Source organism: Phoca vitulina, unplaced genomic scaffold (genome assembly GCF_004348235.1).
Source record: "Phoca vitulina isolate PV1807 unplaced genomic scaffold, GSC_HSeal_1.0 scaffold32, whole genome shotgun sequence".
Lineage (NCBI taxonomy): Eukaryota > Metazoa > Chordata > Mammalia > Carnivora > Phocidae > Phoca > Phoca vitulina.
The window spans coordinates 7,002,321-7,290,678 of record NW_022589735.1 but is presented as its reverse complement, the minus strand read 5'-3'; the positions used below and the strand labels follow the sequence as shown (position 1 = coordinate 7,290,678).

The following is a 288,358-nucleotide window of genomic DNA, read 5'->3' as shown; positions in this document are numbered from 1 at the left end:
GCACCTGGGTGGCTCAGTCAGTTAAGCATCTGACTCTTGGCTTTGGCTCAGGTCATGATCTCAGGGTCATGACATTGAGCCCTGCATCGGGGCTCCATGCTCAGTGGGGAGTCTGCTTGGGATGCTCTCCCTCTCCCTCTGCCCCTCCCCCTGTTTGTGTGCTCTCTCTCTTTCTCAAATAAATAAATACATCTTTAAAACAAAACCATACAACAGTGTTAGCTGTCACTGGCTTTTCTACATCTGACCGAATTAATGGCTGCGAAACAATATGAAGCCAAGAGCAGATCCAAGAAGCTGACTGGGTCCTAGGCAGTGAGCTCACAAGTCCCGAGATGTCCCAGGCAGGCAAATGCTCCCATTTCATAAGACATGACTCTTAAAAGGAGATTTAAGAACTGTAGTCAAGCACCAGGACTGCCAGGTTGAAACCTAGACCAGGAGTCCCAGCCTGATGGAAAAGCCATCCTGGAGAGAAGGGACCATGTCGACTCCTCCTTCCAGAAAGATTGGCCAAAGTTTGCATCAAAGCTGGATGTAGGAGCCGTGTGGCACAAGGGGAGCACCCAGCAGAAAGCAGCCCTTCCCTAGCCTCCTGGGTTTCCACAGTGGGAACTGCATTCTGCAGACAGGACAAGAAGCATTTCAAAACTTGGGCCTCCCTGCCTTCCGCCAGAACATCTGTCACGGACGTCCCGTACACAAAGTACTCCAAATACCTTGAAAAGCCTTGGAGGTGAGCATCTTTGCCTCCCCTAGAGGCTCCCCTAGAGCACGGGTCCCTGGGTCCCCTGGGAGAGCCCCGAGACTGTGGTTTGCAGGGACACATGCAGGTTTTAGAAGGCCTGAAGCTTCTAGAATTTGGAAGGCTTTCTTCGAGAAAGAGAATACACAATTATAAATACAAGATTAGGTATGGAAATAATTATTTCTTTAGAATGAGAAAAGAACGGAACTTGGAAAAGACCCACGTAAGTGAGAGGCCTGGAAATTTAAGTTTCGTGTGTTTCAGGGGGTCCAGGATGCCCTCAGTAAATGGGCCGCAGGGACACCCGCAGGTCCCCAGTCCCAGTCTGTAGGGACTCCTGAAGCAATCCCTGTGGTCCAGAGCTGCCCGCTGGGGAGGAGAGCCCACTCCAAACCTGGCTCGGAGGGCCTGAGGACAGGGCTTGATACCAACTTTACAAAGGGCTTCATGGGACTTGTCAGAAGATCCTGCTCACAGCTCTGCCCACCCCCTCATCTCCTAACAGTCTCAGGGAATCCCAGCCTCCCTGAGATGGAAGCATTTCTGCTCCCCCAAGGTAGTTGTGACCAAAGAGGATCCTCTGGAAAAAAATACGTCAGTTGTCCAATAACCAGAGAGCTGTGGCCTGTAGACGTGAAGGACTTACAATGCTCACATGGGGGAGAGACCAGGTGATGGGCAGCAGGCTGGCCAGCCTTTTTCAGCATGGCCTCCATCCCTGAAGGTTGAACAGGTGAGATGCAAGCAGGTGAGAGGAAGCCCCATCTGGCGACACACTAGACAGGGATGAGAAGTTGAAATGTTGTGCTTGTTTGGGAAAATGTGACCTTAAAAGAGCATAAGGGAAATGGAGAGAAGACAAATGCTTCCTGCTGGCCAAGGGACTCAAGGAAGCAAGCCATGAGGAAAGGAGACAGTTAACTGGGGAGAAGCAAATCAGCATACCGAGGGATGGTTTTCAATCTGGGCCCAAGCGTGGGGAGGGGCAGGGGCCCCTTGGAGGGGCTGGACCGCTCCCCCACCGCAGACCACTCCATTCCCTCTGCCCTACATAGTGGGCTTTCACTTCAATGAAGGGTTCCTCTGTGATGGAAAATAAGCCTGAAAGCCACACCTGTGGGGGGAATCCATTCAGACAGACAAACTGGGTCTGGAAAGGACTGCTGCTAGAAGGAATCCTGAGAAACCAGTGAGTCTGAGTCAAGATAGTTGAGAGGTAAGGTTTTCCCTGGAACCAAAGTGTTGGCCAGGGAGACTGGAGGAATGATTTCAAGGGACCTGAGAGAAATTACTCTAACTTGAATTCAAAATAGAAATAAAAACAGATTAGCAATAAGGAACATACACACAAGGATAAGGCCAGCCGACTGAAGAATGAAGACAGAACCTGGTCAATGTACAGAACACAATCTAGATGAACTGATGGACCAGAGGCCAAGGCCCCATAATTCGCCTGCTTGGTTCATATTACTGCTTTACTAAGGATTCCTCCCCTGCTTGGACAAGACAGAAGCTCTTGGGAAAGCAGACAAAAGTTTGAGGGGACACTCCTCCATTCCTTCGTGTGTGATAGAACTTCTGCTACAGGACTCAGGGCCCATGGGTCCAGGCCCTGCACGGGTAGGATGGTGGCATAATCAGAATAATGACCGCCCCAAAGACAGCCCTGCCCTAATCCCACAACCTGTGAATATGTTCCCCTACAAGGCAAAAGGGATTTTGCAAATGTGATTAAGTTAAGGACCTTGAGACAGAGAAATTATCTTGGATTATCCAGATGGGCCCAATGTAATCATGAGTCTTGCAAGAGGGATCAGGAGCATCAGAGAAGGAGATGTAGCAATGGAAGCAGAGCTCAGAATGATGCAGCCACAAGGCAAGGAATTCAGGCAGCTTCTAGAACTGGGAAAGGCTGGGAGATATGCTCCACCCGATAGCCTGCAAAAGGACCACACACAGCCCTGCCAGCACCTTAACGTTAGCCCAGGAAGACTGTGCTGGCCTGCTGACCTCTCGAACTGTACGACAGGTAATTTGCTAGTTGTGTAAAGCCCCATGTGGTAATTTTACAGTGGCAGTAGGAAACTTACATGGATGGCGTTGTGTCCAAGTGTGTGCACTCTGAGCTCAAGGTGTCTAGATTCCACTTTCAAGGCCACCATCTGCTGGTTGAGTGAGCTCAGGGAACTTGCCTTGAATTCTGTGACTCCACGTCTTCATGGGCAAAACAAGGGTAGTAGTCGTTTTGTGGTTATCATGTGCTTAGGACCATTCCTGACCCAGTAAACTTTCAATAAATGTAAGCTGTAGTTAATTTATTATTGTTAGTATTGATATTATTATTATTATTAAATGATCGTCACAAGATTTATTTTCACTACCCTGCTTCCACCTTCCCAACCCTGGATTTAGGAATGAAGCTTGATCAAAAGACAAAGCATGATTTCGGAGTCACAGATATGAAGGCTGGGCACCAGTGCTGTTCATTCACTCATTCAACCAACTGTTTGTTGAGGTTCTATTATGTGCCAGCCACTGTTTGTTTGCTGAAGACACATGGAGGGAGGAAAGAAGACAAAAGATTTCTTCCCTACATTGCTTTTGCCTTTTGTCAGGGAAGAAAATCTTTCCCAGATGCCCCCTAAACATTCCCCCTGGAGTCTCATTGACCAGAGATGAGCCACATGCCCGCTCAGAAGTTCTGGGATTGCCAAAGACTGGCTCAGACGAATATAATGTGTATTGGCTGTATTACTGAGAATATTGAAGTCTGCTATAGAAGGCAAGAAAAATAAAAGACAGGCAAAATTCATAAAATGTGTTAAGTATAGACAGTAGTTGGTAACTTGCAAGACGTGCTAGACATAGAATAAATGAAACATATGGACGTTGAACATAGATTAAAAAGATACAAGAACATAAGAATGTTACTTATATACAGAAAGGGATGGAAAAACCAAGTTATAAGGTTAGGATCATGCTAATTCCAGATTGACAGGGATCATCCCCAGCTGGGGATGACCCCCCACCCCCTTGATGGCCCTCATTATGATCCCATTCTGGCCCCTTGTGTGCTCTTCCCTAGCTGCCCATGGGGTCATCCTCATGCTGTGATTGTAGTCAAGGGTACTTGCTCCATGTGTCTTTGATAGAGCATATTGTGGCTCCAGGAACCTTCTGTTTGCTGAGCGCCTTTGTTCAACCTCAACTCTGGTTCTCATGCCCACACTGTCAGTGGGGAAAGATGGTGGGAGGGAGGGAGAGGTGGGTGGAGAATGTGAACACCAGGGAACACAGGATTCAGGCCGTGGGCTCCTTCCACCATGCATACACCTTACCCGAAGTGGGTTCTCCTGCTCCAACTCTTTCCCCTTGCTTCTCGTTGCAAGCTTTAATTTGAATCCTTAAACTGAGTTATTCAACCATCTTAAATTGGTCTATAAGTCCTTCTGTTCATGACCTCTGAACAGCTTGCCTGATGGAGTAGCTAGAAGCTGCATCACATCAAGATAATTTCCCACATGACAAACACTAATGATTTGTCCCTCAGGGCTGGAAGCATTGCTATCTGAACAAAATTGGAGTCCTGTCAGAAAGAAGGGGAGAATGGCTATTGGGAAGGTGCCTGAAGTCACAAGAGTTAGTCTGTCCTAAACTGATGGTTGCCAGAGGGGGGGGGGGGGGGGGGTAGGGTGGAGGCCGAAACATGGGTGAAAGGTGGTGGGAGGTGCAGGCTCCTGGTTACGGAATGAAGAAGTCACAGGGATGAAAGGTATAGCACAGGGAATATAGTCAATGGTATTGAAATAGCGTTGTATGGTGAGCGATGCTTGTGACACTTGCGGTGAGCGCAGCATAACACACCGGGTTGTCAGATCACTATGTTGTATGCCTGAAACTACGGTAACACTGTATGTCAGCTACACTTTATTGGAAAAGATAAAATAAAATAAAATAAAATAGCCTGTTCTGACTCCAGGCCAAAGATTCATTTGAGATCAAAGAGTCCATTTTTCTGATAACTTGCAGATACGGGACTTTCCGAATTTGTTCTCATCTGTGAAGTCCTTCGTGGGGTGGAGGGGATGGACTGGCTGGCTTCTCAGGGTCCTGCTGGCCCACGCTAGTATGATTATAGAAGGTTCGGGACGGACTGAGGTCATTTAGTCCTTCGCAGAACAAAGATTTACTGAGCACGCTCTGTGTGCCGGGGGCATGAGGATAAGGCATGGTTACTGGACATGAAAACATAAACATTATTAATTATAACAATATATGGCCAAACTTGGCCACCCCTTTAAGGATCTGCCCTCAGCAAAGCCAAATGTGTTGGGAGTCCAATCAAAAGGTACAGCAGCAGCATTATTAAGCCCAAATCCTGAGCCACCTTGTGCCAGCAACCTGCTGTGGTCTGTCCCCGCCAACCTCCGCCTTGTCCCCTGATACCTGTCTCACCCTCCTCGCCTGCCTGTGATGGGTTCCCCATTGGCCTCCAGAACCTGGGGGTTCTGGGTCCCAGCTAACACCGCGGTTCCTTCTCTCTGCGGCTCTGCAATCCTGCGGAAAGCCTGCTGGCGAGTACCTGATGTCCCAGCCCGGCTCTCGCCCTCCCAGTGTGTGCTCCACGCTGGCTGACCCGCCCGGCCCAGGCTTCCCAGGGGGACTCACAGAACCCGGGCCGGGGAAGCCAGAGGAGGGAGAGGGAAGGAGAAGGCTTCCCCAGGGATGACATTTGGGCTGAGGCTTACACACTAATTTGCTCTGGTCACAGCGGCTACAAACACAAAGGATAAGCCCACCCAAGGCAGAAACCCTCTCTAGGAATGAAGCCAGGGCCTCGGGGAGTGACATTAACTCTTCCAGGCCTCCACTGAGAGAATGACAGCAGGTCAACTCACAGTACAAAAAACCCATCTGCTTTCTCGGCATGCTCCTGCACCGCCCGGAGTTGCATGAGAGAAAAAAAAAAGTATCACAGCCATGCTGCGTGACAGCACCACCTCCCGATGTTTCCATGCTCAGCAGACCTCCCAGAGTTGCTTAGAAATTCTAAGCTTGCTCCTAGCCACTGCCCTGGCCCATTTCCCATGCCACTGCTCCAAATATTTGTCACTCTCCCCACTCCCCGCCCTGTCTCCACCCCCTCCACGCTCAGCTGAGGACTTGACCTCTTTTCTACGAAGAAAATCCATGTATTCAGTCAACAAACATCAACGAAGGGCCTACTGTGTGCTGCAGCCACAGGGATAAAGCAGGAGTGGTTCTTGCCCTCACAGGAGAGTCAGAGAAATCCAGACGGAAATCCAGACAGGCAAGACGCAGAGGCCAACAGGCTGTGTTGAAACTGAAGTGGCTAGGTATGGGCCAGCTTCGAGAGCCCTGAGCCCTGAGCCCTAGCCGCGCTGGCCACCGCTCACCGAGCCCAACGCCGGGGCTCAGCAGCACCCCCTGGACCTCCGACCCTCTGGGCTCCAGGATGTCGTGCCCCAGCTCTTCCTCCGGGCATTCCCTGTTAGCGTGTCTGTTGTTCCTTCCTTTCCCACAGCTTAAATCTCTCATTCCCCTCCTCCTTCCACCCTCTCATGGAGGCTCCCTGAAGATAGCAAGCCTTGTCTTCACCCGCTGCCCGCTCACAGCCCTTTCTTGTCTCTCTCCTCCCCTTTCCTGTCCAACCTCTTGGAAGAGCAGTCTACTTTTCAACTCATGTGTCTGTGTCTTTTGTCAGCCTGTCCTTTGTCTCCAGAAATCCAGGAAACTGTTCTTGTTGAGGCCACCGATGACCTCTCATTGGCCAAACCCAGTGGCTTCTTTTCCATTCTGGTCCTACTCCGCCCACACCGCTTTCTCTCTTGTGGTCTACATACTCATCGAGTGGAAGAGCCAAATACATCCGAAGTTTAGAAAAAGGAAAGACTGGGAGACCCGTGTCCCAGCCTGCCACTCCACTCCCATGCATGTCTTTCCAGATATTTGTCCACACATAAACAAAAGTAGAATTTATATACTGGGTTAAGAGATTGGATTTAAAAAAAAAAAAAAAAAGAGGGACACCTGGGTGGCTCAGTCGGTTAAGCATCTGCCTTCAGCTCAGGTCATGATCTCGGGGTCCTAGGATCGAGTCCTGCATCGGGCTCCCTGCTCAGCGGGGAGCCTGCTTCTCCCTCTCCCTCTGCCTGCACCTCCCCCAGCTTCCGTGCTCTCTGTCAAATAAATAAATAAAATCGTTAAAAAGAAAAATAAAATTAAAAAAAAGAAAAACATGAAAAACTATACATCCCCTTATACACGCTCCACCCCAGCACCTGATTTCCAGCAACAAGGCTTGTGGGGAATGTGTTTAGCCCCTGCCACCTCACAAGAGCCACGCTCCTGGATATCTCCCCTGCATCAGACTGTGAGTCTATCAGGACTGTGGCTGGAGTCTCTGGCGTGATGATGTTTCTGGTCCACAGAAATGTTTGTCTTGCTTGAGTGCACCTCCAACTCTTGAATTTTCTCCTTCTACACTCTACGTACTGTTGCCTCGGGGCTTCCAAGCATGAACTTCCAATCCCAGTTCTCTTGCTCAGTGAGTGATTCTGTTGAAGCACAAGTTAGATCCTGTCACTTCCACGCTCCTAAACCTGCAATGGCTCCCACCTCCCTCACAGTAAAGCCTCGGTCTTTATCGTGGCTGGCAAGGCGGTACATAATATAAGCCCCGTTGCTCCTCTGAACCCTTCTCTTGTTCCTTCCACTCTAGCCCTTGGAGCACTCCCAACACACAGTCCTCTTCCTACCTGGTATGTTCTTCCCCAGATATCCACATGGCTCACTCCCTCAATCTCTGAGTTTTTTCTCAAAAGTCACCTTCTCCGTGAGGTGGCCATCCCTGGCCACCTATGTGACATCACAACACTCCCTACATTTCCTATCCCTCTCCCCTGCTTTATTTTCCCCCCTTAGCCCTTACCAGTTATGCTTGCTACGCTAGCATTTGCTTCTAAAATACTGGCTATTTCATTTTTCTTATTTGTCATCTGTCTTCCCCACCATCGTGAGCCCCACAAGGATAGGGATTTGGGGCTGCTTTGCTCACTCATGAATCCCCAGGGCCTGGACACTCAGTAGGCCCTCAATAAATATTGGTTGAATAAAATTGCTGGGTTCATTTAGCAAAAATCATGCATGCACGTGACTCCTCATCAGTATATATAGCTCTCCTTTCTTCATGGTCCAAGGAGATGGCCATGCCACAATTTAGTCCTCTCCCTATGTCCTTAGCTCTTGAAACTCTTTCCTCCTTTGGCTTTTGTGACTCTCCTCCTAGCTCTGTGTCCATTCCTTCCTCTTCCCCTCCATGAGCTGTTCCTTCACCCACCCCTGCAGGACTGAGATTCCCCAGGGATCTACCTGCTCCCTCCCACTCTCCCACACCTTCTCCCTGGAGAGGCTCGCCCACATCCTCAAGTCATGCATCATCTAGAACCTCATGACTCCCATAGCCCCAGTCCAGATGCCTCTCTTGAGCTCCAAGTCCTCATTTGCAGCTACTTCCCAGGTGACCCCCAAATACCCCTTAACATAAAAATTCAACTTGTACAAACTCAACTTGCACCTTCGCCTCCTTTAATCTTTCTGATCTCAGGAAACAGCAACACTATTTTCCTCTTCTTGCAAGACAGAAACTGTGGAGTAATCTTTGAATGCTCCCATTCCCTCACCTCTGTAGGAAGTGCCACCAAATCCTGCACCCTCGGAAACTTCTCCACAGCCAGGCTCTCTTCTCCATCCCTCCTGCCTCTGTCCTAGTCCAGGGCTTTTCCAGCTCCGGATCAGTCTCCCTGACATGACTCCCTCCAGCTCATCACCCACACCACCACCTGATAGCTTCCTCAAAAACACGCTGGCCTCACATTGGCTCCTGGCTGCCCACAGAGAACATCTTTGAAGCAGGAGTATAATGCTACATGAGGAGGCAGATAAGACCCTGCTTTCAAGGGGCTCAGAGTCTGAAGACAGCCACTGGGCACGTAATGAGAGTAGATGGAGATGTGTGACAGTGGGGAAAGCAGGGAATGTGAGGGGAGCACAAGTTGGGGGGACCAGATCTACTGAAGGAGCAAGGGGATCACCTCGAGGAACGGGCACAGACTAGAAGATGAACAGGAGTTACCAGGCACAAAGTCTGTGTGAGGTGCAGGTGGGGAAGGAGAAATATTCTGGGGTGAAGGAATAGAATTCAGAGAAAGCAAGACCCCTTGCAGGACAAAGAACAGCCCGAGGTCAGGGAAGAATGCTGAGGGACGAGGCCAGCACTCCCAGTTCATGTCCATCTCCACACTTTCCAAGAGCCCGTGATAATAACTACAAGTAAAAGATGTAAAGTATATTCTTTTCTTCCTCAGTACAGAAAAGAAGAGGAGGAGATAGTTGCAAGATTTCAACAAATTTCTATAAGGCAGCAAGTGGAAGGATGCGTGCTCAGGGATGAAGCAGAGTGGGTGAAGACCAGAACCCTCACAGAAGGGGTTGCATCCACCTGTTTACACAGCCTCCCAGCGTCTGTACTCAGAGACCACTGATGTCACAGAAAGCAGGCATCAGAAGAGAAGCTAAAAGCCAGAGGTTAACTGGCCACCTGCATATCGAATACTTCTCCCTATCCACCTCCCCAAGCAAGTGTGGATCAGGGTTAATTTTAAAAGACCTGCACCTAGACATATCATAGTGATATGTCAGAGCTGTAAGGATAAAGAAAATATACTAAAAGCTCCCTTAAATGAAAAAAAAAGTAAGGCCCTATACAAGAAAATGTCAGAATGACATTAGACTTCTCAATAGCAACATTGGTTGCTTGGACGAAAATGGAGCATGTCTTCAAAATTCTCATGGAAAACTATTTTCAACCCAGAATTCTATACCAAGCGAACCTGTCAATTCAGCATAAGGGAGAATAAAGAAATGTTCAGACATTTCAAAAGGTAAAAGGTTTACTTCATATTGGGTATGGGAAGAAAGAGATATAAGAAGTTAAGTAAAAATCCTTAGTCTTCAATTTGATTTAGAAGTTTGGGTATGGGGGCGCCTGGGTGGCTCAGTTGGTTGGGCGGCTGCCTTTGGCTCAGGTCATGATCCTGGAGTCCCAGGATCGAGTCCCGCATCGGGCTCCCTGCTCATCGAGGAGCCTCCTTCTCCCTCTGACCCTCCCTCCTCTCGTGCTCTCTCTCTCATTCTCTCTCTCTCAAATAAATAAATAAAATCTTTAAAAAAAAAAAAAGCTTCGGTGTGAAGTCATGATGTATTTTCTCTTTCTACAAGTGCATTTCTAGGAGCTCCTGGGTGGCTCAGTCAGTTAAGCATCTGCCTTTGGCTCAGGTCATGATCTCAGGGTCCTAGGATCGAGTCCTGCATGGGGCTCCCTGCTCAGTGGGAAGTCTGCTCATCCCTCTCCCTCCGCCGCTCCCCATCCCCTCCACTCGTGCTCTTTCTCACTCTCTCTTGCTCTCTCTCTCTCTCTTTCAAATAAATAAATAAAATCTTAAAAAAAATAAAAATTCATTTCTAGCCCTATCTACTGAAAAGGCCACTATCTACTGAAAAGGCCTAGAAATATGACGACCAACCCGGGAACAATGAGATATAGTTCATTCCATGTCGAGGACAGGGAATATATAAGATGAAACCAGAACATCTATCATCTCAGATACCAAGGAAGAAAAAACACAAGAGTCTCAGGAGCCAACTGAACAGTTTGCAGTGGCAAATAAAGGGATGATGTGAGCATCAGTAATGACAACAACTGTAATGAATTGAAACACATCAAACATGCTGAAGTCCATGACTAAAATTTTAAAAGTTTACAAGTTGCCTTTGGAAGATGCTAGGGACTCATTATTTTGAAAAATGGTAAATAAAGGGAATGTATCCAACCTTTCCATAGGAACCTCAGGGTAACTAAATAGTAAATGAGGGGAAGTTTCTCTCTAATACAGAAGTCTTCCAGTTAGTAAGTGAAGGAGTGACAGAATATCACCATGTTGCAACCCGCAATAAAATAATGCATCTAGGCAAGGATCTTCAATGGTGGTTCACATCATAACAGAGAGACAAGTAGACATGATGTGCATCCTTTTGGGAATGCACGATACCACCTATGAAAGTGCCCCCCAGATAATCAAACTTGAATCTGATCAAGAACCTAGATTTAATTACTAACTCACAGGAAGTACAGGAGATAAAGGACCATGTCAAAAGTCACAACAGGAATGCAATCAGCAAAATCCAGATTGTGGGAAACTTTACAAGAAAAGCAAAACCAAAAAAAACAATTCTTTTTTCAACAAATAAACTAGAAGGAAAAAAAGAGACGAGGGAACTATGGATTAAAAGACACTCCAGAGACACATCAAACAACTGCATTTGGATCCAATTCAAACAAGCAAATATTTATATACATCAGGGAAATCTGAACACTGACTGGTTATTTGATGATACTCAGAAATTATAGCTATTTTTTAGGTGTGTTAATAGTATAGTGATTATGTTTTTTTTAAAAACCCATGGGGCACTTGGGTGGCTCAGTCGTTAAGCGTCTGCCCTCGGCTCAGGTCGTGATCCCAGGGTCCTGGGATCGAGCCCCGCATCGGGCTCCCTGCTCGGCGGGAAGCCTGCTTCTCCCTCTCCCACTCCCCCTGCTTGTTTTCCCTCTCTCGCTGTGTCTCTCTCTGTCAAATAAATAAATAAAACCTCTGAAAAATTTTTTTAAATAAATAAAAATAAAAAGCCCATACCAGAGCACTTGGGTGGCTCAGTCGGTTAAGCATCTGACTCTTGATTTCAGCTCAGGTCATGATCTCAAGAGTTGTGAGATCGAGCCCCACGTCGGGCTCCATGCTGGGCATGGAGCCTGCTTAAGATTTTCTCTCTCCCTCTCTCTGCCCCTCTTGCCCCACCCTCTCTTAAAAAAAAAAAAAAAAGAGCCCATACCTTTTTGAGATATATTCTTAAATATTTACTGGTGATGTGATATCTGGGATTTGATTTGCTTGAAAATAGTCTAGGGGTGGTGAGAAGCAGCTAGGAGTATAGGTAACTACTGGAGGTAGTTGACGTGTATATAAGGGTTTATTGTATTATTTTCTCTTTTATTTGGTTTGAAGTTTCCTGTAACAAAAAGGTAAAAAAAAAAATCATCCCCTGAGCATTCTTTGTTAGGAAGTTACTCGATAGCGTGCTTCAGCAGTTACCAAGAGAAAAATACGGCAACATTCAGAAACAGTGCATCTGAGGGTGGGGAGCAGTGAAGGGAAGTCCCAGGAGGAGAGCCCAGAGCTGTGCAGCAAGCAGGGGGGGCCACCTGGCCAGCTGGACCAAAGATGGGGGTGGGGGTGGGGAGAGGGATTCATCAGAATAGGGAGTATGATCGATGGCTTGGGAAATTCACAGAACAGAAAGGAAGAAAAGACAATGGCATATCCAGAAAAACAAAAAAGTAGACAAGAAAGGCAGAGTCAAGGGGCGCCTGGGTGGTTCAGTCATTTAAGCGTCTGCCTTCTGCTCAGGTCATGATCCCAGGGTCCTGGGATCGAGCCCCGCATCGGGCTCCCTGCTCAGCGGGAAGCCTGCCTCTGCCCACGACTCATGCTCTCTCTCTCTCTCAAATAAATAAATAAAATCTTAAAGAAAAAATAAGGCAGAGTCAAATATGAAGCAAACTAAAACATAGCATAGACATGAGCTGCACTGAACAGTTTTTGTGGTTATTATAAACAAACAACTTTTTTTGCTTTTTATTTATTTATTTTTAAGATTTTGTTTATTTATTTGAGAGAGAGAACACAAGTGGGGAGGGGCAGGGGCAGAGGGTGAGGCAGGCTCCCCACTGAGTGGGAAGTCAGACACGGGACTCGATCCCAGGACTCCAGGATCACGACCCAAGCCAAAGGCAGACGCTCTACTGACTGAGCCACCCAGGTACCACATTTTTGGCTTTTTAGAATCAACTTGGAAAAAACGTATGGAAGATTTCACTATGGTTAAATGGGAAAAAAAAAAAAAGATCATAAAAATGCGTAATGCATAACACACAGAATGGTTGGGGCAGCGAAGATAGATGGTAGGCTGGGAGCTCTAATGTTCCCATCTTACAAAGGGTTAAGTTAGTGGTAAACTTGTTCAAGATGGATGAAGCAAGAAGTTAAGATTTAAGTATACTTTCTGAGGTTTCAAAACAAGCCTGAGGAGGAACCACCAATAGTCTGGTGATGGAGAAGAGAGATAAAGATAATAGAGGTCAACGAAACCTTACATATACCTTACTACACCAGGATATTCAAGATTGATAAATCAAGAAACTTCAGTACAAGCATACAATTTGGGGATATGGAGGTAACCACCAGAAGTACAAGACCCAGAACTGCTGAAAATTTCTGTAGGAAGGATGGGGAAGGCTATGTTGGAGCACGGCTGCTTTCCATGATCAGCTCCTCTGAGCACGTGTTGCTTTGATCCACAGCTGTATTATAGAGGGTCTTGTGAGCCATTTAAAAGAGTTAAGAGTTTTACACAGACAACCAGGTGCTATGACTAGATCTGTGTTCTAAATGCATCGCTCTGGCTGCAGGAAGAGAATGGAATGGAAGCAAGCCAGAATGGGAGCGAGGAGGTGGGGGTGGGAGGGGGTGGGGGTGGGGCAGGGCAGGAGGCCAGCTGCAGATGTCCAGGCTGATGGTGGCCTGGCACAGGAACTGGAGAGAGCTGGATGGATTCAAGAGGTATTAAAGACATTTGGAAGAATCATGTCCGATGCCCAGGTCTCTGCCAGCTGAGTGAGGGATGGCCCCTTTTACGAGCTGGAGAACCCTGGGGGTGGGACAGGAGGGTTCGAGAAGAAGATAACCAGTTCAGTTTGAACACGTTCAGTTTGAGTCATCAAGGATGTGTGAGGCCTTTAATAGTCTGGCACCAACCACCCTCCCCAACCTGTTTCTGCAATCACCACCACCACCACCACCACCATCCCCCCGCCCCCCGGCCATGCTTACCTCTGTTCTCTTGTCACACTGAGCTTCTTGCTGTTCCACAAGCATACTATATGTCTTTCCTCTGCTCATGCTTCTGCTGAGAATGCCTTCCCTCTCCCTTCTCAGCCTGCAGAGTTTCCGGTCATCACTCGGCTCAAATCTCTTGGTCTTCTCAGAGCACTTCTCCCAAGAAGTCCTCCATCCTCTGGGTGCCCCAGTATGCTAACAGATCTCTGTCTAGCTCTGAGCACATCCTCCCATAGATCTCTTTTTATATGTCCACTTTCCCTACCAGGCAATTGTTTTATAGAGGATAGGAACTGTCACCTATTATCCTTCATGCTAGAAGTATGAAGATATTTCATCTAGTTTGTCAACTCTCTCAGCTTGGTGATGACTACCCAGAATGCCACATTGTAGATGATTCTGGATAGATGCAAGGTCGGTGCAAGGTGGTAGTGGGGTTCTGAGAAAATGAAAGTCTGTCATGGGAGAAACACCTGTCCCAGGGTGCCTGGGTGGCTCAGAGGGTTAAGCGTCTGACTCTTGATTTTGGCTCAGGTCATGATCTCAGTGTTGTGGGATTGAGCCCCACGCTCAGCGGGGAATCTGCTTGAGATTCTCTCTCTCCCTTTCCCACTGCCCCTCCCCCCACTCTCTCTAAATAAAATAAATAAAATGTAAAAAAAAGAAAAAGAAAAAGAAAAAGAAACGCCCTTCCCAAGTGGAGTAAAAGAGTCTTCTGGCCTGCCATCTCATCACTTAAAATGCCTCACAGACTGAGGGGCATGCCTTGGGGTCTGGATACCTGTATACTATCAGGGAATTTTTGCTCCCAACATTTGACCTGCACCCACTAGGACTCTCCAACGTGCAGCCACACCATGGATTTTAGTTGAGACATGCCTGGGCCAGATCTCTTCACAGCCCTGGGTCATCTGAGCCCTACTGACCTGAAGAAAGCCATTTCAGGATGGAATCTTCCAGTCCAGCAAGATTTGGATAAATCCCCCATTTTATTCTAAACTTCTGTATTAGTTTCCTGTAGCTGCCATAACAAATTATCACAAATAGGGTGGCTTAAAACAGAAATTTGTTTTCTCATAATTCTGGAGACCAGAAATCTAAGACCAAGGCATCAGCAGGCTGCACTCCCCCAAAGTCACCAGGGGAGAATCCTTCCTCGCCTCTTCCAGCTTCTATTGGCTCCAGGCATTCCTTGACTTCCTTGACTGCATTGTTCCCATCTCTGGCTCTGTCTTCACATGGCCTTCTCCTTCTCTCTCTCTTCTTCTCTTCTGTCTCTTATAAGGACACCTGTCACTGGATTTAACACCCAATGGATAATCCAATTAAACCCTTAGTTTTTAATTATATCTGTGATAACCCTTTTTCCAAATATGGTCACTTTCACAGGTTCTGGGACATAGACAAATCTTTTTAGGGGGCCACCATTCAACCCCCTACACCTTCTGAATGGAAAATGACCAATAAGACACAGGATTTGTTCACTTTCAGACATGAACAATTTCTCTTAATGGGGACATACACAGTGTTCTTTAAAAATGTAGACAGAATAGTGAAAAACTATCACAAAGCAGCAGCAGCAAAAAAAGCCCAATCCTAACCAACAACATTAACGTGATTGTTTTTGTCCTCGCTGTCATAGCCACACAGAAGGCCCTGTGCAGACTGTCGTCTTATTGTCTCTCCCCTGGAAAGCTTCTAAGGCCCAGTATGTTGAGCTCTGAGGACAGTAGAACATTGTGACGTTCTGCCAAAAAGCTCCAGTTTAAAAAGAAAGGATTATTTTGCCCAGGAAATTCTATCATCATTGCTAAAAAAGAGAAAGATCGGGAAAGGAAGGAGAGAGGAAGGAACACAGCGCCGAGCTGCAGGCTTCAGCTTCTTTCTGAGAGGAACCCTCAGTTGTCTGTGTTTTCAAGACTGGATGGCAGAGTGGAACCCCTCCTCCTGCCAAACGCCACCAAGCACTTCTGTATTCTTGTCCCTTGCTCTTGCTCCAGCCATTCCACCTGGAACTGAAGCCTGCAGGATTAGCGTGGCTTGTGTTGCTAGCCTGGCTATGCTCACCTCCGTTCAATCCATATCCGAGAAGATAACCGGAAGTTTTTATTCAGGAAAGTCCAAAAAAAGCAGACCTCTCCCGGCCTCACTCCTCGCTTCGGCAATAACGGGCCTCTTGACCCAAGCTAACCCACGGTAACATGATCAAGCTGGTTACCCCCAGGTGAGAGCCAGCTATGTGGACAGTAACTCTGCCCCATTTTGGAAAGGAACAATCAAAGTGATGAGAGTCACTGTCACGTGACAAGTTACTACTGTTTCACCATTATCAATAGTTATTGAACATATTGAATAACCACTGAGTAGTTATTGAGGACAGTGTCCTCTGACCCCACTCTGAAACAGAGAAATCAAGCAATGAAAGTCACTATTATGTGACAGATTGTCGCCATTCCATCATGACCAATATTTACGGGACACTTAGAGTCATATCCCAACTGGTGAGATGCAGCACCTCGCTCCCAGGAGCCTGAACCATCTCGGGAGTAGGAATACGGGACATAATACAGGAAAAGGACCTGTATTATCCTTGTTCCCATTTAGCACTACTTGTGTCTCAATGATGCTCAGTCCGATAAGTAAAACCCATACTGTTAATGACCTCTTGTCCAAACCACACAGCCTCGGAGGCAGGGTTCATCTTCCTGTTTCTTGCCCATTGTTCAATGTCACCAATTATTACTCTGAGGGCTGTTAATAAAACTGTTCAATATTTACTTAGCTGATAGTCTTGAAGCAGCAAGCAAGCAGGTCTGGCTGAGGACGTGGAACTAGCCCTTTGCCTGCCTGCCCACCCCACCCCCCAACCCCCATCACCAGCCACTCCGGAACCAGACACAAGGATCTCAGCTTGATTCCTCCCCCAATACGTCCCCTCTAGAAGGGAGGGTCTCCGTCAACGCATAGCTTTTGGGCTTTGTATAACTTACCTCAAATTAGTTGATTTAGAGCTCTCTGTTAATGAGCTCTTGGAACCACTGACTGGGAAGTTGGATAAGTTGGTATCTAAGAATCTTTTCTATCTTTAGCCATGTTGCTACATGAAAGGCAAGTTAAACATAATATACTACATAGGATACTTAGTGGTCTACATAGTACTAGAGTTCAGAGAAGATTTGGACAGTTGCTCCCTGCCCATCTTTAAAGCCAGATGCTGTCGGTGGATTTCACATGCCCATATACTTGATGTTGTCTTCTCTAAGCCCGTGTGATGGGGAGTCCACAGTGGAATGGCCTCTGGGTTGCTGCTTGGTTCACCTGGACCCAAGAAGGGACTCCACTTTACAATTCAGGAAATGGTTAAAATAGCACTTTGCAGGCCTCTCAAACTACGCTCTCCTAATTTAGACCCTGACTCCCTTGAAAATAAAAAGGAGCCCCAAAATATCCCTCTGGGGGGTAAACCTTTTTGAGTCAAAACTCAGCTATGAGAATAAAACAGGCCAAGAAGGGATGACTAAAGGCAGCAAAGCCCCACATCTACTCATGATTCGCCTAGCCAGGACAGTTTTCCCAGTCTCCGAGGACTAGGCCTACAGGTAACCTACGAACTGACAGAGCAAGTCTGTGGAATCTGATAAGCAGCCTGAAAAATGAATTACAGATACAAAACACAGTTTACAACAAGGGATCTGACCCTCATCACTAAGATTTAGAAATAAAGAAAGTCCCTTGACCTCAAAGAAGAGGGAGCTTCACAAGTCATGGGCATGAGAAAGAGGCCCTTCTTGCTCCCCCTGGGCTGGTAAGCAAGAACAAAACATGATTTGTTCCGGAAGTCACGACTGGAAAAGCTTGCTTTCTGGGCAAAGTCCCTTTACAGCCACTCTGGGCAGCCCATCCCCCTCATATCCTTGGAGCTCCCGCTGACTGGGGCTCCAGACACTCTTCTTGACTGATGATGCATTGGTGAGACACCAGGAGGCGGAGGAACCAGACTGTGGTGGATGAAGCCTAATGGAAGGGGCCTATTCTTGTCCCAGGACAGGGACAAGACAGTCACAAACATGAAACATCCACTCGGGGTCTCTGCAGAGCCCAGGCATAGGATTCAAAAGATACTGTGTTTTGGTATAAGCAATACAATATAACATTACAAAACAATGTAATACAACATGATATAACATAGAGCATGGAGGATTTTAAATTTTACATTTATTTTTAAAGGTGGCTTTAAAAATACAAAGGGCCTCCTATCCTGACCTTCAAATATGAGAAACTGAGATAGAAACAAACGTTTGAGAGATATGAGAAATGAGAGAAATGAGATAGAAAACAAATTTCTATTGCTTTCTCCCATGTTCAAGACACATTATAAAATTGTACCCTTGCTATAAATGTACATTCTATATTTGATTTTCCTAATATTTACAAGCAAACTACTGGGTTACTGGAAGAATTGATTCAGTGACCTATCTGTCAGCAGGGCACCAAAATTAAAAAGCAGCCTGGGGAACTGGATGTCATTGGCATCCTCGCCCTAATGTTTGCCCAAATTTTAAGGAATCACTTAAAACATTAAAGCTGAGTATGTTCAGATGCACAAGTGTAAAGGTTTAAGCTACATTTTTATTTGAGATTTTCCCCTTTACTTAAAAACATTCAGAACATTGTTTTTAAGTAATTGGTGCTCTAATTTTATTTATTTGACAGAGAGAGACACAGCGAGAGAGGGAACACAAGCAGGGGGAGTGGGAGAGGGAGAAGCAGGCTTCCCGCTGAGCAGGGAGCCCAATGCGGGGCTCGATCCCAGGACCCTGGGATCATGACCTGAGCCGAAGGCAGACGCTTAACGACTGAGCCACCCAGGCGCCCCGGTGCTCTAATTTTAAATGGTAAATGAGTACAAATTAGTGTTGGGCTCAGCCAATTATAAGCTCTGACCTTGAGCTCATTGCTTTGTATAGCTCAGAGCCTGAAGCCTGTTAAGCGCTGTCAATAACTTTGCTTGTACCAGCAACTCCTTTTCAATCAGTATGTAATCCCTAGTCTATTCTTGGGGATCATAGTCAGAATGAGTTCAAACCACATAGATCAGTTATGATCTTTAACAGGGGGTTCTTCTCCCGCCCCCTCTTGGAGAGAGGGGGCAGTAACAAAATTCCAACTTGATGGAGGCTTCACTTCCTATGAGATCATAGAATGATCTTTCCAAGGCACCCAGCAATTTGTCATATGAAAAGTAGCTATGGAAATGAAAATCACAACGGAGGGAATGTGACTAAAAATGAAAACAGGCAGCAGAACGCAAATTCTGCTTCTGAAACAGCTTTGGCATCCATGCCTGTCTTTCTGCCCTCCCGCCCTAGCTCGGTGCCCTGCACCATCTCCGCCAGGGACCCGCCACCAGCCCCAGCAGCACCCCTCCTCCATCCCTTCCCCACACCATCGCCGGATTTAGCAGGCTGTAAGCAGCGTGGGCTACGAAACAATGTGTGGTCTAATGCCATCTGCGGAGAATGTATATGGAGCTGTGCTTATACCTAGGGATGTACACAGAAAGCTGCACAGAATAAACCAACAAATATTAAGAATGGTTCTCTAACATGTGATCTGTTCCCTTTATGTTTTGGAAATTACTGAAAATTGGGGAAACATAATCATTAATTTTATAATCAGAAAACAAAGCATATAGAGAAAACTGATGGTTACCAAAGGGGAGATGGGTAAAATAGACCACGGGGATTAAGGAGTGCACTAGTTGTGATGAGCACCAGGTGACGTATGGAAGTGTTGAATCACTATATTGTACACCTGAAACTCATACAACACTATGTTAACAGGAATTAAAATAAAAACTTAAAAAAAATAAACCCACCATTTTTGGAGAACAAAAAAAAAAAGAAAGAAAAGAAGAGAGGCGCCTGGGTGGCTCAGCCATTAAGCGTCTGCCTTCGGCTCAGGTCATGATCCCAGGGTCCTGGGATTGAGCCCTGCATCAGGCTCCCTGCTCGGCGGGAAGCCTGCTTCTCCCTCTCCCACTCCCCCTGCTTGTGTTCTTGCTCTTGCTAACTCTCTCTCTGTCAAATAAATAAATAAAATCTTAAAAAAAAAAAAAAGAAAGAAAGAAAAGAAAAGAATTGAAGCTACTTTTTAAAGAGAAAAAAGAAAGCAAGCATTCCATGGTAATCTACTGCAAACAAGATAAAGTCCAAACTAGAATTTAAGGTCCTCTATCCATGACCCCAGATTACTTCTCCGACATTTTCTTCTGTACCTCTGACACATACCCTAAATGGAAAACACACTAGACTGTTTACTCTGAATTCAGTCTTCACCATCCAACTTGCAAGCCCTTGCCCATCCTGTGCATACAGCCTGCCTCCTGAAGACTTCTTCAAGTGCCTTTTAGAAGCTACCTGCTGGTAAGCCCAGAGAGCATTGATTTCATCTGGATATGTAACATAATTTTAATTGTGTTTTTCCTCTATTCCACTAAGCAGTAAGCTCTCCAAAGGCAGGTTGTGCCTTTTCCTCTGAGTACCTGGCTCACTGCTTTGCACCCAAAATAGTCAATAAGTGTTTGCTGAAATAGATGATAGAAATGAGGAGGAGGATGCCCCTGGGGCAGTTGCAGAAGACTTTACAGGGGTGGGATTTGAGCTGGGTTTAAAGAAAAGGTAATATTTAGACAGAAATGATAGCTGATTACAGTTGTCATTGTATGTCAAAAACACAAGGACTTCCTCAAGGGCATTGTTATCATTCTGATGTAGACTGCTTAATATTACAGAGTAAATTGATCCTAAAAGTTCTCCTTTATTTTTTTAAAGATTTTATTTATTTATTTGACAGAGAGAGAGAGTACAAGCAGGGGGAGCAGCAGGGAGAGGGAGAAGCAGGCTCCATCCCAGGACCTGAGCTGAAGGCAGACGCTCAACCGACTGAGCCACCCAGGCGCCCCTAAAAGTTCTCCTTTAAATGGGAGATGTACCTTCTTATTTTGCACTAACATTCTTAAGCTACAAGGATACAATATTTACAATTAAAAACTAGTTGTCATTGATAAAATTAAAAGGCAAATGGCAAACTGGGAAAATCTTGACAACATATATAGTAAAAGGTTAATAACTACATATCAACAAGAAAATATGAATGGGTAAAGGGGGAAAAGGCAATTCACAAAAGAACAAATCCAAGTGGACAATAAATAAGTGGGGAAAAGTTTAACATCCTTAGTGATAAAATAAATGGAAACTAGAGTGAGCTACAACTTTTCACCTTCCAAACTGACAAATTAAAAGATGCTACTCCATATCATTGAGGGAAAGACAAAGTACTTTTATGGGGCTATAACTTTTCTGGAAAACAATCTGAAAATAAGTTTCAAGAGTTTTGAAAATAAATCCCTTTGACCTAGTAATTATACTTGTAGGATTCTATCCTAAGGAATTAATCAGCAATGTACACAGTTTTATATAAGAGCACCACCATTCATAAGAATTAAAAACTGGAAACAATATAGACTACCAACTATAAGAAAACAAAGTGTAATACTACTACATTTATTTGATGCTATAGTAAAAATCACATATTTTTAAAGGATATTGTCATCGAGGAAAATACTCACAATATAATATAAAGTGGAAGAAAAAAGATTTAATCGTATGCATTCTGGAAATTGCCTTGGGAAATGGGATTGGGGAAAGGATGGTCTTTCACATTTTACTGTTCTCTTTTTTCTTTGGGTCAGTAATAATGGTATAGTAGTTGCTATACAACCAATAATAATGTGAATGTTTACTGTGGGCCAAGCATTGTTTTAAATCTCTTGTGTTTATTTTCTCATTTAATCCTCCCAACAACCTGTGAGGTAAGCATTATTATTATCATCCCCACATTACAGGTAAGAAAACTGAGGCACAGAGAGGTCAATCAAGTAGTCCAAGGTAGAGCTATGATTCAAAGGTGCAATTTTGGCTCCAGGCTTGTTCTCTTTAACTATGAAGAAATGGTACCTCTGGTTCTATACTTGTAGTTTGGCATTTGTAAATTAAGAAACTGATCCCATGTTTTTGCCCTGGTGGTTTACTCAGCCAAAAAGCTTCTTCTCCTACCTAGCTGTATAAGGACCTGATCTCTTCAAGTCCTTGTATGATTGTATTGTATAATTTGTATTGTATATAATTGTATTGTATAATTGTATAATCAAGTCCTTCAAATGAGTCGTACCCTGAACACAGGGTGCAAAATTGCAATCTGCCCCTCCTGTTTTTTCTCCATAGTATTGATCTAGCTTATTATACAATTTTCAGTTTCACCATATTATTTCTGTCCCCCTCCGATCCCCCCCCCCCCCCCCAGCCATGTGGTCTCCACTAGGTTAGGGGTTTTTATCTGTCTTGCTAAGTGGTGTATTACAGCCTGAAAAGGTACTGGTACAAACTAGGCAGTCAACAAATATTTATGGATTAAATGAAGTTTTTAAAATACAGCATGATTACAATTTCGCTTTCTCATTTTAAAACAAAAACATGTATACACGTGTGTGGGGGGAGAAGAAAAATATTTCAAAAAGTTAATGGTGACTTCAAGTGATATTTGTCCTTCTTTGTGTTTTTCTGTGGTTTTATTTTCAAAATTCCATGTGAAAATGTACTATTTTATCATGACACAATTGCCTTTTAAAACATCTCTTCTAGGGGAGCCTGGGTGGCTCAGTTGGTTAAGCGACTGTCTTCAGGTCAGGTCATGATCCTGGAGTCCCTGGGATCAAGTCCCGCATCAGGGAGTATGCTTCTCCCTCTGACCCTCCCCCTTCTTATGTGCTCTCTCATTCTCTCTCTCTAAAATAAATAAATAAAATCTTTAAAAAATTAAAAAAAAAAAACCCATCTCTTCTAAACCTTGGGTAACCTACATTGCCATGCGCAGCGAGTTGTCTTTGCTGCAAATTGCAAGAAGCCGTTTTCCTTGTGAAGCGCAGTCGACAAAGGGAAAGGTATTGATATGATGGTCTTCAAATAAATGAATGATTGCTTTTAAATAATCTCCCGATACTCTGTGGTGGTGAACTATTCCTTAAGGAAATAAAAATTTTTGCCTCTCCCGGTCGTCCGCGGCATGCCTGGGGAACACACCCACCTAGCAACCGGGAGCCAGCTGAAGTATGGCACTGCGCCTTTAATTCCCGGGGGGGGGGGGGGGGGGGATAATTTCCGCTCCCCCATTCCCTCCGCGGCCCTGGTGGCAGCTGTCACCTGTAAGGCGAGCACTGAGCACGGGGGATGGAGCCTGGCGCCCATTGGACACAATACAAAGGCAGAAACCTACCCCGAAGGCTGGGGCCCCGGCGGGGCGGAGGCGGTGGGCACGCGATGCGGCCCCCCGCACCTTCCTCCGGGAGACACCCGGGCTCCACGGCGCGGGCGTGACCAAGGTCCAGCTTCAGGGACACGCCCGTCCCGCCTCGGTGAAAACGATCAGGTGAGCCTGGCCGAGGAGGAGCCTCGCTCCCGGAACCCCCGGCTCCGCTCGTCCCAGCGGGCGCGGAGACGTGCACCTGCCCCGGCAGCCGGGAACCGAGGGCGGGTGGGGAGGCCTCGGCTCCCCTGCCGGGCGGGACTGACCATGGCGCTGGCTGCCGCGGCCGCCGCCGCCGCCGCCGGGGTGAGCCAGGCGGCGGTGCTGGGCTTCCTGCAGGAGCACGGCGGCAAGGTGCGCGACACGGATCTGCTGAGCCGCTTCAAGCCCCTGCTGGATGCGGGCGACCCACACGGCCGCGCCGCCCGCAGGCACCGCTTCAAGCAGTTTGTCAACGACGTGGCGGTGGTGAAGGAGCTCGACGGCGTCAAGTTCGTGGTGCTGAAGAAGAAGCTGCGGCCCCGGGAGGCACCAGAGCCCCTGCCCTCGTGCGTCCCCGGCACGCCCGGGGCACCAGCGCTGCCGTCGAAGATCACCTCCGTCTCACCGGGAGAACCGGCCGGCCCGGGGGCTCCATCCCTGGCCGCGGCGCAGCAGCCGGTGGAACCACGGGAGGACCCGGCCCGGCCGTTGGAGCCACAGGACACGCCCCCTGAGCCCACTCAGCCGACCGGGGAGCTGCTGTCAGGTCCGGCCTTGCAGTCAGGGGGGCCCTCCGACCCCCAGATTCCAGCCTTTGAGCTAGCCCTGCCCCCCGAGCGACTCTCGGCAGACGTGGCCCCGCCGTCCAGGTCGCCGTCGGTGGAGGCCTTGCCCCAGGCAGTGGCGCCGGCCCCGGAACCTGGGCGTGGGGCGACCAAAGAAGCGCCTCCATCCCCTCGGCAAGCGCCTCCGCCGAAGCCCTGCATGCTGCCCGTGCGCTGCGTCCCGGGCCCCGCCGCGCTCCGGCTCCGGGCCGAGGAGCAGGGCCTGCGCCGGCAGCTGTCGGAAGAGCCCAGCCCGCGGAGCTCCCCGCTGATGCTGCGGCGGCTGTCGGTGGAAGAGTCTGGCCTGGGCCTCAGCCTGGGCCCGGGCCGCTCCCCGCACCTGAGGCGCCTGTCGCGCGCAGGCCCGCGCCTGCTGAGTCCCGACGCGGAGGAAGTGCCCGCCGCGCCGCCGCCGTCCGCCGTGCCCCTGGAGCCGACCGAGCACGAGTGGCTGGTGCGGGCGGCTGGGGGCTGCTGGACGCACCAGCTGCACGGGCTGCTGCTGCGCGACAGCGGTCTGGCGGCCAAGCGCGACTTCATATCTGGCTTCACGGCCTTGCACTGGGCCGCCAAGAGCGGCGACCGCGAGATGGCGCTGCAGCTGGTGGAGGTCGCGCGGCGCGGGGGCGCGCCGGTGGACGTGAACGCGCGCTCGCACGGCGGCTACACGCCGCTGCACCTGGCGGCTCTGCACGGCCACGAGGACGCCGCCGTGCTGCTGGTGGTGAGCCTGGGCGCGCAGGTGCACGTGCGTGACCACAGCGGGCGGCGCGCCTACCAGTACCTGCCGCCCAGCGCCTCGTACGCGCTTCGCCGCCTCCTCGGCGACCCCTGCCTTCGAGGCTCTCCCGAGGCCGACGCCAGCGGGGCTGCTGGGGGCACTTTCGCGGCCCGGCGCCCAGTGCAGGTGGCCGCCACCATCCTCAGTTCCACCACCAGTGCGTTCCTGGGTGTCCTGGCCGACGACCTGATGCTCCAAGACCTGGCGCGAGGCATGAGGAAGTCGGGCTCCTTTAGCAAGTTCTTGGGTGCCTCGCCCATGGCTCCACGTAAAAAGACGAAGACCCGCAGTGGCCTGCCGGCTTTTTCAGAGATCTCTCGTCGACCTACTCCGGGGCCCTTGGCTGGTCTGGTGCCCAGCCTGCCCCCTACAACCTGACGGCCCCTTGAAGCCCAGCTTGGTTGATGTAACCCGGCCTGCCCCCCACGGTCTAAGCCTGCCCAAAACAGCCGCTCAACACCTCGGGCTCCATCCTGTTTCCAGCTTTGTCCGCTGAAGCCTGTTTTACCCCGGTGGGCCTACGCCTTTGGCTTCCTAGCTTCTGCCTGAAGCCTGACCTGTCTCTGGAGATGGGAGTCAAGATCTCAGTGAGACCGTCTATAAAGAAGTCCAGAAATCAGGCTTGAACATTGGAGACTCGAATTTTAGGATCAAAGTTAACCCGAAGCCTCTGCGTGTACACGCTCCCAAGCCACAACTAGAGCAAGGATCTCTTTGAAAAATGTTGTGTGCTGCTGGATTGTTTGTCAGCTTTAAGATACCTGGTGGTTTTGTAATTTGATGCTTTTATCCTGTTTTTAAATTAAAATGAGGTAAAACAACTTTCATAATAACCTTTTGAAATTATATTTTTCCATTTTTAGGCAAAATGCTCATTTTCAGTCTTTTGCTAAGTATTTTGGAATTCTATTTAAAGAAAAAACAGATGATCAAGATCTAAAGGAAATTAGTCCCAACCAACAAAACCCTTAAACGTTTATCTACCTCATTTTAGGAGCTCAAGGTTCTAGAGAGACTTGAACACAGAATGTGACCATTGTGAATGTAATTAATTTCAATTGTACTGTGAATGCTCAATATTAGGAAACAAGTGCATCTTGGGAGTAAGAATGATTTAACAGTGAGAGAAAAGAGACATTTTGGCAAATACTTTTAATTTCTGGTTGTCTTTAGGATGAAATATAAACAGTGTCTCCGGCACTGGTGGGTGATTATTTTGATTTGGCATGAATATTTAATTTTTTAAGTGTGATTTATTTGTGAATGCACCATTGTGCCATGTTTCTGAATCTGGTTTTCCAGTCTGGCTGAGCCTTTCAATGCAGTAGGTAAATATTCAAAGAAAAACATGTCATAGCATTATACCAGAAAAATAAGTGGTTAAGTGGATACACTTAAACAGCAACTATTTTATATGTAAATTCTATTCTATAGAAACAAAAAGTATGTTATATCCACCTTTAAAAGCCACCTGAAAGCAAACAACTTACAGCAAATGCAGAATTCTTTGCTCAGTGACCTTAGAAGGATGGCTTAACTTCTCTGGACCTTTGTTCCAATCTGTAATTGAGAAGGTTTGTAGCTATTTACCAAGAGGTCCCAGGTTCAACACATTGTAACTATAATGGCTCTTTTTCTGTTTTAAAAATGGGGACTCTATTTGCTCAACCAGGCTTTTTAAAATATCATATTGTGTTAATGCTCTGTTTTTGCAAATTATGTTTGCATGTCATTAGTTATATCAAATAGTTTTGTGGCACAAGAGGAGTGTGGCTTCTCTCTCTCTCTCTCTCTATATATATATACCAGTGAGGCCTCTGACATTATTTAAGGCCATCCTTAATGGAATGTTTTGATTTAAGCAATGAAATAAACAAGTCTCCCATTTTGTTCCTGCCTGTGTGATAATGTACTTCCCTTAAACATTCTCCAGCTCTTGCTACTGTATTTTTCTTGTGTTTTTATCTACTTAATTCCTTCAGTTTCTCCTCATCCTCTTCTGCCTCTTCCAGGCATTCTATTATTGAAAGAGTTTGGATTGATCAGCTAAATGCAGGCTGCATCCACACACGAATATAGCATCCAAAAAAAAACAACAGATGAATGCAGGCCCTGATCTGACCCTTCCCACCTTCCTTGCCTGGAACTCTAGCTAAGCTGCATAAATTATTTAAAAATGCAAATTAAATCTGCCTCTGCAGAAAAATTGTGGGAGGCAATAATTATAGCAATCTCGGTTGCTGAAGGTCTGGAAGACGAATAAAATATTAGAGATTTTCCATGGTAAAAGAGAGGCTTGACTGAGACAGGATAACAAAGGTCACAAACACAGGTATGACCTGCCTTGAGAAAGACAAAATCTAAACCAGCAAAGTAATAATAACAATAACCAATCTCTATTACACATTTAAATCAGAGGAGGGTTAAACTGCCAGAAGAATCCTTGTGTTTCAGAAGCATGCTACAAGCCTTCTGAGTGAAATAAAACATTTGGCAAGAGTTTAGGATCAGTAAACTTAAAACTTAGGTGTTAGAAACCACCGTTTTTTCCTTGCAGGTCAAGACTTTCTGAAACTATAAGTCAGTAGGAAATTATACTTTGATACACATATGGAAACTTTTCAAGAACCATTTATTGCCTAGCAGGAGGTACACCTATGAGAGGTATTTTCAACAAATGACCAAAAGTTGCTTATAAATTAAGGCAATTTAGCTGGCTAGAATTGTCACAGGGAAGAGAATCACTCCTTTTAATGGGAGAGAAGTTAATTGTTATATATAGATGTTTATGAGTCATCCAGAGCAAGCTTTTAAATAAAGGTTTATACTTCCTTTAAAGGAGGTTGGAGGTTGTTCTAGAACATGTCTCACTTACCTAATGGAGACCAGGATATGGGTGATGCACATACAGCCTGGGTTTATGAAGCACCAGGAGCGGTTTTAATCACTGTGCGGGTATTAATCTCAACCTTACAAGGTATGTCCTGTTGGTATCTTGAATTTAAAGTGAGGAAACAGAAGCCTCGAGAAACTGTAAGTAACTTGTCCAGGCTTCACAGCTATGACAGTCAGAGCTGGGATGGCCTCCTGGTGCTCTTTTCCATCACAGTGTCCTGCTGCAGAAAAGCAAGGTGGTCTCATCTCAGCCCTTACTCATCTATTGGCCTTAGGTAAGTCACCCAGTTCTCCAAGCTCTATCTCCCTCTTCCATCGGCCGCAAGAATGGCAGTATCTATCCTACAGACTGTGAGGAGGGTGCAGCATAGGGAAGTAGGTAGAGCTCCTTGGGAACTGCAATACCATCTTGAAATATTACCAGGGGTGCCCGTTAGTCCCACAGGGGTATCTGGCTGCATTCCAAAACCAAATAGCTCTCATTTGTGGCTTTGCTTTACAAGATCACCATTCTTTAACCATGTTCGTATTTGTATACATAAATAACAATGGACTCCGATGGGAAAAATGTATATTCCCACCAAAGGGAGATTATCTCACGTTCTGTATGATATCACTTTAGTTGAAAATAGACATCAAAATGTCTTTCTTAATGCACATTCCCATAGCATCCCTACCCCTGTCTTCTAGACCTAAACAGATGTCATCCAGCCAGCTGGACTGAAAGCACTCCTCAACACAGTTCTAAAGCTGGGCCCACTCAGAACCCATATTCTGCCCCTTTTTTGGCCTTTTCCTGGAAGAAATTATTTGGCCTTTTAAAATAGTTTGACAAATAGGCTTTTTATTGCTCTCCAGATTGCTTTTTGCCTTGAACCTCTTGTCCTGGCCTTACCCTTCCAGAACTGCCACACCTCTGGACTTGAATCTGTGAAGCACTGGTGGCCTCAGGTGTTTCTGCAGGGAAGTGGAAAAAAGAGAAAGAAACAAGGGTGAGGGTGTGTGTGTGTGTGTGTGTGTGTGCAGACGTCTCCTCCGGGGAGGCGGGGGGGGGGGGGGGGGGGATCGTCCTAGGGGGAAGGTGGCACTGATTTAAGTTTCAACGACAACAGGTGAACACCCACCCTGCCGGTCCAACCCGCAGCCAGGCTGGGATGGTAACACTGCGGGGGTCTTGGAGAGGATTGCTTTAAGAGCAGTTGCCGGCCCCCACCTCTTCCTCCTTCTGCTCCCACATTCCCCTTTCACCTCTTCCCTCTGCGGTGCTCAATCACATTTGACCTACATTTCCACCCAAGCTTCTGATTTACATGTGAATGAACAGCACCGCGATTTGTTCCTGCGAGGATCCCGGAGGTTTACAGCCGCCGCTCGCGGAGGGACGTGGTGTGCCGAGCAGGCTGTTCCAGACAGAACGCCGCTTCCCTATTTGGTTTGCAATTTAGAGTCTGAAGGTAAAAAGTAAACTAATTAAATCCATATTAGGCGGAGCAGCGGGGGCGGGACGAGGCGAGCGCGGGAGGCGGCCGCGGGGCTGCCTGTTGCCTAGCAACAACGCCAGCCGAAGCCGGCCCTCGGCAAAAAGCCAGGGGACAGCGCCGCAGGCGGCGGGGCTGGGGGCGGAACGAACGGGGGCGGGCGCTGGCGGCTTGAGGAGGTGGGGGCAGAAACCCCAACAGAGACCCTTGAAACCCTCTTTTCCACCCCGGGAAGGCTCTTTTTGATACTGATACTCGAGATCAACACCCCCGGCTTCCCTCCTGCCCACTTCTCATTGACCAACAACTTTCCAACCAAGGCCTGGTGACAAAGGAAAGCAAGCCAGCTTCCCCGTGGCCGGCTGGCCAGAATTTCTTACCAACAGAAGCAAAAAGGCTCAGATCCAGCCTTCAGGCTTAAAGAGCACTGCTCTGCGGAGAAGGCAAAGACCCGGTGCTTAGCCCAGAGGGCCTACTGCCGGAGGAGGAGGCTACAGTGAAGGGCAGGTAGCCTTCATCACAGGGCGAACAGTGCCCTCTGCTGGCAGCATCCTGGCGGGTGGAATTCACCGGGCTTCTGGCACCTGCCCACACACCACCACAAAAAGTCTCAGTCTGGGGGCGCCTGGGTGGCTCAGTGGGTTAAGGTCTGCCTTCGGCTCAGGTCATGATCTCAGGGTCCTGGAATCCAGCCTCTTGTGGGGCTCCCCGCTCAGGGGCGAGTCTGCTTCTCCCTCTCCTTCTGCCCCTCCCCGTGCTCTCTCTCTCAAATAAAGATCTTTTTAAAAAAAAAAAAAAGTCTGTGGTGCCAATACTAAACACCTATGGTGCTCATTCTTGCACTCTGACGGAATAACAGTGTGGAAGGGACATAAAATGGGTCAGGAAGAACACAGAGGCAAGGTGAAAGATGGGTGAAGGAGGTGAGGCCCTACTCTCCCCATCTGGTAAGGACAAGCACAGGAGCCTCATAATTCCCCGTGGAAAAACCCAGGACAGAACCAAAGTGCATTTTAACGGGACCATGGCAGACACTGCTCCTCAAGCCCATCCGGGGCTGGAAGTGCTTTTTCTGAATAGTACACAATTTCCATTGGCCTAACTGATGACTGTGAAGTGTTTTCTTAAGAATATCACATTGGGAGGATGCAGAGGGTGCTGTAGGGCAAAAGGCAGAAATAAATTTATTGCATCCAGACTATCTCAAAGCGAGCTGCCCTGCTAGGCTGAGGACTTTGGAGCGGAGGCCCCACCCAGGGCGTTCAAAGGAGAGAAGCAAAGCATAATGTTAGAACCCACAAGTGTTTCAGCAGGAGCCCCATATGTTTTTTATAAAGAGGCACAATGTTAGCATTGTTCTGTGCTCAATAGTCCAACTGTTATAACTAATGCTTTTGGTATGAATACGACCATTTAAAATTCCCAACCAGTTGCACTTAGTGACAATACGCATCAGAAAACAAGCCCAGAAGCAGAGATTTCTCACTTTGGGGTCAGTTGGCTTTACATATACATACACATGCCTTTTAATGTGCCCAACTTCCAAAAATACACTCAACATTTGCATGAACAATGTTCTTGGCCCTGGCGTGTGCAGCTGCAAATACTAAAGCACATTTTCACATGTATATTTGAGAACTTAACATTGACTGTGCACACAGGGCTGATGCACAGAGGGGAGTGTGTGTCCTCCGTTTCATTCCACACCAGCACCTAACTCCCCACTCCCAACCCCAGCTCACCTCCAGCTTAGCCTCTCTAGCACACAAGCAGAGCTGCCTCTCCAGGTCCTCAACCCCTCTATTCTCAGTCTCCAGGTCTCCCGTGCCTCACCTTCAGCTCCCATGCCCAACACCCTCCTCAAGCCTGGCAGATCCAGTGGGGCGTCCAAGGAGAGCTGGATAAACTCACTTTTGATAATATAGTTCTTTCTGAGTCTTGGAATAAATGTCCCTGCATTCATCAAGGTTTTTAGGCAGCAAAGCAACTGAACCTATTTTGTGTATGGGGAAATTCCTTATCCCTTGAGTCTTGAAGGGAAGCAGTTACCCCCACTTCCACTTTTGAGGTTGGAGGCTTGGGTAAAAACCAGCAAAGGAGACCTGGGGCCGGCCAGTCAGGCCTAGGCTTTTGTGGTGTTGATGGAGTCACCGGAACTGTAGGGATTACTGGTGCCAGTGGAGTCGGAAGGCCTGGCATCCCCTTGGTCCCTCCTGGCTTCAAGCCTGTATCCCAGTCTTCCTAGGGATTCCCAGAGTTGACCTGAGGTCCTCCAGCAAATCCCTCCTCTGCTCTAGTCAGGCAAGGCTGGCGTCCACTGTCTGTCAACAAAATCCGTCCCCCAAGCTAGGCTCCAGGTGACACACACACTCCTCACATCAATTATGATTAAAAAAGAAAAGAAAAAAAGACCATATTTCATATTAAGTTGAAATGCTCCTCTGATTTGTCTCCTCTCCCTCCCACCAACACAGACAGAGCCTCTCTCCTCACAAAAAGGGAGGAATACTGCAGTTTTTAAAATCCATAAATTAATTACCAAATAATCCACACGACTTGGGTAAGGCTACATGAAAACACTCAGAAGTATGCTCCCGGCCAGGGAAGAGCACCGAGTCAACCAGCGTCACCCCAGTGATGTGGGGGAGGGGCAGAGGCCGTGCTCCCCACCCCCACCGCCTGTAATTAGAGGGGGGGGCGGAAGGAAGGGTGGTTTATCTGGAAGACCGGTCTCTGGGGGCCAGGCCAGCCTGGGGGGCAGGGGACGAGGGCCCAGGTCGCTCCTGACAGCGTCCAGCTGGTCCTGAAGGAGCCGGACCCGCTCGTCCAGGCTGCGCCGCTGGGCCAGGACGGCCGCCTTGCCGGCCAGCAGGGCGCGATAGGCGCTCAGCTGCTCGGCGGGCAGGGCCCGCACCAGCACCTCGCGCAGGGCCCGCTCGCGCCGCGCCACGTGCTCCTTCAGCTCCTTGGCGTCCTCCTGCTGTCGCTGCAGGAGCCCGAGTCGCCGCAGCAGAGAGGCCTGCAGCGGCGGGGACAGCGCGCCGTGAGCAGGGCGAGGGGGCCGCCGATCCCGGGATCGTCCCAGCCCGAGCCCGCAGGCCCCTCGGCGCCCCCGCCCTCCCCAGCCCCGACCCCCGGTCACCTGCTCGTCCGGGTCGCTGTCTGCGCCCGCCCGGGCCAGGGCGCGCCGCACGCGGGCCAGGCGACTGCCCAGCAGCAGCAGCAGGCCAAGCACGCGCTCTAGATCGGCCATGAACCTGCTGAACCGCTCTCGGTCGCGGGGAGCACAGGCCTGGCCCACCGCGGCCTCCAGAGCGGCCCCGCGCCTGGCCCAAGCCTGGGCCGCCCGGTGCAGCTGCTCCTGCTCGGCCTGAAGGTTCCGCAGCATCTTTTGGAGGAGGTCGGCTAGCTCCATCTGCAGGGAAGGCGTGGGTACTTAAGGGTGAGGCCAGACCCCGACTCCTCCGCCCATACTCTGGGCTCTTGCCACACACCCCATCTCCACCAGCCCCTCCGCACTCACTTTCTTGGCTTGGATGCTGTTATTTGGATCAGGGAGACCCTGGCCACAGGCCTGGTCAGGCACAAGGTGGGTGGTATGGTTTCCAAACCTTGTCTCCTCCTGACAAGTTGGCAGGAACTGGCTGGAGCTAAATAGATAGAACCTGCGGACAAAGCCAGAGCTCCCTGGGTTGTCCTGCCCCAGACTGCAGGGACTTAGAATCCCCTGAGTCCCTGGTGCCCCTCACTCACCCTGGCTCAGGACTACCACCAGCCTCCTTTCCAGCCTCCTCACAGGCTGGCCTCATTGCAGCCCAGACCTCTGCTAAAGGAATCAGCCCATCAAGCAGGTCCAGGGGTGGCTCTGGGCTGGGACAGGAAGTGAAAGTGTCACTCATAGAGGGATCCAGTCTGGCCAGCTCCTGAACCAGCTCCTCAAGGCGAGGACTGGGCCATGTTGGCCTGGAACCAGGCTGGCCAGTGCCCCAAGCCAGGGCGGTATGGCCAGGAGCACCTGGGGTATTGTTGCTTGGAGGTCCCAGGGCATCAGCTGGGAGAGGTTTGAGAGAGTCACTCTCTACAGCTGCAAGTGAGTCAACGGTCAGCCGTCCATTGGGGTCAAAGGTTGCGATGTCACCATTTGCAGTCCTGGGGGGGCTATAGTTTATGGTCTTAGAGACACCCATAGAACCATTTATCCTCTGCCAGCAGTCATCTGCCCCTGCAGTCTCTGGGTGCTCATGGAGGGGGTGCTCCAGGGAGACTGTAGCCTGGTCAGCCCTCTGGCCCGAGCCAGTTCCATACTGCTGGTCAGAGACATGGACACTGGAAGTGGGAGAGACACTGAATCAGAAAAAGCTCTGTCCAAAGACAAGCAGTGGCCTCCAAGGGCCACTTGTCCCCGTCCCCACCAGCCAGGCTCCCAGGCTCCAGCAGGCTCCCTGTCCCTCTAGCATTTTGTTGATATGTGTGGGAAAGGGATGTCTCACTCTGCTTGGAAGCAAGAGGCAACTCACCTGGGTGGGTTTCCTGGGGGGGCATGGGTGTCTGGAGGTGATCTCCTTCTGTCCAGGGGGACTTCTTCCAGGAAAACCTCATCATCTGGAAGGGATGGGAGCCCAGCAGACCCCATGCATGTCTCTGAGACCCTCTGTTCCCAGCCAGTGGGACTGCTCTGGGGATACTCTGCAGGACACACCACTGCGGCTTCCTTTTGAGTCAGGAACCTGGAGGAAGGCACCCCACACTGACCACAGTGACCAGGAAGGAAGCTCTTGGTGCTGCACCAGAGACACAATGGGGTGGGGTGGGTGTGGGGGGGACCATAGGGAATGTAGTTTGCAAAAGACAGAATCAGAAAGCTCAAACTGAGGGGAGGGGAGGGGCCCTCTCTTTCTTGGGTAAGAGCTATGAAAACTGCTTTTCTCCAACTTGCAGTCCCCCAGTGGTCCATGTCTCTCACCTGGCAAGTTTGGTCTGAAACAATGGTCTGGGGGTTTCTGCTCCTTGAGGAACAGCCTGGAAAGGCAAACAGTTGCTTGAAATGTAGCTCAAGTTTGCAGTCTCCCAGATGTCCCCCACCCCAAGCCTGCAGCCCCTCTCTTCCGCACCTGGACAAGGGGCATGACCCCTCCTGGACCTCCCCAGGGAGCCAAGACTTCCCCTGAAGCGCTCCGACTCCGACTAGAAGGTCTATAGGCGTCACCGAGCTTCAGGGACCGAGGTTCTGGGTCCTCTATGCCTCGGGGCTGGGTTTCAGGCGGCCATCCGTTCCGGTGACCTTCGAATTCTGCCAGCACCCTACGCTCCTGGGGCTCGGGCCTGGCGATGCCAGAACTGGAGCCGGCCTCACTCGAGCATTCCCCGGCGGATCCACCGCCCCGACCCACGCAGTCTAGCTTCCCTGGCTCCGAGAAGCACCACTTCCGCTGCTGGGTGGCTAGGCGCCCCCGGCCAACGGTTCCCCTCGAGGGAGCCCCGGAGCGCGCCGGCTCCACTTCCCCGCCGCCGCCCGGGTGGCTGAGCGAGGCGGAGCGCGGGTGCGCGGCGGGGGGCCGCAGGCGGGCGGGCAGGCTCATGCGGAGCTCCTTGCGCTGGAAGGACGTCTCCCGGAGCACTCGCCGCTGGGCGCCCTGCAGCCGCTGGCGGTAGGCGGCCCGCGAGGCCGGCGGGCTGGGCGGCTCGACGGCCCGCGCCGCCGCCTCCGCCTCGGCCGCCAGCGCGAACAGCAGCGGGGTGGCCTGCCTGCTGAGCGGCCCCGGCGTCCCCCGGACCTCCGGCGGCCGCTGCCCACTGCGGGGCTGCGGGGACGTGCGAAGGCCGCTGGCGGGGGCCGGGCCGCCCCACACCACGCGCACGTAGTCCCAGTCCAGGTAAGGGAGAAGGTCGGTCCCAGGCGACGGCGTGGCCGGCTCGGGAGCGCCGGAGGCCGCGGAGAAAGAGCTGTAGGCCGAGTCGGCGCGCGCGGACAGCCGCCGCAGGTCCAGGCTGCGAGTGGACGAGGCTGGGGAGGCGCGCTCGCCCCCAGGCGCCGGGGCCTCCATGGCTGCGCAGTTGAGTGCTGAGGCCAGCTCCGCGGGGCCTGGAAGAGCACAGACGGCGGGGGGCGGGGAGCCGCGGGTCAGGCTGGCCCCTCCAACACGGACGGCCAGGGGCTGACACATCCCCTCCCTGGTCACACGATCTTTAGCGCTGCCACCTCCCGTGTCGGGGACGACAGAGGTAGGGCCAGCCCCTGGGAGCAACTCTGGAGTTGGAGGGCGTCAGCTATTCCCCGTAGCTCAGGGGAAGGAGCTGGCGACCAGCCCACTCCCTCCTGACGCTCTCCAGGCTGGCAGCCCCCGCCTCTGCCCTGGCACCTCCTGGAGCGCTGGGATTGTACCCATACTCCTTCCCTCCCCACCCCAGTCCCACCCTGGCGGCTTCCTGGCGGCTTTGTTAGCTTCTCCATGTGATCGTTCCCTAATAAACAATGGTCCAAAACGTTCTGAGATCACAGGGGAGCCGAGAAAGGAGGGGGCAAGACCCAGGTCAGGGGGCAGGGGCAGCCTCACAGCCTTAAGCCCCCTTTCCCCTGTGTCAGTTAGGTTCCAGGTGCTTTATATGAATATTTATCTTGATCCTCACAACTGCTATCTGCATTTTACAGATGAGGACACTGGGGTTTTAAGGGGGAAATGATTCGCCCAGGGGCACACAGCTGGTAAGCAGCAGAACCCTGTCTGGAATCTGTGCCTGCCTCCAAGCTTACTGCAGGCAGAATCAATTTCCTAGAAGCAAACCCTGCTGAAAACCAGTTTACCTCCATCACCCCCCACCCCCCAAAACTGCCAGAAGTCTCCAGCAAAGCCTAAACTCCACTGTGGGAAAGTTACCCCCACCTGCTCTCAGAATACTAGCAGATACCGCAACAACATGGTCTCTGCTTTGCAGGCTCACACCCCCACCTTTGTCCTGCTACTCTTGCTCCTCCTACTGGGCCCAGCTTAGAGGTCTCCTGACCTTTTGGAAACCCCTACAGTGTCCTGAGCTTCCCCAACGAACACAGTACTCAGTCACCCTGCAGTGTAATTGTTGGCTTGCCTGTGATTCCCTCTTCCCATTCCCACCCCGAACTTCCTGAGAACAGGCCCTGTACTTACTGATCTCTGTACCCTCAGTGCCTGGCACGTAGTCGATGTTAAAAAAATATTTGTGGAATGGCAAGGAAAGGGGTAAACTTGCAATGAGTGGATAGGGGGGTTGGCTTTGGTGGAGAAGAAAGAGGGCTCCTTTGCTTCTGCCCCTCTTCTCTCCCTCTTCGTCTTTTCTGGTGAAGGGGACAGAATGAAGGAGGCAGGTGACACGGTGGACACTGTCCAGGTTACTCATGCATTATTAGGAACCAAAAGAGCAGGCAAGCACAGGTGGAGCAGAACAGGCCAGAAATCAGTACCTCCCCAGAGCCAAGAGGGGAGCAAGGTGAGTGAGGGGAGGAGCTGGGTGGGTATTCATGGGTCAAGGACAAGAGCAGCTGTGAGTCTTAGGAAGCTGGGGCTCCTAATGGGCGATGGGGACATTGGGGAGGTGGGAGGGCTTGCTTTCTCTGAGCTGGCATGGGGAGGGATGCAGAGGAGGGTGACCGGCAGCTGGGGTGGGAACTGAAAAGCAGGTTCATTTAAGCCTCCTAAATACTATTTGGAACTCAGAGTCACCCTCCACCCCCTTCCCCAAGGCTGCAGCTGCTCCAGATTGCAGGTCAGGGGAGGGAGGGGAGGTTAGTGGTGTGAGGATGTGGTGTTTCCTAAAAGGGAGAGGCAGTATCTGCCGGATTCTCAGGAGGGGCTCTCAGCTGATCTGGAACCAGACCATCTAGGCAGTGCCTAGTGGAGCCATCTTTATGCCCACTGACACCAGCCCTGCACGTTGGTCCTCACACCCAGGTCTGAGGACCTCTTCCACCCAGTGTTCCTACTCTCTGGACTTGAAGACAACAAGAAGCAATTCTGAGTAGCAGCTCCTGGGAGGACAGTCACCTCTTCTAGGAAACCCGCCCTACGCACCCAGGCACTAACCCTCTCTCTTCCTAGCCTTGGGAGCTTTGTTTTCCCTCATGCATGCCACCCATGCCTGCCCAGTGTTGCCTTCCAGCATCTACAGATACCCGCGACTGTTCACATACAAAGACGTTTCCTCGGAAATTTTATCTTGTGAGTTAGTGTGTTCACAAAGGATTCTGATTCACCAAATAAAAACAGCTTAATGGATAATAAAACTGTGTGTACATATGTTTGCTGTTTGCCCCTAACTTAAGGATACTTTTGCAGTGGGGGCTCAGTAGGCAGATAACCATGCAGATGCTCACACTGTGCCTTTTGCAGAACCTGCTACCCTAGGTGGGTGCAGCTCCTTTAGCGTGTGTTGGGGCGTCAACACAAAGAGCAAGGAGTTAGCACACTTGTCTGGCTGCAGGGAGCCTCTTGCCGCCCGGCCAGCCACTGTGGCCGTGGGTGGTGACATCCCCGGAACCCTGGCCTCAGCATTGCTGTCAGCAGCGGGCGGGGCCGCAGAGCAGTGCCTACACAGAACTGAGGTCCAGAGGCTAGAGCTTAAGGAGCTCCTCAGGCCTTTGGCCAAGCCCTGCCGGAGCAGGGGGAGCAGCATGGAATCCCTGCCGGAAAACGGCCAGATTGGGGTTGGGCAGTAGGATGGGGGGGGCTCACGTATACTTGTCACCTGAATGAAAGAGCAAGAGAGGAAAAGGAGACAAAGATGACTGCAGTGTTCAGAGCTGGAGGCCTGGGAGGTGGAGGTGGCAGCCCCAGGAAGGAGGAAGCTGAGATGGGGACTGGCCCAGGGTCCAGTGCTCATTCAGTCTGGGGCCTGTAGGCTTTGCAGGGTTTGTGGCAAGTCTGGGAAGCTGGGAAGTTGGGTTATGGGTCTAGACCTCAGCAGAGCAGTCCAGGCAAGCAGGCTGACTCAGGTTTTTAGTTAGAGGTTGTTGGGGAAATGGATGAAGACAGCTTCCGGCTGGTAAAACCACACCAAGACAGCAGGAGCAGATCCAGGTGAGGTGACCAGAAAGGCAGACAACCTCGAATGCTCAGCAAAGATCAGGAATTAAAGCCTACTCTCTGAAAGGCCACCTCACATCTGACGCCTCTGTGGAGAGGTTGTCCAGGCCGCCCCTCTCCGACGGTCTTCCCTCAGTAGCGTGCTCACTGTGGGGGCGCTGCCTGCACGGCAGTGTCCCTGACACTCGAGCTTCGGGGTCCTGGGCCGCGTCTTCAGTGCCAGCACCCCAGCCTAGTCCGGCCAGGCGGCATGTGGGGAGGTTGCGCGGCCCTCCCAGTCCCCTGCGGGCCCTTTGTCCGGGTCAGTCCACACGGACGCTGCAGCCCCCGCAGCCTCCGCTCTGCGTCGCTCTAGCCCCGCCGTAGTCCCCAGAGACGGGAGCTCGGTGGCGCGCCGGGCGCGCAGAAAAGGCGGGGTGCGGGCTGCACCCGGGGACAGGAGGCCGCGGCCGTGGGCGGACCACATACCTGGGGCTTCAGGCTCTTGTAGGTCGAGGCAGGAGACAGGCACTAGCCTGGCGACCGCAGGGGGCGGCAGAGTCACGCGGTGTGGCGCGACAGCGGGAGTCCGGGGACGCCGGGGGAGCGGATGGCCGCTGGCCGGCGCATTTCGGGGCCTTTCCTGTTGGGTTCACCGTCGGGGAAGGAGGACTCAGACGCGTGCGGGGACAGCGCGAGCTCGGGCGCGGGGCCCCGCGTTCTCCCGCGGCTCGGCGGGCGCCGGGCGGGAGCGGGGTGGGAGCGGGGTGTCGCGGAGAGAGACCCCACCGCGTGCGCTGGCCACACGGCGCGCTCCCCCGACAGCCCCCGCCGCTCGGCGAAGAGTTCCCTCACGCAAGGGCCCGACTCGACCCGCGCCCGCCAGAACAGGGACGGGGGCGCGGGGCCGAACACCCGGAGGAACCACGCGCCGGCCCCTCCGCGGCGCCCCACCCCCCACCCCTACCCCTCCCGGCCGCCCTCCGGGAAGGGCGATCCCGCCACCAGCCCCGCCACCCGCGCCGCCGCCCGGCCCCGCAGCATACCTGAACTCCAGCCCGAGACGCGCTTCTGGGCGCCGGCGGCCGCGCGGTGACATCAGCCCCGGGGCTCCGGCTCCCGACCCCACCTCCGGGCTCCGGCCGCCGCGGGGGAGGTGCCACGTCCGGCCACGGGGGGCGGGAGCGCGGAGTGGCGGCGCTGCCCCGGGGATCGCCCGTGCCTCGCCGCCCCCCACCCCCACCCCGTGGTGGCCGCTCTCCCGCCTTAGCCCCGGGCCCAGGAGGTGGACACTCGTTCTCCCGCCGGACGCGGGCCTCCCGCTCGGGGCGGGAGAAGCGGGAGAGGAGGAGGAGGAAGGGCGACCACGGCGCTCGCCCGCCCGCCTCCAGCGCCGCCTGACCGGGCGTGTCTTCAGCTGCCGCGCTGCGCGAGCTCGGGGCCCCTGGGGTCCCGACAGCGCCCTCGGTGGGGAAGCCCTGGCCCGGCCCCAAGGGCTCCAGACGGCCACAATTCCTTTCAAGTGTGGCCGAGTAAACGGAGGCGCCTGGGGCTCGTGCCTGTTCCCGTCCCTCTTGAGTACAGTTCAGATTAAGTCACTCCTTGACCGACTCCCTCTCCAGATCCTCCATTTCCAAAACTCTTCCAGCTCTTTAACTCCCACTGTGGGCTCTTATCTCCCATTTCTGCCCACCCCACCCTCCTTTTCTCCATTTCTCCCACTATCCCGCATCGTCTAGGCCCTTCTGGCCAGCCACCTGAACCACAGCGGGCGCATTGTGTATCCACTCCTGCTGCCTTCAGTGGGTCCGTTAGGTGCTGCAGGTCTGCACATCCCCTATGGCTTGGATAGGATTCACTCCAGCCTGGGAGTCTGGCTCTCAAGGTCTTTGCCTTCGGGGTTCTCCAGACTTCAGAGAGTGCTCTAAATTCATCTGCCACTGTGCTTTCCTCCCTGCCATGTCCTCAGCCTTCCCTGCCCCCACTTCCCAAACCTCTATCCTCCCAATACTGGCTCCACCAAGAAATGCTCCATCCCCAGAAGGGACTATGGGGCCCTCTGCAGAGCCCTTTCAGTTCTCCAGTTCCTCTGCTCCTGGTGTGGGCATAAAAAAAATTTTTTAAGAGAGAGAGAAGGGTGGCAGTGGGGGGGAGGAGAGAAAGAATCTTAACCAGGCTCCACACCTAGAATGGAGCCCAACAGGGTGCTCGATCTCACAACCCTGAGATCAGGACCTGACCTAAAATCAAGAGTCTGACGCTTAACCTACTGATACACCCCGGCACCCCTGCAACTTGATTTTTTATTTTGAAGTTATATTTTGGAGCTCTTTCACTATCTGTACATAGAGCTGTATCATTCTTTGCAGTAGGTGCATAGTTATCCATTACATGGGCATAAATAAATTGGGTTATTGATGGACGTTTAGGTTAACCCTGTACTTTATTGTTAGTGATTTTGTAATGAATACCCCTGGACGTATATCTTTGCTTACGTATGTTTGTAGGGTAAATTCCTAAAAGATGAATTGGAAGTGGATCCTCCCGGCCACCCCAGCTGACCCCATATGGATCAGAGAGGAACTACCCAACCTAGCCTTTCCTCAATTTCTGACCCTAAAAATCACAAGCAAAATAATTATTAATGTAGTCATTCTGTTTTGGAGTAGTTTGTTACACAGTAATAGATAAATGTAACAAGCTATGTACGTTTTCAATTTTGGTTGATATTGTTAAATTTCTTACAAAGAGGTTGTACCAATTTACATTTCTATCAATGTAGGAGAGTGACCATTTTCCTACATCCTCACTAATACAAAGTATTATCAAAAGTTGATGCCTGCAATCTGAAAGGCAAAAATAGTAGCTCACTGCTTTAATTTACATTTTTAATAAATGAAATTGCACATTGTTTTGTCTATTTAAAAGCCATTTGTATTCGCTTTGGCAATCTGTCGATTCCCTTTGCCCATTTTTCTATTTGATTATTGGTCTTTTCTTATTGATTTGTAAGATCTCTTTATATATTAAGGTAATTAACTTTTTTTTCCTTATGTGTGGCAAATATTTTCCCAAGGTTGTGTCTTTTGACTTTGTGGTGGCAATAAATCTATAGTCCCTGGCTGAATCAACAGAGTTATCTTTCTTTTAGACAGCAGCTACATGGCTGTCATAATAATTCAGAGATAGTCATGTATCGGTTAAAATACAGTAGAGGCTAGAAAGCTTTCAACAAAATCATGTTGTCTATTTTTAGAAATCCAACAAAGCATGAATCATTGCTTATACACAAATCTCTACTTAAGTTGTAAATGTTCCTTTACAGCAAGTTTGTTTGCTTTCTAATTCTGCACTGAACTCACCATACTTGTTTAAAGATACGACTTCACAGGAAGACAGCCACTAGAATCAAGTACATAGAGAATGGAGCTCACTCTCTCCTGTGGGGGCTTCTGACAGGTAAGGCCTCTGGGCAAGAGTGGGTAGGGACTGGCTGTCATGGGATTAAACAAAAGTTCCCTTTCAGATCAGCAGTCCTTGGGAAGGAACGTTGGGCTGTCACATTCCTATCGAGTACACATATATCACCTTTTCCCTACAGCCAGTGGATGATATCTCAACCTCTGTTTGCTATAACCATAATAATTCGGCTTTTCTCCTCTAGCCTGGCCCCAAGCCTCAGGCCTGGGACCATTCCATCTTCCTGGTCTACCTTCGTTCAGATGTTACCTACATGCCCTTGGACAAGAGAGGTTAAATGAGACAGATGGACAGAAACCTCTCTTCTTTTCCTGCCCCAGTGGACCCAAGACAGGTAAGTGGTGGTCAAGTGAGAATTTCTATTTTGCTCTTCTGGTCTCCTGGGACCCAGATGAAAAGTGTCAGCTAAGCTTCATGTTGGTTTTCGAGAATATAAACTCAGACTCTGAACAAGACCCCCAAAGGCATTGCCCAGAAAGGACAACAGCTGGCTCAAGCCCAGGAATGGCCAAACTGCCTCTTCTGGGCTCGGGCCCTAACAGAGTAATGAGATACTCTCTAAAAGGCCCTCTCCTAAAAGTGCACTCTGCTTGCCAAGAAGTCACCTGGTCAGCATTTTTAAGGGGAAGGCAATCCAATTCTAGAGCTCTGGGCCCAGAGCTGCACACAAAAGCCGCGTGCTGGCCTGGGGGCAGGGCTGGGTCAGAGCATGCCACGTGCATGTGGGATGAATTGTGGTCGGGGTTGGCTCTGGAAGCAGATCGTGCAGATATTTGACATGCAGGTAAGAAATATTGATTTTAACTGATGTATCTGATCAGTTACTCACACAAAGGAGACTTCGCCCTAAAACCTGGGGGTGCCTATGTCCAGCGTCCATCACGGTCCCTGCATTTTCAGGACCCTGCCAGGGGTGAATGTGACACACCCTCTCTAGCCCACTCTTTGTACTTCAAGAGAAGGATCAAGTTAGGGAAAAAAAAGAGAAAAGAAAAGAAAAACCAAGGTTATTAAGTTACTTTTGACTTTCCTAGCCAATTAGCTAACAAGATCAAGGGGGAAGATACCTATTTATTGGGTGATGCCAAAGAAATTCTGGCGTTCAATAGCAACTAACAGTAATTGCCTGGAGGAAGCAGATGTGGATTCAGAGACAGGCTTATTGGCCACCCTATGACTTCGCACCACAGAACAGGGATGTGTTCTCCAATTCATGTGTCCCAGGTATAGGAAAAGCAGCGTAGTGGGAAGAAGAGTGTGCGTTCACAGCCTGGAAGAATACGCGTCAATGCCAGTCACTGTAGGACCCCGGAGAAACCCCAACCTTCCTGGACCTCCATTTCCTCATTTGTAAAACAGGGAGAGGTCTACAGATTTGCCAGGGAAAGATTAAATGAGATTTCATCACATATATTTGGTGGCAGGCTTGTAGGAGGCCATCAGTAAATGACATCAGCTATTATTCCTCACTTCAGCCTCCCCTGTGGGGAGTACAACCTCCCCTAAATCCCAGCCTCAATTTTTTTTAAAGATTTGATTTATTTATTTGCCAGAGAAAGAGCACAGGCAGGGAGAGCAACAGGCAGAGGGAGAAGCAGGCTCCCCACTGAGCAGGGAGCCCGATGCAGGGCTCGATCCCAGGACTCTGGGATCATGACCTGAGCCAAAAGCAGACGCTTAACTGACTGAGCCGCCCAGGCGCCCCTCCCAGCCTCAATTTCATCTCTGAGGGTTGATTTATACACCAGAGGTTTCCCATGGGTGTTGGTCACGCTCTTGGTAGCTTACTACTCAACTTTGCTTACTACTCCCCCAAACAGTGCTGCAGTGGACATCCAAACACTTCCCTCTTGGGGGGAATCCCATGTTGTGTTGGAGAGACAGGGCCCCTCCCCCCACTCTGAAAGCCCGCCAGCCACAGATTAGGCCTCCGACCCAGGCTTGACCCATCTGATGCCCCTGCCAGGAGTCTCATGTGAGTGACATAAAGACACAAGGACAGGTGAGAAACTACCAAAAGTCTGGGGGTACGGTGACAGTGGAGGTCAGGACCACCTGTCTCCTGCTCTTGTTGCCCAGTATCTTCTGGTTCCTGTCTATTTTTGTAGCCTGGTCCTCCTGCTTTCTAGTCAATTCTATGAACTACCACACTTCCTTCCAATACATTCCTTTTGTTGAGTGAGTCAGGAAACACTGGTTGCTGCTGCTTGAAACTAACAAGTTTCTGATACAGAGCCAAGACCTCTTTCAACACTGGGATTCCAGGGTCGGGCAGGAAGAAATCTAGCCAGACTTGGGTATTGCAAGCTACTTTTTCCCGGGAAGAAGTAACTACCAGGCACAAGAGCAAGGGAGATCTCGCACAGATGCCCTGGAGCTAAGGGGCTGCCATCCCAGCCCTTTGATGTGGCTGGAGACCCTTGAGCAGGTCTTACACAAGCTCAAAACTACCAACTCAGGAAACAAGATAAAGCAGCGCAGGAGAAACACAAGGCAGGCCAGTTCCTGGTTCAAAGTCACAAACATTTGCCATAAAAATGCAAACAAGATTTCCCTTAACAAACATAAAATCAAAGACAGGAAAATCGCAATCAGTTTCTTTTTCCTATTCCTGCACTAAGGAGGGTTGACCTGGATTCTACCTGTTTCTTCACACCAGCATGGGCCAAAGGTGAAGCCGATGTCAGGCCAAGGTGTCTTACGACCCAGAAGCATAGGCTCCCATCCCATAGTTACCTCCTATGGAGGGCTGGGCATATGCTGAAGTTTCTTCTTTTTGTCCCTCCCCCACTAGCAAACGTCCCCAGTAAGGACCCATCTTGACACTGAGTTACACAACCGCTGAGCCAAGCATCCCCTCCTGGTGAAGCTTCTCTGATATCTCTAGGCAGAGTTCATTGTTCCCTGCCGCATCTAATGCTACATTGTAGAATAGTCATGTATCTGTCTGCCCCATTAGACAGATTTTGAGCTCTTGAAAGAAAGGGTGCCTGGTGTACCAGATTCCGAACTATGATCAGTGCTTGTTGAACGAATGCATCTGGGAGACCTGATCCTGGGTGAACAGCTGTGTCATTCCTCCATTCTGGGAGTTCACAGCTGGTAGCAACATGCCATGGATGGCCTTGGCCTCCGGGATGCAGTCATGAATATGTGTATGTGTACACGTGTGTATGTGTGAGCGCACGTGTGTGTGCATGCACACGGGCGCATGCGCTTTGGGGGAGGCGTGAGGGAGTGTCCAGTGAGGGCTGGACTCCTAGCCATTCCCCTCGGGCTAGCCAACAAGGTCCTGTGTCATCTGTCTGCTTCTTCCACCTCATCTCCTCACTGGGGGAACAAGCTTTAAAGCAACATTCAATCCTGGACTGGTCATTTCCTTCAGGTCTCTACCATTATTGCTTCACTTTCTCCTTTTGATAGTTTTAACAAAAAGATGTGACTTACTATACTAGAAGGGGCTACTGTCTTTTCAGAGTAGCTGCTTCAGTTTCTTGCTTGGCCACAACAAAAAGAAGTCTGGGGAGTTGCTGTCAAGGATGGAATCAAGGATTTCCAAGAGTGTTCAATAGCGTTTCCAAAGCCTTTGCATTGATTCTTAGGATTAAATTAATAATCTTTATTAGTGATGGGAGTCGGCACTATTTCATAGATAGTCTCTAAACAATGGTTGTTTTGGGTGTCTACGTGGCTCAGTTGGTTAATCATCTGACTTCAGCTCAGGTCATGATCTCAGGGTCCTGGGATCCATCCCTGCGTTGGGCTCTGAGCTCAGCAGGGAGTTTGCTTCTCCCTCCCCGTCCCCTCCCCCCTCCCCGTGCTCTTTCCCAAATAAAAAAATAAAAATCTTAAAAAAAAAAAAAAAAAGGAAGAAAAAAAACAATGGTTGTTTTCAAAAACTTAACACATGCCTGCAAAGAATTAAAAATAAAGCCAAACTGCAGCCATCTGGTCTTCCTGGAGCAGTGAGTGCTTTATCTAAATTACGTTTACCATAATACCCTTAATGGCTTACAAGCCAACAATAAGACAGATAATCCAGCTTTTTTGTTAATGGGCAAAAGATTTGCATAGATATTTCTCCCAAGAAGATATACAAATGGCCAATAAGCACATGAAAAGATGCTCAATATCAAATGCAAATCAAAACCACAATGAGATACCACTTAGCACCCACTAAAATGACAAGAATCAAAAAGAGGTTCATTAAATGTTGGCAAGAACATAAAGAAATCGGAATCTTCATGCACTGCTGGTGGGAATGTAAAATGGTGCAGCTGCTTTGGAAACAGTTTGTCAGTTTATCAAACAATTAAACAGTTACCCTATGACTCGGCAATTCTACTCTTAGGTGCCTATGTCCAGCGTCCATCACGGTCCCTGCATTTTCAGGACCCTGCCAGGGGTGAATGTGACACACCCTCTCTAGCCCACTCTTTGTACTTCAAGAGAAGGATCAAGTTAGGGAAAAAAAAGAGAAAAGAAAAGAAAAACCAAGGTTATTAAGTTACTTTTGACTTTCCTAGCCAATTAGCTAACAAGATCAAGGGGGAAGATACCTATTTATTGGGTGATGCCAAAGAAATTCTGGCGTTCAATAGCAACTAACAGTAATTGCCTGTTATATTGGTATATAACCAATTGGTATATAACCAATAGAACTGAAAACATGTTCGTACAAAAACTTGTACATGTTTATTCCTTTTTTTTAAAAGATTTTATTTATTTATTTGACAGAGAGAGACACAGTGAGAGCAGGAACACAAGCAGGGGGAGTGGGAGAGGGAGAAGCAGGCTTCCCGCTGAGCAGGGAGCCCGATGCAGGGCTCGATCCCAGGACCCTGAGATCATGACTTGAGCCAAAGGCAGATGCTTAACGACTGAACCACCCAGGTGCCCCCTTGTACATGTTTATAACAGCATTATTCATAATAGCCAAAAAGTACAAAGAACCCAAATGGCCTTCAACAGATGTATAAACAATGTTGTATTTCCATATTATGGAGTATTATTCAGCCATAAAAAGAAATTAAGGACTGATACATGCTACAACATGAATGAACCTTGAAAAGATTATGCCAAATGGAAAAAGCCAGACAAAAAGACCACATATTGTGATTCTATTTTATAGGAAATGTCCAGAACAGTCAAATCGGCAGAGACAGAAAGCAGATCGGTAGGTTGCTAGAGGCTGGGAGGAGGGGGGATGGGAAGTGAGTATTAATTGGTACGAAGTTTTTGGGGGAAATGATGGAAATGTTACGGAATTAGATAGAGGTGATAGTTGCATAATAGTTGTGAGTAGACTAAAAATCACTAAATATATAGCTTATAATGCTGAATTTTATAGCATGTGAACTTTTCCCTCTGTATGTGTATGTATGGATATACGCATATATACACATAGAGTTAACAGTTGTTGCTGACACTGGCCAATTCTTGCTCAAGATCTTCATATACAGAACAAGAGATAACCTCCAAGCATTCTAACCACGCTGGTATTTTAAGTGTTAACGTCTAAAAGCAAAAAGATGGATGCCAGAGTGGCTGGGTTGGTTAAGCATCTGCCTTGGGCTCAGGTCATGATCCCAGGGTCCTGGGATCCAGCCCCACGCCAGGCTCCCTGTTCAGTGGGGAGCCTGCTTCTCCCTCTCCCTCTGCCCCTCCCCCCTGCTCCTGCGCGCACTCACACATGCTCTCTGGCGTGCGCACACTCTAATAAAATCTTTTTAAAAAAAAAATGAAAGCAGAAAGAAAGTTCACATATTCTTAGACTCTTTTATCCACTAGTTCAGAACAAAGATCTGCCCAGAGACCTAAAAGCATCTTGCAACCCAGGTGATCAGAACCCAGAGCTACATGTTCTGACATTCATATGCATGGAGGTCACATGACTTTTAAAAATTCCTATTGAGGGTCAATTAAAATCTAATTATTTTACAAAGAATCTTTAGCTGTAATACCAAAGGAGCCTGCTCACAAGTGTATAGCTTGATGCTCCCCGTTAACCAATTCCGATCTGACTTGATGAAATCATTAAAATATCTAAGTTATTCTCAGGACCTATCAAGTCACAGCACATCCCATCCTGACAGCACCTGTGTGTCTACATGGTGGTTCTCCACTTCAGGAGTGGAGCTTCATGAAAGAAAAAGAACTCTGGCAGAGTAGGCTCCTGGTAGGCAGACTTCTATGGTACATCAATTCCTTTGACTCGGATGGGGCAGACAGTCAGGACAAGGACTGTACTCCAAAGGTAGCTGCGGAAAATTAAAGCAGGTTTTACATGTATCTCAATCTGTGCTTCTCTCCTCAAACTGTTTTTACCAGCGAGAGCTGGGATCCCTCTCTTATGATCAGCGATTCCACCATGCTTGGGCCGTTCAAGAGTGGAAAAGAAGTACACTTGAGTATAATTAGTCAAGAGAAAGCTACTGCATAATAGGAGGGAAATGTATCAGATGAAGTAATAAATACACAATGGGGGTACTTTAGAAGTGTCATGAGCTCTACCTTGGGAGACAATGTCAGTATGGGGTTCACAGTGAAATCCTATGAGGAAGAGAATATGAGCCACACATGTAGTTTTAAATTATCTAATAGCCTCATTTAAAAAATTTTGAAGATGAATTTTTATAATGCATATACATACTTAATATATCCAAGTAGATCCAATATGTCAAAAAGTTATCACTTCAACATGTAAGATATCTAAATGTTCTGTTACATTTTGTCATACCGAGTCTTTTCAGAGCTGTTGTGTATGTTACCTTCACAGCTCGTTTGCATTTTGATTAGCCCTATCTTAGATGCTCAGTAGTCACGTGTGGCTAATGACTAGGACAGTGCAACTTTGGAGCATCGTAGTTACGGTACTACTAAAAGCAGCACGCACTGAGAATCTATTTGCTGGACACTGTTCTCAGCTCTTTACACCTATTAACTCATTGAATCCTCCCAACAACACTATCTCCATTTTACTGATGAGGAAAGTGGGTTCAGAGACGTTAGCTCAGTGGCCCCAAGGTATAGCCAGGGTGGTTCCAGGGCTCATGGTTTTCATTCCTCTCTTCCCTGGGCCTACCAAGTCTCTCTCTCGAGCAGGATCTCGAAGAGTGGTAATAAACGGAGTGCTGCTCTGCTGGGGATCTTTTTTGCCCCCATTTGCCGGTAGTGCTGTTGGAGAAAGAGCTGAAAAAGACGAAGGTGTGAACCCCTCATTTCCAGGGAAAGCTCCCTGTGTGCATCAGTAAGTATTTCAGAAAGTGACAATGGTCAAGGCACGGACACAATGACAACCTGTGATCCTGATCATTTTCTTCTCTAACCATGCAATGATTTACTAAGTTTACAGCACAAATTTTCCTGGCAAATGATGCAATGGAAGTTGGGCACATTAACCTTTGACTTAAATTGTTTTCCTTCCTTTTTTTATTTTAAAGATTTTATTTGACAGAGAGAGACACAGTGAGAGAGGGAACACAAGGAGGGGGAGTGGGAGAGGGAGAAGCAGGCTTCCCATGGAGAAGGGAGCCTGATGCGGGGCTCCATCCCAGGACCCTGGGATCATGACCTGAGCTGAAGGCAGATGCTTAACGACTGAGCCACCCAGGCGCCCCTGTTTTCCCCTTTTTAAAGGTACAACTGAACTCTACTTTTCTACATTGAGGCAAAACTTCCAATTGCTTATTGGCAAGTAGGCTGGTCTTACTATTTAATACTATCTAATGAGGTTTTTTTTTTTAATCTTAAATATGGCATGCAGTCCAAATATTGGATGTTCTCCTGCCTTAGAAGTATGTCTACTTTCCTTACCTAAAACTAACCTGACGGTCACCTCAAGGATAAGGTAAAGTTTAAGCAAGCCATCAGAGAACACATTTGCAGATTACAAAGGGATTACAGTTTCCTCTTTTTTTTTTAAAGATTTTATTTATTTGAGGGAGAGAGAGAGAGCATGAGCAGGGGGGAGGGGCAGAGGGAGAGGGAGAAGCAGACTTCCCGCTAAGTGGGGAACCCGATGTGGAACCCCATCTCAGGACCCCAAGGTCATGACCTGAGCCAAACGCAAATGCGTAACCAACAGAGCCACCCAAGCTCCCCTTCGACTTTTCTAATCCATTTTCTCTAAGCAGATGTTTGAACTGCACACGGGCCTTGAAGAAGTACCTCTTGAGATGGAGCACTGCTCACATGCCTTCATCTTTTGCTACCCCCTCCACTGCCATTAGAACAAGTGATTATCAAACATACCCCTAAAGGCAAAGATCAGGTGAGGAGAGTTTAGCGGATGAGTGTGAACAAATTTTGGGGAGGTGGAAATTGGCCTCAAGTGTGAGCAGAGCTCATGGAAAAGGAAACCTAGGGGCGCCTGGGTGGCTCAGTCGTTAAGCATCTGCCTTCAGCTCAGGTCATGATCCCAGGGTCCTGGGTTCGAGCCCCGCATCGGGCTCCCTGCTCGGTGGGAAGCCTGCTTCTCCCTCTCCCACTCCCCCTGCTTGTGTTCCCTCTCTCGCTGTGTCTCTCTCTGTCAAATAAATAAATAAAATCTTAAAAAAAAAAAAAAGAAAAGGAAAAGGAAACCTAAACCTGCTATGGGTGGGATATCAACAAGAAACTACCAGAGGAGCACACAGAAGCCGGGGACATCTCAGGAAATGAAGATGCCACGTACCATGGAAGCCCCCGGTGCCAGCTAGGACTCTAAGTGGGTATCGACAGAGTCTGTAGATACAAAATTAGACCCCAACGTACACTCCCCCCACCCCAAGCAGCTAGGTGACCAACTCTGCCCCAGCTGAGGAGAAGGAGGGTTAATTCTGTAGAAGTATGGAATCAAAGAGGCTCTAGAGCAGTCAACTCCAGGTGTGGTAGAGATAGGGGGGAAAAGTCCCCAGATTGGGATAACAAGATTAGGTAAAAGCTCATAGCCCCTTGCATTGCTGCTATCTAAAACCACCAGCCGCTAAGTCTGTATTTTGTCCCCTCTTCCTCCCATCAAAAGATACAGTAGTTCTTTTGTGCAGAAACCTATAGAAGCTCTTGGGAGCTGCAAACCCAAGAGCGTATTAATTAACACCTCCGGCCCCCTCACGCAGACATTCCCACAGCTTTCTAGGGCCATATACTTATAGATGCGCCATGTAAGATTTTTTAGAAAAGCCTCTAACATGAAAGGCAAAGACCAAAACAAAACTTTTTAAAAAATACTTTCTTTTTAAAGATTTTATTTAAGAGAGAGAGCGCACATACCCACGAGTAGGGGGGAAGAGGGAGAGGGACTGTAGACTCCCCGCTGAGCAGGGCTGGAGCTCCATGCCAAGTCCCCAAGATCATGACCTGAGCCGAAGGCAGATATTTAACCAACTGAACCACCCAGGTGCCCCCACACTAATTAAACTCCTAAGAAATTTGCAAGAAGAAAGCAAACAGAACAAAGAAAAATTGTAATTCAGATGCAGTTCATGTGGATGGGAATATGAAGCCAGGGAATGGGAGAGTCTTATCCTTTCATTTCACTGCAGGGACCAGAGTTTCTTCTCTAAAAGGTTGCCATCCTACAACCACAGAGAGATTTGCCAAGTAACAAAAGCAAGAACACACGAAATACATGCCAGGTTCTTCACCTCTCTGCATGCCCCTCTCCACTGCCATTATCCAAGTCATCATCTCTCCCTTGGACCCTGACAACAGCCCCCTAATTCCCAGAGGGCCTTCAGGCTTCAGACCATTTTTTTTTTTTAAGATTTTATTTGAGAGAGAGAGAACGAGCAGTAGGAAGGGATGGGGGGGAGAGAGAGAGAGAGAGAGAAAGAGAGGAGCAGACTCCCTGCTGAGCAGGCAGTCCGATGCAGGGCTCAATCCTGGAGATCATGACTTGAGCAGAAGGCAGACGCTTAACCAACTGAGCCACCCAGGTGCCCCTCAGACTAGTTTCTACTAAACAACTCTACATGTAATAGAGTAATATTTAAGAAAAAAAAAAAAATGAATCCGACCATTTCCAGTCCCTGATTTAACATTCTCCACGGCCTCTTAGCCAATCCCCTTGTGCTGGCCTAACAAGGTATTTTATCATCTATATGGTCTGTCTGCTTCTTCCATCTCATGTCCCCCTACTCCACTTGACACTCCACCCCCTCCTCCTCCTCCTCCTCTCCTACTTGCCAGTCACACCCAGTTCTTTCTGTTCTTAGAACACAAGTTCATTCTCACCTCTGTTCTGCCTAGAAGCTCCTGGATATGGCTGCTCATGGTATTTGTATATTGTCTGTCTCGCCACACGGATATAAAGTTCCATGAGAACAAGTACCATGTTTATCTTATTTACCACTATGACACCACTTAGAAGAGTATCTAATGTGTGGTGTACACCCAATAGGTACTTATTGAATTAATAAAACTACAGTTTAAAGGGCTCAAAGTGGGCGCCTGGGTGGCTCAGTTGGTTAAGCGACTGCCTTAGGCTCAGGTCATGATCCTGGAGTCCCAGGATCGAGTCCCGCATCGGGCTCCCTGCTCGGCAGGGAGTCTGCTTCTCCCTCTGACCCTCCTCCCTCTCATGCTCTCTGTCTCTCATTCTCTCTCTCTCTCAAATAAATAAATAAAATCTTTAAAAAAAAAAATAAAGGGCTCAAAGTTTTAAGGGTAGGGGTGAAATGGCAGATAAAATATTAAACCATTAAATAATATCAAAATATTAACTTCACAAAATACCAGGATCTAGCAAAACTTTGACATTAGGATGAACATTTCCCTTGACCAAGTAGTTTTCAATGTAAAAAAAAAAAAAAATCTCTTCTATCAATGACAATATCCTAATTGCGATAGTATGCCACAGTTTTGCAAGACAGTATCCTTGCAACAAGAAGATAAACATGATCTCTCTGGTATTTCTTACTATTGCATGTTAATCTACAATTACCTTAAAATAAAGTTTATTTTAAAAAATTCTAATCTACAGATACTATTCAGCCTGCTTCTATAGTACCACCCCAAAATGTATTCTTCCAATGAATATTCTCTGGTGACAAAAGCTCTCTTGGAATTTAGAGAAATAAAGGAAGTCTCTGTTTCCGGTACATGATATATTTTTCCTGCAGCCGAGAACATCAGACTCCGTTCTTAACCACACGCAGCACCTGGCCCATAGTTGGTGTTCAATAAATATTTATTCAGTGAGCTAATTATTTCTGAGAAAGCCAAAATGACAGAGGCACCGGCTGTGACCCTCTACCACTGCGTGTCACAGCGTTCCAACAGGGAGAGACACCGACTCTAAACTGTTCACACAGCCCTTAGTCTTAAGCAATAAAATGCCCAAAATGCAGTTGACTCTTAACCACATATATTACGCGTTGTTCCCTAGAAATTGCATTACACACTGAAGTAGGACAAAGAAATACTATCAGACCACTTAAAAAATCCTATTCTTTAATTACTGAAATAGCCTTGGTCTAACCTATTAGGGCCCTTTCCAAACATTAACTAGTAAATTTGTGCTTTGGGAAGGACAACTGCATCAGTAAGTAATTGTACACACGAAGAGTACCTACTTATCAATTTTGGTCAAGGATGAAGCATCCGGGGGCACCTGGGTAGCTCAGTCGTTAAGCGTCTGCCTTTGGCTCAGGTCATGATCTCAGGGTCCTGGGATCGACCCCGCACCGGGCTCCCTGCTCCTCGGGAAGCCTGCTTCTCCCTCTCCCACTCCCTCTGCTTGTGTTCCCTCTCTGTGTCTCTGTCAAATAAATAAAATCTTAAAAAAAAAAAAAAAAAAAGGATGAAGTGTCTGAATCTCCTGGTTGTGTTGATTTTTTCCTTGTATTTCTATTTAGAGAACAGTTAATGGATAAAACAGAATGCTTTTCTATTTTATCAATCCCTTCAGCCAATGAGATATTAAGAAATGTTTTAGGGACTAACATCCTCTAACAGAATAAGTATTTTAATTTCACTTATCATTTTATAACTTACAATCCTAAAGTTACAAATTAAAATTGGTTACTTAAAATTTTGATATCAAGTTCTGAGCATTTTTCTTTTATCAATATGTAACCATGAACACTTCCTCCTTTACCCCACATTTCCCCACAGACCGTCTAAACTGAGCTCTAAACCAAGTCCAGTGGCTTCTGCCCTTGAACCTGGTTAGTTCAATACACCAAGTATTCAATTTAACACAGGAGTTGATTTAAACAGATAACGAGCAGGAAACTCACAGCTGAAGGTAAAACCAGCTCTTGACATGCCCCATTGTTCCTTAGCATACTAAAGCACCCATCCCATTAGGTGACCTCCTATCTCATCTGAACTAAATACCAAAGCTGAATGCATCTCTTTAAGGCACATGTAGCCTCATCCTTGAATTTCCAGATTTCAATCACCGTTGTCCTTTCTCATTTCTTTTCTGAAGTGGCAGCTTTTCTAAGAGTAACCAAAGAAAAACAGGTTTCATTTGGAGGACGCAGTTGGGAGACTAGTATATCCTCCTCTGTCGTGCAGAAGAGTCTTTGAAGCTTAAATTTAGAAGATTTATCATCCTTAATATTAACACTGTCCTATGAATGAAGAAACTAGATTAACAAGTAAAGCTTAAAAAACCCAAAATAACAGGGAAGCCAAACTTACAGTTCTTCGTGCTATCACTACACAATTGTAGGATCTAAATACTATACACAAGTCAACTTTAGAAGTTACCTGTAAAGATGAACTCTTTTTCTACCCCTAATTTTGGCATTGACCCTAATACTTAACTTCCATCAGAACAACTTTTCTTTTTTCCTAAACCTTCAGATTGCAGACCATATCCATACTCAACCACAGAACTAGGTCATGAAAAAAGTAAAGCAAATTCCTGTTTTGGGGAAGAAAATTTCAGTTTAGTTGGAATTTCGAGGAGTACATTAACTTGATACGTATTTCATGTGGTCCATTTGAAAACAGCTGTCTTTAAGAGAGACTTACCTTCAAGTAAGTTCAATTGCACATCACCATGGTTATTCATGCCCTTTCCAGGCCAGTTATTTTTTTACCCTGAAGAATGACAGAAGACGAGACAAAACCCTTGAAACACCATCTCTTAGACTGGCAGCCTCATTTACAACAGAATAAGGCCTCCTTCAGGTTAGACAACAAGATGGCAAAGTTACTTGGAAACTGGGCCACCTAAAACTTCTCCCTTTGTTACGTTTCATTTTTTTTTTTTTAAGATTTTATTTGACAGAGAGAAAGACAGGGAGAGAGAGAGAGCATAAGCAGGGGGAGCAGCAGAGGGAGAGGGAGAAGCAGGCTTCCTGCTGAGCAGGAAACCCGACATGGAACTCGAACCCAGGACCCTGGGATCCCGACCTGAGCCGAAGGCAGATGCTTAACAACTGAGCCACCCAGATACCTCCAGGCTCATTTTTCTTAAAAATGTTTTTGGAGCGGCTAGAAGAGCATTTCTGTCAGTATGTGCAGGCTTGTGATCTGTATGCAAGATAGCATCACACAACTGAAAAGGAAATTAAGAATTCTATTCTCTGGGGCGCCTGGGTGGCTCAGTCGGTTAAGCGACTGCCTTCGGCTCAGGTCATGATCCTGGAGTCCCGGGATCGAGTCCCACATCGGGCTCCCTGCTCACCAGGGAGTCTGCTTCTCCCTCTGACCCTCCCCCCTCTCATGCTCTCTGTCTCATTCTCTCTCTCAAATAAAATCTTAAAGAATTCTATTCTCAGTCACATCAAGAATAAAATACTTAGAATTTAATAAAAAGTGCAAAACTTATACTCGAAAAGTACAGGACATTATTGGGAGCAATGAAAGAAGACCTCAATCTAAGGAAAAACTTCCCATGCTCATGGATTACAAGATTTAACATTGCTAAAATGCCAATACTCCCCAAACTGATCTACAGATTCAAAACAATCCCGATCAAAATCCCAGCTGGCTTCCTTAGACACTAAGCACTAACCATTAAGAAAAGATGATTTACAAAAATGAGGGGCACCTGGGTAGCTCAGTCGTTAAGTGTCTGCCTTCTGCTCAGGTCATGATCCCAGGGTCTTGGGATCTAGCCCCGCATCTCTTTCTCCCTCTCCCTGCCACTCCCCCTGCTTGTGCTCTCTCTCTGTGTCAAATAAGTAAAATCTTTAAAAGAAAAAAAAAAAAAAAGAATGAGGAGTACGGGGTGCCTGGCTGGCTCATTTCGAAGAGCAAGAGACTCTACATCTCGCAGTTCTGAGTTCAAGCCCCATGTTGGGTGAAGAGTTTACTCAAGTAAATAAAACTAAGAGAAAAAAATGAAAAGTACATCTCACATTTAGGAGTTACTTTGATTTGTAGATTAGGGTGTTAGAAACGTTGAAACAGGCATCCCTACATTAGTCCTAACCCTGTACCTCTAGGGCTCTCCCAAGGTAGGATTATATTGAAAACTCATATATAAGCCCTGATACCCAAACCAGGCCTGTTCTGTAATGTAACCTAATCACTGCCAGGTTCATTTGATGGCAACACTCCCAAATCCACCTGGAAAAAATTTGTGGGGGCGGAGTGATGGGAGCTGAGGGAAATCTGCAAAAACAAACAAAAATGAAAAGAGGAAAAAATGTTCCCTGACTTCCTTCCATAAGGTCAGAGGTTTTAAATACATAGAGGAGAAAATATTCTAAAAATCTTGAACATCGCATTTTCTTGTAAAAATCTGCAAGGCAATTTCCGTTAGATAAATGGGACAAATGTTATACTGTTTGATGTGAGTCACCCTATTTATCCATGCCACCCGAAGAGCTGAATTAGCATACGGTGCACCCATCACACTAATACAACAGGTCACCTGCTTCCAGTCCCAGTAAATGTCCTTCACCAGGCTTTAGGTAGAAAAGCTAACTTCTCTTAACTAAAAAGTTAAGCCAAGACTAGCTTATAGATTATAATACTTCTCTCTCCCCAAAGACCATTTAAGAGCAATCCTTTAAAAAAAAAAAACAAACACACACATGGTAAATTTATGCCACTAGAGGGATTTATTCTTCCATTAAATAAAACTATAGCACTCTGAACTGTATTTAGAGCTGCAATTCCATCCAAGATTTATGTTAAGATTTTTTTCTTACATGAAAAACCAGACTCCCAACGAAAAGAAAAATAAAATCGCTCAGGGAAAAAAGTTTGAAGCCCTCCAAAATAATTTCATTTACATTGGAAAATAAAGGCAGCTGTTACCACTTTACACTGACGGATATCACAGAATCTACACAGGCACCTCCGTACACAACACATAGCCCATTATAGCCATTTGACACCGAGCGCTCCCTTGAAGGCACAGAGAGGCACACTGTATTTCCCTTGCTGAAGGGGCTCAAGGTTTTAGTTTAGAGAAGCCGACATTAACGACAGGTGCACTTAGTGGCTATCATGTCTTCATATTCTTTGTAAGCAATTGAGCCATCTGGCTCAATGCTCAAAACACTGAGAGGGCTGTATTTAGCAGGCACACACGATGGTCTGGGCACCGAGGAGTCGAGCTTCTCGTGGATGATGTTCTGCACCATGGTATGAACTGGCGAGCCATACCGATGTCCAACTGCCCTTGGACAATCCCCTTTACAGTATCGAGGGTTGTATCTGGGCGGGGCCACGATCCAGTTGTCCCACTTCAGCTGGCTGAAGCTCAGCCTGAAGTCATGGAGTTCACACTCATGTTGGGGAAAAAGAAACTGTTTGAAGTATTCACTCAGATTCAAAGAAGCTGGAGCCAGAGGCTTGTTCAATGGCAAGCTGATGATTTCCTGACCTCTCCGGTGACGAGGAGATCTTACACCCTCAGCCGACCCTTCTCCCTGGGGGCAGACGGACAGACCCCTGTTCTGGTTGGCACTCGGTGAAGGCCTCCGTTTATAGTGAAGGGAACACCACCCATGATAAGCCTGAGTGCTTGTGTCATTCAGATATAAAAGCAGTGAGGGGGGCACCTGGAGGGTCACGTTAAATGGCCTGTCCTGAGCTGAAGGATCCTGCCCCTGGTCTCTCGCGCAGGTAAAATTTACAGACATGTGAATACTTTTCTTGTTGGAGGCCACTAGAGGCTGAAGAAGAGTGGTCACATCAACTTCAAACCATGTGTATTTCTTTTTCAATTCAAACTGTAAGTTAAAGGTAAATGAGGACGGAGCTCTATGGGGGGTCCTGCTAGAAGACTCGGGCTCTTTGATCACCAGGTTGCACACACATTTAACAGCAGAGGGAAAAGAAATGGAGTTGCTGAAAGTGTATAGCAAGACTGACTTCAATAAGTTTTCAACGGCAGTAACACGATCCAGGTTAAACAGCAGGTCCACTGATGGAACGGATCCTGAGAAGAAAAACAACCCATCAGTAGTGCTTTAATACAAAAACATAATAGCAAGTCAAATCAAGGCATTTATCCTTCATAATGCGTTTTCTCCCTTCTCTTTCCCCACTTCCTCCAGCCTTAAAAAGGGTGGGGGGTGGTTTTAGAGAAAATACTGGGGATAGATACCATAATTAACTGCCAGTGAGTACAACTGGCTATTTTATCACCAGAAATTCTGAACAGCTTTGGTGGTGAATAAAAACAACGGAGAATCATTACATTTCCCAACCTCTAATTTCCCAATCTCAGTAAATGACTCCAAACATAGAAGAAGCTAGTAAATACTATTTTTCCTCTTGGACAGTCTCTGGAGAGATAACTGTAATAAATACGCTTACCAGCCTTGTTAAAAACACTTTCTAAGCCCTAATGAACAGAGTCAATAAAGAACTTAATGGTCTAATTTGGAACACTTGAGATTGATGACAAATGGAAGCTTTAAAACCAATCTCATAAAATAAGACCTCAAGGAAGAAGGAAAGGTTTTAAACAGCCACAGCTGACCCGTTGGGTTAGAATGGTTTTGGTCATGAGCTAGGTTTTTTTTTTTTTAAAGCACCGCTCCTTTCTCTCACACACATAGGACTCCAAGGTGCTGGGTCAGATTGATGACTAACACTTTGTTGTTGGGAGGACCTACTGTTCCAAATGCTGTCTTCAGTCGGCCTCTCACAGAAAGCAACAAACAAGGGGAACACATCCTATTTAACACAATACACCAGTAGCTAGGAGGCGTTTCAGACACATTTCCAGGTCAGCACGAATAGAATGGGAATAATAAGCAAACAGAGGTCAAAATACCAGGTTTCCAGTCTTGATTTTGTGACTTTGGACAAGATGCTGACCTCCAGCAACACTCTGCTCAGTTTTTAGAGCCATTAAGTCTCTTGTAGCTCTGAAGTTTCACCCTGAGCCCACGTTAATCCATGAGTGCATTAGAAAGAAACAGTAAGGTCAAGTACCAGATTTGTTTCAATGTGGATACTGAGTATCATGCAAAATAAAGAGTAATTCAAAGAGCAAGGCCCAGCTCCATTCTGTAACTGAAACACAGACAGGTCTATCAGCTTCCCACCACCCATTAACCAATCTGCTCCTACACACCTGTTGCCTGGTCCCCAGGAGCCTGCTTGTGCCGGGCACAGGATGTGAAGAGCCGAACAGTGTTGTAGAGAGGACTTCTGTTGGATTTAGGGATCCCCTCCTTGGTAGCATACGCCTTATAGAGCCTCTTCATGTAGCGCAAAGCTCTGGAGTCTGGCTGCAGCCTAGGAGTACCACCTTGCCCATCATACAGAACCTTGAAAAGAGGAGAAAGGAAGCCAGATCTGTCTCTTCCATCTAGAGGCCGCAGCAAAGACCAAGGCTCAGCCTCAGATTCCAACTCAGCACCAGCTGCAATTTGAGGTTCTCCTCTAGAAGCCTGAGAACCAAGGCTAACAGGGAAACACAGCCAGGAAAAGCAGAAAAACCAAAGGAAGAAGTTGCTGAGAAGCGCCATGGCCTGAAAGAACTAGCAAGGGATACATTCCTCCCTACCAGTCTTCTTGCTAAAAGCCAGGAAGAGCCTAGGTCAATCTTTTAAATAAATTTTAGGTGTGTGGGTAGGCTAGCGTCACTTCTGTAATCAGACCTCAAGGATGCCTAGCTGAAGATAATTTTTATCAGCTGTGCATCAAACCACTGATAACGTCCTATTTATCCAATTTGTCCTCATTAGATACAGATGCATCTGGTTATTTAGCTTTCCTCTCCCCCTTTTCCCCCTCTCCCTTTTGAAGAGGCATTTATTTAAAACCTCTTAGGTTATTGTTAGGCCAATGGACTAGTTATGCAAGCTGAAAGGCCAAGAGAATTGAAAAATGATCTTAAAACCACCCATTTTTTTGAGATTAGGATTCTTAAAACGTTCCTTAGGTGCTTGCTGAAACTTCCAAAGCAAGTGGGAAAGCTATTCATGATGATAAGAAGATCTGTTGATATGCAGTGTATTGGATTCACTCTTCCTCTCCATCCTCGTCACCGCTCCCACTTCCAGGTGCTTAGAATAATTACTTACTGCATGTTGATTTGGGAGTGAGAAAAAGTCACAATTGGCATTGAAATTCCAGAGAGCAGAGAACTGTTCGGTTGCCCAGTTCTCAGGGAGCTTCCTATGGAATATGTACTTGGAATACTGAAATATGCTTTAAAAAGGACATCACCTTTAACCTTGACTCATTTTTATTTATTTTTAAAGATTTTATTTATTTATTTGACAGAGACACAGCGAGAGAGGGAACACAAGCAGGGGGAGTGGGAGAGGGAGAAGCAAGCTTCCTGCAGAGCAGGGAGCCTGATGCGGGGCTCAATCCCAGGACCCTGGGATCCCCACCCGACCTGAAGGCAGACGCCTAACGACTGACCCACCCAGGCGCTCTTACTCATTTTTAAATATAATATCTTGATCCTTTGGTCTGCACATTCATCTATATATATTTTGGTTGAAAGGTTTGGAGATGTTTGCAGGTTTTTTTTTTTTTTAATTTTAATTTTTAATTTGCTAGGGTGTTTTTGTTTTTGGTATAAGGACTTAAGTTCTTGGAGCTGAGACAAGGCTAGAGGTGATGTTTTAGGAAAACGAGACAAAGGTGCGCCACGAAAGCCTGAAATGAGGGCATCTCCAGCGCACCCGCGAACAGACCACGCTGGAAGGAAGTCAACCCCCCACTCATGGTACGAGATTCGAAAGCAGTCGGTGCAGTACCTAGGTTGATGAAACCGAGGTATGCTTGCAAATTTCAAGTTCATTGCCTGCCAAGACTCCCTGGCCCCTGGCTAGGAGGCAGGGTTCCATAAAACACACGCCAACTGTTGAACGACAGCTTACTCCGGCATCACATATGGCCGGCAATTCCACGAACAAAACATTTACAGACGCTCTGCTTCAGGCAGAAAGGCCAGGCCCGCAGCAGCCTTCCGCAGAAAGTGCTTTCGGAAACGCCGAGAACGCCCGCGGGGCAGTGGGGAAGCGAGGGCGGCGGGACCTACCCGGCTGCGCAGCGCGCCCCCGGCCAGACCTGGGGGGCAGGTGGTGGCAAGCCCCGGCTGCGGAGGTGGCCTCGTTCCTCCTACCGCCACCCCCGGCCGGATAGCAACTGTTTGCCCGTTCCCTGGGGACTCCTCCTGGGGCGCAACTTGAGGAAACGTTTTTATTCTCCCCGGGGACAGTCTAAGCCCCGGCCGTGGACTCTCGGACCGCGGCGGCCGAGAGAAGCCCCGATGCACGTCTCTGATCCTGGTACCGGCGTCGCTGATGTTCTGAAAAGAACCGACCCCTTGAGCGCCCGGACCGGAGCGTCGAAGGCCGCATGCAGGGCGCCCTCCACAGGCCCTCGACGCCGGCCGGCCCTCCCCTACACCTCTCTGCGCCCCTCGGCGCCGGCCGCTCCCCGCGGTGACAGGAGGCTGAGGGGTGGCGTAAAGGCCTCGCGGGGCGCCCCCCGGCCGCAAAGCCCGTTCGGCGGGGAGTTCCGCGCTTGGCCCCGCCCTCCCCCGGCCCCCCCCACCGGCCAGGGCACTTCCCCGCAGAAGGGGGAGCAACGGCGCCTCCCCCTGGAGACGGCCGGAAAATGGTATTCCCCGGAAGTGACTTCACGGCCTCCCGGACCGGCGTCCAAACCTACCGGAAGTGACGGGCGGAGGCCGCTGGTTCCCACGACTGTGGAGGGCGAGGTGGGCCCCGCGCGGGAGTGAGGTGCGGTCGCGCGGTCGTGGGGGTCCCCGGGAGGGTGGGGGCGCCGCCTGGGCCGGGAAGGATGAGGAGCTCCGGGGAGGGCGTCTCGGGTCGGGGGCGGCGCGTCCCGGGACTGAGGCAAGCGCCCGTCCACCTCCGCCCTCGGTCTTGCAGGCGCCGCCGCCACCATGGGCCGCGAGTTTGGGCATCTGACCCGGATGCGGCATGTGATCACCTACAGCTTGTCGCCCTTCGAGCAGCGCGCCTTCCCGCACTACTTCAGCAAGGGCATCCCCAACGTGCTGCGCCGCGCGCGGGCGTGCGTCCTTCGCGTGGTGCCGCGTGAGTGCCGTGGCCCGGTTGGGGGGCCGGACTCCCTGAGACGCTGAGTGGCAGCGGGCCCCTCAGGGAGCTCCCTCTCCCCGCCACACGCACGGTTTCTCGTGCTTCAGTGTTCGTGAAAGCCCTTGCGCTAGTGTATCTTCCCCATCTTACAGGGGAGCAAACTGAGTCACAAACGACCGGCCCAAGGTCACTGTGTGATTCCAGCGTCTCCCTCCGAGGTCATCTTTACCCACTTCGTAGCGATGAACTGTTACGTGTGAGATATGCCCCAGATAGTGATGATAGCAGCACGGCATTGTGAATTGGCAAAAAAACAAACAAAAAAACCCCCACAGAAGTGTGCACTGGCGTGTTAAATGGTGAAGTATATGTTACTGAATTTAAAAAAATGTGCAACTGGGGAGAGAGAGAGAAGGTTTGGTGACAGATTTTCCTGGGATGGCCCTTTCTTTTGGTCACCTGCAAAATGGGTGTATGATGTAACCTTCCTTGATCGTCTGGTTTAAAAGTGGCTTCTTGGAAACTAGAGACAGTAGGGCAGAGCCTGCAGTGAGTCAGAAAAGAAGCCTGGGACCCTGGGGTCTTCCGTGGGCTCAATGCTTACTCTCACTTTTGATTTTTAAAGCGTTTGTAGGATTTTACCTTGTCTACACATGGGGGACCCAGGAATTTGAGAAATCCAAGAGGAAGAATCCAGCTGCCTATGAAAATGACAAATGAGGCATTCATCTGGATAGTGGTTCCCAGTGTCTGAAGGATCCTTCTCTGGGAGAGGAGTCTACACTGTAGCGTCCTGAAGACTTGAAGACGTAATAAACTTCTTATGGATTGCACTGTTGTGATTTTGCATTTTTGTGAGCAAGTCCTTGGTGTGACTGCTGATACTCAGGTTCATGAACTCCCCTTCCTAGCATGAGTCCTGAACAGTTTGGCTAGTCTGCGAGTTTGGTGAAGGATCTGGGCTCAGTGCTTGTTCTCTAACCTACAAGAAATTAGGGGCAGTTACTCCTGCAGCTGATGAGTGGTGGGTGGCATGAACTGTGGGCTTGGTTCCTCCCATAAGATCTGGTAACTATATTATAATTACTGTGTGTCAGGTATTTAGCCCTTTACACAAATCAGTACTTGTAAACTGCAGAACTACCTTTGAATTAAGTATTATTGCATTCATTTTGCAGATGAGGACCCAGGAGCACAGTGAGAGTAAGTTGACCAAAATGACACAGCTAATGAATGGTGGAGTCTGGCACTAAAGTTTTTGCTCCTAAAGCTTTCCTAGACTGCCTTTCCCCGCTAAGACAGGCCTTCCTTAGCCTGAGGGGAAGGAAGTCAGCTATAAAAGGAGGGGGTGAGGTCACCCCTTGGCCTCCAGAGCTAAACTGCCTGTGTCTGTACCAGGTTGCCAATGGTGGGCTTTAATCACATATGGCCCATAATGCTTAAAATAGTTACTCTCTGGCCCTTTATTGAAAAGTTTACCCCTGTTTTAGAGCCTTTGAATTACCTTTTTTAGTAGAAAGGTACCCTTTTTCCTTCACCAGGAGATGGTAGAGGTAGGTGTTGGTAGTGTTATGCTTCTGGTTCCCTGCTCCATTTCCAGAAACTTCCTCACTTCTAAGGACACTTGCTGCTTGTTTAGAGCAGCAACTTTCACAGTGTGGTTCACTTTCTGGTTGTATTTTTTTTTTTTCTTATTCTAATGATTATTCTTGTCTGTTAGGAACTGAAGTTAAAATACTTCAAAACAAACAAACAAAATGGTAATATAAATTGTATTGATTGGGAGGCAGGATAAAGAACCTCTGAGTCTGGTGAACTTAGGCCCCATACTCTTTAACCTGTGCTGCTTCGCTGTATGATACAAGAAAGAAACCTGCGTTCCTGAGCTTTGACCTCTTTGTCGGTAAGATGACGTGTTAATACAAAACCACAGGGTTGTGGTAATGGTGGAATGAGTGATCTGCAGGAGCCTGGCAAGCTTAACAAAGGACACCTGTACAATGGAAACTCCTGCCTCACCCAACATGGTGGAGCCCGGTTTTCCTGGGCTCTTCGTCTGTATTTGTTCCGAGGGTTTGCTGCATGTTTGGGGCATAGACTGTTGAGAATTTGATGAAGCTGTGGACCTGAAGATGGGAATGCACCACCCATCCTTCACGCCACATAGGTTTTCCTTTTTTTAAGATTTTATTTGAGAGCTTGAGGGGGTGGGGAGGGCCAGAGGAAGAAGCAGACTCCCCGCTGAGCAGGGAGCCCCGATGTGGGGCTCGATCCTGGGACTCCGGGATTGTGACCTGAGCCGAAGGCAGATGCTTAATTGACTGCATAGTTTCAACAGGTTCGGGCACCAGGGCAGAACCACTGCCTCGACAGGCCATTCATCGGTCTCTCCCTCTGACTAGCCCCGAGCTTCGGGGAGATGGCTACCCTCTCCCATCTTCTTGGCTTCATTTCACCCCAAGACTTTATTTCTTCCTGGTTCCTTGACTTCCTTGGAGATAAGAGCTCAAAAGCAAATGTACCCTTTCTCAGCTCCGACCAGGCACCGCGTCTGGTCTGCATCCTTTTTCTCCCAGGAGTGCCCTGAGAAGACCCCGCTGTAAGCAAGCCCCTCTACCTGCTGAGCTTCTGCCTTTGAAGAAAATTACGAAAGTCTGCCGTCAGGCTGTCTCCCACCAAAGGGCTGACCTCTCAGCTGGGGGGCACGGAGCCCTGTGTAGCAGGGCGCTGAGGTAGGTGGGGGGCTGTATAGCTCAGTGCTCCTGTAAGTGATAGGGGATCTGGGATGGTTTTAGGGACCGTTCTATCTGCCGAAGTCCACAAAGAAAAGAAAAACTGGGGTGAAGTCTCTCAAGGAAGAAAGGGACCACTGCTGCGGGCCCCACCGCCTGTAACCATCCACGTGGAGCCTCCAGCCCTGGGTGTGGCGCCTTCATCTGCTTCCGGGGCACAGCCACTCACTCCCTTGGCCCTTCTCCTCAGCAGGGCCCTGCCCCGACCAGGGCTTTGATCTCTGCGCTGTACGATGTGGCAAAGTGAACTCCGGTTTGCCAACCGAGTCCCGGAGACGCAGGCCTGTCTGATGCCAGGTACAGCCGGCAGAAAAGCAGATGCACTTTGACCCTTGAAGTTTTACCTGGAAGTTGTTCCATTTCAGAGTCAGTCATTTTTTATTAGGCACATCCTGCTCTGGGCCAGCAAAAAAGTGTCCAGTTACTTCCGAGCCTTCATGGTCTCCTCTCCCCCTGGAATGTGTTTGCAGCTGCTCGTGTGGCTACATACACCCTCGTTCTCCCATTGCATCCTGTGCACTCAGCTCAGCGGCAGAAAGTCCCCGGGACTTGTCGTAGAGTTACCAAGCTAGAAGCTCTCAAGCTCCTCATTTTCTTCCTGTAAATTAATCATTTGAACCCCCAAATGTCAGCGGCTGAGAGGCCTCAGATCTACTCCCATCTCATTGGGAGAACAAGAGACTAAGGCTCCCAGGGAAGGGGCCGGCCTGTGGTCAGCTACCCTAGACCCCTGCTCCTGCCTCCCGGCCAGGCGTTCTCTTTATGGCGGAACTGAGTAAAGGCTGCTCAGACCTTTCTGCTGGAGGAAGGCACTGTAGTTGTGTGTTTACTCATTCAGCAAAATACTTGGCTGTAGAGAACTCACGAATTTTTTACATTTATTAATTTCAGGAATAGGATTTCACAACTATTCGAGGGCCGTGGGATGGCTGTGGACGACTGTTGTCCCCTCAGCTGATGCCATCTGCATGCCACTTCGCTTTTAAAACTGACTTTTGGGCGCCTGGGTGGCTCAGTTGGTTGAGCGACTGCCTTCGGCTCAGGTCATGATCCTGGAGTACCGGGATCGAGTCCCCCATCAGGCTCCCTGCTCAGCGGGGAGTCTGCTTCTCCCTCTGACCCTCCCCCCATCATGCTCTCTGTCTCTCATTCTCTCTCTCGCAAATAAATAAAATCTTAAAAATTAAAAACAAACCTGACTTTTGCTCCATGGTTGATTTAAAACAATGACGAAGGTAACGTAGACGTATGTTGAAATACTTTCCCTGAGATGCCTGGGTGGGTGGCTCAGTCGGTTAAGCGTCTGCCTTTGGCTCAGGTCATGATCCCGGGGTCCTGGGATCGAGCCCCACATCGGGCTCCCTGCTTGGCGGAGAGCCTGCTTCTCCCTCTGCCTCTAACAACAGCAACAACAACAAAAGAAATATTTTTCCTAACAGTAGTTCCTTCCATGGGCAGTAACTAACAGGTTTTTCCTTCTGGGAGGAGGGTGGCACACAAGATAGAGGCTCAAACCCCAAAGGCTTCTGTAGTGTTGTCCCATTCATGATGACGAATGGTACATTTTCCCCTAGGCACACTGGAACCTCAGGCCCTTTCCTTGGCTGGGGTACTGGCTATATATTAAATTAACACAAAAGGCTAATTTGATTTTGCTTGGAGCACAGGAAGGCAGATATGGAGGATTAGGAGAAAGTACCCATGTTTGGAACTAGAAGTTTCCAAATCCCATTTGGCATATCCCTCTCTTAAGAGCAGGCTGGCATTGAGAGCACACCAGACCCAACTGTCACTAGTACATCACGTTGTTCAGTCTCTAGCTTATCTAATCGGGTTTGTGTTCTTACCCAATGTTCACTAGGTCATCACATAGTTTCTTCCCCACCCCACAAAGGTTCCTAGTTGAGCCCCTACGTGGGGGTGATTCAATATCCCAGCTCAGGGGTAAAGGGAAGGAGCAGCTGACTAGTCTGCTTCTCCATGTTCCTAACATGCAAGCAGCCGTGTCTCCCTCTGGGCTTGGCTCCATGGTCCTTAATGGCCCGGAACCAGGACAGACAGATCTGTGGAGTCACACCCCCCTCTTCCCCTGTCCCAGTTCCTAGGCCCACCTCACCACCGTCTTCTCCCCTGACGAGAGGACTGGCAACCATCCTGTTCCACCTTCAGCTGTGCCTCATCTCCTCCGCTTTACCTTGCAGAAGACAGGTTCAAACCAAATATCCGACCTCCGACGATGGTAAGAGCCTTGGGAAGGGGTATCAGCCACGTTTTTACGGAGACACCAGTCAGAGAAATAATCTTGTTTCCTTTGTCTTGTTGGCTCACCCTTCCCAGTCATAGGAAGATCTGAAGTCCTATAAATCTTACTCAAAAGTTACACCTTTCCCCCAAATCATTTAATGAGTAGCCACACCTCACGACTTAGGTACATGCCCTTTCTTGTTCTAGCAATTTGCAGCAGTTCTGCTTAAGTTGATGGATGTTATGGGCTTTAGCGATATCACAGCCCTAGGCCTGCTCCCCTGAGGCTGCTGGAAGGCTCTGCCCCGCAGAGGTACCCAGTCAACTACCGCGAGGAAAGCCCAGAATTCAAGGATTGCAGTGTGATTTGTCACCATCGTCAAGCAATCCCACTGATTTAGGAGCCCCTGCTAACTCCTCATTCACATTTTTTAAAAACAAAACAAAAAAACCTATACTCATTCATTCAATTCACCCACAGTTCAGGTAAGTCCCACATCAGTCTTGATTGCCTTTCCTCTGGGAGAAGGCAGGTAGGCCAGACTTTGAACTTGCCACAGCTGGGTCCATTCTTCTAGGGAGATGATCTGGAGCAGGTAACTAGGAGGGCAGGCCATCTATACAAAAGGGGGATCTGGGGCACTGTTAGATCACACCTGCTGAAGAACCTCCCACAGAAGGGAGGTGAGGGCCTTATCTAGTTGCCTGTAATACAATAGATTGGTGCCTCTTTCCCAGACAAGGCTGAGAGGGGTCAACGCGAAGACCTCATTATGAGACTTCTATTGATTACAGTGATCTCACTGAGCTATTTTGGAATCAAAATGTGGCTAGGTGCCTGGTTTCCCTCAGTGGCTTCACGTGGCTTTCAAAGGGAAGGAGAGGGTGGTGCTGACTTTTGGTAAAAGGGTCCAAGCCAGCAACATAAAGTCCAGGTGAGGGATCAGTAAATACAACGTGCCTGAAAGGCAGGCCTTGAGTACATTCCTCTGGTAGACATTAACTTATTAAATCGACCCTGACTGCAAATACAAACTTTGCCCCATCTCACCTGGCAACCATAAAAGAGGTGAATTTCAGTCTATAAAAGCAAGTGGGAACTGTTGCTGGATCCCAGGCTCCAACAACCTCCCTCCGGCAAGATGCGGCACTTCAAACTCTTTGCAGTGCTCATGATCTGCTTGCTGCTGTTGAACCAGGTAGGAAGTGGATGTGCGGGGATTGTGCTGGTGGGAAAATCATAAGCAGAACCTGAGAACGGGACTCAGCCCTGAGGAAGGGTCCCTCTGCCCTCAAGTCTACAGCGTCCTGGGGGTGATCATTCTCCCAAGGTGTGCAGAAGGGGATCAACGCTTCGATACCTGAGGTTGTCTCTGCCCTACAGGTAGATGGCTCCCCCATATTGGAACTGAGTTCAACAAAGAGAAGGCTACGGAGAATGACCCCGTTTTGGAGAGGGGTCTCCCTCAGGCCCATTGGATCCTCTTGCCGGGACGATTCCGAGTGTATCACGATGTTGTGCAGGTATTCCACAAACTTGAGAGCAGGGCCGAGGAAAGATCAGCACACACACTTACCTAAGAATAAAAGTGGAATAGGCGATTGCCTGGGCTGTAGCCTGGAGCTCCCTGGAGAATCCCTCAGGATTCAAGAACCAAGAACAGCTCCACACAGGTACCACGAAAGAGTGGTGCCTTTGCTTTCTGCAGTTTACCCTGAGGTTGGATAGAACAAGCAGAGGAAGGAAATGCGGAAGAGGTGGCTGGCCCTGGGCACTGCTAGATCTTTGTCGTAAAAACCACCTTTTCTTTTCCTTTAGAAAAAGACGCTGTTCCCTAAGTGTGGCCCAGGAATGATGTACAAATCAGGGGAAAAGAGGACAGCGCTCACCTACAACAATGCTCCGTTCTATGGAATATTGATTAACTGCATTTTGGCTGGAGACACTTAAGTGAAGCAGTCTTGTATTTTTAATATTTAAAGACAGATGTATGCTTTAAACTGGTCTCCGTTTCTTCTTAGAATGTTATGTAGATAAGCATTACTAAACTTGTCAGTTTATAGAGTTTATTTTTCTATGTATATTATTAAATGTCTCAAAATTTTCATAGTCTGGAATTCAAGCTTTTGAGGGTTTGAAAAGGATTCATTTTGTATGCTACAGAAAAAATCCCAGCATTGCCCAATAGCAGACTTCTCAACCTGCAAAGTGCAGTGAAAGTGAACACTTAAGAAACAAAGAACACGATGAGAGGCTGAAAGACGGAAGTTTCCTAACAGCCACACGGTCAGCCTTGGCAAGTTTACGAGCCGTGGCCCTGGATCCTGGCCCTTCGCTCCATGTCAGGACTCTCCAGTGAGGTGTGAGAGATGGGCAGTGCTGGCACTTGCGACCTGATGATGTGCCCAAGTCTGTCTAGGACTGAACAGAAGGCAGAATTGGAAGAAGAATCTAGTTTAATAAAACAGTAAAAGCCCAAGCCCCCAAGAACAGCAGAAAAGACTTCTTTTGAGATTTCTGCTGGAGCAGGGAGAACTGTGATCTATGCAAAAGGACGCATGGCCAGCAAGTTCAGAATTTCTGTAATCAGGAAACGAGAGCTGGACTGCGGGTCCAGACTCTTCAGGTAGAGTAGCAGTGGGCACTAAGGTAAAGCAGAAATTACACTGAAAAGGCAAAGTAAGAGTTGAAGAAGTTTAAAGAGCACAGTGTTTATAAACTTTAATACAGAAAATCTATTTGATATTTATTAAACTTAGTTTCTCCAGCTATGGTTTGGCATTATACAAAGCATCTTAATGACACAGTAGAGTTAAAAAGATCTTTACAAATTGAAATGTGATACCCTTGTCTCCAAATATTTTAATTGCCATAAATTTGTTTAAAAATACACATTAAACGCATGTTTGACACTCTAAACTTTCTATAATCTCAATACCACAAAATACATATAATATACTATACAGATGTGGAAAAATCTAGTTAGTATATAATACTTTGCTCACCATTAACAGCTTTATTATGTGAAATGCACATACTTAGAAATCCTAGCTTTTGAGCCCCAAAGTACCTCTGAAATTTTAATGTATTGCAACAAATAAAAATCACAGTATATAATTGAAATTTTGGTTGAAAATGTCAGATGCCTCAATATTTTGGATAAAAGAAATGTAAAACAAAGATCTGGATCATGTACAAAAACAAAGGCATCCTATCAGACACTAACAGTACCTTTCTGCAAAATCAACAAGGCTTTTAATTTATCAGCGGCATTACTTCCCCTCCAAAACCCTCCCAATATCAAACGGTTATTCACCAAATAGTTTTAATTTCAAATAAGATAAAAGGATTCAATAAATATATAAGCATTTCCATCCTCCATATACAAAATTTCTTAAAACCATTCAAAACGGAGGCTAGACAGAAATTTTCATAACCATGCTAACCAACCTCACACCTGGTCCTCCCAAGGAGTGCCTTTTCAGGCATTGCCAATGGGGCCAGCTCTGGTGGTGAGCCTGCCCGCCCCACCCCACCCCCAGTACTGTTGAATGCTCATGTCAATGATTTGCCAGGTGTGTGCATAAAGTTATAAAATGGGGACACTTCTTGAACAGCAACAACAAACTCAACAGTATGGATAACCATGGCAGAAATTTGAAAGGCAGCATTTCCAAACAGATATTTTCCAGAGAGGAACAATAGCAGGTAGAAAATTGCAGTGGTTAAAAGCTGAAAAGAAACCCCACGTGGAAGCGGTAACAGGTCAAAAACTACAGATTACTAGAATTTCTGGGTGGGAGCTTTTCTTCCCCATGCTCATTTAGAAGAGCTTTTTTGGTTTCTTTTTTAAGAATGGCAATTTATGCTTAGCTGAGCAATGGTGGCACGGAGAGGTCAATGCTGACATTCCTAAAGTCAACTTCATTCCATAATGATTACCTTGGGCTGCTATTTCAGGATACTTGAACATCTAGAACACTCGGTTCATACTTAACTGTAATGCCTTATTCTGTGACCAGATCCCATCAAAAGGAAGAGATTAAGTATTTTTCCACTGCTTTTCTAGAGACAGTGACTTCTTTTTAATGAACCATGAGGTTCCAATGAAGAGAATCAGCATGTGCTTTACCTATTAGTAGTAACTTACTTCCTATCACTTGTCAGCTTGGTTCTAAGGTCTAGAAGTCTAAACTGAATCTCTCCATTATGGAGTATGTGAAAGAGAAGCACGCAAAGAACATGACCAACTTGGCCTCTTCCTCTACATATTCGAAATCATTTGATACTTCTCTCTCTTCTCTTTATTTTACACAATAGCAACCTTAGATGTGCAGTGTTATTTATTACTGGAAAAAAGTCTGCCTCTCCAACACGTTAATACATGAAATCAAAATGAAATCTGTGCTCCACATAATTAGGGAATATGGGTGATAGGAGTCTACATGGATGTGAAATGCTTTGCTTCCCAATTTAATTAGCTTAAAAAAAAAAAAAAAAAAAAAAAGATCGTCACAATCTGCCTAAAACAGTCATTCCCATTAGATGTTCCTGGGACCCAGAGGCAAACTCCTATAATTCAAAATACATAATGAGGCCATTTTATTCAATTAGCAACTGGAAAATTAAAATCCTTCCCACCCTGTAAGAGCCCTATTATACTACAGAAGGGCTCAAATATATTTTAAAAGTTAATTTACTACAAATCATAGTAATTAAGCTTTAACAATCTAAAAGGAATACACATTGCACCCCTGAACATTAATATTCAAGGTGTCAACAAGAAAGTGTCTTAGATCAATTTAATAAATAATGTGGAAATAGTTGCACTAAGCTAAAATACTAAACACACACATTTTTGACAAACTAATTTCATGTTTTCATACATACATACATATATATAAAGTGTGTATGTGTACATAATTTTAAAATCCAAAGCTGCATACCCTCACACCTAGAAGAGTGCACAGTGTACCTCCCCTCTACACAACCAGGCATCACTGACTGGAGCGCCCACTGGCTGCCCTTAGACTGCAGAGCGCTGCCGGCCTCCAGGACCAGACCTTCCACTGAGGGCAGGTGCTTTCTGCAGGTACTCGCTTCACAACGCAAGCTCGCTCAATGAAGAGAAGTTCCCGAAGTTTCTGTCATTAAATACAAAATGATGCTTGTCTGATATAGCTGATTAAACCTTTCTTTAATAAAAAGAAACAAACAACAATTAAAAACAACAACAACAGTGAATCTAATAAAGCCACAAGTGAATGCAAAGTGCGGCCCAGACGCCTAGGGACCCGGCAGCGGGGGAGCCGGCCAGAGCACAGGCAGGTGTGCGCACACGCACACATTACCCTAACTGCCTGTGCTCTGGAGAATTACATCGTGATGGTCAACCTTCTCCACTCCTCAGCAACTACGGCTGAAGATCTCTCTGGAGTACTCACTGCTTACAAAGTTAGTTCTTGGCTACTTGCTCAGGAAAAGGTGGCACTGAGGCAAGAAACGGGCTGAATGCTCCCCAGCCGGTAGACTGGACCCGGGCTGGACTGCGGCGGGTGAATCACCTGGAGGCAAGAGCTCCCCACGGCCCAGCCCAGGCCGGGCAAAACCAGCACGTGACCACGGCATCCACTGCTCACCGGCCGCCTGTGAAGAGGCCGGCGGGGTAGGCTGCTGCCTCCTGGCATACAATGTGGTCTTAAGAAGCAGTCGACAGAGTGATTTTTTTAAAGAGTTGCTATTTCTATAATTAACTATATATTAAATACAAGTCTCAGACGAAGTCAGTTTTTAGCCACTTGTCAAATTCAGTTTTAAATGGTTAGAGAACACTGAAGACACCTACTGAGGAAGGAGGAATGGTGGCCTATAAAGGGAGTCCAAAGTATGTGCTGGAGCAGATGAAGACACAGACGACTTTTGAGGAGATGGACACAGAGGAAAGGGAGTGTGTGTTTCCACAGACTATGACACTGAAAATTCAATTATTTAGGACAGGATTTTGATCCATTGCCCATTACCACCCAGTGGGAAAATCCCTGCCCACACTGAAAAGCTTGAAAAATTCATTTCCAAAGAATTAACACAGTTTCAGAGAGAGAATTAACTTAGAACAGCACCATAAAACATGCAGGAAACTATGTTTTAACAAAGTATCAGTGTGACCCCAGAAACACTCCTGCTGCCTTTCAGGACACACAAGAGATCAGAATGCACTGGAACTCAGAGGTGCCCCACGGGCTGCCGTTGCTGAAAGCTTTATCCACTTCTAAGACTTCACTGCCAAGTAAGGAATCAGAGTAAGAGCAATCAGAGGACAGGACATACCTCTACTCAATTAACAGGGACAAGTTTCTTACCGAATAACTACCCTAATCACTGAGAAGTTGTCCTCGAAAGGAAAACTGTTCCTAAAACATAGGATAACATATGAATAAGATTAAGTTAGAAAGATTTCAGAGGCAATTTCTCCAAGAGAAAAAGATTAAATTCAGCATAATTTCTAGATTCCAATCCCCAGCGACATGCAAAAACACCCTGAGGTACAGAACAGTTCAAAAGCTCTGTAAATATGAAGCCACAGGGCAACGAAGGTTCACTAGCTTCAGAAGTAAGCGTAAAAAAGGCTCAAATACAGAGGATTCACTGCACCACTGGGCTTGGGAGATTTTCTATCCTTTCTTTCCCACTTCAAACCTTAGCAATCATCTATAAATAGCAGGGCAATCCTTTTTTCTGATTGGATGAATTCATTTTTGGAATGGGGAGAATGACAAACAATTTTTTTGGAGCAGCCATTACCCAGTTAGACTAAGTCATGTACCAAAGTGTTAGCTTTTCTGAAATAAATTCATCTTTATGTGACCCTAAAGGAAGATTAAAAAAGAAAGAGAATTTAACATGACTACTGCCAAAGACCAGCCATACTGGGTGATCTGGTCCTAGTGTAAAACTTCATCTGTAAACAATCCATAGTTTTCATTCAAAGGTAAGATTTAAGGCACACCAGACATGATAGGGGCACATGATAGGGGCATGACAGAGGGTACATTTCTCACCTTTGACTCCGATATGCACCTTACAGGGAAAGGTACTTTGATATACAACTCTTACAGAGCTGGCTTAAGCTCTACCCTTGCTCCCCTTCCCTTCCCATGGGGGCTGACATTGAACCAAATTAGGTACTTTTCTAGTGTGAATTTTCTGATCCCATCAGAAACATAAATCATTGGTGAGGGCCTTCCTAATACAAAGGGAGTCAGTACAAGACAAGTTTAAAAGGAGAACTTCATCTCTACCTCAGGCATTATAACCTTAAATTGTATAGCAAAAGCACCCACAGCAAAGCTCCAGCCCATTCCCGCATTAGTCACTGCATGCTCCCAGGAGAGCATCACAATCTAGTGTGGCAAAAACATTTTACAAATAAGAATTCTGAAGAGAGATTTAACCCTTCAAACATCATCACTGAAAGAGATATAGGCAGCAACCCTCAGGAGGTGGATCATCCTTTGTTCCACAGTAACTTAACTGTTTCAATTAATCGTCAAATTATTAGCAACAAAAAAGAACACATGGTTTTAATCAAATCCATGAAGTTCAAGATTGTCCTTTTACGAAACCCTTCACATGATACCCTTCTCCTAGAAAGTTTGCCTGCCCTCTTTTGTAATGCATTAAATGCAAGCTATAGTCACCTTGTGATTGCTATAGTGTTATTAACACACATTCACAGTTCTTGAAATAATGCATACCAAATCAGACACATTTTATCTTCTATCTGTAGAATGCCATCTTCTCATATTTAAATGATTTTTCATGTGTAGAAGAATATCCTTAATACTAAGCATAAATTCTGCAATAAAATTGTAGTTAAGATTTAAAATAATATCAGGTAGCAGGTACAGAAAGAACATGTCCATAATCTAGATGAACCAACTCTTACTCTTAGAAGAGCTACCACAAAAAGACATTAGGTAACAAAGCTCCCCAAGTATATAAATAAAAATGCCTACCTTAAATTTACGCTAAATGTTCAACAGAGTAAATTTATAGGCAGAAATAACTAAGTTTTAAACTAGCCCCAATCTGGGAACTTAAAAAAATTAAAATAAATAGAATTTCAATTGATTAGTTATGAATTGCAATTGGAATTTCAATCTTATTACAGATCACTGAAACCGTCTTATCAATGTGCTGCAGATTTAAAAACACTTAAATAACTTTTCATATTGGGAATATTAAAGGGGTCAACTGACATCATGGCTTTGGGTTATAAATAACAACAACACATGAACCAGGGAGGAGAAAACCATTCCTCATTCTTAGTGTCGACTAGGTGGCATGTTATGGCAGTTTTCCTTCGTGATGTGACACAGTGTTGTGGAGAAAATCAGAGGCAACGAGGATGTGTTCAGTTCAAGATACCAGCTTGGCGTCCTGGCGAAGCCAGTGCAGTCCCTGCCGGGTGTATCGAACTAGGTCTGTCATGATGCTCGCGTTAAAGATGAGAGGGCCCATCACCTTATCCAGTTCAGCAAAGAATTCTAGGAAACCAAAAACAGTCATTAAATGATGTACACATTCTCCCGAAACACTGCTTTAAAAGTTTTAAGCCATATTATAAAACAGTAGTCAAATGAAGTCAAAAAAACACCCCCTCCTGCACTACAATGATGAGCATCCATGTTTTAGAACAAACCATCCCATAGTCTGTCTTTCAAGTTCTATTATTTTCCCTAAGTCATGAAACGCTTCAAACAGACTGTATGGTTAGGAATTAGTGTTATACATACAAGCAGAATTCCACTGAAGGACATTATCAATGACTAGTATGCAGTACACACGACTAAAATGGAGACAATGTACTACATTCTACTATTACTCAAAACAGTCTCTCTGTACTGTCTGTGTAAGAAGCAAATGATACAAAAAAGTTCCTTGCACTGTTCCCCGTAAGAGCTCCTGTGAGGTTAGACATTTATGACAAACTTCCTGCTGTAATCATATGCCATGCAACACTGATAAATTATCCCATGTTTTAGACAGTATAGCTTAAAAGTGCAAAGGATGGAAATGAAAGGATTCTTCCTATGTGAACAAATAAAAGCTGATCTGCACGTGAGGTGGGTGCAGAGAGGAGGAAGGAACGACCGTGTCCTAACATTTGATCCCGATGCAATTTGGGAGAGAGAGAGGGATGTAGGTCTCAGACAGAAAGGAGAGTTTTTATACATGAAGAGAAAACGGGGTCATTCTCATGATAAACACCTCGGCCTACTCAAATAATTCAAGAAGCAATCAAAGAGAAGAGGAGAAAAGGTTCTTCTGTATAGAATTCCAGATAATAAATGCAGGTGCAATATCAGAATAGAAAATTCCTGTCCCCCTGCCCTTTTTTAAAGTAGGCTCCAATGTGGGACTTGGACTCATGACCCTGAGATCATGACCTGAGCTGGGATCGAGAGCCAGACGCTTAACCTACTGAGACACCCAGGTGCCCTGAAAATTCCTATTTCCTAGTGGAATAATGGATGTAAGTAATGACCATCAATGGGTGCTAAAACCTAAGTTAAAGTTTAACAGGGAATCTTACATCAAACTGAGTCAGGCTGAAACCACCCAAATTGTATCAATGGTCAAATCCAAATATCACTAAACAAGAGATAGCCATTAATTAAATGCCTCAATAATATCATATAATAGGAAACCTAGAGCACCACCTATGAAATGTTATTTAAAATAATGAACTTGAATCTAATCAAGTCTCAAAATGTTAACTGTGAGTATGAAGGAAATAAGGGGGACAGGGGAGCAAGCTAAATGATACCAAGAGGAAGGAATCAGTCAAATCCATAATAGGACTCATTTCATCCTCAACATAAATGGCACAGTGCCCCACCCTCCAAAACACGAAAAACTGGAAGGAGACAGACTTCGAACACAGATGAAGGAATGTTTGGGTCCTGTTAAAAACAAACAGTAAAGAAAAAAAAAAGGCACATTTGCAACAACAGTAAAATTGGATGACAGACCTAACAGGAATTACTGTTAATTTTGGTGGTTGTGTTAACGGCATGACGATCATGTTCTTGAAAAATCCTTATCACCCAAGGATGCATACACCTAAGTATGTTCAGGGGAAATGCTTTAAATACTCCAGAGGGGGAAAAAAAGTATGATTCAGAGAGAGAGCGAGGTGAAACAAGATTAGGAAAATGTTGTGTCGCTAGTTGAATGAAAGGTGCACAGGGATCATTATGCCATTATCTTTTCTTTAGTCAACATTGGAAAAGTACCACACAAAAAAGTAAAAATGAAAGGAGAAAGAAAATTTTAAAAAGGAAAAACAAGGCTAGAAAAGTGGCATCAGGAAGAAAAATGGAAAGTAAAGCAGGAGTGATTTAATAAGAATTTCTGCTTTGTAACCTTTCCTGAGCAATAGTGACAATATTTAAAATTTTAGGAAAGATTTAGGTTTTCAGAGACACAAATCTATGTTAGATGCTGGGGTTCCTCTTCTGCTTTCTCCCACCATTATCCTTCTTTAGGGATAGTAATCTTTCATCTTCATCTGATTACCTGTTTATACTACAAACATTTAAAAACACTCTGAAAAAAGGATACTTGATTGACTAGTGTAGTATTTCTCTACAAAGGGTCTACCTGAATAGCTGCCATCCACACACATTTGCTAATAACAACTACAAAAATAAGATGGTGTTTATATAGTACTTTTCCCTAGGATCCTTTATTTACTTATTTTTTAATTTAAAATCCAGTATAGTTGGGGTGCCCAGGTGGCTCAGTCAGTTAAGCGTCTGACTATTGATTTTGGCTCAGGTCATGATCTCACGGTCATGAGTTCGAGCCCCACTTTGGGCTCTGCACTGGGCGTGGAGCCTGCTTGGGATTCTCTCTCTCCCTATCCCTCTGCCCCTCTCCCTTACCTGTGCCACGCTGTGTGCGTGCACGCTCTTTAAAAAAATAAATAAAATAAAACCCAGTATAGTTAACATATAGTGTTATATTTATTTCAGGTGTACAATATAGGGATTCTTCCCTAGGATCTTTAAATACTTTGTAATTATCAATGTTCTTAGTTTGGGCAATAACAAACTTAAGGTACAAAGCTTCAAATAACCTAATACTGAAGAATGCTAGAAACTAATTTATTTTGTGGTCTCCTTTATCACACAAGTTTTCCAATTCACCTAAAAATCCAGTATGAATGTTGTTTTTTTTTTTTTTTAAGATTTATTTATTTATTTATTTATTTTAGTAATCTCTATACCCAGCATGGGGCTCGAACTCATGACCCCAAGATCAAGAGTCACACGCTCCTCTGAGCCAGCCAGGTGCCCCTGAATGTGATTTCTTATATATTAAATCTCATATGTACAAGATGTCTGCATGTAATCCTATGCCTAAGCCAAATTTACTGTGAACCATCCTAAAATAGAACAGGTATTTTATTACTTCCATAACTGGAGCTGCACTTACTGTGCCTGAATAAAAGCACCTATGTCCTAGAGCAAAAGCTGTTTTTAGTTTTGTGTGTGTCACGGGTACAGTGAGAGGTATTTTTGACCAAACTCAGTACATTCAGTATGACTGATAAGCAGTGGTGATTAGGAAACTTTACTGGCCACTCTAGACTACAGAATAAACTAAATGCAGATCAGACATTATTTAACTAGATCATAAAAGCTCTTTTAACAATTTCGTCCTTCCAAGTTTCTCCAGAGACCCTCCTACCTTTTTGCTCTTTGGAAAGCTGCTCAGCTTGGTCCCAAATTTCCGTGGCATAGAGGAAGTTGGACGTAACTTGAACATAGCTTGCTGCCATCTGGTGGATCCTCTGTGGAATGGTCACTGAAGAACCACTTGCTGTAGCACTACTGGCCCCAGAAGAGTAATTTCCGGAATTGCCTGGCGACAGCTTTGGAGAAACAGGGGAAGGCATCCCAACAGCTTTGCTACACAGAGGGAAACAGAAAGCTTATTCATGTGAATATGGTGAACGTGATGAAACCAATGTTCTACTGGCTCTTCATCTGTGAAGGCTCTTAAAATTTAAAGATTTTTTTTAAACTGGAAGAGTTCCCAGAGAAGTACAATTTCTTCTAAGTAAGTACTTAGCTCACGAAAGCCCATGGCGAATCATATCTGGACTCTTTGTTTTAATGAATGGTAACAGAACAAAAGACGGCAAAGAACTGAGGAAGTCACACACCTGGAAAGCAGCAGTTCAAAGGCTTAGAAGCTGGATCACCTCACTCCCAGCTCCACACACTTTCCATCTATTCTGGCAGGTAATTAGGTACTTTTCAAGTTGTTTTGTAGAAAGTTGGGAGGAATTTGCAACTTAACACAAGAAGACTGTGGTAGTAGATAGGATCGTTTTATTTTGAACGCCATTATTTCTGGTACTTTCCTAGTTTAACCAAGTTATTCAAAGCTGACAAAGAGGTACAGCTTTTTCAATCAACTGCAATTATCTCAAACTTCCTGTCAATTAAATATTTCTTAGGAAACACATGTTGAAATCTGAGAGGTTCATTTCAGCAGTACTAAAATTTGTGGAAGTGCCCAACACCATAAAAAAAAAGGAAAATGAAATAAAAGTTGGGGGGACAAAAGCGATTTGTTATGAATATTTTTTTATCTTCACTTTTAGCACTATAAATTTGGTTCAGAAAATACACAAGAGCAAAGACAGAAAGTCAGTTAACATAAAAATAATACCTGAGCAGAAAAAAATTACAAAACAGAAGCTGTCAGGGTAATTGTCCTCCTTCTGGGGGGTGATGTGGGATGGAGGAGAAACCCCAATCACGCCATTGTTATTAATTTCTGTCAGTGTCAAGACTTGAGTAAAATAAAGATAAACTCAATGATAAAAACCCAACTAACTGGGGTGCCTGGGTGGCTCAGTCGTTAAGCGTCTGCCTTCGGCTCAGGTCATGATCCCAGGGTCCTGGGATCGAGTCCCACATCGGGCTCCCTGCTCAGTGGGAAGCCTGCTTCTCCCTCTCCCACTCCCCCTGCTTGTGTTCCCTCTCTCGCTGTCTCTCCTTCTCTGTTGAAAAATAAATAAAAAAATCTTTAAAAAAAAAAAAAACCCAACTAACTATTAAACTCTGAGAAGGACTGGGGTGCTGTCAAAAAACTCAGATTTCTACAGGTGAAATGTCCTCTGTCTACTCCTCCTAAGACTGTGTTCATTATATTTTCAACTTAGTAAAAAATAAAGAGAAAAAATGAAAACTTTAAAAAATACTTTATTAGAGATGGTTTTAATTTTTTTTTTTTTTTGTCATCTTTCCATTTCTGGAACTGGACCCTACCCATTCTGATTTTACACAAAAATAAATCATTTTGTCACAAAAAATATTTTATAGAGTAAAATTTACCTACCTTCCCAAGCCAGGTGATGGTGCTTGAGAATTATTATAAGAATTCTGTGGAAAAAATAAAACGTACGTAATTTAAAAAACACTACTTCTGAAGTACTAAACATTCAAAAGCATACTGGGCCAGAACTGCTCCTTAAGAAGCTTTACAAATTTAAGAACCCAAAATACAAGCATGAGAGCGAGAGAATATGTGTGTGTGTAAATGTGCAACAGAAAGACCCTATTTAGGTGAGAGCTGGGGGTTCTGGAAGACTTAAATGGAAGGACAAAGAATGAATAACACTCAGACAGACAGGAGGTGTGTCATACTACGTGCAAAGGCTGTGAAGAGATGTGACCCATACAGTTTCCCTGGAGCAGAGGTTTAGGTAAGGAACAAGAGAGAGACCTCGACTTGAGGTCAGGGTAAGAAGCTTAGACCTGACCTGGCAAGCAACAGCAAGCTACTGAAGGGTTCGAACTCAGAACCAGGGCAGGATTTTAAGATTTATGTGGTGGTGTGGTGAAAAAACACAGACATTTTAGGAAACTAATTTAACAGTCTAAGGAAGGGTGGTAGTGAAAACAGAAGGCCATTTGCGAAGTACAAACTAGGTCTCATGATAGAAAGAGGCTACATCAACTGAAATATTAGTAAGAGCTACTGCATATGACTACATAGATTCTACAATCAGATATATGTACATTTAAAAACTTTCCGGGGCGCCTGGGTGGCTCAGTTGGTTAAGCGACTGCCTTCGGCTCAGGTCATGATCCTGGAGTCCCGGGATCGAGTCCCGCATTGGGCTCCCTGCTCGGCAGGGGCTCTGCTTCTCCCTCTGACCCTCCTCCCTCTCATGCTCTCTGTCTCTCATTCTCTCTCTCGCAAATAAATAAAATCTTTAAAAAAAAAAACTTTCCAAGAAATTTCAAACTTTCTATTTGAAAGTTCACCAACAGTAGCTCCTCGCTTGCTGTGGCAGGCCAAACAGGAAGAGGCACTTGTGGGGCTGCGACAGGAGATGACAAACCTTGTCTCCTAGGACAGGGACCTTCCCCCCTTCCACACTTACCTTCAGGTGCTCCGTCAGTGTCTTTGAGTACTTGAGAGCATTTTCTTTCTTCAGTTTGAACAGCCTCAGGTACAGCAAAGACTGGCATCGCAGGCTAGCCAACAGAAAAGGGCAGCTTATTTAGCAGCACAGCAGACTCCGGCCGCATCTGCACAGACAACTTTTGTATTGTGCAAGAGTACAGGACCGGCTCATGTGAACAGACTGTGGCATAAGGTCAACGACGCTAACCCCCAGGCAAAACTGGAAGATGTGTTCTGATTATGGTACACACCCAAAGGAGGGGAAGACACTTAGGACTAGTCTCCTATTTGTTGACCATCCAAGAACCAAAACCTCACCCACAAGACACCAACATGTCATTATAACATATGCATTCAAAGAAATCACTGAGGAACAGAATCCCTAGATCAAATTATAAATATCTTAAATTCAACAACAAAAACTAGGAAACTCAACTATGCACAGGACAACTCTGAGGCCACACACAGGAGCCATACTATGGCTCGCAAAAGCCTTGCCACTGCTTACCTTCCCAGTCACTTTCACTTCTCCCCAGTCTCTGGAGGAGTTGCTTTAGTTAGTTCCTTGACAGCTCCCAGTTTCTTGCCACCATCTAGCCCTTGCACATATTCCCTCTACCTGAAGACTGGGTGTCTCTACACTCTACTCTCTTAGAGTTATTATACTTTCCTTTCAAAGTACTGAATTCAGGGTGCCTGGGTGGCTCAGATGGTTAAGCATCTGCCTTCGGCTCGGGTCGTGATCCCAGGGTCCTGGGATCGAGCCCTACATCGGGCTCCCTGCTTGGCGGGGGGCCTGCTTCTCCCCCTGCTCATGTTCTCTCTATCTCTGTGTCTCGAATGAATAAATAAAAAAAAAAAAACTTTAAAAAAAACAACAAAAAAACCCACAAAGTACTGAATTCATATACGTGTGTGGCGATTTGATTAATCTGTGTCTCCTCACACTAGATACTAGACTCCACGACAAAAAAGACTGTGTCAGTTTATCCACAGCTACATTCCTAGTTGTTAAAGCCAGTGCCAGGTAAAGTAAGTATTTTTAACAATCTGATAATATCTCCCTGGGACCAAGCCAACAAGCCACATTCTTTATTCCGAATAAGCTAAACATTTGCTCCCTAAGGGAAGGTATAGGTTATGTGAATAAGGAGAGAGGATACCGAAAGAAGAGCCTGGTAAAGGGACCATGTGAGACATGGGGAGTTCTACGGTCAGTCCTACTCTACCAAGGCTTTTGCCATGAGCACCATGGATCAGAGACTGACAACAACTAAAAATCTTTCAGTAGGAATTTTGACTTATTTTCTGCTTTACCCATCAAAAATAGATTTATGCCTGGGTTATGAAAAGTCGATTCAAGGATAGCTTTCAGAAGGGCATAAACAGCATAATTTCTTAGGGAACAGCCTGTCATCTAGCAGAGGCTATAACACAACACTTACCAAAGTACCGTGAGCCTTTTATCTGCAGCTGTAGCGTCAGGGGCCAAGTAATTCTTTAGCTTCATAGTGTATCTGTGAGTTAAAGCAACAAATGACACAAAACACAGTACTTCATCTTGATCTTAGGACTTTAGTCCTCAGAACATTAGAACCCAACCTAAACAAAGGCAAAAATACCCACGGAAGTATCCAGTTCTCCTTAACCCAGGACAATAAAGGATTAGGATCCTTCAGTTTTACTGTACACAGCTGTATCAGCCCCTTCCTAGATGAACCAAGGAAGTAATAGTGCCAATGACATGGCAGCCAAGTTTTCCCACTTACTTGATGAGCTCCACTGTCTCTGAATACATAGGGAATGGGGATTTGGATTCCTGAGCATTTTTCTCTAATGCATTCCCACATTCAATGAAAGATACCACAGCATCAAGATAGTATACAGCTTTCTCAAACCTATCAGACTGAAGAAAGGAGAATAAAGGTAATGAGAGATACACTGAGGTACTATGGGAACAAACAATAAATGAAAATTTAAGTTAATTTGATTACATAAACAAATGTGAGAATGTTTACATACCAATGCATCGGCATTGTGCTTTAGTTTTTTTGCTTCTTGTAAATAATGGTCTGCTGAATAATTTCTGCAATGTAAATTTTTATAGTAAATAAAATAGTAAATATTTTCATAAGATATTACTTGTTCATTTTAGTCTCTAGCATCCCTCAGAAAATGACCCATTACTAAACATCCAGTTCCAGTTTTTCTGACAAATGTTTTTATTGGGTTAAGAGCATAAACTGTGTTGGCCAACTCATGACAAATTTTCTACTTAGGAAAATAGAAATCAAGCTCCCTAGTATTAAATGCTTATTTTCCCAAGTTGTTTGAAAGATTTGGAATAAATGGAATGTGGGTAAGAGAAATAGCCTTTTAACAAAATGCAGGACACACGCCAACACTTGCTCTCACTTATTTGAGAAAGCGCCCATGTTAAACAGTGGTACCGGCAGCAGTCAGCTTCTACTTGAAGGTCCATCACTCACATGCCCCAGGAGTCATGGAGGTCAGGTAAAAGGAACAATACTTGGACTAGGAGGGTGCCTTTCAAATTAAAATCTGAATGTTCTATGGAGCACAACACAAGTAGGAATTCTTCTGATCACTGATGGGAATCTAAATGAGTTTCTTATATGCTGACTGGAATGATTTCTCCAATGCATAAAAAACCATTTCTCTCACCTGTCGTCAAAGGCAAGCTTTGTTCTCCGAGGCTTAGAAGCATCAGGAGTTGGTGTAGATGAAGGACAGCTAGAGGAGCTATTTGGAGCCTTTTCCTGACCAGAAAAATATATAATGTTGAAAATATATAATGCTGAAAAAGTATATATGTTGAAAATTCTGAGGTGATTAAAATTAAACTGAAAGTATCTTCTGAGCCACTAGTAGAAAGGAAACAAAATTCCGCTGCCTTCAGTAATTAATTTCCTTGTTACAAAATTTTTAAATTTCAGAATGTAAAAGCCTTTTTTGCAGAACAGGTCCATTTTATATAACCAAAAATATTCATTCTAATAGCAGAGGTCTACTATGTACCAGGCACTGAACTAGACACTAGTTAAAACATAAGGAAGATACCACCTACTCTGAGAATAGGAATACTGCTTAAGACAAAATTTACTGATAATTACTGGTCAATGAAAACAGCAATAATAAGATCTAACACTTACTACGTGCTTACTACTTACCAGGCACTAAGTTAACTAGGTACTTAATCCTTCCACAACTTTATGGAAGTATACAGCTTTTGGGACAGAATAAAAAGCAATGTCAAGGAGGGTAACTCACCCAAGTTCAAACAACTTTCAAGTGGCATTCCTGGAATTTGGATTTTAAATCCAGATCTGCCATATTTTAAAAGGCTAGCCACTTTCTTAAACTTAATTCTACCTCCTCTCAACATAGCCCTTTATGCGGGGACTGTGAGCTTATCTTCCCAACTGCTTCCCTATACACATTTTCCCCACAATAAAACACCGTAAGTAAGCAGAATTTATCCTACGAAATGATGTTTCAACATTAAAAAACCCAATTAATATATAATTTTACTGCTTGTGTTTAAAAATCTACTGAAAAGGAACCATAAACCATTTTTCTCAAATGGTAACAGCTTTTCAGTTCTACCCAATACAGCTTATCTCAAGGAATGAAAATAAAGGCCCTGGGATTTGAGAAAATACTACACTCTTCATGGTAAAGTTCACATGTTTCTGAAATGGCTTCCTGCCTATTATGATGGAATGTAACATTACTAGGTCAGCTTTCCCTCTATGTTTTGTTAAATAATTCCACAATTGCCTAAGTTTAGATTTACTGAAGGAAAATTGAAATTACTAAAAATACATTCAAAAACTTTCTACGTATTTTAACACATTTTCTTACATAAAGATTATATGCATGGGATATGTAAAATCATTGCGTGGTGAAGGAGGTGAACTAAAATTACTGTAGTGGTCATTTCACAATATATACATATATTTAATCATGGTGTGCACCTGAAACTAATATGTTATATATCAAGTATATCTCAATTAAAAAAGAACGGCAGAACTAAAAGAAGAAATAGACAAATCTTGTATGTTTGTGGAAAAATGAACAAGAGGACAAAGTGACCAAAAATATCAGCATAAAGATTTGAAAACACGATTAATCTAATTGAATTACATGGATTCCGTCTAAATATATGCAGAATACACATTCTTTTCTAGCAAATACACAACATTACAAAATCTACCATATACTATACTCTCATAAAGTAAATCTTAACAAATTTCAAAAGACTGCTACCATGCAGATTACTTTCCAGCCCCAATGCAGTTAAGGTAGAAACACTAATCAGAAGACAACTAGCAAATCTCAGTATGTTTGGAAATTGACTAACATGCTTTTAAGTAACTCTTGGGTCAAAGATAAAATCACCCTGGAAATTAGAAAATATTTTAAACGGAGTTATAAAAACACACCAAATCTTCTAGGATGCACGTAAGCAGTATTTAGAGGAAATTATACAGCTTAACTGCTTATATCAGGGAAAGAAGGGGCGCCTGCGTGGCTCAGTCGTTAAGCGTCTGCCTTCGGCTCAGGTCATGATCTCAGGGTCCTGGGATCGAGCCCCGCATTGGGCTCCCTGCTCAGCGGGAAGCCTGCTTCTCCCTCTCCCACTCCCCCTGCTTGTGTTCCCTGTCAAATAAATAAATAAAATCTTAAAAAAAAAAGAAAGAAAAAAAGGCTTAAAACTAATTTAAAAATTAATGAGCTAAGTATCCATTTTTAAAAGTCAGTAAACAGAACAAAGCAAAAATAAAAAGAAAGGAAATCATAAAGACTATAAATTAATGAAATAGAAAACAAAAATAAACCACAAAGAATCAACAAAAAGGCTAGTTTCTGAAAAGACAAGTAAAACAAATAAGCCTCTGATGAGACTGATCAAGGAAAAAGAGAAATGGCACAGAGAACTAATATTAAGAACAAATGGGAGGGCGCCTGGGTGGCTCAGTTGGTTAAGCAACTGCCTTCGGCTCAGGTCACGATCCTAGAGTCCCAGGATCAAGTCCTGCATCGGGTTCCCTGCTCAGTGGGGAGTCTGCTTCTCCCTCTGACCCTCCCCCCCTCATGTGCTCTCTCTCTCATATAAATAAAATCTTTAAAAAAATAAAGAACAAAAGGGAAACATAAGTAGAGATGTCACATATATCAAAAGCATATTAAGAGACTGAACTTTATGCCAACATATTTCAAATATTTGATAATATAAGTGAATATGTAAAAAAACATAAAATAGAAATTATATGTAATTTTGGTTTTCCATATTATCTAATTTTCCTTTAGCTAAAATAAGAAAAAGCGTATTTTCCAACTAAATTACAGATTCTTCTTTAATCAACCCGTATGTAATTGCTTAAACTGGAAACTGCCAAGACTAACATTAATGATTTTAACAACTGTTAAAAGCCCTAAGATCTTGAAATCAAAGTGGCCAGGGCCTATATTTTATATTCTGTCAATAACAACAGAGTACCAAATAACTACATTTGATCCAACAAATATTTCCTGATTACCCAGTAAGCTAAACAATGGAGAAAAAACAAGATACAAATCCCTGCTTTCAAGGATCTGACAAACCAATAAAGAAGAGCCACATAGTTTTACCTATGAGATCACACAACCAAATGAACAGGTGACCTCACTTAAAGACTACATTTAAAAAGGCGGTGGGGCGGGGCGGGGGGTCGGCGCCTGGGTGGCTCAGTTAGGCCTCTGACTCTTGATTTCGGCTCGGGTCATGATCTTGGGGTCGTGGGATCAAGCCCGGAATTGTACTCTGCGCTCAGCGGGGAGTTTGCTTGAAATTCTCCCCCTGCCCCAACTCAGGCAGACACTCTCTCTCTCTCAAATACATTTTTAAAAAGATTTTATTTATTTATTTGACAGAAAGAGAGAGAGAGCGGGCGCGCAAGCATGGGGAATGGCAGGCAGAGGGAGAGGGAGAAGGAGAAGCAGGCTCCCAGCTGAGCAAGGAGCCTGATATGGGGCTTGATCCCAGGACCCTGGGATCATGACCTGAGCTGAAGGCAGACGCTTAGCCAACTGAGTCACCCAGGTGCCCACAAATAAATCAATCTTAAGAAAAGGGAGAATGGTATGAGGTTTCAAGAAATAAGCATTCAGGCCTCAAATCCTACGGGTGAAGTATGGAAAATGGAGAAAGAGCCAGTTAGCAGGTAGACACAAAACTGGACGGTGAAGGAGGCCAAGAGGACAGTCAGGTTCCTTAAGAACACTAGAACTAACTCTCTAAACTATTACGGAAGGGTGTCCACCTGGAGAAAAAGCCATCTGTGTATCTCAATTTGAGCCGTTGTTCACAATTAAAATCACCTCAATTTTAAAGACTTAATTAAATTGCCACATTTAATAGGCATGAGTAACTACCTTTAATGGTCAATTTTTTCAACTCTCAAACCTTCACTTACTCAAGTCACAAATAACAACCCAGTGAATTATATTCTTAAAAATCTAGGTATTTTCTTAATTTTGTCAGTTTGCTCGTTGATCAAAACAGTTTAGAAAGTAATGCAAATAACCTGGTAAATAAAGTGAGGGTCAAAGTCTAATAAAGTGCAGCCTTGAAAAAGCTTCTATGATCCATTTCTCCACCCATGAACATGAAGAATAGTCCCCTACATTATGATCATGCTCCAGGAATAGTTCCAGTACTAGCTCAGCTAAAGAATTTTCCCTTCTTCATGAATCAAAGCCAGATTGGTTGCTTTATCACTTTATGTAATATACTTGCTTGTAAAATCTAATTCTAAAAAATCCAAAGCCAATTTCAAACCACAGACAACTCAATCATAAGAACTGGAGTGATGTATAATTAGATCATAATCGACTACTTTCTTCCAAAACCAACTTTCCCAATTATGGGTTTCTGTCTTAATTAATATGCACGTGGCCAGGTGAAGTACTGCCTTCATGGTCTCAGATCAACTGCCTATGTTTATTATCAAGATTATGACATTCTGAGAGTAAAAATGCACAGGCCTATAAATTTAATGAGAGATTTACAAGATCGTCAAAGCACAATGTCACCTTAGAGAATTCCTATGGCAATGAGATTGCTTTTCAAAAGGCTCAGACCCCCAACGCCTTACCTTGACCTCCTTAGAGCTACTGGAAGTCTTCCCTTCAGTCTTCTTCTGCTTTGATGTGGAGGAACTGTTTTTGCTGCTGCCACCATTCTCCTTGTTGCTATTATTACTTGACTTTAAAGAAGACGACTGACTAATAGTCCTCTTCCGAGAGCCATGCTCTGTTTTTGGATCTTTTGAAGGAACGGGCCCCGCGGGAGAAGGCAACAAATCCTTTTCTTTTGCAGCACTTTGCTTAGATGACCTGCCAAATCAAACAAATGCCTTCATTTCTCCAACACAGTCATATGGTGGTGATGGATTTTTTTCTATTTCTTTCTGCCTGCTTTCAAGACAAATTTGTTTCTCCCTATTTAAGTATCAGGACACATGATTTCTACAAGAGTGTACATTTCATAAGGACAGGCCTCTTACCTGTTTTCCACCCTCTGGCTGTATGTATACCCAGTGCCTAAATGTTGGCCTGCCACACAAGTATTCAATAAATACTGGTTACATAAATGAGAAGATGAATGATGAAGATATGAAGTTCCTAAGTTAGAAACCGGTCTCTTGCCAGATACAGATAAGCTTGTCATCTAGCCAGAAAATGGTAAAACTTTAATTCTTATCCTGTACTCAACCCTACTCCACTACAGAAAGAAGAAGGGAAGAAGAGACTGAATCTTAAAACTTTCCATTGCAATTAGCTAACAGCAAAAGCTCCCTCCTCTACTAGTTGGTATATGTACACATATACATGGATATGACATATGTTCACTGAAAGGAACAATCTAAGAGCACATTAGAAAGTACCCAATGGCAAATGACATACACATATTAACACACATGTAACATGTTTTGGGGACGTACTCTCTGTTGCTGGATGGCTTGTGACCTGCTGAATTCTTGTCCTCCGTTTTGGGTTTCTTGCTGTCATTGGCTCGGGTATCATCTTCGTTCTGGATGAAAAATAGAAAAAAGCAACTACTACGTTTGATTTTTATTCATCTTAGTTCAGTTTCCAGCAGGAGTCACCCTTACTAATTCATCCCTGATTAGTTTCAGAAAGAAAATAAATGTGAAGTGAAATAATTCATTTAAACAATGTTCAGTGAACGGAGTTTCAAGGCTGAGAAGAAGTCTATTTTATTTTATTTTAAAGATTTTATTTATTTATTTGACAGAGACACAGCGAGAGAGGGAACACAAGCAGGGGGAGTGGGAGAGGGAGAAGCAGGCTTTCCGCGGAGCAGGGAGCTTGATGTGGGGCTCGATCCCAGGACCCTGGGATCATGACCTGAGCCGAAGGCAGACGCTTAATGACTGAGCCACCCAGGCGCCCCAGAAGTCTCCTATTTTAGATAAACAGAGCCCAAACACTGAAGCACATTTCCTACAGTCTTTTAGGTGACATCTTTTCATCCTAATGACTTTGGGGGGGCTGTGAAATTAAAATTAAGATATAATTCATATAGGGGCGCCTGGGTGGCTCAGTCGTTAGACATCTGCCGTCGGCTCAGGTCATGATCCCAGGGCCCTGGGACTGAGCCCCACATCGGGCTCCCTGCTCTGCGGAGAGCCTGCTTCTCCCTCTCCCACTCTCCCTGCGTTGTGTTCCCTCCCTCACTGTGTCTCTCTCGGTCAAATAAATAAATAAAATCTTAAAAAAAAAAGATATAATTCATATACGATAAAATCCACTCTAAAAGTTCACAATTCAATGACTTTTAGTATATTCACAGAGGTGTACAACCATTACCACAAACAATTCTAGAACATTCTCATCATCTCAAAGACACCCTGGACCCTTCAGCAGGCATTCCCCCCATTCCCTCCACTCCAGACTCTAGTAATCACTAATCTATATATTTTGTCTTTATGGATCTGCCTATTCTAGACAGTTCATATAAATGGAATCACATTTGCGGCCTTTTGTGTCTGGTTCCCTTCACTTAGTATAATATTTTTCAGGTTCACTGACGCTGTAGCATGTATCAGGATTTCATTCGTGGTTATAGCTGAATGTATTCCATTGTATGCATATACCACATTTTATTTATCCATTCATCAGTTAATGACCATATGGGTTGTCTCCACTTTTCGGCTAATATAAATAATACTGCTGTGGACATTCAAGTCTAAGTCTTTGTGTAAACATATTTTCATTTCTCTAGGGTATATACCTAAGTGGAATGGAGAGGAATTGCTGGGTCACACAGTAACACTGTGTTTAACTTTTTGAAGAACTGCCAAAACTGCGTTCCAAAGCAGCTACCTCATTTTATATTCCCACCAGCACTGTATGAAAATTCTAACTCCTCCATCTTTGCTTGTTACTGTCCATATTTTTTATTATAGCCAAGCCTAATGATTGTGAAAAATGTTTTGCTGAAACAAAAGCTATGAGCCTGTCTGTAATTGCCAAAGCTACCTTCCTGATTCTAAGTTTTCCTATTGCTTTAAATATTGGGGCCCAAGAATCCAAAACATTCTGCCATAACAAAAGAATCTGTTCCCTACACAAATGATTGAAAGTGGACACATAAAAACATGAGACAAAAGAATCTACATCCTTCATTACCCTTGGTTGAGACTCCTCTCAGTACCATCTGCTTCATCTTCAAGAACTGTCCCTGACAATTTTACCAAAGCCATGAATCTCAAAAATCATTCCAAGTTTCCGGACTTGATTCTGATTTTATAAAATCAAAATCTGACTTTCACGTGTTGACATAAAAAAACTCAGGAGGAATAAAACATGCCAGTGAAATGTGGAGAAGGGGAGAAGTAAGGTGCAATTCTTTTAGAAGAAGGGGATTTTCTATTTTAAGTTATATATATTGTACAATTTTTAAACAAAAGAGTAAAAAGGGCATTCTATATTGTATTTCCATATTATACAAAATCTTATAAAGAATATGTAATACTTTTCAAGCACAAAAGGACCAATTCTTAATTCCATAAGCACCTTAGTTTTTCTAAAGAGCAGAGTCCATCATATATAAGCTCTTACTTCATGTAATTCTATGAATTAAATCCTGTAACAAAGTCCAGCAATCTGAGATGGTAGCTCTATAGGGGCCAGTAGCCCTAAACTTAGCAGTCGAAAAAACTTCCCTATACTACAATAATGGAAACTCACTAGCTATAACACTGAAAGTAGTAAGCTTCAGTTTTCTGTAAATTCAAATTTCTAAATATCTTCAGTTTTTGAAGAGTCAAAAAAAGGGGGGGGGTTTATTCTACACATCATCGTCTGCACATTGTACTGTGGCCTTAAGAAAAAGAGGAAAGACCTCTAGCTCACTTCATTTTTTTTTTTTTTAAAGATTTATTTGACAGAGAGAGACACAGCGAGAGAGGGAACATAAGCAGGGGGAGTGGGAGAGAGAGAAGCAGGCTTCCCGCCGAGCAGAGAGCCTGATGTGGGGCTCGATCCCAGGACCCTGGGACCATGACCTGAGCTGAAGGCAGACGCTTAATGACTGAGCCACCCAGGCGCCCCCAGCTCACTTCATTTTAAGAAATGTTTTATTCTTCCTATCCTCTGATGTGCGATTCTCAAGGTCAGCTGGGATTGGGGTTTTGCTCTGACTCTACCTGGTACAACTATTCTGGTACCTATCTGTCCACCTGCTCACCTCTTTGGTGTTATACAATCTTATTCACACATAGGTATCAGGAGAAAGCATATTATTCTTCAATACAAATCATTAAAATTTACTTTCCTCTACAAATTTTTCACTAGAGCTGAAAGATCAAGCTCTTTTTCCCAAAGAATCTCTGTCTATACATGTCAGTTGTTCAGCTCTTTTCATTAGATATGTCCATTATCCTCCAATCATAGATATCTGTGGGTTTTCACATCTCCTGGGTCTAAAAAGGCTGACCTTGAATATATACCAAGCTTCACCTCTAAATTCAAATTATCCCAGATGAGGGGTGCCTGGGTGGCTCAGTTGTTAAGTGTCTGCCTTCGGCTCGGGTCATGATCCCAGGGTTCTGGGATCGAGCCCCGCGTCGGGCTCCCCGCACAGCAGGAGGCCTGCTTCTCCCTCTCCCACTCCCCCTGCTTGTGTTCCCTCTCCCGCTGTCTCTCTCTCTCTGTCAAATAAATAAATAAAATCTTAAAAAAAAAAAATTATCCCAGATGAATTTAAAGACAAGAGCTGGCCATGTGTGAGCAGATGTGTTTAGTCCTGAACTTGCAGACATGGGTGTTTGAAAAGGGAAAAAAGTTGAGGCACAGATATGTACAGAGGACTGGTGATGTTCCTAAGGATGTGTCAAAACTGGTGAGTCAGGGGCACCTGGGAGGCTCAGATGGTTAAGCGTCTGCCTTCGGCTCAGGTCATGATCCCGGGGTCCTGGGATGAGCAGAAGCACTGGCTCATTTCTTACTGGATCAGAAACTAAAGGAGACAGGCAGAGGCTCAGTGGTCCTCAAGAGGCTGGTCTGTAGCCTCCCCTGGGTCTCGGGCTCAACCTCTATGTTCTCTCATAGCTGTGACTCAACCAGGTATTTTCTGGCTTACTGAGATATCCACGGCATTTCAGGTTCTGATGTTTAAAAACAAAACAACAAAAACTCTTTACAAACCTTATGTTTCCTTTTGCCTTTGTTGGAAACTTTTTCTGAGGCTTGTTTCTGAGCCTCTCTTGTGTGCTTTTCTGGCACATTTTTCTTTTCCCCCTTGGGTGGCTCTGTTTCTTTGTAAGGCTTTCCTGGTATTCTAGTCAAGAGATTCAGGTCAATCTTCACAATAAGTGGATACCTGTCATCAGGCTCACTGAGGGGTGAAAGAAGTTCCTTCTCTTCCATAGGAGAGAACATTCGTTGCCGAAAAAAGCTATCTTCTTCCTCCACTGAGGAGGGCTTCACGGGAGTCCTGTTACTCTCAGGGTACTTAGGAGTTTGTGAGGAAGGAGGAAGGCTCTCGCTTTCATCCGAATCTGAGGATGAGGTATCTGTTTCTATGATTTCCCTTGATTTCTGGGAAGATTTACTCGTTGACTTATATTTCTTTTTCTCTGCAGAAGGTCGAGGGGAAGATTTGGACTCCTTTTTAATATTGGGTTTCCTGGAGCCTTTGGTGGCTGCTTTATGTCTGCTGGAGGGCATGCTGGTAGCCATGTCCACAGGGGTTTCGCTTTCTATCTTCAGGCCTCCCCGGGGCTCTTCAGCGGCTGCCTTCTCAGCCTTTTTGGGTTGTTTTTTGCCTACAGTTCTCCTCTGTGTTGTGCTGTCACTCTGTGCAGGGGACTTCTGCCTCCCTCGCCCACTTTCTGATCCCTTTTGGACAGTTTTGGAGTCTCGTCCAGGAGTAGCAGAACTCGTTTCTTTAGGTCCGCCTGGATCAGGGTAGCTATTCCCGGTGCCCTGTTCTCGGCCTTCCTTTTTATAGCCTTGAGATGATGGGATGTTACTGTCCACAGAAGAAGCTGGTGACACTTTATGTGGGTTCACTTTATTCAACCAATTATCAAGTTGCCATTTGTTTGTTGGTGGTGGTTCAGGCTGAAAAACGGAGAAATAAATATGCTTTTGTCAATCCTGAAGCTTTCTCCCTCCTTAACAATCTCAAGGAAGAGGAAAAAGCACAACGTCTAAGACCACAAAGGCATTTGCTGTTCAGAGTTCTGACTGAACTAAGCAAAGGGCTGACTATTGGCTCTCAGAGCTCTCATCCCTTGAATGAGAAGATAAGCCTGATGTTACAACGGCCTTTAAACATTAAAGATTCCTGTCAGGAACCCAACTTCAAAGGTAAAATTACAAATGACCATGGCTATGCTTAATTCCAAAAAGTAAACAAGTGATGTAGGTACTGATAGAGATTTTCAACCATATTTTATCAACCTACAGTAAAAATTATATAATATAGGAATCCTTTTAGTCACAGTAACTATATAACATGAATTACCATGCTGAGATATAAAAAGAAAGCCCAAACTAAACCAATCCAGTATTTTAGGGACCTGAAATATGACCTCAAGTAATTCCTAATCTAGACTGAATGTTTGTTCAAGTAACAAGGAAACTCAAGTATCTAAGCTTCCTCCAAGATACACAGTTCAATTTCTTAACCTTCTTTCCCTTCGCCTTTTATACTGGAAACAGGTCTTAACTGGCCATCACCAGGGGCCGTGCGAGGCCTACGGAAGATACCCCTGCCTCCGTCTCACCTCAGGAGATGCACTCTGGGACGGCTCATTTGCCTCGCTGTCACTGGAGCTACTTTCACTCTCTGAGTCAGATCCAGAGCTGCTTTCAGATCCACTGTGGCTGCTAGAATCGTCCCTGGAGTTATCAGCTCCTTCGCTATTATGGTGTGAAGGTTCAGAGTTACTAAAAAGAGATAAAACATATAAATGACCGAAAATGTTTTTTTGTTTTTTACAGTGACAGCAGGAAAACACCCAAATCTGACAACCAACTTTATTTAAAATGTTTACTGTTTGTTATGCTGTTATAGTTCTATGAATCCAGAACGTCATTTATAACTGAAATACTTCCTTAAAAAAAAAAAAGTTTCTAATATGCTCCTCAGCCATTAGCACTTACCTTTTAAAAACAGTTCTACTGAGGTATAATTTACATACCACAGAATTCACCCATGTTAAGTGTACAATTCAATGATTTTTAGTTAATTTACAAGGTTGTACAATCGCCATTACAACAATATTTACTTTATAAGGCCGATTATTATATTACTACAATGCTATCAAGTGACCCCCACCCCTCCAAATAAAACAAAAAATAAAAGGATGCGTACCTTCCTGGTGTACTCCTTGGCATTGTCTTATCACAATCCTAAAGTAAAACATGAGAGGAAATGTGAATGAATAAATAGCACTCTATCTGCTTAATGTGAACAATATTTGAATTCTTCACAGAACACTAGCAGCTCTAATGTATGCATCAATGTTCACCTAACACTTAGGACACACTGTTGTTACCTAAAGAATAACTGCCAGGCTAAGACGAAAAGCTTTGTTAAAAAGTTTTTCTTGTCAACAATCTCACGTTTCATGAGTACACTCTGATCCATGAAAAGTAGTAAGGAAAAGCCAATTTTTAAAAAGAAGGAGTTTTAAACACAGAGCAGAACATGACAACATTCCACTGTTAAAAAGCAGTAAAGAACTTATTTTAAATAAATGAATCATATATGTATCATTCAATTCTAATTCTTATAAAATACAATGCAAACCAATACTGTATGATACTGGCAAATTCATAAAGCAGTAGACACACCTGCTCCCCATCGCTGTCTTCACTGCTGCTTAGTTTTAAGTCATCTTTTAACATACTAGAGGGAAAAGGCAGAAAGAATTAGTAATTCTGTAACAGTGTATCATGGCACACCAGAGTATTAAATATCTATGAATCATTCTAGAAATAATCATGGTGGTAGCCATAGATTTAATTAAAAAACAAAGAAAAGAACCAGTAAGTCTTACTCTGGTGTGCTTCACATCCGGAGTAAAAACTGAGAAAGGAGGAAGTGAACATTTCAAAAGCTCTCACTTTTCCATAAGTAAAACATGTAACCTTCTTTTCTAATAAAATAAGCCACCTTCTACAAACTCTTATACTCAGTTGTTATCTCTATTTTTCTCTAATTGCATCCATACCCACTCATTCATATTAAAACAAATTACCATACTCATACCCAACAGTCCACTAGAGAGATAAAACTCCTAAAAAGAAGGAAGATAAAATGGAAGTATCAGCAATTCTCTTTCATTGTCCCTCATATTCCACGAAGAGATTCATACAACTTCATAATTGTGAAAACCAGAACACAAAATCAAAGCGCTAGTTCATAAACGCCTTGCTATGAAAGATGACTGCCCTCTGGAGGAGTAACAATTTGGGGTAAGAACCTTAGCTATAAAACAGAAATGACCGTGTATGAAGTAAAAATAAACTCCAGGTTCTAAATCTTCCTTGATTAAAGTTCAAATCAATTAAAAAAACACACACATTCCGTGAACTATAGTTTCTGAAATTCATTTTTCAAAGTAAGATTACAGATTTAAATTTTCCTTAAGGCCATAAAATCAACATTAAAATAAAGAATCCGAGTAATGACCCATAAAATATTCCTTGCCTTTTTACAACAGAGCAAAAATTAATACAAAGCTTAGGGAAAACCACTAGAAAAATGTTTAATTTCTCATTACTAGTAGTTCCATTACCTTTCTTAAAATTTCATGACAGTCTCCAATCAGTGGAAAGGAAATCTTCTTTCACTCCAGTAACTACTAATACTTTCCCCTCAAAGCTTAACCTGAGTTTCTATATCTGACCCCAAATTCAGATTATCCCCTAAAAGATCACCTTGAAACAAAGTAACCAGATGATTACAGAATTATGAAAAATGTTTTAAGGCTGGCCCAGTTAAGCGGGACAGAAAAAAAGAGCTTTCTTTTGGACAAGGGCTTAGTGCATCTCTATGACTGATATCCTGTAAGGAAATGTACTTACTCTGAATTCTCTCAGCCCTTATGATTTAATAATGGCAGCTCAATGAACCTGTTCACACACGTGGATATGTCAAAGCTTTTACCAAACTGCTCAAGGTCCTGCATGCTTTTGTTCCCTCAGCAACCAAACTGATTCGCACATATATGGTAGGCTTTTACCAGTTCTTTGCATATGAATAAATATGATAAATATGAATATAATTTCAATTCTTTAAGCAGTGAGGGGGATTTCTTGCATTCGTGTAAGTTCATTCTCAGTTCTTCCTTTGTTCAGCATAAGAGGCTGAGGTTATCAGTACAGATTACAGGTTATAGCTTAGAAGGCTAGCACTGTGGCCACAGCTGCTTCAGAATTTTGTTTTAATCAGTGAGTTAACCTGTGGTCTCAGGAATTCAGTTCCTTCTTAAGCTGGAATTTATTATCATCCAATATATTAGCCTAATTACATTTTGACATATATTCCTGGTTCTACCTATAGAAGGAGGAAAACTTAAAGACAGTACAAACTATGCTGACTTAATATTCTACACAAAGCAGTTAAATGGAGGGCTTACTAAGAATCCTGTATTGTTCAGTCTTCTTTATTAAAAACAAACTATCAACCTACCCACAAACACAAATACACACATCTCTAAGAGATGAGAAAAAACTGTAATCTCAGAGGAGGTGTAGGCAAACTATGGACCACAAGTTAAATATAGACTAATACCTGTTTTGTAAAAAAGTTTTATTGGAACACAACCACACCCATGGTCTGTATTTGCTTTCATACTACAATGGCAGAGCTAATTGAGACAAAAACTATCTAAAGCCCCTAAAGCTTAAACTATTTCACTATCTGGCCTTTTACATAAGCTTGCCTACCCCTTCCTTAAAAGATTAAGTACACATATTTAAGCATTGTGCTAGTATATACACACTACAGACAGACTTTTAGCAAAACAGACAAACTTATTAAGCAATACACTTACGATTTAGATTGGTGTCCATTTGAAGTTTTAGAAGAAGGATTGTATCTTTCTAGAACAAAAAGAATGCAGAAATTAACAACTACAGTACGGCTATTTAGATTGTAAAATATGTATCAGTATACCCGCAAAGAAATGTAAATCAACACCATGAGATAGAGTTCCTCCCTCCAACAAACTGGCAACATTCTAAAGTCCAATAAATACGAGGGCGCCTGGGTGGCTCAGTCGTTAAGCGTCTGCCTTCGGCTCAGGTCATGATCCCGGGGTCCTGGGATCGAGCCCCGCATCGGGCTCCCTGCTCCGCGGGGAGCCTGCTTCTCCCTCTCCCACTCCCCCTGCTTGTGATCCCTCTCTCGCTGTGTCTCTCTCTGTCAAATAAATAAAATCTTTAAAAAAAAAATAAATAAATAAATAAATAAAGTCCAATAAATACGAGATACTGGTGGAAACAGGCATGCTCAGAAGCTGTCTGTAGGACTATAAACTCGTACAATCTTTTTGGCAGGCAATCTGGTAATATTATCTTACTGATACTATAAATGCACATATCCACTGACATAGCAATTATGATGAAAAAAAATTTACCTTACAAGTATATCTGGAAAAATACATAAACACACACCAGATGTTTATGGTAGTATGATTTGTAACAGCAAAAACTAGAAACAAATGTCTATCAAGAGGGGACTAGTTAAATAAATTACGGTATGTTCATACAATGTAAACCAATTTTCATGTTAAAAAGAATGAGCTAGAGTTTTTATACTGATATAGACACAGCTCTAAAATAAATTAAGTGAAAAACACAGGTAATAAAGAGTAGGAGCAGCTTATGATCCCATTTGCCAATAGTCAGTTATGGCGGGAGGAGGAGAGAACTGAAGATGCGACATCCTTAAAAGATTTTAAGATAGAAAATGTAACCTTTCTGGCCTATAGCTGCTTTCTACATATCAATAATGGCGGGTCCCTTTTTCCTACAACTATAGCTTTAAGACAGAACCAGTGTAAATCTACTTATTAAAGAAGTTACTGCTCTTGGCAAAAAGACCATTTATGTTGTTATAGAGCTATATGGGGAAGCCTAGACATTTCCAAGGTTCCTGACCGTACCACTATCAATTCATACAGCCATCATCTCTTGGGACCAGACTTAAATTCCCTAAGGCTGGGGTACCTGGGTGGCTCAGTCAGTTAGGCATCTGCCTTCAGCTCAGGTCATGATCCCAGGGTCCTGGGATCGAGCCCCGCCTCCAGCTCCCTGCTCCACGGGGAGCCTGCTTCTCCCTCTCCCTTTGCCCGCTCCTCCCCCTGCTTGTGCTCTCTCTGTCAAATAAATAAAATCTTAAAAAAAAAAAAATTCCCTAAGGCTATTGTTCCTTCAAGTTCTCAGAAACCAAAAGACAGTAGGTGAAAGTGGGTTCTGCAACAGCCGACTTTCTTCCCAGACCTAAAGACCTGGCAAGAATAAACAAACAGACACAGGAAGAGAAGAGCTATGGTAAGCTACAACCCTTCTTGCTTATAATTTAACTCTCGCAGAACCAATTATCTTCACAAAGGAGAAAAGAAGACAGAAGAATGGCTCTTGGGTTTATCAGGTGCCCATCAAACTGAATTCATGAACTCTGAACTACTACTTAAAATATTTAATAAAAATAGTTAATTTTAATCACCATCAATCTATAATTCTTCATTTTTTAATTTAATTTAAACCAAGACTTGGTTTAACTCATTATTAATCAACAGATAATAAAAACTGGGATAAGGCATGTGAAGGAATCGTAAAAGCAATGTATGATCTGACCATGAGAAATGAATGCTCAATAAAAAGCTTAACTTGAAAACCAAGAGGAAAAGAAATACTCACTTTGTTCTCCAGGGCCAAAACTGGACTGCTGAGATTCCTAAGAAAAAGGAACATAAAATTATATAGTGGCATTAAGAGAATGGTTGGTAGTGACAAATGTTTCAAATTCAACTATTCAATTCCAGCTAATTCAATGAAAGATCCTGCTGAGTTCCTAAGAATGCATAAAAGAAAACACACTGAAAGAATTTAACAATCACATATGATCAGCCTCAGTAATCATATGGTCACAATAATGAACTTTCCCAAAGCTCACTACAAAAAGCATCAAGCTACCTAATAGCTCCTCTTTATTATTCATTTCTTTTCAGCAGCATCCATGGTACTCATATCCTAATTTAGAGCCCTGGGAAAGCAAATGATTTCAATTTAAGATTCTTGGTCTTAAGAAAATGTTTAACTAGGGGCGCCTGAGTGGCTCCGTCGTTCAGCGTCTGCCTTCGGCTCAGGTCATGATCCCAGGGTCCTAGGATCGAGCCCCGCATCGGGCTCCCTGCTCAGCGGGAAGCCTGCTTCTCCCTCTCCCTCTGCCCCTGCTTATGTTCCCTCTCTCGCTGTGTCTCTATCTGCCAAAAAAATAAATAAAATCTTAAAAAAAAAAAAAGAAAGAAAGAAAATGTTTAAAAAAAATTTAATAATAATAATACTAGGGGCACCTGGGTGGCTCAGTTGTTAAGTGTCTGACTCTTGGTTTCAGCTCAGGTCATGATCTCAGGGTCGTGAGATCTAGCCCTGTGTCAGGCTCTGCACTGGATGTGGAGCCTGTTTAAGGTTCTCTCCCTCTCAGGACGCCTGGGTGGCTCAGTCATTGAGCATCTGCCTTCGACTCAGGTCATGGTCCCAGGGTCCTGGGATCGAGCTCCGCATCGGGCTCCCTGCTCGGCGGGAAGCCTGCTTCTCCCTCTCACACTCCCCTTGCTTGTGTTCCCTCTCTTGCTGTCTCTGTCAAATAAATAAATAAAATCTTAAAAAAAAAAAAAGATTCTCTCCCTCTCCTTGGGAGCCGCCCCTGCCCCCTGCTCACGGGCATGTGCTCTCTCTCTAAAATAAATAAACAAACAAACTAAAAACCTACACTAGAGTGAAAATAGCTGTACAACCTATATAGACTCAAAAGACACCACCTTTATGAACTAAAAACCTCACATAGTATTCGCACATCATTTTACTACCTTCCTTTTCCTGCTCCCAATATCTTACAGACAATTAGCAACTTGAGGAAAAGCCTGTCCTGTAGTCTTTGTAAGCTGCGTACTACTAGTGCAGTGTCTGGCACTCAGGAAGTACCAGTAAAAAAGGAAGCCCAAATGTCACTGTCCGTGAAAGAAACACGGCTTTCCAAACCCAACTTTCATGATCACAACACCTGTTTCACATGTGCAAATTGTGCATTTTTCTAGGTTAAGTCTGTAGTACACAATGTAGTATTAAAATTATACAAACATCCCTAAAAGCCTTCTTAAAAATAAGCACAATCTTACTTTAATGACAGAACCATCTGTGAAGAAGAAATCCACATAATATGAATTTTAAAAAATATAGTTGCACTGTAAAAAAAAAACCAAAACAATAAACAGCACTGTAAACCTACATATGTGGTCAACTGATTTTCAACAAGTGTGCCAAGAGCATCCAACAGGGAAAGAATAGTCTTCTTAACAAATGGTGTTGGGACAACTGAACAACCATATGCAAAAGAATGAATTTGGATGCTTACCTCAGATGGTATTAAAAAAATAACTCAAAATGGATCAAAGACCTAAATGTAAGAGCTAAAACTACAAAACTCTTAGAAGAAAACTTAGAGTCCAACCCTAATGACCTTGGATTTGGCAAAGAACCCTTACATATGACACCAAAAGAATAAGACACAAAAGAAACAAATAGATAAAATGGACTTGAGCAAAATTAAGAACTTCCGTGCTTCAAAGGATACCATCAAGAAATTGAAAAGACGACCCAAAGAATGGGAGAAAATATCTGCAAATCATATATCTGTTAAGAGACGGCTACCTACAATATAGAAAGAGCTCTTACAACTCAATGATAAAAAGACAACCCAATGAAAAAATGAGCAAAGGATCTGAACAGACATTTCTATAAGGAAGATAAACAATGGTCAATAATGATGTTGTCTGACATCATTTGTCATGGGGAAAATGCAAATCAAACCCACAATGAGACACCACTTCACACCTACTAGGATGACTAGGATAAAAAACACAGATAACAACAAGTGTTGACAAGGATGCAGAGAAAATGAAAGCCTAGTGGGGATGTAAAGTGGTGCAACTAGCTTTGGAAAACATTCTGGAAGTTCCTCAAATGGTTAAAGACATAGTTACTGTATGACCTTGCAATTCTACTCCTAGGTATATAACCAAGTGAAATGAAAACATTATGTGCACACAAAAACTTGTACACAAATGTTTATAGCAGCATTATTTCACAATAGCCCAAAGCTCAAAACAACTTGAACATCCATCAGCTGACGAACATGCTACACTTGGAATAACCTTGAAAACATTATGCTAAGTGAAAGAATCCAGTTGCAAAAGACCACATATGGTAAGATTCAATTTACATACGATGTCCAGAAAACGAAATCTACAGAGACAAAGAAAAGATGAGTGGTTCCATAGAGCTGGGAGGAAGACAAAGGGAAAGTGGGTAATAGATGAAGAAGAGGGAGTTTCTCTTTGAGGTGATGAAAACACTCTAAAATTCACTGTTGTGATGGTTGCACATGTCTATAAATATACTCAAAACCATATAATTGTACACTTTAAATGGGTGGAAGGCATGGTATGTGGATTGTATTTCAATAAAGCTATTTAAAAAAATATAAATAGAGCAGTGGCCAAGGTCATGCCTGTGAACTGTATTAAAGATGCAAATAATCCTCCACCCCCTTGAATTGCCAATTATCTTACACTCATTTACCTGGTAAATGGCCTAAAAGTTAATAGCCTGAACTTTCAAGTCATCTCTCCTTTTCCTCACACCTCTGACAATAGTCTGCTGGTCTCCAAATGCTAGTGGATTCCAAAACATATACTGAATGCAACAAAATCTCCTCTTCTCTCCATCTACACTGCAAGACTTCAGGTCCTCTTTTTTTTTTTTTTAATTTGAGAGAGCGCGAGCCAGAGAGAGGGCACAAGAAAAGGGAGCAGCAGAGGGAGAGGGAGAAGCAGGTTCCCCGCTGAGCAGGGAGCCCAATGTGGGACTCAATCCCAGCACCCTGGGATCACGACCTGAGCCGAAGGCAGATGCTTAACAGACTGAGCCACCCAGGCGCCCCTTACATTTTTTAATCTATAAAGGCCATCTAATGGATCTTTCTGGCTCTAATCTTTCTCTCCTTCACTCAACTATAGTCTCTAGTTAATCTTCCTCAAGCCCAAATCCTAGTATGAGTCATCACTACTCTTTTTTATAGAGCCTTCAATTAAGACTCTTTGTTTTTCCTAGGAATGAAACCCAAACTCTTTGACATGATATCCATTCATATATCTAAGTACTGGAAAAACAGAATGATAAGCAAAAACAAGGACTTTATAATCATGGAGCTTAACACTCATCTGTATAATGTCAATGACTATCTCCGCAACTATTCATGCACATAAAGGTAAAATGGTAACTGTGGCAGGTACAACAAAAGGCAAGAGCTTACAATTGTGTGTGCGTGAGCATGTGAGTGAATGTGTGAGTGAGAAAGAGGGAGAGAGAGGGGGAGAGACGAAGAGAGACAGACAGATCTAGCCAGGAAAATGAGCAAAGATTTCCCTGAACAAAGGGGCGCCTGGGTGGCTCAGTCGTTAAGCGTCGGCCTTCGGCTCAGGTCATGATCCCAGGGTCCTGGGATCGAGCCCCGCATTGGGCTCCCTGCTCCGCGGGAAGCCTGCTTCTCCCTCTCACACTCCCCCTGCTTGTGTTCCCTCTCTTACTGTGTCTCTCTCTGTCAAATAAATAAATAAAATCTTTAAAACAACAACAACAACAACAACAAGTACCGTTCAGGTTAAGACCTGAAATATAGGTAGGAAGTAAACTGGGAAAGGTAAGTGTTCAGTGTACAGAGAACAGCATGTATAAAGTCAGAAAAGACAGGAGGACTTAAAGGCAGTCCATGGGAGCAAAAGGTACAGAAGGAAGGGTGGTGAGAAAGGAGACTCAAGACCTGAAAAGCTAGATCATAAAGCATGCAGACTTTATAGATTATATTTAAAAAACATATAATATATATATAACCATATCTGTTTAGTAAAATTTGAGTCTTGCGGGACGGACAGAGAGGAAGGGGGGTTGCGGGGGAGGTATAACTCATTTTTACATGAGATAACTCATGTCACAAAACAACCAGTGAAGTTAATGTATAAGATCTGAACTTCTGGGGTGTCTGGGTTCCTCAGTCAGTTGAGCATCTGACTCTTGCTTTCAGCTCAGGTTAGGATCTGAGAGTCCTGGGATGGAGCCCTGCTTGAGATTTTTTCCTCTTCCTCTCCCTCCCCCTCTACCCCTCCCTCACTCCTGCTCATGCAAGCGCACACGCGCTCTCTCTCTCTAATAAATAAATAAAATCTTAAAAAAAAAAAAGATACGGGGAAGTGAGCAGCAGGGCGGGCTGACAGTAACGGGGCTGAGAAGCTGTTCACAGAGCAAGTGAAAATGAATGCCAAAGGACTTGGATCTCAGCTAAAGGACAGTATTCTAGTTACTGAACTTTCAGCAAGGGGACCTTTTGAAAGTCATGATCTTCTTCGAAAAGGTCTTCCTTGTGTGAAAAATGAACTTTTGCCCAGTCATCCTCTTGAATTATCAAGAAAAAATTTCCAGCTCAACCAAGATAAAATGAATTTTGCCACACTGAGAAGCATCCAGGGTCTGTTTGCTCCACTAAAATTACAAAGGGAAATGAAGGCAGTGCAGCAGGTTCAGCGTCTTCCATTTCTTCAAAGCTCAAACCTTTCACTGGATATTTTGAGGGGCAATGATGGGACTATTGGATTTGAAGATATTCTTAATGACCCATCACAAAGTGAACTAATGAAAGAACCACACTTGATGGTGGCATACAGACTCGGTTTACTGTAATCTATTTTGCTGTCTGTTCATGAAAATAGAGGGGTTGCGTGTTGTTTATAGTCCTCTTTTTACTATAACTTGATGTACACAACCTTAAAAGTACTGACACATGAGAATTTTTGCCTAAACAGTATCTGTGATCATTTGAAATTATTTGGGTCTTTGGTTTATGGCCAAGTGACAATTGAAAGCACTAAAGGGAAATGATTTTAAAACTTCCAATTTATATGAAAACAATAGCTTTCTATGTCTTTAAAAATCTGTTGATCATGAGTATTTTAAAACTGTGTAGAGTTTCTAATTCAGCCTATTTTCTGGATATTCCATAAATTTAATTTTGAACAACCACTATCAGCATTTGAGTCTGTAACCTTCATAGTAGCATCTTGCAGAATAAACATCTGTAATTGATTTCAGTGGCAACACTTCAAATTAAGTATGGAGTAAGATATTTATATTTTACCTTGTTTCAGTATAGCCTACTGAAGCTCATAAGAATAATATTGGATTTATTGATGTTATTTTAGAATTGTAGCTATTCTTTGATTCAGGTTGGTTAAGTACAATAAGTTCAAAGGTTTTGACTTTGGTCTTCTTTGTAAAGTGAAAAATTAAATAAAGCAACCAGCATATGCTAATTAAAAATAAAAGATATGAACTTCTGTGTTAGTGTAAAAAGATTTGGGAGTACTATATAGGTTATCCATGAAAGAAGGAGGAAGGAGGTTAAATTATTTACATTATACTTGAGGGATTATATTGTCTCTGTTATCTTTTTCTTCGAGTGATGCACAAAGAAGTAGCTCTTCAAGTGTTTTTTAACTGGAAAAGAATCTAACAAAAATCATAAATTGAGGGCACCTGGGTGGCTCAGTTGGTTAAGCCTCTGCCTTTAGCTCAGGTCATGATCTCAGGATCCTGGGATCGAGCCCCACTTCGGGCTCCACGCTCTCAATGTGGAGTCTGCTTGAAATTCTCTCTCCCTCTCTCTCTGCCCCTCCTACCATGCACCCCCCTAAAATAAATAAATAAATCTTTTAAAAAAATCATAAATTGAGATTGCTAGAAGCACCTGTATTTTCATCCACCTCATTATAGCTAACTTTGTACAATGAATTATTTTTATTCTAATATTTGTTTCTTGAATCTTCAGCTACGTTTTCTAAGCCTACCTCAAAAGTGTTTCCTGACAAAGAAATGCATTTTAGTATATTCTCTCTTTACTGGATTTTACTCATTTTTCAGTAGAGCAGAAAGACCAAGTTTTTAGACAAAGGTATAGAATACTGGGAGAACTCTCAAAACAGGTTTTTAATACAATTTACTAAACTTGGATGTTTAAGGACTGAATTGAATTATCACACAACTCGAAATACCAGAGAGTATGAATCATGACGCTTTCATAGTTTCATTAGTTAGTATCCCAAGATACATTACACACTAAAAGCAAGGTTAATGACATAAATGCATATTCAAACTACTGTTGATAATCTGGATGTTTTCTTCTTTTTTCAGCTTAGGGCATCCTTGTTTCTACTTTGTACAGTGACAGATTAAGAGCTCATACGAGGAGAAGAAAAAACTCAGCTCTGTCATTTTCTTGTTTGCTCAGAAATGCATTTTAGTGTTATTTCACTCAGTAGCTTCATTGCAGGTATATCTTTTAAGCCGCTTGTCCATCAGTGAAGATCTGTAAATCATCTTAACTGATCCAATTTAAAACTGTAATATGCTAGAGCCAGTAAGAGCAAATGAATGAAAGCAATTCTACCAACTTTTCCATAATGAAAAGACCTAAACTTCTCTTGGAATACCTTGGAAATAAAATGTGACCACTTGCCATTCAGATCAAGAGAAACAATACTACTTTGATTCTGTTTTCTTAGACTTAAAAATAGAGAATTTTTCGAACTAAAAAATAAGAATAAAGTTTTCATCCCGTTTCCATCCCTGCCCCCAATCTCCAATACACATAACACTGGAGTATATAAATGCTTTCCACTTTGGAGACCACTGACTTACCATAGTGGTAAGAATAAAGACAGAGAAAAATGAATGGAATTAAAACACATTAAAGGAGGTAAAAGCATTAGGACTTGGTGACAGTTTATTGGGTATGACAGAGAGGGAAGTGCCAAAGATAATTCCAAAAAGGTTTTTCTAGCTTCACTAAGACAGGAAACAGTCAAAGAGGATCATGCTTGTTTTCTCTTGCTTTTTGGTTGGGAACTAGCAGGGAGAATCACTAGTTCTCCCTGGAAGATGTCTCAAAGGCACTTAAAACTCAACATCTAAGAAGTGTCAACTATGCAGCTGGATGTATATATCTGAATTAAGATAAAAAATTTTGTTAAGATAAAAATTTGTAGAACATCTAAGTAAAGGGAATAGGATATAAAGAGAAGACAATTCTAGGTCTAAGCATGGTGTGTATAACTATGCATCCACACAAACACTAATATGTAATTTTTTTCATTCTTTTGTATTATTTTATTTCCACAACGAAATATTGGGCAGACTGAGGCAAAACACATTTCTTCATTTGTATTCTTTTATACCACCAAGCACAGTGCCTAGAAAACTTGTATTTATTGGTAGAGGCAAAGATAGAGGAGAAAAAGGACAAGTCAGAGAAGTAAGGTAACTCTAGATGAGCAACATATAGTGGGAGACAAGAAATAGGTTAAAACAGTATTTAATGCTCATGAGAAGCCATATGAAGATAAAAAATGAAAAACAATGATTGAATTGACAAAATGGGCCACTAGTGGTCATAATGAAAATGGTTTTGGTGAGGTATCATGTGTAAAAGCAAGATCAATCAGACTAGACTGAGGAGTGCCTGAGGAAAGAACAGACATTAAGTATTAACCACTCTTTCAGGAAGTTTAACTCTAAGGAGGACGACTAGCTGGAGAATCACACGGAATAGAGGGATTTATTTGTTTTGTTGTATGTATGTATGTATTGTGTTGTTTTTAAATAGGACAGATCAAGGATGTTTAAGTAAATGACAATGGATTCACTAAACCAGCTCTCCAAACATATTCCTAAACTCAACTTCTCATCCACCACAAGCCACATGTGAACTGCTCTTTCAGACCTGCTAATGAGTGTGAAATCCTTATTGTGCTCCTTACCTTCCCATGTGCTTCTGGCATTCCTATACTTCTCCTTCTAAGCCCAGTTACTGTCATCATCTTTAGGATGTCATCTCCAAATTCCCTATCAAAATTTTCTCCCTTCTCTGGCCTCTCAGTGGACCCAGTTCATATGGTCAGCAGACACAGAGAATAAATACCTAGTAAAGCTTTGTATAAAGTTTTAAACTAAAATACACATGAAGGTGTATTCACTGAAAAGTCAGAGAATGAGATGAGCTATAAAAAACCAAAACCCAACTTGTAAAAGCAACCCAACTGAAGCAATGATCACTAAGTACCTAACTGAAGTATTTCAGAAAAACCAAAAATCTAAACGCATTACCTGAGTATTTATACACAAATTCAGTAAATAAACATTTACTGAACAGCCACAGGTGCCAGGAACTATTCTAGGCATTGGCACATACTATTCTAATTGCTTTTTTAAATACCAATCTTAGAACAGGGTAACATCCAAATGATTCAATGTTATACCTCCGAAGCACCTAGAACACTGCCAGGAGTTGTTTCAAACATACACTGAATACGTGCAAGGGCAGTCAAAAGCTTCAGTACGCTTCAAACTATCACTGAAAAATCTACTAACCTATCTCCAACGATACCCACCTCATTTGCTTTCCCTCCAATGACAAAGAATGAGCTAACTGTGCACTATTCTGAAGTCAATATCCTGTACTTGAGCACTGAATCTCAACCTCTCTTGTGGAGATTTCCTAAGGGTACCCTCTATCTTTCATGTATCATATGCTTTTCCTTCTTACTAAAACATTATGATCAGCATATATATATAAGATAAAACATTCTCATCTTATAAAAATACTCACCTGACAACATCACTATACCCTTCTTGGCAGGATCACATTTCTCTGTTCCCTTTTACAGACAATGCCTCAAAAGAAGCTCACTGGCTCCAGTATAATTTGTGCCTCTGTAATCATTCTTTTGCCCTCAGCTTTCTAACTAAAATGCATCATCAATAAAGAATACATTGTTAAATATGATACCTGGAACACAGTAAGAACTTCGTAAGTAAATGTTTTGACAAATAACCATCAAATTTATACAGATGAAAGCCATAATGACTGAGATCAAGAATATGCTAAATGAGATTAACAGCAGATTAGACACTGCAGAACCAAAGATTATTGAAACAGAAGATATAACAATAGAAACTACTCCTAAATGAAACAACAAAAAAGACTGAAAAAAAAAAAATGAATAGTGCATTATTGAGTTATGGAACGATTTCAAGAGGCCTAATATACATGTAATTGGAGCCCTTCAAATAAAGGAGAAAAGGGGAAAAGGGAGTACAGAAAAATATCTTGAGAAAATAACAGCAAACTTTTTTCTAAATGTGATAACTATAAACCAAAGTTCCAAGAAGCTAAAAATAACCCCAAGCACAAAAAAGATGAAAAGAACCACACCAAGACACATCAAACCTGAACAGCTTAAAATCAGTGATAGAGACAAAAAGAATCTTAAAAGCAACCAGAAAGAAAAAAGACAAATTATATACAAAGACGGAAAAAATTAAAAATAAACTATATACCAGACACAACGCGAGCCAGAAGACAGTGGACAACATCTTTAACCTAGAATTCTATTTCCAGCAAAAATACCTTAAGAAAAAAGGTAAAATAAAAATTTCAGACACCAAAAAGCAGGAAGCATTCATCACAAGCAGACAAGCATTAAATGAAATGTTAAAAGTCAGTCCTCCAGGTAGAAGGAAAATGCCAATCAGAAATCTGGATGAACACAAAGGAATAAAGAGCAAAAGAAATGGTAACTATATAAAGAAAAACAAAAGTCCTTTTGCCTCTATTATTTAAATGTCTTCAAAAGATAAGAGACTGTCTAAATGAAAAATAAAAATATTGTGGGGTTTATAACTTAAATGTTAAGTAAAATGTATGCAACAATAGAACAGATACTGGGAAGGGAGAAAAAAGCATAATGTTGAAAGGTTCTTATATAACAGAAAAGAATGGTATATTACTTGAAGATAAGACTTTGACAAAGACATATTCTATAAACCCTGGAGCACACATAAAATAAAACAGTTAAAGTTAATAAGCCAAAACTACAATGCAAGCATAAAAAATACTCAATCCAAAAGAAGGCTAAAAAGGGGGAGGGCAGATGGGACAAGTAGATATCAAAAGGCAAGATGGCATATCAACAACCACATTAAATATAAATGGTCTAAGTACACCCCCAAAATAAATAAATACCCCAATAAAAGAGCAGAGTATCAGACTGGATTTTTAAAAAAGGCAAGACAAAATTATATGCTTCTTACAAGAAGTGCATTTTAAATAAATGAACACAAATAAGTTAAAAATAAAGAATGGAAAAAGGAATACAATACGTACACTAATCAAAAGAAAGCTAGGATAGTTATATTAATATTGGACAAAGTAAATTTTATAGCAAAGATTATCATCAGGATTAAAAGGGGTCATTTCATAACAATAAACGCATCAACTCATCTAGAACTAATAGCAATCCCAAATGTTTATGCACCTAAAACATGAACTCCTAAAAGTATGAAGAAGTGAACAATGACAAATTCAAAATAATTGGGAGATTAACTATAACTCTCAATAACTGATAGAACAAGTTAAATTAAAATGAGTAAGAATATAGAAAACTTGACTAATGCTATAAACCAAGTTGATCTAATCAACATTTATAAAACACTTAACAACAGCAAAATACATATTCAAGTGTACACAAAACTTTTACCATAGAAAACAATATTCTGGGCCATGAAATAAGTTGTAATAAATGTAAAAGAATTCAAGTCACCCAAAGTACATTCTCTGACCACAACGAAATTAAGCCACAAGTAAGAGAAAATATATAAGGTAACAGAAAATAGGTGGAAAACCTCCAAATATCCTGAAAACTAAATGACACTTCAAAATAATCCGCAGAATAAAGAAGAAATCAAAAAAGAAATCAGAAGATATTCTGAACCGAATAAAAATGAAAACACATTTCAGAATTTGTGGTCTGCAAATAAAACATTACTTAGAGGAAAATTTATAGCACTAACAGCCTGTACGAGAAAGTAAGAAAGATCTCAAATCAATGACCTTAGCTTCCTCTTTAAGAATTTTTTTAAGGGCGCCTGGGTGGCTCAATTGGTTAAGCGTCTGCCTTCAGCTCAGGTCATGATCCCAGGGTCCTGGGATGGAGTCCCACATCCAGCTCTCTGCTCAGTGAGGAGGAGTCGGCTTCTCCCTCTGCCCCTCCCCTCCCCTCCTCTCCCCTCTCCTCCACTTGTGCTCTCTCTCTGGCTCTCTCTCAAATAAAATCTTTAAAAAAAAAAACAGAATTTTTTAAAAAAGAAGTGTAAATTAAAACAAAAAAACAGAATTAAAAAAATACAATGTTTTTTCAAAAGAAATATAAATTAAACCAAATGAAAGCAGGATAAGAAAGTAATAAACAAGACAATGGAAATCAATGCAACAAAGCTCAAAAACAATGAAGTAGAAAAAGCAGTTTTTTAGAAGATCAATAAAACTGGAAAACCTCAAGGGGCACCTGGGTGGTTCAGCTGGTTGTGTCCAACTCCTGATTTTGGCTCAGGTCATGGGATCAAGCCCCATGTTGGGCTCTGTGCTCAGTGGGGGAGTCTGCTTGAGATTCTCTCCCTCTACCCCTTCCCCACTCACTCTCTAAAAATAAATAAATAAATCTTAAAAAAAAGAAAAAGAAAGAAAGACAGAAAGACAGAAAGAAAAGAAAGGCACCACATATGTGAACAATTGCAATTGCTAAGGCAATTCCATGCAGAGACAAGCTGCTTCTTTTTTTAAGAGGTGGGGGAGGGGGACAAAGGAAGAGGGAGAAAATCTCAAGCAGACTCCACACCCAGCACGGAGCCCAGCGGTGGTGGGGGGGTGGGGAGTTGATCTCAAGACCTTGAGTTCATGACCTGGGCTAAAATCAAGAGTCTGACACTTAACTGAGTGGGCCACCCAGGAGCCCCCAGAGACAAGCTTTTTAAACAAATGATGATGGAAATGGGTATCTGTACACAAAAAAAATAAACTGTGATCTATATCTTATCACCATATACAAAAATTACCTTAAAATGGATCACAGACCTACATGTAAAGCCTAAAACTATAAAACGTCTTAAAAAAAAAAAAAAAAGGAGAATGTGGGTAGGGCAAAATTTCTTAGACACCAAAAACATGATCTGTAAACAAAAAAACTGATTAATTAGACTTCATCAATATTAACAACTTCTCGGGGCGCCTGGGTGGCTCAGTTGGTTAAGCGACTGCCTTCGGCTCAGGTCATGATCCCGGAGTCCTGGGATCAAGTCCCACATCGGGCTCCCGGCTCAGCGGGGAGCCTGCTTCTCCCTCTGACCCTATCCCCTCTCATGCTGTTTCTCTCTCTCTGTCAAATAAATAAATAAACAAAATCTTTAAAAAAAAAAAAATATTAACAACTTCTCATCTTCAAAAGATAGTTAAGATAATGAAATGGGAAGCTACTTACTGGGGGGAAAATGTATAAATCTTGTATCTGGTAATAGACCTGCATCCTGAACATATAAGCTCTCAAAAACTCAGTTAAGAAGAGGACAACAGGGGCGCCTAGGTGGCTCAGTTGGGTGAGCATCTGCCCTCAGCTCCGGTCATGATCTTGGGGTCCTGGGATTGAGCCCCATGTCGGGCTCACTGCTCAGTGGGGAGCCTGCTTCTCCCCCTGCTTGTACTCTCACACACACTCTCTCTCAAATAAATAAATAAAATCTTTAAAAAAAAAATGAAGAGGACAACAATCCAGTAAGAGATAGGCAAAAGATTTAAATAGTGCACCAAAGAAGACACACAAATGACAAATAAATACATGAAAAGGTGCTCAACATCATCTGTCATAGAAAATGTCAATTAAAACCAAAATGAAGCACCCCTACGCAGCTGCTAAAAGGCCTAAAATTTAAAAAGACTGACCATACCAAACACTGGTAAGTATGTGGAGCAACTGAAACTCTCACCTATCGCTAGTAGGAATATAAAATGGTTCAATCATTTTAGAAAACAGTATGAGATTTTCCTAAAAGTTAAATGTACATCTGCCCTATACTTGAAGGTATTTACTTATGAGAAATAAAAGCATGTGCCCATACAAAGACTTGTACACAAATATTCACAGCAGCTTTATTTTTAACAACTAAAAACCAGAAAGAGCTCAAATGTCCATCAGTAGGTGAATGGGTAAACTGTGGTATAACTATGAAATTGAGTACTACTTAGCAATAAGAAAGAATGATTTATACATTCGACAATATGGATGAATCTCAAAATAACTGCTGAGCTCAGTTGGTTGAGTTCAGATCATGACCTCAGGGTCCAGGGATCTAGCCCCACATGGGGCTCCCTGCTTGGGGTGGTGGGAGGAGGAGAGTCTGCTTCCCCTGTCCCTTCATAGCTCATGCTCTCTCTCTCAAATAAATAAAATCTTAAAACAAAATAGTAATTGTGCTGAGTTAAAGAAACCAGACCAAAAAGAATACATGTATTATCATTCCATTTACACATGATTCTCAAAAATGCAAACTAATGTATAGTGACAGAAATCAGATTAGTAGTTGCCTAGGGATGGGAAGGGCAGAGACTACAGGAAGACATTATAAAGGATCATAAGGAAACATCTGGGGTACATCAACAAGAGAAAGGACAAAAACCATATGAACATTTCAAAAGGTGCAGAAAAAGCATCTGACAAATTACAACATCCAGGTTTAGGGGGAACATACCTCAACATAATAAAGGCCATATATGAAAAACCCACAGTGAACATCATCCTCAATGGGATAAACTGAAAGCTTTCCCCCTAAGATCATGAACAAGACAAGGATGTCTACTCTTACCACTTCTATTCAACACAGTATACTGCAAGTCCTAGCCACAGCGATCAGACAAGAAAAAAGAAATAAAAGATACCCAAATTGGTAAGGAAGAACTCAAACTTTCACTATTTGCAGATGACATACCATATATAGAAAATTGTAAAAGATTCCACCAAAAAGCTAGGACAAATAAATGAATTCAATAAGATCGCAGGATATAAAAGCAAGATACAGAAACCTGTTGCATTTCTATACACTAGTAATGAAATAGCAGGAAAAAAATAAAGAAAACAACCCCATTTACAATTGCACCAAAAATAATAAAATACCTGGGAATATATTTAACCAAGGAGGTAAAAGATCTGTACTCTGAAACTACAAAATGCTGATGAAAGAAACTGAAGACAACACCAACAAATGGAAAGAAACTCCATGCTCATGGAATTAGGAGAACAAATATTGTTAAAATGTCCATACTATGGAAAGCAATGTACAGATTTAATGCAATCCCTATCAAAATACCAATAGCATTTTTCACATAACTAGAACAAATACTCTAAAATTTATATGGAACTACAAAAGACCCCAAATAGCAATCTTAAAAAAGAACAAAACTGGAGGTATCAAAATCCCAGATTTCAAGATATGCTACACAAAGCTGTAGTAATCAAAACAGTATGGCACTGGCACAAAAGAAGACACACAGATCAATGGAAGAAAAAACAGAACCCAGAAACAAACCCATGATTATATGGTCAATTAATCTATAGTAAAGGGTGCAAGAATATGCAAAGGGGGGGCGCCTGGGTGGCTCAGTCAGTTGGGTGTCCGACTCTCTTGGTTTCAGTCCAGGTCATGATCTCATGGGTTGTGGGGTTGTGCCCCACATCAGGCGCTGCACTCAGCAGGGAGTCTGCTTGAGATTCTTTCCCTCTGCCCCTCCCCCCACTTGCACACACATTCTTTCTTTCTCTCTAGAATAAGTAAGTAAATCTTAAAAAAAAAAAAAAAGAAGAATATGCAATGGGAAAAAGCTCGTCAAGAAATGGTGTTGGGAAAACCAATGCAAAAGAATGAAACTAGACCACTTTCACACCGTATTTATTTTATACACAAAAATAACTTCAAATTGGATTAAAGCCCTAAATGTGAGACCTGGAACCATAAAACTCCCAGAAGAGAGCACAGGCAGTAATTTCTCTGACACTTGCTATAGCAAAATTTTTCTAAATATGTCTCTTAAGGCAAGGAAAACAAAGGAAAAATAAGCTGTTGGGACTATATCAAAATAAAAAGCTCCTGCACAGCAAAGAAAACAATCAATAAAACAAAAAGACAACCTAATGAATGTGAGAAGATATGTACAAATGATATATCCAATAAGGGTTAGTATCTAAAATATATAAAGAACTTATACAACATAACACCAAAAAGCAAATAATCTAATTAAAAAGTGGACAAAAGACAAGAACATACATTTCTTCAAAGACGACATACAGTTGGCCCTCAGACACATGAAAAGATGCTCAACATTACTCATCATCAAGGAAATGCAAATCAAAACCACAATGAGATCTTACCTCACACCTGTCAGAATGGCTAAAATCAAAAACACAAGAAACAACAAGTGCTGGCAAGGATATGGAGGGAAAAAACCCTCATTCACTGTTGGTGGGAACACAAGCTGATGCAACAACTGTGGAAAACAGTATGGAGTTTCCTCAAAAAATTAAAAATAGAACTACCCTATGTTCTGGTAATTGCACTACTGGGTATTCACCCAAAGAATACAAAAATACTAGTTCAAAAAGATACAAGCACCCCTATGTGTACTACAGCATTATCTGCCGTAGCCAAATTATGGAAGCAACCCAAGTGTCTATCAATAGATGAATGGAAGAAGAAGATGTGGTGTGTGTGTATATATATACACAAACACACACACAATGGAATATTACTCAGCCATAAAAAAGAATAAAATCTTGCCATTTGCAACAACACGGATGGATCTAGAGAGTATAATGCTAAATGAAGTAAGTCAGTCTGAGAAAAACAAAGTACCGTATGATTTCATTCATATGCAGAATTTAAGAAAACAAATGAACAAAGAAAGAAAGGGATAAACAAAAAAACCCGAGACTCTGAAATAAAGAGAACAGATGGTTACCAGAGGAGAGGTGGGTGGGGGGGATGGGTGAAATAGGTGGAAGGGTTTGAGTATGTACACTTACCATGACGAGCACTGAGTAATGTACAGAATTGGTGAATCCCTATATTGTACACCTGAAACTAGTATGGCGTGCTATGTTAATTACACTGGAATTTTTTTTTTAAATTTAAGATATTATTTATTGAGAGAAAGAGAGAGAAAAAAAAGCACAAGTGAGGGTAGGGGCAGAGGGACAAGCAGACTCCCCGCTGAGCATGGAGCCCCACACAGGGCTCTATCCCAGGACCCTGGGATCATGACCTGAGCTGAAGTCAGATGCTTAACCGACTGAGCCACCCAGGCACCCACCCTGAAAAAAAAAATGTTTTAAGAGAAACATTTGGGAGTAATTGATATGTTAAGTGTACCGACTGTCATGATGAGTTTCACAGGTTTACACATAAGTCAAAAAATAAAATTTAAACTTAAAATATGTTCTGTTTATTGAATATAATTAATCCTCAATAAAGTTACTTAAAATAACATACTTGACTGTTTAAAATGTAAGAAATAATAATGTATTGTGAGGTTTATAACATATAGATAAGAAACATGTATGATAAAAGCAGAAAGAACAAAAAGACGGAAGTGAAGTTAAACCGTTGCAAGGCAATTAACCTATACATGAAATGATGTACTGCTTGAAAGTAATTGTGGTACGTGATGTTGTAAACCCTAGAGCAACCACACACACACACACACACACACACACACACTTCCCGATTTCAACATTTACTACAAAACTATATAGTACTCATGACAATGTGACACTGCCATAGGATAGACAGATCAGTAAACAAGAATTTGTATATTCTCAAATATACAAAAAACCCCTCACATTTATGGTCAATTTATTTCAACAAGGGTACGAAGTAGATTCAGTGGGAAAAGAAGAGTCTTTTCAACAAATGGTGCAGGGACAACTGGGTATGCACATGCAAAAGAATGAAGTTGGGACTCCTATCTCACAGCAAATACAAAAATTAACTCAAAATGATCAAAGACCTAAATGTAAAAATTAAAACTATAAAACTCAATGAAGAAAATATAGATGTAAATCCTCATTACCTTGGATTGTGCAATGGTTTCTTAGAAATGACACCAAAAGCACAAACAACAACAAAAAATAAACTGGACTTCATTAAAATTAAAGATTTGTGTACCTTAAAAAACACTATCAAGAAAGCAAAAAGAGGGGCAGCTGGTGGCTTAGTCAGTTAAGCACCTGCCTTCGACTCAGGTCAGGATCCCAGGGTCCTGGGATCAAGCCCCGCGTCAGGGCTTCCTGCTCAGCGGGGAGCATGCTTCTCCCTCTCTCTCTGCCCCTCTCCCCCCTCGTGCACCTTAAAAAAAAAAAAAAAAAAGCAAAAAAGACAACTCACAGTATGGGAGAAAATTTTTGCAAATCATTCATCTGATAAGGGACTATAAGATATACAAACACTATAACTTAATGATAAAAAGACAAATAACCCAATTTAAAAATCAGCAAAATATCTGGATAGATATCTCTCTAAATAAGATATACAAAGGCTCCTGAGCCCATGAAAAGATTCCTAACATCATTAGCCATCAGAGAAATTAATATCAAAACCACAATGATAAACCACTTCACACCCTCTGAAACAGCTTTATTCCCAAGGAAGGGTAACAACTTGGCCATGATTTGAAGAAACTAGAACTCTCAGGCACTGCTGGTGGGAAGATAAAATGTAGCAAACACTGTGGAAAACCATCAGGCAGTTCCTCAAAAGATTAACCACAGTTACTAAATGACCCAGCAAACCAAGAGAACTGAAAACATGTCTCTACACTAATGTTGACAGTAGCAATTTTCCTAATAGCCCCAAACTGAAAACAACCCAAATGTCAATGAACTGATAAACAGATAAACAAAATGTGATATATTTAGCCATAAAATGGAACAAAATACTGACAACATAACATGAATGAACCTTTAAAACATCATACTAGATGTAAAAGATCCAGTCAAAAAAGACCACATATTGTATGATTTGATTTATATGAAATGTCCAGAATAGGCAAATCAATAGAGATATAATACAGATGAGTGACTGCTTTGGGGCCAGGGTGGGGGCTGGAGGACATAGAAGGGTGACTGCTAAATAGTATAGGGTTTTTTTTTGTGGTGATAAAATATTCCAAAATAATTGTGGTGATGGTTACACAACTATGAATATACTAAAAACCAGTAAATTGTACATTTTAAATGAAGGAACTGTATGATGTGTATATTATATCTCAAAAAAAACTGTCACCTAAAAAAAATTATGAATGGACCTGCATTCATAAGCCAGAACTATGAGCTTATGCTCATAGTCTTCTGATAAACTCAAGCTTTAATTTTACAATTAAAAAAAAAGAGGTATACTATTAAAATCCAAAAGAATCTCAAGAAAGGGAACAAAGAAAGAAAGAACTGTTGGGACAAATAGAAAACAAATAACAAATGGTACATTTAAACCCTACAATATAAAAAAAAACAAACCCACAAAAACAAAAAAAACATCCTACAATATCAATTACTACATTAAAAGAAAATGGTTTAAACACCCCAAGATTAAATACTAGAGATTGGCAAACTGCAAAACCAAGACCAAATTATATGCTGCCTAAAAGAAACTCACTTTAAATATAAAGCCACCAAAAGATTAAAAATAAAAGAAAATGTTATATCATGTTAATAGTAAATTAAAAGAAAGCTGGAGTGACTACATGAAAATCCGACAAAGTAGACTTCAGAATAAGCATTAATACCACATATAAAGATGGACATCTCATAATAAAAAAAGAGGGATCAATTTATCAGAAAGATAGTGCAATCCTAAACATACCTAATAACAAAACTTCAAAATACCTGAACTCCAAGTGGACAAAACTGACAGAGGAAATAGACAAATCCACCAACAGAGGTGCAGATGTCAACACTCTCATTAGCTGATAGAACAAACAGAAAGTCCGTTAAAATGTAGACAACTAATCACTCTCGACCAACTTGATCTAATATATACAGAACATATTCTATGGCTTCTGGTGGCTCAGTCGGTTAAGCATCTGCCTTCAGCTCGGGTCATGATCTCGAGGTCCTGGGATCGAGCCCCACGTCAGGCTCCCTGCTCAGCAGAGGGTCTGCCTCTCCCCCTCCCTCGGGCCCTCCTCCCCTCTTGTGCTCACTCTCTCGCTCTCTCTCTCACTGTCTCAAATAAATAAAATCTTTTTTTCCCTAAAGATTTTATTTATTTATTTGACAGAAAGAGAGACAGCGAGAGGGAACACAAATAGGGGGAGTGGGAGAGGGAGAAGCAGGCTTCCCACCAACCAGGGAGCCCAATGAGGGGCTCAATCCCAGGACCCCGGGATCATGACCTGAGCTAAAGGCAGATGCTTAATGACTGAGCCACCCAAGTGCCCCAATAAATAAAATCTTTAAAAAATCTTAAAAAAAAAAAAAACTTATTCTAGTGTACATGAAACAGTCACCAAGGAAGTCCATATACTGGCCATAAAACATTAAATTTTTAAAAACAAATTATAGCTTATATTCTCTAACAAGAACATAAATAAATTAGAATCAGTAATAAAATGATATGTGGAAAATCCTCAAATATTTGAAAATGAAACCACATGCTTCCAAGGATCAAGGAAGAAGTCACACAGGGAATAAGGAAATATCACACACTAAATGGTAATAAAATCACAACATATCACAATCTGTGAGATATACCTAAAACTGGGCTCAGAGGGAAACTGATAGTTTTAAATACAGAAAACAAGAAATGTCTACGATTAATGACCTAAGCCTCCATCTGAAGTTAAAAGAAAGTAAATGAAACCCACAGTAAGTAGGGCGCCTGGGTGGCTCAGTCATTAAGTGTCTGCCTTCGGCTCAGGTCATGATCCCAGGGTCCTGGGATCGAGCCCCGCATCGGGCTCCCTGCTCAGCGGGAAGCCTGCTTCTCCCTCTCCCACTCCCCCTGCTTGTGTTCCCTCTCTCGCTGTGTCTCTGTCAAATAAATAAATAAAAATCTTTAAAAAAAAAGAAATCCACAGTAAGTAGAAAGAAGACAACAACCACAATAAAGGAAAAACCAAAGAAATAGAAAACTGAAAAAATTAAAAGATGGTTTTTGGAAATGATCAATAAAACTGACAAAACTCGGGGGCGCCTGGGTGGCTCAGTCGTTAAGCGTCTGCCTTCGGCTCAGGTCATGATCCCAGGCTCCTGGGATTGAGCCCCACATCGGGCTCCCTGCTCGGCGGGAAGCCTGCTTCTCCCTCTCCCACTCCCCCTGCTTATGTTCCCTCTCTCGCTGTGTCTCTCTCTGTCAAATAAATAAATAAAATCTTTAAAAAAAAAAAACTGACAAAACTCGGGGCTCCTGAGTGGCTCAGTCATTAAGCATCTGCCTTCGGCTCAGGTCATGATCCCAGAGTCCTGGGATTGAGCCCCGCATCGGGCTCCCTGCTCGGCAGGAAGCCTGCTTCTCCCTCTCCTGCTCCCCCTGCTTGTGTTCCTGCTCTCGCTCTCTCTCTCTCTCTCTCTGTCAAATAAATAAATAAATAAATAAATAAATAAATATCTTAAAAAAAAAAAAAAAATGACCAAACTCTAGCTAGACTAATAAAAGAAAATGAAAAGAGAAAATACAAATCACCAATATCAGGGGGAAAAATGACTTTCCTAGAGATCCTACAGACTTTAAAAGTATTTATATTATAAATAACTCTATACCAATAAACTTGACTACTTAGATGAAATGAACAAATTACAAGATTGATACAAGGAATAGCAAATCTGAATAGCTCTGTATCTAATGAAAACCCTGAATTTATAATTGAATACCTTCCAATAAAGAACAGTATGGGCCCAAATGGCATCACTGTTGAAGTATATTAAAATATTCAAGGTGTGCCTGGGTGGGTCAGTCGGTTAAGTGTCTGCCTTTGGCTCAGGTCATGATCCCAGGGTCCCGGGGTTGGAGCCCTGTGTTCAGCAGGGAGTCTGCCTCTCCCTCTCTTTCTGCCTCTCCCCCGACTCATGCTCTGTCCTGCTGTCTCTTGCTCTCTCAAATAAATAAAAAAATCTTTAAAAAAAGAAAAATTCAAGGAAGAATTAAAACTAAATTCCACAAACGAGTTCAGAAAACAGAAATGAAGAGAACATTTCCCTGCTCCTTTTAAAGAGCCAGAGCTGCCCTGATACCAAAACCAAAGACGAGAAAACTACAAATAACATCTCCTAGTCCTGCCACCACCACACACACATAATACACAAGAGTCATAAGATTTGAACTGATATCCAAAAAAGAAGAATGGTCAATAAGGTCATAAGAAGAGGTTCAACATCATTAGTCATCAGGGAATCACAAACTGAAGCCAGTATGAGATAAAACCTTTACGTGCCCAGGAAAATGGCTAAAACTAAATAAGACTGACAATACCAAATGTAGACGAGGATGTAGAACAAATCAAACTATAATATATTGCTGACAGATGGAGTGGAGTGAGGTAGGAGTATGACACAGTCGCTCTGGAAAATAGTTTTAGTTTAGTATCAAGTTAACATGAATTCAACATATGACTGAGCAATTCTACTTTTTACCATATAGCCCAGTATTTATCCTTGAAAAAAGAAAACTTAAGTCTACACAAAGGCTTATAAGTGAATATTTATAGATACTCTCTTCTTAATAGCCCAAACCTGGAAAAAACCCAAATGTTAATCAACAGGTACATGGATACACAAATTTTGATATTTTCATACAACACAAATAAAAAGGCACTCAGGAATAAAAAAGAACAAATTACCAATACATTCATGAACATGGAAGAATTCCAAAAGTAGATGCTGAGCTAAAGAAGGTAAACATATATACAAAAGGAGTATACACTGTATGGATTCCATTCACATGAAATTCTAGAAAAAGCACAACTTATCTATAGTGACATAAAACAGATCAGTGATTATGAGGGGCCAGTGGTGGGGGTGAGGCAGACTGCAAAGAAACATGAGGGGACCTGTGGCGGTGTCGGAAATATTCTAATTCTTGACTGGGCTGGTGGCTACACAGGTGCATACACCTACCAAACTCCACTGTACATTTACTAGGTGTGTATTAAGGCTGAAGGAAAAGAGGGTGATGGCACACATACAGGCAGAAAGTTACATGCCTAACTCACATTATTCACAAAAATAAACTGGGCTAAAGATAAGCATAGAAAACAAAATTGCAATTACATTAAGGTAAAAAATAAGAGGGTATGCTTATGATCCTGGGGAAGGAAAATGCTTCTTTAACAAGACATTGAAAAGTAAAAGCTTCATAGAAGAGAACGATCTACTTATTCATCAAAATTAAAATCTTCCAGACCGTAATACTTAAAAGGACTCTCACTGGGCAATGTATTTGTAGCACACAGAAGAAATTATTAGAATCCAGAATTCAAACAAAACAACACAAAAAGAAATCCTCCTGAAACTCATTAGGTGAAAGATGCAACCCCAAGAGCAGAGATTCACCTACAGAGTAAATTCACCTACAGAGAAATCACACGGATGACAATGTGTAAAGACGACAAACCTGACTAGCAATCTAGGAAATGAAATGCCATTCTGCACTCAAAAGACTGGTGCTTCAAATAACAAATGGTGACGTGCATGTGAGGAATCAGAGGGAATATAAGTGGGAGTACTGACTGGTACAACTGATACAGAGGGAATTTGAGAATATGTATTAAATATACCGTCTCAATACTCAACAATTCTACTTCTTACTTTACACAAAAGAAACTCATATGCACACAAGAAGGCATGAAAAAGATACCACACAAGCAATGTTTATGGAAATGAAAACTTGGCAACAACTTAAATACCAAAGGGAAATAATTCAACTAAAATACATTTATACTATAGATGCAAATATAAGAAATGAAATACCTGTATATGTAATCTATGACACTTAGTAACACAGAATGATCTCTAAGGCCTGTTGCTGATTAAAAATCCAGAACAATAAATCTGGGCAGAAATAAATTCAGAGAGAGAGTGCTTATGCATAATGATCACATATGTATGTCTGCAAATGCATGTGAAAAGACTTGCAAAGGTATGCATGGAAGTTGCTCTGGTGAGATGGAAGAGGCAACACTGAGAAAGGCTATTATTAGAGGTCCTGGTCAAACTTCCACAAGGAGAATATATTCTTCTATTATTCATGTAAATATAAATTAATGTTAAAAAAAAGAAAAGCACATCTGCTGATTGTAGTTGAACTTGGAACTGTTGTCTGAGGAACCTCTTTCCACAGCACATCAGTATGGCTGCTATGTCCAGTGGAAGGGGGGGGTCCTCAGGCAAGAGCGTGAGAAGCCTTTACCACCTGCAGCCTAGAACAGTTTGCAAGAAACACTGATGCCTTTTAATTCTCTTCCCGATTGCCTTCAAAGCTTTTTCAAGAACCTCTTAATCCAAGTCGCTCTTGATTCTATTATCTTGTTTTATTTTCTTCATAGCAATGATCACTATTTGAACTTATATATTTATTGTCTGTCTCCCACTAGAATGGCAAGACAATTTTGAATTCATATGATTTTAGTCAAGCCATTTAGAGTTTTCTAACAGTATCAAAGACACATGTTATTTACTTACCTTAGTTGGAAAAGGAAATTTGGAAGGTTCTGTTTTGCATGGTGTATGAATAGCCGTTAGAGGGGGAGGCCATGAATGCGTCATCTCCTGAAATGTAATTATTACAGTTTGTTTTCAACCAGTTCAAGGATAAAAATTACATAGCTAAAAACCAGATTTGTATTATAAATGCTGGTTTCATGATAGGTCCTCCAAAAGTATACATATTTAATCAATAAATATTAATTAAGCACAATTGTGTGCAAGGCACTATGGGGCAGGAAATAGATAAATAATATCCACTGCCTGGCTTCAGGGAGCTTGGAGCTAAGATGATGAAACCTGTGAATCATCACAGAAATAAGCCTGTAATCAAATACAAGGTACACAGTACAATGCTACTGAAGAAGAGCATGCTGTGAGAGCGGGAGGGGCAGGTAATAATAAGAAAAGGAGCTAACATTTATTGTGTACCTTTAATAGGCCAGATACTGTGCTGTTTTACAGGTCTGTTACTCATTTAGTACTCACAATGATATTAGGAGGTAGATACCATTATTATCCTAACTCTATGTAGGATGAAACTGAAGCACAGAAGTTATTTATTAAAGGCCACACATTTGTGGACACAAATGGACACGAAATTTCATCCTAGGAAGTCTGGCTGCAGAGCCCATTCGCTGATGGGAAGTTTTGGTCAGGTGGAGGAAACCAGAAGAGAGATACCAAAAGCACACGAGAAGGAAGACAGACAGGCAAGGCTGTAAGTATGATTTCATTCAATGCCTTCTGTTTAATCACATGCCAACTATGTTCAAGTGGAGATTTGGATAAGATCACAATGTGTACGTTACAGGAGCAGGGGAAAGAAAGATATCAGATTTAGAATAAGGAAGGAGTGTTTTATTTCTGGCATTTAGTTCAAAGTAAGCCATTAGGTAGACTGAGAAAATACAGTAAGGGTGGTTTAACTTTTAGGAATTTACTCTGTAGCTATACCCACACAGTTAGGTAAAGATACATATTCAAGGGGCCTACACTTCAAAAATGGAAACAACCTAAGCACAGAATAATTAAATAAATTACCAGATAGCCACACAATGGAACACCAAGCAGACAGTAAATGAGGAATTTAACTACTGATATGAAATGTTGTCCACAACGTACTGTTAAGTGATAAACAGAAATCATAGTCTATGTCCTAGTAAATGTTTGTATATGAAAAAATATATATGAAAAAAAAAAATCTCTGGCTACCTTTGGGCAACAACAACAGAAGGGTTTCGAAAGAGACCTGGGCACTTGGTACAGTCTCTACTACTGGAACTTTGTAAAACAGCCCCCTGCACTGTTAATTGCTCTTTATCTTCTTACAATGCTTTATTTTTTAATAGCATTTCACTTTCTGAAATAATATTGAATAGTTGATTATTTCCAATATCCAGCAAGAATGTCAGCTCAAAGGGTGCAACACTATCATTATCACCACTGTTATCCAAAGAGCTTGATACATGACAGGTGCTTCATTAGTAAACCATGAATTAATCTTGCTTGTTTTTACAAGACACAGTTATCATTTTTAGATTAAAATTTTCTTCTTTAAGTTTATGATGGAGTTCCTAGAAATAGTACGACTACAAAGATCAAGAAAACATGAAGGCAATTTGGACCTGCAGTTCCTTATGCACTGCATACAGGGAAAGGAAACAGAAACTCGGGCACTCTAGGTTTTCAGTGCTGGCATTTTACACCTCAAATACCGAAGTACTTTCTATAGAAAATCTATTTAACTCCATCATTAAATGACTGAGCACCCATTACACCCAAGGCCATGTGCCAAGCCCTATATATATAAAATGAAGACTAAATGGTCAGTATCATCAAAGAGATCATTAAATGTGAGAATATCTAAGATTCTACCAGGCATTACAATGCCATGCATCTCTGAGGATTCAATGAGAAAAGATAAATGCTCTGTTACACTTTTCATATACATGGCAACTGCAAAATGCATGCTATAGGAGAGTCTTTTTTTTGCTATATGAGATTCAAAAGTTATGTGATCTGATGGTCTGACACAGGGGAAAGAAGGATTACCCTGGGATTCTAAGAAAAAACAATCTGTATATGACTAAAGACAAAGGAGAAACATATTTCACGAAAGTTTACTTTAAAAAGGTAAAAGAGCAAGAAAGCGTATGGCTTAGTGAAACCAATTTGACAAAAGTAGTGAATCAATAGCGAGAGAGGTTAGAACCAGCCTGTGAAAAAGGTCTAGAACGTTGAACTTGGACACTATTCTTTCTATGGGGATTAGAGACAGAGCCACTGAAATGTCTAAGACAGAAATTAACTTATGAAGACAATGGATTAAAGAGAGAATCTGGTAGCAATACAGAAGACAGATGAGCAAAGTGAGGACGGTAGATTGCAATTCTTGAAGCTCAAGGTGGCAGAAATGGAAATAAAGGAGTGGCATTTTCAAGGAAAATTCAAACTGTACATGCAGTTTTGTGATTAAATAGAACATGAGAGAAAATTAGGATTTTACACTTAGAAGCACAGGAGAACAGTGGTACTACTAAGAGAAGGAAGTCTGATAAATCTGCCTTTAGATATGTTCAGTCTAAAGAAGCAGGGAGAAACGCAAATGGACACATAGCTATGAAGCAAGAGAACAAACCACAATTCAGAGGAGGCCAAGGAGGAGAGAAAGACTGAAAAGTTAACAGGTGAAGCCATAACAATGGAGGAAAATCAATATGGAGCAGAAAAAAATGGAGAAGCTAGAAAAAAGACCCATGTTGAACAGAGAAGACACCAAGGTTCCCAAAAGGCAGAGAAGGAGAGATAAGAAAGGTGGATGGAAATAAAAACAGTGAAGCATAATAACAGTCAAGGAAGGAAGAATGAGGTTTCTAGAATGAAAAACTAAAAATTCTTGAGAACAGCAGAAAGAGCAGAGAACTCAAATGAAGCCCCCAGTGAAGGGAAAGATCATGAGCTTAGAGAAACAGCTTCAGCAACATGACTGAGATAAATGAGAGACTGTGCTGGGCTGAAGAAAGGAGGAGAGAATAGAGTGGGAGTAGCAATGCAAGTAGTCTCTCAGAAGGAGGATTCATGGTGAAATGCAGGTACAGACACAAAAAAATCAGGAGCTTATGCAGAAAGTACAAGTAAGACGTTCTGGACAGTTTTTCTCTACTAAGCCAAGAGCACTCACTGTCACTCATTAATCCACTAGACCTTCTCTTTTTCCAACTGACAACTTTTTCTTTTCCCAGAAGAGGAATGCACATTTTGGTCATGTGTCGGTTTTAAACATATTCCATCCAACACTCAAAGTGAGCTGTATTAGGAGGAGGTCTTTCATTGTAGGAACTGACCAGTAGGTACAAATGAATTAGAAAGCAAGCTATCTTCAATGAAACGGTTTGACTGGTAATTACCGATAAGCCTTAGAAAGTACTGTTGCATTTGGTTTCTTCCTCTTTTCAAGGCAAACTATTATGACGGGAATTTGTTTTACTTAAAAATGAAAAACAAACAAAACCAGTTCTTCGAGGGCAGGTAGTAAACAAACCAAATGACTCAGAAACTAAGTATGAAAATAGGCATAACAGAGTCAATTATTTTTTATAGACATGATGAGGTTTCACATGTAAGCAATCTGTTGCCCCAGATCCTTTGTGAAATATCGGGGGGAAGAGGGCAAGAAGATAGCAGAGGATCATAAACAAAAAAGACAGAAAGTATTAAAACAACAACAATAACTTACTTTAAGAATTTCATCCACACAGCTCACGTCACCAGAAGCAGATGCCTTAAGAGGAAAAGAGACACACATTAGATTTGGGGTCATTTATTATTAGATTTTTATTATTTGTTGCACAGATTCAACAACACTATTAGAAAACAAATTAAATTTAAAGACCTATTTATGATCCCACTATTCTAAATCACAACACTAATTAATCTTTTGACAAATTTCCTTAAATGCAAATTTTTCAAGCTCTAAAAAATTTTAATCACCAACTGTACAATTTGAAGAACTTTGTATTTATCAAAAGTTTTGAAAAATCTTATCTTTCTTATACTTAGATTAGAAATAAATTTTTAAATGTTATTTTGCAGGTGGAGCAGCTTGTCAAAAATTTGAGTTTATTTATATACAAAATATACCATGATACTGAAATACATTACTTCACATAAACTAACAAACAGAATAAAACCAGCATTATTGAAAGAATACTTGTCTGGAATATGATGGACATTTTACACAGTTTCCTTAAATCATGGCAAAGTTGTTTATTCTAAAGCACACTCAGGAACTGGAGAGCTAGAGTTTGCACTCAAGTCTATCTCCAAGGATCAAGTTGTTTGAAGAAAGAACAAACAACCACTTCACTATTCTCTTCAGAGGAGTAATTAGATGACAACTGCCATGAACAATGAGTTTCCTAAGGCCACAGGAAAAACGTCTAAATGTTCTTAAAACACCATTTCACCTACCCTTGACCCCTTCCACAACCGTTTTAAGCTATGAACTATGATTTTCATACTTCTACGAAAAGTACAAAGACTACTTCTAAAATTTTTTCTTTTAAAAGATAAAACAAACTATTTCACAGCGAATACTCAATTTCTTTAGTTATTCTGATGCTTTGGCATGCAGTTATAAATACTGTAAATTTCAAACCACCACTATGAATCTAGAGCAGCTGTCTCAAACCCTTAAGTGTAAACAGAGAAAAAAAACTCATGGCATCCAAACCATACAACACTACCATCTTGACGGACGCCCCCCCAAAATCCCAACATTCACTACAATGAACCACAGCCCACATTGCATTCATGAGTATCACCATGAGAATACAAGTTATTTTTTTAAACGAACACAAGACGTATTCTTTCATAAAATCTAAGGTACTGATTTCACAGATCATGCTTTTATTCCACGACTGTCATCTGAATATTTCAAAACAGTGAATGACATTTTCTCTACTGCCCAACAGGGGAAGCTAACAGGTCTACTGATCACTTTGGAGTCAATCACAAGTCTTATTTTTAAACTTATATATGCCTTATTAAAACTGAGACAAAATTTAAGTTCAATTATAATTTCATAGTAAACTGCTTCACAGAGTCGTAATATTAAAAGCTCTAAAGGGCTCCTGGGTGGCTCAGTCGGTTAAGTGGCCAACTCTAGATTTTGGCTCAGGTCCAGATCTTGGGGTGGCAGGAGGTTCTCTCTCTCCTTCCCCCTGCTCCTCCCCCTGCTCTCTGTCTAAAATAAATGGATAAATTAAAAAATAAAAAAGGCTCTAAATGTGTAACTTACATCCAATGGTTGGGAAGGTATTTTCAGCTTGGTGAGATGTGCTTTGCTACTGGGCTTCAGTTCAGTCATGCTGTTGCCATGGGATTGGCTGCTGTAGTGCTCAGAGGACAGCTTTGGTTCCATGGACTCCTGTCCATCCATGGGCCGCACATAGGCAGTGGGTTTCTGCAACATTGAACTGGACTTTGACATCAATGAAGGTGGGAAAGACTGATTTGAATGCTGCCCACTTGAAAAAGGTACACGGGAAGGAGAATCCCAGTTGGCATCAGGGTCCCGAGGTGATTTGGAACGCTGATGGTCCTTGCTATGGTGATCATTCCCATGAGACCTGGAATGACTGGAGCTTAATGAAGAAACAGCCTGGGGTTTTCCAGGGCTGGAAGAGCGTGATTTGGAGTGTTCCGACCCATGCTGGCTTTTTTTCCGATTACTGCTTCCACTACTGCTGTATGAGTCACGGTCATGCCTCTGGCCACTACTACTGGTGCCCCCACTGCCACCTGCACTGGTCCGCTGGCTACTGTGTCCACTCTGCAAGCCTGAGGACCGTTTCTGAGACTGCGAAGTACTGGGTGCAGGTCCTACTGGAGTCCATTTGCTACTCTGATGAGAGGTCCCATGTCTCTGTTCAAAGAAATTCGGGTTAGATTTTTCATCTGCTGTCGGTGGTACTGTAGGCTTGGGAATTGCAACAAGCTTTGGTATAGATCTGTCTCCTATGAAATCCTTCATTTCATCGTAGTTTCCAAGCATACTCTGAATACGACTTGATAGCTTATCTTCTTTGCTAGTCTACAAAAAAATTGTAAAATAAAACGATATAATTAGTATAACTGGAACTAAAAGATGCTTCTATAAATGGACTTTCCAAACTTCAAATGCAAAGGGGTTTTTCAAAGGGAGGCCTCGTATCTCATACCTTAAGGTTAACATCTCAAACGCAAACTCCAGATATATAATTTTTATAGTGGAAAAAATGCATCGAAAGTGAAAAACATTCATGCAAAAACACAAATACTCTATAGGATATTGAGAAGTATGTACAAAAGATTCCAGGAGGGAAAAAAATCCAAATTTCACCAATATATATATACTGAAATAGTAGTAGAAATCTTTTGAAGAGCAGGAAAAGTAACGGGCCTTTATGTATAGTTAAGTTCTAGGTGAGCAAATTAGCCAACACTCATTATTTTGGCAATGTAGGAAAATATTTTATTCCTGGAGTTCAATGTTATAGTTAAAAGGAGAAATAAAAATTTAATGAAACATGTTATACCCAACTGACCTTTTAAAAAATTTTAATTCCTTCTGTTACTGTGACTAATTAAGTTAATAAAAGTCAACAACAAATTAAGAATGGAAAATCTACTGATAAAGTTTCAAATATTAATTCTATTAATTCTGAGCAAGAAACACTCCAAGTTTTGAAGTCAATGGTACAGACTGTAAGTTTTAAAAATCATTCTTGGATAATAAGAAAGTCCAAAATATCCACAAGCTTTAGTACTCTTTCACATTCACAAACATGAAAGAGTGTAAGCTTACTGATTGCATTAAACAGGAAATCAAGACAGAACCACTATTTATTCTGAGGTTGGCATGAACTGATAAGACTTTAGATTATTTGAAAATCAGTCTGACCCCTATTAAACAAGAGGGGGAAATATATAGCGATTTGTAGACAACATCAAGTTCAGGAATCAAATCCAACTCATTACAATGTAATTACAAAATAAATGGTTGTATGATTTGAAGATTCTGGACCAAACTCCTGGAGTTTTTTTGAAATGCCTTTAATCCCTAATCCCAAACCCCAGGTTTCGCGTTATCATGTTACACTCATATAAATGATGTCAGTGTAACTGCCTTTAAATGAAAATCCTTAAGAACTTGTAAAAAGTGGCTTTTATGGGGCGTCTGGGTAGCTCAGTCGGTTAAGGGTCTGCCTTCAGCTCGGGTCCTGACCCTGGGTCCCGGGATCGAGCCCCGTGCTGGGCTCCCTGCTTGGTGAGGAGTCTGCTTCTCCCTCTCCCTCTCCACCCCGCTTGTGCTGTCTCTCTTTCTCTCTCTCAAATAAATAAATAAAATCTTTTAAAAAAATGGCTTTTATAGATCTCATAGCTTCTACAAACACCAAATGTTACCAGGGTAAACCTAGAATATGTTGTTATATTTATATTTCATCAGAAAAAAGTCTAACACACTCTCAATCTCACACCGTAAACCAACAATGGCCATTACTGCTGCAATACCATCATACACAGTATAAGCCTTTAAAATGTAAGAGTAGATCAAATGAGCCAAAACCAAATCAAACATTAGAGACATTTGTGGCCACTACAGCCACATTAGTCATCAGAAGTGACATCATTCAGTGTTTTATGTAATCCCAAATCAAGTACAATGATAGTTACAAAAATAGCAATTGGCCCACTTTACTGAACATCTCTGACAACAAGCTTTTAATCTAAATTGGATATTGTTCATTAAGCCCATAAAAAAGAAAGTCAGATAATTTAGTATAAAACAGAAAAAGGAACCGGACTGATACTGAAGACACATTTATTCAAATACAGTAGCAGTCACTGATATTTAGTAATCTAAATATTTAGTAAACTAAGTAAGCAAATGGCAAGAAACAAGGGAGAAACAAAAGCATCTCTGAAAAAGTTGTCTTTGACATTATATTATACCCAAAAGAACGTTAAGAAACAGTAGACGATCCATACCCATTTACAAAATTTTAATTTAATTCAGAAAGGTGAAATGCCTGCCCAGGGTTAGTGGTAGAGCCTGGGATGGTAGATATCAATGTCTGAGCTAATCCAGACCACATTTTCAAGAATATGAGATAGCAACAGGGGCAAGGGAGGAGATTTGGGTTTGAGGATGACTTTAGGATGCTAATAATACTGTTTCTTGATCTGGGTACTGATTATATAAAGTTGTTCATGTTGTGAAAATTCTTTCAGCTAAAACACTTGTTTTGTATACCTTTCTGTATGTATGTTATACTCCAATGACAAGTTTACCCCAAAAATGTACATTCTTATTTAGAGGAAAGGAAAAATGTTAAATGGAATATATGACAGTAACTCTTTTCTACTATCAAAATTCAAGCTTAAACACTTGAAAAGCAAAAACGTCACACTGTTGGGGGTAAAAAACCATCCACAGGACTACTTACAACTTTGTATGGCTCGGCAAAGAGAGGAGAGCTAGGTGGGAAGGCGTCTTCGCCCTGCTGAATTTCCTGATTCCGCCTTTCCCGTTCTTTCATACGCAGCACATTTCGGTCTTCACGGTTCATGTTGCTAAGAAGAGAAACACAATCTTTGTATCAATCACAAAAAGGAAAATCAAAATTAAAATGCTCTGTACTCATTTTGTGAGTTTAATGCTTCATTCGGAGATTCCCTTTCGACTTCCAAGTAGCAGCAGGCATTAGTGCTGAAGCTGGGTACTGGTAATGGTTTTACCAACTAATACCAATAGTGTCTGGCACAACTACTGAGATAGTAAACACTAGCCCAGAGTATTAGGATCCACCCCATTGAAACACTTAACCTTATCAATTTTTAAGTATTCAGCTAGCTAAAAGTCAGTTAAAACTTAAACATTCAGATAGATGGAAGGTCGTACTTCAGCCCAAATCCTTACGATTCCTACAAGCCTTTTGCGGCCCCCTCTTCAGAAATCTAACTACTCTTTGCCTTCAGTGGCGCACAAACCCGCTCCCACCTACCACTCCCTCCCCCCGGGGTCCAGCGCTTTTCTCTACTTTGCATCTACCTTATCTTGATTTCTTTTTGTCCCAAACACAGCTTCCTTGGTGTCCATCCTTATGGCAGTTTGACCTCAGCTTTGCTGTTGCTCTAGATTCCCTAAAAAACGACATTTCTGCTCTAAATACAGTAATATTTCAATCAATACCTCAATAAATGGCAAAACCGAGGCTTTCAGTAATAGAATCTAAAATTAACTTGGGTTAGTAATAGTAGTTGAAACTGTACTGAAAAAGAAAGTCTTTTGGAATGGAGGAGAAAATGAGGGTGTCATTTCTATAAACATTACAGCATATGGTATTTTCACTAAGAACAAACTAAAGAAGATAGTTTGTTTATAGCGGCAGGGACTTATGGTTAAATAGATAATAATGAAAAAGGTTGTCGAACCCTGGGATAAGGGATTACCAGGGACTCTGCAACATTCTTCCCTGGAGTTAGAGTAAACCATCTATCTTGGTTTTGTCTGGGGGGAAGAGGGGCCAGGGACGCAGGGAGCCCTGTTGGAGACTGAAGGAAAAAACCAGGTTATACTTGTAGAGCATTTCTAGCCTTATGATTCATAAATCAAATCTAGTCGGAAAATTAAAGTAAATCAAGATTGGAAAGAAATTTTAACTGTAAAATCACAATGGACAGCAGGGGCGCTTGGCTGGCTCAGTCAGGTAGGCGTCTGCCTTCGGCTCAGGTCCCGATCTCAGGGTCCTGGGACTGAGGCCTGTGTAAGGCTCCCTGCTCAGTGCGGAGTCTGCTTCTCCCTCTCCTTCTGCCCCTCCTCACTCCCCCCTCCAACCCTGCTCGTGCACTCTCTCTTTCTTAAATAAATAAAATCTTAAAAAAAAAAAAAAAGAATGGACAGCAAAACCAATATACTCTTGAGGATTCTTAGGTGGTTAGAACAGTGCAAGTAAACATTCAAAAGTAAAAATGTACTATCAAAGCAATTAATATTTAAAAAATATTCTAAGTGTTCCAAATGAATATTCAGCTTTTTCTATTTGTATAATATTCTAATAAACTTAGACAAGAATATAAGCTATTTTGAGGTATTGAAATAGTATGTGCTTTCTTTGGTCTCCCTGGTACTTAGCACCATACAGAAGCACAAAAAGTATTTGATTCTTTCGGGGTGCCTGGGTGGCTCAGTCGGTTGAGCATCCAAGCTCAGGTACATGAATCCGGCCCCACTTGTGCTTGGGACTCTCTCTCTGCCCCTCCCTCCCATTCCCATCCCCACTTGCTCGCTCGCTCTCTCACTAAAATAAATAAATAAATCTTTTTAAAAAAGTTTTTGATTCCTTCTTTAATAAATACTAGAAAATATCTATACTTTGGTATTCAGAGAGTGAAACCAAAGAACGTATATTATCCTCCAGTACACTTGAACCAACTAGTAAGTGTGTATCACTAACAATCAGGTTTCAGATAGACCTCTGCAACTATGGTGCAACTGCATATGAACTTATTTGTATCCTAAGAGTCTAAGGGGCATATTAAATACTAATTTCCTTGCATTTCCTAAATTCAATTCCTTAAAAAAAGAAATGCCTTCCTTAAACTATGATTTAATTAAAGTGCTAAAATAATGCAAGAAACACTTGTACAGGGCGCCTGGGTAGCTCAGTCGCTAAGCGTCTGCCTTCGGCTCAGATCATGATCCCAGGGTCCTGGGATTGAGCCCTGCATCCGGCTCCCTTCTCAGTGGGAAGCCTGCTTCTCCCTCTCCCACTCCCCTTGATTATGTTTCCTCTCTCGCTGTGCCTTTCTCTGTCAAATAAATAAAATCTTTACAGAAAAAAAAGAAACACTTGTACATTTATTGTAGAAATAGATCTGATTCCCACAATAAAATTCCTCCTATAATCCAATAAAAAAGTGTTCTCTTTTCTTAAACAATGAAAGTCATCTGACTGAATATTCCTTTTAACAAGACTGCCAAGAAGCAGAACAAAATTAAATGACTGCTTATAAGAACCAATATCCCAGTTGTAGCTCTTATTCTCTAATTTTTTTCTGATCTGCCTTATTTTCACATCTAATTTATCAGATCCACATTTTTCTCCCATGTCTTTAAACATTAGTATCTGCCTAAGATAAAGTTTCCCACAAAGCAATAATTCCAGTAATCAATGTGAGCTCCCCTAAAATTAACATGAAATTTAAATGAGTCAGTTTGAGGTATATCTTTGTTGTATAGGCAAACCTATTTCATAGCATTTCCCTCAGGACATCTGCAACTACTATACTGAAGAAGAATTCGGTTAAAATTAGCTAATTGCTACAACAAAACAAAATCTGTGGGACTACCAGAAAAATAATTTTTAAAAGAATATTAGCAAGTAGAAAGGAGAGTTCTCCACCTACTTAAGGTAAATTGTTTTAAGTGCCCATCAAGTACTTACATTAAGTTGATACATTTATTACAAACAACATTCTATGGTGTAGCATAATGGTGTAGCAATTTCATTGCTACAAAATGGAGCAAATGAGTAAATATACTGAGATTTTTGAGGATCCAAGCATGTTACTATGAGAGATGAGGGATACAAATATACAAAGGAATAGGGAGAAAAATAACTTTTGGGGATTAGGAGCTAGAAATAGTACTATGAACACATGCTTGTATTTTAAAAAATCTCTATCAATCTACCGATCGAGAGAAACAGACAGTCTCCATTTCTGTACACTGAAAGAGTCTAGGAGCAGGAACACACCAGAAAAAAGAAGCACGCTCAGCACCCAAATTCTGATTTTTTTTTAAAAAGATTTTATTTATTTATTTGACAGAGAGAGACAGAGAGAGAGGGAACACAAGCAGGGGGAGTGGGAGAGGGAGAAGCAGGCTTCCCGCTGATCTGGGAGCCCGATGCGGGACTCGATCCCAGGTCCCTGGGATCATGACCTGAGCCGAAGGCAGACGCTTAATGACTGAGCCACCCAGGTGCCCCCCAAATTCTGATTTCTAATATCATTTCCTACTAAAGTGGAATAGGACTTCTTGGAAAAAATAGTTCATTCCAAGGCTGCAGCAGAGGAAGTCCAAAGAGATCTTAAAACATCTTGTTTCAACAGCAAGAAAATTCACAAAAACAGATGGAGACATCAAAAGGGCACGGGAACCAGCCTGAAGGTGCTCTCACCAGTCAGATTTAGAAACATGAGCATGAAAATAAAGACAAGAATGGAATATAACTAAATGAGCAAAAAAAGAATCCCTGGGGGGCGTGTGGCTAGCTCAGTCAGTAGAGCGTGCTACTCTTGATATTGGGGTCATGAGTTTTCAAGCACCATGCTGGGCATGGAGCCTAGTTAAAAAACAAAAAACAGGGGTGCCTGAGTGGTTCAGTCGGTTAAGCAGCTGCCTTCGGGTCAGGTCAAGATCCTAGCATCCTGGGATTGAGCCCAGCATGGAGCTCCCTGCTCAGCAGGGAGTCTGCTTCTCCCTCCCCTGCTCTTGTGCTCTGGCTTGTGCACACGCACTCTCTCTCACGCTCTCTCTCCTTCTCAAATAAATAAAATCTTAAAAAACAAACAAAAAACCCCCCAAAAAACACAAATCCCTGAGTCCAGAGTGATAATAGCAAAAAAATAAAATGAAGAGAAATAAAGCAGGGAGTAAATGCCCTTCTTTAGAGAAGAATGTCAACTAATAAATGCAGAAGAAATAAAAGAATTAGAAAATCACTTTTTTTGTGACCATTAAAGTAATAATTGAGGCCAGAATCATCAATGGGAAAAAAAAAAACCAGCAATAAACGCCAAAACCACTGGGCAAAAAGTTGGGGGGGAATGGAATCTTCAGTATCATCCCACAGACTATTAGAAAAAAATCTTTAAAATAGAGAAGTACAGTAAACAATACCCTTAATCAAGCAATCAGACTTAACATTATCAATAATGGGTTAAAATGACATCATGTGCCTTCTAATGCGATACACTAAAGATGTATCACCACCTAGGTATTCTTTCCACTAAAAATTTAACCTGAATCTAATCAGGAACAAGCAGACAAAGCTTAAGTCTGCAAAATTGGCCTGGACTCTTCAAAAATGCCTGTATCATGAAAACAAACAAAAAAAGAGGCTAGGGATTTCTTCTATATTCTTTTTTTTTTTTTTTTTTAAAGATTTTATTTATTTATTTGAGAGAGAGAGAATGAGAGAGAGCACATGAGAGGGGGGAGGGTCAGAGGGAGAAGCAGGCTCCCTGCCGAGCAGGGAGCCTGATGTGGGACTCGATCCAGGGACTCCAGGATCATGACCTGAGCCGAAGGCAGTCGCTTAACCAACTGAGCCACCCAGGCGCCCTCTTCTATATTCTTATATATTCAAGGAGAGACAACAACTAAAGGCAATGCATGATACACATACTGTATCTAGGGAGGAAAAACTGTTTGTGAAGGGCATTATAGCGAAATTTTGGGACACCTGAATATGAACGGTATTTCAGATAATCATATCAATGCTTAGTTTTTGAACTATGATAATTGTATCTGGTTATATAAGAGAATGTTCTGGGTTCTCAGGATGTACAAAACATACATGGGTGAAATGTCATCATCAGATCTGCAACTCTCAAATGGTTCAGCATCCATCTGAATATAGATCTAGTATGTGCAGACAGTGAGTGATAAAAAGAGAGAGAGGAAGAGTGTGTGTGTGTGCTTGCATGCAGGGAGGGTGGGGGGCAGGAAGGAGGGAGAGGACAAACAGACAAGAATAATGGAGCAGCAGCAACAATTACAATAAAAATATTGACAAGTGGTATATCCAGGTGAAAGGAATATAGACATACACTATATTATAGGTTTGAAATTTTTTTAAATAAAAGACAGAAAGGGTGAGAAAGTTTATATAGTAGAGCACTATGGGTACTTTCTAGCATTTTTCAGCCTTGGGATTTACTATCAGATAAACTGTCTCTTCTCAGGGCTTAAAGTATTTCTCTCATGTCTAACATGTGCCCCTTCCTATCTCCATGTTCAAACTGATCATCCAATTCTCAACTCCTCCTCTACGTCACTGTTTATTACACTTGAGAAAGTGTAATACTATTCTTGGCTAGCAAGGGACACCATCAACATGCCAAGCTTCAGTTTCCCTAAAGTAAAGAGGCCTGCCAAATTTATCTAAGGCAAGATTTAATATTTATTAAGTCTATTTATTAACTTAATAAATGTGCAATAAGCATCTATCATATACTTAGCACTGGAGAGAGAACAAGAAGAATTTGTCATAGTAGATACTAATATTTACTATAAAATCATCATCATTATCAAAATAGCATGATAGTGCACAGAAATCAACAAAATGATCTGAAAAATAGAAGCCAGAAAAAAACTCAAAGATACACGGGATTTTAACAGGTAACAAATCAAATTCAATGAGAAAAGAATGTCTTATTTAAAATGTTCTAGGGGTGGGCACCTGGCTGGCTCAGTTGGTTAAGTGTCTGCCTTCGGCTCAGGTCACGATCCCAGGGTTCTGGGATCGAGTTCCGCACCAGGCTCCCTGTTCAGTGGGGAGTCTGCTTCTCCCTCTCCCACTCCCCCCTGCTTGTGATCTCTCTCTCTCTCTCAAATAAATAAATAAAATCTTCTAAAAAATGTTCTAGGGGTGCCTGGCTGGCTCAGTCGGTGGAGCATGCAACTCTCGATCTCAGGGTTTTGAGTTGGAGCCCCACAGTGGATACAGAGATTACTTAAAAAAAATAAAAATAATTTGAAAACAAATAAAATGTTCTATTTAATAACAACAGTAAGAGCCAAGTATTTTTCGAAAATGACATAGTCATTGGGGCGCCTGGGTGGCTCAGTCGGTTAAGCGTCTGCCTTCAGCTCAAGTCATGATCCTGGAGTCCCAGGATCAAGCCCCGCATTGGGATCCATGCCCAGCAAGGAGTCTGCTTCTCCCTCTGCCCCTCACCCTGCTTGTGTGCTCGCGTGCTCTCTCTCAAATAAATAAATAAAATCTCTAAAATGACATACTCATTAAAATGGTGAAGTGATATTTCAAACTCAGGAAAAAAAAAAAGGGGAGGCACCTGGGTGGCTCAGTCGTTAGGCGTCTGCCTTCAGCTCAGGTCATGATCCCAGGGTCCTGGGATTGAGCCCCAAATCGGGCTCCCTGCTCAGCGGGAAGCCTGCTTCTCCCTCTCCCACTCCCCCTGCTTGTGTTCCCTCTCTCTCTGTCTCTAATAAATAAATAAATAAAATCTTAAAAAATATATATATATAAAAACCCTTCAACCCAGCAGCCTCATAAGCTTATGGCTTATACTGCCATTACCTACAAAGATGTTTACTGAAGCACTGTTAGTGGTAAAACAACTGAAAATAATTAGAAGAGAAAAATAGTTAACAGTTAAACAAACCACAGTATATTAAAACAAATGAGGTATATCTTTGCCAATGAACTTGGAAGAATTTCCATAACTGCTGTTATATGAGAATAAGGAGATGCAACACAACATATATAATATGACTGAGATCACTTCATTATTTCTTTAGGGTAAATTCAGAAGTAGAATTGTTAGGTGCTGGGGCACCTGGGTGGCTCAGTCATTGAGTGTCTGCCTTCAGCTCAGGTCATGCATGATCCCACGGTCCTGGGATCGAGCCCTACATCAGGCTCCCTGCTCGGCGGGGAACTTGCTTCTCCCTCTTGCACTCCCCCTGCTTGTGTTCCCTCTCTCGCTATGTCTCTCTCTGTCAAATAAATAAATAAAATCTTTAAAAAAAAAAAAAAAAAAGAATTGTTAGGTGCTGAGCATACAGATAAAAATTAGATACAACTAACTCAACTAACATCAGAATGTGACAACTAACACTCTCACAAGCTAAACACCAGAAAACTGAAATGTGAATACGCAGTTTTCATACACAAGAAATAGGAGGTCTCCCTATTTAGCTGTATCTTCTTTCTTGGCCCTCAGTAAATGTTTTGGCTGTTCCTATAAATGTGAATAAGGAGTATTCTTCCACCTACGCATTTTTCAAAAGAGATAAACATTAATGGTTTTGTTTTTCCAACTATAAAAGTAATACTCTTTCTCAAAAACTCTAATATGGTTAATATAAAGTAGAAATTAAAGGTCACCAATAATTTCACTCCCTTGAAATAAACAATAGTGTGAGGAGTCATATATAGTCATATACATGCAAAAATTATTACACATATAATTCTTTTTTTTTTTTTTTAAAGATTTTATTCATTTATTTGACAGAGAGATAGACAGAAGAGCACAAGCAGAGGGAGTGGCAGAGGGAGAGGGAGAAGCAGGCTCTGCACTGAGCAGGGAACCCGATGCGGGACTCGATCCCAGGACCCTGAGATCATGACCTGAGCCGAAGGCAGACGCTTAACCATCTGAGCCACCCAGGCGCCCTACACATATAATTCTTATTTAAGAATAAGTTTAATAAACAATGAACTTGGGCGCCTGGGTGGCTCAGTTGGTTAAGCGACTGCCTTCGGCTCAGGTCATGATCCTGGAGTCCCTGGATCGAGTCCCGCATCGGGCTCCCTGCTCGGCAGGGAGCCTGCTTCTCCCTCTGACCCTCCCCCCTCTCATGTGCTCTGTCTCTCTCATTCTCTCTGTCTCAAATAAATAAATAAAATATTTAAAAAAAAAAAAATAAACAATGAACTTAATTCCACATTAAGACATATGAATTTTCATTCTTTTAGTGACTGTATAGTATTCATTTAACCAGAAAACACCTGGTAGATAACTGGGTTATGTCCAGAATTTAGTATTACAAACATTACAGAACGTTTGTATATGAAACTATTTTAGTTTCAGATTAATTTCTAGATGTGGAATTGCGGAGTCAAAGGGTACATGCTGTACCCTTTTAATGTACATCACTAGATTGCTTTCCAAAAAGACTGTATCAATGGACAATCCCACCAACAAAATACAAGACTGTGCACTTTAATCATGACATTTTCAATCCTAGGCATTTGGAGTCTTTTTAAATTGTGCCACCAATCCAAGAGGGCAAAAACCCAATTTCATTTACTCAACAAATATATGAGCCTATCTACTATCGCTAGGCACTGTGCTAGGAGCTAGGGATAAAATGGAGAATCACACACAGATAGTCCCTCACAGTCAACTGCATTCTACTGAATTTCCTGATAGTTAGATTGCACCTATTTTGTGTGTTACTTAGCCATTTATAGTTCTTCTTCTGTGAACTGCATATTCACACCTTTTGGCTATTTTCAAAAAATTAAAATTAAAAAAATAACAACTGTTGGTAAGAATGTTGATAAATCAGAACCCTGTGCATTGCTGGTGGGAATGTAAAATGGTGCAGCTGCAGTGAAAAAGAGTCTGGGGGTTACTCAAAAAGTATACCACAGAATTTCATGTGATCCAGCAATTACACTCCTAAGTCTATACCCAAAAGAACTGAAAGCAGGAACTCAGATATTTGTACACCCATGTTCACAGCAGCACTATCCACAACAATCACTAGGTAGAAGTAACTCTAGTGCCCATCAAAAGATGAATGGATAAACAAAATGTGGCACATACATACAATGGAACATTATTCAGCCTTTAAAAAGGACATTCTGACATGCTACAACATGGATGAACCTTGAGGATATTACACAAAGTGAAATGACCCAGTCAGAAAAAGACAAATACTATAGGATTCCACTTACATGAGGTTCAAAGAAAAGGCAAATTCAGAGAGAAAGTAAAATTGTGGTTGCCAGGAGCTGGGGATAAGGAGGAATGGGGAATTAGGTTTAATGGGCTTAGAGATTCTGTTTGGGATGATGAAAAAAATTCTGTAAATAGACAGTGTTGATGGTTGCACAACACTGTGAATGTACTTAATGCCATTGAGTTATACACTTAAAATGATTAAAATAATAAATTTTGTGTTACATCTTTTACAATAAAAGTTACAGTAAGCACACAGTAAAGTTTTAATGTGCATTCCCAATGAACCAGAAATTTATCTTCTGTAATCTTTTAATAAACACATGTATTAGTTTATAGCATTTTAAATTTTTTTTTTTTTTAAATAGGCTCCACGCTCACGACCCTGAGATTAAGACCTGAGCTGAGATCAGGAGTCGGACACTTAACCAACTAAGCCACCCAGGCACCCTTTAAATTTTTTTATTTTAAAAAGTTTAAAAAGTAAAATGTGACCTTTAACTTGCTTCTTACAAGTGGTGTTCAGAACCTATTATGACGGTTTTTTTCAATTATTGTCTTAGAACTATACTGCTGATAAACAGAGCCCTTCCACTACCAGATTATCAAATGATTTAAACTCCAAAAGTCTAAATGAGACTTCAGCTAAGATCACAATGAATCTGAAGAGGTTAATTCCTAAAAGGCGGGGAAACAAAGATTGTACACCTGGAGATCAAAGCCACTAGTAACAAAACATCAGGTCCCAAAACTATTTTGCAGAGAAAGACCTCCGCCCCAACATCAGTCATGAGACTTCCACAGCCTTTAGGTTTAAAATACTGTCATGAAACACATGGAAGTAAAGATAATTCTATACTACTTGTGCTTTCTTCATCGTATCTTTATATATTATCTGAATTTCTCATAATCATTCTTCATAACTCACTCTCAACTAGGCCCTCAAAGCTTCCCAAAATTTTACTATCTTTTGCAGATGGATGCTCTTTCCTATTCCTCACAAATATTTTCATGGAGTCCTAGGACTCTCTCTCCTAACTTGCACTCCACAAATGACCTTGTCTTACTGGACAAAGACTAAAAATAGAATATTAAAGATGAGAGAGAGGGGTGCCTAGGTGGCGCAGTTGGTTAAGTGTCAGACTCATGTCAGGCTCAGGTCATGATCTCATGAGTTTGTATGGGTTTGTGGGATGGAGCCCAGGATCAGGTTCCGCACTGAGGGTGGAGCCTGCTCGAGATTCTCTCTCTCCCTCTCCATCTGCCCCTCCCCACTTACCCCTCCCTCTCTCTCAAAAAAAAAAAAAAAGATAAGAGAGAAATCTTCTTATCAATCATCAACTTTCCTCGAACTACCAGTATCTGCATCCATTCTCTTCTTTCCTCTGGTTAAAAAACAGAACTTATCTCTCCCCTGTGAAAGAACAAGTATGCCCATTTTGCTATCTTCTCCTAGACCTTTAACAATTACTGACTTCTCCCTAGCAACTTCAACTTCTCCCTCTCTCATGAATCCTTTCCAGTAGCATTCAAACATATTCTTCTCAAAAAAAAAAAAAAAAAGCATATTCTTCTTTAAAAAAATAAAAAGACTTCCCCAACCCTCTATCTCTCCTCCAGATATCACTCTATCTCTTCTCTGTTCTCGTTCATGACCAAGCTTCTCAAAAGGACTCTTGGTGATTCTCTACTTCCCTGCTCAGTGGGGAGTCTGCTTCTCACTCTGCCCCCTCCCCCATTCATGCTCTTTCTTTCTCAATTAAATAAATAATTTTTTTTTTTTTTAAATCCGATTTAATTCAAGTGGAAGTCAAATGTTCACCCTCTTGGCGGGCTGATGAGGTTACTGCAGCAAACACTGGAATTCCTCTGGATACCTCCAAAGCTCACTCAACTTGGACCGCAACACAGCATCAAAGGCAGGAAGTAAACACCCAGGCTCGCTCCTTAATATACTCCTGGCTTCTGTAACTCCAGCCCTCCAGGTTATCCCATCACCTGTCTCCTCCCATTCTACCTACCAAACTTCTTAGAAATCGGTACTTCCCTGTGCTCAGCCATGGATCTTACTCTGATTCAGTCTACATTCTTTCCCTTCAATCTCATGGCTTAAAATACTATCTATAGGGGCGCCTGGGTGGCTCAGTCGTTGAGAGTCTGCCTTTGGCTCAGGTCATGATCTTGGAGTCCTAGGATCGAGTCCCGCATCGGGCTCCCTGCTCGACGGGAAGCCTGCTTCTCCCTCTCCCACTCCCCCTGCTTGTGTTCCCTCTCTCGCTGTGTCTCTCTCTGTCAAATAAATAAATCTTAAAAAAAAAATACTATCTATATTCCTACAATAAAAATACCCAAATACACACTATTATCACACTTTCTCTTTTGAGATAAAGAACCTGTTTGCTCATGTTCTTTGAATATATATATATATTAATATATATACAAAGTACATATATATTAAAGATTTTATTTACTTATTTGAGAGAGAGAGAGAGCATGAGAAGGGGAGGGTCAGAGGGAGAAGCAGACTCCCCACTGAGCAGGAAGATGCGGGACTCGATCCCAGACTCCGGGATCATGACCTGAGCTGAAGGCAGTTGCTGAAGCAACTGAGCCACCCAGGTGCCCTTTTTTTTTTTTTTTAAAGATTTTACTTATTTATTTGTCAGAGAGAGAGAGAGAGAGAGCATGCACAAGCAGGAGGAGCGGCAGGCAGAGGGAGAAGCAGGTTCCCCACCGAGAAAGGAGCCCTTTGTAGGAACTCGATCCCAGGACCCTGGGATCATGACCTGAGCAGAAGACAGATGCCTATTAACCAACTGAGCCACCCAGGCGTCCCCTCCCTAAATATATTTTGAATTTATCTGTTTACTACTTTCTCCACAGCCACTGTTCAAAACAAGTCATCACTTTACAGCTTGAACAAAGGCTACAGCCTTCTAATTGGATTCTTGGTTCCCCTGTTCTCTAGCTAATTCGTATTTCATACAGCAGCCAAAGTGATCTTTTTAAAACACAAACCAGATCGGGTCACCCAACCCCTGCTTAAAAATTTTTAACAAGCTTTCCATTTACGTTAGGATAAACTTTAAGTCCTTGATATGGCCTACAAAGCAATGATCTGACTTCCTACTTGATGTGACTCCCACCTATCTCATCAGATTTATTTTATATCTTACTACCCTCCCTTCCCAGTTCCCACCAAGGGTCGGTCGGTATTTATTTATTTATTTATTTATTTGAACTTGTAGTGCTCTTTTCAGCTTCAGGAAATTCATGTAGACAACTCCCTTTTCCTTCATAGTACTTTATCACAATTAACTATACACTTCTTTTGATGGTCATTAATATTTCCTCTCCCACTAGATGATGATCAGGGAATGTGTATTGTGTGCAGCAATGCACACCTAGAACATAACCTAGTGGACAATGACTTGAGTAAGTAAACTAATGAACTTCATGGCCTGGTTAGAAAGGGACAGTTATCTCACTTACTACAAAATAATACCTGAAGATCATGATAGTCTTCACCTGATACCACAAAATACCAATATTTCAAAATTGGAATAACTAATACTCATAATTACACTAAAATCAGATACCATCTGCAACAAATTTTAATTCAGCAGACACTTAACATTTGCATTATTTTAGATCCACCAGAATTGAAACACATTTCTTTACTCACCTGTCAAGCTATACAACCTGATTCTATAACTATAACTCAATTCACTTCCTCTCGAAGCTTTTGCTGATACAGCAAAACTTTATTTCCTCACCTTAGGGGCCAAACAGTACCACGATCAATGTATGTTACGTTACCAAGCAGACATTCAATTGTACAGTAACTAATTTGAAACAGTATTTTCCAAACTAATGATTACTGATAAACCTATTCTTTTTAAAACACTAGACAGTGGTCAGGGGCACCTCTCTGGCTCAGCTGGTAGAGACCGTGACTCTTAATCTCAGGGTTGTGGCTTTAAGACCCATGTTGGGTGTGGCGCCTACTTAAAATAAAATAAAATAAAAATATTAGACAACTTTAAACCTCAATTCAAGAAAAGAAATGTTTATTACATATACAAATATGCTCACACTTAAGGGTAAGCATATGACTATTCATATTACTTGTAAGCAGCTGCCTCCCTTTAGATAATGTTTCTCTCAATAATAATACTACATGCTCCTTCTAGTAGTCCTGCACAGTTTTACACGCCACGTAGCTATTTTAGAATCAAAACCAAATCAAATATACTTCTTGTGCTTTTACTAATATTTGAGATACATGTAAACGAAATTTAACTAGTTTAAACTTATCTCAAAAATTGTTACTACCAAAGCATATGGACAAATAAATTGAGAAGTCTATTTTCATCTTGGAAGATGAATAAATGGGCGGAGAGAATAGTTAAAATTGAGAGCTTACAGTTCCTTTTAAAAAGAAGAAAACCTTTTGACTCAGCTTCTTACTTTAAAAGCATGCAAATATCTAAAACCCACAAAGGTCTCTTATTGGAAACTTCTGTAATGTATGCATTGATAATTACTTTTATATCTTCATAAAACAGACCTACTTAAGACATTCTTCTGCTTAAAAGTCATCAACAACTCCAAGCTCTATGAAAAATCTAAGTCCAAAGTTCTCATCCCAGGATTTAAAACTGCCCACAGTTCAATTCTCAGCCATTTCTATAAAACCTTCAGGGTTTATCTGAGCCTGAAAATAACCTACACACGTTCAGATCCAGATCTTTACTCAAACTAGTCCTTCTAATTAGAATGTCCTTCCTTCTCCCCATTTCTAAATACATACATTTCAAAGTTTACCACATATCCCACTTCCTTCAAGAAGCCCTCCAAGGTTCCTCCGTCACTAAAATTACTTATTTCCCAAAGCATTTCTTTGTATCTCATTTGGCACTTAACACTTGCCTTACATTAGGATTATTTGTTGCTATTCTATCTGCCCTCCCTAGTCATCTCCTTATTATAAGCCTCTAAGAGAGTAAGAACTATAGATATCTTTGAACTTACCCCTCTTTCCCCTCCAGTGCTTTACAGAGTGGCAGGCATACAACAGATACTCAAAACAAGTGATGAATTTTATAAAGATCACAACTGTAGCGTTACTGTCCCAAGAGTCAAACAGTCAGTGGGAATACTCACTAAAAGTTGGGTTTCAGAAGATGATGTCATCCCTCGTTTTCTACCCACAGATAGTCTCCCATTTCCTAAGACTTTTGGTTATATCTGGTACCAAGAAAAGAGTAGGCCTTCCTTTTACCGCATTCAATATATTATCAATCCAATAAAAGCATTAATATTGATACTAAATGAATTCTGTTGCTTTTAAAGGAATTTTTCTACAAGAGTTTATCTAAAAGGAAAACAACATATGTTCAAGATAAAAAAAAAACACATGTACAGAAATGATCAATTTCTATTTTTACTTAAACCCTGTACTTTCAAATGTTCACCAAATGTAAGTGCTAGACTGTAAAATCTCAGAATCATACTTGGCAAACTGAGGTGTAAAAACTGAATGTTTCAGTCTACAACATCCAGAAAGAAATTATCTGTTCAACAGAGCACTATGAGGCTGCTTAGATTTGTAGTACCTGAGGAAGCCAAAAGAAAATAATACAAGTCCAAACTGCAAAACAAAAGCAATTTTTTTACTTAAAAATGCACATAGCACATTAAACAAAAGTTTAAAAACACTATACAGCAAAGGTTCCTTGGAGTTTACACTAAAAAGGAATTATCTCAATAATTTCATCATTTGCACATGTGAAAGACAGGTGGTAACAAAGTACCTGGATTTCCTGAAATATATTTAGTTCCTTAGAATACTATAAAAAATGTGGAAGGGGGGCACCTAGGTGGCTCAGTCGTTATTCGGCTCAGGTCACGATCCCAGGGTCCCGGGATCGAGCCCCGCCATCAGGCTTCCTGTTCGGCAGGAAGCCTGCTTCTCCCTCTCCTACTCCCCCTGCTTGTGTTCCCTTTCTCGCTGTGTCTCTCTCTGTCAAGTAAATAAATAAAATCTTTAAAAAATAAAAATAAAAAAATAAATGTGGGAGGGAAAATGCTAATGTACTGAATGATAAAAGCCTATGCTCAAAGCTTATGAATTTAAATCAGCCCCAGTCCTAACTACCCTATGTTCTGTTAGAATTTTTTTTTTTTTAAGATTTTATTTATTTATTTGACAGAGAGAGACACAGCGAGAGAGGGAACACAAGCAGGGGGAGTGGGAGAGGGAGAAGCAGGCTTCCTGCTGAGCAGGGCGCCTGATGCGGGGCTCCATCCCAGGACCCCAGGAAAATGACCTGAGCCGAAGGCAGACGCTGAACGACTGAGCCACCCAGGCGCCCCTACCCTATATTCTGTTAATAAGGTTCTACTAAAATGTAAACAGGAATATTGCTTTAAGAAGGTTAAGGCCATTTAAGGCTATTGCTCTTTAATCATTGGAACAGAAACTCATAAATTATGAGTTATTTATCATGGCACAAAGAAAATTTACTTTGAAAGATCAAATTGTGAGTGAGATTAAAAAGTATATCTACTTTTTAATAAAGATTTATTTATTTAAGAGAGAGAGAGAGAGAGAGCACACGTGCACATTGGGGAGGGGCAGAAGGGAAGGAGACAGAGTTCCAAGCAGACTCCATGCTGAGCACAGAGCCCAATGCAGGGCTCAGATCTCACGACACTGAGATCACGACCTGAACTAAAACAAAGAGTCAGATGCTTAACCGACTGTGACACCCAGGCACCCCTCAAAATATTTTCTAATTCAGACTTGTAACATATTTAAACAGAATTCGGAAGGAATTCTGAAGGCTTTACAACTCCGATTTTAAAACCTATCTCTTCAGTATAGACCTATACTATACATAAAGTACATGTTAACATTCTAGTTCATTCAACAATTACTTAACCAATGTGTTTACTGTGCCAGACACTGGGCTAATGCCAAGGATATAAACAAAAAAAAATTAAAGTAACCCTCATCTCCAAGATTTGGTTGCAGCTAGTCTGACTAGAGAAAAATGGCCAGAGGGAAGGAGGAAGGTAAGGTAGGAAGAAGGGAAGAGAGGGAGGGAGGTTGGTTCTAAGCAGAGAGAACTAGTGCAACCACCAGAAGAGAGAGCACAGCACACACAGGGAAAAGAGGTAGATCAAGTGTAGCTGGAAAATAGGGTTGGGGGAGTACAAAATAAAAGGTAAGACTGGAGAGATATATGGGATCAGACTAGACCTATAGGGTTTGTTTCTCAGATCTAAACTATTCAAAGAAAACAAAATCTCCTAGATCTTGAATGTGGACTTTATTCTGTTAACAATAGTAAATATAAAATTAGGTATGAACTCTTTATGTTTATAGCTCTTATGCAACTGTAAAACTAAAATTTTAAAAATTAAATACAAAACAAATTTAAAATAACATTAATGTAACAGATTATGTTATTTTGTAGAAACTAGACCAATGATGTATTCCATCCTGGAAACAGGCAGTCTCAGGTCTGGTTCTATATTATTAAACCACTTCTATAATATGACTTCAATAATACTAATGAAGAAAATGCTTATAAATATGTTATACTAAATGGATTTAAACTGCAAATGTTTATTTCCTAGTTTAGGGAAATACAACCACATACTACCATACCAGCTAGCAGTCCTTAAATGTCAATTTTAAAGAAGCCTCACTTGTTAACTCCAGCAATCTTGTCCATTTGTGGTTTAGTACCTTACTGAAATCTACATAAATGTGTGTTTAATATAATCACTGCTGAGGTTTGGAACAAAACACTGATACTGCAAACAAACTGTTTCATATCGATTAATTATATAGAGGGGATCCAGCAGATACATTTCACAGTGAGAACATGAGGCTAAGTACAATGCCAGGGTTCTTTTGGGTTTCGCCTGCCTATATTAACAACCTACCATGACATGATCCAGTTTTACTTACCATCTCTCCTTGTCTGAGCCACTGCAAAATCATTAGTACAATGCATTATAACTTGGCACAAATGCAATTATAAACAAAATCTAAACACAGCAACAAACTCCTAAGGGAGTAGCTGGCTACAAAGCAGTGCTTCAGAAGTTAACATAAAACTCATTAATGTTGGAAGAATCTCTGTTAGAAGAATACTACAGAAAATCAAACGCTACTAAGGAGTTTTAAGAAGATAAGTGATGAAATCAGACTTGTATTTTAGAGGGAAAAACTACTATGATACAGGGTGGAGTAGATTATTTTACTAGAAGTAAGGAAGCAAATGAGAAGGCTGTTGGAATAATCAATCCTGGTGAGAAATGAAAGCCTGGATTAAGGCAGTAATACTAGGAATGTAGATATTGTACAGAAAGGGTTTAGATTCAAAGATGTTAAGGAAGTAGAATCTTGGAACCAGCCAGATGTGACAAGTAAAACAGAGGAATCAAGGACAAGTTGCAGGTTTCTGGAAAAAGCAATGATAGTGCTACCTTCCCCAAGGCAGGAAAAGTGGAAGACTTGGGGGTTAGAGGATTAATTTGTAGAGTTAATTTGTACATGATGAACACTTATAGAAACTACCTGATCAGCTTCTAGCCTTACCTCTCCCCCAGCTTTTCTGGAAAGTCTTGCCCCCATTTACGCTACCTTCAGGTTACAGTTGAAGGGTTCAATGAAGTCTGAATCCCTAACTAAAGCTAAGCCAATGCCCAGACCACACCTGCTTTATACGTACATATATACGTATTTTTAAAAAGATTTATTTATTTATTTGAGAGAGAGAGAGAGTGCATGGGGTGGGGGGAAGGGGCATAGGGAGAGGGAGAGAGAGAATCCCAAGCAGACATCCCACTGAGCGCGGAGCCTGATGTGGCCTGATCCCACAACCCTGAGATCACGACCTGAGCCAAAATCAAGAGTTAGATGTTTAACATACTGAGCCACCCAGGCGCCCCTATATATATATATTTAATTTATTTATATCTATTCATACACACACACACACATTCTACAATCAAAAAACCCTAACTACCACCACAATAAATAGGGACTGTGTAACTAACTGTTCAATCCTAAAACAGTCCTCAAACCCAAGCACCCACCACAGATCTGCTAAGACAGGAGTTGACAAACGTTTTTAAAGCCACATTGTAAATATTTTAGGCTTTGTAGGCCCTACAGTCACCACACTCTGTCATGGTGGCAGCAAAAGGAGCTACAAACAATACAGAAACAAATGGGTATGTTATCTGTGTTCTACTAAAACTTTATTTATGGACACTGAAATTTGACTTTCCTATAATTTTCACAGGCCACAAAATACTATGATTTTTTCTCACCATTTAAAAATGTAAAAACCACTTTCAGTTCACAGGCCATACAAAAGGGAGCACTGGGCCTATTAACCATAGTTTACTGATCCTTGTGCTAAGGATACATAACACACATACATAACATAACACATAACTGCCTTCCCATAAAACTCCTTCCAGATATCCTCAGTGTTAACCTTAACTTAAGACAATAGACAAGGAAAATAATCCTAGCTGACAGAACTGAAAATCTTCATTTGGCTTACCAAAGAACTCACTCCATTTGCAAGGAAGTAGGTCAACTAATGAAGGCCCATGTAACTGGCTGGTTTTAACATTTACCTTACACTGTACCTGCCCAGCAAGATATGGTACTAGTTTTGGAACAACGATGCCTTCCTCTCCCCTCCCTAAGAGTTTTAGTTTTGTTGTTTTTTTCTTCCACAACTGTGTATCAGTTATGTCAGGGATGATTAAATTTAGTACTTAGCCCATAATTTTCAGACATTGACGAAGCATATCTAGACCCAATTAACGAAGGATATCACCTTTCGAATCTGGACTGAGAGAACAATGACCTCTGGACGTGTTAGCCAGATAGAATTTGGGTTGTCTCCATTGAAGAGTTGAGGGTATTTGCTGGTATATACAGATAGTTAGAGTATGCTCAAAAAATACTAAATATATAAATATAAGAAAAAGTAGGGCTGTGTGTGTATTAAATAGCCATGGAATGAATGAGGGGGACAACTATGTTTTAGAGTGCCTTTTATTCCACTTCTCTGGAATGCTGCAGTTAGAGCATGTTATTACAGTGTAGCCCCCTGTGGTCCAGAGGTGGACATATAACCTAATGAGTCCTTTTCCTGGAACTGGGATTGAGAGTCAAGACAGTCTCTGATAGTAACAGATGTAAAATTTACAACTCAAAAGACATTAATAAGTGTTAAAGCTGGTCTGTAACAAGGGAGAACTAACTGAACACACAAAGAGCATCTATTGAGCAATAAAGATATTCCTTTTTTTTTTTTTAAAGATTTTATTTATTTGACAGAGAGACACAGCGAGAGAGGGAACACAAGCAGGGGGAGTGGGAGAGGGAGAAGCAGGCTTCCCGCAGAGCAGAGAGCCCAATGCGGGGCTTGATCCCAGGACCCTGGGATCATGACCTGAGCCGAAGGCAGATGCTTAACAACTGAGCCACCCAGGCGCCCCTAAAGAGATATTCCTAACCACATCTGCAGCCCCTGGATCCACCTGTTCCTGAGTTCTAGCTGTCCTCCTATGGGTTGATTGCCTTTCTTAGAATTCACTGGATACCTGATATGTTCTCAACAAATTCTTTTTTGCTTAAGTTATGTATGTCACTCTCCTAACTAAAACAAAGTCCCTACGAGCAATCTAAAGGGAGGTATTCAGTTGAATGAAAGAGTTCTGGTTCCCACAAAACACTTAAAGATGGTAGCTGAAGCAATATAAATGGATGAGATCACCCACAAGAGTGAAATCAAGAATGCCAAGGCTAAAATCCAGAACTATCGATATCAAGGGATTAGCAGAATTAACAGTCTGCAAAAAAGCAACTGGTAGGCAGAAAGGCAGAAAAGGGAGTCATAAAAGTCAAGGAAGAAAACAGTATCAAGGAGAAAACGGTTAACAAAAGCAAGCAGAGGGTGCCTGGGTGGCTCAGTCAGTTAAGCTTCTGCCTTCAGCTCAGGTCATAATTCTGGGATTCTGGGATCAGGCCCCATGTTGGGCTCCCAGCTCAGTGGGGAGTCTCCTTCTCTCTCTGCCCCTCCCCCTGATCATGCTCTCTCCTCTCTCTCTCAAATAAATAAATAAAATCTTTAAAACAAAACAAAAGCTAGCAGAGAAGAGGTAAAGGAGTAAGCAATGACTATGCAATTTGGAAATACAGAAGTCACAGATGGCCTTGGTAATAGCAACTTCACTGGTAAGATGAGAAGCCAGGCTGAAGGTTTAAGAGTGTAGAGGAAGTACACAACACTACCCATGAAGTAATCTTGCCATTTAAAAAAAAAATTCAAGGGGCACATGGGTGGCTCAGTCGTTAAGCATCTGCCTTCGGCTCAGGTCATGATCCCAGGGTCCTGGGATTGAGCCCCGCATCGGGTTCTCTGCTCTGCGGGAAGCCTGCTTCTCCCTCTCCCACTGCCCCTGCTTGTGTTCCCTCTCTCACTGTGTCTCTCTCTGTCAAATAAATAAGTAGAATCTTAAAAAAAAAAAAAAAAAAATCAAGCCTCAGGGTGCCTGGCTGGTTCAGTTAGTAGAGCACGTGACTCTTGATTTCAAGGTCCTGAAGTCAAGCTCAATGTTGGGCACAGAGTTTACTTAAAAATAAAAATTCAAGCCTCAATCAGATTAAGCTTCTAGATGTAACTACTAATATACAGGAAAAAAAGGGACTGAGGAACATATTACATGAAACCACAGGGATGTAATCAGCACAATCTGGACGGTGAGAATTCTCATAGGGCAAAGACATGGCTTCTTTAACAAATGTATAGAAACACGAATAAGAACAAAAAGATACAATCTCATTTGGATCCTAATTCAAACAAACCATTAAAACAAAAACTGTAATCAGGGAAATTTGCACACTGACTAGATACATGATGATACTAAGGAATTAGTATTAATTTCCTCAGTGAAAGGTTGGATTATTATTTTAATCCTTATTAAGAAATACATATTGAAACAGTATTAAACAGTCTTTATTTTACTAAGATGTCTTCCCTGATACACTGTGCTGGATGTCACCCAGCAGCAGGCTATGGTCCCATAGTTAACAAAACAAATAAGAGAGATAACAGAGCAGGGATTCAAAGGAGCTAGGTGCCAAAGGAGTAGGGAGGGGAGTCAAACAAAACTTTAGGAAGGCAACAGTATTTGCACCGGGCCTTAAAAGACAGTGAAATTTTAACAGGTAGAGAACAAGAAAGGAAAAGTGATATTCCAGATGGAAGAAATGGAAGCAACTGCAAAGAGGTGGGAAGGCCTATCAATGCAGAGCACTGGCTTATACTCACCTCTCCATAAAACTGGTGTTACCATAATGATGAGAAGAAAAGCAAAGTCAAAGTGAAAAATCATAACCCACTAGGCATCTCTAACTTAACAAAATCATGACAGCCATTCAGCCCTTAAGCTCCAGGCAACCAGTCCCAGGATAGGTCATGACAGTAACTGGTAGCAAAACCAAACTGGCTTTCTAGGGCAATCTATCCATGTCATTCCCTGATTTCCCCTACCACACACATATAACTTCGGAAACACAATGCACAAGGTTCTTTTACCCATCCTAGGAAATAATCGAAAAAAATCAGTTTAAAATGGTACCCAATAATAAGCTTTGTCTACCCACCTAAAAGCCACCACCATGGTTTATTTGGCACTCCAACCGAGGTAAAGTTACATGAAATGCCTTCCCTCAGAACATGCCTCAGGTTACAAATTTTTAAATAAAGTATAGCTGATGAAGCAGGTAGATATTATTTTTTAGCTGTATCTACCAATTCTTTTTTTTTTTTTTAATTCTACTGTAGTTAACACACAATGCTGTATTAGTTTCAGGTATACAATATGGTGATCCAACAGTTCCATACATTACTCAGGTGCTCATCAAGACAAGTGCACTCCTCTTCACAGTGCACTATATGTTAACTATACTGGAATTAAAATAAAAATGTTTTAAAAAGACAAGCGCATTCCTAATCCCCTTCACCTATTTCACCCATTCCTGCCACCCACCTCCCCTCTGGTAACCATCTGCTTATTCTCTAGAGTTAAGAGTCTGTTTTTTGGTTTGTCTTTTTTTTCTTTCCTTTGTTCATTTGTTTTGCTTCTTAATTTCCACTTAAGTGAAATCAGATGGTATTTGTCTTTCTCTGACTGACTTATTTCGCTTAGCATTATCCCCTCTAGCTCCATCCATGTTGTTGCAAATAGCAAATGGCAACATTTTATTCCTTTTTATGACCGAGTAATATTCCATTGTGTATGTGTGCGTCTACATATATATGAATGGATATATATACATATGCATATATATATACACACACATACATATATATGTATATCAATGGATACGTGGGCTGCTTCCATAGTTTGGCTACTGCAAATAATCTGCAATAAACATAGGGGTATATATATCCCTCTGAATTAGTGTTTTCAAATTCTTTGGGTAAATACCCAGTAGTGCGATCCCTGGATTGTAGGATAGTTCTATCTTTAATTTTTTGAGGAAATACTGTCTTCCACAGTGGCCACACCAGTTTGCATTCCCACCAACAGCACACAAGGGTCCCTCCTTCTCTACATCCTCACCAACACTTGTTTCTTGAGTTTTGAATTTTAGCCATTTGAAGAAGGTAGAGTTTAATATTTTTTCCTTCAAAAACAGAATTAATAAGTAGTCCCAATGTTAAAATGCTTCGGGAATATTTTGGAAATGAATTCAGTGGTTCTAATATTTTCTGTATGCCAATACCATTAAAATTCTTAGGATATGATGCTAGTGAAAATGAACATCAAGACAAACAGGAATGCAGATGACCAGCCAAAACTCAGTAACTGTCATGTTTATTACATCCTCTTCCATGTACTAGAGTTATCACTTCAAACAACCTAGATGAGTATAAAAACTTACTTCAAGTAGGGGTGCTTTTCTTAAAGCAAAGGAAAAAGCAGCAGAGTGAGGTTAGCTTTAAGCAGTCTTTAATCACTGACTACACCTTATTTCACAATAACTAAGACTGGCACACACCGTCCCAGAAATCAAACATAATCATTCCAACTTATCAGAGGAAATGAAAAAGGAAATGAGTAAAATATAATGAGGATTGGGAGTTCAAAAGCTGGGAACCCTGTACCTTATATAGGAAAGTTAAAAAAAATTTTTTTGAGTATAGTTGACACAAGGAAAGTTTTAATAGTAAGCTACCCGGAGAATAGAGATAAAATAAAAAAATAAAACCTAAGTCATCAACTTTTATAGTACACACTGCACTTCTGGATCATTGTCCAGGTATGTCTTCAATACTTATAAGAACACCTCTCAGACTTTATGAAAAATACTATGAAGAGAAGGCCTCATACATTTTGGACTCCATTCTAAACCAGTAGATGGCCACAAAAGAAGAAATACCTGTTTTCTTTGTTCCTCTCAGGTACACATAAAGCCATGACATTTACCTTAACTCTTCAAAACAGGTAAAATAAATAACTTTTAGAAGGCTTCATCTTCTGTCATCTTCTGCAGCTGACAGTCACTTTTTCCCCTTCAAATACTGATCACTTGCTCATAGTTTTCTTTAGATTACCCTTTTGTGAAATTTAGGTTGGATATCATATTCAAATTCAACCTAATAGTTGTGTAAAATACTGGGGAGGATATGGAGAGATACATAGTTAGTGTTCTAAACACACTACAAGAGACCTATAAGAAAATTACAATACAAAAGGAGAATGTATCAACTGTTACAAACAGCATACAATAACTCAAGAACACAGAGAATATATGTCATCTGACAAGTAGAAAGTGAATCTGAATGAAAATATTATATCTTTAGGAATTCTTAATTACAGAGCTTCACCAAAGCACTGTACAATCATCTTTACACCCCAAAACTGTAGAGCACTTTCCAATTAACACAGCTAAGATTTTTTTTTTTTTTTTTACCAGACAGTAAAGGTTGGGTCATTCACAGACATGCTATCTTGTCCCCACTTGACGCAATATTTTATTTAAAGTAGAATTTGCCTGCTGTTCCTGCAGAGCTAACAAAACCGAAGTCATCAGCACGCAAGCCACCACAAACTGAATGAAACTGGTGATATTAAAAAAATACATATACTGCGTCCAGGTAGTGACTCTAAAAGATAATTAAAAATAACTTCTTGAGGTTTTTTTTAAATGTTTGGAGAATGAAAGATGCAGTGATGAATAAGGAAAATAAACCTGAGAAATTTAAAGAAGCCAGCTTTGTTAAAAACCAAGTGGCCACTTGCCAACACTTCTTTATGCACATATGACCAAAGATGATTCCAAGCAGATTCGCAGGCCACAAAGGCTCCTTATCAAATGCCAAATTAAGAAAATTCTCATAAATATTTCAACTCTGATAAGTCCAAGTACAGTTAAATTTAAAAAAGCACTTTACAAAGCTTTGCAGAATCAATATGGAAACAAAGCTTTGAGCTTTTAACACCTGAGTCCTAAAAATCAACACATATTTTAAAACGTCACATTTACAAACATCTTATTCACAGACACCTACAGCTTAGATTCCGTCAAGACAAATACCGGTCACTGGAAAAGGGATTGGCCTTAGGTTAAAATTTCCATAAGGCCATCAGGAAAGAGATCGTACAATTCTGAATTGCAACTGACTACGAGAACCCTAAATCGAACTCTTCGTCTTACTTGAACTCCACACACGAGCATTTCAGATCTGTACTTTCAACTTCCTATAAATGATATCTATTGTGAGAGAAAAAGCAATAAGGATACTCCTCAAAGTCCTATACCCCATGATCCATCCTCAAAGAGTGGAAGGAACAGCAAAGTGGAAGGAACAAAGCACTGACGTCAATTACGAGATTAACCCCGGGCACAGGCAAGCTGGAGGAAAGGCCTAAACATCAATATCCAAATACGAGCTATCGGGATAACAGAACGATTGCGAAGTTATGGGGGGTATTCAAGTATTACACCCCCCACCTTCTCATTTTTAGTTAATCCCCTTCGCTAGACGAAGGTGGAAAATTTTTTTCCTTTTTTTTTTTTTTTTTGCAGAGAAGGTGGGGGTGGGGGGGGAGACGTACGCAGGATCGCGAGAGGGAAAGCGAGAACTAGTTGGGTAATGATAGCCAGAATCTAGGCCCATTTTCTCTTTAACTAGAAATAACTTCCAATTGAAGAGGGTATTAAAAAGTAACAAATCAGTCGACGGAATTTTCTGAGGGCAGGAACGGATTAAGAAACGAAAGCGGAAAGGAGAAACGGCGAAAAGATGGATTTCTGGGAATATTTGTTAGGATGGGTTAGCCTCATTTATTTATTTATTTTTTCCGAGGGCGGGGGGTGAAACGGGGAGAAGAGGGGCGAAGCCGGATCGAGCAGCCCTGGCCTGGAAGGTCTCCCCGAGCCCCCAGGCGGACCCTGTGCTCCGTCTCCCCCACCCCCACCCGGCGGCCAGGCCCGGCCCGGCCCTCAGTCAGTTCCGTCGGCCCGTCTCACCTCCAATCCCTGCTCCGCTAGGCCCGAACCATCTCCCAGCTGCGGCAGCGGCGGCGCCGGGCCTGCACCTTCACCGGACGCGCATACGAGCCCGCCCGCGGGGAGGGGGGCGGCGACAGGCTGCCAAGGGCGAGGGGCTCCGGGCGGCGGCGGGGGTTCGGGAGGGCTGGAAAGGCGCAGGCGGGGGCGGCGGCGACGCGCCTCACACGGAACAGGCGGAGGTCCCGCCCCGCTCCATGACGGTCGGGCCCAGCCCGGGACGGCCGACTGAGGCGGCAGGGGCGGGCCGACGAGGACCTGGCACCGGGATCCCCGCCCCGTCCGCTGGAGGCGGCGGCGGCGACGGCGACTCGGCTCCCGCAGCCAGGACTGTGACTGACGCAGCGGCCGTGCCACCCATGTGACCAGGGCCGGGCGGGGGCGAGGCGTCACGTGGCGACGCCGCGCCCCTCCCCGCCAGAAAAGCTGGGGGGCTGCGGGGCCGCGGGGCCTGCGGTGACGGGAGGCGACACGGGGGCGGTGACGTGCGCGGCTGTCGGGTCGGACGACCCCGGACAGGCGGAGCACCGGCCCCGGTGGCCTAGGCCCGAGCTCCTGCGTCCCGCGGCCGCGCAGGGCAGGGCGGTCGGGCAGGACCGGGCCTGCAGATCACACCCTCCTGTGCACGTAGCCGCTACCGAGGTTCGGAAGGGCGGGGACGGGCCGAGCCGGATGGACCGGTTCTGGGGCTCAGGTGACGGGGGTCAGGCCGTCCGCCGCTGGCGGGGGTCTGGCCGAAGCCGAAGCCCCCTAGACCGGCTTCCCGGTGCTGACGTCGGTGCCCCGAGGCCAGCGGCCCTCAACAGGTCGGCAGAGAAAGGAAGTCTCCGGGACTCACTGCAGGAGGATGCTTGGAACCTCCCTTGAGCTTCTCCCGTGAAGCCTCGCCAGCCCTTTTTGTTCGTCATCGAAACATTTTCTGCCACTAAGACTGTTCTTCAGGATATCATTTTCAACACTTTCTTTCATCTCTTAACATCCTGCCCGTCAGGGCAAGCTGTAATTTAATTGAGAGTAAAATAATAGTTACAGACCAGACAGGATTTTCAAAGGGTCTCATAGAACCCAGTTTGGTAATTGTTCAGAGAAACTGCCTCTGGCTCATCATTTGAAAAACACTTTATAATCTCCTGCCTCTCACCTGTTTTCTTTCTGTGAGGAAGCTTCAGGAAGCTGTGTTGTCTTATTTTGTTTTGCTACTTTATGCTAATTTTGAAAAAAGCATTTTGAAGATTGCTTTTGATAAGGTTCAAGGGTCTTGAGGAGCTTTGTGATAAACTATTATGAGGAATGTGCGTATGAAAATGTTTTTATCAGGTGCCTGGGTGGCTCAGTCTGTCAAGCATCGGCTTTCTGCTCAGGTCATGATCCCAGGGTCCTGGGATCAAGTCCCTCATCTGGCTCCCTGGTCAGCAGGGAGTCTGCTTCTCCTTCTACCCCTTCCCCACGCTTGTGCACCTGCGCTCTCTCTCTCTCTCATCCTTGCTCTCTCTCAAATAAATAAATAAAATCTTTTTTTAAAAAAAGAAAATGCTTTCATCAGCCCTAACAAATGGTAATTCACCAACATCAATAGAAATATAATTTTTTTCTTTTTAAAATTCTGAATTGACCACCTATTATTTTTTAAGCTTCACTGTTTATATCTGTATAGATTTTATCTTTATATGTCTATAAAATGAGGAAGTATACTAATGCAAAATTCAAAAAGCACTATGACGAAATAGAGTGAAAAAGAATTCCTGCTCCCATCCCTGCCCTTCAGCTACCATAGTTCTGGAGGCAATCATTTAGCATATATTTATGCATGTTCTAATGTATCCCTCCCAAGAGATGTTATCAATAAACATGAAAATACAGTTATACAGGGGCGCCTGGGTGGCTCAGTCGGTTGGCAGTCTGCCCTCGGCTCAGGTCATGATCCCAGGGTCCTGGGATTGAGCCCCGCGTTGGGCTCCCTGCCTCTTCCTCCCTCCCCTAGCTTATGTTCTTTCTCAAATAAATAAATAAAATATTAAAAAAAAAAAAACAGTTGTACTTCTTTTTACAGGAAAGATAATATACTATATATACTGTTAAGTTCTTTCCTTTTTTCACTTAAAATATCCTGGATATCTTTCCATATTGATGTGGGGCCACAAGCAAATGGTCAAGAATTCTTGAGACGTTTTTGGTGCAAAAAGGTGCTTATTATTATAGCATGAGAACAGGAGCTGTGGGCAAGGAGCTGCACTTTTGCTGTATGAAGCCAGGGGTGATCTGCTTAGAGCTCAAGGGCGTGCAAGGAGTATTACATCATAAACGTCTTCCTCGAATTTCTACTAGTAAGACTAGTTTTGGAAGATTTCTCTGGTGCTTATCATTTGGCTGGATATTAACTATCAGTGAGATTTACAGGCAGTCATGAGACCCTTTAAAAATGGAGCAGTCAGCCCCTGTTTGATCCTTATCTAAACTATGCGGGCTATAGGTCACCTCTCTGGGCTAATGGTGAACATTTTTCTGCTTCTACACATCATCACATATCACTACATAAAGAACTGCTTCATTCTTCCTAGTGGCAGTATAATTTTCCATTGTATGCAAATATCATATTTAGTCAATCCCCATGGCTGGACATTTAGATTGTTGCCAAGCCAATATTATCACAAACTAAGCAGCAACTGATAACTAATTACACCATGCAAAGGGCAACGATACCAATAAATCCTTCGACTGGAACCTTTAGATCAAAAGGTATTTTTAATTTTGATAGATATTGCCAAATTGTCCTCCATAGAAGTTGTGCCAATTTTATTTGCTTTCTTTCAAATTTGGCCTAGGAAGATTTACAAGGCTATATTGGGAGGGAGTGGGGATGAAAAGGGGTAAAAGGAAGATTATTTATCATTTTATACAATAATTAAAGAAGTTTTAAGATGCAAATTGATATTAAATAAACTTTACAAGAAAGTTCCTTTACTTATATTGGAATAAATGTTACTCGGAACAAATGCTAACCAAATGATGATATGCTTTTTGTTCTGTAAAGGATCATGATAACCTTTTTTTTTTTTTAAAGATTTTTCTTTATTTTTTTTAAAAGATTTTATTTATTTATTTGAGAGAGAGAGAGAGCACATGAGAGGGGTGAGGGTCAGAGGGAGAAGCAGACTCCCTGATGAGCAGGGAGCCTGATGTGGGACTCGATCCCGGGATTCCAGGATCATGATCTGAGCCGAAGGCAGTCGCTCAACCAACTGAGCCACCCAGGCGCCCAGATTTTTCTTTATTTTTGACAGAGAGAGAGACAGCGAGAGAGGGAACACAAGCAGGGGGAGTGGGAGAGGGAGAAGCAGGCTTCCCTGCTGAGCAAGGAGCCCGATGTGGGGTTCGATCCCAGGACCCTGGGATTATGACCTGAGCCAAAGGCAGACGCTAAACGACTGAGCCACCCAGGCACCTGATAACCTTTCAGTATAAAGTGAGGACCTTACCTAAAAAACAAAAAAGGGGGATTGAGGGTAGAAAATGAAGACTTCCGCGCCTGGGTGGCTCAGTCTGTTAAGCATCTGCCTTTGTCTCAGGTCATGATCCCAGGGTCCTGGGATGGAGTCCCACATTGGACTGCCTGCTCAGTGGGGAGTCTGCTTCTCCCTCTGCCACTCCTCCCACTCGTTCTCTCAGTGTCTCTCTCAAATAAATAAGTAAAATCTTTTTTAAAAAATGGAGACTTTTCTATGGCATTATTCTGCAAATAAGAATTTTCTTCCCTATCAGCAATGAGAGAAAAAAATCCTAGAATTATTTCTCAATAGGTAACATTTTAAAGCTCTTATCATTTTATTTAATCAGATGCATCCATTTAACAGTGAATTTTCTGTCTCTATTTTTATATTCTAGAATGTAAGTCAACTGCACAGAATGGAGAAATAGTAAAAAATAACAACCATATAGCTGTAAGAGAAAAAAACCTCAAAGAAATATATGATTGTTTTATTTACATGAAAGATTTTAACAAAGTATTCAATATGTATTGTTCAGTAGCAATTCTGAGTAGAGTTCTGGTTTTTAAGTTTTTTATTTTTAAAATTTTTTTCAGAGGGGGAGGGGCAGAGGGAGAGGGAAGGGGGAGGGGCAGGGGGCAGAGGGAAGGGGGAGGGGCAGAAGGAAGGGGAAGGGGCAGAGGGAGAGGAAGAGAGAAAATCTTAAGCCGGCTCAATTCCCAGCACGGAGCCCGTCTTAGGGCTCCATCTCACGACCCTGAGATCACAACCTTAGCTAAAATCAAGAGTCAGACACTTAATTAACTGAGCCGCCCAGACACCCTGAGTTCTGGTTTTTTTAAAGTCACTTTTTGAGGTATAATTCTCATACAATAAAATGCATCCTTCTTAATGAGTTCTGACAGATGTGTACAGTTGTGTAACTATCACCATAATCAGGACATACCTTTCCATTACACCAAAACATTCCCTCATTCTCCTTTGTAGTGAACCCCTCACCTCAACCCCGGTTCCTGGCAACCACTGATATACTTTCTTTCCCTATATTTTTACCATTTCCGGACTATAACATAAATGGAATCATACAATTTGTAGTCTTTTAAATCTCGCTTATTTCACTTAGCACAATGACTTTGAGATTCATCCACTGTTGTTGCATGTATCGGTAATTTATTCCCTTTTATTGCTGAGCAGTAATCTGTTATATAGATATAACATAGCTTGTTTATCCATTCATTAGTTGAAAGACATTTGAGTTTCCAGTTTTTAATGATTATGAATAAAGCTGATATTGCAAAGTTTCATTCAGGCTTTAAATTTATGATTTTTTAAAATTAATTTTAAAAAAAGATTTAATTTTTGAGTAATCTCTGTACCCAACGTGGGGCTTGAACTCACAACCCCAAGATCAAGCCAGCCAGCTGCCCCTAAAATTATTTTCTGAGAGTCACATCTAGGTTTAGGAAATACCAAGTCACAACTTCATCTACATAAATATCATTATATATTATTTTAGAAACTCATAACTCATTCATTATGTATCAAAGATTTATTAAACACCTATATATAGCAGGTACTATTCTAGGCACATGGATAAAACAATTGTCAAATTCCCCTCCCAAAAAATACCACCCAAACAATATGGTGATAGGCAAAACTGAGTTTACTATTTACGGGTAACAGAGATCAGTATTTTGACAGTCTCAGTAACATTTCCAAGGGGGAAGATTTTGGGGTCTGGTTTAAGGGGGCTCTTCAATCAGGAGGCTTGATTAGGATTTGGTGACAATCATGACATAATAGGTTAGGATTAGTGGACACAGCAAAGTAAGTGTTTTTAAGAATCTTGGAGAGTGTATTCGTTATTATCGCTGCTCTAACAAACTACCACAAACTTAGGGGCTTAAAATTGCACGAATTGGGGCACCTGGGTGGCTCAGCCGTTAAGCGTCTGCCTTTGGCTCAGGTCATGATCCCAGGGTCCTGGGATTGAGTCCCACATAGGCATCGGGCTCCCTGCTCAGCTGGGAGCCTGCTTCTCCCTCTCCCACTTCCCCTGCTTGTGTTCCCTCTCTCGCTGTGTCTCTCTCTGTCAAATAAATAAATAAAATCTTTAAAAATAAATAAATAAATAAATAAATAAATGAAAATAAAATTGCACGAATTTATCATCTTATAATTTTATAAGTCAGAACTCTGACACAGATCTTGCTGGGTTAAGACCAGGTTGTTGGCAAGGCTGTTTCTTCCCGGACACTCTAGGAGACAGTCCCTTTCTTTGCCTTTTCCAGCTTCTAGAGGCTATCCACCTCCTTCGGCTTGTACCCTCTTTCATCTTCAAAGTCAGCAATTGCTGGGTGAGTACATTCTTATATCACATCACTCTTTCTCTTCTGCCTCCCTCTTCTGCTTTTGAGAACCCTGGTGATTACTGTGGGCCAACTCAGATAACCCAGAAAGATCTCTCTATTTCAAGGTCAACTGAATTAGCAGCTTAATTCTATCTGCCACCCTATTTCCCTTTGTCATGTAACATAGCATGTTCGAAGTTTCCAGGGATTAGTGCATGGACATCTTTGGGGGGCCGCTATTTTGCTTATCACAGTGTATGCAGTCATTTAAAGTCATCTACTGCAAAAATAGAAAAGATTCAGCACTGTGAGAAAAAAAAAGTTAAAAAATAAAGTCATCTACTGAAAAGCGGAGCAGTCTGATGTTCATTTAAATGGGATTTTAAGGGGTGCCTGTGTGGCTTGGTCGTTAAGCGTCTGCCTTCGGCTCAGGTCATGATCCCAGGGTCCTGGGATCGAGCCCCGCATCGGGCTCCCTGCTCAGCGGGAAGCCTGCTTCTCCCTCTCCCACTCCCCCTGCTTATGTTCCCTCTCTCGCTATGTCTGTCAAATAAATAAATAAAATCTTTTAAAAATAAATAAATAAATAAATGGGATTTTAAGAAGTTCCTGAAATGAACAAGAAAGCTCCTTGCAATTTTTCTCTTCCTGGTTAAAATGTTCCTGGAATTGTAGCTATGTTGAAGATGACAATAAAATAATTACATTATGTTAATGCTGACAGTACTCTAGTGGATGTAGATGGTTTCAGTTCTCAGTGTCCCACTTCATAGTTATTCTTCAACCTGAGCTGGAGACCATTAACATCTGGGGCCATGATCAATCCAAATCTTCACTGTTATTTCAAGTGTCAAAACGACAAATCAAATTTCTGGGGACAGTTGTTCCAAATTGCGTTAAGTGCCAGGATTTCCCACTTTTAATACTACTAGGGAACTGGGGAGAAAACTGAAGAACACATCCCTCAGAGTTCCCCCTCTGGGGGATGAGAGAGCTGGAGTATTTATAGGACTCCTGTAGGTCACTGGTGAGGGCCGCTCCTGGGGATGTTCATTCACCAGCAGCTCCAGCCTGTTGCATGTGAGCAGAGCCGACTCCAGCAGCACGAGAGTCTTCAAGCAAATAAAATCAGGAACATCTGAACAGTTTTGAAATGACAGAGGCAAGGGAAGACGGATGGGACACCAACAATGTCTGCTTCGATGATAGTTACTGTATATACTCTATGGTAGGCACGATGCTAAATACTTTTTTTGAGAGAAAGAGAGTGCGTGTGCGTGCGTGCGCTCGTGCACGTGCAGGGGAAGGGCAGAGGGAGAGAATCTTCAAGGAGACTCCCCACTGAGTGCGGAGCCTGATGGGGGACTCCATCTCCCAACCCATGAGATCACGACTTGAGCTGAAACCAAGAGTCAATCGCTCAACTGACTGAGCTATCCAGGCTCCCCAGTGCTGAATACTTTTATGTATTATTTCATCTTCTCGACCTTTTCCTCTCTGTCTTGTCCACTACCACAATGCCACTGAAACCACTCACCAAGAACGCCAACAATGACCACGCTGCCAAATTCAAAAGTTGAATCTTTGTCTTTACCTTAGTGGCATTTAATAACGCTGACCATTCTCTCTGGTTTGAAACACTTCTGCTATTTTTTAGAGATGCCCCACCCTCGAGTTTCCCTCTTAACCCCCTGGATATTGTTTTTCAGGCTCATTTGCAGGAGATCCTTTACCTTTTCTTGACTTCTGAATACAGATTTGGTCTTGAGCTCTTTCACTTTCTCTCCAGAGTTGGCAAACCTTTTCTATAAAGGCAAGATAGTAAATGGTTTAGGCTTTGCAGGCCAAGTGGCAAAATCGGGGATTTTATGTAGGTATAAAACAATAGATTTAATTTTTTCCATAAATTCTTTTGATAAAATTCAAAATATAGTGATTTAGTAAGCTTTGTAATTCAAGTCTACTAACGAGGATAACAATTTTTCTTTTTTGGCAGGGAGTGAAGATAACATTCAAAGTTAGTGTTTCGTGTCACCAGAAGTGCATTCAGGGGCGCCTGGCTGGCTCAGCGGGTAGAGCATGTGAATCTTGATCTTGGGGTCTTGAGTTCAAGCCCCACATTGGGTGTGTAGAGCTTACAATTTAAAAAAAAGGTGCTTTCAAATACTCATCTGTTAATGCTGATCTGCAATGAAATTCTATTTCACTTTGGAAAACATCTTTTCACACAGATAGGTACTACCAAATACTGATATAGATCTGTTGGCATGTGATATTAATTAAGAATATTCATGTCTTGGGGCACCGGGGTGGCTCAGTCTGTTAAGCGTCTACCTTTGGCTCAGGTCCTGATTCCAGAGTGCACACTCACTCTCTCTTTCTAATAAATAAAATCTTAAAAAAAAAAGGAATATTCATTTCTAGGGAAAAAATGTATAGAACTTCACTAAGTTCTTCTCTTGATGTATGCCTTAGAGCAAATCATTATCTTGAAGGGCAATCACCTCTAACTGAAGATTGAAAGGGAGGTCCTTAATTGTACAGATAAGTGGATTTTGAAATATGAAAATTTCCTTTACATCTGAAGTGAAGTCCAGAAAACTCTGTAGGCACTGAACTCAGAAAAGATATATGCAGCAAACATGGGTGGTAATGCACATTTTACCTCTCTTTGTAACTTTTTTTTAAGCTTTTTTTTTTAAAGATTTTATTTATTTGAGAGAGAGAGAAAGTGAGAGCGAGTGAGCACGAGCGGGGTGAGGGGCAGAGGGCGAAGCAGACTCCATGCTGAGCAGGGAGCCCGACGTGGGACTCAATCCCAGGACACTGGGATCATAACCTGAGCTGAAGGCAGCCGCTTAACCGATTGAGCCACCCAGGTGCCCCTCTCTTTGTAACTTTTGACAGCACAGGAAGTGTGTGAAGCAATTTGACATCACTTGTCTTCAAAAAAAGTTACTGTTGCTTAAATAATTTGCTGCGGTAAAAGTCTTCACATATGAACAGTTTGCCTTCTAATTCTAGGTTGTACTCATTAAGAAGCATTTTTGAGTCTTCAGTAAAAGCTAATTTCCAAACCATTTCGTGTTCAACAGTGGAGGAGGACAGTTCTCATTCATAAAAACTTGCATCTCACATTATTCGCAATCGCCAAAAGGTGGAAGCAACCCAAGCGTCCATTGATGAATGAATGGATAAGCAAAATGTGGTATATTCATACAAGAGGTTATTATTCAACCTCAAAAGGAAGGAAACTCTGACATATGCTGTAACCTGGATGAAACTTGAGGACGTTATGCTAAGTGAAATAAGCCAGTCACAGAACAAATACTGTAATACTCCACTTCTATGAGTACCAAGACTAGTCAAATTCATAAAGACAGAAAGCAGAATGGTGATTGCCAGGGGTTTGGGGAGGGGGAGAATGGGGACTTTTTTTTTAAATGGGTATAGAGTTTCAGTTTCGCAAGATGAGATGAGTTTTGCAGATGGATACTGGCAATGGTGGTGATGGTTACACAACAATGGGCACATAACACCATTGAAACGGATGCGTGAAAATGGTTAGGATGTTAAATTTTACGTTTTATTATTTTACCATCATTTAAAAAAATTTCCATCTGTGTCCTGAGCTCCAACGATCACAATACTTTGATCACTACTAAACCATGAAACTACTGTGTGGCAGAGTCAGGATATCCAGGTTTATTTCTGAAAGAAATTCCTGGAACTCATGATGGTTAAGTCCAGAGGAACAAATGAAGTTCATTGTTGACACTGTTCATTCAATAACACATGATAAATTCAAATGTTGGCCACAAGGCTTCAGACACCTTACATTTTCAAAAACTGTGTAAGTCTGTTCATCCTGCTCCTCACATATTAGTACCATCAATTGTAACACATCTTCTCCAATCAACTTCAGGTTATACTGAATTAGTGTTTTCTCACCTTCTTTGAAAATATTCTCTCATGTAGAAAATATTCTCACAGGGCGCCTGGGTGGCTCAGTCGGTTAAGCGTCTGCCTTCGGCTCAGGTCCTGATCCCAGGGTCCTGGGATCGAGTCCCGCATCGGGGCCCTTGCTCAGCAGGGAGCCTGCTTCTCCCTCTCCTTCTGCTGCTCCCCCTGCTTATGCTCTCTCTCTCTCTGACAAATAAATAAATAAAATCTTGAAAAAAAAAAAAAGAAAATATTCTCAGACTACTCTTAGAGGCTAATTCTTCAGTCACTTCAAACTCAACACTGATTCCTTGAAGAAACAACTGACAGTATGGCGTAACATCCCTGGGCTTATCAAGAGTCAAGACAACATGGATTAATAGAATTGAGAAATTATAAATAATTCCTAATATTTATCGTCAGTTGGTTTTCAACAAGGGTTCCAAAGTAATTCAATAGGCAAACAATGGTCTTTTCAACAAAGAGTCCTGGGACAGCTGTACATCCACATACAAAAGAATGAATTTGGACCCTACTTCATACCATATACAAAAATTAGCTCAAAATGAATCAAGGATCTAATTGTAAGGGCTAAAACTATAAAACTCTTAAAAGAAAACATGGACATTAAGTTTTTAAGACTTGGATTAGGCAGTGGTTTATTAGATAGTGTGATATTGTGACTTATAATTTAAATGTATATTTATATATGAATGGCCAGCTGTATTTCTTATATATTTGGTGCTTGTGTGTGCAGTTTCTGGCTCACAGCTTCCAAAACCCTTGGGATTCCCTAAGTGCTGAGAGTGATAAGGTGTCTTTTGTTTATTAATGAGGTGACTTTTGGGATTCACCTAAGGATGGAGGCTGATTACCAGGAGGACCAAGTATGTGATTGGAAGGTAAAACTGTCAGTACCACCCCCAACCCCTTACTCCCCAACCTCCCAGAAGGGAGAAAGGATGAATCAGCCAATGGCCAATGACTTAATCAATCATCACTATGCAGTGAAACCTCCATAAAAACCCAAAAGTACTGGTTCTGAGAGCTTCTGGGGGAGAATGGCATACCTGGAGAGGGCATGGCAGCTCTGCTTGCTTACCCCATACCTCGACCTGTGTATCTCTTCATCTGCATGTTGATTCATATCCTTTATCATATCCTTTAATAAACTGGTAAACATAACTATTTCCCTGAGTTCCATGAGCTGCTCTAGCTTATTAAAAGAACTGAAGGAGGAGGTTATTTAGAACCTCGACAATCTGTAGCTGGTCGGTCAGAAGCACAAGTAATAGCCTGGGGCTTGTGTCTGGCATCCGGAATGGGGGATAGAAGGCATCTTGTAGGACTGAGCCCTTAATGTGTGGAATCTGATGCTATCTCGGGGTAGATAGTGTCAGAGTTGAGTTGAATTCTTGGACATCCACCAGGTGTCCAAGAATTGTTTGGTGTTGGGTGTGGGGGAACCCCTTCCTTGTTGGAATTAGGTCTAGGAAACTTAAAAGAATATGACACCAAAAAGACAAGCAATGAAAGGAAAAAGATAAATGACTTCATAAAAATTAAAAACGTTTGTCCATCAAAGAACAGCATCAAGAAAGTGAAAAGACAAATACCCAGTTTTTCCAAAGTAGGCAGAAGATCTGAATGAACATTTCTTTAAAGAAGATACGTAAATGGTCAATAAGCACATGAGAAGATGCTCAACATCATTAGCCATTAGGGAAATGCAAATCAAAACCACAATGTGACTAAATTGCATTTAAATAAAAATTTAAAAATAACAAATAAAATTTAAAACTTTAAACATTAAAAAAAAAACCCACAACGCGATACTGCTTCATACTCATGAGGATGGTTATAATAAAAATGACAGATAATTACAAGTGTTGGTAAAATGTGGAGATATTGGAACACTCGCAAATTGCCGTTGGGATTGTAAAATGCTACAGCTGCTTTGGAAAACTGACACTTCCTCAAAAGTTTAAACATAAAGTTACCATATGTCCCAGAAATTCCATTCCTTGGTATGTACACAAGAGAATTCAAAACATATGTCTACACAGAAACCTGTATACAATGTTCATAGCAACATTATTCATAATAGCCAAAAGATGGAGAACAACACAAATGTCCAACTGGATGAATGGATAAACAATGTGGTATGTCTATACAATAGGATATGTATCATTTGGCAACAAAAAAATGAAATACTGATGCATGCTATTCTATAGATAAATGAACTTTGAAAATATTATGCTAATTGAACGAATTTAACCACAAATGACAACATATTATATAATTCCATTTATATGAAATGTCCACAACAGGCAAATCTAAAGACAGAAAGAGATTGGCAGTTACCAATGACTGGGCGGTTAGGAGAGAGATGAGTAAAAACTGCTAATAGGTACAGGATTTCTTTTTGGAGTGATAAAAATATTCTAAAATTTATTCTGGTGATGGTTGCAAAACTCTGAATTACACTTTAAACGGGTAAATTGTTTGGTGTGATGATTACATCTCAAGAACTATTATAAAAAAAAAAAGAGTCCAGGAAAATCAGTTGACATCACTTACCTTGTTTCTTAATTGACTATTGATGTCGGTCTTAATATCTTCTACTCTGAGCAACTGTTCTAATGGAAAGGCTAATAATCTTAAATAAGTTTATTTTCTCTGGCTATATTTCTTTGACGGCGGCAATCACACGTGATTTAATGAGCCTGCCATCAGTAAATGGCTTTCCTTGCTTGGGTGACAAATGACTCACTTAGGAACTTACTTTGGTTATAGTCTCCTTTTCTTTTTTTATTTTTTGTGAAGAAATTCAGCTGTCATGAGATAGCCCATTTAAAATTTTCAATATCGTTTATGTTCTAGCCTCAGAAGTCACATCAATGGGGCGCCTGGGTGGCTCAGTTGGTTAAGCGACTGCCTTCGGCTCGGGTCATGATCCTGGAGTCCCTGGATCGAGTCCCGCATCGGGCTCCCTGCTCGGCAGGGAGTCTGCTTCTCCCTCTGACCCTCCCCCCTCTCATATGCTTGCTCTCTCTCATTCTCTCTCTCTCAAATAAATAAATAAAAAATCTTAAAAAAAAAGAAAAAAAAAAAAGAAGTCACATCAATGGCTGGAGTATTCTACTAGTTGGATAAGTCAGCGCTATTCCATCTGGGAAGGGATGTACAAGGACATGAATACCAAAAGTGAGGAGTCATTGGAGGCCATTTTAGAGGCTGCCTACCACAATGCCTTTTGAAGTGAATCAACAAAAAACACAGGTATAAACATTATTTTTCATTTCATAAAACATGTTTTGTTGTAATGATTCTAATGCAAATAGTAAGTAGTTAACACAAATTTGCTCATGGCTCATAGTCTCCATATGTCCATCACCCCCACCCCACCCCAGCAATGAAGTCCAAGTAAACGATTAAGGCAAATGAGAATATTAATGATCTTATTTATCATTTATTTATTCATCTTCTTAACAATCATCTATTGAGTGCCTATCATTTACCAGATAGCATTATAAGCATTCTAGACATAGAGGCAGTAGGTGAACAGAACAGTCCCTATCCTCATGGAGCTTCTATTTTAGTGAAGACACAGACACACAAATTCACACACATATATGATCAACTCTCAGGTATAAATACAAAGAGGAAAAAAGGAAAAGGGATAGAATGAGTGCAGGTACTATTTTAGCTAGGTTGGCCAGGAAAAAACTCTCGAAGGAGATGAACATTGAGCAAAAGCTTAAACGTGGTCTTTTAATAAATGTTTACTTTAAAACATATGAGCATTAGGGTTTTTAACTTACTATTATTGCATAACAAATGGCTCAAAACTTAGTGGCTTAAAACAATAGTAACCATTTATTATCTCTCACAATTTCTGTGGGTCAGGAATGCAGGTGTGGCTTTGGTAGGTGGCTCTGGCTTAGGGGTCTCTGAAGAGGTGGTAGTCACTTGAAGACTTAACTGGGGATGGAGCATCAGACGTGACAGTACATTGCTGCTGGTTGTCTATTAGAAGACCGTGTTCCTCTCCACTGGGGTCTCTCTACAAGGCTGCTTGTGTATCCTCATGCCACCGAGTGAGTGTTTCAAGAGACAAGGCAGAAGCTGTAATGCCTTTTATGACCTAGCCTCTGAAGTCACACACAGTCACTTTTGTATTATTCCACTGGTCACTTAGATTAGCCCTGATTCACTGTGGGGAGAGACTCTACAGGGCACAAATAACAGGAAAGGTGGATCATTGGGAACCATCTTAGAGGCTTGTTATACCAATCCAAACCATAATTTTCTCTCATATGTTTGTAATGATTTTAAGCAATTTGCATGGGTGAAAAACCCATTAGTGAACACCAAAATCTAATTTTTTATATTGGTTCAATTTCATTTTCAGTCTTTATTCACATGCATAACCTGTGTAAATTCACATTTATAGAATACTCCACCCAACAATGGTAGAATATACATTCTTTTCAAAGTGCACTACAAAGGTATATTTACCAAGGTAGTCCATACTCCACATCATAAAACAAGTTTCAGTAAGTGTACAAGGATTCAAGCCATGGGTGCCTGGGTGGTTCATTCAGTTAAGCATCCGACTCATGATCTCAGGGTCGTGGGATCAGCCCTGCGTCAGGTTCCACGCTCAGCCCAGAGTCTGCTTGAGTTTCTTTCCCCTCCTCCCTCACATTCCCCCTCTGCTCCTCCTCCTGCTCACACACCCTCTCTCTTTCTCTAAAATGAATAAATCTTAAAAAAAAAAAAAGTATAAAAACACTTTAAGAATGGAGTTTTGTTTGTGGGAAAATTCTTTATCTTTATAAATATATGAGTATTTAAGTCCTCTTTTATTCTTGGTTGAAACTTGTTAGTTTGCCTTTCAAGTATTTTTGTTTCAACTAATTTATTAAATGAATAAAATTATACTACTGTCTTATCGTCTTTTTAATATCTGTGGAATCCGTAGTGATGTCATCTCTCTCATTCCTGATACTGGTAATTTGTACCTTCTTTGTGTTATCCTGAACAGTCTGGCTAGAGGTTTATCAATTTGACTAATCTCGTAGAACCATCATTTTGGATTCATTGCCTTTATTTATTGTTTGTCCATTTTCTATTTCATTGATCTCTGCTGTGATCTTAATTATTTCCTTTCTCCTGCTCATTTTGAGATTTTTTTTTCTTTTTCTAGTTTTTTAAGGTGCAAGCCAAAGTCATGGATTTGAGAAGTTTCTTTTTTCCCCTAATATTTAGTGCTATAAATTTGCCTGAAGTACTGCTTTAGAAGCATCTCACAAATCGTGGTATGTTTTACTTTCATCTTTGGTTAGTTAAAAATATTTTCTCATTTTCCTTTTGAGTTCTTTGACCCATGGATTGTTTAGAAGTGTATTATTCAGGGACGCTTGGGTGGCTCAGTGGGTTAAGCTTCTGACTTGGGCTCAGGTCATGATCTCAGGGTCCTGGGATCAAGCCCCGCATTGGGCTCCCTGTTCAGTGGGGAGTCTGCTTCTCCTTCTCCCTCTGCTCCTTCCCCTGCTTATTCTCTCACTCTCAAATAAATAAATAAAATCTTTAAAAAATAAAAAAGAAATGTATTATTCAGTTTCCATTCACCGGGGGATTTTCTAAAGATGTTTCTGTTATTGATTTCTACTTTCATTCCGCTGTGGTCAGATGTGCCTTGTACATACCTTGCATGGCTTAAATTCTTTTCTATTTATTAGGACTTGATTTATGATCAAGAATACGGGCTACCTTGGTAAACATATCTTAGTGAATGTTCTGGGTGCACTTTGAAAAGACTGTGTATTCTGCTATTATTGGAGGAGTATTCCATAAATGTTAATTATATCAAGTTCATTGGTTATGTTGTTTGTTTTCTTTATCCTTCCTGATTTTATGTCTACTTGTTTTATCAATTATTGAGTATGGATATTGAAATCTTTATACTATGGATTTGTTTATTTCTCATTTTATTTCTATCGGTTTTACTTCACATAGTTTCAAGATCTAATATAAGGTACACAGATATTCAGGATTATCATGTCCTCTTGATGAATTGACCACATTATCATACAAAATGACCTTCTTTAGCCCTGGTGATATTTTCTTCTGATATATACTTTGTTATATAGTGTATGCTCTCTAGTTTTCTGTTTATTAGTGTTGGCATATCTATTTGTGCATTTCTGGTTGGCAGCATGTCTTGCTCTTTTATCCAATCTGATAATCCCCTTTGATTGGAATATTTAGACCCTTCATATTTATTTTTATTTTTATTTTTTTTTCAAAGATTTTTATTTATTTATTGAGAGAGAGAATGATAGAGAGAGAGCATGAGAGGGGGGAGGGTCAGAGGGAGAAGCAGACTCCCTGCCGAGCAGGGAGCCCGATGCGGGACTCGATCCCGGGACTCCAGGATCATGACCTGAGCCGAAGGCAGTCGCTCAACCAACTGAGCCACCCAGGCGCCCTAGACCCTTCATATTTAATGAGAGTATTGATGTGATTAGGTTTAAATCTATCATCTTATTTTTTGTCTAATTGTTCCATTTGATTTTTGTTGTCTTTTTTCTCTTTTACTTTCTTTTTATTTTTGGATTCCATGTGTCTCCTTTGGTTATTAGCTATAGCTCTCTGTTTTGTCATTTTATTTGTTGCTTTAGGGTTCATAGTATATGTAATCACCCCCCCTAGGACTTTTCCCAGGAGAAATGAAAACATATATTCATGCAAAGACCTGTACGTGAATGTTCACAACACCTTTATTTGTAATAGCCTCCAAATGGAACAGTCTAAATGTCTAAATGTCCATTAATATATGAATAGATCAATACATTTCATGTATCTGTGCAATGGAATATGAATCATTACTAAAAAGGAAGGAACTGTTGATAGATGTAAGAATGGTTCTCAAAATAATTATGCTGAGAGAAAGAAGGTAGACCAAAAACATACTATATTATTCTATTTATATAAAATATAAAAAAATGCAAGCTATGCTATGGGTTTCTTTTTTAAAGATTTTATTTATTTATTTATGTGAGATAGAGAGCGAGAGTGAGAGAGAGAGCACCAGCAGGGAGGAGGGTAGGGCAGAGACAGAGGCAGAGGGAGAAGCAGACTCCCCACTGAGTGGGGAGCCCAACATGGGGCTCGATCCCAGGACTCTGAGATCATGACCTGAGCCAAAGACAGACGCTTAACCGACTGAGCCACCCAGGTGTCCCACAAGTTATGCTATAGTTAAAGAAACTATATTTGTGGTTGTCTGGGGATTATTGAGGGGGAAGGGGTCAGTAAACTGGGAGGAATGGGAGGAAAGGATTACAAAGGGACACAAGGGAGCTTCGGGGATGAGGTTTAATTATCTTTCTCATGGTGTTGATTTCATGAGTATGCACATAGGTCAGATTATACACTTTAAATATATGCAGATTATTCTGTCAAATGCACCTCAATAAAGTGTATTTAAAAGTTTTTTATTATAATCACCAGTGCTCATTGCAACAAGAGCGCTCCTTAATCCCCACCACCTATTTCACGCATCCCGCCACTCCCCTCCCTTCTGGTAACCATCATTTGTTCTGTATAGATTAAGAATCTGTTTCTTGTTCATCTCCCTCCCTCTCTCTTTTTCCCCTTTGCTTATTTGTTTTGTTTCTTAAATTCCACAGATGAGTGAAGTCATGGTATTTGTCTTTGTCTGACTGACTTATTTCACTTAGCAGTATACTCTCTAGCTCCATCCATGTTAAAGTTTTAAAGAGAAACTGGAAAGGAAAGAAAAAATGTCATCTATAATCTTACCACCAAAATATGAAAGCTGCTAGCAATTTAGTCACTGTAAAAATCTATAGACAGCATTTTCAGATACCCAAGGGGTATCTGAAATTTTTCAGAAACTATAGTATTCCATTATGTTAATAAAAATTGTTTGACCTTTCTCCCATTGCTAAGGTCAGTTTATATTTGTCAAGGTTGTAGTTGCTATTATTGTTATAATTGTACTAGAATGGATATTTTTGTTTCAATATTTATCCAAACAACAGATCTGGCTGGAAACTTTCCCATGTACACCTTTCCACTGTAATCAACTGATCACTAAGTTCTGTAATATTTGTTACCTCCTTTCCATTCTCATTGTTAATGCGTTGGGTGTGTATAAATATCCTGGGTTTGCATAAATTATAAGCAAGCGCACAAAAATCACACAATATAGACTCTACCATGAACGGGTGAGTTCTTTCTAGACTTAGTGGTGGGGACAAGTCGCTGTGTCAAGGTTCTGATGACAAAGTCCCCAGGAGTGATCCTCATTTCTCTTCTGAACAACTGCAATAGTATCTCTCATTCTTTTAACTTAATGTTAAAGGTATTAAACCAATAAATGTAGGGATGCCTGCGTGGCTCAGTTGGTTAAGCTTCTGCCTTCGGCTCAGGTCATGATCCCCGAGTCCTGGGATCGAGTCCCACATCGGGCTCCCGGCGCAGCAGGGAGCCTGCTTCTCACCCTGACCCTCTCCCCTCTCATGTGGTTTCTCTCTCTCTCTCTCTCTCAAATAAATAAATAAATAAATAAATAAAATCTTTTAAAAAAAAAGAAAAAAATTACTTAAAAATAAAATCTTAAAAAAAAATAAGCAAAAGTAAAGTTAAACCGTCTCAAACAAACTGAGATTATAGAATTTGGGTCACAGCTTGGTTTAGTGGAGACTTGGGTTTGGCTTTTTCTTAAGATCAAGTCACTCAATTGGTTTCTCTACTTCCAGTCTTGACATTCTTAAAAAGATTTTAACTTTTTTGAATGTGAGGCTCTCCTGTCATCTCCCAGATAAAATACAAATTCCTTTTTTTTTTTTTAAAGATTTTATTTATTTATTTGACAGAGTGAGACACTGTGAGAGAGGGAACACAAGCAGGGGGAGTGGGAGAGAGAGAAGCAGGCCTCCCACCGAGCAGGGAGCCCGATGTGGGGCTCGATCCCAGGACCCTGGGATCATGACCTGAGCCGAAGGCAGGCGCTCAACGACTGAGCCACCCAGGCACCCCTAAAATACAAATTCCTTACCCTGATATATAATAGCCTTGGGAATACAGCAATCCCTTTCTCCCCTGCCAGTGTCCCACACAAACATGCCCACCAAATCTTTCTCAAATACACCTCCTGTGAAAGGCTTATTATCCAAATTCTTCCTAGCAATTGTTTCAGAGTCTAAGCTCTCCAGCAACTTCTTTGTATCACTTAAGCAATATCTGTAATTGTGTATTAATAGCCTGTGAATTCTTCGAGGACAGAGACAGGTACTTAGCAATAGCTGTTAAATTTTGCATGAATGAGCGTTTTCTCCTTTGTCCACATACTCATGATTCCCTTCAAGACAGCTAACTAGTTAGGGATTGTGCAAATATCTAAGGGCATTGGCTTATGTGTTTTGTGATCTGAGATTTTATTATGGGTTTGCCTAGTACAGAAGCCATCCTTTTCTTTATTTATTTTAAAAGACTCTATTTATTTGAGAGAGAGAGATAGAGTGAGAGAGAGCATGAGCAGGGAGGAAGGGCAGAGAGGGAGAGGCAGACTCCCCACTGAGCGGGGATCCCAAAGTGGGGCTTGAGTAGAAGACCCTGAGATCATGACCTGAGCCCAAGGCAAGCGCTTAACCGACTGAGCCACCCAGGCGCCCCCTTTATTTAATTTTAAATTAACATAATGCTCTTTAATCAGGGCAGATTGAACACACATGCTCATTACCCTTTATTTGTAAAATCCTGCAGTAAAGGGATTATATATGAAACAAACCACTAGGACAGATGAACAGAAGAGGAGTGCACAGAAGTGCACATTCTTTTAAGATTTTATTCATTTTTATTTTTTTAAGATTTAATTTATTTATTTGTCAGAGAGAAGGAGAGGGCGCACAAGCAGGGGGAGGGGCAGGCAGAGGGAGAAGCAGACTCCCCACTGAGCAGGGAGCCTGATGTGGGGCTTGATCCCAGGACTCTGGGATCATGACCTGAGGCGAAGGCAGATGCTTAACGACTGAGCCACTCAGGCATCCCAAGATTTTATTTATTTACTTGCGAGAGAGAGAGAGAAAGAGAGAGAGAGAGAGAGAATGTGAGAGAACAAGCAGGGGGAGTGGGAGTGAGAGAAGCAGGTTCCCCACTGAGCAGGGAGTCCGACTTGGGACTCGATCCCAGGACCCTGCAACCATGACCCGAGCTGAAAGCAGACGCTTAACTGACAGAGCCACCCAGGCGCCCCCACAGAGGCGCAGATTTTTACGTAAAGTTTCCAGCAGTGTTTTTGTCTTTAAGCCTTCCCTGCACCTTGGCTGGCAAGTGTATGGTGCCAAGTTTGGACACTTTTCCAGAGTTCTGTGGCACAAATCGGCTTCTTCGTATTGCTTTTCCGTCACTGCTGGCATGTACTTTGGCCTTGCTTAGTTTACATGGGCACCCACTGTTCCATCAACTTTAGAGCTTCTAAAATAGCTGTCATTTCTCGTGTTTCATCTCCTGTCCTTTTCTCTTTGCCTTATGGGTTTATGTTTGTTTTTTTCTGCCATTTTAGTTGGGTTTCAGGAGGAATGGTAATAAACACATGGGTTCAATTTGCCACATTTAACTGAAAGTCCTCTTCATTGTTGATGTTTGTGTGTGTGCTTGGTCTCCCCAACTAGATAGTGAGCTCCAAGGAAACCACTGTTGAAGTGTTATTTACACATTGTTGTACAATACCTTCCAAACAGGTGTTCTACTCATGTTTATGGTTGATATTACAAATTACCTTGAGGAGCAAGCACAAATACCCTTGAAGGTACGTGGAAGACTTTTTAAGAACACTGGCAATTTCTAGGTCTTCAACTTCCACCTGTACCCCCTCCAAAAATTCATCTAAGAACGTCTGTGGCCCAGGTACCATATTGGCTTTGTTTTCTCTTTTCCTCTTATATGATGCATTTGTCCCTCTTTATTACACGCATGTGCACGCACGTGCACACATACACACACACACACACCCCCACATCTAAATCTTTTTATGGCACAATTTGCCCAGGGTGTAAAAACTTGCAGGGCAGCATACAAAATTACAATTGGAAAGAGTGCTTTGGGCCAACTTCTTTCGATTAAGGCACCATAATCCAAGGTAGGGCAGTATGGTCATATGCATATATGACATTTTCTTTCTGTCACCAACTGAGTCTGGTGTCAGAAAATGGCTATTTGGCCCATTCTGAATTTAGATATATTATAGTGGGGGAAAGGAGGCCATAATAACAACTTTTAAAAAAGATTTTAAGCCCTGGGGGGCTCAGTCAGTTAAGTGGCCAACTCTTGATTTTGACTCAGGTTGTATTCTCAGGGTCTTAAGATCAAGCCCTGTGTTGGGCTCTGTGCTCAGCAGGGAGTCTGCTTGAGATTCTCTCTCCCTATCCCTCTGCACTCCCCACCCTGCTTGTGTGCTATTAAAAAAAAATTATTTATTTTATTTATTTATTTAGAACCTGAGTGTGGGGGAGGAGCAGAGGGAGAGGGAGAGAGACCTCAGGCACACTCCATGCTGAGCCTGGAGCTTGACGTGGGGCTTGTTCCCATGACCCTGAGATCACGACCTGAGCTGAAATCAAGAGTAGGACGCTCAACTGACTGAGCCACCCAGGTGCCCCGATGACAATTTTTAATTAAAGACTTTGCCTCATCCATCTGTTGTCAGAGAAAGCATTGCTTCTGAGGAAGTCCTGTAAAAGTAAAGGTAGATGAGAAAGGTTGAAGGTGACAACTCCTTCTTTCCTCCAGCTAACGGCAAGGCTCCATGCCTTGTCTAACTACATTAGGACACTGTTATTCAAATGCATAAAACATAGTAAGACACCCAGATCTTGGATTCTGAACACCATTCTTCGGTTAAAAACCAGGAAGGGCCCCTTGGAGATGTGGTTGGTTCCAAAGATGGGTCAGGGAGACCTGAACGTGGAACATGAAGTCTGGCACATCTTGTGGTTCCAGAAAGTAAGGAAATACTAAAAAAACAAACACAAAAAACTGATGAGGATTTGTTTAAAGAATAAAGGAGTCATCCTGAAGGAGCTCTCCTAATAGCCAAAGGTGGAACAGCTTGAGCAACAACAGAAACTGGTGCGGCGCCTGGGTGGCTCAGTTGTTCAGTGTCTGCCTTCGGCTCAGGTCATGATCCCAGGGTCCTGGGATCGAGCCCCACCATCGGGCTCCCTGCTCAGCCGGGGAGCCTGCTTCTCCCTCTCCCTCTGCCCCTCCCCCTGCTGTGCTCTCTCTGTCAAATAAATAAAATAAAATAATATTTATTTAAAAAAAAGAAAATCACCACTTGCAAAACATCACAGTAATAACTGTAGACGAGACCCACTAAAACTAGAGGGTGAGTATGCAGCAACAATTTGCATAGTCTCAAAGCATCTCCCCCAAAGTACCTATTAAGTAAAAAGGGAACTTTAAAAGTGACAGAAACCATCTTAAGCAAGTAATCAAGGTCAACATAACCAATAAGACACACTGACATTAGGAATCCTGTGATAGCGTGGAGGACGCAGCTTCATTGTTGTCATATTCTTCCAGAAAATATGACCTCAGTTCAATCACAAGGAAACACCAAATAAACCCTAATTGAGGGACATCAAACAAAACAACTGATTAACACTCTTTCAAAGTGATACGGGCATGAGAGACAAGGAAAGACTAAGGAACTGTTACAGTAGCAGACTTACAAGTAACTGTTTTCTGGGTAATATTCTGGAACAGAAAAAGGACATTAATGGGAAAGCTGGTGAACTATGGTTATGGAAGATGCTAACATAAGGAGAAGCTGGTTGAGGTATATATGGAAACTAACATTTCTGCAATTTTTCTGTAAACCTACGATCAGTTCAAAATAAAAAGTTAAAAGAATAAATAAAACTATGAAGTATACCTTCTTTGTACTTTTTTTCCATTACCAGGGCTAACGTGTGGCCTATAACCATATTTTAATTGCAGGATAAAGTACTAATGAAATGTTTTGGAATAAAAACCTATGATCTAATGACTTTTCTTGATAAGCTTGTGGTTGAGAAATAAGACATTTAATACATTTGCCGGGGACTCAACTTCCACATTTTTGCTTTTTGGCAAGACAGGGAAAAACTCTGTACAAGTTAGACTCTACTTTGCCATTGATTCTGTTATGACTGAACTGTGTGACTAGAAAAGAATAGAATTCCTACTTCCTGCACTTCTCCGGGGACACCTTGTAAGAGAATAGTAAAAATAATTAGAATTTGCTTAAATGTCCTTACCCTCAAAAGGAGTAAGAGCTCGTATTAAAACAGCAAAGAGATAATAGATGCTTAAGCTTGTGAGCACAAATGATGAGTTTTATTTAATTGCAAGTGTTGCAACCTATGTACACGTTTCTCTTCCAGGTTTTTTAACGGCTAAAAAAACCCTTACGGAGATGACCAACGTTGTAAAATATGTCCTAAATATTTATTAAATCTACCTGTCAATTGATATGTTCTGTATGGAGCCTCTGAAATGATGTTTTGAGAGTTTATTTACAATCACTGAAAGCAGATGGTCCTATAAAACATACAAGGAATTACAGGCTCCTCAAACTTACAATATTTATTACGTATATTTCAACAGTTAAATAGAAGCCCATTTTTTCAAAAGCAATTTTCTACTACTTTCTCATAAAAATATAAAAAAAGACAACATTCATAGTTTTAAAAACCCATTATTTAGCCCAAATCAAGATTTTTCTACAAATGATACCTCTTTCCAAAAAGCTTAAAAGACATCACAGAATGATGTCATGCGAAACTAAAGAATTTCACTACAGCAGAGAATTTTACTTTTAAGAAACATTGTGCAGTATTTCTCTTTAATCTTTCATGCTACATTTCAACTGTGTATATGCTATGTAAACACGCCAGATTAATCCAAGTCATTTATATTTACGCAGTAGAGTGTCATATATGACCAGCTGCCATATAAACCATCATACCACAATTGCAAAAATGATAAAAGGCAATCTTTATGAAAGCTTAGAAAAGCTTAATAAAAGGCAACCAACATCACCCTAATTTTCTGTTAAAATTACCTCTCTTCCTTTCTTTTCCTCTCCTACCTTTTATAGTGTAATAACACACAAAGATATTTATATCACTTTTACCTTAAGTTAGGCTTTTAAATGACTCTTTTCTGATACATAGCATTTATCAAAAGGCACCAAGATTAGACTCCTAAGTAGTTTCAGAATTTTCGTTCCTTTTTAGGTTCCTCCAGATTGATTTTCCTCAGAAAAGAGTAACTTTACAGGACACCTGGGTGCCTTATTCTGTTAAGCATTGGACTCTTGATCTCAGCTCAGGTCTTGATCTCAGGGTTGTGAGTTCAAGCCCCACAGTGGGCTCCACGCCGGGTGTGGAGCCTACTTGAAAAAAAAAAAAAAAAAAGAGTAACTCTAAGAACCAGAAGAAAATGAATGATACAACACAATAACTTGACATTTGTACCATCCAAAAGGTATAAAGATATTAATAGGTTCCTTGAGCTTTTCATTTAGGACAAGAAGTCAGAATAACTTTCTGAACATAAGCATAAAAATAGGGCACAGTTATTAAGAGGAACGCTCCTAATTTTGTAGTAACAATGTATTAAATCTTATATAATAACACACAGCCAAAAGCATTAGAAATTCACTGCCAGATATTCTGATGCATTATCCTGAAAACATGTCTGATACATAGCACTAACAAATAACAAAGTATGGCATTTATTTCACAGGGAGAAAAGATAAGTTTCATCCCAAAAACAGATTTACTGGATTCAGCTTTAAGTTTTAGAGATATATATTAAGATAAAAAAGAAAAACAAGATTTACCCTTAAAATAAAAAAAGTCTTTTATATATACACACACACACACACATATATATATTTTTTATATAATCCATTATTAATACTCTTTATGCTCTTCTGATGTAAAACACTTAGAAATTTTGAACTCCAGAAATTTTGACCGATTAATCTATTTGGCCTTAACATACTCTAAATTCCCTTTCGAGAATCACATTAATGTTTGCAGTCCAGCAGTCCAATAGCGATGGGGCAATTCTATTTCTTTTTCTTCTTCTTTGGTGGCTCGTCCTCAGAGCTGCTCTCCGTGCTGGTGCTGCTGCTGCTGGAAGAACTGGAATCGGAGTCTGAATCAGAGGACGAGGAGGAGCTTGTGGAGGAGGATGAAGATGATGAACTGGAGGAGCTTTCGTCGGTGTCACTGTCCTCGGAGGAGGATGAGGTAGACGTGTCTTCGCTGTCGGATGAGGAATCACTGGCTGAACTGTCACTGCTGTTGCTACTGGAACTGGTTACACTCTTAGACCTATTAGACAACGAGTAGTTAGTTATATGCACGGGAAGCTGACGTTGAACAGAATGGTTAAAAGCAACTGCATGGGTGAACTATGCACACGGTGAAGCTTTGCTTGCGGGGGACTGCGTAACTGGAGAAATCCCGCGGCAACCACAACGCCTGCTACTTTAGCAATTTAACTCTCTTGGATGGAGTTAAGCATTCCTACTCTATTATGCTCCAGAATGAATAATGTTAGAATACAGTTGCAGTGTAACAACTGGGTTTACTTAAACCTCAGGTAGCATGGTAAATGTTTCATAATCTTTACTTTGAACCAGATAGAGCTGGTCAACAATTTTTTTTTTACCAGTCTAATAATATTTCCTATTCTAATATAATAAGAGAGATTTTTAAGAGAAATTATTTACTATTTCCAGGTATAAAGCCTCTGGAAAGTCGGAGAAAAAGGAGAAATGAAGGTAGTATGTTCCACTCAGGTAAAGAGAGGAACATATCAGGAAATAAGGATGATACTTAATCATGAATTACAAACAAGAGACTTCAGATCCAAACTTTATCACTATTATTTTAAATCACTCTTCCTATCCCTCCCACTAGTATTATTTATTATCCATATAAAACTCTAAAGCCACACATACCTTTTTTTCTTGGTCTTCCTTTCTGTATTAGTTTCTCCAATGCTGATAAACATGAGGGGGAAAAAAGTTCCTGTTAATAGAGTGATTATACACAGCTCAGACCAACCCTTTAGTCAGCCCCCAGAGTGTCTTACATTGGAGAAACACTTTGTCTTTCGTGACATGTACAGAGCCCAGTATTTCTTGTTATAACCTGCCCCTCCCTCCCCCTCTCCCCCACTCCCTCTCTAAAAAAACCTTCTGAATTGAGTCACCATTACCAATATTACTATACAATTGATTAAAACAATATACAGGGGCACCTGGGTGGCTTAGTCGGTTAAGCGTCTGCCTTCGGCTCAGGTCATGATCCCAGGGTCCTGGGATGGAGCCCCACATCGGGCTCGCTGCTCTGCGGGAAGCCTGCTTCTCCCTCTGCCACTCCCCCTGCTTGTGTGCTCTCACCCTCTCCCCACCCTCTCTAACAAATAAATAAAATCTTTAAAGTAAAACAATATAGAAATACAGTACAAATTTTAATAATTATTACACATCAAAGTAAATTTATTGGAAATGCATCTCTTAATGACACTGATTGTTCTTCTAGTTTATGTATCCCTGGATCTTACTGCTAGGTTGTGACAAGGTTCAGCATTAATTCAATTCCTGTATTTAATTTTTATAGATTTAACCTAAGAAGCCTTCCTAACCTAAATAGGTAGATCGGAACAGAGTTTTGTTGTAGCAATGTCACTGTTTGAATACCTCCAATGATGTGGTCCACAAGTCACAAAGGTGTATCATTAAAATATACTTTTATTTATTTTATTTTTAATTATTATTATTATTATTTTGGGGGGCAGAGGAGGGGCAGAGGGAGAGGAAGAGAGAGAATCTTAAGCAGGCTCTACACTCAGTATGGAGCCCAATGCAGGGTTCAATATCATGACTCTGAAATCATGACCTGAGCTGAAATCAAGAGCCAGATGCTTAGCTGACTGAGCCACCCATTTGCCCCTAAAAAATACATTTAAATTGGTAGCCCAATTAGGTCCTTCTTCAATTTTGCTGGGAAAAAAAAAGTCCAAAAGAATTTGCTTCCAATAATTAGAGCTATCCACTTTCTTAGTACAAACACCAGTATTTTGAAAAATGTCTAGGCTTCTACACATGAGGAAAGGGGAAGTAGAAAAGGAGAATGAGCAGGCAAGTTCTCATACAAATTTATTTTTTGAAAAATTATATATATCAACATTGATGACTTAGAAATTGATTATCTATCTATTCCTGCATTACCTTTGAAGAGCCGTCACGTCCACTAATTGGGAGACCACTGTCTTGCAAGTTCCCGTGTTTCAGACACTATTATACAGCTAACGTCCTGATGAAGATGCTGCTTCTGATCTGTAGCACTGAGTACACCCGGCACCTTCCTCTTGCAGCTTCTCAAACATGCTTACTTACCTAATTCACAGCAATTTTAAAAGCTTTATTCAAGGGATGCCTGGGTGGCTCAGGCAGTTAAGCATCTGCCTTTGGCTCAGGTCATGATCCCAGGGTCCTGGGATCAAGTCCCACATCGGGCTCCTTGCTCAGCAGGGAGCCTGCTTCTTCCTCCCCCTGCTTGTGTGTTCTCTCTCTCTCTCCCTTGGACAAAAAATTAAATCTTAAAAAAAAAAGGCTTTATTCAAAAGACACAAAAGAGTAAATAACAAATTTCCAGTTACTCTCCGACCCAGTTCTCCTAGAAAGGAGCCACTATTATGGATCATTTCTGTTTCCAAAAAAATTCCATTATTCCTTTTCTTCTTTTTTATTTTTTAATTTTTTCTAAAGATTTTATTTATTTATTTGACAGAGACAGACACGGTGAGAGAGGGAACACAAGTGGGGGGAGTAGGAGAGGGAGAAGCAGGCTTCCCGCAGAGCAGGGAGCCCGATGTGGGGCTCGATCCCAGGACCCTGGGATCATGATCTGAGCTGAAGGCAGACGCTTAACGACTGAGCCACCCAGGCACCCCCTTTTCTTCTTTTTTAACATAAATGATAGCATATTATATATACTGTTCTGTACCTTGTTTATAGTCTAAGTATCTTGGATACTTATCTCGGATATCTTTCCATATCAGCTCTGAGAAAATAAAGGGAACTGCATCTAAAATGGACTTGGGAAACCCTGAAGGGGGAGCTTCCACACACTGCCACTCATCATCAATTGCAGACCCCTACACAGAGACCAGTACCTTGTTCCTCAATAGGAAGAAGCTTACCTGACTATCCCAGCAGGAGGAAGGAAAATTTTCTTCTTGCCTCACAACAGCAACTGCCCCAGTCGTCCAATGAGCAGCTTGAACCCTCACTCTCCTCCAGTGGACTTTTCTTTAACACAGCCCTTCCCAATTTCCTCTTTCCCTCGATAAAAGCAAGCTCCTGTCCTTTGTTCTCTGGACTTGCCTACGGTTTGCCATAGTTTGCTTGTCCTGGATTGCAATTCCTCTGCTATTCCCCAATAAACTCATTTTGCTGGTAAAATAACTGGCCATTTTATCTTTACGACTGACAGCTCGTATCATCTACCTCGTAGTATTCTGCTGCCATTTCACTGGCAGCTGAGTCAACAAAGCAAAGTGATTAAGAGCATGGACTGGCTGGTTCAACACTTAATCTTTCCACTTACTGGCTGGGTGACACTGACAAGTAACTCAACTTCTCCAGGCTCCAGTTTCTTCACATGTAAAATGGGGCGAATAATACCTACCTTAATGGTACAGAGGTGATGGTTAAATAAGCTAATACTTGTAAAGAGCTTAATACAGTGCCTGGCACATGGGAAGCACTCATTAAACATTAGCTATTATTATAATCAGAATCCGGATAACCACCATGATACCTTTAGTTGCTTAATAAAGTCTATCAATAAAAAATACTCCTTTGGATACCATAGGTCAACATACCTTTGTTGTAATAATAATAATCTGTTTTCTTTCTCTTTTAAAGCTTTCTTTAGTTCTGCTGTTCTTGAAGGCCTATGTAGGTATTTCCTTTTTCCTGTGCATTCATAAGTCCAATGTCCAAATTCCAAGCATTTCTGACATCTTACATGTTGTTTATTTGCTTCACTACAGAGCAAAAAGAAAAAAAAAAAGAATACAGGCCTCAAAATTTTGACTTGACATTTTCTACCCTGAAAAGCATAAACAATATGAACATTTTTAAGTCAAAAATAAACATAATTTTACACTTTAAAATGTTTACTATATTAGATTTAGTCACAAGGCAATATAGTAAGTAGTCAAGAGCATGGACCTTGGGAGTTAGACCGAACTGAGTTCAAATCTTCATTCCTTAATTCCATTCCAGTAACAGCAGACTAGGTAACTAAGACCAACTCCTCAGCTCAGAAATAGAAAAAATAGTCAAAACGTTTTTAAGAATCTGCTTGAGGCATCAGAGAACTAACAATGGAGTGAAGAACAACTAAGCCAAGATATGGAAGAAAATGGAAATCCAGAGTAGTCAGCTCTGTATTTAAGTCAATTCTTGCCCTGGGAGTGTTTGCCCAACTCAACAGGGTAACCCTCACTTACAACAAGTTAGGGAGACAAAGTATGTATCCAGAGTGAGGTCTCTGAAGAGTTATACCCTAAGAATAAACCAACTGTGTATGGAATACAGCCCAGCTTTTAGCCATCTAGGAGACTAAGAAAAATCTCAATCCCTCCATCCCTGAAATTGGATTCAGATGCAGTAAGTAAAGACAAACAGATGAAAGAATTGGAAAGGAAAAAACAAAATGGTCATTCCTCACTGATGACTTATTATGTACATGGAAAATCCAAAATAATCTACAGACAAAAATATTTTGAAATAATTAGAATTTGTAAGTTCAGCAAGATTTTAGATTGGGGAGGGCAAACTCTGTAAATCAGATAGTAAAAGTTTCAGGCTTTGCTGATCAGGAGGCAAAATTGAGGATATTATGTAGGTACTGACATGACAAGAGAGAAAACACAATTCCACAGATATTTTATTAACAAAAATATTTCACATAAAAGAGATTTAAAGGATGAAATTCTTTTGTAGAAGATAACATTCCACTCATTTGAGGTTAAAGTTCATGTTTCCTATCATCAAATTGATCATATATATACACATGTAATTAACATCCTTAACTGGCAAGCCCACAAGAACAATCAGCAAGTAGGATTCAGTAGGATTCAGTAGATGACTGTTTGCTGAGCTCTGTATTAGATATAAGGTAAACACATAAAAATCAATAGAATTTCTATATAATGAAAACATTTATTTATTTTTATTTTATTTTTTTTAAAGATTTTATTTATTTATTCATGAGAGAGAGAGAGAGGCAGAGGCAGAGGGAGAAGCAGGGTCCCCGCGGAGCAGGGAGCCCGATGCGGGACTCGATCCCAGGACCCTGGGATCATGACCTGAGCCGAAGGCAGACGCTTAACCGACTGAGCCACCCAGGCATCCCTATATAATGAAACCATTTAAAGTCAAATTTTAAAAGGTGATATTTATAATTTCCTGAAAAATATCAAACACCTAGAAAAACATCAAAGAAAATACATACTAGACTTCTATGCACAATATAAACTACTCAGAGAAATTAAACATCTAAGTATGTAGCCACATTGAAAAATAAACCATGTTCACAGACTGGAAAACCAATAATGTAAAAATGTCCATTCTCCACAAACTATCTATAGATTCAAAGCAATGCCAATCAAAATCCAAACAAGTTTTTGTTTGTTCTGTTAACAAACTTATTCTAAAATGTATATGGAAATTCAAAAGGCCAAGAATAGCCAAAATGCCCTTGTAAAGGAATGAGTGGGAAAGCCCTGGATTAAGACACTGACTTATGGTAAAGCTATAACAATTAAGAATGTGAAATTGGAGCAAAGATACACACACCAATGAACAGAAAAGAATGTCCAGAAATAGACTAATGTATATATGAACACTTGATTTATGACAACTATGGCACGAGAGAGCAGTGGGGGAAAGGACATATTATTAATGGTGCAGGGACAACTGATTATGCATATGGAAAAAATGAGACTTAAACTCTACTCTTGAGGCACCTGGGTGGCTTGGTTGAGTGTCCGGCTCTTGGTTTCTGCTCAGGTCATGATCTCAGGGTCGAACCCTGCACTGGGTTCCGCACTCAGTGGAGAGTCGGCTTGAGGATTCTCTCTCCTTCTGCCCCTCCCCCTGCTCGTATTGTCTCTCTCTCAAGTAAATAAATAAATCTTAATTAAAAAAAGAAAACCTCTACTCTCCACCATATGCAAACATCGATTACAGACTGCTCAAGTAATAAATGTTTTAGAAGGTGGTATAAAAAAAGTGACATGATGGGGTGCCTGGCTGAACTCAGTCGGAAGAGCATGATCTTGAGGTTCTGAGTTTCAGCCCCATGTTGGGTGTAGACATCACTTAAAAATAAATAAACTTAAAAAAAAAAAGTGACAGGGGCCTCTGGCTGGTTCAGTGGGTGGAGCATGTGACTCTTGATCTCAGAGTTGTGGGTTTGAGCCCGACACTGGGTGTACTGATTGCTTAAAAATAAAATCTTAAAAAAAAAAAAAGTGACATATTTGACTTAAGAATTCTTAAAAAACAAAATACTAATAATCATAAAGAAAAAGACTGATAAGTTAAACTATGCTAAAATTAAGAATTTCTTTTTATCAAGGCACCTGGGTAGTTCAGTTGGTTAAGTATCTGGCTCTTGATTTCAGCTCAGGCCATGATCTTAGGGTTTTGAGATTAAGCCCCGTGTCAGGCTCTGCACTTGGCATGGAGCCTGCTTAGGATTCTCTCTCTCTCTCTCTCAGAAAGAAAGAAAGAAAGAAAGAAAGAAAGAAAGAAAGAAAGAATTGCTATTCATCAAAATACACTATGAAGAGAGTAAGAAGGGAAGCCAAGAGGTTGGAGAAGATATTACAAATCAATAAGAAAATGATGGATCATAAAAAAATAAGACAAAATGGAAAATGGAAAGACTGGACAAAAATGGGCCTGGGAAACACAAGTTAACACTAAATATATAAAAAGTTGTTTTTTACTAATCAAAGAAAAGCATATTAAAACCCCTGAAGAGGGGCATTTGGGTGGCTCAGTCAGCTAAGCATCCAACTCTTGGTTTTGGCTCAGATCGTGATCTCAGAGTCATGAGATCAAGCCCTGAGTCAGTCTGTGAGCTCACTGCGTAGTTTGCTTGAGAATCTCTCTCCCTCTCCCTCTGCCCCTCCCACTCTTGCATGAGTGCTCTCTCTCTCTCTCAAATAAATAAATTTAAAACAAAACAAAACAAAATAAAAAACTCTGAAGGTACTACCTATCACATACCAGAAAGACTGAAATTAAAAACTGGCAATAGCAAATGTTAGCAAGAATACAAAGCAAGAGAACACACATCCATTGTGGGGATGAACTCAAACTGGTACAACCATTTTGAAAAAAATTTACTATAGTTGAAGAGATGCACACTCTATGATTCAGCAATTCCACTTGTAGGTATTTATACAATAGAAATCAATGCAGTGCCATCTGGGTGGCTTAATTGGTTAAGTGTTTGACTCTTGATTTCAGCTCAGGTCATGATCTCAGGGGTGTGAGATGGAGCCTCCTGGGTGAGCTCTGAACTGGGCGAACTGGGTGTGGAGCCTAAGATTAGCTCTCTCCCTCTCCCTCTTCCCCTCCCCAACCGCCCCCCCATCATGTGTGCATTCTCAAAAAAAATAAAAATAAAAAACAGAATCAATGCACAGCTATACCAGATAACATGTGTAAGAATATTGTTCTCCTTTATGTAGTTCTTAAAATTTTTGAAATAATCGTAACCTTATAGAAAATTTGTAAGTACAGTTCAAAGAACTACTTTTCCTGAACCGTTTATAAGTTGCCAACCTGATGACTCATCAACTCACAATATTTTGTTGTATATTTTCTATAAATTAGGATATTTTCGGGGCGCCTGGGTGGCTCAGTTGTTAAGTGTCTGCCTTCAGCTCAGGTCACGATCCCTGGGTCCTGGGATCGAGCCCTGCATCGGGCTCCCTGCTCGGCGGGAGGCCTGCTTCTCCCTCTCCCACTCCCCCTGCTTGTGTTCCCTCTCTCGCTGTGTCTCTGTCAAATAAATAAAATCTTAAAAAAAAAAAAATTAGGATATTTTCCTACATAACAATGTAACCATCAAAATCAAGAAATTAATACAGATATATTCCTACTATTTAATCTTCAGACCCCATTTATTTCATCAAATGTCCCAGTAATGTTCTTTATAGCAAAATCTAGTTCAGCATTCTGTTGCATTTGTCATGTTTCTTTAGTTTCCTTTTGTCTAATGAGTTCCTTAGTCGTGTGTTGTTTTTTATGACCTTGGCAATTTTGAAGGTTACAGGCCAGTTATTTTGTAGAACGTACTTCAATTTGAGGTGCTTTCAAGCTCACTCAGGGGGCTCTCAGTAGGAAGCTTCAGTTCCCTTTCTCTTGACCTCTCCACAGGGCTGCTCACAACATGGCTTTCCCCAGAGGGAGTGACCAAGACAACTTAAGAAAGAAATCACAGTCTTTTATAACCTAATCTTGGAAATGACATACCACCCCTTTTGCCGTATTCTATTGCTCACGCAGACCAACGCTAGTATAATGTGGGAGGAGACTACACAAGAGTGTGAATTCCAGGAGGCAAGGATAATTGGGGGTCATCTTGGAGGTCAGCTACCATATCTGATATCTCTACATGATTAGATACAGGCCATGTATCTTTGGCAGGAATGTAATAGAAATGTGCTGTCCTTCGCACTGTATTCCTACCAGGTGATACGAGACTGCAATCCGTCTTATTACTGCTGATATGCACTTTGATCCCTTGATTAAGGAGGGTCTACCAGAGTTTGCATTGTAAAGTTACTTTTTGTCCTTTTGTAATTGTGGTGGTTTTAAATTAATGTTCATATTAATTCTCTGATACTCTTCTCTTCAAGAGGTGGAGCCCTAATTCCCTTCACCTTGAGTGTGGCTTAGACTTAGTGTCTTGCTTCTTCTAACAGAATAAAGCAGAGTAATGGAGTGTGACTTCGAAGATTAAGTCATGGAGCTGCCATGTCATGCAGACACTTAAGCAGCCTCTAGGGAGGCCCATGTGGTGAGAAACTGAGGCCTCCTGCCAACAGTCCTCTGAAAGAGCCATCCTGGAGAAAGATCTTCCAGTCCTCGTGAAGCCTTCAGATGACTGCAGCCCCTGGCAACATCCTGGCCAGGACAAGTAAGGGAGAACATGAGTTAGAACCCTTAGCTAAGTCACTCCTGAATTCCTGACCCACAGAAACTGAGATAATGTTGATTGTTAGAAGCCACTAAGTTCTGGGGTGATTTGTTAAACAACTCTAAGTGAAAACTAATATAACAATTAATAACTATTTTGTGGGTTGGTATTTGATATTATATAAATATCCTGCCCATTAAATTTTTAGTTCATTTATTCATCTATCAGTACGAACTCATATTTTTCTATTTTAGTCAGTGAATTTTATTCAGTGAGCTATAATCCATTACCATGATTTATTTTGTTACTCAATTGTCTTAGATGTGGTCAGTGGAAAGGAATCCTTTTAAGCTGGATTCTGTGTTCCTCTGACCTGGCTCCATTTTGGGGGCACTTCCTTGCTTTCTGGTACAACAAAAAATTTGAGGCTCATCTACTTTCCCTGTCCCGGCCAGAAATCAGACTGATGGAGCCCTGATGATATTTAGAGTCACATTTCTCTTTCCACTTAGGCTCTGACACCTCATATCAAATTACACGCCACCTCCCCTATGTAGATGTTCTCTCCATTAGGGTGACAACTTATGCTAAATTGCTCCTGTGTGGACACCTTCCTCACCTTGCTTGGGATCTCACACCCTACAACTAGGCCTTCCCTCCAATGGATGCCCTCCACAGCCTGCTGACACTGCAGATCACTTCACACACCTATGTGGATGCCTTCTTACCCCACTTCAGCCCCAATACTCCAATGCCAAGTCAACCCTCTGCTTGAAAGCCTACCCTGTTCTACACTACTTAATGGCTTTAGGCGTGACTTATTCAAGAAGGGAAGAGGAAAAACTATAAGGATATTTGTAACAGCATGACCTGTAATATCCTCAAAACCAGAAATAGGGTATAATGGATAATTTGTGGTACAGAATACAGTGAAATACTTCATAGTATTAAAAATGAACAAACTTGGGGTGCCTGGGTGGCTCAGGTGGTTAAGCGTCTGCCTTCGGCTCAGGTCATGATCCTGGGGTCCTGGGATCAAGCCCCGTGTCGGGCTCCCTGCTCAGTGGAGAGCCTGCTTCTCCCTCTCCCTCTGCCTGCCGCTCTGCTCTCTATCTCTCTGTCAAATAAATAAATAAAATCTTTAAAAAAAAAATAAAAATGAACAAACTTTACAGTTTAACTTACAGAGATCTTACATCTAAGAAGTCAGATTATTCAAAAGAATCCAAATTGTCTGATTCTGTATAAAGTTCAAAGACAGGCAAAATTAAACTGCAGCGCATAGTAAGATGGTAAAAGCACAAAGAGAAGCAAGGGAACAATTACCATTAAATGTTGGGTCACTGGTTACCTTTGGGAAGGAGGGAGGAAGTCATGATTGGGAAGGGCCTTAAGGGCTTCTGGTATATTGGCCATTTTATTACTTGACCTGGGTGGAAGTCACATGGAATGTTCCCTTTATAAGAATTTGTTAAGTGGCATAGTTATGTTGTTTGAACTTTTTTGTACGTGTGATATATTTCACAACAAAGGTTTTAAGAAATCTTCTCTTTCACTACATAGCAATAAGGCTCTTTAGCAAAATTATTTTGGAATCTTAGTTTCTCTTCTAAAAGATGTAGTAAATACCTACTTTACTAGGTTATTGTGAGAATTAGATGAGACCATAACCACAGCTTATACTTACTGTATGCCAGGAATTTAGCTAAATATTAGTTATGCATAATCACATCCAATCCCCATAACAACCCAGTGAGTTTGAAAGCACTATCCCCATTCTACAGACTGGGATGTGTATATATTATTGTCAATCTACATACTAGGCTAATCAATAGTCTGGAATAATGATACATGGCACTTTAAATTTTCTCATAACATGGTTGCACGATGAGATGCTGGGTTCTTAATTCTGATCTATAGCAGTCATCTTTTTTATCCCTGGTGAACACATAATTGGTATTCAGTAAATGTCTGTAAAATGAATGACTGCTGAAATAGGCAAGTAAGTAAGAGAACATACATTGCTTATAGTGGGATTTTCATTAGTTAATTCCTGCATTGGGGGACAGGTTCTGTAATCTTTTTTTTTTTTTAAAGATTTTATTTATTTGAGAGAGAGTGAGATAGAGAGAGAGCATGAGAGGGGGGAGGGTCAGAGGGAGAAGCAGACTCCCTGCTGAGCAGGGAGCCCGATGCGGGACTTGATCCCGGGACTCCAGGATCATGACCTGAGCCGAAGGCAGTTGCTTAACCAACTGAGCCACCTAGGCGCCCCCAGGTTCTGTAATCTTGACAATAATTTAGTTTTAGCATCTGTCCAAAATTTAAACTAATCCTAATTTGAAGAATGAATGTTACAAATAAAGAACTAAGACTATGTCGGTAGATATAGTATTAAAAGATAATAAAGAAGACTCAGTTTTTTGCTTAATAATAGTTCTTAAATTTCAGCAAGCAACTGCCAGAGCCATGATTATAATTTCAGACCTTATCTGAATATGTAATGTCACAGCAAATTTTTTTTTTTAAGATTTTATTTTGACAGGGAGACAGCGAGAGAGGGAACACAAGCAGGGGGAGTGGGAGAGGGAGAAGCAGGCTTCCCGCAGAGCAGGGAGCCCAATGCGGGGCTCGATCCCAGGACCCTGGGATCATGACCTGATTGGAAGGCAGACACTTAACAACTCAGCCACCCAGGCGCCCCTGTCATAGCAAATTTTTATTTATTTTTTATTTATTTATTTGAGAGAGAGAGAGAGAGCACAAGCAGGGGGAGCAGCAGAACAGGAGGAAAAGCAGACTCCCTGCTGAGCAGGGAGCCCGATGTGGGACTCGATCCCAGAACCCCTGGATCACGACCCAAGCTGAAGGCAGACACCCAACTGACTGAGCCACCCAGGCGCCCCCCATAGCAAATTTTTAAGGGCATCAATAATAAAACACTCTATGGCCTTAATATTAGCTTTTGAGGCAAAAAGAACCATTTAACATATACACAATTGTACAATGCACCCCAGAAATAATAAATTCAGAAAAAAGATAACTTGTAAAAGTGTAAAATCATGACTCTCATACAAATACATATAAAACAAACACATGTCGGGGTGCCTGGTGGCTCAGTTGTTAAGCGTCTGCCTTCAGCTCAGGTCACAATTCCAGGGTCCTGGGATCAAGCCCCGCATCGGGCTCCCTGCTCGGCAGGAAGCCTGCTTCTCCCTCTCCCCCTGCTTGTGTTCCCTCTCTCGCTGTGTCTCTCTCTGTCAAATAAATAAATAAAATCTTTAAAAAACAAACACATGTCAAAGGTTTTCTCTAATCATTAATTAATAAAGGAACCAGTAAGATGGTGTAACGGGTTCAAAAGACAATTCAAAAAACACACATACATATGCAATCAGGAATGCTGAAATGAATTTACAGGTAGTTAAAAACTAGTTAATAGCCACATTGCAAGAATCAACTGTACCTCGTTTTTATGGGTAAGAATCTTTTCTACCAGTTTCCTATACCTTACAGAGTTATAAAATAGCTCAAAGACAATGATGCATAGGCCCTCATAGAGTTACATAGCCAGGAAGAGTGGATTAGATAAGATACCTAGTAATATTTATTTTGAAATCCATTTCAAAGCCTTTCACAATATTTCCTAACAATGAAACTATGACTGGTAGTGTGGGAAGCCTCTCAGAATCAAGGAAATGAAATCTTCTCCAACTCATAGGTTGTTTTTCCAATATTAAGAAACTTAATTTTTTTAAAATCAATTTTATTTTTTTTAGAGAGAGAGAGCGAGCATGAGAGCAAGTGGGGGAGGGGCAGAAGGAGAGAATCTTCAAGCAGACTCCCCACTTAGTGTGGAGCCCAAAGCGGGGATTGATCCCACAACACCATGAAATCATGACCTGAGCTGAAAGCAAGAGTTGGAGGCTCAACTGGCTGAGCCACCCAGGTGGCCCAATATTAAGAAACTTACAACTTAAGATCCCATCTATTAAAAATATTATCCACCAGCTCTGTGGAGTTTTCTGTTGCTATAAATAGAATATTCACAAATATCTAAAGCCCATCTATGATTGACATGTTCTTTTTTTTTAAAATTTATTTATTTGACAGAGAGAGACACAGCAAGAGAGGGAACACAAGCAGGGGGGAGTGGGAGAGGGAGAAGCAGGCCTCCCACCGAGCAGGGAGCCCGATGTGGGGCTCAGGCAGACGCTAACGACTAAGCCACCCAGGCGCCCTTGATTGACATGTTCTAACCATTAATTAATCACCCCTAAAAACAGTGATCTTCCACAGAGAGTGCTGAATGAGGCCGACTTATAATTTCAAAATAAACAAGATTAGCATTTCTTTCTAACCATGTGGATACCCTATTCACAATATTCCATTTCTATATCCTAAGCTGAGGTCTAAAGAAGTGTTCTAATGGTACAGGCTTTTTATGTGACATGACCTTTGTACCTAAGGTAGTAGGACATGCCTGCTATATTGATGACCTATTGTTGGCGGAGGTATAGAATGGGCACTTTGTATATGTTTTTTTTTTTTTTTAAGATTTATTTATTTATTTGACAGAGAGAGACACAGTGAAAGAGGGAACACAAGCAGGGGGAGTGGGAGAGGGAGAAGCAGGCTTCCTGCTGAGCAGGGAGCCCGATGGGGGGCTCGATCCCAGGACCCTGGGATCATGACCTGAGCCAAAGGCAGATGCTTAATGACTGAGCCACCCAGGCGCCCCACTTTGCATATGTTCTTAACTGCTGGTAAGAATATAAGTTGCACCAACTTTCTGAAGGGCCATTTGGTAACTACAAGAAAAATCTTAAAAATGTACATACCAAAAAGAAAACAAACAAGACAGTATAAATGATGATTATCTACATGGAAAATCCCTAGGAATCTACAACAGAGCTACTAGAACTAATAAATTAGTAAAGTCAAAGGATACAAGATCAATATACAAAAGTCAATTGTATTTCTACAAACTAGCAACTAACAGTTAAAACAATTGAAATAAAAAATGCTACTACAATACTTAGATATAAATCTGATGAAAGTTGTTCAACACCTCTACACTGAATTATATAAAACATCGGTGAGATAAGTTAAAAACCTTAAAAAAATGAGTACATTTTTAAACACACATTCATAGGTCAGAAAACTCAAGACTGTTCAAGTATCCACTCTTCAAAAGCTGATTTATACATTCAATGCAATCTCAATTGAAATCTCAGCAGTTTCTTTTGTGGAAATTGATAACCTGATTCTAAAATGCACACAAAAACACAAATAATCTAAAATAGTTGCAACAACTGTGAAAAAGAACAACATTAGAGGACTAACATTACCTGATTTCAAGACTTATTATAAAGCTACAGTTATCATGACAGTATGGAGTTTACATAAACAAACAGATCAATGAAAAGAATAGAATCCACACACATACATGGGCAGCTGTTTTGTGACAAAGGTGCAAAAGAAATTCAGTAGAGAAAAATGTCTTTTCAACTACTGGTACTGGAACAATTAGATTGCGATGTGCAAAAAGACAAACTTTGAAAAAGCTTGCCAGTTTCCAATAAGATTTCTGAAAAAGTTACTATATGGTCAAGCAATCCACTTTTAGGTTATGTACCTAAGAAAAAGGGTAAACTCAGGGCGCCTGTGTGGCTCAGTCTGTTAAGCATCTGCCTTTGGCTCAAGTCATGATCCTGGGGTCCTGGGATTGAGTCCCACACTGGGGTCCCTGCTCAGTGGGGAGCCTGTTTCTCCCTCTCCCTCGGCCCCTTCCCTCTGCTCGTGCTCTTGCTCGCGCTCTCTCTCTCTTGCAAAAATAAATTAATTAAAAAGAAAAGAAAAAGGAAAACCGAAGTGTACACAAAAGACTACAGAGGGCCCTTGGGTGGCTCAGCCTGACTCTTTTTTTTTTTTTTTTTTAAAGATTTTATTTATTTATTTGACAGAGACAGCGAGAGAGAGAACACAAGCAGGGGGAATGGGAGAGGGAGAAGCAGGCATCCCGCCTAGCAGAGAGCCCGATGCGGGGCTCGATCCCAGGAACCTGGGATCATGACCTGAGGCAAAGGCAGATGCTTAATGACTAAGCCACCCAGGCGCCCCTGAGCCTGACTCTTGATTTCGGCTCAGGTCATGACCTCAGGGTTGTGAGATTAAGCCTGTGTAAGGCTCAAGGTGGGCATGGAGTCTGCTTAAGATTCTTTTTCCCACTCCCTCTGCCCTCCCCCCACGCTCCGGCATGAGCTCTCTCTCTCAAGACAAACAAACAAAAAACCCAAAACTATATGTAAACATTTATAGCACTTTTATTAAAAATAATCCCAAACTTGGGGCGCCTGGGTGGCTCAGTCATTAAGCATCTGCCTTCGGCTCAGGTCATGATCCCAGCGTCCTGGGATCAGGCCCCACATCCGGCTTTCTGCTCCGCAGGAAGCCTGCTTCTCCCTCTCCCACTCCCCCTCTGCACCACCCCCACCCCTGCTCGTGCACACATGCTCTGTCTCTCTCTCTCTCAAAAATAAATATGTGCAATGAATTTTGCTAAATGTAAATTAAACATCAGTAAACCTGGTTTTAAAAAAAGTCTATACAGTTAACCCAGAATAATGGATATATGCAAAAATTTAGTTGTATATTTATTATAGGAAGTACAATATGGTTTATAAGAGTAAACCTGATGGAAGCTACACTTACAGTGAGCACAGCATAATGTATAAACTTGTGGAATCACTATGTTGTACAACTGAAACTAATATAACATTGTGTGTCAACTATACTCAAAAAAAAAAAAAAGAAAAAAAAGGTAAACTTAACTATCCAACCGCAAAGGAAATGTTATTTCCACTAACGTTATTTTCTAATAACAAAAAGTTATTGTGCTATTGTTTATCCATAAGGAACACTATGAGGCCATTTAAAATATTAAAAATGGCCTGAAAGGTTATACATTAATATGTAAAAATGATTATCTTTGGGATAGGATTATAATATATTTTTTGTTATCTGTATTCTCTAACTTGCCTACAATGAGCACAGACTGCGTGTGAAGTCATAAAACAAGTTGTAAAAGGTATTTTTCAAAGGAACATATAACTAAGGAATATACGAGAGTGCTAAAGGCCTGTAAAATTACTATCTAAGCCTAATATAAATAAATACCCTACCAAAATAAGCTGAGGCTTGTGAAAAGTATCAAGAACAACAAAAATTGTTTTGTGTTTTAGTTACATTTAAAGTACAAAGAACCAAAAAAGGGAGAGGCTCATTATTTGGGGTACTAGGCGAATACATCACCAATGTTAAGTTATAGGCTGAGAGTACAAGCAGGATTATTTTTATTTTGCTTCAATCTTCACTCAAACACAATGATATGCAGAATGAGAAGAGCAGAACTGAACCTCAAGATAGTGAGGGGTGTGTAACAGAGTGCTTTTATCCACTCTGAATGTGTTTAAGTCACAATGGCCCAAGTGACTGCTCCCCAACATACCAGAGATTTTCCAGGTGAGGTGACTATACTGCTGCTGGTAATCTGAGAGACCCTGGCAAACAGGAGTGGTGCTGAAAGACTAGAAGTAGGCAAATGCAGTTTTGATTTTCAAAGTGGGGAGAAAGGTAGATTCCACAAACTAGACCAGTGAACTTGACATTCATTCTAGGCAAAATTCTGGCTGGATTTACTAAATCCATTCAGAAATAAAAGCCCTGATCACTAAGTATCAAATCATTACACATTAATACTCTTAATGGCTTTTGGGAATTTGTATTTCAATAAGGCATCTTGGAAAGTCTCTTACAATATCCTTGTGAACAAAACAGAACAATTAGGTAGATCAGTTGAACATCATGGACAAAAGACTACTGTTTTTTTGGTTTGTTTTTTAAGATTTTATTTATTTATTTGACAGACAGAGAGAGAGACAGCACAAGCAGGGAGAGCTGCAGGCAGAGAGAGAGAGAGAAGCAGGCCTCCTGCTGAGCAGGGAGCCCAACTCGGGGCTTGATCCTAGGACCCTGGGATCATGACCTGAGTCAAAGGCAGTTGCTTAACTAACTGAGCCACCCAGGTGCCCCACAAAAGACTACTGTTTAATGGGTTGAAGTAAATGTATAGAGAGGTATCCAGTGATGGCCTGAGGGCTTGGTCCTCAGTTTGGATTTGTTCACCATTTTATAAATGACTTGGAGGACACAGATGTGCCTATTTATCTAACCTGCAGCTGACCCAAAGCTAAGAGGGAGGGCTAATACAAAGGATAACCAAATCAGGACCCAAAAATGTCTTGACAAGCTAGAACTCAGTGTCAAATCTAACAAAATGAAATTTAACAAGGGTAAACGTAAGTCTGACTCTTTAAGTCCAGAAAATCAATACCAGTACCAAGACAGGGGAAGTCTGACTTGATGGTAATTCAAGTGGATAACACCTAGGGTTTTTAATTGACTGAAATCACAGTTTAGGTCCAAAGCTAGGAAGTTAGAAGGGATTAGGGCTTAGCTTCATAAATATTATTTTCCTTTCAGTTCAATGTAAACTTTTGATAGATTTGAAAAATGTAACAGGCTACTTCAGAAGGTAAGTATGTCCTTCCTGGAGGTCCTCAAGCCAAAGTTAGATAATTCCCCTGGATGGTGAAGAATCCAATGGAAGGTTTAGCAGAAGAAATGACCCACACAGTGCCAAGATTCTACAATCTACTTACATATAAGTAGATGTAATTACAATTAACAAATGGAAAATAAGTTCATTTCAATTGATACAAAGTTAACTCCCTGAAAGATCGGCTAAATAGGAAGTTCAAATTTAGGCTCTCTCTCTTTTTTCTCTTTTATTTCCTCTCTTTCCTCTATTAGTCCAAAGACTCTAAAAAGAATGCCAACAGTACTTTCTCACTTCTCATAACTAACTTAAAAATAGTTTAAAACTTATTAGGGAAGAAATACATAGTTTTTATAAATAAAACTAAAACTTAGTGATGAACATAAAATGAAAATAGTTCCTCTTCTGCTTCCCCCGCCCCAAAATATTCCCCAAACTCTACCAGACTCCCCTAACCTCTAAAAGTCTCCTTCTCCAACTCCCTGAGGACTTACTCTGACCTGCTCCGTTTCCAACCTGGGCCGGTTCACCCCTCCTTAGGCAACCTGGTGGTCCCCCGCTCCCGGGAGGTCACCATATTGATGCCGAACTTAGTGCAGACACTGGATCGGCATAACACCCTACAGCCCAGAACTCCTGGGCTCAAGCGATCCTCCTGCCTCAGTCTCCCGAGTAGCTGGGACTCCAGGCGCGCGCCACCGCGCCCCGCGGGACTTACTCTGTATACCATGACCACTTTTATTATACACCATTTGTTTTCTTTCTTTTCTTTTTTTTCTAAAGATTTTATTTATTTAATTGACAGAGACAGAGCGAGAGAGGGAACACAAGCAGGGGGAGTGGGAGAAGGAGAAGCAGACTTCCTGCCGAGCAGGGAGCCCGATGCGGGGCTCAATCCCAGGATCCTGTGATCACGACCTGAGCCGAAGGCAGACGCTTAACGACTGAGCCACCCAGGCGTTTTCTTGCCAACAAGACCAGAAGCTCCTAAAGGCAAGATTTCTTTTACTTCTGTGTAGCTCATGTACCAAATATAGGCATTCCATAGAAAAACGTTTGGGGCTGCCCGGGTGGCTCAATCATTAAGCGTCTGCCTTCGGCTCCGGTCATGATCCCAGGGTCCTGGGATCGAGCCCGGCCATCAGGCTCCCTGCTCTGCGGGAAGCCTGCTTCTCCCTCTCCAACTCCCCCTGCTTGTGTATCCTCTCTTGCTGTATCTCTCTCTGTCAAATAAATAAATAAAATCTTAAAAAAAAAAACAAAACCCACAACATTTGTTGAACTTTCTGATACTTCTGAGATGAGAAATAGCAATATTCTTTAGATTGCTGAAAGTCTTTCACTTCATATTTAAGTGGACATTGCTTGGTTTTGCCATCCTAGCATTTATTATCTATCTAACCTACCTACCTAGCTCATCATCGGTTTATAGAGATCCATCTAATTGTGCTAGTAAAAGAACGCAATCTGCCAATCAGAGCATCACAGTACCATAGACATGATTCAATCTACACAAATGAGATGCCATCAAGTTGAGGGTGAGAGGATATAAAGGACCAAAAAATAGTACAAACATCTTGGGACCAATGGAATGAACCTAACCTATCCAAGTGTGGAACTAACACCCAAAAGAGCAAACCTGAGAGTTAGAGACTCTGGTGACATAATTTAGCACACCTATTATGTATTATATTCACTCCATTCTTGACTTCAGAATTGTCTGACTTTCAAGCCTCTCCTCCACCAGGCATACTACCCTGGCTCCCTAGGTCTTTATCCTGACGCCCAAGGAACTCTTTTCATCAGGTGTGAGAGGTAGAATCCGATGGAAAGAAGAGAAGGAAAGACAACAAAAAAGAATAAAAAACAGAAATGTAAAAAGAAACATACATATATATATGCAAGCAGACTATGAGTGATATATTATGGACTCACAAATGGGAACAGCATGAAATGCTAAAAGAATGGGAAAATGGAGGTTTTCGGGTGTGCAGGTTGGTAGAAAAAAACGCTTTACAGGAAAGGGGCATGTAGGATGCTATCTGCATCCATGGCAAACCTCTTGTGCCACTCTCTCTTGGTCACTAGCCACAATAGCCAACTTTCAGTTCTTAAAAACTAAAGTTCTTGGGAAGCCTAGGTGGCTCAGTCAGTTGTGCAGAGGACTCCCGATTTCGGCTGAGGTCATGATCTCAGGGTTGGGGATCAAGCCCCATACTGTGCTCCAAACTGGCTGTGTAGCCTGTTTAAGATTCTCTCTCCCCTCCCCCTCTTAAAAAAAAACCAAAAAAACTAAAGTTCTTTCCTGTCTGAAAGCAATTATGTCACTGTCTGATGCTCTTTCCCCAAATCCTCTCACCACTGGCTCTTTTCTCACACTTTCAACCTCTGTTCAAATGCCACCACTTCAGAGATGTCTTTCCAGTCCAACCAATCTAACCTGGGCCTTTCTTTCCATCACCTCTTATTTCCTTCAAAGCTCTTAACACCAACTCTATTTACTTAAAATGTTTAGTTTATCGACTCTTTACCAATGGAATGTAAGTTTCCTGAAAGCAGGAATTCTTGTCTTGAACACCTCTTTTTCTTTATACCCAAATTCTGGCAGAGAGCGACAGATAATGAATAAATTATTATTTATGGAAGAGAATGAATGGCAGAGAGAAAATAACTTGGGAGGAAAATCGGCGTTGTAGTCAGGCTGTTCCTAGAGAAGGCGATAGGAAGGGGGCAGGAAAAGCCAGCTGGGCTGGAGACTGCATAGGGAGCTGAAGGTTTACGTCGGTGAGAGTGGAAGGTGTCGGATCAGGGCTTCAGGCTTCCCCTGGCCACCCGAAGGGTGGGCGGCTGGGTGGGCAAAGGGGCATACGCCACTTAGTGCCCAACTCCTGGGCGTCCCCTGTGCGGAAAGCAAACGCTAGGCTCTCTTCAGACCCCCCCACACCCACCCCACAACCTAGGTCCCGCCCCGTAGACCTTACGCAGTCGTCTTCCACGCAATCACTAGCCCGTGGACACCAAACTTATCACCCGGGCGGAGCCCCTGTGCAGCAGCAACAAGTGAGAAACGACCACCCTCCGCCCGTCCACACAGAAGATCCGACACCTGCCCCGCATCCCGGCCGGGGCTCACCCGCCGGCTGACGTGCTTCTCCCCGCCCCCAGCCCTCCCCGCGGCCCTACTCGGGCCCTCACTTACGCTTGTCTCCGAGCTATGAGCCGATGCATGGGAGTCGCCATCTTAGCGCGGCTGAGGACTGCCGCGCTGGGTTTTGGGAAACTCCTCGGAAGGGGCGGGGACTTCGAACCCCGCGTCCTCCTGCGTGGGCGGAGCCAGTCCGGCCTGGGGGGCTTCTGGGGTAAATTTTGGGGTAAGCCCTGGGTGGGTAGGTGGCAGGTCTTGTTCCCTGTGTAGTTCTGCAGTTGGAGAAAGAGGAATGAGGCCGGTTGTCTCACATGAACAGGCTTTTGAAGGATGAGTACAGGTATACTGCGTGAAGAGGCATGGAGAAACATTTTCAAATGAGGGAAATATATATACATATATACATAACTATGAATAAAACTGTGCAGTGTTCAGGAAGTAGTCTGGAAAGCAAAATAGAAAGGAATGAATTGAGCAAGATTGGGACCATAAATTGAAAGACTGACTTTAGTAAACCATATAGTGCAAATATATGTTAATTATGTCTATATTTATGTATTTTCATAGGGATGGTTAAGGACCAAATGACACTATGTAACTAAAGCTACTTTGTCTACTGGAAAAAGTTTATACAAACATTAATTATTTTAGGATATTTTAGCATTTAGTGGCAGATCATGGAAATTTTATTCCCTTAAATCCACATTCTTTGAACCATATATAATTTTTTGAAATATATATGTGTGTATGTTTCTGGGCTTCCACTCATTTTTTTCAGGTATTATGGAGCGCCTAAAATGTTTTAAAAAGTGAGGATAGAGCATTGAGCAAATAAAGTCCTTGCACACATGCAGCTTTCTACAAACAATAAACAAAGGCAATGTCCAATGAGCATACATACTCTAAAGAAAAAAAATTCAGGGTAAGGGCATAAAAAGTGGTTTAGCACTGGGAGCTAGAGAAGGTGATATCCTTGACCTTTGAGCACATCTTGTTCTTAACAAAATGGAATCTTACTATCTGTTCTATTCTTCAGCTTGCTTCGTTCATTTCTCAGTGTACTTACGGACATCTTTTCCCATGTGAGCACATACAGATTTGATTCATTCTTTTTCTATGTTAAGTTATATGGGTTACATGGATATTCCACAATTTATCCAACTAGTACCCAATTTTGTGTATTTTTTTAAAGATTTTATTTGTTTATTTGTCAGAGAGAGCGGGTATGCACACAAGCAGGGAGAGGGGCAGGCAGAGGGAGAAGCAGGCTCCTCAATATGCAAGGAGCCTGATGCGGAACTCCATCCCAGGACCCTGGGATCATGACCTGAGCCGAAGGCAGATGCTTAACTGACTGAGCCACCCAGGTGTCCCCAGTACCCAATTTTGAACAATTAGATCATTTACCACAAAGATGAGATGAATATATTTTTAAACACTCATCTGTCTTTCTGTTATATGACTTTCTGGAAGTAGAATCACTGGGTCAAAGGGTATATGCACTTTTAATTTGATTGATATTACCTACTGTCCTTTAAATAGGTTTTACCCAAACGTGTTTCCTCACCAGAACTGAGAATGGTTAAACTTTTAAACTCTTTCGTATCTAATAAGCCAACTGATACATTATTGATGAGGGTAAGTACTTTTCATATGATCATTGGAGACTGTTTTTTTCATGACTTATCAAATTCTTTGCTTATTTTTCTATTGGATTTTTATCTTTTTAATAATGATTTGTAGAAACTTTTAATATTTTATATAAAGACACTTTGTTTTATATTTTACAAATATCTTTCCTTTCAACTTTGTGATCATTTACTCTCTACAGAGGCATTAAATTGTTAAATGGGCATTTTTTTTTCCTAACTTTTTTTTTCTAACTTTTTTTTTTTGAAGTAGGCTCCACACTGGTCAGGAACTCACAACCCAAGATGGAGACCTGAGCTGAAATCAAGAGTCAGACACTGGGGCGCCTGGGTGGCTCAGTCGTTAGGCGTCTACCTTTGGCTCAGGTCATGATCCCAGGATCTTGGGATCGAGCCCCGTGTCGGGCTCTCTGCTCAGTGGGAAGCCTGCTTCTCTTTCTCCCACTCCCCCTGCTTGTGTTCCCTCTCTTGCTGTCTCTCTCTGTCAAATAAATAAATAAATAAAAATCTTAAAAAAAAAAAAGAGTCGGACACTTACCTGACCGAACCATGCAGGTGTCCCCTAAATAGGCATTTTTTTTTCAATTTAAAGATTTATTTATTTATCTTAGAGAGATAGCGCATTTGTACTTGGTGGGGTGGGGGCAGAGGGAGAGGGAGAGAGAGAGAATCTCAAGCTGACTCCCCACTGAGTGTGGAGCCCGACACGGCTCTCGATCCTATGACCTGAGCTGAAATCAGAAGTCGAACACTTAACCAGCTGAGCCACCCAGGCGCCCCCCTAAATAGACATTTTAAACAATCTTTTTCTGTATGGGTTCCTGGATTTGACTCATGCTTAGAATGGCCTTCTATGTCCCAAGATTATTGAAACGTGTTTTGAGCAGCACTGAGCTGGCTAAGTCAGTAGAGCATGTGAGTCTTGATGTCAGAATTGGGAGTTCAAGCCCCCAAATTGGGGTAGAGAATACTTTAAAAAATAAATAAATAAATAAATAAATAAATAAATAATAAAATATATTCTTGTATTTTATTGTAATTCTTTAGTTACAATTATGGTTATATTCTTAATCCTCATTTTTAGTTTTTGAAACACCATTTACTAAATAATCTATCACTTCTTTACTGATTTGAAATTCTACTTTCTTGTATACTAAATATGTACAAATTTAGTTTGAACATTTTGTTTTCTTCTGAAGATCTATTTTTGTCAGGATGTGTCATTATTTTAATTTCCATGATTCAATAGGATATTTTGATATCTGGCATGGTAATCCCTCCTAATTAATCCTTCTTTTTCCCCAATTTTCTTCATTGTTCCTAGGCATTTATTTCCCTAGATAAGCTGTATTCTCAAATTTTCTAGTTTCCCACAAAACAAGATTCATCTGTCAGCTAATTTTAAAAGAAACTGCATTATAACAAATATGAAAAGATGAGACAGAATGAGCTTTGACAAATCAAAAGGAGAAAGCAAATGGCATTATTTGTGATGATTTGGTTGCATACCTGGAAAGCCTACAAGAATTATGGGGCGCCTGGGTGGCTCAGTTGGTTAAGCAACTGCCTTCGGCTCAGGTCATGATCCCGGAGTCCTGGGATCGAGTCCCACATCGGGCTCCCTGCTCAGTGGGGAGTCTGCTTCTCCCTCTGACCCTCCTCCCTCTCATGCTCTCTCTCTCTCAAATAAATAAATAAAAAATCTTTAAAAAAAAAAAAGAATTAATTAAAAGTCTCTGGAGAGTTCAACATTGGGGTCAAGTACATATACACAAAATACAATAATAACTTGCTTTTTCAGGGGCAGGAGCAAGCCAATGTCGCTGTTTCCCATTGAGGCCTGTGGGCTTGAGGGACCTTCAGCTTTGTTCAGAGAATTTAGGCCAAAATTCAGATGCTGAGTTTTGTAAACCTTAATGGGTTGCAGCTGAAGGAATTAAAAATTCCTGTGAAAGCTGCAAGTAATTTCTATCTGGCAAGAATGAGTATTTTACTAGTCTTTAAGCAGACTGTTTATTCTAGGAAAACCTCCTAAGTGTCTTCCAGTTACATAAGATGTCTGAAAGAACTGGGGGAAGGATGGATGTAAAAGACGTGTTGGAGAGAAAGTTGCATCTCTCTGGCTTGGGATGCTTTGGGGCAAGATGGTTGTTTCCTGCTCGGACCCTGGCCTGTTAGAGAGCACCTGTGGTTCAAGAGCGGAGCACAGAACAGGACCTGCTTCTGGGGCAAACTGTGTACAGTTCAGGGCCCTGTGCTTAGAAAAGTCCCACATTTGGTTTAATGCTCTGCTACTGCCATTTTTAAAATTCATAATAACTTTTGAACAGGGAACCTGCATTTTAGTTTTGCTCTGCGCCATATACATTATGTAAATGGTCTGCACCAGAAATTGGTCAAAGTGTTTTCACCAAACCCTGTTGGACGAGTGAAATGCAAACTAGCTCCATCAGGATCAGAAGAGGTGAGAGAACTGATCCTCCCTGGAAGAGAGAGAGAAGAGAGAGAGGAGAACTGATTTTCCTGGAATTCAGAATCAGTCTTCTCCCTGAAGATTGGTGGCTATTGTTTAAAAAAAAAAAAAGTTTTTTGGGGCGCCTGGGTGGCTCAGTCGTTAAGCGTCTGCCTTCGGCTCAGGTCATGATCCCAGGGTCCTGGAAACGAGCCCTGCATCCGGTTCCCTGCTCCGCGGGAAGCCTGCTTCTCCATCTCCCACTCCCCCTGCTTGTGTTCCCTCTCTCGCTGTGTCTCTCTGTCAAATAAATAAAATCTTAAAAAAAATTTTTTTTTTTACTCTTTCATTGTGTTTTACAACTAGTTATTATAACCACTGGAGAAACCTCAGTGTTGTAAAATTGGATCCTGGGGCAAACTCAAATGTGGGTTCTCCCTTCATATGCCTTTGAATACAAAGAAAGGAGCCCTTTTCTTTACAGTAGGATAAGAGAATTTGACTAATCTGGCTAAATAAGAGAGAGAGAGGGGGGCGCCTGGGTGGCTCAGTCGTTAAGCATCTGTCTGCCTTCGGCTCAGGTCCTGATCCCAGGGTCCTGGGATTGACCCACATTGGGCTCCCTGCTCGGCGGGAAGCCTGCTTCTCCCGCTCCTGCTCCCCCTGCTTGTGCTCCCATTTTCGCTGTGTCTCTCTCTCTGTCAAATAAATAAATAAAATCTTTAAAAAATAAATAAATAAATAAGACAGAGAGTCAGAGCAGGGTGACTATATGTTCTGTAAAGAGGAGTAGCCATGCAAGGGGATTGGCAGAAGGGCTTTTGGGCCTCTGTGGGTATGAGGCTCTGGTTCCCCAAATAAAGAAAGAAACTCTTCCATCCATCTTTGGGCAGAGAGGTGAGAACAGCGCCTGAAGTTCCTTGGAATTGGGGGAGAGCTGCCTTCCTCAGTTGCTTCTACTTCTTGAGATAGCTTGACAGCTAACTACTTAACAGTTGTGTCACATTCTTTTATCTTCAGACAGAGCTGCTGGGACTCCTCAGTCTTTGGGCCTTGATCTAACACTCTGCTGTGACATAGCTTCATGGAGTGCTCCTAACTCTGTGTGATTCTGAGTGCAGGATTTGCTCCTTCCCTCTCTTGTAATTAACGGATCGGCAGGAGGAGAAAAGGAAGTTGACATGCTGAGAGGACCAGAGATGAGAGACAGAACACTAACTACCTAGACTTGATTGTTTTCCTTTTAGATTATCGTGGCTTCTCTTTAGTAAATCCCTTTTGTGATGAAGATGGTTCAAGTTAGGGGGCACCTGGCTGGCTCAGTCAGTAGAGCATGTGACTTTTGATCTCAGGGTTGTGAATTCAAGCCCCACACTGGGCGTGGAGCCAATTAAAAAAAAAAAAAGATGGTTCAAGTTGGGTTTCTGTCTTGCCCCCAAAGAATCTTTGATTTTATCTTTGAAGGGACTGAGAGACTCAGGCATCTGTGTTTCAAGTACTCAAGGAAGGGCATTGAGAAGAGTTTTCAATTAGAAATAATTGTGCCTCTGATAAACCTCATTGGGTACAATGCCGCCACTGTGCTAAACTTCAGGCGTCTTAGTTACCTGATTTATCCAAGGTCCATGGTCCTGAACCTTTCCCATTGCATACCTCTCCCTCCCCTTCAGCCAGTTGGGTTTATTTTTATTTTTTTTTAAAGATTTTATTTATTTATTTGACAGAGAGAGACACAGCGAGAGAAGGAACACAAGCAGGGGGAGTGGGAGAGGGAGAAACAGGCTTCCCGCTGAGCAGGGAGCCCCATGCGGGGCTCGATCCCAGGACCCCGGGATCCTGACCTGAGCCGAAGGCAGACGCTTAACGACTGAGCCACCCAGGCGCCCCTAGTTGGGTTTATTTTGAAATAATATAGGACTGCTTCCCTTGTATCATTGAAGATTCAATTGCAAGAAACAAAACTTTGGCTAAATAAACAAAGAATTTATTGGCAGCATATTAGCTAGATCATAGCTTAGAAGGAGGAATTGCATACCCAGCCTTGAGAAGTTCTCCACCCAGAAAAGTCCAGATCTCACTAGTGGGGAACTTGTGTGCTTCTTCTTTCAGCTCTTGCCAGCAGATGATGGGGTCCAACCCCCTGCAGTACCTGTGTGCCTCATGTCAACAGGAAAGTTCCCTCTAAGAGTTTCCCTGGCTTCTTACTGAGATGTGTCCATCCCTCTAGCCATGGGTGGGCTCCCACAATCAGCAGTCTGCCAGAATGAGGAATAGAGGAACACCGTAAAGAGTGAATGCTGAGCAGAAAAAACCAAAAGATGTACCCTATCTCCTGTAATAGGACCTTTCTACAAGATCTGTTATGTAAATTATTCACAGCTAGATGCAGTGGGGGTGGTCACAGTGTTTCACAAAGGCCTACAGTGACAAAACACTTAGAGCCGTCATATAGCAAACCCAAAGGAAGGTGGCTCTCTTTCTCTCTCCCTTTTCTGGTGAGGATGATAAACTTCTGTCCTCTAAATCCAGTCATTTTAATTGCCGAGTCAGATACATGGTGAATGTTTTATTAAAGTTCATGTGAAATTCAGAATGATGCTCTAACATTTCTTCTAGATGTATCCCCATTCATCGAACTGCTCTGGCTTCCCACCTCCTCTACCGCACCTTCCCGGTATTGTGGGTGCTAAGGCTAAAATGGCTTTATTCCAGTTTGAATTTAATAGTCTTGAAACCATGCCTCCTTTTTTAAAACACAAGTAATCCATTTTCATTATGGAAACACTTGGAAATAAAGATTAAGAAAAATAATGTACATTATCTTCCACTATCTACAGAAAGAGACGTTCGAAGTTCTCTTTTGGGAAATGTAGATATTTCTTATATCCATAACTGACCCTTAACTAATTATAACACTTTATTTTTGTTTATTTTTATTTTTTATTTATTTTTTTAAAAAATATTTTATTTATTTGACAGAGAGAGACACAGCTAGAGAGGGAACACAAGCAGAGGGAGTAGGAGAGGGAGAAGCAGGCTCCCCGCCCAGCAGGGAGCCCAATGGGGGACTCGATCCCGGATGACCTGAGCTGAAGGCAGACACTTAACCGATTGAGCCACCCAGGTGCCCCTATAACACGTTTTAAAATATCACAAATTGTTATGTTAATCCCCACACATTACATCATTAGTTTTAGATATAGTGTTCCATGATTCATTGTTTGTGCATAACACCCAGTGCTCCATGCAGAACGTGCCCTCCTCAATACCCATCACCAGGCTAACCCATCCTCCCAACCCCCTCCCCTCTAGAACCCTCAGTTTGTTTTTCAGAGTCCATCGTCTCTCATGGTTCTTCTCCCCCTCCGATTTTCCCCCCTTCATTCTTCCCCTCCTGCTACATTCTTCTTCTTCTTTTTTTCTTTCTTAACATATATTGCATTATTTGTTTCAGAGGTACAGATCTGAGATTCAACAGTCTTGCACAATTCACAGTGCTTACCAGAGCACATACCCTCCCCAGTGTCCATCACCCAGTCACCCCATCCTTCCCACCCCACCCCCCACTCCAGCAACCCTCAGTTTGTTTCCTGAGATTAAGAATTCCTCATATCAGTGAGGTCATATGATACATGTCTTTCTCTGTTTGACTTATTTCGCTCAGCATAATACCCTCCAGTTCCATCCACGTCGTTGCAAATGGCAAGATCTCATTCCTTTTGATGGCTGCATAATATTCCATTGTATATATATACCACATCTTCTTTATCCATTCATCTGTTGATGGACATCTTGAGAGCCATTGATTTTTACTTTTAGTGTAGCATTCAATAAATTACATGATACATTCAATGCTTTATTATAAAAGAGGCTTTATGTTAGATGATTTTGCCCAACTATTGGCTGATATAAGTGTTCTGAGCACATTTAAGTTCTGCTAGGCTAAGGTATTATGTTCTATAGGTTAGGTGTATTAAATGCATTTTTGACTTACAATATTGTTAACTTACAATGGGTTTATTGGGGTGTAACCTTATGGGATGTAATCCCATGATAAGTTGAGGAAGATATGTATTGCAAAAAGAACACCACAATAAGTCTAGTTGACGTTCATGTGAAGGGCTTTTTATCATTGATAAATTCTCAAAGTGAATTTTAATCCCCAGTATTTTTTTAATCCCCAGTATTTTTATATGAATATACTTACCGCACTTGCAAGGTAAATTTTGAATATGGTGGATTTATTAGTCAGGGTTCTTCAGGTTGCAGATGACAGAAACCAGAATCAAAATAACCATTGTAAAAAACAGGACTTAAGGGATGCCTGGGTGGCTCAGTCGGTTAAGCATCTGCTTTAGGCTCAGGTCATGATCCCAGGGTCCTGAGATCGAGCTCCAGATCGGGCTCCTTACTCAGTGGGGAGCCTGTGTCTCCCTCTGCCTGCCACTCCCCCTGCTTATGTAAGTGTGCTCTCTCTCTCTGACAAATAAATTAAAACAAAACAAAAACAAACAAACAAACAAATAATGGGACTTCAGGGATAGATACTGGTAGATGCCAAAACAGGGCAGTTCTAGGCACCTAGGCCCAGAACCAGGGATGGGATGCCTTTTACAAGACAAGCTAGTCTTGGGGCACCTGGGTGGCTCAGTTGGTTAAGCGACTGCCTTCGGCTCAGGTCATGATCCTGGAGTCCTGGGATCGAGTCCCGCATCGGGCTCCCTGCTCAGCGGGGAGTCTGCTTCTCCCTCTGACCCTCATGCTCTCTCTTTCTATCTCATTCTCTCTCTCAAATAAATAAATAAAATCTTAAAAAAAAAAAAAAAGACCAGCTGGTCTCTACTTTCATCTGAGTAATGGCCTCATTCCCTCAGACCCCTCTCTGTGGCTGGGAATATGGCCACTAGAACCTTGGGAACACATCTTTACGATTCCACGGCCTGTCAAAGACAAAAACCAAACAACAAGCAAACTGGTTTTATTTAGGGTATTATAATAGGGAGAGCATCCCGGATCTGAAGATCATTACCTTAGCAGGGTAGTTTGTCTGGAGATTTTTCTAGGGAGAAATAGACAACTTCCAGGTAGGGTGATTTTATAGTTACGATTGTTTTTGTAATCAAGGAGCGTCAGTCAGTGAGCTGAACAGGAAATGTTTGTGTCTAGCTAGTTTGAGCAGGACAGACAATTCACAGAATCATTTCTGTGAATTGGAATGTGAATGGGAATTCAGAGAGTTTCTGTCTGGTTTTATCACAGGTAAACAAGGGGGTCATCTGTGGGACTTATCTAAGTCACATGAGGAAGAGTGGTTCTTTGTAGTAAAGTTGGAACATGAAAGGGTCAAGGCTATTTCTTAACCTTCTCAGTTTTCTAGGAACATGGGGCTTAGGTAAAGTTCAACATTGTCACAATGGAGAAGGGAGTAAGAAAGTTCCCCACCAGCTGCATGAGACACATTTTTGGAACAGTGCCATGTGCTTGGTCCCATGTTCATCTGCCTATCTCCGGGTCAATCTTTGTGGCCCAGTGGGAGGGGGTTCTTTGAGTGATTCAGCCTGGGTCAGAGTAGTGAAGAGAAGGGATAGTGGGGAGGCAAAGAAAATGGTTCTACAGCGGGCAAACGGTCACAGTTTAATTCCAAGGGAGCTAAATGTGAGGATTTTTCCTTAAAGCCAAAGAAGACACAAACCTTTGTTCAAAATTAAATAGTGGCACTGTAGTAATAGTACTGGTAAATTACCATGAATTCTTTTTCTAGAACTTGAAACAGTCTGAGGAGTCTCACGTGATGTTTCCATCCTCAGAAAAATTGCCCCTCCCTCTTTCCAATCAATGCTGTAAAATGGAAACCACAAATATTAAGAGCCTTTAGTAATATTTCAAGCTACTCATTCTGGTTTTGACAATTTTTTTTCAAGGTACTTGCCACCTTCCCATTCTACTTCAAGGCCAAATTGGGCTTACTGTGATGGAAATCACAGATATCCCTGCTCCTACCACCTAAGAACTTTAAGGCCTCATGGTTTGTGAATCAGTGTGGGGAGAAAACAGCCCTCCTGTAACAAGGTCCCAGGGAAATTTGACTCCTTGGACCAGCTGGTGCCCAAAGAAGCAAATATAGACTGGAAGTCCTAGAGTCTAAAGAACACTAAAGGGTTTTGAAATGCTTCACCTTTCTATTTCACCTGCCCAACTGCAGATAGGGATCCAGAGAAACCCCATCCTGTGAGGGATCAGGATTTCACTTTATAGTTAGTTGGACTTAATTTAGTCACAAGCGATTTAATCAGGCTGCTATTGGTGAAATCTTTGTGGTTTCCTTTTTCCTCTGTGGTTTCTGAGGGCTTCAGTGCCCTTAGAGAACTTAATATACTTGGCTCCAATATCCAGGCTCTGGAGTAATTCATAGATTACTCTATATATTGGATGGTTTGATTCCTCTTAAGCTTCTCTGTCTCTGTTCCTACCCCAGGTCGTACCTGAATATATGAAGCTGCATCTCCCTTGCAGGTACCCACCAAAAATCCCATCACACCAAGCATCTCACGAAAAATTTATGGGCTTCAGTGGAAGGTAGTCACATTGTAGATGAAGTGACCACTCTCTGTCTTTCTCTCTCTGGCAATTACTGACCTCCCTTACTTCACCTCAGATCAAGAGCCCTCTGCCCCTTCCAAAAGGAACCCACAGTCCCTACACATCACCTTGTAAAACTCTCCAGAAAGTGAGGAATAGTAAATGCCCATGCCACAATATAATAGTAAATACTCCCCCAATATAATGTTTATTTCAAAGCCTACTCAAGCCTATGTGGATTCCTCAGCTTTCTAGTATTCTGGGGCACAACATTTTCTTTCACTACATCAACACTGTGAGACATCTTTTGGGGTGTCTTTCTAGCTCATGATGACAGTCCTCTGAGGCTGGGTATCAGTGACCCTTTATTCCCAGTTATACTTGACTGAACTAGCTTGGCTGATCCAAGCTGCACCAATTAGGATCTTTTACCTGGGAATTTTATATTAGAACTGAATGTCTATAGGGCACCTGGCTGGCTCAGTCAGTGGAGCATGTGACTCTTGATTTTGAGGTTGTGAGTTTGAGTCCCATGTTAGGTGTGGAGATTACTTAAAAGTAAAATCTTAAAAAAGGAAAGAACTGAAGGTCTCAAGTTTTCAGCCCTGTAGGGTTGGGCTTGAAGCATGTACATTCCAAGTTGAGGGCAGCCATTAAGTATATGCTCTGCAGAGAAAGAAGTCTATGAAAATACTTTTAGCTGAAAGTCAGAGAAATCTCAACTCAAAAGGTTTCATACTTGCCTGAGTGTGTCTTTAATGCTCTCTTTGTTGGCTGTCCCTGCCTCTCTAGTCTATGCTGATTAGCATCTATGTTAATGCCTACTGGGTGGCAAGTGTCCAATATAGGTGTCCTTGGAGGCATGTCCTTCTCAACAGTTCCTGGATGAGCAGATCTTAGCTCCAGTTTGACCATTCCTTCTCAACTGTTGCCTCTTGTTGCAAGGGTCCCCTCTTGTAGCCAGTGGTCTTCTTGGGTAGGGTCTGGTGAGACAGTCCAAGTTCAGCCACCTATTCCAATGTGCAGTGGATCCTTGTAGTGTGTCACGACACACTACTTTCCTCTCCTGGTTCCTTCTGATAGTTAGCTCTCCCCAGTTCTCTTCTCTCTCCCCCCCCCCCATATTTGTCCCTCCTTTGTTCAGAGAAGGAAATTGGCAGATGGCCAACTAGGGCAGAGACTGGAGGTCTCCCTTCCTTTCATGTATCTCTCTCTAATCTTTACAAGAGCCTCCCTCTCACTTGTCTTTCCCTAGGAGACAGCACCTTCCACTTCTACCTTGAAGTAATTCTGTTCTCTCCACAAAGCCAATTCCTCATCTCCCTTTCACTCCTCCCCACTTCTTCTACAGAGACTGCAGGGTTGGTTTGGTTGGGATGGGGAGGAGGCTAGAAATACCTAGGCTGTTTCTGCCTCCTCTCTTGAGGGAGTTGGCTGGTTCCAATTACTGGTAATTTTCTTAAAGGTGTGGATTAGTGAGCACTTTTTTATTCTTATCTATGGGCCCTAATCACCAATTCTGGGAAAAATCTCATGCAATATCCTGTTAGAGCAACAACAATAACAACCATCTCTAATATTCCTTTTTTTTCTCTTAAAAATTTTATGTTTAAGTAATCTCTATACCCAACCTGGGTCTCAAACTTACAATCCCTAGATCAAGAGTCACATACTCTTCCGACTGAGCAAGGCAGGCACCACTGTAACAATTCTTGATAACTCACTATGTGTCAGGCAATGCACATTTTATATTAACTGTCTTATTTAATCATTACATCAACCCTATGAGGTAAGTCCTGTTATTTCCTCCATTTTTCAGGTGAGGAAACTGAGGCAATTATGCCCAGGTTGTAGGGCCACAGAACCTTAAACACTCTACTATCCTAGCAGGATCTTAAAGCTAATTCATTGAAGAACTCAAGAGACTGAAGTGAAGGAAAGAATGTTGAAGTCAGAGTGCTAAATTAAATACAAAACTATCTACTATCCTCCCTCTCTTGTGTAACCATGGGAAGCATGCTTGCCTATCATTTTTTAAGGGTCTCTTTTTTGAAGTACAACTATTGTCACAGAGTATACACACTTCCCAAAATACTCTCTGGGAAGTCTGAACCAGATTATAATTTCTCATATACCTTTGCCAGTATTTTCTTCTTCTTTTTTTTTAAGATTTTATTTATTTATTTGACAGAGAGAGACACAGCGAGAGAGGGAACACAAGCAGGGGGAGTGGGAGAGGGAGAAGCAGGCTTCCCGTGGAGTGGGGAGCCTGATGCGGAACTCGATCCCACACTGGGATCATGACCTGAGCCGAAGGCAGATGCTTAACGACTGAGCCACCCAGGCGCCCCTTGCCAGTACTTTCTAATGTAATTTTTTTCCAATATGGTTTGGGAAAATGGAATTACATTATTGTTTTAATTAACTCTTTAAAAATTCCAAGTGAGATCGAGCATTATGTGTTTGTCATTTGTATTTATTCTTTAGTGAATTTTGTCTTCTAATCTTTGGTCTATTTTTTTTTTTGATTGACTTATGACAACTATGTATAGATCAAGAATATTGCCTCTTTGATGTCATATATATTAAGAATATTTCTTTCCAAAAAAAAAATTTCTTCGCAAAGTTGTCAAAGAATACATTTTTTTTTTTTTAAAGGTTTTATTTATTTATTTGACAGAGAGAGACACAGTGAGAGAGGGAACACAAGCAGGGGGAGTGGGAGAGGGAGAAGCAGGCTTCCCATGGAGCAGGGAGCCCGATGCGGGGCTCGATCCCAGGACTCTGGGATCATGACCCGAGCCGAAGGCAGACGCTTAACGACTGAGCCACCCAGGTGCCCCAATACATTTTTTTATTGTGGTAAAATATACATAACACAAAACTTACCATTTTAACCATTTTTAAGTGTACAATGGCATGGCATTACGTGTATTCATAATGTTATGCAACTATCACTATTAATGATTTCCAGAACTTTCTCACCGTCCCAAACAGAAACTCTGTACCCATTAAAAAGTAATTCTAGATTTGCTCCTCCCCACAGCCCATGATTGTCTCTATTTTATGTTTTGTGAATTTGCCTGTTTTAGGTACCCCATATAGGTGGAATCATACAATATTTGTCCTTTTGTGTCAGGCTTATTTCACTTAGCATACAGTTTTTAAGGTTTATTCATATTGTAGCATGTATCAGCATTTCATTCCTGTTTTATGGCTGAATAAAATTCCATTGCATGTGTATCCTTTATTTTGTTTGTCCATTCACCTGTTGATGGACACGTGGCTTGTTTCCACATTTGGGCTATTGGAATAATACTGCTATAAAAGTTGCTGTACAAGTATCTGTTTGAGTCCTTGCTTTGAATTCCTTTATGTGTATAAGTAAGAGTAGAATTGCTGGATCATATGGCAAGTCTATGGTTAACTTCCTGGACAAAGTATGATTTTTAAAAATTTAAAAACATACACGTGTCAGTGATTTATGTAACTCATTAATGAGATGACCAGCAGGATCTTAAAGCTAATTCATTGAAGAACTCAAGAGACTGAAGTGAAGGAAAGAATGTTGAAGTCAGAGTGCTAAATTAAATACAAAACTTGTTATTATTCTAGCAGGCAATAAAAGCATGGTCTTTGGAAATATCTTTTCCACCAGGGACAGAAATCATTTGCATCTCTCCCATACAAACACCATTTGCACTTTATCAATCTTCTGTGAAGTTAACATCTAATTTTATAGTCTGGGCCCTAATCAATAGAAAATGGCAAGTTGAACAAAGTTACATTTTTCCTAGAGACTCATAGGTCCCTTAGGTAGGCTCATTAAACAATGTTTTAATATGATATTGAAAGAGCAAGCAGTAATCTTTTTGCCTTATCTCCAAATTTTGGGTAAAATTTCTTAATTTTGTATTTATTGCCCTTAATTTTGTTTATGGTCTTTTTTGCATTCTGTTTTCTATCTTTTCTTTTACTGTCTTTGTCTTTTGATATTATGCTTATAAAAGTTCACTATATGTCTGTGTTTGCATAGATACATATGTATATGTATATAATCACCATTTTTCTCTGGTAATTATATGGTTTTATTTTTGAAATTTAACTTATAAACCTTTAAATATTTGACTTACCAGGAATATGTTCTTGTATGTGGTTTGAGGGAGGGATCTAAAATTTTTTCCCAGATGGTTAGCTAATATCTGGAAACCTCCTTCTCCATAACTCCTTTAAAATGCCATGTATCGTATGCTAAATTCCCAAACTTGGGTTTGTTTCTGGACTTTTATTTCTGTTTGTCTTTGTCTTTTCTGGTACAAGTATCAGAGTTATTATTACTGCTTCATTATGTTGTGTTCTCTCTTGCAGTTTTGACAGGATGGTTCTGCTACCAGCAACCACACCTTCAGTGAAGAGAACTCCTCACAGAGGAAGGGCAAGTGGCTAGCCTTGCTTCACAAGTAGCAGCAGCTCTCAAATATTGCAGTGAGAATGTGTTGCAAGCTTTAGAAATTTCCATTGAAAATTCTAGAGAAAGACACTCATCGTAAGCAATCAAAGTAAATGCTGAATTGTATGTATGTGTGTGTACACAGGCATGGGTAGACGTCTGCCCGCCAGGGTGGAAGGGGGGGGCGTGGAGGAGCCATTCATAAACTTCCTCTCCATCGTGTGGTTCTACTTCCTGTCCATTTACATAGAGATGCCAGGTTGTCACTGTGTTCCCCCGACTTTGGAAGGGCATTTCACTTTTAGAGAAGAAGCCCTAAGCCACTGCTCTTTCTTTAAAAGTAAACTTTTGCCTTTAGTGGAAATGTCACAAAATATAATCCATATTTAATAGACTAAATAGTATTCTTAAAGGGTTGGTCATCCAGTTTTGAAGAATGACTTATTAACCACATTTCTATTCTCTGCTGAGTACCTTATTCTTTCAAAGCTTTTCAAGAATACTCAAAGTTCTTATCATGCTTTTTGTTTCATAATATCTCCATTATGGAAGCTTCTTCTGATCACCTTTCCCAGGCCTGTCTTTGTCTTGTCTGGAAAAGAAACTCGGGTACTTCTAGTGAGCTCAGATCATCTCCACTCTTGCTGGGGCTTGTTGCCACTGCTGCTGCCGCCTTTGACCATAGGATGGATTCCTGTGCCATTGCCGGGAAAACATGGTGGTCACTCTCCTCTGAGTTAGGGCTTACGCTGCTGGCATTCAGTGGCAAACTGTAATCGTCGGTGATATATTTAGAGTTTGAACTCACATTGCGTTTGAACATCAACTACATGTCAACATGAAAATAAATGGTCGCCCTCTGGTTATGAAGCAATGTATGGGCAGGATGCCACATGAGCTTTGTTCATAGTAACACTGTTCATAGTAACACTGATTCTTAATCAGATTACAAATATTCACACTCCAAGCTCCAGATTCCTCTTTAATCAGGAAATCTGAAGAGTAAATTATTGTCGGAGGCCACAGGGCCTTTAAAAATCATTTTCTTTGAGTCGTAGAGCAAGAAGCAAAGAACATTCTGTCATGAGAAATGAGTTGTATTCGGCTGAAGGGAAACCAACCAGCATAGGATAACACTGAGTCCTGATGAATTTGTTAGTTAAAATGAAAGATCTTGTTAAGAAAATTCCATAATTTGTAGAAATGGGATGGCACCTGTTCCTATGGCAAAATATCTCCCTGGGGGTCCCCTAATGCTCAGGAACAGGACAAACCCCAGCAGAGTTGGGTTAAGCAGGTCAGAGTCATGTTTGTGCTCTCAGCAGAACAATTTCACAGGCAGGACATTGGGGTGGAGCTGGAACGTCAGCTACTAGAAGTGGGAGAAGACTGAGTTGAGTCTGTGGCTGGTTGAGGAGAGGCTTGAGCCAATGGATAAGGAGGTTGTGAGTCAGGCCAGGAAAATGATCGTTGATTAAGGGATCTAGATAAGGGGGTTAAATTTTCATGATCATATCAGCTTGTGTGGCTTGGAGAAATCTGTGCAAAGTTCATCCAGCGTTTTAAGATTATAAAGAGGGAAAGGACTGGGATTGATAATGGAACTGCAAGACATAAAATAACTGTAATCAGACCAAATAAGGGCAAAAAAGTGAGGATTTGGGGAAGGACTTCAGAATGAGATCATGGTATTACTATTTAAGCAGACAGTTTGATAGAATGAGGAAGGACCCTAAAATTTCAGCCAATTTGGACTTACAAGTGATTTGTAATGATAGTTTTTATATCAAAAGAGCATTAGGATTAGAAAAATAACTTGAGGAAAAAAGGAGACTTAATTGTGCGCTCCTATTCCTTAAACAGTATTTCTTATGTTTATTCTTATGTTTAATTTATGATTAAACAAAGTTAAACAGATTTTCTATAGGACTTATCAGTGTCTACAAAATGGCAATATTAATCTATTATCTCATGGAACACTGTCCTATGGAACACAGTTTGGGAAAGGTTGATTTAACTTAATGTTAAAAAGCTATAACCCGGGCGCCTGGGTGGCTCAGTTGGTTAAGCGACTGCCTTCGGCTCAGGTCATGATCCTGGAGTCCCGGGATCGAGTCCCACATCGGGCTCCCTGCTCAGCGGGGAGTCTGCTTCTCCCTCTGACCCTCCTCCCTCTCATGCTCTCTGTCTCTCATTCTCTCTCTCGCAAATAAATAAAAATCTTTAAAAAAAAAAAAAAGCTATAACCCAACATCAAAAACTAATGATGTAATGTATGGTGATTAAGATAACATAAAAAAAAAGGCATAACCCAATTCAAACGTTGTATGTAATAAAAATAGTGAAAGGGAGAAATGTATTCCACAATGTCAACAGTGAGTGACTGGTTGAATTATTCCTCTCATTCTTTTCTTTCTTTTTTTTTTTTAACTCGTATTACTCTTCTATGTTTTCATATTCACTTTAGTGACCCTTTACAAAGAACATGAACTTAAAGAAAAGAGTGGTATGATTTAGGAGACCGATGTTGAAGTCAGGAGTTTTAAAAGCTGTGTGACCTTGAACCCAGTTCCTTAACCTCACCAGGTCTGTTTTCTTATCTATAAAATTGGAAAATGATATCTACCTAATGGGTTTGCTATGAATATTAATTAATTATGATATCCAAATCACTCAGCACAATGTCTGGCACATGCTGTAGGATCTAGAGATGAGGTAATTACCATTATTATTGAGTTACTAGAATTTTAGAGTTTAAGAAAGGAGTGCTGGCTGGGTTAAGGGCGCTTAGTCCACTCAGTGTAATATCAGGGAGGCCCCAAAATACCATTATCAGAGCTTGTACCTTCCTCCTGAAGCAAAGAATTGCAGAAGCTGCTCCAGAGTGTAGGACAGGATTCCATTGGCTACTTGGCAGGGAAGATTATGAATTCCCAACCGGAAACCTTTGGTCTCATGGTGAGCAGTCTATTAACACTGTATATTTAAAACAAACACCTTCCTGACTGCTTAGAACTAAATTTAATCATTGTACCAGAGAAAGGCATGCAACATCTTCCTCCTTCTAAAATTCTCAAGATGCTTTGCTGAATCAAAGGAAGTTGTGCTACAACCATGATGCCTTCAACATGAAATATTCTGGCAACTTCATTGCTTCACAATTGTGATTCTTGGAAACTTGTCACTTTAGATTCTTCAGAATTCTTAAATAACTTTTTCTGACTTCATTTACTTAAATATCCCAGAATAGCCTCTTGAGCTATAAGTTTGATGATCCAGGAAACTATTTATAGCAGGATGAGTACTCTCTGTGACTGATGTTATGTTTTATTTTGAGAAGGACAAATCATTAAAAAGATTGATAGGGCCAATGGTATTTTAAACTGAAAGCAGAGCCAAGGCAAATAAGGTAGGTAGGTATGAGGGTGGAACACAAAAAGATAGGGTTGTATTTTTTTGCCAGTTCAGTTAAAGGCCGGGGAGGTCTCCCACATTCTAGAGGGTAGGCAGAGACAGAGTCCATAACCCAGACCTAGTGATATTTTATTTTTAAAGATTATTTATTTACCTATTTAAGCAGGAGAAAGAGAGCATGAGTGAGGGGAGGGGCAGAGGGAGAGGGAAAGTGACAGGCTGACTTGCTGCTGAGCAGGAAGCCTGATGTGGGGCTCTGTCCCACGACCCCGAGGTCATGACCTGAGCTGAAGTCAGACTCTTAACCGACTGAGCCACCCAGGTGCCCCCAGACCTAGTGATATTTTAGGTAAAGTCACTTCAGCCTATGGCAGCCTGGCCTCTGTTTGCCCAGTGTTTATAATGCAGAACAGACAGACACAGGACTCTCTGTCATCACAAAGGTCAATACTGTTCTCCGTGTCATTGATATCCTCCTAGGTAGGAAACAAATATAAGACAGAAGAAGGTCAAGGTAAATCTTCTTCCTTTTTTTTTTTTTTACTTTTTTATTGTGGTAAAATACACATAACATAAAATTTATTATTTTAACCATCCTAAAGTATACAAATCAGTGGCATTAAGTACATTTGTACTGTTGTGTGATCACCAGTACTATCCATCTCCAGAACTTTTTCATCATCCCAAACTTAAACTTTGTGCCCTTTAAACAGTAACTCTTCATTCCCCTTCTCCCAAGCCCTTGCTAACCACTATTTTATTTTCTGTCTCTATTAATTTGCCTATTCTGATTTCTGTGTCTCTCCCAATTGGATGGGGGCCGCCAAATGTGGGGCAACCCTATTGGGTGGAGGCCCGTGGTGAAAGAATTCACCCAAGGCAGAACAAGGGAGATAGAAATTTATTGAAAACACCACAATGAAATGTGGGCAGGACAGCAAAACAGAGACTTTCTGCCCCAAGGCAGTTCTTGGGGGGGTTGTAGTTAAAGAGGGAACGTGAGAGAGTATGGGAACACATGGATTTTTCCTTTTTTGGTACCTGTGTCTGGGTGTAAGTAACCCATTGGTCAGCTAGGGCTTATGGCTATTTTGAGGTGGGTCACCTAATGGGCCTGTTTGTATCAGCCAGAGGGTTGGGGGTCACTGCAGGCCCTTCTACCTTATTCAGGTTTCCATAGTTCAAGTTGGTTGCTAAAAGTGTCCTCTAAAGTTTCCTCAAATAAATTGAATCATACAAGATTTGTCCTTTTGTGTCTGACTTCTTTCATCCACGTTGTAACATGTGTTAAGAGTTTTGTTCCTTCTTAAGGCTGAATAATATTCCATTGCATGTATATACCATTTACCATGTTAAAAATCCATTCATGCATCAGTGATTATTTGGGTTGTTTTCACCTTTTGTCTATTGTCAATAATGCTGTGAACAGGGTTGCAGTGTATCTGTTCATCCCTGTTCTCTTTGTTCAAAGGCCTTTTCTTGCTGCCTCCACTCCTATTACCTACCTCCCTCAACCTCCTACCCTAGGTAGCACTCAGTACTTGCTTTTGAAGACAAAGTACGTTTGGTTTAGCCAAAATGTAACAACTGTGTAGTAATTTGCAAGTGTAAAGGCAAACAATCTGGCCTTTGGGCATTGCTCCAGGAGATTGAGGTATGTGTGTGTGTGTGTGTGGGGGGAGGAATGCAGATTTGAGAAAATGCACTTCCTTCTCAGCTCATTCATTAAATGATCCAATTGTTCTACCCTTGAGGTAGAGATCTTTAACTCAGTCTACGTTCCAGCAATACAGAAATTCTCAGCAACTCAGACTAGCTCTCTATTGCCTTTTTTTTTTTTTTTTTTTTTTTGTTCACAAACTGAAAACAGACTTTTGCTTTTCTGGAAAGCCCTCCTCGTCTCCCCCATTTTGTGCGTAAACTGGGATTCCTTTTGCTTTTTTAGCTATCCTCGTGACCGGTGGGATTCAGGTGTGGGGGGGTTGAAGCTTATACACTTATACCCTTAAAAAAATAGTCACAAAATAAATATGTAGGACAAAAAAAAAATCACAAAAATTACTGGAGACTTGGGAGATCCAGATCCCCCTACTGAGACCACTTCAATTTATCAGAAATTCTTATTATATAAAGATGCTTTCCGATGGCAAGCTGGCTTCCTGCTTGCTCCTGGAACACTCCGGAAGTGAGGGGCCCTAAAGTTTAAGGTTCATTAGCCTCGAGTAAGCCTGTCACTTACTGGCCGGTCTGAACCGACCTAGGTAGCGTGTCATCCATCCGTGTCTCTTGCGTTCAGCTCAGGACAGGTGCTTGGAACGTGTTGGGGATTTCAAGGTTTAAGTCACGTTGGCCCCTCCGTCGGCTCTAAGGACGCGAGCGGCTTAGAGAACGGTGAGGCAAGGCTGAGTGAAAAAAACCACGGCGGCGGGACTGAGACGATTCCTGCCCTCAGCCGGAGAGGGCGCTGTCTTGGACTTCGAGAGAGCCCCTACCTAAGGCCCTCCTCAGGGCCACATTCCAAGGGCGGCCTTGTCCTCTACCCGCGGACCTACCCTAGGGACCAGAGGCTCTCTGGACTTGGAAGATTAGCTCGCGCTTCCATTTTGGAAGCGCAACACAAAGTGGGGCGCGAGAGGTCCCATCACCGGAAGTTTCTTTGATAAAGAAAACCGGCGGAAGTAGGCCAACGGCGCCTCTTCAGTATTTTGCCTCCAGCCGGCTGGGCTACTTTCTTCTGGAAGGGGAGGGGCCCCACTGCTTTTTGCCGCCGTGGGGAGTCGCTGCAGCAGGTTCTGTGCGCAGGCTCAATTGGCCTCCCAACCATCTTTCAGCCGCGGGGTCCCTTCCGAGGTTTTCTTGCCTGGACGTGACGTACTCTTGTCGTAATTGGGGGCGGAACCTCAGAGGGAAAAGCGTCTGAGCCGGGGTCTCGCGAGAACATTCCTTTCCTTCGCAGCGCTACAGCTTTACTCTCGTCGCGACGAGATCTTTCGAGATCTTCTCCGCCCCCGCTACCGGTGCCCCATCTGCGGCCGCTGAGCCGGAGCCGGCCTGAGCAGCGCTCTCCGCTGCCGCTCCCTTCTCAGGGACTTCCCGCGAGGACTCCCTCACGTCCCCCACTAGCCCCGGCCCCCCGGTCCACGCGGCCCGCACTCTGCGCGCCAGCCCCGCCGGGGTCCGTGTCCTGTTTCGCCGGCCGGACCTGGGCTCGAGCCCGAACTGTAGCCGGCGCCATGTCGGTGGTGGGCATAGACCTGGGCTTCCAGAGCTGCTACGTCGCTGTGGCCCGCGCCGGCGGCATCGAGACGATCGCTAATGAGTACAGCGACCGCTGCACGCCGTGAGTGTGGGCTAGTCTGGCCGCGTGCACGGGGGGGTGGGGAGGTAGCACTTGCTCTGGTCTGCGACCCTCGCGGCTTGGGGAACGCGAACCGGGGAGTCACCTCGGTTGCGAACCGAGGGTCCGGTGGGTAAGGACCCCCCGCTGGGTGTCAGGTCACTAGTGGCCGCGACTCGCCGTGAGGGTCTGCGCCAGCGGCGAGGCCTTTTCCCACTGGCCTGCCGGTTGAGTGAAGGCTCTGAGCTGGTACTCGTATCAGCGGAGGGCGTGGGTAGGAGCTGGAGGGAAGGCAGGCCTGGGATGTATAGTGGACCGAGTTCTTTTAGAGGGCAGAGTCCAGGCCCAGGGCGTACTGCCGTTTTTTCAGCCTACCACAGAGTTCGGAGCTTTGCACACAGTAGGCGCCTACTAAAAGTTAGTTGAATTAAATGGGTTCTGGCGTTTGCCGGCGGTCTGAAGATGGAGCGGCCAGAATCCCACGTGAGTGGGGGCGGGGCAGCACCCGGAAGAGAGGGAGCCGGAGCACCAGAGGCTTGGGCTCCGCATGGAAGGCACAGCTACCAGGAAAGTACTTAATAAAGTCAGTGTCTTGATACGTTTGCGTTCACGTTGGTTTTTCACATCGTTTCAGTATGCTGAACTATTTTGGGTCATTCTCTCCTTTCATTCTCTGCGCGTCTACACCAAACAGCGTTCCACTTTCACAGTTAATACATTCCAACCAGGGTGTTGGCCGCAATTGTTAATGAATGACTCAGGGGCTCACTTTGACTTCTAGAACCTATAGTAAATTAAGGGAGCAGTATAGACAGAGCTCTAAAAAATCATGACTCACTTAGGTCTTTCCTTGGGTAAAGAGTCTTCCTTTTGACTATAGAAGTACTTTTCAATCCATTATCCTCTTTTGGGGCAAAATGTTTTAAGAAGCTTATTATTTTCTAGGTTCTCTTATTATTTGACACGTGGCTCTTCAAGGGCTTCTGTTCCAAGGCCCATTTTTTCCCCCTAACTTTGGTCACCCTTCCCGCAGTTGGGTAGCCAAACAAGATTGCTCCCTCCGGTGATCTTTGCTGCCCAGAGACTCAAAACATTTCCCTTCCACTTGTAAAATTTCTGCCCCTTGTTTTAGACCTAGACCAGGCACTTCCCTGAAAATCCATCTCAGATCCTAAAACGTGGTTTGATGTCCCTTTCTCAATTAGGTTATAGTTTCACTGAGAGAATTCATAGAATGTACAGTTAACCCATTTAAATCGTAGAGTTCGATTGTTCTTAGCGTAGTCACAAAGCTGCAACTATGCCCCACAATCAATTTAAAAACATTTTCCTCAGTCCAAAAGAAATCCTGTACTCATTAGCTGTCACACCCAGTCCCCCCTCTATTTATAGTTTTTAATAGTGGGTTTTATGTTCTAATTTGTAATTCCAGAGAAGGTATTGTATACTGAGCTTTTTTTTAATCATTGAAGTTTGTTTTGAGTATTTAAGCATTAATTTTCCATTTGATATCGTCTTCCTCTCCAGATTCAAGTTTTCTTCATTTGTAAAGATAGTCTTTCCCAAGAAGTCAAAAAGGGTGGTGCACTGAGTCAGGCATTTAACTTTTGGTCCTTTTCCTGCCTAGATTTGAACATAATTTCCATCCAAAGGGAATAGAATTCCCAATATTGGAACTAACAGTGTTCCTGTCTTTTCTTTCTGTTAATGTTCCATTTTTTTTTTTTAGACAACAGTTTTACCATGAATTCCATAAAAAAAAGTTTAATCTTTTCAAATTGGAATTAAATTTGCCTCAATGACTAGGTGATGGGTGACCAGATACATTACATAATTGTGATAAGACAGTACTATTTAAATACTTTAAGGAAATTTTTTTTTTTTTAAAGATTTTATTTATTTATTTGAGAGAGCGAGAATGAGAGAGAGAGAGAGCATATGAGAGGGAGGAGGGTCAGAGGGAGGAGGGTCAGAGGGAGAAGGAGACTCCCCGCTGAGCAGGAAGCCCGATGCGGGACTCGATCCCGGGACTCCAGGATCATGACCTGAGCCGAAGGCAGTCGCTTAACCAACTGAGCCACCCAGGCGCCCAATACTTAAGGAATTTTATGTTTTCTCCATGTTTTATATTTTCCAGGAACTTCTAGGGATACCATACATTGAAGTAATTTTTGAACTATGATTTTGATTAGCTTAAATTTCTTTCTTGGAGTTCCTAAGTAGGAGATGGGAATGGAAAGGTTGATTTTTGTAGTAGTTATGGAATAGTGGATTTTTGTTTCAGGTACACAGAGACTATGATGGGGGTTTGCTTTAGTGTCATAGTGCAAATGAGATTTAGTTTCTGGAGGGTTGGCTGTGATGGAAGTATCTCATTTCAAATTGTGGCTGTAACAGTACTTGGATTCACTTTTTGAGGATCTGGTTGACTCTTGTCCAGAAGAGACTCTTACTTTTCACCAAATATAGGCTTGCTTTATTTTAGCAACTACTGAGTGCCTCCAGTACACCAGCCATTGTGCAAAGCGCTGGAGGTACTCTGAACAAATAAGCAAGATCCTGCCATCATGGAATGGGTAGTGGACAAAAGCCAGATGCTAAACAAACATGTAATTACTAACTGGTTAAGGTCCGGATGGGATAGTACAGAATACGATGGCCGGGGAACTAATTTAAATTAGATGTACGATGGAGATGAAAGGTGCTCTTAAAGAATTGCGATTTAAGTTGAGACCTGGAGGATGAGTAGAAATTTACATGGAGGTGGTGGGTGGGTCTAAGGAAGAGCTGGTTAAGGCAGAAGGAACAGCAAGTGAGGAAGAGTGAGGCATTCAGAAGAGCTTGGCACACTTGGCTGCCTGAGAAGATCATAACTACTTTTGAGCCACTTGAAAGAATGGTGTGAGATGGATTGGAGAGGAGTTAGCAGGACTTCGTAAATTATGTTAAGGATTTTTATTTAGGTGCAATGGGAGTTGATCCAGTGTAAATTTTAAAAATACGGTTTGTCTTTTTTCGTGGAGAATGGATTTATCTGAGAAGGGGAAGAGAAGAAGCAGGGTGTTACTTAGGTTATGGCAGTATTTAGTCCACGTGGGAGTTGGTGGTGTTCTCTACTAGTGTAGTAGCACGGGAGGGAAGTGTGGGCGGCTTTGAGATAAACTTTGGAGGTTTAATTTAGGAGCATCCATGTTGACGAATTTGATCATAGGCTTTGGAATAAGATGAGAAACCTATTTTTAGTGGGATTATTATAGTAGAAAGGGTACAGCCTTAAAGCTTTGGAATGAAAATGTTAATGGAGTGCCAAACATTACTGAAGAATTGGGCCATACTTTCCAAAAAGAACAATTTATAGGGTAGAAATGAATTATTTAAATAATTTGTGTGTGAATTGTTTATATTACTATTTTCATGGACTTAGGTCCTAATAAAACAGTATATTAGGAATTTGAAGAGATGAAATTGTCTATTAGCTGCCCTTGAGAGAGCGAAAGCTGAAAGTACGTACTTTTTGGTTAACTGGAAGATTAACATCTGATACCTAACTTGTGCAAGAAAAGTATTCCTATGAAATAAATGTTTTTACATGTTGTGTAGAGCTAAGTACAGCAGTAGGATCTTGAGTCTTTTGGATTCAAAGAAAAGGAAAATTGATTTGTTAACTAAAGTTCAAATTGCTTACACCATTTTCCTTCATATGTCTAATTGTAGAAGTTATGAAAGTAGTTCCTTAGAATCATTTAAGAGCTAAAATACAATCTTGTATACAAAATTTGTGGACTAATCGACAGGAACTTGTTGATAGGTTCTCAATTGGGTTTCCTAAATTAAAACATTTTTTTTCTTGACTTAACAAGATATTTGTTTGTTGTAACAATAAAAACACTAAAGTGCTGAGGTTTCTTGTCCTCATAATTTGCTGTTTGCTGTGTATGCTTGTGTACCTTTTTCCAGACTTCTACAAATACACATTGTGGGGGGTGGGTATGTTTAAACAAATAGGATCATACTATATTTTGTAAATTTTCTTTAACATATACTTTAGACTTCTTTCAGAGTCAGTAAATAATGAACCTACCTTCTTAAATATGTAATATTCTTTATTATGGCTGAAACTTTTTTTTTCCCCAAACAGGTTATTTCTAACTTTTGTAATTACAAATAGTTAATTGAACAGTAGTCTTTTACACTTGGATTTACTTGTTAATATTTTTATTTCTGTTGGATAGAGTTCCAGACGTGAATTTGCTAGGGCAAAGAATATACAGTTGACCCTGTATATCAGTGTGGGGGTTAGGGGCACTGACTTATGTGCGGTTGAAAACCTGTGTATAAAAACTTTTGACTCTCCAAAAAATTCAACCACTAGTAGCCTACTGTTGACCAGAAGCCTTACTGATAATGTAAATGGTCGATTGACACATATTCTGTATATGTATTCTGTACTGTATTCTTAAGGTAGAGAAAAAATGTTATTAAAATCATAAGAGGAAATACATTTATACTACTGTTTTGTATTGAAAAATCAATGCATAAGTGGACCCACACATCTCGAACCTGTATTGTTCAAGGGTCAACTCTATGTTCTTAAAGTATTGTTGCCAGGATACTTTATACAAATTTAAGGGGTTAATTTATAACAGGAAGATAAGTGATTCACTGGGCATTGTGAAGATTATAATGGGCTAGAACTATATAAAGTGTTTAAGATAAAGCCGGACACAGTAGATATTGCCCAAGTATTTTCTAGTATTGCTGTTACTACCTAAAAAATACAAATTTTTTTTTATTAATCCTCCTCATTAATGGACTGTATGTTGGGATAATAAAAATAAAATTATTGAACTTTGCCTGAAGGGTTCATAATTTATAGCTTTTAATATGCAGATCTTGGGGCCCCTGGGTGGCTCAGTCTATTAAGTGGCTGCCTTCGGTTTGGGTCATGATCCCGGGGTCCTGGGATCAAGTCCCGCGTCGGGTTCCCTGCTCGGCGGGGAGTCTGCTTCTCCCTCCCGCTCTGCCTGCTGCTCTGCCTACTTGTGTGCTCTCTCTCTCTCTGTCAAATAAATAAATAAAATGTTTAAAAAAATATGCAAATCTTATTGATTGGAGAATTTGCTGTGCTTTAGGAACTGTGTATCATTAAGTGTGAGTTGTTCGGTCTGTTTGATGTCAGTTTTTTGGGGTACTTTCTAGTTCAGGGCTAAGGCAGTAAGAGGATAACTCTGACTAATGTAATTTTTTCCATGCCAGTTTTGCTTAAATCTTTTATTTGATAGTCTCAATATTATTGTGCTTTTTATTATTAAAAAGCATTTATTTGATAGTCTTAATATTATTGTAGCTTTTATTATTGTGGGTTCTCTGATAAACTCATTTTCTTATATAGGTTAAGAAAGAGAATTAGAGCAGCAGCTGTTCTAAATATCCCGAGAGCAGTTCTACACATTCTTATAAACATGAAACTGTGCCTTTTAAGGATCTGTGTTCATTGCAGCTGTTCGTAACATCCTGTTAGAATGTGCATAAATATTTGGTCAGTAGTATCTCTTACCCATGAAAGGGAGAACAGTGTTATTCTCTGGCCTAAAAAGATGATGATTTCTGTGGCTTAACGATTAGAACAGGGGAGTATTGAACTTAATTTGAATTAACTTCCTGTAATGCCAACCTGTATTTGGGAGTGGAGGACAAGTAATGCCAGTCAGTTAGCAAGTGTCTGTTTTTAGCAGCATTGACTTGGAATTGTGTGGCATAGAGAGGAAGTGTAAGATAAAGATTCCCGCTTTCTAGAGATGTAACCATTCTATTTAGAAATATGAATGATATAAAGTAGTGGTAAATAGAATAAGAACAGTCATGGATGGGTTATTAAGTACAGACTTAAAGTGTCAGTGCAGAGGAGAGGTTACATCTGTGGGGGGTGGAGTGACGAGGAAAGGCAGGGGTGGGACTTGAGCACATAGGATTAAAATACATGGATGAAAAGTTTGGGATGGTCTAAATGAAGGTATAGAAGTAGGAATGAATCTAATTGGTTTGCCAGGCAGTACAAAAATAGGTATATATGGGATTTGGAGTCCAGTAGTCCTGATTTTGAATCTTGGATGCTTATATTTACCAGTTATGTTTCTGGATGCATTAACTTGACTTGAATCAGATTTTCATTTATAAAATTGGACAGTAATAGTTCTTTTCTCTGAGTATTTGGGAAAATCAAGTGTAGGTTGCTAAGCACACTGCCCAGCATATGGGAGCTGGACCTGCTTGGTTGAAGAGAGGCTTCCTGCCATAGATAACGATTGGATGCATGCTATGTGCAAATTTTGGAAGTTGCTGGTGAGTGGGGAGTAGTAGGTAAGTTTCTTTTTAATATCTTGTTCCATCCTGGTTCCATGTAAAAATCCTAGTGGAATAATTCAGCCTCTGAAGATTTTCCAGATCGTATGTTGAGGAGAGACAAACTGAATTGAGGGTATTTAGCTTATTATTTTTTTTTAGGATTTATTGTATTTATTAGAATTGCATAGGAGTATTTACTTAAATGCTGATGGTGGCCATCCATGGTGGGGGTGGTGGTTGTGGAATTACAGATTTTTTTTTCTTTGTCATACTTCTTGTTTTCTAATTTTTTGCATAGAGCTTATACTAACTAGAAAGCACTGGACTAGGTTCTAAAACGGGCTCTAATATTTGACTTCATCTTTTGGCTTTTCTTCACATTTAAATGTTAGGTTTCTTTGCGTAAGCTTTTATTTTTAAAAACCCTTCAATTTGTGCTGTTTGACATGTTGACCCTCATTCAGTTCTTTGTGAATGAAAGTAGGACTTTTTATTCCTCATGGGTAGATGATTTTGAAGATGACTGACTAGGTTTTAATGGATAGCTTGAGAAGGTGAAGCAGAACTTTCATAGCAAACTAGTTGGTATATTTTTATATGAAACTCAAACGAGGGCTTCAGTGGAGCAATAATAATGACTACTATTTTACTATTTATGATACGCCAGTCTCTGATACAAACCCTTTAAAAGGGGATCAACACAGGGGCACCTGGGTGGCTCAGTTGGTTAAGTGTCCAACTCTTGGTTTCGCCTCAGGTCATGATGTCAGGTCTGAGCTATAATTTGAACTTTTCTTTAGCTTTTCAAGATGTACAAAGCAATTCCTACTGCTGCGTCGGGCTCAGTGCTGGGTGTGGAACCTGCTTAAGATTCTCTCTCCTTCTCCCTCGACCCCTACCCCGCTCTAAAAAAAAAAAAAAAGTTGATCAACACATATAATTTTTACAGCAGGTATATGAGGTAGGTGCTGTAATTTCCCCCATTTTATTTATTTTTATTTTTTCCCGATCTGCATTCAAATCCCTGGTTTATTCAACACAGTCCTTTTAGTCTGCACCAACAAAGTATAAACATAACAGTGCCTAAAATGCTAGAAGTTTATAAAACTCAAAACAAACAATTGATAGTACTGACTGTACAATAAAAGCCAAAAAAGCAGTGTTCATGTTGCCAAGGTAACCTGCAAGACCCCCGTGAATAACAGCTGCAACAGAGGGGTCCGTGATGACCCTGCAGAGCTAGCTCTCAACTTGCTCGCCAGTTTTAGAGAGAAAGGGAGACCTGGGATGTGGTTGTGTGTGCATGAGTACGTGTAAAAATAGAACCATTTTCGGTAACTAACATGGGGTGTTTGATCCTAGAGGTTGGAAGAGGATGGGGGCAGGGGAGCAGGGCCAGGCTAGCAGGAACAGCAGTTGCATTTTCCTGAGACACTCTCAGGAAAAGACCAACAGGCAAGGCCATGATCAGGCCACCAGACTAGTCCTCAGTCATTTGTGGAAATGAAAGTCATACTCGCAGGCTGGGGCCACACTGCTACCCTGTTTGTCCCTGCTGGCTTTGCTACCAAATTGACTCTCTCAGAAACTGAAAATGTGGGAGCTTTCCAGCCAGAAAACTGGAGAGCATCTTTATAGGCGCAACCCCAACCCAGTAACACTCCTGCAGCCGGAACTTTGCTCTCAGAGAGTATGTCTCAGTTACTCTCTTCAAAGCCTTTCCCGAGTGAGGAATTTGTTTCTCACCAATCCTCCTTTGGCTAGAAAAGTGACCGAAGTGAAGTGGATGCGATAGAAGTTACAGGGCACAGAGCTTCCGTGGCTGTGTTAATTGGGAGGAATTGCAGCTGCAGTGGCTACTGTGGCCGCAGCAGCCAGGGGGACTGCCCCTCAGGGAACTCAGTCTCATCCGCGGGGGTGACTGGTGCCATGGGGGGGTGGTGGTGGTGGCAGCATTTTCCCAGGAGGGCTAAATTGCCTGGGGGGCGGCGTAGGCCTGGGAGCCAGCACAGGCCTGGGAGCCAGCACAGTGCTGGTAGTGACCTCCTGGCCATCGATTTGTCCTCTGTCCATGTCCTTCAGCACCTTGTCGGCTTCATCTGGATCGTCTGACTTCATGTGTGCTTAGCCTTTAGAAAGATGGGGGGACATCCTTTTAAAGGCATGTCAATCCTATTAATTTTCCCAGAGGTGGAGAATATCTATCTCCCTGATGTGGTACCTGCCCACGTTCCTAGTGAGCCTCCGAATGTACACCTTGGCTGGTTTAGGGGAAGGACTTTTCATCTCTTTTGGGTGGTTTGGATTTGGAGCTGGAACGCCAGCTGTTGTCATGCCAGCACCCAGAGGTACTGGTTGAGCTAGAGGAGCTGCTGGAGTTGGAGCTGTAGGACATGCTGGAACTCCCCCAGCGGCTGCACACAGAAGAGGAGCTTGAGGCACTGCTCAGGCCTGTGCTGGTGCTGGAGGTAGAGCTGGACCGGGACCTGGTGCTGCTGCCATCCCTGCTAGGGCTCTGCTGCTTCCGAGTTTTATCCCTGTCGCCATCCTTCCCGCTCCACTCCTTGGGGGCCCCTTTCTCTTTAGCGTGATCCTTGGACTTCTCATCAGAGTGATCTTGTGTTGGTAGGAGAAGGAACCATCTTCCCACCACCGTGGCCTTCTCCCGCTCTCCTCCGCTGCTGAGGCCAGTGCCCTAATTTTCCCCATTTTAGAGTTGAGCAGATAGAATTTCAGAGAGATTAAGCAACAGAGAATTCACATAGCTAGAAAGGCAGAGAAGGGATTTGGACAGACTCATACTGATTCTACAGTCTGAGCTCTTTTTACTGCACATGTATTCAAATCAGTAAAGTTGATGGCCAAGTGGAAATGCTAAGGATTTCTTTCTTCAGCACAATAGGCATACTGTTACAGAATTTTTTTAGAATGTGAGAGTTGCGGGGCGCCTGGGTGGCTCAGAAGGTTAAGCGTCTGCCTTCGGCTCAGGTCATGATCCCAGGGTCCTGGGATCGAGCCCCACATCGGGCTCCTGGCTCAGCAAGGAGCCTGCTTCTCCCTCTCCCTCTGCCTCTCTCCCTGCTCATGCTCTCTCTCTCTCTCTATCTCTGTGTCTCAGATGAATAAATAAAATCTTTAAAAAAAAAAAAGTGAGAGTTGCTTTGTGGTGATAGGATATTGATGTTTTCTTATGACAGGGTAAGGAAGGTGTGGCCCTTCCCCATACTTTGTAGGAGTTGGGCCTTGTCTGCAGCCTTGTCTGCCCGCTATATCGGGTGCTGAAGATGGACATTCCAGTAGTGATGCGCGATTATTTCGTAAGAAGTGGCCACTGTAGTGTGTGTGTATATGAGCCAACAAAAGGATGAGTACCGTTGACTCTTGAACAATTTTGGGGTTATGGGTGACAATCTCCTGCGTAGTCGAAAATCCACGTATAACTTGACTAACCAAAAACTTAACTACCGTAGTGTACTGTTGACTGGCAGCCTTACTGATAACAGAAACAGTTGATTAACACATTTTGTATGTTACACGTATTATATACTATATTCTTATAATAAAGTAAGCTAGAGAAAAAATGTTATTAAAATAATAAGGAAGAGAAAGTACATTTACAATACCATATCACAAATATCCATGTTATAAGTGGACCCCCACAGTTCAAATCAGTGTTGTTCAAGGGTCACTTATAATTTGAACTGAGACAAACTTTATTTAGCTTTTCAAGATGTACAAAGCAATTCTTATTACTGTTAAGGCAGATGTAGACTTTAAAACTAAGTAAAAATGTTACCAGACTTCAAGGGAGAATATTACCTAGAGCCACTCTGTACAATAGAACATTCATTGAGATGGAGGCATTCTGTATCCAATTCTAGTAAGTTTTAAGAGATAAAAATGATTTGAGTTTTACTTGAGGGCCATTGGGAAGGCCTCACAAAGTGGGTAATACTGCTGGAGAATGAGTGAGATATAGAAGGACCAGAGCATTTCAGGTGGCAAAGTGGTCTGAGCAAAGCAGGAAGATGGGACGACTAACTTGTGTTGGTTCACTGTGCCTGAGATGCAGGTGGAAAGTATGGTTGGGATTGAGATGGTACAAGGCCTTAGGTTCCACAGTAAAGCATCTGGGCTTTGTTGGTTACTGGTTTTGTTTGAAAGGTAATTACAAGTAAGACCGCTTCAGAGTTACTGGGTAGAATAGAAAATTAACCTTCCACAGGACATATAATAAGCTTGGGAACATTAGTGTTTTTTATTGTTAGAGCCAGCAGTTGTTTTGATGAGATGAAGGTTTGAAGAAGGGGCTGCAGGATACAATGGAAGATAAATAACGTTGCCTTGTAATTATGTTGGGATTGAGGTGTTGGTGGGATCTGGTGGCTTTTAGAAAAGATGTGAGTTTACCAATCATTAGGCTTAGGCTAGAAGGCCTTTTTGGAATGGAGAGGGTGAAAGGAGTGGGTAAGATTGTCTTTGGCAGTTTCCTAAAGGGCAGTATGAGCTTTGATAGGAGAGACATTTACTTGGTATTGAGGATATTTAAAAAAAATATTAGTGAGTAGGGGTATATATATATGCAGAAAGGCTAAGCTTGACCACCTGTGTTTCTCAGGGGCTACCTCCAGCACAATTTGGGCCTGTAGAGTTTAGGGGTCAGAGCAAATCTAACGAGATCCCAGGCTGCGCCATATTTATACAGTGCAAAGCTACTTGCAGCTGCTCTGGGAGATTGGCTCACAGGGGTTCTTACCCTTTTGGGTGGAAAGGGTCACTGAGGCACAGAGAGGCCTAGCATTCTGGCAGATTGCACAGGGCTAGTAAGTTTATTTAAATAAAATAATTCTCAGTAGATCATCTAATGTAGTCAGATTTGGGCCAAAGCATTATGGCTCCAGAGCTTACTACTCTAAATTGGAAGAACTAGGGATCTAGGGCAGATAGAAAGGGCCAAAGCTAGAGTGTAAAGTATGGGGAAATGGTCTAGAGTCTTGACTCCACTGCTTCCAGATTCTGAGACGCTGGATAAATTTACTTACTAAAACCTTTTTGGACTCAGTTTTTTTTCCTATAAAAGAGGGATAAGATGGGGTGCTTTTGAAGATTTAATGAGATAATACACATAGCAATTTGTGCAGTCATTGTTATTAAAGTAGGAAGAAGAGAAGGTTTTACTGGATTCAGGAGAAAATAGACTCTGTTTAGGATTTAGTTTTGTCTTTTAGGATATTTTGGGTTCTTTGGGGTGAATTTGATCTTTAGCTTGAAAGAAAGCAGCCACTGGAAAGGGAGGTGATAAATACATGGGAGTAGAGGGAATGTGGGGCAGGGCTCCAGAGGGATTAATTAGAATGAAAAACCTATGGGGAAGCATAGGGGCCATGCTAGTAAAAGTATCAATTCCAATATAACTGACTTTTTAAGCTTAAAAATGGTGTTTTAAAGTAGCTGTACCTGTGAGCAGGTTTCAGTTTTGCTTTCTAAAAAGAAGCTGCAAGTACATCAAACTAGCAGGCAGTGTATGAATTGGTGATTTGGAAGAATGTGTTCATAAGTGGGAATGAAGTTCATTGTCAGAAATTTTGAGTCCTTGCGGTGCCTGGCTGGCTCCACTGGGAGGAGCATGCGAGTCTTCTTGATTTTGGGGTTGTGAGTTTGAGCCCTAGGTTGGGTGTAGAGATTACTAAAAAAAATGAAATTAAAAAAAGAAATTGTGAGTCCTTGGAAGCTAGTTCTGGAAAATTTTTTACTAATATATGGTAGGACAAGAGTTCTCATAGTTTATTCTCTAGGTCAAGTTATAAGCTGTTTGAAAAAGCAAGAACATTTTATTGATGTATTGGTAAGAGGGTACGTTACTTTGTATTGGGATTTTGAGCACTAGACTTGAAGAATAAGAGAATAGTGGAGATTGGCTAGATCACCTCTCTGTAGTATTCTAGACGGATGGTTAACACATCAGACTTGTACTTCAACATCTAATTGACAGGACTCCCATTTTTCTAAGAGGCCAGCCATTCTCATGGACAGTTTTACTCAGCGGAGAGAACAAAATCATAGACTTCCTGTGTGCTTTTACAATATGTGGCTTTTTAGCTAAGACTCAGAAAAGTTCCTTGCTGTGGCGATGTAATCCTGTTGGATGTAATGTTGCAGTAAGGTTTGATGCTTAAATGTGTTTTTTTTTTTCCCCTAGGGCTTGCATTTCTTTTGGTCCTAAGAATCGTTCAATTGGAGCAGCAGCTAAAAGCCAGGTAGAGTTTTGTGTTTTTTTCCTAAAATGATTTATTTCTCTGCTTTGTCCATCTTTCCCTTCAACTATTTCAGTGCCCATTATGTGCCTAATACGGCAGTCCCTGCCTGATCCCTAGTCTTGTGTGCTTGAGTGAGAAGCAAATAGCTTTTTAAAATAGCATGAGCAGGGGCCCCTGGGTGGCTTAGTTGGTTAAGCTTCTGACTCTTGATCTAGCTCAGATCTTGATCTCAGGGTTGTGAGTTCAAACCCCACATTGGGCTCCACGCTGGGTGTGGACCCTACTTAAAAAAAAGATAAAATAGCATGAACAGTATAATTTATTTAATGCAAACTATTGGGATGTATTTTGTCCAGATCTTGTTTAAGCAAGGCTTGCTTATTCCTCTATATTTTATATGTTCCTTAAAGTCTGTCTCTTGGGGTTTTCATCTTAGGCATACTTAGAGTCACTGTTGTTTGTAGATTTGATCTTGTTAATCAAGGTTCTCAAGAAAGCGTACTCGTAGAAGCAGACTTGACATTTATGTGTTTACTTTATAAAACAGGAACCTAACATTATTTGTTGGTTTCTAAGTAACCAGAGCAGCAGAACCCCAAGAGTTCTTTTGCTTTGAGTGTCTGAGGTTGCTGTAAAATTAAGGAGTTGCATATTTGACCTTTTTATGGTTCAGCCTGGAGCACCATATAGAATGAATAACTGTTTTTCTGGACTAGGCGGGGCCTACGATATAAAAGTCCAGGGGTGCCTGGCTGACGCAGTTGGAGGAGCATGTGACTCTTGATCTTGGGGTTATGAGTTTGATCCCCATGTTGGGTGTAGAGATTGCTAAAAAAAAATAAAAAGCCTAAGAAAATGGTGCTTAGCCCATTGATTTTTAATTACTTTGGGTGTTTTGTTTTATAATCTTATTTTCAAAAAGTCAAAGATTCGTTAGGAAGCAGTAGATAGCAAGTACAGAGCTAGTTTGAAATGTCTTCTAAAATTGCAGTGAGTTCTTCTCTTTTTAAACTTGCTTTCATTATTGAGAATAGTTATTGTACTAAACCGGCTGCCTAGTTCTAGGATAACATAGTTATTGTGGTACTGAGTTTCTGCTTGGCAGCCTTCTGAAGTAGGGCCCGATTTTGGGGGCCTAACATTGTTTTATGAAAGACTTCTGTGTGCTTTATAACACAGCTGATGCAGAGGAGCTCTGCAGTTCTTACAAAAGTAAAAGAAATTTGGAAGTTACATGTGCTGCCTTTATCCAGACATCACTGTTAGTATCTTAACGTATAACCTTTTGTACTCTTTCTACAGATTTAAATGCTTCCCCCACTCCAAAAGTGAGATCATAGCATATAGATACTTGTCTTCCAACCTTCTAAAATAATGTTACCCATTGTACGGATATATCATTTATTTACCCATTCTCCTGTTAATTAACCATCCAGGCTCTTTCCAGTCTTCTGCTATTGTAAATAATACTTGGTCACTGTCTTTTTACATTTATCTTTATGTACTTACTGTCCTCTTTTTTTCCTGTAAAGTTTCTTTCACTAGAATTTCTGAATTGATATTGCCAAAATGACTCCTGGAAAGTTTGAATCACAAATTATGGTAATTTTTAAAAGGTAAAGCTCATTTTATGTAAATGTTAATTAGAAGTTTAAGGACAGAAGAATACCTTCGTACATGTACAGTGCCCCATCTTCATGGAGAAGTAGGACAGGCTGGGCTCTAGTGCCCATCCCTGCCACTGTGGTCTGTACAAGTCCATTATTCCTCACTTCACATGCGAGCAGGCACCATCAGAAAGGTGTAGTGCTAAAGAAAATGAAACTCAAAAGGAAACCTTGTGGAGTTAAAATGATGCTAGTTTAATCTGAGGCTGTTGAATTTTTTTTCCCCCCTAATTTAATTGCTCTTAGTCTTTTCACTCTGATTCTGATGTTCTTTCTCTTTAGGTAATTTCTAATGCAAAGAACACAGTCCAAGGATTTAAAAGATTCCATGGCCGAGCATTCTCTGATCCATTTGTGGAAGCAGAAAAATCTAACCTGGCGTATGACATTGTGCAGCTGCCCACTGGATTAACGGGTATAAAGGTAAGGTCTCAAAGTGATGGCTTAGGATTAAAATACAGTGTTTTATTATATCAGGTCAATATATCCCTGTACCATTCTGAGTTCAAGTTGTAGTGAAAATGTTTACAAGTGTCTAGGAGAAGGTTTTGGTAGGAAAGACCATTTGGCCTTTTTTGAATGCTCTGTATTTTGACTGGGAGCGATAGGTGGCACTGTTAAAATGGGTTGGACAGATGGGTAGTGGTGGTTTGAAGTTAACATTGCCATTGCTGCTTGTATTGTTTACTGATGGAGCAGTCTTTCTGGTGTGATTTTAGTGAACGACTTTTGGAATACCAAGCAAAGAACTTAACACTTTAAAGTCACTAATCAGATGTATGGTCATACTCTTGACAATAGGACTTAGATTGGAAAGAGGTGGTGTTCTTTTGGGGGAAAGGGAATTTAGTCTTTGATATCTCTGGGACATCTAGAAGAGTTTGTGAAGCGTGCAGTGAACTGATCCTACAAAGGAGGCAACTGAGTTTATTAGCAAGGGGAGATTTGGTGTTTGAGATATCGCAGTTGGAGAAGTCAGGATTGTGGGACCAGGCTCAAAATCCAAGAGATGATGAGAATTGTGAGAAAAAGGTAGTGAGTTGTGCTATTGAGAACTCAGGTGAATTTAGAAGTGAATTCTGATAATGGAAGAATGATCACTGACTGGGTTTACTTAGGATATCTGTGGCAATAATCTCAGAACAGTTTGAATGGCTGGTAATGGATAAATCTGGAGTACAGGGGAGGGAAAAAGGGAAAAAAAGGTTGTGAGTAGATGGAGGATACTTATAGTCAGGAAAGAAATAGCATTAGGTATTGGCAGATTTAGTCTAAAGCATTGCAAGAGCCAAAGGAGGAAGAGACTAGGGAGAAGATCCGGGGAACAAGTGGATCCAAGTACAGGAGTGGAGCACCAGACTAAGAATTAAGCAGATAGCAGGGAAGAAGAGGCTCATGGGGAGGGGAGCTTTCCCATGTTTATCGTGCAGTAAAGTAAGGGACTACTAGATTGTGAACCAGAATAAATTAGGATTGGGCTGGGGAGCGAAGAGTTTAGGAGTTTAGGAGAAGGTGGTGTTCAGGTTCACTTGGAGCAGCAGCTGAAAGAAGAGAGTTACGTTTTCAGGTGTGGATTGTATTTGGGGACTATGGGCATGTGGGATGGGGCTTGTCTTAGCCAGTCTTTCAGCATTTCAAGTTTGTAGCCCTTTTCCAAGTTGCACGCTTTTATGCGGGGTAGGGTATCTTGAAGCTTTATTCATTTATCCTTTAATTCAAGTATTTATTGTGTCTGGTTTGTCCTAAGTCTTGGGCCTACAGCAGTAAACAAACTGACAAAAACTATGACCTCAGGCTAGATTGGATCCTAATTTTGGAAATGATCATAAAGTCAACATGGTAAACAAAGTAAAACCCACATAGTATTCCAGGTGGCAGAGTGTCCACCACCAGACCTCTTTATGGAGGTGCAGTGTTGGGCCATGGTGAGCGCTCCCAGTTTGCTTCTTCACAGGTGTTCTGAGCTTTTGTTGGTGGTCACAGCATACTGTTTACATAATGGTCCTTATCTGCAGGTATTCATGTTTGATAAACATGTTAAAAAGCTAAAAGTGACCTTCAAGTTGTTTTTGCTTCCCAGACGAGTGTTCTTCAGTTCCTTCTTGAGATAATGATCCATTGATGATGAAAATTGTTCATTTTAAATGGATTTTAGGTCATGAAAAACTGGAATAAGTCTAGATCCTTTTGTTGTTTTATTGTAGGTGAAATATATGGAGGAAGAGCGAAGTTTTACTACGGAGCAAGTGACTGCCATGCTTTTGTCCAAACTGAAGGAGACAGCAGAAAGTGTTCTTAAGAAGCCTGTTGTGGACTGTGTTGTTTCGGTGAGTTTGATCCCTGCGTTTTACTGGGAACTTAAGAAGCAGAGAGAAGAATTTTGTCAATTGCAAATAGAATTGCTTTTTGCCTTCGGTTATAGGGATTATTTTAAGGATTTATCAAACTAGTCTTCATTTTCTCTCTTTTTTTTTAAGATTTTATTTATTTTTTGACAGACAGCGAGAGAGGGAACACAAGCAGGGGGAGTGGGAGAGGGAGAAGCAGGCTTCCCGCCGAGCAGGGAGCCCGATGGGGGGCTCGATCCCAGCACCCTGGGATCATGACCTGAGCCAAAGGCAGACGCTTAACGACTGAGCCACCCAGGTGCCCTAGTCTTCATTTTCTTGAGTATTCTTTTCTGCCCCCTAGTTTTTACTCAGCTCTTCTCTGTTTTTCCTATTTGAAGGCTTACCTCAGAGCCCACTTCCCCCTGGATTCCTTTTAGCACCTTGCAGAGGGCCTGGCACGTGATAGCCACTTGTTTGTTGAATTTGAATATTCACAATTAGAAATGTTATTTTCTTCATTTCAATGTCTGTATTTTATTTTTGCTTGCCCTGTATTTAGAACTAAAGGCAGGGCGGCAGTAGACTAATCTTGTCTTTTGCATATTCCTGTTAAGATGGAAGCCTGATGGAGTCCTTAGGAACTGTTGAAATTTGGGTGGATGTATTGGCTTTGCAACTGAATCTCCTCATTCTGCAGTTGTTATATTAATATCTTAGTTTTGTGGTCTCTTTTGTCTTCGTATTGGTGTATTCATCAGCAAAGCAAGGGCTGTTAGGTGACTTTTACTTTGCAGTCTGTTGTCTGATAGATTCCTTGGTTCTTGGCTATCTAGTACAGTAGAACTGACATTTGTCAGGAAGAATTGGATTATGGTTGTGTGTTGTATTCCGGGGATGCAAAGAATAAAAGTGCTACTTTTCTTAAGAGCTCCTATCAATGCAGGCTCTGTGTTTCTTAGATGCATTTGTCTTGCCCTAACATATTTTCAGATTTGTACCCATTTCCCCCACCTAGTGCCCTAACTTTGATTCTCAATTATGCTCAGTATAGAAGTGAAATTTATGTACGTACAATGGCAGAATGCCCGAGTGGCTTTTCCAGCTTTTGAGATCAAGTTAAAAGGTGATGTATTAAGTCATGTATTAGGGGTCCTCAAGACTGTACTGAATTTCAGTGACTTGCTAGAATCTGTAGAACTCACCATATAGCCATACCTATGGCTAAGATTTATTACAATAAAAGGATACAAAGCAGAATCAATAAAGGGAAAGGCACAGGGCAGTTTCTGGAGGAAATCCGGCACAAACTTCTGAGAGTCCCCTTCCAGGGGAGTCATACTGGATGCACTTAATTCTTCTAGCGGCAAGTTGTGATAACACGTGACATACGGAACACCAGGTAAGTTCTGTCTGAGCCTCGGAGTCCAGGGTTTCTAACTGGAGGTCAGTCATATAGGCACCTTGTGCCTCATCCATACCAAAATTCTAGACTCCTAGAAGGAAAGTAGCTATGTAGCATAAATTATGTTGTACAAACAGTTTAGGTGTAGTGAGCCACTCTTGTCTTTTAGGGAGATTTTTCTTTAATTTAGTGACCTGTTTATCATTTAAGTTCCTCTATGCTGGGAAAGAGCTAACCTTTTCATCAGGCCTCTCTAAGGATAGCCGGCTCTGGTCCCTATACAAACTCCACTACACATTTGCTGCCCTAGCTCTTGCTATTGTGCTATGTCTAATTGCTATATAAATAGAGCCTGGGCATATTTTGCTTTATTTATAAGTTGATATTGTTAAAACATAAACTTAATTTTTTTGGAAAGGTAATAGTAGCCCTGGTGTTCAAAAATCAAATGCGTGTGTGGGAAGCTTCAGCACCCTCTGCTTACCTAGAAGGAAGTTTTTTCTTCCCAGATGTTAGGAGTTTTATTACTTGGTTACACATCTTTCCAGAGATTTTTGTGTATCCAAGTAAATGTGTATATATATCCTTTTTTAGTTTCATTTTTCTTTTGATAAATTTTAGACATTTTATCTTCTATATCTTCCTTAGTGGTAGAGAAGGGCTTCATTCTTTTCAGTGGCTGCAGAGTATTCCATTTATGCATGTACTGAAATCTCTTTAATTAGTCTGTTTTTGTTGGACCTGCGGTTGCTTCCTTTTTTTAAAAACTTACATATTTATTTTATTTTTTGAAGATTTATTTGAGAGAGAGCGTGCATGGGAACAGGGGGAGGGGCAGAGGGAGAGAGAGAATTTCGGGCAGACTCCCTGCTGAGTACAGAGCCCAACATGGGGCTCGATCCCACAACCGAGATCATGACCTGAGCCGAAATCAAGAGTCGGACCGTAAACTGACTGAGCCACCCAGGTGCGCCCTTCCAGTTTTTTTTTTTTTAATTGTAAAGAATTAAAAAGAATTTTTTGCTATGAATAAACTTGAACAGATAAGATTTTGCTCTTATGTGATAAGTTTGTAGGATTTATAGGTTAGAGTCCTAGAAGTACAGTTGCTAGGACAAAGGATATGTGTATTTGTAATGTTTTTTTTAAGATTTTATTTACTTATTTGTCAGATTGAGAGAGAGCACAAGTAGAGGGAGAAGCAGACTGCCCTATGAGTAAGGAGCCCGAATCAGGACTTGATCCCAGGACCCTGGGATCATGACCTGCGCTGAGCCGAAAGCAGATGCTTAACCATCTGAGCCTCCCAGGTGTCCCGTGTATTTGTAATTTTAACCGCACTTGTTTAATTGCCTTTTAAAGAATTCGTACTCACACTTTTACTTGCAGTGTATAAGAGAACTTGTTGGACAGCAGTCTCACCAGCACAGGTTATTGGGGTGTTAGCTGATTCTCTAATAGGAGAATAATGCTATCAAAGTGTTTGTGAGGGACACCTGGGTGGCTCAGTCGTTAAGCGTCTGCCTTCGGCTCAGGTCATGATCCCAGGGTCCTGGGATCGAGCACCACGTCAGGCTCCCTGCTCGGCGGGAAGCCTGCTTCTCCCTCTCCCACTCCCGGTGCTTGTGTTCCCTCTCTCGCTGTGTCTCTCTCTGTCAAATGAATAAATAAAATCTTAAAAAAAAAAAAAAAAGTGTGATTTTAATGCTTTATTCTTTAGGTGAAGTTGAGAACATTTTTAAATTTTTTTTTTTTTTTTTTTTAAAGATTTTATTTATTTATTTGAGAGAGAGAGAATGAGAGACAGAGAGCACAAGAGGGAAGAGGATCAGAGGGAGAAGCAGACTCCCTGCTGAGCAGGGAGCCCGATGTGGGACTCGATCCTGGGACTCCAGGATCATGACCTGAGCCGAAGGCAGTCGCTTAACCAACTGAGCCACCCAGGCGCCCGAGAACATTTTTAAATTTAAGAGCCCTTCTGTATTTCTTTTCTGTAAAACATTCCTATTCTTTGCTCATTTTGAATTTATGGGTCTACATTTTGATTTGTAGTTCTGCATATATACTAGATTAGCTCTATCATTTTATGTTATGAGTCGCAAATATTTTCTGCATTTGGTCATTAGAATTTTTATGAGTCAAATATATTAATCTTTATAAAAATTGTTTTGTTTATAGTTGACATACAATGTTACATTAGTTTCAGGTGTACACCTTAGTGATTTGACAAGATTATACATTATGCTTTGTTCACCACAAGTGTAGTTACCGTCTGTCCTGTTACATTGCTATTCAAATATATTGATCTTTTCTCCTCCTTTTTTTCTTCTGTATTTTGTGTTAGATTTACAGAATTTCTTCCCTCTGATGGTAAAGACCCCCTTTCCTTCTGGTACTCATCTTTTTTTTAACTGTTAAATCTTTGATTTGAAATATATTTTGGTATGAGGTGTGCAGTAGGGATGGTACCTAATTTTTTGTCTGTATGGTTATCCATTTGTTCCAACACTATTTAATGAATATTCTAACTTTCCCATACTGGTTTGAAATACTTCCTTGATCATATACGGAATAAATTGCTGTAGGTATTTGAGGGCATTTCTAGATTTTACTGTGTTTTGGGAGGTGTATTTTATTTATTTATTTATTTTTAAAGATTTTATTTATTTATTTGACAGAGAGAGACACAGCGAGAGAGGGAACACAAGCAGGAGGATTAGGACAGGGAGAAGCAGGCTTTCTGCGGCGCAGGGAGCCCGATGCGGGGGCTCGATCCCAGGACCCTGGGATCATGACCTGAGCCGAAGGCAGATGCTTAACAACTGAGCCACCCAGGCGCCCCTGGGAGGTGTATTTTAAATGAAGACTCCCTAATATAGGAAACTTAAATTTTTTTTGTAGGTTCCTTGTTTCTATACTGATGCAGAAAGACGATCAGTGATGGATGCAACACAAATTGCTGGCCTTAATTGCCTGCGATTAATGAATGAAACAACTGCAGGTAACGGACTGTTAGCATCTGACTTGGTGAATCTTGAAGGTTCTGCCATCTTTTAAAACTCTGGGGTTTCTTGTTCTTTATTTTGCTTGCAGCACTTATACTTATGTGCCATAGTGTTTTTGGATACTGTGTCACACATAAAGAATTCATCTGACCAATGCTTTTTCTTTATCCACATAGCCCTTACATTGGTACATAATCACATCCTCGTTTGGGAAGTAACACAGTTATTGTGCGTTCACAGTGTGTCGGTTTAAAGATCAACCTTTTCTCCAGCCCTTTAATGGGCTGTAAAGTATAAAGCAACATCTCAGGGAGAGATATGTGGGAATGTTGAGATGGTGCAGAAGAAAGAAATCCTGGAAAATATGTTTGGAAAAGTGGGGGAAGTGGTTGGGAAAAATTGCCGAAGTCATTGGAAGTAGAAATTGTAAACACTAAGGAGGTCTAAGTGAATGTCAGCATTTAATTCTTTGAAGTAACTGTTCCTCATGAATAAATTATGCAAAGCATATGAAGAATTTGATTCTTTGTAAAACATAGCATGCGATGCAGTCCTATTCACTGTATAAATTTTTTTTTTTTTTACTTAAAGTGTATTTTAAATGTACTATTTAAATGATAATGTTACATTGAATTTCATTGTTTTCTTACTAGTTGCTCTTGCCTATGGAATCTATAAGCAAGATCTTCCTGCCCTAGAAGAGAAACCACGAAATGTAGTTTTTGTAGACATGGGGCATTCTTCTTATCAAGTTTCTGTATGTGCGTTTAATAGAGGAAAACTTAAAGTAAGTATATTATTTCTGGAAAACTTTATTACAAGTGTATGGTAATGAGGAATTTATGGGAGACAGTTGAAAAAACTTAAAGAATTTTGTTTCATTAATGGAAGCTTGGTATGAGCCATTTAAACTAGAACTAGGTATGTAGAAGTAGGGTAGAAGCTGTAGTTTATCAAGAGTTGGCATGGTGTGAAGCAAAAAGCATAGACCTTGAGGAAAAAGCTCTTAAGATTCCTGATCCTTATTTTTCTAATCTATAATTTGCAGAAGATAATGCTTACCCTGCAGGCTTATTAGGATTCCTTAATATGTAGTCCCTTTGTGATTTTTTTTACACTGAGGATTGAAGAGATGACAAAGGTATTGTGTTCTTGATCTTAAGGTTTTGAGTGTTCGGGAAAAGAGTGTGGGGACTAAAACTTGGATGGCCAAAAAGAAACCAGACTGAGAGTGATATTCTAGATTTCTGGAAATCTTAGAACTCTGGAGAAAGCACTTTTACACAGAGAAGTCTAGCACTGTTTAAGGCAAGGAAGGCCAGAGATCAACATGGTCACATTTGAATTTGTTGGTATATGGCAGTTACCCAATGGGATATAAAATCAGTTCTCTAGCCGATTTTATCTACAATTTGCTTAAGAACCAATGAGTTTTTGAGTGTTTGCTGTAGTTACCAGGGTTGTGTATCAGGGTTCTTTGTGCCGAGGTTTCAGTTGCCTTTCTCCTTCAAATTTGGGGATTGGTGGGGAGGGACTGTCTCACAATAAGTATTCGTTAGGTTTGGAGGGCATTTTGAGACCCTGTTTGTTACAGTCCTTTTATTTTGAAAACTAGACTTGGTTTCACTTTATGTTCTGATTTATATTGTTTCTAGGGCTTTTTTTCCCCTTTTTAAATATTTTATTTATTTGACAGAGAGAGCGCGCACAAGCAGGGGGAGCAGCGGGCAGAGAGAGAGGGAGAAGCAGGCTCCCTACTGAACAAGGAGCACGATGTGGGGCTCCATCCCAGGACCCTGGGATCATGACCTGAGCCGAAGGCAGACGCTTAACTGACTAAGCCACCCGGGCACCCCTCACCTTTTTAAACAGAAGCTACTGGCCATAATTTAGCTTTGGCTTTGGGTCAAAGTGATGTATATTTGTGATTAGTTGCCTTTTTTCCCCCCACCAAAATTGTCCTTTATTATCTCCTGTCGTCTGTCAGTTTTGCATTTATAATTAAAATTTAATTCTAAAAACACTCATTATGAAAACACTCCCAGCTTGGAAGACATTTATACGGAAAGAAAAAGCATTCACAATGTTACTCCTATGAACAGGATGCTGTATTTCATTTTAGTGTTTTGAAGAAAACAAAATTAGAATTAGACTATAATCAGTTCTGTGTCCTGTTTTTTTTTTTTTTCCTTTGCTTAATATATTAAGATTTCCCCATGACATTTAACGTCTTTGAAGAAATCGGTTTTTATTGATTTGATTTTTTTCATAAGAATGTAATCATTGGGTAACCTGGGTGGCTCAATCGGTTAAGCATGATGGTCCTGGGATTGAGTCCCGCATTGGGTTCCCTGCTCTGCAGGGAGCCTGCTTCTCCTTCTGCCTCTCTCTCTTTCTATGTCTCTCACGAATAAATAAATAAAATCTTTAAAAAAATAAAATAAAAAAGAATGTAATCATTTATTTAGCCTACCTTCTATTATTGAATTGGATTAGATCTAGTTTGCTTCTAATCTGCTCAAGATTTGGGTAATGGATAATCTAAGCTAATGAGACTTCTACAAGTCGCTGTGAATTAAGCTTCTAGAATGTTTCCTGGTAGTAAACTGCATCGAGGTAGGGCTTTGGTATTATTCATAGTTTTGTGATAGCGATAAGACCAGAACGGTGTAATGACATGTTAGTGCATTTGGCCTTGGATATGTAATTTTAGTTTGCAGTCAGATGGGTGTAGTAGAAAGGCCTTGGATTTTGGAATTGAGGGGATTGGGTTTTGAATTGCACTTCTGCCACATACTAGCTTTGTGACCTGCAGATTATCTGACCTGTCTGGGCCTGTAGCCATCATCTGTAAATTGGGGATTATAGTGTCTCTTTTCACAGTGATAAAATGACAGGTACAGCATTGCCTTGTTTCAACCTTAATGTGCCCACTCATAATTTACCAGTTAAATATATATCATGATAAAATATTAAATTGATTGGTTTATTTTTGAATTAATTATCATCTTTTTTTCCTAAGGTTCTGGCCACTGCATTTGACACAACACTGGGAGGCAGAAAATTTGATGAGGTGTTAGTAAATCACTTCTGTGAAGAATTTGGGAAGAAATACAAACTAGACATAAAATCTAAAATCCGTGCATTATTACGACTGTCTCAAGAGTGTGAGAAACTCAAGAAATTGATGAGTGCAAATGCTTCAGACCTCCCTTTGAGCATCGAATGTTTTATGAATGATGTTGATGTATCTGGGACTATGAATAGGTAACCAGACCAGTATTTTGATGTTAAACTGAACTGTGATTTTTCTCCACTTCTATTAGCATTTATTTAGTTAAATGTTGAAATTATCATGGTTGCTACAAATGTTGAAATTATCATCGTTACTATAAAGATAACTTCTGTGGGTAAAAATTAGAGACCATTCAGGATCCTGCTTTTTATGTGAAGTTTGGTTTGATTATTCTAATATTGTAGACTGATCTTTTTGTTCTGATTATTCCAGTAAGTTGACAGGTGTATGTATTACATGTGAGTTAGTAGTTTAAAAAAAAATCAGGGCAAGGTGCTTTAATGCTGAATAGTATTGAGTTTTATTTAGTTGTTGATTTAGAAATTGGTGTTCTTGGGTAGATCAGGGTCACTTGTGGGCAATAGGTCTCTTTGTACAGTGCTTCAAGAATTCTGGGTAATTGACATTTCATGGCTATCCTCAGAAACACCCAGAATGTTACTGTTTTCTCTTGGGTTGCTTGGATGATGAGAGTGGTAAGTTCTTAAGGATGTGAACTCTACTGGTAAAAATTTAGTCACAATTGATGACTTGCTTGGGGAAGTATGGCCTCAGTTACCCTCAAAAAATTGAGATGGAATTGGAATTATATTAATGTGCCTAGTAACCACATTGGTAGTCCCCTTTCCTCTCCACTTGAAAGTGAGTGTTTTCATTCTTATTAAGCAGCAGTGTGTGTGTATTTGTTAGGGAGACTGGGGGGTAGGCTAGTACCAGTGTGTCCCTCAGAAATTGTTAGTGGAATGTTTCATGATAATCACAACCAAGTAGACTCTTGTAAGTAGTTTGTACTTTTTAAAAACTGAAAACGTGTGTGCTGTTTTTTTTTTTTAAACAGTTGTGCTTTGTGTACATTGAGTGCAAAGCTGTCCTATCCTGTGCTCTAGTTTATAGTCTTCATATAGTCTATAATGCTCACCAGCAGTTTTTTTTTTTTTAAACTAATGAAACCGGATTTTTTCTGACATTGAAGCCTTTTTTCTAATTAACTTTTGAGGTAAAATTCACATATCATTTTATTTATATTTTTATTATTTTTAGAAGATTTTACTTACTTATTTGAGAGAGAGAGAAAGAGAGGGAGATGGCCAGAGAGAGCATGAGCAAGGGAGAGGGAGAAGCAGGCTCCCTGCTGGGCAGGGGCCCCCCCCACGTGGGACTCGATCCCAGGACCCTGGGATCATGACCCTAGCTGAAGGCAGATGCTTAACCGACTGAGCCACCCAGGTGCTCTCACATACCATTTTAAAGTGAAAGACTCTGGCATTTTTAGTACATTCACATTGTTGTGCAGTGACCACCTCTATCTAGTGACAAAACGTTTTCATCACTACAAAATAAAATCTCATAACCATTAAGCAGTTCTCTTGCATCTTGTACCTGGCAACCACTACTTTTTTTTTTTTCTCTCTCTGGATTTACCTATTCTGGATGTTTCATATAAATGGCATTATAACTGTGTTTTGCTTTGTTTGTGTCTGACCTCTTTAACATAAGGTTTTCTAGGTTCATTCACGTTGTAGCACGTATTAGTACTTTTTTGCTTTTTATGGCAAATAATCTTTTTGTATGGATAACATCACTTTTTTTTTTTTTTTTTATCCTTTCATCAACTGATGGACCTTTAGGTTGTTTTTACCTTTTAGCTATCGTGAATAGTGCTTCTGTGACTATTCATGAATAAGTATTATTTTGACTGTTTTGTTTTCAGTTCTTGGATAAATGTAGGAGTGGAATTGCTGAGTCATATGCTAATTCTGTGCTTAGTTTTTTGAGGAATTGCCAATTTATTTTCCTCAGCATTTGGACCATTTTACATTCTGACCAGCAATGTGTAAGGGTTTCAATTTCACCACATCCTTGCTGAGGCTTGTTATTTACTACTGCTTTATGTTAGTGTGTCTTCATCATTTTGGTTGTTGGAAGGATATTCTAATAGATTTTTAAAAAATGGCACATGTGAACCCTGTACAGTTTTTGCATGTTGATGACCATTTTCCACATTTATACCTGGTTGGATAGAACATAACCTTAGCTCGTATTCTTTCCTTGATTATCTTATTTCTTTAAGGATTTTATTTTTAAGTAATCTCTTTACCCAGTGTGGGGCTCAAACTTACAACCTTGAGATCAAGGGTCGCATAACTTAAAACCCTGAGATCAAGAGTTGCATGCTCCCCTGACTGAGCCAGCTGGGTGCCCCTTTCCTTGATTATCTTAAATGGAGTAATAATACTCTTTTGGCATATAGCATTGCTGTCTAATTGTGACAGTGTACTTTTCAGTTACTTTTATTTCTTTTTGCTAGATGCCTGCATATGTATATATATATGTATTTTTTTTTCTTGAAAGTCTAATTTACCAGAGTAATAGGGTTTTGTTGCTGGTTGCTTTTGTTCAGTTTTTCCCAGGTATGCAGTGTGTGTTTTCGGTATGTAGTTTCACAGCTATTTAAATACCAAGGAAGTTTTTTTGAATTATATCATTCAGTACTTGTTCTGTTCTTGTACTTTGATTTTATTCTTTCAAAACTCTTATGTAAGTATGTTGGATCTTTTCTTGACTATGGTCTATATTTGTCATTCTCTTTCCATTCATCCCTTTATGCCACTATTTGGGGTGTTTGTCCTTGTGTCATTTCTAGGTTTTTTTTCATTTCTAATACTCTTTTCTTTCATTCTTTTATTCTAATTCTTAGTTTTTCTAATTCTGTTGTTCTTTCATTTCTGTATCATTTTTTCATTGAGATGCAATTCATATACCATAAAATGTGTCAAACTTTAAAATGTACAATTCAGTGGTGGTTTCAGTATATTTACAAGGTTGTGCAACAAGGACCATGATCTAATTTTGGAATGTGTTCATCAGGCCAAAAAGAAACCTCGTATATCCATTAGCAGTCCTCTCCATTCCTCCCACACTAACCCTAAGCAATTACCAATCTACTTTTTGTCTCAGTGGATTTGTCTAGTCTCATTTTTTTGTTTGTTTTTTATTTAATTAATTTATTTAAGATTTTATTAGAGAGGGGACAAGCGGGGGGGGGGGGGGGGCAGAGGGAGAGGGAGAAGCAGACTCCTGCTGAGCAAGGAGCCCAATGTGAGGCTCCATCCCAGGACCCTAGGATCATGACTGGAGTCCGAAGGCAGCGACTTAACCAACTGAGCCACCCCAGTGCCCTTTTTCTTTTTTTTTTTAAGTAAACTCTACCGTGGGGCTCAACCTATGACCTCAAGATCAAGAGTCACATGCTGTACTGGCTGAGCCAGCTAGGCGCCCCTGCCTAGTCTCATTTTTATGTGAAATCTATAATATTCCTGAACTTTTAAAAATTTTTTTATTTTTTTAAATTTTTTTTATTAAAAGATTTTATTTATTTATTTGACAGAGAGAGAGAGACAGGTAGAGAGGGAACACAAGCAGGGGGAGTGGGAGAGGGAGAAGCAGGCTCCCCGCCGAGCAGGGGGCCCGATGCCTATGTGGGACTCAATCCCAGGACCCTGAGATCATGACCTGAGCCAAAGGCAGACGCTTAACGAATGAGCCACCCAGGCGCCCCTCCTGAACTTTTTTTTTGAAAAAGATTTACTTAGGAGAGAGAGTGTGCCAGACAGTGTCATTGCGGAGAGAGGCAGAGGGAGAAGGAGAGAATCTTTAAGCAGACTCCCTGCAGAGCTTAGGGCTGCTGCGGGTCTGCTTCTCACGACCCTGAGATCATGACCTGAACTAAAACCAAGAGTCAGACCGTCAACCGACTGAGGCACCTAGGCATCCCCCTGCCCCCCCCTTTTTTAGTATTCTCAGCTTTTAGACCAGAGTGTGTTGAGTTTTTCTGAATTCACTGCTCGATAGTGCCCTCTTTTGTTTTTATGAAGTATTTTAAAAATGTGGCTTCTTAACTTTGTTTTCCTTTATTCTATCTTCCTTTGTCTCCAGTGTTGTTCTCTTTGGTTTGGATTTTATCAGCAGTTTTTCCTCATCGTGGCCCTTTTTTCTTGAAGGAAACTTTTAACTTGGTTGCTATAGAGAGTTTATTGGTTCCTATTCAGCATGGTTCTTAATGTACCGTATCGAGGACCTTTTTTATGTTCTCTTGTTCTGGAGTGTGCCAACCACTCCTGACTTCATCTGCTGTTTTCAAATTGGCCTGCTGACTTTTGGTTATTTTTTCAGGTCCATTATATGTCCTGTTGTTTTCCTCTGTTTCCTTTTGCACAGATAGTGATACTTTGTAGGAATTGTATAATTATTGGTGGTTTTTCTTTACCCATTTGTATTTTGGTGTTTGTGGAGGATACTGTGTTACCTCTTTTTCTTGTAGGTGTTAATGGGGTTTTGGTTTTGCTATCCTAGTTGCTCTGTGTATTTATTTGACAGGATATGAAGAGATTAAAAAACTATACTGTTTGTATCCAGAATATATAGAGACGATTACAGTTGAATAATAAAATGACAGTGCAATTAAAAAATGGGCAAAAGATCTGAATAGATACTTCTTCAAAGTAGATACAGAAATGGCCAGTTAGGGGTATGAGAAGATGCTCAACATCATTAGCCGTTGGGGAAATGCAAATCAAAACCACAGTGACACAACAGTTCACACCCACCAGGGTTACTGTTGTCAAAAACCTTGAAGAGGATGTGGGGAAATAATTATACACTGCTGGTGGCAGTCTAAAATGGTGTAGCCATTTTGTAAACAGTTCAGCAGTTGCTTAAAATAGGTTACACCTAGAGTTACCATATGATTCAGCAGTTCCATTCCTTGGTATACATTCAAGAGTAATAAAACATGTGCACATAAGAATTCATACATGAGTGGTCATAGCAGCACTATTCCTAATAGCCAAAAAATGGAAACAACACCAATGTCCGTTAACTACCAAAATGGATGAGCAAAATGTGGTATGTCCATACAATGGAATATTATTTGACAATTTAAAAAATGTGGTACAGATACATGCTAATAACATGGAAGAACCTTGACAACTTTACGCCAGGTGAAAGAAGCCAGTTGCAAAGGACTGAATTTTGTATAATTCTACTTATATGGAATGTCCAGCATGAGTGGGTGCCTAGGGCTGAGGGGTAGGTGAGGGGGTCAGGGGAATAATGGTTAATGGTGACAGAAGTGTTTTAAAATTGATTATGATGATGGTTGCACAGCTCTGAATATACTAAAAGCCATTTAATTATACATTTTAAATAGGTGAATTTTATAGTTGTGGGAATTAGTTTTCCAAACAAATTTTAAAAAAGAAACAAAAAGCCTTTACTACTGCTGTTGCCATCTTTCAAGACTTCTCTCTGCCGGAGTCTTTTCATTTTTTTATGATGGACATTTTCAAATATGCAGCAAAACAAAGAATTTTATAGTGAACATCCCTATCCTGCCACTTGGATTCTATTTATAACATTAACTGTACCTCTTCATCTATCCATCCTTCTATCTACCCACCAGTTCTGTTTTTTGATGCACCTCAAACTAAGTTGCAGACATCCATCTGTATACTTCTCCCCAAGTACCAAAGTATGCACATTTATTTTTTTAAAGATTTTATTTATTTGACAGAGAGAGATGGAACACAAGCAGGGGGAGCGGGAGGGGGAGAAGCAGCCTTCCCCCTGTGCAAGAAGCCTGACGCGGGGCTTGATCCCAGGACCCTGGGATCATGACCTGACCCGAAGGCAGATGCTCAACGACTGAGCCACCCAGGCGTCCCCCCAAGTATGCATATTAATCAGAATTCACTGTTTTATAGTTTTTGTTTTATTTTTATATAATGACATACTCAAGTTTGAAGTGTTCCCTTTGCTGAGTTTTGACAATGGACTAATACCTTTCTCAGGAGACAGTGCATCATCTCTGGAAATGTTTCCCCGGGCCTTCACCCTCAGGGACTTTTCATTTTAAGGGGTCAGAGATGAAAATTGCCTGTTCCAGGACTTCTTAGAAATGTAGCCATCCAGTGTGTAGTCTTGTGTAAGGCTTGTTTTGCTCAGTATAAAATTGGACATTCATTGAGTTGTTGTATCTGTCATTTGTTCCTTCGTGTGTATTGCTGACTCGTGTGCCATTGTAGGTTTATTGTTTTCTCCTCTTGATGAACACTAGCTTTTTCCAGTTTTTTTTTGCTGTTAGGGAAAAAAAACTCAAAGTCTCACCAACATGTAAGAGTTTTAGTTTTATATCCTCACCAGTATTGGTATAGGTGGTCTTAAATTTTTGCCATTTGTGTGTGTTTATTTTGTACCTCAGAGATAGAATTCATAAAAATCACACTTGTGAAGTGTCTGGTCAGTGCTTTTTAGTATATTCACAAAATTGGGCAACCATCCCCACAACCCAGTTATAGAATATTTTCATCATCTCATAAAAAAAACCCTGAATGAGTTATCAAGGTATAAAAAGACTTGGAGGAACCCTAAATGCATAATTGTAAGCAAAAGAAGCCAGTTTGAAAAAGTTACATACTGTTTGATTTCAACTATATGACATTTTGGAAAAGGCAGAACGATGGAGGCTGTGAAAACGTCAATAGTTGGCAGGGGTTCAGGGGGAGAGAGGGATGAATAGGTGGAGCATAGGATTTTTAGGGCAGTGAAACTATTCCATGTGATACCATCAAGCTGGATACTTATCATTATACATTTGTCAAAACCTGTGGAGCCCTGATTTATACTGTCATGTGGTAGTATTGGCTCATCACCTGTTAGAAATGTGATCACAGTCATGCAGGATGTTAATAGGGGAACTGGGGGAGGAGGGTAAGTGAGGGGTATGTGGGAATTCTCTGTACATTCATTTTATTTCTCTAAACCTGAAACTGATATAAAAAAGTGTATTAAAGAAGAAAAAAAAGGAAAAAAATTGTACCCATGAGCTGTCTTTCATCATCTGTTCTTCCTACTCCAGCCCTAGGGAGCCATTAATCTATTTTCTGTCTCTCGGGATTTACCTATTCTGAACATTTCATATAAGTGGGGTCATATAATACGTGCTCTTTTTTGATTGGTCTCTTTCAGCTTGCATAATTTTTTAAAAGTTTATCCATGTTTTAACATTTATCAGTCTCTCTTACTGTATTCATCCTTTTTATTCCTGAATGTTACTTGATAGGAATTAGGTTTTTTTCCCACTTTCTTGGCTGTTGTGAGTAATGCTGTTGTGAAGAACATTTATGTGCAAGTTTTTGTGTGGACGTATGTTTTCAGTTCTTTTGGTTATATACCTAGAGTGGAATTGCTGGGTCATATGGTAACACTATGTTTAACACTTTGAAGGACTGCCAAATTCTTTTTTTTTTTTTTAAAGATTTTATTTATTTGTTTATTTGAGAGAGAGAAGATGAGAGAGCATGAGAGAGGGAAGGGTCAGAGGGAGAAGCAGACTCCCTGCCCAGCAGGGAGCCTGATGCGCGGGACTCGATCCTAGGACTCCAGGATCATGACCTGAGCCGAAGGCAGTCGCGTAACCAACTGGGCCACCCAGGCGCCCCGAACTGCCAAATTCTTTTCCAAAATGGCCACACCATTTTATATTCTTACCAGGAATGTATGAGGGATTCAGTTTCTCTACATTTTTGCCAATACTTGTTATTATCTGCCTTTTTGATTATAGCCATCGCCCCCCCCACCATAAAAGTGGAATATGATTTAAACCTATTGCTGTTTTTTTCATAGGGGCAAATTTCTGGAGATGTGCGATGATCTCTTAGCTAGAGTGGAGCCACCACTTCGTAGTGTTTTGGAACAAGCCAGTAAGTATTACTGTGACTGAATTGTTTGTATAATCATGGCTCTTTGGAAAATGTTGTTTATTACTTTTTTTTTTTTTTTAAGTTACACAAATTTTCATTGTATATACCACTACTTCATTGCTATATTAAGCTGCTTTTTATGTCTGTGTTTCCTCTGGAGCACCCCCCCCTCCTGCCCCCACCTCTTTTGATAATGGTGTCCAGGGAAATCTAATATTTTCTCAAGAAAGCTAATTCAGACCCAGATGGATATAAACATCCCATTTATTTCATAGTGGTAAAAATTGTCTTTTGCTTTGTTGCTTTGTAGTACTTGTATAGGCTTTTCTGTTTGAATCTTTTACTGACTGAGAAATACAGCCAAGGGAGGATGTGATAACCACATAGTTATTTTAACAGGATGCTTTAATTTTATCTCTGGCTAAAAGTAGGTATTTGATTTAGTAATATATCACTAATTTTCCTAAAACCTTCAGCATACTTTCACTTGGAGTCCACTGTTGTGTTGGTTGCTAAGTATTTCAGAGTGTTGAGATGTACTGTCATCTTGACAAAGGTCAGCTCTTAAATCAGAGTGATTAGGCAAACTGGCATGATCTTTCCATACTGGGATAGCCCATTTCTTTAAATAGCCCTTCTCAACATACCATCAGTATTTGTTGCATAAAATGTGACCAGGAAACCAGGTGGTGTTAGGAGTATTTTATGAGTGCTGGAAGAGCTTTGGTGTGCACCTTCTTTACTTATGTTAGGAGGAAGCTGTACCCGTGTTAATATTATCTGTACAATGCCTGTGCTCTGGGTAGAGTGCTGGTGGGGCTAGGTGTGCTTCGAATACTTTTTTCTTTCATGCCGTGTCAGGGGTAACTCAGTATTTCAAGGCCCTCTTATTTTCCTTGTGGCTAGCTTAACTATTGATGTTTTAACAATTTTTTTACGTGGGACTGTTTCAGAGATTATGGGGTCTCTACGCTGTAGGGCATTTAGTATTCATGGCCCTGTCCTTCTTAAGTCCCAGTATTGTGCCACACTGCCCCTGGTGCATCAGAACATACCTACTTGTTTTCAGATGCCGCAGCTGTGTGTGTGTGTGTGTGTGTGTGTGTGTGTGTGTGTGTGTGGTGGTGGTGGTGGTGGTGGTGGTGGTGGTGGTGGTGAGGGGGTGAAGGAGTGGCAGGGTTTGGTTATGAATATGAGTTATTTTGTTGTGTTAAGATGTTATATTGCTCTTTTATTTCATTGTAAAGTACTAATTTAAAGGTTGTTCTCATCTCAGTGTCTCTTTTAATCATTTTAAAATAGAGTTAAAGAAAGAAGATATTTATGCAGTGGAGATAGTTGGTGGCGCGACACGAATCCCTGCATTGAAAGAGAAGATCAGCAAATTTTTTGGTAAAGAGCTTAGTACAACACTAAATGCTGATGAAGCTGTCACTCGAGGCTGTGCATTGCAGGTGAGCTTTCTTTCACAGGTAGCCATCCATTTATAGGTCATTGTGCCAAGACGGCATTGGTTTTCTATATCTAGCTAATAATCTGAGGATAGCTTAGGATGATCTCTAGGTGTAAGATTCTGAAATTTTAGTTTTACAATGGATATCAAAGGTGGTGTTGATAAATGGAATTGTACTCTATCACATGGAATAAGCTGAATTAATTTACTAGAAACATAGGTAAGCCTGAAATACTACTAGAATTTGGCACCTTATCTGTTGTCTATATATGAAGTAGCATTGTACATAATTTAAGTAAAGGTTTGAGTTCATGGAAAAATGAAAAGTAATAGCTAGATAATAGTTAATCTGAAAGTTTTTAAAACCACTTACTTACACATTGTTAAATTATTAATGTAAACACTTAAAAACTGTTGATGGTGGTTTTTTGAAGTTATTATTTATAGGTCTCATAATAACAGTTCATAATGTCTGTACTTGTCATATGGAATTTTTAAAAATTATTATTCTAGTGTGCAATCTTATCGCCCGCTTTCAAAGTCAGAGAATTTTCTATAACTGATGTAGTACCATATCCCATATCCCTGAGATGGAATTCTCCAGCTGAAGAAGGGTCAAGGTAATAACATTTATTAATTATTTTTATACTTACAGTTAACTTAGTGTTAAGTCTGAGTAAAATATTGCCCTCCATTTCAACTTCTGCAGATCTGTAACATTTCATTACAGTGCATGAAGCAAAGTGATGCCTTAACTTTAGTCTTGAGAATAAATTTGTGTCCTTACTTAGTTTACTCTAATTGATCCTGCTGAAGTAATTGGTGCCTTTGATGTACTTATTCAAATATATTTATATTCCTTAAAACTGATTTTATATATATCTATAGATATATATGTAAGTTTCTTTTTCCTTGGAACCTCTTATATCCTGGAAATGATGCCAGATGAGAGAGCATGAGAAGAGTAACGAGAGCCACACAGTAATTTATTGGTAAAAGTGTTCAGGAATATCTTAAATTTATGTGTTTTTGTCTTTTTCCTCCATCTAGTGACTGTGAAGTCTTTACAAAAAATCATTCTGCTCCTTTCTCTAAAGTACTCACATTTTATAGAAAGGAACCTTTCACTCTTGAGGCCTATTATAGTTCCCTGCAGGATTTGCCCTATCCAGATCCTGCTATAGGTAAGTAGAATTGGGAACTTAAAAAAAAGAAAAATTATGTACTTGGGAGAACTGGGAGCTAGCAAGTATAATCTGAAATTTGGTATTGTAAATCCCACGCAAAAAACCTCTTCCAGGCTTGTGACCACTTCACTACGAGCAGGATGGTTACTATTTAATTGGATCTCTATTGTGTGGGCAGTATTTCTTGGTTAATGCACATAGTGGGTATACCTTGTGCATAATGTGATAATACATAGATACTAAAAAGGAGTTAAACTCAATTTTCACCCTAACACAGAGTTATAAGATGTACACAGAAAATGATTAGAAAATAGTTATGTCAGTATCCTGGGTTATGGTGCCATGTTGGCTAGAGTCTTCACAGATCCTCAGAAGTTCTTATAATCTGGAAATTACACTAGGTGAGAGAGAAACTAGAATTACATGGTCATTACAGACTTAGAATACATGAGTAAAGTATTAGAAGTATTAGGAATATCCTGAATGGCACTTAGAAGCTGTGGGAAAGTTAACCTACTCTGTTTTCCTCATTTGTAAAACGGGAATAAGAATGAGAATTCATGTTTTGTAAATTAAAAAACGTAAGTAAAACTCTGGTGTAGTAATTGGCTCTTGATGTATGGCAGTTTCTTGATAAATGACAGAAGCAGTATGGAATCACTAGGGTTTTTTCATTAGAGGATAAGTGACATCGGTTTAGGAACTTCCCTGGCAGTGGCATATAAAGATGAATTGGAATAAGGGACCAGAGGTAAGAAAATGTTCGGAGGGTTAGGAGATGTGTGAGTCCTTAATTTGGGACAAGGTACTGAGAGTTTGACTATTTATGAGAGAAGAAGGAGAAATCTAATGATTTAGTAAGATTACTTGACCTGTCACTGAGAAATGGGCATAACCCGGCCGTATGGGCATATATTCATGTTTGAATTCGTCCTCTCAGGTTATGTGTTCTCTTTTGTTTCATATGTCTGTAGCTCAGTTTTTAGTTCAGAAAGTCACTCCTCAGTCTGATGGCTCCAGTTCAAAAGTGAAAGTCAAGGTTCGAGTAAATGTCCATGGCATCTTCAGTGTGTCCAGTGCATCTCTAGTGGAAGTGCTCAAGTTTGAGGAAAATGAGGAACCGATGGAAACAGATCAGAATGCAAAGGAGGAAGAGGTAATCTGGACATTTTAGACCATTTTAGACCATTTATGGTGGTGTACCAGTGACTTGTCTAGAAATTCTAACAAATTGACTGGGTTGGGAGGAACCTTGTGACAGCTGCTGAGAGTGGGTTTGCATTGTGTCCCCTTATGCTAGCACGGGGGAACTAGCAGAAGGTCTTTATGCAGTCTTTCTTACAGAAATGGAATATAATTTGGCTTCTCTCTTCAGACAGTGTACTTCTCAAGTTGAGTTGTTTTTGATTCTCATTACTGAAGAATGCTTTGAGTCTTGGTTATTTTCATAAGTTGATTTTACAGTCATTTATTGGAATCATGCCCTGGTCTCATCCTTATTGTGCATCAAAATCAAGCTTTATGAAACTACAAATGTTTGAGTCTCCAGAGGTCTTAGTGAGTTGGTCTGGGTTAAGGCCCAGGTATCACTTTTAGAAGCCTCTGAGGTCATTCTTATGAGCTGCAGACATTGCAAGCTGGTGATTCTGGTCTCCACAAACTTACCCTTCTTTGTCATTATTTGTCAGGCTTTGTTCTTTTTTTTGGATTTATTTATTCAAGGGAAAGCACGCGCGTATGCACGTGAGTTGGGGGAAGAGCAGGAGAGAATCTTCAGGTAGGCTCCCCACTGAGCGGGGAGCCTGCCATGGGGTTCAACCAACCATGACCCATGAGATGATAACCTCAGCTGAAACCAAGAGTTGGAAGCTCAACTGGCTGAGCCACCCAGGCGCCCCCAGGCTTTGTTCTTTTAACAGAATTTTCAAGGTGTTCACCTCCCCTAATGCACACAGTGGTCGTACTTGTAAGGATGGAAAGACTAATTTAAGAACTGCTTGAAAATGTTGAGGCTTTTGAGAGAAATTTACTCATGAGGAAGCGTGGAGAAACTCCTGCTCTCTTCAGAAGTATTGTGTTAAATATTGCCACCCTCCTTTAAGATGAATACTGCTGTGGTTTACAAAGCATTTCCACAGCCACCCTTGTTTACATACGGGTAGGGTAGGGCAAGTGTTCACTCCATTGTACAGATTTATTAACTGAGATCCAGAGAGGAAAACTTCCATATTAATAGGTAACATGTGTCATAGCTGGAATTTGAGTCCAGGCGTTCTGATGGCTGGTAATTGATCAGGAATTCCATACCATGGGATTTTGCCAGTATGTCATGAAGGTTGCTTAGTCTTCCATTAGTATTTCCTAGCTTCGGGATTCGATGTGACCTGTTTTTCAGAAGATGCAAGTGGACCAGGAGGAACCACATGCTGAAGAGCAGCAGCAGATGCCAGCAGAAAATAAGGCAGAGTCTGAAGAAATGGAGGTATAATTGTGTTTTAGAATAGGATTTGTAATGTCTTCACATACATGGGATACTGTATCTTACAAGGTAGTTACACAGTTGACCCTTGAACAGTGTGCACGTTAGGGGTCCTGACCCTTATGCAGTAAAAAAAAGTCTGCATATAACTTGACTCCCCCAAAACTTCACTATTCTGTTGACCAGAATAACACAAATAGTTGATTAATTCCTATTCTGTATGTTACGTGTATTAAATACTGTATTCTTACTGTAAGGTAAGCTAGAGAAAATATGTTACTAAGAAAATCATAAAGCAGAGAAAATACGTTTACAGTACTGTACTGTTATTTATCAAAACTCTGTATATACATGGACTTCTGCAGTTCAAACCTGTTTTATTTTTATTTTTTTAAAGATTTTATTTATTTATTTGACAGAGAGAGAGACACAGAGAGGGAACACAAGCAAGGGGAGTGGGAGAGGGAGAAGCAGGCTTCCCGCCGAGCAGGGGGCCGGATGCGGGGCTCGATCCCAGGACCCTGGCATCACGAACTGAGCCAGAGGCAGACACAACGTACTGAGCCACCCAGGTGCCCCAAAGATAGTGTTTTAAATAACAAAATATTTACATGTATTTTGTAAATAGTGTAAGTAGTATATTTATCCCAAGTATTTGTTTAAATGAATATGTAACATTTTTGAATCCTTTACAATCCTGTTTTTAATTCTAACTTCCAAATTTTCATGTTTAAGTTTGGTGTCAGTATTGAAAGCATGTTTTCTTTCAAATTATGACATTGCAATATATAGTCTCACTGTGAGGTATTTCTGATTGTGGCATTTAAAAAAGTTTGGCAGAGCCCGTAGATGGCTTCAGTCTGTTACTCATTTTCACATCAGTTAATAAAGTTTAATTACTTCCATTTGGCTATGCAAATACTTACAAAAAAGAAAATATAATGGGGAGAGGAAAAGGAAAGGCCTTTTCCAGGGTGGAAAACCCTTCATGTTGTATGGCTGGGGGCAGCAGAGTGAGAGAGAAGTACTTCCTCAATGTGTATGTGGGGAGCTGGCGAGGAGAAAGGAGAGCTGCTTCTCCCACCACATGCTGTGAGGCTGTGGGACATTTCAGGGGGGTGGTTGCTACTTAGGCTTCTTCATTGAGGTGGCTTGAGAACTGGTGCCTTTCTTAGTGTGAAGTGCCCATTCAACAACAACTCCCCATTGCCCCACTTTTCCCTCCCCCCAGCCTCTGGCACCCACTGTTACTTTCTGTCTCTTTGGATTTGACTACTCATATAATATTTATGTTTTTAACTTTCTAGATATTATAAGTAGTCATCCCAGGTTATTTATAGCATTAGGAAACAAACTAATAAAAAACCAAAAAGAGCTCTTGAAACACGACCCATTTGGAAGTTTAAGATAGTCTGTATATGTGTTTGTTAATAATGATTTCTTGTTGTTTCAGACCTCTCAAGCTGGATCAAAAGACAAAAAGATGGACCAACCACCTCAAGCCAAGAAGGCAAAAGTGAAGACCAGTACCGTGGACCTGCCAATTGAGAATCAGCTATTGTGGCAGATAGACCGAGAGATGCTCAACTTGTACATTGAAAATGAGGTGGTTATTTAAGATCTCTTAGAACAAGACGCTAACAGATTAAAGTGGCCATAGTGTTAAAACTCTTTGTCTAGTGACCTTTTATGCATTTTTAGTTGTTTGGAGTTTAAGGGAGTAATTTTAGATTTTTGGGTACTTCAAGGGCAAATCCCATGTCATATCAAAATGCTTTTATAGTTTTATGTGTCTATAGCTAGAAGCTCTGTTAAGACATCTTTGACATTATGTCTTTGGTTTAGGGTGGTATCATTCATGTTCGGGTTCGTGTGTGTGTTCACTTGGGAGCTTGGGATGTTTGAGGTGCTGGGTCATGGACGTTGATCAGTAGGAGAAATCAAAGCATTCGTGGTAGTGCTGTTTTGTGTATTTAGTTCCTTCCCCTGTTGTTAGTCAGTGTTGAGAACTCTTGTTACCGTGAGTGATGCAAGGTTTGGCACCCTGGTGCACAAATTATTGAATTAATTGTTGTCTCTGAAGTTTTTTTTTAATCACTTATCCCTTGGATCTTAGATTTGTTTTACAGACCTGTAACATTTATACTGTGTGAATCATTTGATTTTCTTGTTGTTGTATAGTAATCCTACAGCAGAATATATCACCTTATGACAACATGGAGCTAATAGTTTCTTAAAGTTCTCTTGTCTTAAGTTCTTTCCTTATTTTGCTTTTGAGTTTCTAAATCTTGATACTTCTATTACTGTTTTTTTCTAAGCACACTCACAGAACTCACAGTTGATCTTCATAATTTACTGGAGACAATGCTTCCACTTCTTTCTTGGATGATTTGCAGAACTAAGAGGATTTGGGGGGGAAGAAGGATTCTCCACTTTTATTTATTTATTTATTTTTCAAAGATTTTATTTATTTGAGAGAGAGAGAAAGAGAGAGCACATGAGAGGGGGGAGGGTCAGAGGGAGAAGCAGACTCCCCACTGAGCAGGGAGCCCGATGCGGGACTCGATCCAGGGACTCCAGGATCATGACCTGAGCCGAAGGCAGTTGCTTAACCAACTGAGCCACCCAGGCGCCCGATTCTCCACTTTTATAATTACAGGACTTAGTATTTAAGAGGATATTGTCTCAGTTGTCTGAATTTCTAATTTATACTGTTCTCAGGGTAAGATGATCATGCAGGATAAACTGGAGAAGGAGAGGAATGATGCCAAGAATGCAGTGGAAGAATATGTGTACGAGATGAGAGACAAGCTTAGTGGGGAATATGAGAAGTTTGTGAGTGAAGATGTAAGTATGTGCTTACCTACTAGGTGTTTTCTGGGAGTAGCCTTAAATGTGGTAGGCACATTTCTGGCATCTGTAGGTACACAGTCAAATGATTAAAAATGGGCTTTTTTGGGGAAAAGTTTTGTGTTTCTTTTAGTGCAGTGTTTCCCAAAGTCTTGTCTTCATGAAACATTTCTTTCTTTCTTTTTTTTTTTTTTTTAATGCATCACTTTTTGATACATTTGCATGCTTTTATTTACCTGGTATTTTTCTTTAAGTCAGCCCACCTTTCTCTCATGTTTCTGTATTTTAATTCACTTTTTTAAAAAACTATAATTGACAACATTAGTTTCAGGAGTACAACATAATGATTTTTGCATATATTATGAAATAATCACATAAGTCTAATTAAACATCTGTCACTGTACACAGTTATAAAAATTATTTTTTCTTGTGAAGAGAACTTTTAAGAGCTACTTGCTTATTATTAGCAGCTTTCAAATAAACAATACAGTATTTTAGTTATATACCTTACATTTTTTTAAGATTTTGTTTTTTTATAGCTTACATTATTTTATGTTTTAAAAAGATTTTATTTATTTATTTGAGAGAGAGAGAGTCAGTGAGAGAGAGCATGAGCGGCCGGTGGAGGGAGAGGGAGAGCAGGCTCCCTGCTCAGCAGGGAGCCCGATATGGGGCTCCATCCCAGGACCCTGGGATCATGCCCTGAGCCGAAGGCAGATGCTTAACTGACTGACCACCCAAGCCCCCCTAGCTTACGTATTTTTAAATGCAGTTTTTATTTCTGAAATTTTCAAATAACCAAATTATCCCAAATTTTAAACCTATCCCCCGCAGCAGAGAGAATAATAAAACTGTCTGTAGATACCAAGCAAAACGACATTGCCATTCTTGTCTGTGTCCCTCGTCTGTCCCATCCCCTCCGTATTTTACAGCAAATTCAGATACTGCAGCCTTTGCCTGTTGACTTCGCTGGTCAACCAGCTGATTTTTGACTGACCTAATCATAATATTTTCTTCATATTTAGGATCGTAATAGTTTTACCTTGAAACTAGAAGATACTGAAAATTGGTTATATGAGGATGGAGAAGACCAGCCAAAGCAAGTTTATGTCGATAAATTGGCGGAATTAAAAGTAAGTGATTCTTGGCGTGCCTGGCTGGCTCGATTGGTGGAGCACATGACTCTTGATGTTACATTTGTGAGTTCAAGCCTCATGTTGGGCCTAGAGTTTACTTAAATAAAACAGGAGGATGGAAGGCATTTCCTTTTGACTGTATAAAAAAAAAAAGATTCTTGAAAGCAGAAGTGTTCTGAAACCTGAACCCATGCTGTAATTTCCAAGGATTTATCTCAAAATTGGGAGGAATTTTCATATCAAGTAATGAAGACAGGCTGAAAGTGATTGAAAAACTATACCCTTTATCACTTACTGTCATTTTCTTGTTTTTAGAACCCTACAAAAGAACAAAATTCTTTTTCTTTCTTTTTTTTTTTTTTTGGACAGGAAGTAGGATTTATTGGTGGGCATGAATAGGGAGGGGGCAGTGCCGAGGTTCTCATGAGTGCAGAGCCCTCCATTTGTCCAAGGGGCCACGATTAGGGATGTATTTGACCCCACAGCCATCTGGGATAAGCTGCTTTTCAGCCACCATGTCTTCAAATTCATCCGCATTAAACTTAGTAAAGCCCCACTTCTTGGAGATGTGGATCTTCTGGCAGCCAGGGAACTTGAACTTGGCCCTGCATAGGGCCTCAGTCACATGCTCCTTGTTCTGCAGCTTGGTACGGATGGACATGATGACTTGGCCAATGTGGACCCTGGCTGCTGTACCCTGGGGCTTTCCAAAAGCACCCCGCATACCTGTCTGCAACCTAGATTAGAGATAGCATGAGGTCAGACCTCAGTGTCCACTGGAAAGGGCTGTCTCCAAGGTCCCTTAGGACAACCCATACAATCAACAGGCTGCATACACTACCAGGGAGGCTCCTGTTTGCAGCCATGGCACAAAATTATTTTTCTGAAAATTCAGTTTGGACTTAAAATGTTTTCCTGAAGGAGGTTGCATTCTGGAGGTGGCGATTGAAAGAATAGAAAGATGTTGACCTGTCCTGAAGGCACCTGTAGTGCAGTTGAGGCAGGGTTCATATAGTTTTGATTTTCGGTAAAGCAAAGTATCTGTTTTGTATTTAAAGAATCTGGTCATTAAACCGTAGGGTTAAAAGTACAAAAAAATGAGGGTGCCGAAATAGCTCAGTTGGGAGAGTTGTTAGGCTGAAGATCTAAAGGTTTCTGGTTCATTCCTGGTGCACTGAGTGTTTTAGTGCATGTCCAGCGTCATGCCTTTCCTCTGAGTTAAGGACTGTAAATGAATGAAGTGATTGTATTTGAATAAAACTGTATTAAAAAAAATACAAAAAATGATCTAAGGTTGAGGCCTTTGTTTGCAAAAGGATTCAAATGCATGGGAAGAACTTGTCACATTTCTGTGGGTTACTTACCTTTCTTGTTAAACTGGGCCATTGTGATGAACCTCTGAAATGGAATTGCTCAAGGACAGTGCCTGCAGTTTTCCTGTCATTACGGAAGGATAACAAGAGCTTCCAGTGAGATCTCTCCGATGGAGTCTTCTGCTTTACTTTTTATTATGGGAGATGTCAAACACTTAAAGTACAACAATAGCTTTAATGGTTGTCAGCTTATGGCCAGTTTTGTTCCGTTTCTGCTCCCTCCCACTCCCATTTATTTGAAGAAAGTCTGTCATGTTATATTTATTCTGAAAATACTTCAGTATGTATTTAAAAGAAAATATAACTTTAAGCTATACTATTACCACATTTAAAAAAATTCCTTAATATCATGTTTAATGTCACCATGTATTTAGTTTTCAAGTTCTAGTTGTTTTATAAATTAGTTTTTAGTTTGTTTGACTCCGAATCCCCCTAAGGACCATATATTTTATGCTTTGTCTCTTAAATCTGTGTAGTTCTTCCATCATTTCTGCCCCCATATTCATTTATTTAAAAAGATCAGATGTCCTAGGTCAGATTTTCACCCCGTCTGGATTTTGCTGGTTTTCATTTCTGTGCTGTTATTTTCTAATTCACTTCTATGTTATTTATCACTATCGGATAAATTAATGGTTAGAACTAGAGGCTTCATCAGATTTCATTTTCAAAAAAATATTTTGGCAGGTATGCTTCTTATTAAGGATGGTGTATCACTATCAGGAGACACCTCCTTTTGGGTTGTCTCCCCACTCTGTTTTGAGAATTAGGACTCCAGTGACAAGTTGAAGTGGCTCCACATGGAATGGTATAGAGGTATATTGTCCTGTCTAGCCTAAGGATGGATTTCAGTGGAATGGGGAGCAATATTGAGCTTTTTACATCAAGCGCATGGAGATGAACTGTACTTTAATCCGTGGTAGATCTCAGTAATTGTAGAAACAGTACTTCTCTGATAGTTTAAACATTCTTTCTTATGTTAAGAATCTAGGTCAACCTATTAAGATGCGATTCCAGGAATCTGAAGAAAGACCAAAATTATTTGAAGAACTAGGGAAACAAATCCAACAGTATATGAAAGTAATCAGCTCTTTCAAAAACAAGGTATCTGTTTTTTTTCTTATCCTACTGTTACTTTGGTAAAGTTTTGAGGCATTTCCATAGCGATTTTTTTGCTTTTTTTAAACTATTGTTTAATATTAAATACTTCTTTTTGGATGTTAGTGTAGTGTGTATAATATTTTATAGAATCTTAGTAAGAACTCTTTAATCGGTAGAATTTGGAAGTGAGCAATATTCGATTTCCTTTTCTTGCTGTCAGATGCTTCATCAGTGACTTAACCTGCTCTATCCTGGTCTTTCTGAGAACCATTAGGCGCATGGTTTGGTTTGTTACGCAGATGTAGGACTGTCTGAACAGTAAACTGCTTAACAATTTTTTGAGCACTTGTGGTACACATTCCATAAATACCTTATTTCATTAAATCCTTAGGAGTCCCTAATGAGGTAGGTGGTCATGTCAGTAGTAGTTACAGGTACCTCCTAACTTCCTTAAGCCTCGCTGTCCTTAAGTAGCACCCAAGGTTACTGTGGAGAAGTGGGCTTGGCCTGAGGTCTGACTCCACAAATTTTGGGTTCCTAACCACTCCACTCTACTCCAGGTTCTTGATGGATAGTCACTGTAAGAAACTTTTGAGTGGTAAATTTGGCTTGTTTAATTTTGAAAAAATTCTGTTTCTAAAAGGTCTCCTTTAAAAAATTGTTTTCATTATTGTTTTGCTTCCTAACTAGCATGCCTAAACCTCTGCTCTCACATCTTGTGACCTGTAATGTCATGTTTGTGAAATTACCTTCGCAAGATTGTCAGGCATGTGCTTTTTATACATTGAAGTCTTTCAGTTGCTACCCTTGTGTATGTTTTTGGCCCTTAAGTCTATTTCCTGAGTGTTTTAAAAACTGGGGTTACTTTTTCTTAATTGAATTCTTTTAAAAAGGAATTGAATGTCCATTTGGATGGTGAGGCTGAATGTGCTTCATTTTTGGAAAGACTATACGTTTTGGAAGGACGGCGAACAATTAGATAATATTTGGGTGGGGAGAGTATCATCCTTTGACACTTGCCTGGTTGTCTCCTGGTTGCAGGAGGACCAGTATGACCATTTGGATGCTGCTGACGTGATGAAGGTGGAAAAAAGCACGAATGAGGCCATGGAGTGGATGAATAACAAACTGAATCTTCAGAACAAGCAGAGTCTGACCGTGGATCCAGTTGTCAAGGCAAAAGAGATTGAAGCTAAAATTAAGGTAATTTATGGCTTTGAATATTTAATAGTCTTTTCTTGTCAGCCTTGTTATTTATTATTAATGGTCCTTAAAGTGACACTTAGGAGGGAACTTCATTAGTGCATCTTAGTTTCTGGCTTCTGGTTGGGAGGGGGTGGACTTGGGTTTAAGTTGAGAATGTCATGTAAAATTTACTATTTTTAAGAACCCACAGTTTTCTCTCCTCTGCTGTTCTAGGAGCTGATGAGTTTCTGTAGCCCTATAGTTTCAAAGCCCAAACCCAAAGTGGAACCTCCGAAAGAGGAGCAAAAAAATGCAGAGCAGAATGGACCAGTGGATGGACAAGGAGACAGCCCAGGCCCTCAGGCTGCCGAGCAGGGTGCAGACACAGCTGTGCCTTCGGATTCAGACAAGAAGCTTCCTGAAATGGACATTGATTGATTCCAACAATTGTTTATATTAAAACAGACTATTATAAAGCTTTAAGTTGTCAACTTTGTTCTAAATATCAACTAGAGCAATCAAATACTGGAGATTTCTTAGTCAGTTTTTAGGGGATTTCGTGGGAGGGGATATAGGTAATGTATGGAGCATTTTGACTTCTAAATAGTTAGATACAGAAATTAAGTGCATTGTATCTTTTTCATAATGGTACTATTTAGAAGCCCAGTTAGTCTTACTTACCGAGCTTCTGCTTCACTCCTTTTATGTTTAATTATGCTTACACAAGGATAAGTTTGTTTTGGAAAGCTGAGCTATAAGCAAAGGCTCTAACTAGCTGTCAAGCAGACTTTTCATTGTGACCTATGTGGCAGGAACTCTGGAAATTGTGCTTCAAAAATCTGTTGTGGAGATTGCCACGAAGGCTCCCCACCTGGTGTGGGGATGGGGCTGGGGTCCCCGCTTTCTGGGGACTAGAGCATGGCATGGCCTGGATGAACATAGCAGAACATGAGGGGCGTGCGCTGAGCTCCTTCACGCTGCACTTCCGCTCCACTTAGACTCCCGCCCCTCCCGCCCCCTGCTCCAGGGAAGGAGCTCCTCTTACAAATGCCCGAGTGCTGCTCTTGGGAAAGTAGACCCCTTCACCTGCAGCGAGTTGGCAACTGAGGATTTTGGACCTGGAAGCTCTTCCTGAGAAAGTATGTTCCTGAAAATGCATTCACAAATACCCCAAACATCAAGTCTAAATAATTTTCTCTTTGCACAGTTAGAATTGGAAAGATGTATTGTTGGATGTAGGCATGGTAAATTGAGCTGAGGAACTGATTCTTGTTAATTATGGTGTAAAGACTTGTATCCTGGCCTGCTCATTCAGGTGAGAGATGTTGTGTGTAAATTTGAGGTATAGCTTGAAGTCCTAAGACAAGAGTTAAAAGTTCTTTTTAGCTCATTCACAATCAATTGTATGTTGTGTTAATATCTGCCATGAACCTGCCAATTTGTGTGTTAAACAGCTGACAGATCATACAAAAGAAAAAAACACCAAACCCTAAGATACACTGGACTGTACTGGATGAGTCTGAAATTAGTGTTAAAGAAGCATGGTGTCTGACTTGAGCAACACCGCATTCTCATTGTGTGGCCAATGTGAGGTGCACCAAAGCATTCCCTGTGACTGCCCTTTATGGCAGTGTTGATAGGAGGGAAGCATTTTGGAAACTCCAAGGGAAGCCTGTATTAGAGGCCATAGCTGGTACCTGCCTTAGAAACTGTTATAAGCTTTGTTGGTTACATTTTAGATCTTTGTAATAATTGTTATCTGTGTAACAGAGTACGTACCTCTCTTAATTTTGGCCTATGTTAGAAATAACACGATCTCTGCTAATTTGGAATAAGTTTCTGTCCATCTCTGCACTAAAAAATTTTAGAGCGTTACCAAGTTCTGAAGTGCGATAGAGAAAGCCTGCTTAGAGGAGGAAGGTGGAAGTGTATTTATGTTGGTGTGTAAGCTCGCATGGAAGCCTTCTAGCACCAGGACTTGGCCTTGTCCTTAGAGTGTCCATCCATTCTGTACCTGTCATGCTTTGAGTTCCAGCTGGCCTGCAGTGAGGCCAAGAGCTGCTTTGGCGTGCTGGCTGCAGGATTAAGCCAATCCTTATGCAACTGACTCAGTCCGCAATGGCCATTTCTTCTAAGAAAACTTTTTGTGTGGGGGAGGGTGTGGGTGTTGGGATGGGGGTGAAATTGAAGTTTAAAGTTTAAACTAGAAATAAGATGATGTGGTCTGCTTGCTCTCTGTTTAGACAGGCTTTAAGACCAATTGGATTTACTTGGAGGCCAGGCCAGAGAGTGTGTGATAATTGATGACTTGTTTGCAGACAAGAATTTATCCAAGTTGCATTATCCAAATTGGTTTGTTAAAGCTCCAGGTCACGTTCTTACACTAAGAGAAACATTAAATAAACAGACAAGTTTAGGAAAAATTAATAAAAGAAACCTGTCTTACACTCAGGAATGGTTTCCTTAATTTTCTAATGAAGGGTGTGTGTGTGTGTGTGTGTGTGTGTGCGTGTGTTCGTTCAGCGAAAACTCCAGAGGTAGGAGTCCTCTTAACTAAATTCCACTTGTTAACAGGTGGCAAGAAGTTGCTCTTTTTCTGTACTCAAAATTCTCCCACGTTGAATGTTGGCCCAGTTCTCTGGTATGTAGAAATCCGTCTCTTGTGTTGTCTGTCCTTTTGAGGGTTTAGACAACAGCTGAAGGTGGTTACGGCCCCACTGAGGACCAGTGCCAGGATTGATGCCTGCTCCTTGGAAGAATGCCATGGCCTGGAGTGTGCTAGTAACACTTGGCCACCACTGGATGTGGTGTGTGTGTGGGTGTGGGGGTGTGGGTGTGGGTGTGAATGTGGGGTAGTAATGAGGGTTGAAAGGGGTCGAATCCATCGAAGAGACCTAACTATAAGGCCTGGGGCCTACATGGGGAAGGGTGTAGGGCCTTAATCCCTAGAGTCCTGCCACTTACCAGTCCCAGTGCTTTGTGTTAGGAGGAGCTGACCTGCCAGGGCCTACCAGTAGGGCTTGTGTCAGCAACCTTCAAGCAGCAAGGTGGGCATACTCTTGGGTTTCTGACCTTGGGAAAGGAGTGGGATGGGGTAAATTCAGTGGGAAGCCTGGGACCAGCTAGCGGTCATCCAGGGCGACAGGGGTGTTGGGATCATGTGGAAAGAGAGTAGCAGTCCTATTTACTGAGGAGAGGAGCCAGTGCCCTGCATGTCACTGAGGAAGAAGGTGGTGGAGGTGAAGCCCAGGCTGGTGTGAAGGTTTTGCAACGTGGCAGCTTCAGCTTGTGTGAAGAGCTTCAGAGCTCGGTGGGGGTGGTGAGGATCCACAGAGAGGCATTAGACTAGTGGCCTTTGAGAATTTTTTTTTTTTTTTTCAAGCATCTGAAGTGTTTCTAGAGCTGTTGGTGGAAGTGGAGGAGCTGAGACATTGGAGCTCTGGTGTGGAGCACTGGGGGCCACAGATCTTTTAGCCTGAGGGTGACAGTGTTTTAGGGATGCCCATGTGACGTGTGTAGAATGAGTTGGGCCTGGGAGAAGTTGGAGAGCTAGCAGGACATTAAAAATAATCCATGTTTGAGGGAATGAGCCAAACAAAGGGGGAAATGGTAGGTCCTGGTCCTGAAGGAACAGGAAAGATTTGAAAACAAGAACTCTGCTGGGCGCTTGGGTGGCTCAGTCGGTTAAGCGTCTGCTGCTCAGGTCATGATCTCAGGGTCCTGGGATCAAGCTCCATGTTGGGCTCCCTGCTCAGCGGGGAGCCTGCTTCTGCCTGCCACTTCGCCTGCTTGTGCTCGCTCTCTCTGTCAAATAAATAAATCTTAAAAAAAAAAAAAACACAAAAAAACAAAAACTTTGCTGCTCGAAGCCGGGCATGTAGTTAAGCCGTGGCATAATGACACAGCCATGCAATGCAGGCTTCAAGGGCTCGATGAGGTTTGGTTGATCTGGCTCTTGATACGCTTCTGTGCACTAAAAAAATCATTTTTTTAAAAGTGGCTGTTAACAGCAAGAATATTTTTATGTGAGAAATGTAGGTTAAGAACAATATGCACACAGCTGTGAACTGTGCAAGACTGTTGAATCTCAGATCTGTACCTCTGAAACAAATAATGCAATATATGTTAAGAAAGAAAAAAAGAAGAAGAAGAATGTAGCAGGAGGGGAAGAATGAAGGGGGGGAAATCGGAGGGGGAGAAGAACCATGAGAGACGATGGACTCTGAAAAACAAACTGAGGGTTCTAGAGGGGAGGGGGTTGGGAGGATGGGTTAGCCTGGTGATGGGTATTGAGGAGGGCACGTTCTGCATGGAGCACTGGGTGTTATGCACAAACAATGAATCATGGAACACTATATCTAAAACTAATGATGTAATGTATGGGGATTAACATAACAATAAAAAAAAAAAAAGAACAATATGCACACAGCTTTCCATGTTTGGAAGGAACATGGACTCTGTTTGCATAAAAACCAAAACCAGATGGGTGTTTCAGAATGAAGTGGTTTCCTTCCAAGGTAGAATTGTGGGTGACTGCTGTTTGTCCATGTTTGCTTGTTGATATTTTCTAAGATTTCTGTAATAAGCATTTTGGAATTTTGTATAATGTTGAAAAAGTTTTTTAAAAGAATGGTCCCCAGCTTTTGCACGTGGAGCAGCAGACGTGAGAGGAGTAGACCCTCAAGTCTGTAGGAGTCCGTGGACAAGCCGGTGTGAGGCTGGTGTGAGTCCGGCGAGGGAAGGATTAGGAAGTCATTCAGGATGGAGTTGAGAGAGCCCAAAGCTACAGCGGTTGTGGAAGGAAGCTTTGGGGGTTGGGGTGCCTTCCCGGTTTAGGGACTGAAGGCTTGAGTTGGGATGTGTCAGGAAGAGCAAGTGTGGAAGCTCTGGAGGAAATGAGCTGCTGGAGAGGAGCGATCATGCGTGAGGCAGGTTAGGGAGCAGGGGAGTTTAGGAAGGGACAGGTGGCAGCGGCTGTGGGGTGCTCTCAGAGTGTGGGAGCCGGGCCTCAGAGGCTCACAGTGAAGCTGCAGGTGGAGCTTCTTGGTCAAGAAGCGTGGCCCAGTTGGAATGACAGATCAGCTTGGGGAGCAGGGAGATTGGGCAGCAACCTGGGTCCAAGGTTCTGTGTGCAAATGGGGCTTCTTCCCACCACTTACCTGCGGCCCATGCTGCCTTGGAGTTGGCAGTGTATTCCTTCCCTGGGTGCTTCTCCCTTGCGTCTGGCTGGAGCAGCCTGGGACATGACCCTCAGTGCCCCTGTCCTCTGTGAGCTGGATACCGCTATTTGGAGTAGCTGTCGTAGGTGGAGAAATGAAGGAGGCGACTTCTGCAGGCCAGGAGGCAAAAGGGACACACGGCCATGCTGTGGTAGGAGCAACACTTCAGGAGAAGAGAGGATAGAGTAAGTTTCTGAGGGTTCAGGGAAGGGAAGCCCCTCAGAGGAATTGGCAAGGCACAGACTGCTTTCCAGATTTGTCCAATAGCCATGAGCATAAGTGCCAAGCTAATCCTGACCGTCACTCCACTTTTGGCACCTGCTCTCAGGATAGAGGGAGAATGGGGGTGATACATACTTCTAACTCCTCAGTGCGATTTCCCAGAATCAAGCTCAACAAGCAGAAAAAAAAAAAATACAAATAGAGTTGTGTTTGGGCTTTTTCACTGGTTGTGTCTGAATGTATTTCCTTCGAAGGCCAGGACTGTTGGATTTGGAGTCTGGATCCATGGAGGGAGAGAGAACCCTTCACTCTTCTTAACCTCAAGTTAGCAGGCCCTTACCCACCACATTGTGTTTTTCTACTTGCACTTAAAACTTTTAAATATACTGGTCTCATCAGTTAACACTTGGCTAATGTTTGGGGAAGAGAAAACTGGAAACACATGGAAAACCATCTCAATGGCTCAGCTTGCAAGATGTAAATCCCAGCGAAGCATTTCTGAGGATGAGCAGCACGAGTGGGGAGACTATTAGGACTCAGGGGAGATTGCTGTGAGGACAAGGAGAGCTGTGTGGGATCGGACTCAGGCCCCTGCAGTAGTAAGGGCAGCCGCAGGCTGGGCCGGGGCCACTCCTCTGACTCGTCCTGTCCTTGTCAATTCTACCTCCTCCACCGAAGGGTGGTGGACTCTGCCTAGCTCGAAACGGGCCCCTCAGGCAGCATGAAGCCCGCAAATGCCCAAGGCGCTCAGGGAATGCCTGAATACGCAAGGGCTTTCTTTTCAATGAATAACAACCCCAAAACATTAGAACTCTACTTCACATCAGATCCCAAGCCCAAGCCTGCGCTCTGTGGATGAGGAAGGGCCCTAAGCGGGTGAAGCGCCCAGAGCAGGTGGATGGCAGAGCGGGGAATCCCCATTCCAGCTGTTAGGACGAACGTTAATCTCCCGGAATGCTGTTTGCCTAGAATGTGGGGCTTCTGCCCTCCAAAAATGAGTTGCTAAGAATATGGCCTTGTTTGCCGGAGTGCTGGCTGGGTGAGAATCTGCCGGCCCTCCCGCAGCCCCTTCCGACCGGGCTGCGGATGAGCTGCCGCACGGAGCCTGCCACAGGAGGGCAGCATCGCTCTGCCTTTGCCTTGGGTCACACTCCTTCAAGCCTGCGGTCCGGGGTTTGGAGCATGCAGGCGGCCATCTGCCCTCCTTCAGGATAGCCAGAAGCAGAATAGGTGTGGTTTCACACTGAGATACCACCTTACACCAGTCAGAATGGCAAAAATGGACAGGGAAAGGAACAACAAATGTTGGAGAGGTTGTGGAGAAAGGGGAACCCTCTTACACTGTGGGTGGGAATGCAAGTTGGTACAGCCACTTTGGAAACAGTGTGGAGGTGCCTCAAAAAATTAATAGAGCTACCCTATGACCCAGCAATTGCACTACTCGGTATTTACCCCAAAGACACAGATGTAGTGAAAAGAAGGGCCATATGCACCCCAATGTTCATAGCATCAATGTCCGCAATAGCCAAACTGTGGAAAGAGCCGAGATGCCCTTCAACAGATGAATGGATAAAGAAGATGTGGTCCATATATACAATGGAATATTACTCAGCCGTCAGAAAGGATGAATACCCAACTTTTACATCAACATGGATGGGACTGGAGGAGATTATGCTAAGTGAAATAAGGCAAGCAGAGAAAGTCAATTATATGGTTTCACTTATTTGTGGAACATAAGGCATAGCATGGAGGACATTAGGAGAAGGGAGGGAAAAATGAAGGGGGGGAAATCGGAGGGAGAGATGAACCATGAGAGACTATGGACCTGAGAAACAAACAGGGTTTTAGAGGGGAGGGGGGTGGGAGGATGGGTTAGCCTGGTGATGGGTATTAAAGAGGGCACATTCTGCATGGAGCACTGGGTGTTATACGCAAACAATGAATCATGGAACACTACATCAAAAACTAATGATGTAATGTATGGTGATTAACATAACATAATAAAAAAAAGAACAGGTGTGGTTTCACAGAGGCCCCCTGGCTGGAAAACAGGGGCTCTTTTACCGGCTTTTGCTAGTAACCCCCTAGGTTCTGACCACCCCCACGTGTGGCCTCGCTAATTCCAGAATGTGGGACTGGCCCCAGATCTCCGGGAATTAGCCAGCCCTGTGCTTCTCACACTCAGCTGGGGATCTTGCTCCAGGCAGATTCTGATTCAGGAGGCTGGAGTGGTACTTCTAACAAGCTCGCCGGTGGTGCCCATCACGCACCGCATTCTCACTCCGAGAGACGAAAACTCTGGGAGCCTCAGTTTCTTCATCTGTAAAATTGGGATCACACCAGTCCCCTCCACCCCAGAGATGATGGGTGTGGAAGACATTCATGACAAACAAGAGGGATAAAAGTATTGTGAACACCAGGCATGTAATTTGCCTTCGGGCAGTGCAAAGAATAAGCAGTCCCAGGGAACCTTCTTTCTTGTCCTTGCTTACCTGCCAGGAACCCAGGCTCCTAAGGAGCAATGCTGAAGGGAGGCCAAAGGGGGGAGAGGCACTGACCTCCGCCTGGGGGCGTGGCCTGTAGCCGCTGTGGGGGGGGAGCGTCTCTCCCAGTCCCTGCAGTGACGCATGAATCCTTCCTACCTAGAGCCAGAGGTCCCACCATTCCTTTTGCCTTGAGCTGCTCCTCCTGACTGTGTGTGACCCCAGAACGGAGTGATGCGGACTTCTGTGGGGGGGGGCGGTGCAGGGGTCCCCAGCTGTGGGCTCAGATCTCCAGGAAGCAGCTGCATGATTATCTGAATCCTGGGCGTCTGCTGCAGAGGGGCGAACAGCAGCTGCAGAACCACCGGACCAAAGGTGAGCCCCGGGACACCTAACTCAGTCTCCTTTCCTTGCTTCGTGGCAGAGATCCCCCTTCTGAGTGGTAGGGAAGGCACGAGCTTCCCTGCGGTATGAGTGTCCCCAGGCATTTTCCTCCACCTCCTTCCCTTTAAAGAGGATTGTCTCCTGTCACTGCCCAGCCTCTACGAGTTCGAGTCTTGGCCAGCTCGTTTTCCAGATTTCTCTAATGCCTCATCAGGAGAATGGGTGCAAGAGACTGCAGAAGGGGCAGGGGAGAGAGAGGTGGGGAGGACCCTTACTGTGGATCAGCTGCTGGGCTCCCCTTTAAGGTAACGCAGTGGCTCAAAAGTGCCTCTGAATCCCCTGGGCAGCTTGTGAAATACAGGTCGTTGGGATCCAGCGAATCTGCACTGGGGTCTGTGCATTTGCATTTCTAACAGTTCCCAGGTGATGCAGATGCTTTGTTCCGAGGAAGGGGAACCTGGGTGATGCGTAAACGGGAAATCAATGAAGTTGATTGACGAAATAAACAGCTGGGGGTGAAGGCTGTGTGGGCAGGAGGGGGAAAGGGAGAAATTCAGATACAGTAGCAGGGGCGTGGTAAGAGAGGAAAATGCAAAGTCTTCCTTAAGAAATGCCAAGTCAGAGTTGAAATTTCTTAAACTACTTCTGACGGCAGGACTTTGTGTCTCTTTGAATATTACATCCGGTTTACACTGACCCTAGGGGTGATTTGGGCTAATGATTTGCCCTGACTTACGATCGCTCCTGTGTGTCGCCTCCCTTCTCCGGGGGACTGGTCTTTGGCTCATCTCCTTGGTGCATCCCACTGCCTTGGCTCATGGAGTAGGTAGGTCTGTGGTTTCTTCTCTGCCCTGGCCAGTCTGAGAGCTTCTCCAGGGTGGAGAAGCATTTGCTGAGTTGTGTTCCCTTCTCTAACTGGGCCCTCAGTGTCTAAAGCCCAGCTTCACGTATGCACACCCTGTCCACCCCCTCTTCACACTGGAGGGGAGCTCTGTGAGTGGGAGAGGGCCTCACAGGTAATGGGAAAGGCTTTGGTGTATGGCTCTTCCCAGGTGAGACATCGTGTCCCGTGATTTCCATTATATCAGACTCAGCTCTTCAGCCCCCACTCTGCACAGCTTTTAAGGAAATTTTAAAAATAAGCCCTGAATGGGAATGAACTCATCAAGCAGCACTATCTGTTAATGAAATTGCTTCCTGTTAATTTGAGTTTACAAAATAAATGGCCCCTGACAGTCTGGCGTCACTACGATTGGGCCCACCTCTCAGGAATGGCCAGCAGTGGCCACTGGAGGGCGTTCCCTGGGAGCCATGGCAACCATCCGAGGGGACTCGGTGCTTGCGGGACTTGAGTGGGGAGTCAGAACTGCATTCGTTGGCTTATTTTCCCCGTCACATTCCCTGAGCGGCCATGGGACTCTGCCCTGGCCTGGGGAGGCAAACCTCAGCGGGGCCCAGAGCTATCTTTATGTGGCTCTTAGTCTTGTGGGGCCTACAAATGGGCAGAAAATTCACAATGGATGTGGGGTGGGATGGAGCTATGGAGTGGACTGAGGGGGTGGGCCAGGAGCTGAGAAGCAAAGGATGAGTGGGTGGTGGTTGCAAAAGCAGTAGAGAGAGAGAGAGGAGGGGTCAGCTTGACCAAGGGTGAGCAGGGATTGACAAACAGCTCAGGACGGAAAGCTCAGGGCAGAGAATCCCCAGAGATAAGGGCCAAGGGCCAGTGGGTGGATTCACATAAAATGCTCCCCCACTTCACAGCCTTTATTTTATTTTTTTTGAGAGAGAGAGAATCTTAAGCAGGCTCCACACCCAGGGCGGAGCCTGATGGAGGACTCGATCTCACAACCCTGAGATCGTGACCTGAGCTGAAATCAAGAGTTGGATGCTTAACCACCCGAGCCACACAGGTGCCCCTATTTGTATTTTTTAAAGTAGGCTCCGTGCCCCACGTGGAGCCCAACAAGGGGCTTGAACTCAGGACACTAAAATCAAGGCCTGAACTGAGATCAAGGGTCAGGCATGACTGATTGAGCCACCAGGCTCCCCATGTCCCCTTTATCTTATAGGGGGTTCGGGGCCTTTGGAAATTGAAGAGGAGAAATACTATCAGAGATGGGGTCGGGGTGAGCAAGGTCACATTATAGGAAAGGCCACGGGGACCCCTGAGAGAGTTTATAAAGCACGCCGGACTCCGGCTTGGTGATATGGGAGGATGGAGGGAGGCATCCTCGCCTTGCCCCCTGCACCCGGGCGTGTGTGTGGAGAGGGCTGGCCCCCAGATCTGCCGTGTCTTGGCTCCAGGCACCTTTACCAGGGGTTGCTGCTGCCCGAGTGTGGCAGGCTTGAACAGGCACAACAAAGGGCCACGTAGGGCAGTGGGGGCCGCACGTCTGTGGGGGCCGCCTGTGACGACCAGCCTGCACTGAAGGCCTGTACTGACGGCTGGCAACCTCTGCAGGACGCAACGGGTAAGTCACCCACGCAAGCCACGTGAGGTTCTAGCCGGGAGCATTCCTGGGGCTTGGAACCTTTGTATCTTTCAGGGAGAAAAAAGGCGTCTGGCTTTTCTCCCAAGGGTGTTGAGAAACCCTGGTAAGATTTTAAGCTGAGACACGGCTGGGTCTGATTTTCATTGGAGAGAGAGCCTGCTGTTTGTGTGTTGGGAGGGGGGGCAGGCTGGCGGCAGAGAGGCTGGTATGAAGCTGTGGGCATCTGTGGGTCCAGAGCTGAGGCCTGCAGCCCCGGGAGAAAGGGATTCTAGGGGGGTGACTGTGAAGGAGGGTGGTCCGAGATGGTGCCCAGGTTTCTCTGGTTAAGTGGGGGATCACATGTGTTCTGAGTAGAATCAGAGGGAATCTGCTTTTAGGAAAAACAGTTCCATGTATTAAGAAAAGTGTGGCAGTGCGACCGGCTGGCTCAGTCAGCCAGACTCTTGATCTCGGGGTTGTGAGTTCGAGCCCCCTGTTCGATGTAGAGATTACTTAAAAAAAAAAGTAAAGTCTTAAGAAAAAAAAAAGATTGGTACATATTCAGAGTGGGAATCCTGTGAGTCACAAGTAGAGTAATCCATTTGGGGAGTGTCTTTCCTTCAACTCCTGGCCTTCAACTCCTGGCCATTAGAACAGGGGGAGTTGAGGGTGACGGGATAAGGATGGGGGTGGGGGGTGGTTTGCAGGAGGGACTTTGGTGAGGATGCAGGTGATTTGGTGTGACTGGAGCCAGGTGGGGCTCCGGCCCTGCGGTCTCTGGGAGCACTCGCTTGGAGATAGGTTGGCCATTTCTTGTCCTTGTTCAACCAGGCTCCCTAATTTCTAACATCCAGATATAAAATGGGTTTGGCTGAGGTTTGTCTGGAGATGCCGGCCCCCACTCCTGGTTGCAGTGGCCCAGCTCATTGCCTGGCTCCCTGACAAATGAGTGACCTCATCTTTTTCTCTCAAGCGAGTGGGCAAGGGGAACATGCCCTTCCTGGCTTGCCAAGAAAGCAGTTGAGCGTGGTGGTGTCACTGAGCACAGGGTTGCCGTCCCTAGCTCGAGGACACACGGACAGCCGCCTTCAGCCGCTCATTTGTGTCTCCTCTGCTTGGCCCTCTCTGTCCTTGTTCCTTGGTGGACCCATGTTTGCTCTTAGTGGTGGTGTTCTCCTCCTGGTGGAAATGTAGATGGATGTCCTTACTGCTCACGCCGGGCTCGTGGGGAACAGGCAGGCAGGATATTAAGGAGCTTCCGTGGAGGCTCTGGTGATGGGCACCCTTCGTGTTGTTTTGGGGCTTTTCCTTCTTAATTCATAGGCCAATTTAGTGGTGATTAAATGTTCTTTTCTTTTCAGCCCTATTTGTGTGAAAATAGCCCAGTTCCCAACTTCACCAAAAACCTGGGACTAGGGACACCTAGGTGGCTCAGTTGGTTAAGTTCTGCCTTCAGCTCAGGTCATGATCCCAGGGTCCTGGGTTCGAGCCCCAAGTTGGGCTCCCTGCTCCGCGGGAAGCCTGCTTCTCCTTCTGCCTGCCCCTCCCCCTGCTTGTGTTCCCTGTCTCGATGTGTCTCCCTCTGACAAATGAATAAATAAAACCTTAAAAAAAAAAACACAACAACCTGGGACTACATGAACACCTTGCTAGTGCCCTTCCTGGGGCCTGGAGGAGGCTTAGGTTAGGGTGGCCTGCCTCCGCCCTGGACATCTGATGGGCCAAGGGCAAAGCTGTGTCCCCTGAACATGGTGAGTGGCCCCTTTCCGGCTGTATTGCTGTCCAGTGCGGTGTCCCAGGGACAGGGGGTGTATCTGCTTTCTGGGGCTGCTATAACAGAGTACCACACAGCAGGGGACTTAAACTGCTGGGTTTCTCACCTGTCAGTTCGGGAGGCCCGCAGTCTGAAGTCAAGGCATTCACACGGTTGGTTCCTCCTGAGGGCTGTGAGGGAGAACGGCCCTCTCCTAGCTTCTGTGAGCCGCAGGTGTTCCTTAGCTTGTAGATGGGATTCTCCCTGTGTCTTCACATCACCTTCCCTTTGTGTGTGTCTGTCTCTGTGTCCAAATTTCCCCTTTTTATAAGGACACCCTTTATATTGGGTTAGGACCCATCCTAATGACTTCATTTTACCTTAACACTGTATAAAGGCCCTTTTGGCCATTAAGGTCTCCTTCTCAGGTGCTAGGGGTTAGGACTTGACCACACTTTTTTTTCCCCCTTTAAAGATATATTTATTTATTTGAGAGAGAGAAAGCATGAGTGGGAGGGGCAGAGAGAATCTCAAGCTGACAACGTGCTGAGCGCAGAGCCTGATGCGAGGCTCGATCTCACAACCCTGAGATCATGACCTGAGCCGAAACCAAGAGGTGGATTCTGAGCCACCTGCACCATCCCGGTGCCCCTGCACAGAGCTTTTTTGAGGGGATCGCAGCTCAACCCATAAGAGGCCCCTTTTTGTGTGGGTTTCTCAGGGGCGTCCAGGGCACACCTGTTCAGAGATGGGGCTGGGCTGGTGGAAGGTTTCTGGGATTGTCCTGCGAGCAGGCCCAGGGGCTAGTCTGTTGGGAAGGGCTTCTGGGTTTAAGCGAAGAGAGCAAGAAACTTTGCTGTTGAGAATTCTTGGCAGGGGGGTTCCACCATCCCAGACTTACTTTTCCGTATCTGTCCCTTACTGTACAGGCAGGTATGAGAGGAGGCACGTGAGCCGGGCTGATGGCACGGCTGGCCTCCTGGTGTCGCTGCTGTGGGTGGCCCAGGGAGAGTCCAGAGAACCAGGGAAAGCCGTGTACGTAAGTCATACCCAAATGTGCAAGAGCTCATCTTCCTTCTTGGTCAGTATAAACGTGCCAAGAGTCAGGCTGATTTGGGTTCTGGAACGGTGCGAGGGGCCTAATCTGCTAGTCCAGGTTTGAGTCAACCGATCTATAAACTCCAGAGGTCAGGGACTGGTGACACCCTCGGACCCGTACCCCAGGACCCAGGTGGCCAGCAGTGAGCCCTGAGTGGCTCGTCCTCTGCTCCTCTTTGTGCCAGTTTTTTCTGCATGTTTTTCTTGGAGCCACAGAGTGATGACCACATCACCAACTCCAAATGTAGCCTTGGCTTCACACACACGGGACAAAATGGCAATACCCGAATCTGCGGGATAGATCTCGCCGCCTCTAACATTTATGAGTGGCAATAAAAGGGAAGGTTGGAACTGTATCTCTGATTCCCAACCACGAGCCATAATTTTACACACGTGAACATCTGTTGGAAGATCCTAGCAGAGAGTGTTGGGTAATTGGCCCGCTTTTGTCCTGGGCCCATCAGTTAGGCCCCATCAACTTTATTATAAATTCTCAGGGATTTATTAGTAAACAACATTTGGGGAGCCCAATGCCACCACACTGCAGCCGGGGAGCTCGAAGCCTCTGAGCTTGGGCCTGGACCTGGCCCTGCATCCTGCGGAGCCGCAGGGTTGGGAGTCGCAGGCCACTGTGCGGAGGATGCCCGGGGCAGGAGGGAGGGGAGAGCGGCTGGAAGCTACAGCTCCCTGGGAAGGAGGGAGTGAGGGCTTCCTACTAACTGATGGACCCTGGGCTCTGGTGCTCTGGAGTTGGGGTACAGCCCAGAGGCTGAGGAAGAGGTGGAAGGCTTTGGACCTGGACAGGCCTGGCTCAGTCTCGGCTGCACCACCCATGAGCTGGGTGACTGTGGGCAAGGCCCTGAAGTTTTCTGTGCCTCAGTTTCTTCATCTGTTCCATGGAGATGATGATAATTAATCCTACCTGCTGGGGGGAGTATGAGGATTCACCAGAATTCGTGTGAGGGCCCAGCACCGCTCTGGGCACCCAGAGAGGCCCCACTAGTCGTCTGTTCCTACCAGGGACAGGAAGGGAGAGAGCAGAAGCAAACCGCTGGGAGCAGGTGGCTGTCCACAGGAGCACTCGAGGCCCTTGGTGTGGGTGGGTAGAAAGAGCTGCTTCGGCCGTGGCTCCGTCTGGCTTCCTTACAGCAGGGTGGGCCTGCACAGGACGGGGGAGGTTGCTGATGACACCCTGCCCTCAGGGCTGGGACAGTGGGCAGTGTCCCTCGATTGCATGGCTCCTCGCATGGCTGTCATGTACCCCCCGTCCTTGGGCCAGCCCCTTCATCCGCCTCTGGGTCCACATGTCCTGCCTCAACTGCTGGAGGGGCAGAGGTGCTGAGCAAGACGCAGGGTGGCTGTGGTTTGGTGAGGAGGACCCATCACTCGATGGTCTTCGACGCGCTTTTTTCATGGTTGAGGTTCTGGCTGAGCTTCTTCTCTCTCTTCATGTGCTGGGGCATTCCCAGGACACAGGGATAACGGGGACCCAGCGGGCCTGCAGCCTGCACTCCAAGGTTTGACCTGGTCTGGGGGCCAGGGATTCCCTGGCTTGGGGCCTCTCCTTTGGGTCTGTTGGCCTTGGCACAGCTCATCTGGCTGACATACCTCGAAGAGCGGAAAGTAGAGCAATTCCTTTTGGGGAGCGCATATCCCAAGTCAGCTGCTTTCAGTCTGGTCCAGAGACAGGCTCGGCTTTCCTCATCTTCCCTGAATGTTCCAATCTGGTCTCCCTGGGGGGTTGATGAGGCATCCCTGACTCCAGTCTGCCCCAGAGCATCCCAGGGTAATGGGTTTCCAGCAACAAACACATGACTGTCATGTAGCTCAGACAGCCCTGAGCCCAAAGGCCCGGTCCTCCGTGACCCAGCCCTGGAGCCCGTAATTAGTGTCTCTGAACTCTGCTTCCTGATTTGTGAAATTTGGGTAACTATATAATCTCCCTTTGAAGATGAAACAGGGTGGTGTGTGTGGAGGGCTTAGCACTGCACCTGGCACCTAGCGAGCTCTCAGTAAATGGTAACTATTCTGATCCGTCGGGTTAAATGAGCCGTATTGGCATTCAGCGTGAGATAAACCCACCCCGGCTCTCTGCTGTAAAAGGCCAGTTTGGGTGAGGCATTAATAAAACAGACCGTGCCGTCAGATGGGGACTGGTTAAAATCCTGCCTCTAGCACCTGGGTGGCCTTGGGGGTGTTACTTACCTTCTCTGGGGCTCCTCTCTTGTCCACAGAATGGGTGTAAGAACACTGCCTCCCTGCTAGGATGATTGTGCATATTGAATGTACATGTCTGGCTTAATGAATGGAAATTTTATGGTTATTAATATGATTATTCACACTCCAGGGAACAAGTGTTTTCTGAGCCCGGCTCTTTCACCTTACACCTCGGGGCCCAGCACCCCAGTGCCTGTGGCGGGGCAAGTGAGGGGAAAATTCCTGGCTATGTGTAGCATAGACAGTGCGGATGAGCTGAGGCCAAAAATTCGCCACTCGTTTCCCAGAGACGAACATATCTCTGTATTTCTTATCTTACCACTAAACTTGGCTCTCAGGAAACAGAAGTGTGGCAGGTCTGGAAGGGAAAAGACTTATTTTTTTTTTTAATTTAATTTTATTATTTTATTTTTTTAAAGATTTTATTTATTTATTTGACAGAGACACAGAGAGAGAGGGAACACAAGCAGGGGGAGTGGGAGAGGGAGAAGCAGGCTTCCCGTGGAGCAGGGAGCCCGATGCGGGGGGCTCGATCCCAGGACCCTGGGACCATGACCCGAGCCGAAGGCAGACGCTTAACGACTGAGCCACCCAGGAGCCCCGGACTTATTTTTTTTTTTTGCCTGAAGTAGGAAATGGGTGGCTGGAGAGGCTAGCCTGGGACATTGCGCCAAATTGTCTGCTCCCTGGATTCAGACGTGCCCTCCCCGGCAGCTGGGTCTCTGACCTCACCAGCCCCCACCCTGCCTATGACCCTCCAGGTGTGTGGCACTCTCCGGGGACTGCATGAGAACTTTGTTTTCCAGCAGCAGTAAGGCTTTATCTGATGCGATCTCCCCAAAGTCCCTATAATGTGCCAAGGCCCTGCTAGTGGATGAGGAAATGGAGATTCAGTGTCCAAGGTCCCAGCCCCGCCCACCTTCCACCAGAATCTGAGCATCTCATTGCTTTGGCTCAGGGCATCCTGAGGGTTTTTTGTGTACTTTGAATCAAACACTCCCTCTTTTTTTTTTTTTTTTTTTAATTCCAGTGTAGTTAACATACAGTATTATGTTAATTTCACGTGTACAATATAGCGGTTCAACAATAGGCTGAATTCTGCAGGGCTCGTCAAGATAAGCGAACACTCCCTCTTTGCCAGGGAGATCTGGGTCTGGCCCCTTCTCCAGCCCCCTCGCCTCCCACTGCCTCCTTCCAGTCCCGGACTCGGGCTACCAGTCCTTCTTGCATTTCTGGATGCCACTCTCTCTTGGTTTTGCATCTGGGGCTTTGTGTTGAAGTTTCTGCTGCCTGGAAGCCTGCTCCTCGGGGGCTTCCCTGGCTCCCTTGCTGGCTTACTTCTGGTCTCTGGCCCTCCTGAGAAAGGCTGCCCCCCTTGGTTTCCCTATGTAAAAAAGGCTTCTGCCAGTTGTTCTTCCCCATTGTCCAGTTTTTGTTTCC

The 288,358-nt window shown here is 42.3% G+C and overlaps 9 protein-coding genes, 1 non-coding gene and 2 pseudogenes across 16 annotated transcripts; 5 read left to right on the top strand and 7 right to left on the bottom strand.

Moving 5' to 3' along the window:
• Positions 1–22,611: 22,611 nt before the first annotated feature.
• Positions 22,612–25,133, top strand: SOWAHA (sosondowah ankyrin repeat domain family member A). Its single transcript, XM_032425369.1, has one exon. It carries the CDS (start codon positions 22,903–22,905, stop codon positions 25,105–25,107), a length of 2,205 nt encoding a protein of 734 aa, XP_032281260.1. The 5' UTR covers positions 22,612–22,902; the 3' UTR covers positions 25,108–25,133.
• A 5,913-nt stretch (positions 25,134–31,046) lies between these two features.
• Positions 31,047–39,461, bottom strand: SHROOM1 (shroom family member 1). 2 transcript variants are annotated; one of them, XM_032425401.1, is made up of 9 exons: positions 39,181–39,461; positions 38,624–38,777; positions 34,214–35,184; positions 34,066–34,121; positions 33,620–33,829; positions 32,856–33,428; positions 32,626–32,767; positions 32,245–32,517; positions 31,047–32,121 (listed from the first exon to the last, which is right to left on the bottom strand). In XM_032425401.1, exons 3-9 carry the CDS (start codon positions 35,144–35,146, stop codon positions 31,729–31,731), a joined length of 2,580 nt encoding a protein of 859 aa, XP_032281292.1. In that variant the 5' UTR covers positions 35,147–35,184; positions 38,624–38,777; positions 39,181–39,461; the 3' UTR covers positions 31,047–31,728. The 2 variants fall into 2 exon arrangements, with proteins under 2 accessions (XP_032281292.1, XP_032281291.1); XM_032425400.1 differs by lacking the exons at positions 38,624–38,777; positions 39,181–39,461 and having other exon boundaries at positions 34,214–35,428.
• Positions 39,462–56,613: 17,152 nt separating this feature from the next.
• Positions 56,614–61,505, bottom strand: GDF9 (growth differentiation factor 9). 3 transcript variants are annotated; one of them, XM_032425251.1, is made up of 3 exons: positions 61,023–61,505; positions 59,097–59,292; positions 56,614–57,950 (listed from the first exon to the last, which is right to left on the bottom strand). In XM_032425251.1, exons 2-3 carry the CDS (start codon positions 59,227–59,229, stop codon positions 56,986–56,988), a joined length of 1,098 nt encoding a protein of 365 aa, XP_032281142.1. In that variant the 5' UTR covers positions 59,230–59,292; positions 61,023–61,505; the 3' UTR covers positions 56,614–56,985. The 3 variants fall into 3 exon arrangements, with proteins under 3 accessions (XP_032281142.1, XP_032281143.1, XP_032281141.1); XM_032425252.1 differs by lacking the exon at positions 61,023–61,505 and adding an exon at positions 60,739–61,008; XM_032425250.1 differs by lacking the exon at positions 61,023–61,505 and having other exon boundaries at positions 59,097–60,195.
• Positions 61,506–61,637: 132 nt separating this feature from the next.
• On the top strand, positions 61,638–62,885 carry LOC116645214 (cytochrome b-c1 complex subunit 8). Of its 2 annotated transcripts, none has more exons than XM_032425267.1 (3): positions 61,638–61,706; positions 61,882–62,049; positions 62,678–62,885. In XM_032425267.1, exons 2-3 carry the CDS (start codon positions 61,896–61,898, stop codon positions 62,770–62,772), a joined length of 249 nt encoding a protein of 82 aa, XP_032281158.1. In that variant the 5' UTR covers positions 61,638–61,706; positions 61,882–61,895; the 3' UTR covers positions 62,773–62,885. The 2 variants fall into 2 exon arrangements, with proteins under 2 accessions (XP_032281158.1, XP_032281157.1); XM_032425266.1 differs by having other exon boundaries at positions 61,638–61,728.
• A 3,343-nt stretch (positions 62,886–66,228) lies between these two features.
• Positions 66,229–68,896, top strand: LEAP2 (liver enriched antimicrobial peptide 2). The gene is made up of 2 exons (XM_032425467.1): positions 66,229–68,287; positions 68,473–68,896. The coding sequence occupies exons 1-2, from the start codon at positions 68,231–68,233 to the stop codon at positions 68,815–68,817; spliced, it is 402 nt and encodes a 133-aa protein (XP_032281358.1). The 5' UTR covers positions 66,229–68,230; the 3' UTR covers positions 68,818–68,896.
• Positions 68,897–69,814: 918 nt separating this feature from the next.
• On the bottom strand, positions 69,815–158,819 carry AFF4 (AF4/FMR2 family member 4). Of its 3 annotated transcripts, XM_032425464.1 has the most exons (22): positions 158,452–158,819; positions 133,192–133,283; positions 132,587–132,713; positions 129,397–130,191; positions 127,834–127,878; positions 124,074–124,160; positions 100,057–100,093; positions 98,187–98,235; positions 95,980–96,034; positions 95,498–95,535; positions 94,908–95,070; positions 93,322–94,239; positions 89,592–89,680; positions 88,743–88,983; positions 84,268–84,362; positions 83,605–83,668; positions 83,352–83,488; positions 83,028–83,099; positions 81,560–81,653; positions 80,509–80,552; positions 78,847–79,067; positions 69,815–75,635 (listed from the first exon to the last, which is right to left on the bottom strand). In XM_032425464.1, exons 3-22 carry the CDS (start codon positions 132,707–132,709, stop codon positions 75,508–75,510), a joined length of 3,495 nt encoding a protein of 1,164 aa, XP_032281355.1. In that variant the 5' UTR covers positions 132,710–132,713; positions 133,192–133,283; positions 158,452–158,819; the 3' UTR covers positions 69,815–75,507. The 3 variants fall into 3 exon arrangements, with proteins under 3 accessions (XP_032281355.1, XP_032281354.1, XP_032281356.1); XM_032425463.1 differs by lacking the exon at positions 133,192–133,283; XM_032425465.1 differs by lacking the exons at positions 124,074–124,160; positions 133,192–133,283.
• Positions 104,604–106,027, top strand: LOC116645321 (proteasome maturation protein-like). Its single transcript, XM_032425466.1, has one exon. It carries the CDS (start codon positions 104,728–104,730, stop codon positions 105,151–105,153), a length of 426 nt encoding a protein of 141 aa, XP_032281357.1. The 5' UTR covers positions 104,604–104,727; the 3' UTR covers positions 105,154–106,027.
• A 23,906-nt stretch (positions 158,820–182,725) lies between the features above and the next one.
• ZCCHC10 (zinc finger CCHC-type containing 10) lies at positions 182,726–204,492 on the bottom strand. Its single transcript, XM_032425450.1, has 4 exons — positions 204,423–204,492; positions 187,259–187,423; positions 184,326–184,367; positions 182,726–183,693 (listed from the first exon to the last, which is right to left on the bottom strand). Exons 1-4 carry the CDS (start codon positions 204,461–204,463, stop codon positions 183,426–183,428), a joined length of 516 nt encoding a protein of 171 aa, XP_032281341.1. The 5' UTR covers positions 204,464–204,492; the 3' UTR covers positions 182,726–183,425.
• Positions 204,493–209,945: 5,453 nt separating this feature from the next.
• LOC116645334 lies at positions 209,946–210,059 on the bottom strand (annotated as a pseudogene).
• A 15,765-nt stretch (positions 210,060–225,824) lies between these two features.
• HSPA4 (heat shock protein family A (Hsp70) member 4) lies at positions 225,825–273,522 on the top strand. The gene is made up of 19 exons (XM_032425151.1): positions 225,825–226,252; positions 238,794–238,851; positions 240,801–240,941; positions 242,723–242,845; positions 247,152–247,251; positions 247,909–248,042; positions 250,278–250,522; positions 258,234–258,310; positions 259,613–259,764; positions 260,277–260,383; positions 260,814–260,947; positions 261,925–262,106; positions 263,346–263,432; positions 264,883–265,035; positions 266,151–266,276; positions 267,305–267,412; positions 269,770–269,889; positions 270,928–271,089; positions 271,306–273,522. The coding sequence occupies exons 1-19, from the start codon at positions 226,146–226,148 to the stop codon at positions 271,507–271,509; spliced, it is 2,520 nt and encodes an 839-aa protein (XP_032281042.1). The 5' UTR covers positions 225,825–226,145; the 3' UTR covers positions 271,510–273,522.
• Positions 234,393–235,531, bottom strand: LOC116645087 (annotated as a pseudogene).
• On the bottom strand, positions 268,200–268,332 carry LOC116645348. The gene has a single exon (XR_004301947.1). It is a non-coding gene; the product is annotated as a small nucleolar RNA SNORA70 (small nucleolar RNA).
• Positions 273,523–288,358: the final 14,836 nt, after the last annotated feature.

Bases quoted from the DNA above. Each gene is read 5' to 3' on its own strand.
- ZCCHC10 (XM_032425450.1), bottom strand. From the start codon at position 204,463: ATGGCGACTCCCATGCATCGGCTCATAGCTCGGAGACAAGC. The intron at 184,368-187,258 runs GTATGTTGACCT...CATGTTTATCAG, and splicing joins TTATTATTATTACAACAAAG to CATTGGAGAAACTAATACAG. The intron at 183,694-184,325 runs GTATGTGTGGCT...GTTGTCTAATAG, and splicing joins AGGAAGACCAAGAAAAAAAG to GTCTAAGAGTGTAACCAGTT.
- LOC116645214 (XM_032425267.1), top strand. From the start codon at position 61,896: ATGGGCCGCGAGTTTGGGCATCTGACCCGGATGCGGCATGTGATCACC. The intron at 62,050-62,677 runs GTGAGTGCCGTG...TGATTTTTAAAG, and splicing joins CGTCCTTCGCGTGGTGCCGC to CGTTTGTAGGATTTTACCTT.
- LOC116645321 (XM_032425466.1), top strand. From the start codon at position 104,728: ATGAATGCCAAAGGACTTGGATCTCAGCTAAAGGACAGTATTCTAGTT.
- GDF9 (XM_032425250.1), bottom strand. From the start codon at position 59,493: ATGGCGCTTCTCAGCAACTTCTTCCTTTGGTTTTTCTGCTTTTCCTGG. The intron at 57,951-59,096 runs GTGTGTAGGAGC...TTTTCTTCTCAG, and splicing joins TCCTGGGGACCAGGCAACAG to GATCCGTTCCATCAGTGGAC.
- LEAP2 (XM_032425467.1), top strand. From the start codon at position 68,231: ATGCGGCACTTCAAACTCTTTGCAGTGCTCATGATCTGCTTGCTGCTG. The intron at 68,288-68,472 runs GTAGGAAGTGGA...TCTGCCCTACAG, and splicing joins GCTTGCTGCTGTTGAACCAG to GTAGATGGCTCCCCCATATT.
- HSPA4 (XM_032425151.1), top strand. From the start codon at position 226,146: ATGTCGGTGGTGGGCATAGACCTGGGCTTCCAGAGCTGCTACGTCGCT. The intron at 250,523-258,233 runs GTAACCAGACCA...TTTTTTTCATAG, and splicing joins GTATCTGGGACTATGAATAG to GGGCAAATTTCTGGAGATGT. The intron at 260,948-261,924 runs GTAAGTAGAATT...ATATGTCTGTAG, and splicing joins CTATCCAGATCCTGCTATAG to CTCAGTTTTTAGTTCAGAAA.
- AFF4 (XM_032425464.1), bottom strand. From the start codon at position 132,709: ATGAACCGTGAAGACCGAAATGTGCTGCGTATGAAAGAACGGGAAAGG. The intron at 88,984-89,591 runs GTACGTCCCCAA...TTGATTTGGCAG, and splicing joins AAGCCATCCAGCAACAGAGA to GTCATCTAAGCAAAGTGCTG. The intron at 81,654-83,027 runs GTAAGTGTTGTG...TCTGTTGGCTAG, and splicing joins AAAAGGCTCACGGTACTTTG to CCTGCGATGCCAGTCTTTGC.
- SHROOM1 (XM_032425400.1), bottom strand. From the start codon at position 35,266: ATGTGTCAGCCCCTGGCCGTCCGTGTTGGAGGGGCCAGCCTGACCCGC. The intron at 34,122-34,213 runs GTGCGGAAGAGA...TTGCCTTTCCAG, and splicing joins GGGTCATGCCCCTTGTCCAG to GCTGTTCCTCAAGGAGCAGA. The intron at 32,122-32,244 runs GTGACCGGGGGT...CCGCCGCTGCAG, and splicing joins ACAGCGACCCGGACGAGCAG to GCCTCTCTGCTGCGGCGACT.
- SOWAHA (XM_032425369.1), top strand. From the start codon at position 22,903: ATGCCTGGGGAACACACCCACCTAGCAACCGGGAGCCAGCTGAAGTAT.